At 37.2% G+C, this 265,169-nt stretch overlaps 4 protein-coding genes, 4 non-coding genes and 413 pseudogenes across 8 annotated transcripts; 3 read left to right on the forward strand and 418 right to left on the reverse strand.

The window, feature by feature from the left end:
• Nucleotides 1-2,154: 2,154 nt before the first annotated feature.
• On the forward strand, nt 2,155-69,438 carry LOC144356060 (uncharacterized). Its single transcript, XM_085496223.1, has 9 exons — nt 2,155-2,307; nt 2,484-2,516; nt 3,035-3,124; nt 3,829-3,917; nt 4,694-4,723; nt 6,627-6,666; nt 6,843-6,875; nt 7,394-7,482; nt 69,289-69,438. Exons 1-9 carry the CDS (start codon nt 2,262-2,264, stop codon nt 69,436-69,438), a joined length of 600 nt encoding a protein of 199 aa, XP_085352349.1. The 5' UTR covers nt 2,155-2,261.
• A 16,677-nt stretch (nt 69,439-86,115) lies between these two features.
• LOC146728183 (ribonucleoside-diphosphate reductase subunit M2-like) lies at nt 86,116-86,769 on the forward strand. Its single transcript, XM_085496231.1, has one exon. The coding sequence runs from the start codon at nt 86,116-86,118 to the stop codon at nt 86,767-86,769; it is 654 nt and encodes a 217-aa protein (XP_085352357.1).
• A 14,100-nt stretch (nt 86,770-100,869) lies between these two features.
• On the forward strand, nt 100,870-101,988 carry LOC146728184 (RNA ligase 1-like; annotated as a pseudogene).
• Nucleotides 101,989-110,037: 8,049 nt separating this feature from the next.
• On the reverse strand, nt 110,038-110,157 carry LOC146728185 (5S ribosomal RNA; annotated as a pseudogene).
• Nucleotides 110,158-110,253: 96 nt separating this feature from the next.
• LOC146728186 (5S ribosomal RNA) lies at nt 110,254-110,373 on the reverse strand (annotated as a pseudogene).
• A 97-nt stretch (nt 110,374-110,470) lies between these two features.
• Nucleotides 110,471-110,590, reverse strand: LOC146728187 (5S ribosomal RNA; annotated as a pseudogene).
• A 97-nt stretch (nt 110,591-110,687) lies between these two features.
• LOC146728188 (5S ribosomal RNA) lies at nt 110,688-110,807 on the reverse strand (annotated as a pseudogene).
• A 98-nt stretch (nt 110,808-110,905) lies between these two features.
• LOC146728189 (5S ribosomal RNA) lies at nt 110,906-111,025 on the reverse strand (annotated as a pseudogene).
• Nucleotides 111,026-111,122: 97 nt separating this feature from the next.
• LOC146728190 (5S ribosomal RNA) lies at nt 111,123-111,242 on the reverse strand (annotated as a pseudogene).
• Nucleotides 111,243-111,337: 95 nt separating this feature from the next.
• On the reverse strand, nt 111,338-111,457 carry LOC146728191 (5S ribosomal RNA; annotated as a pseudogene).
• A 97-nt stretch (nt 111,458-111,554) lies between these two features.
• On the reverse strand, nt 111,555-111,674 carry LOC146728192 (5S ribosomal RNA). Its single transcript, XR_014928625.1, has one exon. It is a non-coding gene; the product is annotated as a 5S ribosomal RNA (ribosomal RNA).
• Nucleotides 111,675-111,771: 97 nt separating this feature from the next.
• On the reverse strand, nt 111,772-111,891 carry LOC146728193 (5S ribosomal RNA; annotated as a pseudogene).
• Nucleotides 111,892-111,988: 97 nt separating this feature from the next.
• On the reverse strand, nt 111,989-112,108 carry LOC146728194 (5S ribosomal RNA; annotated as a pseudogene).
• Nucleotides 112,109-112,203: 95 nt separating this feature from the next.
• Nucleotides 112,204-112,323, reverse strand: LOC146728195 (5S ribosomal RNA; annotated as a pseudogene).
• Nucleotides 112,324-112,419: 96 nt separating this feature from the next.
• LOC146728196 (5S ribosomal RNA) lies at nt 112,420-112,539 on the reverse strand (annotated as a pseudogene).
• Nucleotides 112,540-112,634: 95 nt separating this feature from the next.
• On the reverse strand, nt 112,635-112,754 carry LOC146728197 (5S ribosomal RNA; annotated as a pseudogene).
• Nucleotides 112,755-112,849: 95 nt separating this feature from the next.
• Nucleotides 112,850-112,969, reverse strand: LOC146728198 (5S ribosomal RNA; annotated as a pseudogene).
• Nucleotides 112,970-113,065: 96 nt separating this feature from the next.
• Nucleotides 113,066-113,185, reverse strand: LOC146728199 (5S ribosomal RNA; annotated as a pseudogene).
• Nucleotides 113,186-113,281: 96 nt separating this feature from the next.
• Nucleotides 113,282-113,399, reverse strand: LOC146728200 (5S ribosomal RNA; annotated as a pseudogene).
• Nucleotides 113,400-113,496: 97 nt separating this feature from the next.
• On the reverse strand, nt 113,497-113,616 carry LOC146728201 (5S ribosomal RNA; annotated as a pseudogene).
• A 96-nt stretch (nt 113,617-113,712) lies between these two features.
• Nucleotides 113,713-113,832, reverse strand: LOC146728202 (5S ribosomal RNA; annotated as a pseudogene).
• Nucleotides 113,833-113,928: 96 nt separating this feature from the next.
• LOC146728203 (5S ribosomal RNA) lies at nt 113,929-114,048 on the reverse strand (annotated as a pseudogene).
• A 95-nt stretch (nt 114,049-114,143) lies between these two features.
• Nucleotides 114,144-114,263, reverse strand: LOC146728204 (5S ribosomal RNA; annotated as a pseudogene).
• A 95-nt stretch (nt 114,264-114,358) lies between these two features.
• On the reverse strand, nt 114,359-114,478 carry LOC146728205 (5S ribosomal RNA; annotated as a pseudogene).
• A 96-nt stretch (nt 114,479-114,574) lies between these two features.
• LOC146728206 (5S ribosomal RNA) lies at nt 114,575-114,694 on the reverse strand (annotated as a pseudogene).
• Nucleotides 114,695-114,790: 96 nt separating this feature from the next.
• Nucleotides 114,791-114,910, reverse strand: LOC146728207 (5S ribosomal RNA; annotated as a pseudogene).
• Nucleotides 114,911-115,221: 311 nt separating this feature from the next.
• Nucleotides 115,222-115,341, reverse strand: LOC146728208 (5S ribosomal RNA; annotated as a pseudogene).
• Nucleotides 115,342-115,437: 96 nt separating this feature from the next.
• On the reverse strand, nt 115,438-115,557 carry LOC146728209 (5S ribosomal RNA; annotated as a pseudogene).
• Nucleotides 115,558-115,653: 96 nt separating this feature from the next.
• LOC146728210 (5S ribosomal RNA) lies at nt 115,654-115,773 on the reverse strand (annotated as a pseudogene).
• Nucleotides 115,774-115,869: 96 nt separating this feature from the next.
• On the reverse strand, nt 115,870-115,989 carry LOC146728211 (5S ribosomal RNA; annotated as a pseudogene).
• Nucleotides 115,990-116,085: 96 nt separating this feature from the next.
• LOC146728212 (5S ribosomal RNA) lies at nt 116,086-116,205 on the reverse strand (annotated as a pseudogene).
• Nucleotides 116,206-116,300: 95 nt separating this feature from the next.
• Nucleotides 116,301-116,420, reverse strand: LOC146728213 (5S ribosomal RNA; annotated as a pseudogene).
• A 95-nt stretch (nt 116,421-116,515) lies between these two features.
• Nucleotides 116,516-116,635, reverse strand: LOC146728214 (5S ribosomal RNA; annotated as a pseudogene).
• Nucleotides 116,636-116,731: 96 nt separating this feature from the next.
• LOC146728215 (5S ribosomal RNA) lies at nt 116,732-116,851 on the reverse strand (annotated as a pseudogene).
• Nucleotides 116,852-116,947: 96 nt separating this feature from the next.
• On the reverse strand, nt 116,948-117,065 carry LOC146728216 (5S ribosomal RNA; annotated as a pseudogene).
• A 97-nt stretch (nt 117,066-117,162) lies between these two features.
• Nucleotides 117,163-117,282, reverse strand: LOC146728217 (5S ribosomal RNA; annotated as a pseudogene).
• A 96-nt stretch (nt 117,283-117,378) lies between these two features.
• Nucleotides 117,379-117,498, reverse strand: LOC146728218 (5S ribosomal RNA; annotated as a pseudogene).
• A 96-nt stretch (nt 117,499-117,594) lies between these two features.
• On the reverse strand, nt 117,595-117,714 carry LOC146728219 (5S ribosomal RNA; annotated as a pseudogene).
• A 95-nt stretch (nt 117,715-117,809) lies between these two features.
• On the reverse strand, nt 117,810-117,929 carry LOC146728220 (5S ribosomal RNA; annotated as a pseudogene).
• Nucleotides 117,930-118,024: 95 nt separating this feature from the next.
• On the reverse strand, nt 118,025-118,144 carry LOC146728221 (5S ribosomal RNA; annotated as a pseudogene).
• Nucleotides 118,145-118,240: 96 nt separating this feature from the next.
• On the reverse strand, nt 118,241-118,360 carry LOC146728222 (5S ribosomal RNA; annotated as a pseudogene).
• Nucleotides 118,361-118,456: 96 nt separating this feature from the next.
• Nucleotides 118,457-118,576, reverse strand: LOC146728223 (5S ribosomal RNA; annotated as a pseudogene).
• Nucleotides 118,577-118,887: 311 nt separating this feature from the next.
• Nucleotides 118,888-119,007, reverse strand: LOC146728224 (5S ribosomal RNA; annotated as a pseudogene).
• Nucleotides 119,008-119,103: 96 nt separating this feature from the next.
• On the reverse strand, nt 119,104-119,223 carry LOC146728225 (5S ribosomal RNA; annotated as a pseudogene).
• Nucleotides 119,224-119,319: 96 nt separating this feature from the next.
• On the reverse strand, nt 119,320-119,439 carry LOC146728226 (5S ribosomal RNA; annotated as a pseudogene).
• A 97-nt stretch (nt 119,440-119,536) lies between these two features.
• On the reverse strand, nt 119,537-119,656 carry LOC146728227 (5S ribosomal RNA; annotated as a pseudogene).
• Nucleotides 119,657-119,752: 96 nt separating this feature from the next.
• Nucleotides 119,753-119,872, reverse strand: LOC146728228 (5S ribosomal RNA; annotated as a pseudogene).
• Nucleotides 119,873-119,967: 95 nt separating this feature from the next.
• Nucleotides 119,968-120,087, reverse strand: LOC146728229 (5S ribosomal RNA; annotated as a pseudogene).
• A 96-nt stretch (nt 120,088-120,183) lies between these two features.
• LOC146728230 (5S ribosomal RNA) lies at nt 120,184-120,303 on the reverse strand (annotated as a pseudogene).
• A 97-nt stretch (nt 120,304-120,400) lies between these two features.
• Nucleotides 120,401-120,520, reverse strand: LOC146728231 (5S ribosomal RNA; annotated as a pseudogene).
• Nucleotides 120,521-120,616: 96 nt separating this feature from the next.
• LOC146728232 (5S ribosomal RNA) lies at nt 120,617-120,736 on the reverse strand (annotated as a pseudogene).
• Nucleotides 120,737-120,832: 96 nt separating this feature from the next.
• Nucleotides 120,833-120,952, reverse strand: LOC146728233 (5S ribosomal RNA; annotated as a pseudogene).
• A 97-nt stretch (nt 120,953-121,049) lies between these two features.
• On the reverse strand, nt 121,050-121,169 carry LOC146728234 (5S ribosomal RNA; annotated as a pseudogene).
• Nucleotides 121,170-121,265: 96 nt separating this feature from the next.
• LOC146728235 (5S ribosomal RNA) lies at nt 121,266-121,385 on the reverse strand (annotated as a pseudogene).
• Nucleotides 121,386-121,480: 95 nt separating this feature from the next.
• Nucleotides 121,481-121,600, reverse strand: LOC146728236 (5S ribosomal RNA; annotated as a pseudogene).
• A 311-nt stretch (nt 121,601-121,911) lies between these two features.
• On the reverse strand, nt 121,912-122,031 carry LOC146728237 (5S ribosomal RNA; annotated as a pseudogene).
• A 96-nt stretch (nt 122,032-122,127) lies between these two features.
• On the reverse strand, nt 122,128-122,247 carry LOC146728238 (5S ribosomal RNA; annotated as a pseudogene).
• A 97-nt stretch (nt 122,248-122,344) lies between these two features.
• LOC146728239 (5S ribosomal RNA) lies at nt 122,345-122,464 on the reverse strand (annotated as a pseudogene).
• Nucleotides 122,465-122,559: 95 nt separating this feature from the next.
• On the reverse strand, nt 122,560-122,679 carry LOC146728240 (5S ribosomal RNA; annotated as a pseudogene).
• A 97-nt stretch (nt 122,680-122,776) lies between these two features.
• LOC146728241 (5S ribosomal RNA) lies at nt 122,777-122,896 on the reverse strand (annotated as a pseudogene).
• A 96-nt stretch (nt 122,897-122,992) lies between these two features.
• On the reverse strand, nt 122,993-123,112 carry LOC146728242 (5S ribosomal RNA; annotated as a pseudogene).
• Nucleotides 123,113-123,208: 96 nt separating this feature from the next.
• Nucleotides 123,209-123,328, reverse strand: LOC146728243 (5S ribosomal RNA; annotated as a pseudogene).
• Nucleotides 123,329-123,424: 96 nt separating this feature from the next.
• Nucleotides 123,425-123,543, reverse strand: LOC146728244 (5S ribosomal RNA; annotated as a pseudogene).
• Nucleotides 123,544-123,639: 96 nt separating this feature from the next.
• Nucleotides 123,640-123,759, reverse strand: LOC146728245 (5S ribosomal RNA; annotated as a pseudogene).
• Nucleotides 123,760-123,855: 96 nt separating this feature from the next.
• Nucleotides 123,856-123,976, reverse strand: LOC146728246 (5S ribosomal RNA; annotated as a pseudogene).
• Nucleotides 123,977-124,072: 96 nt separating this feature from the next.
• On the reverse strand, nt 124,073-124,191 carry LOC146728247 (5S ribosomal RNA; annotated as a pseudogene).
• Nucleotides 124,192-124,287: 96 nt separating this feature from the next.
• Nucleotides 124,288-124,407, reverse strand: LOC146728248 (5S ribosomal RNA; annotated as a pseudogene).
• A 96-nt stretch (nt 124,408-124,503) lies between these two features.
• LOC146728249 (5S ribosomal RNA) lies at nt 124,504-124,623 on the reverse strand (annotated as a pseudogene).
• Nucleotides 124,624-125,148: 525 nt separating this feature from the next.
• On the reverse strand, nt 125,149-125,268 carry LOC146728250 (5S ribosomal RNA; annotated as a pseudogene).
• Nucleotides 125,269-125,579: 311 nt separating this feature from the next.
• LOC146728251 (5S ribosomal RNA) lies at nt 125,580-125,699 on the reverse strand (annotated as a pseudogene).
• A 96-nt stretch (nt 125,700-125,795) lies between these two features.
• LOC146728252 (5S ribosomal RNA) lies at nt 125,796-125,915 on the reverse strand (annotated as a pseudogene).
• Nucleotides 125,916-126,011: 96 nt separating this feature from the next.
• Nucleotides 126,012-126,131, reverse strand: LOC146728253 (5S ribosomal RNA; annotated as a pseudogene).
• Nucleotides 126,132-126,227: 96 nt separating this feature from the next.
• LOC146728254 (5S ribosomal RNA) lies at nt 126,228-126,347 on the reverse strand (annotated as a pseudogene).
• Nucleotides 126,348-126,872: 525 nt separating this feature from the next.
• Nucleotides 126,873-126,992, reverse strand: LOC146728255 (5S ribosomal RNA; annotated as a pseudogene).
• Nucleotides 126,993-127,304: 312 nt separating this feature from the next.
• Nucleotides 127,305-127,424, reverse strand: LOC146728256 (5S ribosomal RNA; annotated as a pseudogene).
• Nucleotides 127,425-127,734: 310 nt separating this feature from the next.
• LOC146728257 (5S ribosomal RNA) lies at nt 127,735-127,854 on the reverse strand (annotated as a pseudogene).
• Nucleotides 127,855-127,950: 96 nt separating this feature from the next.
• On the reverse strand, nt 127,951-128,070 carry LOC146728258 (5S ribosomal RNA; annotated as a pseudogene).
• A 312-nt stretch (nt 128,071-128,382) lies between these two features.
• LOC146728259 (5S ribosomal RNA) lies at nt 128,383-128,502 on the reverse strand (annotated as a pseudogene).
• A 96-nt stretch (nt 128,503-128,598) lies between these two features.
• Nucleotides 128,599-128,718, reverse strand: LOC146728260 (5S ribosomal RNA; annotated as a pseudogene).
• Nucleotides 128,719-129,029: 311 nt separating this feature from the next.
• On the reverse strand, nt 129,030-129,149 carry LOC146728261 (5S ribosomal RNA; annotated as a pseudogene).
• A 311-nt stretch (nt 129,150-129,460) lies between these two features.
• On the reverse strand, nt 129,461-129,580 carry LOC146728262 (5S ribosomal RNA; annotated as a pseudogene).
• Nucleotides 129,581-129,883: 303 nt separating this feature from the next.
• Nucleotides 129,884-130,003, reverse strand: LOC146728263 (5S ribosomal RNA; annotated as a pseudogene).
• A 96-nt stretch (nt 130,004-130,099) lies between these two features.
• LOC146728264 (5S ribosomal RNA) lies at nt 130,100-130,219 on the reverse strand (annotated as a pseudogene).
• Nucleotides 130,220-130,531: 312 nt separating this feature from the next.
• LOC146728265 (5S ribosomal RNA) lies at nt 130,532-130,651 on the reverse strand (annotated as a pseudogene).
• Nucleotides 130,652-130,747: 96 nt separating this feature from the next.
• On the reverse strand, nt 130,748-130,867 carry LOC146728266 (5S ribosomal RNA; annotated as a pseudogene).
• Nucleotides 130,868-130,963: 96 nt separating this feature from the next.
• LOC146728267 (5S ribosomal RNA) lies at nt 130,964-131,083 on the reverse strand (annotated as a pseudogene).
• A 95-nt stretch (nt 131,084-131,178) lies between these two features.
• On the reverse strand, nt 131,179-131,298 carry LOC146728268 (5S ribosomal RNA; annotated as a pseudogene).
• A 95-nt stretch (nt 131,299-131,393) lies between these two features.
• Nucleotides 131,394-131,513, reverse strand: LOC146728269 (5S ribosomal RNA; annotated as a pseudogene).
• Nucleotides 131,514-132,040: 527 nt separating this feature from the next.
• On the reverse strand, nt 132,041-132,160 carry LOC146728270 (5S ribosomal RNA; annotated as a pseudogene).
• Nucleotides 132,161-132,256: 96 nt separating this feature from the next.
• LOC146728271 (5S ribosomal RNA) lies at nt 132,257-132,376 on the reverse strand. Its single transcript, XR_014928621.1, has one exon. It is a non-coding gene; the product is annotated as a 5S ribosomal RNA (ribosomal RNA).
• Nucleotides 132,377-132,893: 517 nt separating this feature from the next.
• Nucleotides 132,894-133,013, reverse strand: LOC146728272 (5S ribosomal RNA; annotated as a pseudogene).
• A 310-nt stretch (nt 133,014-133,323) lies between these two features.
• Nucleotides 133,324-133,443, reverse strand: LOC146728273 (5S ribosomal RNA; annotated as a pseudogene).
• Nucleotides 133,444-133,539: 96 nt separating this feature from the next.
• LOC146728274 (5S ribosomal RNA) lies at nt 133,540-133,659 on the reverse strand (annotated as a pseudogene).
• A 96-nt stretch (nt 133,660-133,755) lies between these two features.
• Nucleotides 133,756-133,875, reverse strand: LOC146728275 (5S ribosomal RNA; annotated as a pseudogene).
• A 96-nt stretch (nt 133,876-133,971) lies between these two features.
• On the reverse strand, nt 133,972-134,091 carry LOC146728276 (5S ribosomal RNA; annotated as a pseudogene).
• Nucleotides 134,092-134,397: 306 nt separating this feature from the next.
• Nucleotides 134,398-134,517, reverse strand: LOC146728277 (5S ribosomal RNA; annotated as a pseudogene).
• A 527-nt stretch (nt 134,518-135,044) lies between these two features.
• LOC146728278 (5S ribosomal RNA) lies at nt 135,045-135,164 on the reverse strand (annotated as a pseudogene).
• Nucleotides 135,165-135,260: 96 nt separating this feature from the next.
• LOC146728279 (5S ribosomal RNA) lies at nt 135,261-135,380 on the reverse strand (annotated as a pseudogene).
• A 59-nt stretch (nt 135,381-135,439) lies between these two features.
• Nucleotides 135,440-135,559, reverse strand: LOC146728280 (5S ribosomal RNA; annotated as a pseudogene).
• A 96-nt stretch (nt 135,560-135,655) lies between these two features.
• LOC146728281 (5S ribosomal RNA) lies at nt 135,656-135,775 on the reverse strand (annotated as a pseudogene).
• A 96-nt stretch (nt 135,776-135,871) lies between these two features.
• LOC146728282 (5S ribosomal RNA) lies at nt 135,872-135,991 on the reverse strand (annotated as a pseudogene).
• A 96-nt stretch (nt 135,992-136,087) lies between these two features.
• Nucleotides 136,088-136,207, reverse strand: LOC146728283 (5S ribosomal RNA; annotated as a pseudogene).
• Nucleotides 136,208-136,303: 96 nt separating this feature from the next.
• On the reverse strand, nt 136,304-136,423 carry LOC146728284 (5S ribosomal RNA; annotated as a pseudogene).
• Nucleotides 136,424-136,519: 96 nt separating this feature from the next.
• LOC146728285 (5S ribosomal RNA) lies at nt 136,520-136,639 on the reverse strand (annotated as a pseudogene).
• Nucleotides 136,640-136,735: 96 nt separating this feature from the next.
• Nucleotides 136,736-136,855, reverse strand: LOC146728286 (5S ribosomal RNA; annotated as a pseudogene).
• A 96-nt stretch (nt 136,856-136,951) lies between these two features.
• On the reverse strand, nt 136,952-137,071 carry LOC146728287 (5S ribosomal RNA; annotated as a pseudogene).
• A 96-nt stretch (nt 137,072-137,167) lies between these two features.
• On the reverse strand, nt 137,168-137,287 carry LOC146728288 (5S ribosomal RNA; annotated as a pseudogene).
• Nucleotides 137,288-137,382: 95 nt separating this feature from the next.
• On the reverse strand, nt 137,383-137,502 carry LOC146728289 (5S ribosomal RNA; annotated as a pseudogene).
• Nucleotides 137,503-137,813: 311 nt separating this feature from the next.
• Nucleotides 137,814-137,932, reverse strand: LOC146728290 (5S ribosomal RNA; annotated as a pseudogene).
• Nucleotides 137,933-138,028: 96 nt separating this feature from the next.
• Nucleotides 138,029-138,148, reverse strand: LOC146728291 (5S ribosomal RNA; annotated as a pseudogene).
• A 96-nt stretch (nt 138,149-138,244) lies between these two features.
• Nucleotides 138,245-138,364, reverse strand: LOC146728292 (5S ribosomal RNA; annotated as a pseudogene).
• Nucleotides 138,365-138,671: 307 nt separating this feature from the next.
• LOC146728293 (5S ribosomal RNA) lies at nt 138,672-138,791 on the reverse strand (annotated as a pseudogene).
• A 97-nt stretch (nt 138,792-138,888) lies between these two features.
• Nucleotides 138,889-139,008, reverse strand: LOC146728294 (5S ribosomal RNA; annotated as a pseudogene).
• A 96-nt stretch (nt 139,009-139,104) lies between these two features.
• LOC146728295 (5S ribosomal RNA) lies at nt 139,105-139,224 on the reverse strand (annotated as a pseudogene).
• A 96-nt stretch (nt 139,225-139,320) lies between these two features.
• Nucleotides 139,321-139,440, reverse strand: LOC146728296 (5S ribosomal RNA; annotated as a pseudogene).
• Nucleotides 139,441-139,536: 96 nt separating this feature from the next.
• Nucleotides 139,537-139,656, reverse strand: LOC146728297 (5S ribosomal RNA; annotated as a pseudogene).
• Nucleotides 139,657-139,752: 96 nt separating this feature from the next.
• Nucleotides 139,753-139,872, reverse strand: LOC146728298 (5S ribosomal RNA; annotated as a pseudogene).
• A 94-nt stretch (nt 139,873-139,966) lies between these two features.
• Nucleotides 139,967-140,086, reverse strand: LOC146728299 (5S ribosomal RNA; annotated as a pseudogene).
• Nucleotides 140,087-140,182: 96 nt separating this feature from the next.
• LOC146728300 (5S ribosomal RNA) lies at nt 140,183-140,302 on the reverse strand (annotated as a pseudogene).
• A 96-nt stretch (nt 140,303-140,398) lies between these two features.
• LOC146728301 (5S ribosomal RNA) lies at nt 140,399-140,518 on the reverse strand (annotated as a pseudogene).
• A 97-nt stretch (nt 140,519-140,615) lies between these two features.
• LOC146728302 (5S ribosomal RNA) lies at nt 140,616-140,735 on the reverse strand (annotated as a pseudogene).
• A 96-nt stretch (nt 140,736-140,831) lies between these two features.
• On the reverse strand, nt 140,832-140,951 carry LOC146728303 (5S ribosomal RNA; annotated as a pseudogene).
• Nucleotides 140,952-141,047: 96 nt separating this feature from the next.
• LOC146728304 (5S ribosomal RNA) lies at nt 141,048-141,167 on the reverse strand (annotated as a pseudogene).
• A 96-nt stretch (nt 141,168-141,263) lies between these two features.
• LOC146728305 (5S ribosomal RNA) lies at nt 141,264-141,383 on the reverse strand (annotated as a pseudogene).
• Nucleotides 141,384-141,479: 96 nt separating this feature from the next.
• Nucleotides 141,480-141,599, reverse strand: LOC146728306 (5S ribosomal RNA; annotated as a pseudogene).
• Nucleotides 141,600-141,693: 94 nt separating this feature from the next.
• On the reverse strand, nt 141,694-141,812 carry LOC146728307 (5S ribosomal RNA; annotated as a pseudogene).
• Nucleotides 141,813-141,908: 96 nt separating this feature from the next.
• Nucleotides 141,909-142,028, reverse strand: LOC146728308 (5S ribosomal RNA; annotated as a pseudogene).
• A 95-nt stretch (nt 142,029-142,123) lies between these two features.
• On the reverse strand, nt 142,124-142,243 carry LOC146728309 (5S ribosomal RNA; annotated as a pseudogene).
• Nucleotides 142,244-142,339: 96 nt separating this feature from the next.
• Nucleotides 142,340-142,459, reverse strand: LOC146728310 (5S ribosomal RNA; annotated as a pseudogene).
• Nucleotides 142,460-142,554: 95 nt separating this feature from the next.
• On the reverse strand, nt 142,555-142,674 carry LOC146728311 (5S ribosomal RNA; annotated as a pseudogene).
• Nucleotides 142,675-142,770: 96 nt separating this feature from the next.
• Nucleotides 142,771-142,890, reverse strand: LOC146728312 (5S ribosomal RNA; annotated as a pseudogene).
• A 96-nt stretch (nt 142,891-142,986) lies between these two features.
• LOC146728313 (5S ribosomal RNA) lies at nt 142,987-143,106 on the reverse strand (annotated as a pseudogene).
• A 96-nt stretch (nt 143,107-143,202) lies between these two features.
• On the reverse strand, nt 143,203-143,316 carry LOC146728314 (5S ribosomal RNA; annotated as a pseudogene).
• Nucleotides 143,317-143,412: 96 nt separating this feature from the next.
• LOC146728315 (5S ribosomal RNA) lies at nt 143,413-143,532 on the reverse strand (annotated as a pseudogene).
• Nucleotides 143,533-143,628: 96 nt separating this feature from the next.
• On the reverse strand, nt 143,629-143,748 carry LOC146728316 (5S ribosomal RNA; annotated as a pseudogene).
• A 96-nt stretch (nt 143,749-143,844) lies between these two features.
• Nucleotides 143,845-143,964, reverse strand: LOC146728317 (5S ribosomal RNA; annotated as a pseudogene).
• A 96-nt stretch (nt 143,965-144,060) lies between these two features.
• On the reverse strand, nt 144,061-144,180 carry LOC146728318 (5S ribosomal RNA; annotated as a pseudogene).
• A 95-nt stretch (nt 144,181-144,275) lies between these two features.
• LOC146728319 (5S ribosomal RNA) lies at nt 144,276-144,395 on the reverse strand (annotated as a pseudogene).
• Nucleotides 144,396-144,490: 95 nt separating this feature from the next.
• LOC146728320 (5S ribosomal RNA) lies at nt 144,491-144,610 on the reverse strand (annotated as a pseudogene).
• Nucleotides 144,611-145,136: 526 nt separating this feature from the next.
• LOC146728321 (5S ribosomal RNA) lies at nt 145,137-145,256 on the reverse strand (annotated as a pseudogene).
• A 96-nt stretch (nt 145,257-145,352) lies between these two features.
• LOC146728322 (5S ribosomal RNA) lies at nt 145,353-145,472 on the reverse strand. Its single transcript, XR_014928624.1, has one exon. It is a non-coding gene; the product is annotated as a 5S ribosomal RNA (ribosomal RNA).
• A 307-nt stretch (nt 145,473-145,779) lies between these two features.
• LOC146728323 (5S ribosomal RNA) lies at nt 145,780-145,899 on the reverse strand (annotated as a pseudogene).
• Nucleotides 145,900-145,996: 97 nt separating this feature from the next.
• LOC146728324 (5S ribosomal RNA) lies at nt 145,997-146,116 on the reverse strand (annotated as a pseudogene).
• Nucleotides 146,117-146,212: 96 nt separating this feature from the next.
• LOC146728325 (5S ribosomal RNA) lies at nt 146,213-146,332 on the reverse strand (annotated as a pseudogene).
• A 96-nt stretch (nt 146,333-146,428) lies between these two features.
• On the reverse strand, nt 146,429-146,548 carry LOC146728326 (5S ribosomal RNA; annotated as a pseudogene).
• Nucleotides 146,549-146,644: 96 nt separating this feature from the next.
• On the reverse strand, nt 146,645-146,764 carry LOC146728327 (5S ribosomal RNA; annotated as a pseudogene).
• Nucleotides 146,765-146,861: 97 nt separating this feature from the next.
• Nucleotides 146,862-146,981, reverse strand: LOC146728328 (5S ribosomal RNA; annotated as a pseudogene).
• Nucleotides 146,982-147,077: 96 nt separating this feature from the next.
• Nucleotides 147,078-147,197, reverse strand: LOC146728329 (5S ribosomal RNA; annotated as a pseudogene).
• Nucleotides 147,198-147,291: 94 nt separating this feature from the next.
• LOC146728330 (5S ribosomal RNA) lies at nt 147,292-147,411 on the reverse strand (annotated as a pseudogene).
• Nucleotides 147,412-147,507: 96 nt separating this feature from the next.
• On the reverse strand, nt 147,508-147,627 carry LOC146728331 (5S ribosomal RNA; annotated as a pseudogene).
• A 97-nt stretch (nt 147,628-147,724) lies between these two features.
• Nucleotides 147,725-147,844, reverse strand: LOC146728332 (5S ribosomal RNA; annotated as a pseudogene).
• A 96-nt stretch (nt 147,845-147,940) lies between these two features.
• On the reverse strand, nt 147,941-148,060 carry LOC146728333 (5S ribosomal RNA; annotated as a pseudogene).
• A 96-nt stretch (nt 148,061-148,156) lies between these two features.
• On the reverse strand, nt 148,157-148,276 carry LOC146728334 (5S ribosomal RNA; annotated as a pseudogene).
• A 96-nt stretch (nt 148,277-148,372) lies between these two features.
• On the reverse strand, nt 148,373-148,492 carry LOC146728335 (5S ribosomal RNA; annotated as a pseudogene).
• Nucleotides 148,493-148,588: 96 nt separating this feature from the next.
• Nucleotides 148,589-148,708, reverse strand: LOC146728336 (5S ribosomal RNA; annotated as a pseudogene).
• Nucleotides 148,709-148,804: 96 nt separating this feature from the next.
• LOC146728337 (5S ribosomal RNA) lies at nt 148,805-148,924 on the reverse strand (annotated as a pseudogene).
• A 96-nt stretch (nt 148,925-149,020) lies between these two features.
• Nucleotides 149,021-149,140, reverse strand: LOC146728338 (5S ribosomal RNA; annotated as a pseudogene).
• Nucleotides 149,141-149,449: 309 nt separating this feature from the next.
• LOC146728339 (5S ribosomal RNA) lies at nt 149,450-149,569 on the reverse strand (annotated as a pseudogene).
• A 96-nt stretch (nt 149,570-149,665) lies between these two features.
• Nucleotides 149,666-149,785, reverse strand: LOC146728340 (5S ribosomal RNA; annotated as a pseudogene).
• Nucleotides 149,786-149,881: 96 nt separating this feature from the next.
• Nucleotides 149,882-150,001, reverse strand: LOC146728341 (5S ribosomal RNA; annotated as a pseudogene).
• A 97-nt stretch (nt 150,002-150,098) lies between these two features.
• Nucleotides 150,099-150,218, reverse strand: LOC146728342 (5S ribosomal RNA; annotated as a pseudogene).
• Nucleotides 150,219-150,314: 96 nt separating this feature from the next.
• Nucleotides 150,315-150,434, reverse strand: LOC146728343 (5S ribosomal RNA; annotated as a pseudogene).
• Nucleotides 150,435-150,528: 94 nt separating this feature from the next.
• On the reverse strand, nt 150,529-150,648 carry LOC146728344 (5S ribosomal RNA; annotated as a pseudogene).
• Nucleotides 150,649-150,744: 96 nt separating this feature from the next.
• Nucleotides 150,745-150,864, reverse strand: LOC146728345 (5S ribosomal RNA; annotated as a pseudogene).
• A 96-nt stretch (nt 150,865-150,960) lies between these two features.
• LOC146728346 (5S ribosomal RNA) lies at nt 150,961-151,080 on the reverse strand (annotated as a pseudogene).
• Nucleotides 151,081-151,176: 96 nt separating this feature from the next.
• Nucleotides 151,177-151,296, reverse strand: LOC146728347 (5S ribosomal RNA; annotated as a pseudogene).
• Nucleotides 151,297-151,392: 96 nt separating this feature from the next.
• LOC146728348 (5S ribosomal RNA) lies at nt 151,393-151,512 on the reverse strand (annotated as a pseudogene).
• Nucleotides 151,513-151,608: 96 nt separating this feature from the next.
• LOC146728349 (5S ribosomal RNA) lies at nt 151,609-151,728 on the reverse strand (annotated as a pseudogene).
• Nucleotides 151,729-152,041: 313 nt separating this feature from the next.
• LOC146728350 (5S ribosomal RNA) lies at nt 152,042-152,161 on the reverse strand (annotated as a pseudogene).
• A 96-nt stretch (nt 152,162-152,257) lies between these two features.
• LOC146728351 (5S ribosomal RNA) lies at nt 152,258-152,377 on the reverse strand (annotated as a pseudogene).
• Nucleotides 152,378-152,473: 96 nt separating this feature from the next.
• On the reverse strand, nt 152,474-152,593 carry LOC146728352 (5S ribosomal RNA; annotated as a pseudogene).
• A 96-nt stretch (nt 152,594-152,689) lies between these two features.
• On the reverse strand, nt 152,690-152,809 carry LOC146728353 (5S ribosomal RNA; annotated as a pseudogene).
• Nucleotides 152,810-152,903: 94 nt separating this feature from the next.
• On the reverse strand, nt 152,904-153,023 carry LOC146728354 (5S ribosomal RNA; annotated as a pseudogene).
• Nucleotides 153,024-153,119: 96 nt separating this feature from the next.
• Nucleotides 153,120-153,239, reverse strand: LOC146728355 (5S ribosomal RNA; annotated as a pseudogene).
• A 96-nt stretch (nt 153,240-153,335) lies between these two features.
• On the reverse strand, nt 153,336-153,455 carry LOC146728356 (5S ribosomal RNA; annotated as a pseudogene).
• Nucleotides 153,456-153,551: 96 nt separating this feature from the next.
• LOC146728357 (5S ribosomal RNA) lies at nt 153,552-153,670 on the reverse strand (annotated as a pseudogene).
• Nucleotides 153,671-153,766: 96 nt separating this feature from the next.
• LOC146728358 (5S ribosomal RNA) lies at nt 153,767-153,886 on the reverse strand (annotated as a pseudogene).
• Nucleotides 153,887-154,198: 312 nt separating this feature from the next.
• Nucleotides 154,199-154,318, reverse strand: LOC146728359 (5S ribosomal RNA; annotated as a pseudogene).
• A 96-nt stretch (nt 154,319-154,414) lies between these two features.
• Nucleotides 154,415-154,534, reverse strand: LOC146728360 (5S ribosomal RNA; annotated as a pseudogene).
• Nucleotides 154,535-154,630: 96 nt separating this feature from the next.
• On the reverse strand, nt 154,631-154,750 carry LOC146728361 (5S ribosomal RNA; annotated as a pseudogene).
• A 96-nt stretch (nt 154,751-154,846) lies between these two features.
• LOC146728362 (5S ribosomal RNA) lies at nt 154,847-154,966 on the reverse strand (annotated as a pseudogene).
• A 96-nt stretch (nt 154,967-155,062) lies between these two features.
• LOC146728363 (5S ribosomal RNA) lies at nt 155,063-155,182 on the reverse strand (annotated as a pseudogene).
• Nucleotides 155,183-155,494: 312 nt separating this feature from the next.
• Nucleotides 155,495-155,614, reverse strand: LOC146728364 (5S ribosomal RNA; annotated as a pseudogene).
• Nucleotides 155,615-155,710: 96 nt separating this feature from the next.
• LOC146728365 (5S ribosomal RNA) lies at nt 155,711-155,830 on the reverse strand (annotated as a pseudogene).
• A 96-nt stretch (nt 155,831-155,926) lies between these two features.
• LOC146728366 (5S ribosomal RNA) lies at nt 155,927-156,046 on the reverse strand (annotated as a pseudogene).
• Nucleotides 156,047-156,142: 96 nt separating this feature from the next.
• Nucleotides 156,143-156,262, reverse strand: LOC146728367 (5S ribosomal RNA; annotated as a pseudogene).
• A 97-nt stretch (nt 156,263-156,359) lies between these two features.
• LOC146728368 (5S ribosomal RNA) lies at nt 156,360-156,479 on the reverse strand (annotated as a pseudogene).
• Nucleotides 156,480-156,573: 94 nt separating this feature from the next.
• On the reverse strand, nt 156,574-156,693 carry LOC146728369 (5S ribosomal RNA; annotated as a pseudogene).
• Nucleotides 156,694-156,789: 96 nt separating this feature from the next.
• LOC146728370 (5S ribosomal RNA) lies at nt 156,790-156,909 on the reverse strand (annotated as a pseudogene).
• A 96-nt stretch (nt 156,910-157,005) lies between these two features.
• On the reverse strand, nt 157,006-157,125 carry LOC146728371 (5S ribosomal RNA; annotated as a pseudogene).
• Nucleotides 157,126-157,221: 96 nt separating this feature from the next.
• LOC146728372 (5S ribosomal RNA) lies at nt 157,222-157,341 on the reverse strand (annotated as a pseudogene).
• Nucleotides 157,342-157,437: 96 nt separating this feature from the next.
• On the reverse strand, nt 157,438-157,557 carry LOC146728373 (5S ribosomal RNA; annotated as a pseudogene).
• A 96-nt stretch (nt 157,558-157,653) lies between these two features.
• LOC146728374 (5S ribosomal RNA) lies at nt 157,654-157,773 on the reverse strand (annotated as a pseudogene).
• A 96-nt stretch (nt 157,774-157,869) lies between these two features.
• LOC146728375 (5S ribosomal RNA) lies at nt 157,870-157,989 on the reverse strand (annotated as a pseudogene).
• Nucleotides 157,990-158,085: 96 nt separating this feature from the next.
• Nucleotides 158,086-158,205, reverse strand: LOC146728376 (5S ribosomal RNA; annotated as a pseudogene).
• A 312-nt stretch (nt 158,206-158,517) lies between these two features.
• On the reverse strand, nt 158,518-158,637 carry LOC146728377 (5S ribosomal RNA; annotated as a pseudogene).
• Nucleotides 158,638-158,733: 96 nt separating this feature from the next.
• Nucleotides 158,734-158,853, reverse strand: LOC146728378 (5S ribosomal RNA; annotated as a pseudogene).
• Nucleotides 158,854-158,949: 96 nt separating this feature from the next.
• LOC146728379 (5S ribosomal RNA) lies at nt 158,950-159,069 on the reverse strand (annotated as a pseudogene).
• Nucleotides 159,070-159,165: 96 nt separating this feature from the next.
• On the reverse strand, nt 159,166-159,285 carry LOC146728380 (5S ribosomal RNA; annotated as a pseudogene).
• A 96-nt stretch (nt 159,286-159,381) lies between these two features.
• Nucleotides 159,382-159,501, reverse strand: LOC146728381 (5S ribosomal RNA; annotated as a pseudogene).
• A 94-nt stretch (nt 159,502-159,595) lies between these two features.
• LOC146728382 (5S ribosomal RNA) lies at nt 159,596-159,715 on the reverse strand (annotated as a pseudogene).
• Nucleotides 159,716-159,811: 96 nt separating this feature from the next.
• LOC146728383 (5S ribosomal RNA) lies at nt 159,812-159,931 on the reverse strand (annotated as a pseudogene).
• A 96-nt stretch (nt 159,932-160,027) lies between these two features.
• On the reverse strand, nt 160,028-160,147 carry LOC146728384 (5S ribosomal RNA; annotated as a pseudogene).
• A 96-nt stretch (nt 160,148-160,243) lies between these two features.
• LOC146728385 (5S ribosomal RNA) lies at nt 160,244-160,363 on the reverse strand (annotated as a pseudogene).
• A 96-nt stretch (nt 160,364-160,459) lies between these two features.
• LOC146728386 (5S ribosomal RNA) lies at nt 160,460-160,579 on the reverse strand (annotated as a pseudogene).
• A 94-nt stretch (nt 160,580-160,673) lies between these two features.
• On the reverse strand, nt 160,674-160,793 carry LOC146728387 (5S ribosomal RNA; annotated as a pseudogene).
• A 96-nt stretch (nt 160,794-160,889) lies between these two features.
• LOC146728388 (5S ribosomal RNA) lies at nt 160,890-161,009 on the reverse strand (annotated as a pseudogene).
• Nucleotides 161,010-161,105: 96 nt separating this feature from the next.
• On the reverse strand, nt 161,106-161,225 carry LOC146728389 (5S ribosomal RNA; annotated as a pseudogene).
• Nucleotides 161,226-161,321: 96 nt separating this feature from the next.
• LOC146728390 (5S ribosomal RNA) lies at nt 161,322-161,441 on the reverse strand (annotated as a pseudogene).
• A 95-nt stretch (nt 161,442-161,536) lies between these two features.
• On the reverse strand, nt 161,537-161,656 carry LOC146728391 (5S ribosomal RNA; annotated as a pseudogene).
• Nucleotides 161,657-161,752: 96 nt separating this feature from the next.
• LOC146728392 (5S ribosomal RNA) lies at nt 161,753-161,872 on the reverse strand (annotated as a pseudogene).
• Nucleotides 161,873-161,968: 96 nt separating this feature from the next.
• On the reverse strand, nt 161,969-162,088 carry LOC146728393 (5S ribosomal RNA; annotated as a pseudogene).
• Nucleotides 162,089-162,184: 96 nt separating this feature from the next.
• Nucleotides 162,185-162,304, reverse strand: LOC146728394 (5S ribosomal RNA; annotated as a pseudogene).
• A 96-nt stretch (nt 162,305-162,400) lies between these two features.
• Nucleotides 162,401-162,520, reverse strand: LOC146728395 (5S ribosomal RNA; annotated as a pseudogene).
• A 96-nt stretch (nt 162,521-162,616) lies between these two features.
• LOC146728396 (5S ribosomal RNA) lies at nt 162,617-162,736 on the reverse strand (annotated as a pseudogene).
• A 96-nt stretch (nt 162,737-162,832) lies between these two features.
• On the reverse strand, nt 162,833-162,951 carry LOC146728397 (5S ribosomal RNA; annotated as a pseudogene).
• Nucleotides 162,952-163,046: 95 nt separating this feature from the next.
• LOC146728398 (5S ribosomal RNA) lies at nt 163,047-163,166 on the reverse strand (annotated as a pseudogene).
• Nucleotides 163,167-163,261: 95 nt separating this feature from the next.
• On the reverse strand, nt 163,262-163,381 carry LOC146728399 (5S ribosomal RNA; annotated as a pseudogene).
• A 96-nt stretch (nt 163,382-163,477) lies between these two features.
• On the reverse strand, nt 163,478-163,597 carry LOC146728400 (5S ribosomal RNA; annotated as a pseudogene).
• Nucleotides 163,598-163,693: 96 nt separating this feature from the next.
• On the reverse strand, nt 163,694-163,813 carry LOC146728401 (5S ribosomal RNA; annotated as a pseudogene).
• A 96-nt stretch (nt 163,814-163,909) lies between these two features.
• Nucleotides 163,910-164,029, reverse strand: LOC146728402 (5S ribosomal RNA; annotated as a pseudogene).
• A 96-nt stretch (nt 164,030-164,125) lies between these two features.
• On the reverse strand, nt 164,126-164,245 carry LOC146728403 (5S ribosomal RNA; annotated as a pseudogene).
• Nucleotides 164,246-164,341: 96 nt separating this feature from the next.
• LOC146728404 (5S ribosomal RNA) lies at nt 164,342-164,461 on the reverse strand (annotated as a pseudogene).
• Nucleotides 164,462-164,557: 96 nt separating this feature from the next.
• Nucleotides 164,558-164,677, reverse strand: LOC146728405 (5S ribosomal RNA; annotated as a pseudogene).
• A 96-nt stretch (nt 164,678-164,773) lies between these two features.
• Nucleotides 164,774-164,893, reverse strand: LOC146728406 (5S ribosomal RNA; annotated as a pseudogene).
• Nucleotides 164,894-164,989: 96 nt separating this feature from the next.
• On the reverse strand, nt 164,990-165,109 carry LOC146728407 (5S ribosomal RNA; annotated as a pseudogene).
• A 96-nt stretch (nt 165,110-165,205) lies between these two features.
• Nucleotides 165,206-165,325, reverse strand: LOC146728408 (5S ribosomal RNA; annotated as a pseudogene).
• Nucleotides 165,326-165,420: 95 nt separating this feature from the next.
• On the reverse strand, nt 165,421-165,540 carry LOC146728409 (5S ribosomal RNA; annotated as a pseudogene).
• A 96-nt stretch (nt 165,541-165,636) lies between these two features.
• LOC146728410 (5S ribosomal RNA) lies at nt 165,637-165,756 on the reverse strand (annotated as a pseudogene).
• A 96-nt stretch (nt 165,757-165,852) lies between these two features.
• LOC146728411 (5S ribosomal RNA) lies at nt 165,853-165,972 on the reverse strand (annotated as a pseudogene).
• Nucleotides 165,973-166,283: 311 nt separating this feature from the next.
• LOC146728412 (5S ribosomal RNA) lies at nt 166,284-166,403 on the reverse strand (annotated as a pseudogene).
• A 96-nt stretch (nt 166,404-166,499) lies between these two features.
• Nucleotides 166,500-166,619, reverse strand: LOC146728413 (5S ribosomal RNA; annotated as a pseudogene).
• A 96-nt stretch (nt 166,620-166,715) lies between these two features.
• LOC146728414 (5S ribosomal RNA) lies at nt 166,716-166,835 on the reverse strand (annotated as a pseudogene).
• A 96-nt stretch (nt 166,836-166,931) lies between these two features.
• Nucleotides 166,932-167,051, reverse strand: LOC146728415 (5S ribosomal RNA; annotated as a pseudogene).
• Nucleotides 167,052-167,147: 96 nt separating this feature from the next.
• On the reverse strand, nt 167,148-167,267 carry LOC146728416 (5S ribosomal RNA; annotated as a pseudogene).
• A 95-nt stretch (nt 167,268-167,362) lies between these two features.
• LOC146728417 (5S ribosomal RNA) lies at nt 167,363-167,482 on the reverse strand (annotated as a pseudogene).
• A 96-nt stretch (nt 167,483-167,578) lies between these two features.
• Nucleotides 167,579-167,698, reverse strand: LOC146728418 (5S ribosomal RNA; annotated as a pseudogene).
• A 96-nt stretch (nt 167,699-167,794) lies between these two features.
• LOC146728419 (5S ribosomal RNA) lies at nt 167,795-167,914 on the reverse strand (annotated as a pseudogene).
• Nucleotides 167,915-168,225: 311 nt separating this feature from the next.
• On the reverse strand, nt 168,226-168,345 carry LOC146728420 (5S ribosomal RNA; annotated as a pseudogene).
• A 96-nt stretch (nt 168,346-168,441) lies between these two features.
• LOC146728421 (5S ribosomal RNA) lies at nt 168,442-168,561 on the reverse strand (annotated as a pseudogene).
• A 96-nt stretch (nt 168,562-168,657) lies between these two features.
• Nucleotides 168,658-168,777, reverse strand: LOC146728422 (5S ribosomal RNA; annotated as a pseudogene).
• A 96-nt stretch (nt 168,778-168,873) lies between these two features.
• LOC146728423 (5S ribosomal RNA) lies at nt 168,874-168,993 on the reverse strand (annotated as a pseudogene).
• A 311-nt stretch (nt 168,994-169,304) lies between these two features.
• On the reverse strand, nt 169,305-169,424 carry LOC146728424 (5S ribosomal RNA; annotated as a pseudogene).
• Nucleotides 169,425-169,736: 312 nt separating this feature from the next.
• LOC146728425 (5S ribosomal RNA) lies at nt 169,737-169,856 on the reverse strand (annotated as a pseudogene).
• A 312-nt stretch (nt 169,857-170,168) lies between these two features.
• On the reverse strand, nt 170,169-170,288 carry LOC146728426 (5S ribosomal RNA; annotated as a pseudogene).
• Nucleotides 170,289-170,384: 96 nt separating this feature from the next.
• LOC146728427 (5S ribosomal RNA) lies at nt 170,385-170,504 on the reverse strand (annotated as a pseudogene).
• Nucleotides 170,505-170,601: 97 nt separating this feature from the next.
• On the reverse strand, nt 170,602-170,721 carry LOC146728428 (5S ribosomal RNA; annotated as a pseudogene).
• A 97-nt stretch (nt 170,722-170,818) lies between these two features.
• Nucleotides 170,819-170,938, reverse strand: LOC146728429 (5S ribosomal RNA; annotated as a pseudogene).
• A 97-nt stretch (nt 170,939-171,035) lies between these two features.
• Nucleotides 171,036-171,155, reverse strand: LOC146728430 (5S ribosomal RNA; annotated as a pseudogene).
• A 312-nt stretch (nt 171,156-171,467) lies between these two features.
• Nucleotides 171,468-171,587, reverse strand: LOC146728431 (5S ribosomal RNA; annotated as a pseudogene).
• Nucleotides 171,588-171,683: 96 nt separating this feature from the next.
• LOC146728432 (5S ribosomal RNA) lies at nt 171,684-171,803 on the reverse strand (annotated as a pseudogene).
• Nucleotides 171,804-172,114: 311 nt separating this feature from the next.
• Nucleotides 172,115-172,234, reverse strand: LOC146728433 (5S ribosomal RNA; annotated as a pseudogene).
• A 312-nt stretch (nt 172,235-172,546) lies between these two features.
• Nucleotides 172,547-172,666, reverse strand: LOC146728434 (5S ribosomal RNA; annotated as a pseudogene).
• A 96-nt stretch (nt 172,667-172,762) lies between these two features.
• Nucleotides 172,763-172,882, reverse strand: LOC146728435 (5S ribosomal RNA; annotated as a pseudogene).
• Nucleotides 172,883-172,978: 96 nt separating this feature from the next.
• LOC146728436 (5S ribosomal RNA) lies at nt 172,979-173,098 on the reverse strand (annotated as a pseudogene).
• A 96-nt stretch (nt 173,099-173,194) lies between these two features.
• On the reverse strand, nt 173,195-173,314 carry LOC146728437 (5S ribosomal RNA; annotated as a pseudogene).
• A 96-nt stretch (nt 173,315-173,410) lies between these two features.
• Nucleotides 173,411-173,530, reverse strand: LOC146728438 (5S ribosomal RNA; annotated as a pseudogene).
• A 96-nt stretch (nt 173,531-173,626) lies between these two features.
• On the reverse strand, nt 173,627-173,746 carry LOC146728439 (5S ribosomal RNA; annotated as a pseudogene).
• Nucleotides 173,747-174,058: 312 nt separating this feature from the next.
• LOC146728440 (5S ribosomal RNA) lies at nt 174,059-174,178 on the reverse strand (annotated as a pseudogene).
• A 96-nt stretch (nt 174,179-174,274) lies between these two features.
• Nucleotides 174,275-174,394, reverse strand: LOC146728441 (5S ribosomal RNA; annotated as a pseudogene).
• A 96-nt stretch (nt 174,395-174,490) lies between these two features.
• Nucleotides 174,491-174,610, reverse strand: LOC146728442 (5S ribosomal RNA; annotated as a pseudogene).
• Nucleotides 174,611-174,706: 96 nt separating this feature from the next.
• On the reverse strand, nt 174,707-174,826 carry LOC146728443 (5S ribosomal RNA; annotated as a pseudogene).
• A 312-nt stretch (nt 174,827-175,138) lies between these two features.
• On the reverse strand, nt 175,139-175,258 carry LOC146728444 (5S ribosomal RNA). Its single transcript, XR_014928620.1, has one exon. It is a non-coding gene; the product is annotated as a 5S ribosomal RNA (ribosomal RNA).
• Nucleotides 175,259-175,354: 96 nt separating this feature from the next.
• LOC146728445 (5S ribosomal RNA) lies at nt 175,355-175,474 on the reverse strand (annotated as a pseudogene).
• A 96-nt stretch (nt 175,475-175,570) lies between these two features.
• LOC146728446 (5S ribosomal RNA) lies at nt 175,571-175,690 on the reverse strand (annotated as a pseudogene).
• A 96-nt stretch (nt 175,691-175,786) lies between these two features.
• LOC146728447 (5S ribosomal RNA) lies at nt 175,787-175,906 on the reverse strand (annotated as a pseudogene).
• A 311-nt stretch (nt 175,907-176,217) lies between these two features.
• On the reverse strand, nt 176,218-176,337 carry LOC146728448 (5S ribosomal RNA; annotated as a pseudogene).
• Nucleotides 176,338-176,434: 97 nt separating this feature from the next.
• On the reverse strand, nt 176,435-176,554 carry LOC146728449 (5S ribosomal RNA; annotated as a pseudogene).
• A 96-nt stretch (nt 176,555-176,650) lies between these two features.
• Nucleotides 176,651-176,770, reverse strand: LOC146728450 (5S ribosomal RNA; annotated as a pseudogene).
• Nucleotides 176,771-176,866: 96 nt separating this feature from the next.
• Nucleotides 176,867-176,986, reverse strand: LOC146728451 (5S ribosomal RNA; annotated as a pseudogene).
• Nucleotides 176,987-177,082: 96 nt separating this feature from the next.
• LOC146728452 (5S ribosomal RNA) lies at nt 177,083-177,202 on the reverse strand (annotated as a pseudogene).
• A 96-nt stretch (nt 177,203-177,298) lies between these two features.
• Nucleotides 177,299-177,418, reverse strand: LOC146728453 (5S ribosomal RNA; annotated as a pseudogene).
• A 96-nt stretch (nt 177,419-177,514) lies between these two features.
• On the reverse strand, nt 177,515-177,634 carry LOC146728454 (5S ribosomal RNA; annotated as a pseudogene).
• Nucleotides 177,635-177,730: 96 nt separating this feature from the next.
• Nucleotides 177,731-177,850, reverse strand: LOC146728455 (5S ribosomal RNA; annotated as a pseudogene).
• Nucleotides 177,851-177,949: 99 nt separating this feature from the next.
• On the reverse strand, nt 177,950-178,066 carry LOC146728456 (5S ribosomal RNA; annotated as a pseudogene).
• A 96-nt stretch (nt 178,067-178,162) lies between these two features.
• LOC146728457 (5S ribosomal RNA) lies at nt 178,163-178,282 on the reverse strand (annotated as a pseudogene).
• Nucleotides 178,283-178,378: 96 nt separating this feature from the next.
• LOC146728458 (5S ribosomal RNA) lies at nt 178,379-178,498 on the reverse strand (annotated as a pseudogene).
• Nucleotides 178,499-178,594: 96 nt separating this feature from the next.
• On the reverse strand, nt 178,595-178,714 carry LOC146728459 (5S ribosomal RNA; annotated as a pseudogene).
• Nucleotides 178,715-178,810: 96 nt separating this feature from the next.
• Nucleotides 178,811-178,930, reverse strand: LOC146728460 (5S ribosomal RNA; annotated as a pseudogene).
• Nucleotides 178,931-179,026: 96 nt separating this feature from the next.
• LOC146728461 (5S ribosomal RNA) lies at nt 179,027-179,146 on the reverse strand (annotated as a pseudogene).
• A 311-nt stretch (nt 179,147-179,457) lies between these two features.
• LOC146728462 (5S ribosomal RNA) lies at nt 179,458-179,577 on the reverse strand (annotated as a pseudogene).
• A 97-nt stretch (nt 179,578-179,674) lies between these two features.
• Nucleotides 179,675-179,794, reverse strand: LOC146728463 (5S ribosomal RNA; annotated as a pseudogene).
• A 96-nt stretch (nt 179,795-179,890) lies between these two features.
• LOC146728464 (5S ribosomal RNA) lies at nt 179,891-180,010 on the reverse strand (annotated as a pseudogene).
• A 96-nt stretch (nt 180,011-180,106) lies between these two features.
• Nucleotides 180,107-180,226, reverse strand: LOC146728465 (5S ribosomal RNA; annotated as a pseudogene).
• A 311-nt stretch (nt 180,227-180,537) lies between these two features.
• On the reverse strand, nt 180,538-180,657 carry LOC146728466 (5S ribosomal RNA; annotated as a pseudogene).
• Nucleotides 180,658-180,968: 311 nt separating this feature from the next.
• Nucleotides 180,969-181,088, reverse strand: LOC146728467 (5S ribosomal RNA; annotated as a pseudogene).
• A 96-nt stretch (nt 181,089-181,184) lies between these two features.
• Nucleotides 181,185-181,304, reverse strand: LOC146728468 (5S ribosomal RNA; annotated as a pseudogene).
• Nucleotides 181,305-181,400: 96 nt separating this feature from the next.
• LOC146728469 (5S ribosomal RNA) lies at nt 181,401-181,520 on the reverse strand (annotated as a pseudogene).
• A 96-nt stretch (nt 181,521-181,616) lies between these two features.
• Nucleotides 181,617-181,736, reverse strand: LOC146728470 (5S ribosomal RNA; annotated as a pseudogene).
• Nucleotides 181,737-181,832: 96 nt separating this feature from the next.
• Nucleotides 181,833-181,952, reverse strand: LOC146728471 (5S ribosomal RNA; annotated as a pseudogene).
• A 96-nt stretch (nt 181,953-182,048) lies between these two features.
• Nucleotides 182,049-182,168, reverse strand: LOC146728472 (5S ribosomal RNA; annotated as a pseudogene).
• Nucleotides 182,169-182,264: 96 nt separating this feature from the next.
• LOC146728473 (5S ribosomal RNA) lies at nt 182,265-182,384 on the reverse strand (annotated as a pseudogene).
• A 311-nt stretch (nt 182,385-182,695) lies between these two features.
• LOC146728474 (5S ribosomal RNA) lies at nt 182,696-182,815 on the reverse strand (annotated as a pseudogene).
• Nucleotides 182,816-182,912: 97 nt separating this feature from the next.
• On the reverse strand, nt 182,913-183,032 carry LOC146728475 (5S ribosomal RNA; annotated as a pseudogene).
• A 96-nt stretch (nt 183,033-183,128) lies between these two features.
• Nucleotides 183,129-183,248, reverse strand: LOC146728476 (5S ribosomal RNA; annotated as a pseudogene).
• Nucleotides 183,249-183,344: 96 nt separating this feature from the next.
• On the reverse strand, nt 183,345-183,464 carry LOC146728477 (5S ribosomal RNA; annotated as a pseudogene).
• A 96-nt stretch (nt 183,465-183,560) lies between these two features.
• LOC146728478 (5S ribosomal RNA) lies at nt 183,561-183,680 on the reverse strand (annotated as a pseudogene).
• Nucleotides 183,681-183,776: 96 nt separating this feature from the next.
• On the reverse strand, nt 183,777-183,896 carry LOC146728479 (5S ribosomal RNA; annotated as a pseudogene).
• Nucleotides 183,897-183,992: 96 nt separating this feature from the next.
• LOC146728480 (5S ribosomal RNA) lies at nt 183,993-184,112 on the reverse strand (annotated as a pseudogene).
• A 95-nt stretch (nt 184,113-184,207) lies between these two features.
• LOC146728481 (5S ribosomal RNA) lies at nt 184,208-184,327 on the reverse strand (annotated as a pseudogene).
• Nucleotides 184,328-184,423: 96 nt separating this feature from the next.
• On the reverse strand, nt 184,424-184,543 carry LOC146728482 (5S ribosomal RNA; annotated as a pseudogene).
• Nucleotides 184,544-184,855: 312 nt separating this feature from the next.
• LOC146728483 (5S ribosomal RNA) lies at nt 184,856-184,975 on the reverse strand (annotated as a pseudogene).
• Nucleotides 184,976-185,071: 96 nt separating this feature from the next.
• Nucleotides 185,072-185,191, reverse strand: LOC146728484 (5S ribosomal RNA; annotated as a pseudogene).
• Nucleotides 185,192-185,287: 96 nt separating this feature from the next.
• Nucleotides 185,288-185,407, reverse strand: LOC146728485 (5S ribosomal RNA; annotated as a pseudogene).
• Nucleotides 185,408-185,503: 96 nt separating this feature from the next.
• LOC146728486 (5S ribosomal RNA) lies at nt 185,504-185,623 on the reverse strand (annotated as a pseudogene).
• A 311-nt stretch (nt 185,624-185,934) lies between these two features.
• LOC146728487 (5S ribosomal RNA) lies at nt 185,935-186,054 on the reverse strand (annotated as a pseudogene).
• A 97-nt stretch (nt 186,055-186,151) lies between these two features.
• On the reverse strand, nt 186,152-186,271 carry LOC146728488 (5S ribosomal RNA; annotated as a pseudogene).
• Nucleotides 186,272-186,367: 96 nt separating this feature from the next.
• On the reverse strand, nt 186,368-186,487 carry LOC146728489 (5S ribosomal RNA; annotated as a pseudogene).
• A 96-nt stretch (nt 186,488-186,583) lies between these two features.
• LOC146728490 (5S ribosomal RNA) lies at nt 186,584-186,703 on the reverse strand (annotated as a pseudogene).
• A 312-nt stretch (nt 186,704-187,015) lies between these two features.
• LOC146728491 (5S ribosomal RNA) lies at nt 187,016-187,135 on the reverse strand (annotated as a pseudogene).
• Nucleotides 187,136-187,231: 96 nt separating this feature from the next.
• LOC146728492 (5S ribosomal RNA) lies at nt 187,232-187,351 on the reverse strand (annotated as a pseudogene).
• A 96-nt stretch (nt 187,352-187,447) lies between these two features.
• On the reverse strand, nt 187,448-187,567 carry LOC146728493 (5S ribosomal RNA; annotated as a pseudogene).
• Nucleotides 187,568-187,879: 312 nt separating this feature from the next.
• On the reverse strand, nt 187,880-187,999 carry LOC146728494 (5S ribosomal RNA; annotated as a pseudogene).
• A 96-nt stretch (nt 188,000-188,095) lies between these two features.
• Nucleotides 188,096-188,215, reverse strand: LOC146728495 (5S ribosomal RNA; annotated as a pseudogene).
• Nucleotides 188,216-188,311: 96 nt separating this feature from the next.
• On the reverse strand, nt 188,312-188,431 carry LOC146728496 (5S ribosomal RNA; annotated as a pseudogene).
• A 96-nt stretch (nt 188,432-188,527) lies between these two features.
• Nucleotides 188,528-188,647, reverse strand: LOC146728497 (5S ribosomal RNA; annotated as a pseudogene).
• A 96-nt stretch (nt 188,648-188,743) lies between these two features.
• On the reverse strand, nt 188,744-188,863 carry LOC146728498 (5S ribosomal RNA; annotated as a pseudogene).
• Nucleotides 188,864-188,959: 96 nt separating this feature from the next.
• Nucleotides 188,960-189,079, reverse strand: LOC146728499 (5S ribosomal RNA; annotated as a pseudogene).
• A 96-nt stretch (nt 189,080-189,175) lies between these two features.
• LOC146728500 (5S ribosomal RNA) lies at nt 189,176-189,295 on the reverse strand (annotated as a pseudogene).
• A 96-nt stretch (nt 189,296-189,391) lies between these two features.
• On the reverse strand, nt 189,392-189,511 carry LOC146728501 (5S ribosomal RNA; annotated as a pseudogene).
• Nucleotides 189,512-189,822: 311 nt separating this feature from the next.
• Nucleotides 189,823-189,942, reverse strand: LOC146728502 (5S ribosomal RNA; annotated as a pseudogene).
• Nucleotides 189,943-190,039: 97 nt separating this feature from the next.
• On the reverse strand, nt 190,040-190,152 carry LOC146728503 (5S ribosomal RNA; annotated as a pseudogene).
• A 96-nt stretch (nt 190,153-190,248) lies between these two features.
• LOC146728504 (5S ribosomal RNA) lies at nt 190,249-190,368 on the reverse strand (annotated as a pseudogene).
• A 96-nt stretch (nt 190,369-190,464) lies between these two features.
• On the reverse strand, nt 190,465-190,584 carry LOC146728505 (5S ribosomal RNA; annotated as a pseudogene).
• A 96-nt stretch (nt 190,585-190,680) lies between these two features.
• Nucleotides 190,681-190,800, reverse strand: LOC146728506 (5S ribosomal RNA; annotated as a pseudogene).
• Nucleotides 190,801-190,896: 96 nt separating this feature from the next.
• On the reverse strand, nt 190,897-191,016 carry LOC146728507 (5S ribosomal RNA; annotated as a pseudogene).
• A 96-nt stretch (nt 191,017-191,112) lies between these two features.
• LOC146728508 (5S ribosomal RNA) lies at nt 191,113-191,232 on the reverse strand (annotated as a pseudogene).
• A 96-nt stretch (nt 191,233-191,328) lies between these two features.
• On the reverse strand, nt 191,329-191,448 carry LOC146728509 (5S ribosomal RNA; annotated as a pseudogene).
• A 311-nt stretch (nt 191,449-191,759) lies between these two features.
• Nucleotides 191,760-191,879, reverse strand: LOC146728510 (5S ribosomal RNA; annotated as a pseudogene).
• A 312-nt stretch (nt 191,880-192,191) lies between these two features.
• Nucleotides 192,192-192,311, reverse strand: LOC146728511 (5S ribosomal RNA; annotated as a pseudogene).
• A 96-nt stretch (nt 192,312-192,407) lies between these two features.
• On the reverse strand, nt 192,408-192,527 carry LOC146728512 (5S ribosomal RNA; annotated as a pseudogene).
• A 96-nt stretch (nt 192,528-192,623) lies between these two features.
• LOC146728513 (5S ribosomal RNA) lies at nt 192,624-192,743 on the reverse strand (annotated as a pseudogene).
• Nucleotides 192,744-192,840: 97 nt separating this feature from the next.
• LOC146728514 (5S ribosomal RNA) lies at nt 192,841-192,960 on the reverse strand (annotated as a pseudogene).
• Nucleotides 192,961-193,056: 96 nt separating this feature from the next.
• Nucleotides 193,057-193,176, reverse strand: LOC146728515 (5S ribosomal RNA; annotated as a pseudogene).
• Nucleotides 193,177-193,272: 96 nt separating this feature from the next.
• On the reverse strand, nt 193,273-193,392 carry LOC146728516 (5S ribosomal RNA; annotated as a pseudogene).
• Nucleotides 193,393-193,488: 96 nt separating this feature from the next.
• LOC146728517 (5S ribosomal RNA) lies at nt 193,489-193,608 on the reverse strand (annotated as a pseudogene).
• Nucleotides 193,609-193,704: 96 nt separating this feature from the next.
• On the reverse strand, nt 193,705-193,824 carry LOC146728518 (5S ribosomal RNA; annotated as a pseudogene).
• A 311-nt stretch (nt 193,825-194,135) lies between these two features.
• Nucleotides 194,136-194,255, reverse strand: LOC146728519 (5S ribosomal RNA; annotated as a pseudogene).
• Nucleotides 194,256-194,352: 97 nt separating this feature from the next.
• On the reverse strand, nt 194,353-194,465 carry LOC146728520 (5S ribosomal RNA; annotated as a pseudogene).
• Nucleotides 194,466-194,561: 96 nt separating this feature from the next.
• LOC146728521 (5S ribosomal RNA) lies at nt 194,562-194,681 on the reverse strand (annotated as a pseudogene).
• A 96-nt stretch (nt 194,682-194,777) lies between these two features.
• Nucleotides 194,778-194,897, reverse strand: LOC146728522 (5S ribosomal RNA; annotated as a pseudogene).
• A 96-nt stretch (nt 194,898-194,993) lies between these two features.
• LOC146728523 (5S ribosomal RNA) lies at nt 194,994-195,113 on the reverse strand (annotated as a pseudogene).
• Nucleotides 195,114-195,209: 96 nt separating this feature from the next.
• LOC146728524 (5S ribosomal RNA) lies at nt 195,210-195,329 on the reverse strand (annotated as a pseudogene).
• A 96-nt stretch (nt 195,330-195,425) lies between these two features.
• Nucleotides 195,426-195,545, reverse strand: LOC146728525 (5S ribosomal RNA; annotated as a pseudogene).
• Nucleotides 195,546-195,641: 96 nt separating this feature from the next.
• On the reverse strand, nt 195,642-195,761 carry LOC146728526 (5S ribosomal RNA; annotated as a pseudogene).
• A 311-nt stretch (nt 195,762-196,072) lies between these two features.
• On the reverse strand, nt 196,073-196,192 carry LOC146728527 (5S ribosomal RNA; annotated as a pseudogene).
• A 312-nt stretch (nt 196,193-196,504) lies between these two features.
• LOC146728528 (5S ribosomal RNA) lies at nt 196,505-196,624 on the reverse strand (annotated as a pseudogene).
• Nucleotides 196,625-196,720: 96 nt separating this feature from the next.
• Nucleotides 196,721-196,840, reverse strand: LOC146728529 (5S ribosomal RNA; annotated as a pseudogene).
• Nucleotides 196,841-196,936: 96 nt separating this feature from the next.
• On the reverse strand, nt 196,937-197,056 carry LOC146728530 (5S ribosomal RNA; annotated as a pseudogene).
• Nucleotides 197,057-197,152: 96 nt separating this feature from the next.
• Nucleotides 197,153-197,272, reverse strand: LOC146728531 (5S ribosomal RNA; annotated as a pseudogene).
• Nucleotides 197,273-197,583: 311 nt separating this feature from the next.
• Nucleotides 197,584-197,703, reverse strand: LOC146728532 (5S ribosomal RNA; annotated as a pseudogene).
• A 97-nt stretch (nt 197,704-197,800) lies between these two features.
• On the reverse strand, nt 197,801-197,913 carry LOC146728533 (5S ribosomal RNA; annotated as a pseudogene).
• A 96-nt stretch (nt 197,914-198,009) lies between these two features.
• On the reverse strand, nt 198,010-198,129 carry LOC146728534 (5S ribosomal RNA; annotated as a pseudogene).
• Nucleotides 198,130-198,225: 96 nt separating this feature from the next.
• On the reverse strand, nt 198,226-198,345 carry LOC146728535 (5S ribosomal RNA; annotated as a pseudogene).
• A 311-nt stretch (nt 198,346-198,656) lies between these two features.
• LOC146728536 (5S ribosomal RNA) lies at nt 198,657-198,776 on the reverse strand (annotated as a pseudogene).
• A 312-nt stretch (nt 198,777-199,088) lies between these two features.
• On the reverse strand, nt 199,089-199,208 carry LOC146728537 (5S ribosomal RNA; annotated as a pseudogene).
• A 96-nt stretch (nt 199,209-199,304) lies between these two features.
• On the reverse strand, nt 199,305-199,424 carry LOC146728538 (5S ribosomal RNA; annotated as a pseudogene).
• Nucleotides 199,425-199,520: 96 nt separating this feature from the next.
• Nucleotides 199,521-199,640, reverse strand: LOC146728539 (5S ribosomal RNA; annotated as a pseudogene).
• Nucleotides 199,641-199,737: 97 nt separating this feature from the next.
• Nucleotides 199,738-199,857, reverse strand: LOC146728540 (5S ribosomal RNA; annotated as a pseudogene).
• Nucleotides 199,858-199,953: 96 nt separating this feature from the next.
• LOC146728541 (5S ribosomal RNA) lies at nt 199,954-200,073 on the reverse strand (annotated as a pseudogene).
• A 96-nt stretch (nt 200,074-200,169) lies between these two features.
• LOC146728542 (5S ribosomal RNA) lies at nt 200,170-200,289 on the reverse strand (annotated as a pseudogene).
• A 311-nt stretch (nt 200,290-200,600) lies between these two features.
• On the reverse strand, nt 200,601-200,720 carry LOC146728543 (5S ribosomal RNA; annotated as a pseudogene).
• Nucleotides 200,721-200,817: 97 nt separating this feature from the next.
• Nucleotides 200,818-200,930, reverse strand: LOC146728544 (5S ribosomal RNA; annotated as a pseudogene).
• Nucleotides 200,931-201,026: 96 nt separating this feature from the next.
• Nucleotides 201,027-201,146, reverse strand: LOC146728545 (5S ribosomal RNA; annotated as a pseudogene).
• A 96-nt stretch (nt 201,147-201,242) lies between these two features.
• LOC146728546 (5S ribosomal RNA) lies at nt 201,243-201,362 on the reverse strand (annotated as a pseudogene).
• A 96-nt stretch (nt 201,363-201,458) lies between these two features.
• Nucleotides 201,459-201,578, reverse strand: LOC146728547 (5S ribosomal RNA; annotated as a pseudogene).
• A 96-nt stretch (nt 201,579-201,674) lies between these two features.
• Nucleotides 201,675-201,794, reverse strand: LOC146728548 (5S ribosomal RNA; annotated as a pseudogene).
• Nucleotides 201,795-201,890: 96 nt separating this feature from the next.
• On the reverse strand, nt 201,891-202,010 carry LOC146728549 (5S ribosomal RNA; annotated as a pseudogene).
• Nucleotides 202,011-202,322: 312 nt separating this feature from the next.
• On the reverse strand, nt 202,323-202,442 carry LOC146728550 (5S ribosomal RNA; annotated as a pseudogene).
• Nucleotides 202,443-202,537: 95 nt separating this feature from the next.
• On the reverse strand, nt 202,538-202,657 carry LOC146728551 (5S ribosomal RNA; annotated as a pseudogene).
• A 95-nt stretch (nt 202,658-202,752) lies between these two features.
• LOC146728552 (5S ribosomal RNA) lies at nt 202,753-202,872 on the reverse strand (annotated as a pseudogene).
• Nucleotides 202,873-203,184: 312 nt separating this feature from the next.
• On the reverse strand, nt 203,185-203,304 carry LOC146728553 (5S ribosomal RNA; annotated as a pseudogene).
• A 96-nt stretch (nt 203,305-203,400) lies between these two features.
• On the reverse strand, nt 203,401-203,520 carry LOC146728554 (5S ribosomal RNA; annotated as a pseudogene).
• Nucleotides 203,521-203,616: 96 nt separating this feature from the next.
• LOC146728555 (5S ribosomal RNA) lies at nt 203,617-203,736 on the reverse strand (annotated as a pseudogene).
• Nucleotides 203,737-203,832: 96 nt separating this feature from the next.
• On the reverse strand, nt 203,833-203,952 carry LOC146728556 (5S ribosomal RNA; annotated as a pseudogene).
• Nucleotides 203,953-204,048: 96 nt separating this feature from the next.
• Nucleotides 204,049-204,168, reverse strand: LOC146728557 (5S ribosomal RNA; annotated as a pseudogene).
• Nucleotides 204,169-204,264: 96 nt separating this feature from the next.
• LOC146728558 (5S ribosomal RNA) lies at nt 204,265-204,384 on the reverse strand (annotated as a pseudogene).
• Nucleotides 204,385-204,480: 96 nt separating this feature from the next.
• Nucleotides 204,481-204,600, reverse strand: LOC146728559 (5S ribosomal RNA; annotated as a pseudogene).
• A 96-nt stretch (nt 204,601-204,696) lies between these two features.
• On the reverse strand, nt 204,697-204,816 carry LOC146728560 (5S ribosomal RNA; annotated as a pseudogene).
• A 312-nt stretch (nt 204,817-205,128) lies between these two features.
• On the reverse strand, nt 205,129-205,248 carry LOC146728561 (5S ribosomal RNA; annotated as a pseudogene).
• Nucleotides 205,249-205,344: 96 nt separating this feature from the next.
• On the reverse strand, nt 205,345-205,464 carry LOC146728562 (5S ribosomal RNA; annotated as a pseudogene).
• A 96-nt stretch (nt 205,465-205,560) lies between these two features.
• Nucleotides 205,561-205,680, reverse strand: LOC146728563 (5S ribosomal RNA; annotated as a pseudogene).
• A 96-nt stretch (nt 205,681-205,776) lies between these two features.
• LOC146728564 (5S ribosomal RNA) lies at nt 205,777-205,896 on the reverse strand (annotated as a pseudogene).
• Nucleotides 205,897-206,208: 312 nt separating this feature from the next.
• On the reverse strand, nt 206,209-206,328 carry LOC146728565 (5S ribosomal RNA; annotated as a pseudogene).
• Nucleotides 206,329-206,424: 96 nt separating this feature from the next.
• Nucleotides 206,425-206,544, reverse strand: LOC146728566 (5S ribosomal RNA; annotated as a pseudogene).
• Nucleotides 206,545-206,640: 96 nt separating this feature from the next.
• Nucleotides 206,641-206,760, reverse strand: LOC146728567 (5S ribosomal RNA; annotated as a pseudogene).
• A 96-nt stretch (nt 206,761-206,856) lies between these two features.
• LOC146728568 (5S ribosomal RNA) lies at nt 206,857-206,976 on the reverse strand (annotated as a pseudogene).
• Nucleotides 206,977-207,072: 96 nt separating this feature from the next.
• LOC146728569 (5S ribosomal RNA) lies at nt 207,073-207,192 on the reverse strand (annotated as a pseudogene).
• A 95-nt stretch (nt 207,193-207,287) lies between these two features.
• Nucleotides 207,288-207,407, reverse strand: LOC146728570 (5S ribosomal RNA; annotated as a pseudogene).
• Nucleotides 207,408-207,503: 96 nt separating this feature from the next.
• Nucleotides 207,504-207,623, reverse strand: LOC146728571 (5S ribosomal RNA; annotated as a pseudogene).
• A 96-nt stretch (nt 207,624-207,719) lies between these two features.
• LOC146728572 (5S ribosomal RNA) lies at nt 207,720-207,839 on the reverse strand (annotated as a pseudogene).
• Nucleotides 207,840-207,935: 96 nt separating this feature from the next.
• LOC146728573 (5S ribosomal RNA) lies at nt 207,936-208,055 on the reverse strand (annotated as a pseudogene).
• A 96-nt stretch (nt 208,056-208,151) lies between these two features.
• On the reverse strand, nt 208,152-208,271 carry LOC146728574 (5S ribosomal RNA; annotated as a pseudogene).
• A 96-nt stretch (nt 208,272-208,367) lies between these two features.
• On the reverse strand, nt 208,368-208,487 carry LOC146728575 (5S ribosomal RNA; annotated as a pseudogene).
• Nucleotides 208,488-208,799: 312 nt separating this feature from the next.
• Nucleotides 208,800-208,919, reverse strand: LOC146728576 (5S ribosomal RNA; annotated as a pseudogene).
• Nucleotides 208,920-209,015: 96 nt separating this feature from the next.
• LOC146728577 (5S ribosomal RNA) lies at nt 209,016-209,135 on the reverse strand (annotated as a pseudogene).
• Nucleotides 209,136-209,231: 96 nt separating this feature from the next.
• LOC146728578 (5S ribosomal RNA) lies at nt 209,232-209,351 on the reverse strand (annotated as a pseudogene).
• A 96-nt stretch (nt 209,352-209,447) lies between these two features.
• Nucleotides 209,448-209,567, reverse strand: LOC146728579 (5S ribosomal RNA; annotated as a pseudogene).
• Nucleotides 209,568-209,662: 95 nt separating this feature from the next.
• Nucleotides 209,663-209,782, reverse strand: LOC146728580 (5S ribosomal RNA; annotated as a pseudogene).
• Nucleotides 209,783-209,878: 96 nt separating this feature from the next.
• LOC146728581 (5S ribosomal RNA) lies at nt 209,879-209,998 on the reverse strand (annotated as a pseudogene).
• A 96-nt stretch (nt 209,999-210,094) lies between these two features.
• On the reverse strand, nt 210,095-210,214 carry LOC146728582 (5S ribosomal RNA; annotated as a pseudogene).
• Nucleotides 210,215-210,310: 96 nt separating this feature from the next.
• Nucleotides 210,311-210,430, reverse strand: LOC146728583 (5S ribosomal RNA; annotated as a pseudogene).
• A 96-nt stretch (nt 210,431-210,526) lies between these two features.
• LOC146728584 (5S ribosomal RNA) lies at nt 210,527-210,646 on the reverse strand (annotated as a pseudogene).
• A 96-nt stretch (nt 210,647-210,742) lies between these two features.
• On the reverse strand, nt 210,743-210,862 carry LOC146728585 (5S ribosomal RNA; annotated as a pseudogene).
• Nucleotides 210,863-210,958: 96 nt separating this feature from the next.
• LOC146728586 (5S ribosomal RNA) lies at nt 210,959-211,078 on the reverse strand (annotated as a pseudogene).
• Nucleotides 211,079-211,174: 96 nt separating this feature from the next.
• On the reverse strand, nt 211,175-211,294 carry LOC146728587 (5S ribosomal RNA; annotated as a pseudogene).
• A 311-nt stretch (nt 211,295-211,605) lies between these two features.
• Nucleotides 211,606-211,725, reverse strand: LOC146728588 (5S ribosomal RNA; annotated as a pseudogene).
• Nucleotides 211,726-212,251: 526 nt separating this feature from the next.
• Nucleotides 212,252-212,371, reverse strand: LOC146728589 (5S ribosomal RNA; annotated as a pseudogene).
• A 96-nt stretch (nt 212,372-212,467) lies between these two features.
• On the reverse strand, nt 212,468-212,587 carry LOC146728590 (5S ribosomal RNA; annotated as a pseudogene).
• Nucleotides 212,588-212,683: 96 nt separating this feature from the next.
• Nucleotides 212,684-212,803, reverse strand: LOC146728591 (5S ribosomal RNA; annotated as a pseudogene).
• Nucleotides 212,804-212,899: 96 nt separating this feature from the next.
• On the reverse strand, nt 212,900-213,019 carry LOC146728592 (5S ribosomal RNA; annotated as a pseudogene).
• Nucleotides 213,020-213,115: 96 nt separating this feature from the next.
• LOC146728593 (5S ribosomal RNA) lies at nt 213,116-213,235 on the reverse strand (annotated as a pseudogene).
• Nucleotides 213,236-213,330: 95 nt separating this feature from the next.
• LOC146728594 (5S ribosomal RNA) lies at nt 213,331-213,450 on the reverse strand (annotated as a pseudogene).
• Nucleotides 213,451-213,546: 96 nt separating this feature from the next.
• On the reverse strand, nt 213,547-213,666 carry LOC146728595 (5S ribosomal RNA; annotated as a pseudogene).
• A 96-nt stretch (nt 213,667-213,762) lies between these two features.
• LOC146728596 (5S ribosomal RNA) lies at nt 213,763-213,882 on the reverse strand (annotated as a pseudogene).
• Nucleotides 213,883-213,978: 96 nt separating this feature from the next.
• On the reverse strand, nt 213,979-214,098 carry LOC146728597 (5S ribosomal RNA; annotated as a pseudogene).
• A 96-nt stretch (nt 214,099-214,194) lies between these two features.
• LOC146728598 (5S ribosomal RNA) lies at nt 214,195-214,314 on the reverse strand (annotated as a pseudogene).
• Nucleotides 214,315-214,410: 96 nt separating this feature from the next.
• LOC146728599 (5S ribosomal RNA) lies at nt 214,411-214,530 on the reverse strand (annotated as a pseudogene).
• Nucleotides 214,531-214,626: 96 nt separating this feature from the next.
• LOC146728600 (5S ribosomal RNA) lies at nt 214,627-214,746 on the reverse strand (annotated as a pseudogene).
• Nucleotides 214,747-219,737: 4,991 nt separating this feature from the next.
• On the reverse strand, nt 219,738-237,991 carry LOC144347287 (uncharacterized). The gene is made up of 2 exons (XM_085496222.1): nt 237,971-237,991; nt 219,738-223,434 (listed from the first exon to the last, which is right to left on the reverse strand). The coding sequence occupies exon 2, from the start codon at nt 223,428-223,430 to the stop codon at nt 222,771-222,773; it is 660 nt and encodes a 219-aa protein (XP_085352348.1). The 5' UTR covers nt 223,431-223,434; nt 237,971-237,991; the 3' UTR covers nt 219,738-222,770.
• Nucleotides 221,731-222,588, reverse strand: LOC146728601 (uncharacterized). Its single transcript, XM_085496232.1, has one exon. The coding sequence runs from the start codon at nt 222,586-222,588 to the stop codon at nt 221,731-221,733; it is 858 nt and encodes a 285-aa protein (XP_085352358.1).
• Nucleotides 237,992-265,169: the final 27,178 nt, after the last annotated feature.

Genomic DNA, 265,169 nt, shown 5'->3' on the forward strand with positions numbered 1-265,169 from the left:
CTTTACCTTGAATAATTTGCCACATTAGGTACACTAATGGGAGTTAATTTACTATAAGAGATTGAAAAAGGACAGACTATCAAGAGACATGCATTGTTTGAGAAGTGGTGCTCAAAACAGAAATGTTATTTTAGACTCTACAGAATAAAACTATCTTTTTTATTTTCTTTCGCCGCTAATTCGCTTGTTCTTTGCCTTGAATAATTTGCCACATTAGGTACACTAATGGGAGTTAATTTACTATAAGAGATTGAAAAAGGACAGACTATCAAGAGACATGCATTGTTTGAGAAGTGGTGCTCAAAACAGAAATGCAACAGTAAAAGTGTCCTGCATAAAATGCATGAGCAGAAATTTTGACCTTCAGCCTGTCATTTTCAAATTACACCACACTCTCAGAATTTATTTCATTCTTACAGCTGTGCATCATTCAGATCTATTGTGGCCTATTGTGGTGAGCTAACAGAAAAATACTAGGGTACACATTTGCAGATGTTTATTTACTTTATTGTAGAATCCAGTTTATACCAAAAAATTAATTGATTGTAATGCACTACTACATGTAATACAGTACCAGAGTTTCTGAATGGTTTTATTTCTACAATGTATTCTTACATGATAAGGGGTAGATCATTCTGGGTGGGACAGTGGCCATCCCAAGTTTCTAACGAACAATCCCTGACAGGGTTGTAACATATTTTATTCTTGTTACAAAAAAAACACTCTATAACAACAAAATTCATTGGATTTATATTAACCGCTGGGCTTCTGATAATCCGTTGCCAAAGGAAAACGTGTGGGTTGATATAAAGTGTATTCTACACTTTGACAGAACTGGTATACATGTCCTTGCACATATCAAGTTACAGAAAAACAAGTACACATTTTTTTTCATAACTTTTAATTCAATTTTCGTGTCGCGAATAAGCTTGTGCAATAGGAATACACAATCCTGTATAATAAATTAAAAAAAAATAATTCAATTTACTGTGTTCTCGAAATGTCTGTAAACTGAAGAGACCCGATCAGTTAGTTCAATTCTCAGACCTAGCCACTATCCCCAAGAACTGACGATGATTTTCCTCCTTTCCCACCAATGTTTCCCACATCCCTAACCAACCTTGCACCAAGCTGATGAAAACAAATTGTCTTCTACTAAAAAACATACAGTTGCGTAATTGGATAGAAAAAACATTACTCATTACTTAGCGGTACTTCAGACTCCGCCATTGTTGCGATGAGTTTGTAACCACGTGACCCGTATCTCCTGCAATTGCGGCGCTGTCATGTTGCCATGATTGAACATATCGGCATTTTGAATGCATGATTGTTAGATTGATTAGGTAAACTTTGATTTAGGTGTGCTAATTAATTCACTTTTATTAAAGAATGAAAAAATTTCAATTCTCGTCTATCTTTAAAGCGAGAGGATCGTCACCTGTGTGTGAGTGGGAATTGAGTCCTTAGCGACGATAACCCATGCTAATAACGCAAAGGCTCATGGGTAGACACATGTTTGTAAACAATGACACGCTATGGCCATCTGATGCATGCACAGTTGACGACACCCCCATCTTTAATTGTGAGTGATGTGGTAACCAGATGGCCCCCTCAATGTGTATATGTTTGACATTAGCAACGTAAAAATACTATTTCTGTGAACTGAAATGCTAGTTGCTTTAACAAATACAGAAATGTTAGAAGCCACAAATACTTTCCTGCAATTCAGTATACCCTAATGTGGTTTATATTCATGCTAATTGTTTGTTGTTCTTTCTATGAAATTTCTTCGATTGATCTTTTTTTTTTCTAAATATTTTTTTTGTGCCAGGCGACAGTTACAAACATTGAGTGTCACTGTTGTCCCACATAGCCTTATATATGAAATATTTTGCGCACATAATACGCCTACCATGATGTATGCCCAACTAAATAAGTGGCAGACTTATCGTTAGTCATAGTCTTGTGCAGATCAATGGTTTTATTACTATAAGTTCAAAAATACAGATAATAAAGTAGGTTCTTCTTGCTCTTGCAAAAAACTTTTTAAAAAACCTATACAAACAATATACAACCATTATCCACTGAATGATAGTTTGAATGCTTTATTTGTAACATACTGTACAGTTTCTGGACATCCAAAGACACCTCAACAGTTGAACAACAAATTTTCTAATGAAACATAGTAGATAATTATTTTTAATGATCCATGTTAATCCATTCACATAAGCATTAAATAATCGTTATTTTCTATTCATATTATGCAGGATTCTCCATTGCCGATTTTGAACCAGCGCATTCAGCCAGGTACGATTTTATATAATCACACTTGTCTGTTGTAAACTGTATAGCAATTGCAAAGAAATAAACGTATGATAGGGTGATGTAATCACACTTGAACTGAATTAATTTGGTGCATGGCCCAAATAATTTATAAAAACTGTGCACATATAACTCTTCTTGATTGTTTTGTTAAATTTCAGGACCATGCCCGAACATAGGATGTGACGGCAAAGGTAAGATATTATGACTATTCAATAATACATAATTAAAACTTGCATAATAGTAGTACATGTATAACTGGTATGATTATCATGTAAAATAGCCTCACTCATTTACCTGATTTTAAAATTGATTACATAATCTTTGTTAATCCATTGTCAAAAAAATTAAAATAAATTAGACCATAGAATGATTGAAAAAATGAACAACAATGAACACTGTAAAAGTATCACAATGGGTGGCTAACCACGAATGGCATCTGTACCACCTAATAAAGTAGGTTTCTGTTGCTCTTGCAAAAACTCTTTAAAAAACCTATACAAACAATATACAAATATTAATAATAGTTTGAATGCTTTGTTGTATTTGGAACATACAATACAACACAACAGCTTAGAAACAGTTGTAATAATAATCAACTATATATAAAACTATAACTATCATTTAAAGATTCAGATTATGCTATATACTCGGGCAAGGCAGTGCAAGCCTCCATGCAAGTTTTGAAACATACCACATTTTTTATTGACAGGACATCGAACCGGGAAGTATCGACATCATCATTCGAAGAGAGTGCTGCCCAAATTTTCCGTATCAACGACCGAAGAAAAAGAAGAAGAAGGTATAGTAGTATAGAAGTATAGTAGTAATGTCATTGTAATTTGTTCAGCTAACGGTTACGAGAAGAATGGTTAGGAAACTCTATTGTTAGATATGCTAATTATCCATTGACTTCACTTTGATGCGTGTCCAAAATTGTCCTTATTTCATAGAACGATCGTCTGACATGGTGAAAAAATTTCAAAATTAGAATGTTTCAGTTTATTTTGTACATTGAATTAGAATCTGTGAGTCTTTTATGAGCGAACTATGTTGACATTGATTTGGTATGTATTAAATTTGCCCTATTTTGTCTGGCGTGTTAAAATATAATGCATTCACATTTGGTAATATCTCAAATTCTCAAAAAAATTAACATTGATTTGGTATGTATTGAAGCTGTCATATTTTGTTTGGCATTTTAAAATGTTGACATTGATTTGGTATGTATTGAATTTGCCCTATTTTTTCTGGCATGTTAAAATGTAATTCATTCCCATTTGGTAATATCGCAAATTCACAAACAAATTCGCAATAATAGTTTGAATGCTTTGTTGTATTTGGAACATACAATACAACACAACAGCTTAGAAAGAGTTGTAATAATAATCAACTATATATAAAACTATAACTATCATTTAAAGATTCAGATTATGCTATATACTCGGGCAAGGCAGTGCAAGCCTCCATGCAAGTTTTGAAACATACCACATTTTTTATTGACAGGACATCGAACCGGGAAGTATCGACATCATCATTCGAAGAGCGGCTGCCCAAATTTTCCGTATCAACGACCGAAGAAAAAGAAGAAGAAGGTAATTAGAATACTTGTTAGTTGCATACATAATTAGAATACTTGTTAGTTGCATACATAATTAGAATACTTGTTAGTTGCATACATAATTAGAATACTTGTTAGTAGCATACATAATTAGAATACTTGTTAGTTGCATACATAATTAGAATACTTGTTAGTAGCATACATAATTAGAATACTTGTTAGTTGCATACATAATTAGAATACTTGTTAGTTGAATACATAATTAGAATACTTGTTAGTGGCATACATAATTAGAATACTTGTTAGTAGCATACATAATTAGAATACTTGTTAGTTGCATACATAATTAGAATAATTATTAGTTGCATACCCAATTAGAATACTTGTTAGTTGCATACATAATTAGAATACTTGTTAGTTGCATACATAATTAGAATACTTGTTAGTGGCATACATAATTAGAATACTTGTTAGTGGCATACATAATTAGAATACTTGTTAGTGGCATACATAATTAGAATACTTGTTAGTGGAATACATAATTAGAATACTTGTTAGTGGAATACATAATTAGAATACTTGTTAGTGGCATACATAATTAGAATACTTGTTAGTGGAATACATAATTAGAATACTTGTTAGTGGCATACATAATTAGAATACTTGTTAGTTGCATACATAATTAGAATACTTGTTATGCAAAATAATAATACAAGATGGTGAATGCATTGTTATTTTTTGTTGTTTAATCTAGATTCCCGATGGCAAACGTTATAATAGTTGTATTTAGTTTGATTTTCTTTTTTGCAGTTCGATGGAACGTGTTCTTGGTGTCACTATGTAAGTTAGTTTCTTGTATTTCTCCCAACTTACTAGTAAATTATGCCAAGAGTTTTCGATATATTGACGTGCCTTAACTGATCACTCTCAATCTCAATTCAAAATGGCCAAATAGCAATCATTTTTATGCTAACGTACATCAAAATCAGGCATTCCTACCATTCCGGAACCTTATCTTATGTATAGAAGGTTTTTTATTCTACTTGGTGCATTGGATAATATGAAACTTTGATGCACATCATTTGAGATCAAATTCAAAATGGCCGACTGGTAGCCATTTTGTTTCAATAAATGCTGTTTAGGTCTCATGCCACCAATTAGATTATCAGAGTTCAGTCAATGGGTTTCCTTTCAGCGCGTTTTATTTGAAATGCGATGTATGAAGGCGTACTTCAAGTACGTCAGGTGTGCAGCTTTTCCGATTAGACTCTTCCAAACTTGCTGCGTTTCTGAGAATATTGAAGGTATAAAGACTGACAAATTGGTGTGTTTTGTTTATATAACTGACAAATTGGTGTGTTTTGTTTACGTTCATTCTGTAGGGGCTTAAGCTGGCCAACATGTGTTTTACTTTCCAGAATTATATTACATACATGTGGTTTCAGGAAATTAAAACAATATTTTGATCTTTGAAACTTTTTTCTCAGTAGTTTTTCAAGTTCTAATTAGTAGTATGAGACCTTTATGTTAAAGCTTTATATATACATCATGCTACATATATGCATACATGTATGTATCAATTTAATGAGTCTATTCTATATGGTCAAACGACTTCCATTTTAATGGTAAACATTTATCAAAATCAAGCATTTCTGTTTTCATCTCAGATGTGTGTGAACGAATTTAATTCAACCTTGGTAGAAACATCGAACAATTTTATTTGAATGAACCCTGTTCTGGGGGTATATCTCTGACATGCTCTGATATCTGAATAAAATAGTGTAGTGTGAAATTCGTAGTGATAAATTTTATTTCATCCATCTCCACTCCCTCTTGCTCCTGTTCCTCTTCGTGCTGTTGATGTTGAGGATGGTCATGATGAGGCTGGTGGTGTTGATGATGATGGTGTTGTTGATGATGATGTCGCCGATCATCATCATCATCATCATCATCATCATTATTATCATCATCATCATCATCATCATCATTATTATCATCATCATCATCATCATCATTATCATTATCATTTCCATATCATTCATCATCACCACCATTTTCCTGCTGTCTCTCTGGTTTTTCTTCCTGCTGTTCCTCATCGTCGTCGTCTTGGTGGTTTTTCTTCTCGTGTTTCTCCTTTGTGTTTTGCTTCTCCTTCTTGTCCTCGGTCTCCTCCTGCTCCTGTCAAGGTACGTCTCAATGCTATAATAGTGATTAATGAAATGTTTTGAAATTCAGTGTGTTCACATGGTTTAATCCAATTTGCTTAAAAAACCAAATGATGAAAATGAAGTGATTGCAAAAGAAATAAAAACTTGTGTTCTTCGCCAAGTTTGAGCATGTCCCACATAGCCTTATATATGAAATATTTTGCGCACATAATACGCCTACCATGATGTATGCCCAACTAAATAAGTGGCAGACTTATCGTTAGTCATAGTCTTGTGCAGATCAATGGTTTTATTACTATAAGTTCAAAAATACAGATAATAAAGTAGGTTCTTCTTGCTCTTGCAAAAAACTTTTTAAAAAAACTATACAAACATTATACAACCATTATCCACTGAATGATAGTTTGAATGCTTTATTTGTAACATACTGTACAGTTTCTGGACATCCAAAGACACCTCAACAGTTGAACAACAAATTTTCTAATGAAACATAGTAGATAATTATTTTTAATGATCCATGTTAATCCATTCACATAAGCATTAAATAATCGTTATTTTCTATTCATATTATGCAGGATTCTCCATTGCCGATTTTGAACCAGCGCATTCAGCCAGGTACGATTTTATATAATCACACTTGTCTGTTGTAAACTGTATAGCAATTGCAAAGAAATAAACGTATGATAGGGTGATGTAATCACACTTGAACTGAATTAATTTGGTGCATGGCCCAAATAATTTATAAAAACTGTGCACATATAACTCTTCTTGATTGTTTTGTTAAATTTCAGGACCATGCCCGAACATAGGATGTGACGGCAAAGGTAAGATATTATGACTATTCAATAATACATAATTAAAACTTGCATAATAGTAGTACATGTATAACTGGTATGATTATCATGTAAAATAGCCTCACTCATTTACCTGATTTTAAAATTGATTACATAATCTTTGTTAATCCATTGTCAAAAAAATTAAAATAAATTAGACCATAGAATGATTGAAAAAATGAACAACAATGAACACTGTAAAAGTATCACAATGAGTGGCTAACCACGAATGGCATCTGTACCACCTAATAAAGTAGGTGTCTGTTGCTCTTGCAAAAACTCTTTAAAAAACCTATACAAACAATATACAAATATTAATGATAGTTTGAATGCTTTGTTGTATTTGGAACATACAATACAACACAACAGCTTAGAAACAGTTGTAATAATAATCAACTATATATAAAACTATAACTATCATTTAAAGATTCGGATTATGCTATATACTCGGGCAAGGCAGTGCAAGCCTCCATGCAAGTTTTGAAACATACCACATTTTTTATTGACAGGACATCGAACCGGGAAGTATCGACATCATCATTTGAAGAGCGGCTGCCCAAATTTTCCGTATCAACGACCGAAGAAAAAGAAGAAGAAGGTAATTAGAATACTTGTTAGTTGCATACATAATTAGAATACTTGTTAGTTGCATACATAATTAGAATACTTGTTAGTTGCATACATAATTAGAATACTTGTTAGTTGCATACATAATTAGAATACTTGTTAGTTGCATACATAATTAGAATACTTGTTAGTAGCATACATAATTAGAATACTTGTTAGTCGCATACATAATTAGAATACTTGTTAGTTGCATACATAATTAGAATACTTGTTAGTTGCATACATAATTAGAATACTTGTTAGTTGCATACATAATTAGAATACTTGTTAGTTGCATACATAATTAGAATACTTGTTAGTTGCATACATAATTAGAATACTTGTTAGTAATTAGGTATGCAACTAATAAGAATTCTAATTATGGATGCAACTAATAAGTATTATAATTATGTATGCATCTAATAAGTATTGTAATTATGTATGCAACTAATAAGTATTCTAATTATGTGTGCAACTAATAAGTATTCTAATTATGTATGCAACTAATAAGTATTCTAATTATGTATGCAACTAATAAGAATTCTAATTATGTATGCAACTAATAAGTATTCTAATTATGTATGCAACTAATACGTATTCTAATTGGGTATGCAACTAATAAGTATTCTATTTATATAACCCACAGCTAACCAGAATTACACTAATTATGTATGCAACTAATAAGTATTCTAATTATGTATGCAACTAATAAGTATTCTAATTATGTATGCAACTAATAAGTATTCTAATTATGTATGCTACTAATAAGTATTCTAATTATGTATGCTACTAATAAGTATTCTAATTATGTATGCTACTAATAAGTATTCTAATTAAGTATGCTACTAATATGTATTCTAATTATGTATGCAACTAATAAGTATTCTAATTATGTATGCAACTAATAAGTATTCTAATTGGCTTTGCAACTAATAAGTATTCTAATTATATAACCCACAGCTAACCAGAATTCCACTAATTGTGTATGCAACTAATAAGTATTCTAATTATGTATGCAACTAATAAGTATTCTAATTATGTATGCAACTGATACGTATTCTATTGGGTATGCAACTAATAAGTATTCTAATTATATAACCCACACCTAACCAGAATTACACTAATTATGTATGCAACTAATAAGTATTCTAATTATGTATGCAACTAATAAGTATTCTAATTATGTATGCAACTAATAAGTATTCTAATTATGTATGCTACTAATAAGTATTCTAATTATGTATGCTACTAATAAGTATTCTAATTATGTATGCTACTAATAAGTATTCTAATTAAGTATGCTACTAATAAGTATTCTAATTATGTATGCAACTAATAAGTATTCTAATTATGAATGCAACTAATAAGTATTCTTATTATGAATGCAACTAATAAGTATTCTAATTATGTATGCAACTAATAAGTATTCTAATTATGTATGCAACTAATAAGTATTCTAATTATGTATGCAACTAATAAGTATTCTAAATATGTATGCAACTAATAAGTATTCTAATTATGTATGCAACTAATAAGTATTCTAATTATGTGTGCAACTAATAAGTATTCTAATTATGTATGCAACTAATAAGTATTCTAATTATGTATGCAACTAATAAGTATTCTAATTATGTATGAAACTAATAAGTAGTCTAATTATGTATGCAACTAATAAGTGTTCTAATTATATAACCCACAGCTAACCAGAATTCCACTAATTATGTATGCAACTAATAAGTATTCTAATTATGTATGCAACTAATGAGTATTCTAATTGTGTATGCAACTAATAAGTATTCTAATTATGGATGCAACTAATAAGTGTTCTAATTATGTATGCAACTAATAAGTATTCTAATTATATAACCCACAGCTAACCAGAATTACACTAATTATGTATGTAACTAATAAGTATTCTAATTATGTGTGCAACTAATAAGTATTCTAATTATGTATGCTACTAATAAGTATTCTAATTATGTATGCAACTAATAAGTATTCTAACTATGTATGCAACTAATAAGTATTCTAATTGGGTATGCAACTAATAAGAATTCTAATTATGTATGCAACTAATAAGTATTCTAATTATGTATGCAACTAATAAGTATTCTAATTATGTATGCAACTAATAAGTATTCTAATTATGTATGCAACTAATAAGTATTCTAATTATGTATGCAACTAATAAGTATTCTAATTATGTATGCAACTAATAAGTATTCTAACTATGTATGCAACTAATAAGTATTCTAATTATGTATGCTACTAATAAGTATTCTAATTATGTATGCTACTAATAAGTATTCTAATTATGTATGCAACTAATAAGTATTCTAATTATGTATGCAACTAATAAGTATTCTAATTATGTATGCAACTAATAAGTATTCTAATTATGTATGCAACTAATAAGTATTCTAATTGGCTATGCAACTAATAAGTATTCTAATTATGTATGCAACTAATAAGAATTCTAATTATGTATGCAACTAATAAGTATTCTAATTATGTATGCAACTTATACGTATTCTAATTGGGTATGCAACTAATAAGTATTCTATTTATATAACCCACAGCTAACCAGAATTACACTAATTATGTATGCAACTAATAAGTATTCTAATTATGTATGCAACTAATAAGTATTCTAATTATGTATGCAACTAATAAGTATTCTAATTATGTATGCTACTAATAAGTATTCTAATTATGTATGCTACTAATAAGTATTCTAATTATGTATGCAACTAATAAGTATTCTAATTATGTATGAAACTAATAGGTAGTCTAATTATGTATGCAACTAATAAGTGTTCTAATTATGTATGCAACTAATAAGTATTCTAATTGGCTTTGCAACTAATAAGTATTCTAATTATATAACCCACAGCTAACCAGAATTCCACTAATTGTGTATGCAACTAATAAGTATTCTAATTATGCATGCAACTAATAAGTATTCTAATTATGTATGCAACTAATAAGAATTCTAATTATGGATGCAACTAATAAGTATTCTAATTATGTATGCATCTAATAAGTATTGTAATTATGTATGCAACTAATAAGTATTCTAATTATGTATGCAACTAATAAGTATTCTAATTATGTATGCAACTAATAAGTATTCTAATTGTGTATGCAACTAATAAGTATTCTAATTATGGATGCAACTAATAAGTGTTCTAATTATGTATGTAACTAATAAGTATTCTAATTATATAACCCACAGCTGACCAGAATTACCCTAATTATGTATGTAACTAATAAGTATTCTAATTATGTGTGCAACTAATAAGTATTCTAATTATGTATGCAACTAATAAGTATTCTAATTATGTATGCAACTAATAAGTATTCTAATTGGGTATGCAACTAATAAGAATTCTAATTATGTATGCAACTAATAAGTATTCTAATTATGTATGCAACTAATAAGTATTCTAATTATGTATGCAACTAATAAGTATTCTAATTATGTATGAAACTAATAAGTAGTCTAATTATATATGCAACTAATAAGTGTTCTAATTATGTATGCAACTAATAAGTATTCTAATTGGCTTTGCAACTAATAAGTATTCTAATTATATAACCAACAGCTAACCAGAATTCCACTAATTGTGTATGCAACTAATAAGTATTCTAATTATGCATGCAACTAATAAGTATTCTAATTATGTATGCAACTAATAAGAATTCTAATTATGGATGCAACTAATAAGTATTATAATTATGTATGCATCTAATAAGTATTGTAATTATGTATGCAACTAATAAGTATTCTAATTATGTGTGCAACTAATAAGTATTCTAATTATGTATGCAACTAATAAGTATTCTAATTATGTACGCAACTAATAAGTATTCTAATTATGTATGCAACAAATAAGTATTCTAATTATGTATGCAACTGATACGTATTCTATTGGGTATGCAACTAATAAGTATTCTAATTATATAACCCACAGCTAACCAGAATTACACTAATTATGTATGCAACTAATAAGTATTCTAATTATGTATGCAACTAATAAGTATTCTAATTATGTATGCAACTAATAAGTATTCTAATTATGTATGCTACTAATAAGTATTCTAATTATGTATGCTACTAATAAGTATTCTAATTATGTATGCTACTAATAAGTATTCTAATTAAGTATGCTACTAATATGTATTCTAATTATGTATGCAACTAATAAGTATTCTAATTATGTATGCAACTAATAAGTATTCTAATTATGAATGCAACTAATAAGTATTCTAATTATGTATGCAACTAATAAGTATTCTAATTATGTATGCAACTAATAAGTATTCTAATTATGTATGCAACTAATAAGTATTCTAAATATGTATGCAACTAATAAGTATTCTAATTATGTATGCAACTAATAAGTATTCTAATTATGTATGCAACTAATAAGTATTCTAATTATGTATGCAACTAATAAGTATTCTAATTATGTATGAAACTAATAAGTAGTCTAATTATGTATGCAACTAATAAGTGTTCTAATTATATAACCCACAGCTAACCAGAATTCCACTAATTATGTATGCAACTAATAAGTATTCTAATTATGTATGCAACTAATAAGTATTCTAATTATGTATGCAACTAATAAGTATTCTAATTATGTATGCAACTAATAAGTATTCTAATTGGGTATGCAACTAATAAGTATTCTAATTATATAACCCTCAGCTAACCAGAATTACACTAATTATGTATGCAACTAATAAGTATTCTAATTATGTATGCAACTAATAAGTATTCTAATTATGTATGTAACTAATAAGTATTCTAATTATGTATGCTACTAATAAGTATTCTAATTATGTATGCTACTAATAAGTATTCTAATTATGTATGCAACTAATAAGTATTCTAATTATGTATGCAACTAACAAGTATTCTAATTATGTATGCAACTAATAAGTATTCTAATTATGTATGCAACTAATAAGTATTCTAATTATGTATGCAACTAATAAGTATTCTAATTGGCTATGCAACTAATAAGTATTCTAATTATGTATGCAACTAATAAGAATTCTAATTATGTATGCAACTAATAAGTATTCTAATTATGTATGCAACTTATACGTATTCTAATTGGGTATGCAACTAATAAGTATTCTATTTATATAACCCACAGCTAACCAGAATTACACTAATTATGTATGTAACTAATAAGTATTCTAATTATGTGTGCAACTAATAAGTATTCTAATTATGTATGCTACTAATAAGTATTCTAATTATGTATGCAACTAATAAGTATTCTAACTATGTATGCAACTAATAAGTATTCTAATTGGGTATGCAACTAATAAGAATTCTAATTATGTATGCAACTAATAAGTATTCTAATTATGTATGCAACTAATAAGTATTCTAATTATGTATGCAACTAATAAGTATTCTAATTATGTATGCAACTAATAAGTATTCTAATTATGTATGCAACTAATAAGTATTCTAATTATGTATGCAACTAATAAGTATTCTAACTATGTATGCAACTAATAAGTATTCTAATTATGTATGCTACTAATAAGTATTCTAATTATGTATGCTACTAATAAGTATTCTAATTATGTATGCAACTAATAAGTATTCTAATTATGTATGCAACTAATAAGTATTCTAATTATGTATGCAACTAATAAGTATTCTAATTATGTATGCAACTAATAAGTATTCTAATTGGCTATGCAACTAATAAGTATTCTAATTATGTATGCAACTAATAAGAATTCTAATTATGTATGCAACTAATAAGTATTCTAATTATGTATGCAACTTATACGTATTCTAATTGGGTATGCAACTAATAAGTATTCTATTTATATAACCCACAGCTAACCAGAATTACACTAATTATGTATGCAACTAATAAGTATTCTAATTATGTATGCAACTAATAAGTATTCTAATTATGTATGCAACTAATAAGTATTCTAATTATGTATGCTACTAATAAGTATTCTAATTATGTATGCTACTAATAAGTATTCTAATTATGTATGCAACTAATAAGTATTCTAATTATGTATGAAACTAATAGGTAGTCTAATTATGTATGCAACTAATAAGTGTTCTAATTATGTATGCAACTAATAAGTATTCTAATTGGCTTTGCAACTAATAAGTATTCTAATTATATAACCCACAGCTAACCAGAATTCCACTAATTGTGTATGCAACTAATAAGTATTCTAATTATGCATGCAACTAATAAGTATTCTAATTATGTATGCAACTAATAAGAATTCTAATTATGGATGCAACTAATAAGTATTCTAATTATGTATGCATCTAATAAGTATTGTAATTATGTATGCAACTAATAAGTATTCTAATTATGTATGCAACTAATAAGTATTCTAATTATGTATGCAACTAATAAGTATTCTAATTGTGTATGCAACTAATAAGTATTCTAATTATGGATGCAACTAATAAGTGTTCTAATTATGTATGTAACTAATAAGTATTCTAATTATATAACCCACAGCTGACCAGAATTACCCTAATTATGTATGTAACTAATAAGTATTCTAATTATGTGTGCAACTAATAAGTATTCTAATTATGTATGCAACTAATAAGTATTCTAATTATGTATGCAACTAATAAGTATTCTAATTGGGTATGCAACTAATAAGAATTCTAATTATGTATGCAACTAATAAGTATTCTAATTATGTATGCAACTAATAAGTATTCTAATTATGTATGCAACTAATAAGTATTCTAATTATGTATGAAACTAATAAGTAGTCTAATTATATATGCAACTAATAAGTGTTCTAATTATGTATGCAACTAATAAGTATTCTAATTGGCTTTGCAACTAATAAGTATTCTAATTATATAACCAACAGCTAACCAGAATTCCACTAATTGTGTATGCAACTAATAAGTATTCTAATTATGCATGCAACTAATAAGTATTCTAATTATGTATGCAACTAATAAGAATTCTAATTATGGATGCAACTAATAAGTATTATAATTATGTATGCATCTAATAAGTATTGTAATTATGTATGCAACTAATAAGTATTCTAATTATGTGTGCAACTAATAAGTATTCTAATTATGTATGCAACTAATAAGTATTCTAATTATGTATGCAACTAATAAGTATTCTAATTATGTATGCAACTAATAAGTATTCTAATTATGTATGCAACTGATACGTATTCTATTGGGTATGCAACTAATAAGTATTCTAATTATATAACCCACAGCTAACCAGAATTACACTAATTATGTATGCAACTAATAAGTATTCTAATTATGTATGCAACTAATAAGTATTCTAATTATGTATGCAACTAATAAGTATTCTAATTATGTATGCTACTAATAAGTATTCTAATTATGTATGCTACTAATAAGTATTCTAATTATGTATGCTACTAATAAGTATTCTAATTAAGTATGCTACTAATATGTATTCTAATTATGTATGCAACTAATAAGTATTCTAATTATGTATGCAACTAATAAGTATTCTAATTATGAATGCAACTAATAAGTATTCTAATTATGTATGCAACTAATAAGTATTCTAATTATGTATGCAACTAATAAGTATTCTAATTATGTATGCAACTAATAAGTATTCTAAATATGTATGCAACTAATAAGTATTCTAATTATGTATGCAACTAATAAGTATTCTAATTATGTATGCAACTAATAAGTATTCTAATTATGTATGCAACTAATAAGTATTCTAATTATGTATGAAACTAATAAGTAGTCTAATTATGTATGCAACTAATAAGTGTTCTAATTATATAACCCACAGCTAACCAGAATTCCACTAATTATGTATGCAACTAATAAGTATTCTAATTATGTATGCAACTAATAAGTATTCTAATTATGTATGCAACTAATAAGTATTCTAATTATGTATGCAACTAATAAGTATTCTAATTGGGTATGCAACTAATAAGTATTCTAATTATATAACCCTCAGCTAACCAGAATTACACTAATTATGTATGCAACTAATAAGTATTCTAATTATGTATGCAACTAATAAGTATTCTAATTATGTATGTAACTAATAAGTATTCTAATTATGTATGCTACTAATAAGTATTCTAATTATGTATGCTACTAATAAGTATTCTAATTATGTATGCAACTAATAAGTATTCTAATTATGTATGCAACTAACAAGTATTCTAATTATGTATGCAACTAATAAGTATTCTAATTATGTATGCAACTAATAAGTATTCTAATTATGTATGCAACTAATAAGTATTCTAAATATGTATGCAACTAATAAGTATTCTAATTATGTATGCAACTAATAAGTATTCTAATTATGTATGCAACTAATAAGTATTCTAATTATGTATGCAACTAATAAGTATTCTAATTATGTATGAAACTAATAAGTAGTCTAATTATGTATGCAACTAATAAGTGTTCTAATTATATAACCCACAGCTAACCAGAATTCCACTAATTATGTATGCAACTAATAAGTATTCTAATTATGTATGCAACTAATAAGTATTCTAATTATGTATGCAACTAATAAGTATTCTAATTATGTATGCAACTAATAAGTATTCTAATTGGGTATGCAACTAATAAGTATTCTAATTATATAACCCTCAGCTGACCAGAATTACCCTAATTATGTATGTAACTAATAAGTATTCTAATTATGTGTGCAACTAATAAGTATTCTAATTATGTATGCAACTAATAAGTATTCTAATTATGTATGCAACTAATAAGTATTCTAATTGGGTATGCAACTAATAAGAATTCTAATTATGTATGCAACTAATAAGTATTCTAATTATGTATGCAACTAATAAGTATTCTAATTATGTATGCAACTAATAAGTATTCTAATTATGTATGAAACTAATAAGTAGTCTAATTATATATGCAACTAATAAGTGTTCTAATTATGTATGCAACTAATAAGTATTCTAATTGGCTTTGCAACTAATAAGTATTCTAATTATATAACCCACAGCTAACCAGAATTCCACTAATTGTGTATGCAACTAATAAGTATTCTAATTATGCATGCAACTAATAAGTATTCTAATTATGTATGCAACTAATAAGAATTCTAATTATGGATGCAACTAATAAGTATTATAATTATGTATGCATCTAATAAGTATTGTAATTATGTATGCAACTAATAAGTATTCTAATTATGTATGCAACTAATAAGTATTCTAATTATGTATGCAACTAATAAGTGTTCTAATTATATAACCCACAGCTAACCAGAATTCCACTAATTATGTATGCAACTAATAAGTATTCTAATTATGTATGCAACTAATAAGTATTCTAATTATGTATGCAACTAATAAGTATTCTAATTATGTATGCAACTAATAAGTATTCTAATTGGGTATGCAACTAATAAGTATTCTAATTATATAACCCTCAGCTAACCAGAATTACACTAATTATGTATGCAACTAATAAGTATTCTAATTATGTATGCAACTAATAAGTATTCTAATTATGTATGTAACTAATAAGTATTCTAATTATGTATGCTACTAATAAGTATTCTAATTATGTATGCTACTAATAAGTATTCTAATTATGTATGCAACTAATAAGTATTCTAATTATGTATGCAACTAACAAGTATTCTAATTATGTATGCAACTAATAAGTATTCTAATTATGTATGCAACTAATAAGTATTCTAATTATGTATGCAACTAATAAGTATTCTAAATATGTATGCAACTAATAAGTATTCTAATTATGTATGCAACTAATAAGTATTCTAATTATGTATGCAACTAATAAGTATTCTAATTATGTATGCAACTAATAAGTATTCTAATTATGTATGAAACTAATAAGTAGTCTAATTATGTATGCAACTAATAAGTGTTCTAATTATATAACCCACAGCTAACCAGAATTCCACTAATTATGTATGCAACTAATAAGTATTCTAATTATGTATGCAACTAATAAGTATTCTAATTATGTATGCAACTAATAAGTATTCTAATTATGTATGCAACTAATAAGTATTCTAATTGGGTATGCAACTAATAAGTATTCTAATTATATAACCCTCAGCTGACCAGAATTACCCTAATTATGTATGTAACTAATAAGTATTCTAATTATGTGTGCAACTAATAAGTATTCTAATTATGTATGCAACTAATAAGTATTCTAATTATGTATGCAACTAATAAGTATTCTAATTGGGTATGCAACTAATAAGAATTCTAATTATGTATGCAACTAATAAGTATTCTAATTATGTATGCAACTAATAAGTATTCTAATTATGTATGCAACTAATAAGTATTCTAATTATGTATGAAACTAATAAGTAGTCTAATTATATATGCAACTAATAAGTGTTCTAATTATGTATGCAACTAATAAGTATTCTAATTGGCTTTGCAACTAATAAGTATTCTAATTATATAACCCACAGCTAACCAGAATTCCACTAATTGTGTATGCAACTAATAAGTATTCTAATTATGCATGCAACTAATAAGTATTCTAATTATGTATGCAACTAATAAGAATTCTAATTATGGATGCAACTAATAAGTATTATAATTATGTATGCATCTAATAAGTATTGTAATTATGTATGCAACTAATAAGTATTCTAATTATGTGTGCAACTAATAAGTATTCTAATTATGTATGCAACTAATAAGTATTCTAATTATGTATGCAACTAATAAGTATTCTAATTATGTATGCAACTAATAAGTATTCTAATTATGTATGCAACTGATACGTATTCTATTGGGTATGCAACTAATAAGTATTCTAATTATATAACCCACAGCTAACCAGAATTACACTAATTATGTATGCAACTAATAAGTATTCTAATTATGTATGCAACTAATAAGTATTCTAATTATGTATGCAACTAATAAGTATTCTAATTATGTATGCTACTAATAAGTATTCTAATTATGTATGCTACTAATAAGTATTCTAATTATGTATGCTACTAATAAGTATTCTAATTGGCTTTGCAACTAATAAGTATTCTAATTATATAACCCACAGCTAACCAGAATTCCACTAATTGTGTATGCAACTAATAAGTATTCTAATTATGCATGCAACTAATAAGTATTCTAATTATGTATGCAACTAATAAGAATTCTAATTATGGATGCAACTAATAAGTATTATAATTATGTATGCATCTAATAAGTATTGTAATTATGTATGCAACTAATAAGTATTCTAATTATGTGTGCAACTAATAAGTATTCTAATTATGTATGCAACTAATAAGTATTCTAATTATGTATGCAACTAATAAGTATTCTAATTATGTATGCAACTAATAAGTATTCTAATTATGTATGCAACTGATACGTATTCTATTGGGTATGCAACTAATAAGTATTCTAATTATATAACCCACAGCTAACCAGAATTACACTAATTATGTATGCAACTAATAAGTATTCTAATTATGTATGCAACTAATAAGTATTCTAATTATGTATGCAACTAATAAGTATTCTAATTATGTATGCTACTAATAAGTATTCTAATTATGTATGCTACTAATAAGTATTCTAATTATGTATGCTACTAATAAGTATTCTAATTAAGTATGCTACTAATATGTATTCTAATTATGTATGCAACTAATAAGTATTCTAATTATGTATGCAACTAATAAGTATTCTAATTATGAATGCAACTAATAAGTATTCTAATTATGTATGCAACTAATAAGTATTCTAATTATGTATGCAACTAATAAGTATTCTAATTATGTATGCAACTAATAAGTATTCTAAATATGTATGCAACTAATAAGTATTCTAATTATGTATGCAACTAATAAGTATTCTAATTATGTATGCAACTAATAAGTATTCTAATTATGTATGCAACTAATAAGTATTCTAATTATGTATGAAACTAATAAGTAATCTAATTATGTATGCAACTAATAAGTGTTCTAATTATATAACCCACAGCTAACCAGAATTCCACTAATTATGTATGCAACTAATAAGTATTCTAATTATGTATGCAACTAATAAGTATTCTAATTATGTATGCAACTAATAAGTATTCTAATTATGTATGCAACTAATAAGTATTCTAATTGGGTATGCAACTAATAAGTATTCTAATTATATAACCCTCAGCTAACCAGAATTACACTAATTATGTATGCAACTAATAAGTATTCTAATTATGTATGCAACTAATAAGTATTCTAATTATGTATGTAACTAATAAGTATTCTAATTATGTATGCTACTAATAAGTATTCTAATTATGTATTCTACTAATAAGTATTCTAATTATGTATGCAACTAATAAGTATTCTAATTATGTATGCAACTAACAAGTATTCTAATTATGTATGCAACTAATAAGTATTCTAATTATGTATGCAACTAATAAGTATTCTAATTATGTATGCAACTAATAAGTATTCTAAATATGTATGCAACTAATAAGTATTCTAATTATGTATGCAACTAATAAGTATTCTAATTATGTATGCAACTAATAAGTATTCTAATTATGTATGCAACTAATAAGTATTCTAATTATGTATGAAACTAATAAGTAGTCTAATTATGTATGCAACTAATAAGTGTTCTAATTATATAACCCACAGCTAACCAGAATTCCACTAATTATGTATGCAACTAATAAGTATTCTAATTATGTATGCAACTAATAAGTATTCTAATTATGTATGCAACTAATAAGTATTCTAATTATGTATGCAACTAATAAGTATTCTAATTGGGTATGCAACTAATAAGTATTCTAATTATATAACCCTCAGCTAACCAGAATTACACTAATTATGTATGCAACTAATAAGTATTCTAATTATGTATGCAACTAATAAGTATTCTAATTATGTATGTAACTAATACGTATTCAAATTATGTATGCTACTAATAAGTATTCTAATTATGTATGCTACTAATAAGTATTCTAATTATGTATGCAACTAATAAGTATTCTAATTATGTATGCAACTAATAAGTATTCTAATTATGTATGCAACTAATAAGTATTCTAATTATGTATGCAACTAATAAGTATTCTAATTGGCTATGCAACTAATAAGTATTCTAATTATGTATGCAACTAATAAGAATTCTAATTATGTATGCAACTAATAAGTATTCTAATTATGTATGCAACTAATACGTATTCTAATTGGGTATGCAACTAATAAGGATTCTATTTATATAACCCACAGCTAACCAGAATTACACTAATTATGTATGCAACTAATAAGTATTCTAATTATGTATGCTACTAATAAGTATTCTAATTATGTATGCTACTAATAAGTATTCTAATTATGTATGCAACTAATAAGTATTCTAATTATGTATGCAACTAATAAGTATTCTAATAATGTATGCAACTAATAAGTATTCTAATTATGTATGCAACTAATAAGTATTCTAATTATGTATGCAACTAATAAGTATTCTAATTGTGTATGCAACTAATAAGTATTCTAATTATGGATGCAACTAATAAGTGTTCTAATTATGTATGCAACTAATAAGTATTCTAATTATATAACCCACAGCTAACCAGAATTACACTAATTATGTATGTAACTAATAAGTATTCTAATTATGTGTGCAACTAATAAGTATTCTAATTATGTATGCTACTAATAAGTATTCTAATTATGTATGCAACTAATAAGTATTCTAATTATGTATGCAACTAATAAGTATTCTAATTGGGTATGCAACTAATAAGAATTCTAATTATGTATGCAACTAATAAGTATTCTAATTATGTATGCAACTAATAAGTATTCTAATTATGTATGCAACTAATAAGTATTCTAATTATGTATGCAACTAATAAGTATTCTAATTATGTATGCAACTAATAAGTATTCTAATTATGTATGCAACTAATAAGTATTCTAATTGGGTATGCAACTAATAAGTATTCTAATTATATAACCCACAGCTAACCAGAATTACACTAATTATGTATGCAACTAATAAGTATTCTAATTATGTATGCAACTAATAAGTATTCTAATTATGTATGCAACTAATAAGTATTCTAATTATGTATGCTACTAATAAGTATTCTAATTATGTATGCTACTAATAAGTATTCTAATTATGTATGCAACTAATAAGTATTCTAATTATGTATGCAACTAATAAGTATTCTAATTATGTATGCAACTAATAAGTATTCTAATTATGTATGCAACTAATAAGTATTCTAATTGGCTATGCAACTAATAAGTATTCTAATTATGTATGCAACTAATAAGTATTCTAATTATGTATGCAACTAATAAGTATTCTAATTATGTATGCAACTAATACGTATTCTAATTGGGTATGCAACTAATAAGTATTCTATTTATATAACCCACAGCTAACCAAAATTACACTAATTATGTATGCAACTAATAAGTATTCTAAGTATATATGCAACTAATAAGTATTCTAATTATGTATGCAACTAATAAGTATTCTAATTATGTATGCTACTAATAAGTATTCTAATTATGTATGCTACTAATAAGTATTCTAATTATGTATGCAACTAATAAGTATTCTAATTATGTATGAAACTAATAAGTAGTCTAATTATGTATGCAACTAATAAGTGTTCTAATTATGTATGCAACTAATAAGTATTCTAATTGGTTTTGCAACTAATAAGTATTCTAATTATATAACCCACAGCTAACCAGAATTCCACTAATTGTGTATGCAACTAATAAGTATTCTAATTATGCATGCAACTAATAAGTATTCTAATTATGTATGCAACTAATAAGAATTCTAATTATGGATGCAACTAATAAGTATTCTAATTATGTATGCATCTAATAAGTATTGTATTTATGTATGCAACAAATAAGTATTCTAATTATGTATGCAACTAATAAGTATTCTAATTATGTATGCAACTAATAAGTATTCTAATTATGTATGCAACTAATAAGTATTCTAATTATGTATGCAACTAATAAGTATTCTAATTATGTATGAAACTAATAAGTAGTCTAATTATGTATGCAACTAATAAGTGTTCTAATTATATAACCCACAGCTAACCAGAATTCCACTAATTATGTATGCAACTAATAAGTATTCTAATTATGTATGCAACTAATAAGTATTCTAATTATGTATGCAACTAATAAGTATTCTAATTATGTATGCAACTAATAAGTATTCTAATTGGGTATGCAACTAATAAGTATTCTAATTATATAACCCTCAGCTAACCAGAATTACACTAATTATGTATGCAACTAATAAGTATTCTAATTATGTATGCAACTAATAAGTATTCTAATTATGTATGTAACTAATAAGTATTCTAATTATGTATGCTACTAATAAGTATTCTAATTATGTATGCTACTAATAAGTATTCTAATTATGTATGCAACTAATAAGTATTCTAATTATGTATGCAACTAACAAGTATTCTAATTATGTATGCAACTAATAAGTATTCTAATTATGTATGCAACTAATAAGTATTCTAATTATGTATGCAACTAATAAGTATTCTAATTATGTATGCTACTAATAAGTATTCTAATTATGTATGCTACTAATAAGTATTCTAATTATGTATGCAACTAATAAGTATTCTAATTATGTATGCAACTAATAAGTATTCTAATTATGTATGCAACTAATAAGTATTCTAATTATGTATGCAACTAATAAGTATTCTAATTGGCTATGCAACTATTAAGTATTCTAATTATGTATGCAACTAATAAGTATTCTAATTATGTATGCTTCTAATAAGTATTCTAATTATGTATGCTACTAATAAGTATTCTAATTATGTATGCAACTAATAAGTATTCTAATTATGTATGCAACTAATAAGTATTCTAATTATGTATGCAACTAATAAGTATTCTAATTATGTATGCAACTAATAAGTATTCTAATTGGCTATGCAACTATTAAGTATTCTAATTATGTATGCAACTAATAAGAATTCTATTTATGTATGCAACTAATAAGTATTCTAATTATGTATGCAACTAATAAGTATTCTATTTATATAACCCACAGCTAACCAGAATTACACTAATTATGTATGCAACTAATAAGTATTCTAAGTATGTATGCAACTAATAAGTATTCTAATTATGTATGCAACTAATAAGTATTCTAATTATGTATGCTACTAATAAGTATTCTAATTATGTATGCTACTAATAAGTATTCTAATTATGTATGCAACTAATAAGTATTCTAATTATGTATGAAACTAATAAGTATTCTAATTATGTATGCAACTAATAAGTATTCTAATTGGCTATGCAACTAATAAGTATTCTAATTATGTATGCAACTAATAAGAATTCTAATTATGTATGCAACTAATAAGTATTCTAATTATGTATGCAACTAATACGTATTCTAATTGGGTATGCAACTAATAAGTATTCTATTTATATAACCCACAGCTAACCAGAATTACACTAATTATGTATGCAACTAATAAGTATTCTAATTATGTATGCAACTAATAAGTATTCTAATTATGTATGCAACTAATAAGTATTCTAATTATGTATGCTACTAATAAGTATTCTAATTATGTATGCTACTAATAAGTATTCTAATTATGTATGCAACTAATAAGTATTCTAATTATGTATGAAACTAATAAGTAGTCTAATTTTGTATGCAACTAATAAGTGTTCTAATTATGTATGCAACTAATAAGTATTCTAATTGGCTTTGCAACTAATAAGTATTCTAATTATATAACCCACAGCTAACCAGAATTCCACTAATTGTGTATGCAACTAATAAGTATTCTAATTATGTATGCAACTAATAAGTATTCTAATTATGTATGCAACTGATACGTATTCTATTGGGTATGCAACTAATAAGTATTCTAATTATATAACCCACAGCTAACCAGAATTACACTAATTATGTATGCAACTAATAAGTATTCTAATTATGTATGCAACTAATAAGTATTCTAATTATGTATGCAACTAATAAGTATTCTAATTATGTATGCTACTAATAAGTATTCTAATTATGTATGCTACTAATAAGTATTCTAATTATGTATGCTACTAATAAGTATTCTAATTAAGTATGCTACTAATAAGTATTCTAATTATGTATGCAACTAATAAGTATTCTAATTATGAATGCAACTAATAAGTATTCTTATTATGAATGCAACTAATAAGTATTCTAATTATGTATGCAACTAATAAGTATTCTAATTATGTATGCAACTAATAAGTATTCTAATTATGTATGCAACTAATAAGTATTCTAAATATGTATGCAACTAATAAGTATTCTAATTATGTATGCAACTAATAAGTATTCTAATTATGTGTGCAACTAATAAGTATTCTAATTATGTATGCAACTAATAAGTATTCTAATTATGTATGCAACTAATAAGTATTCTAATTATGTATGAAACTAATAAGTAGTCTAATTATGTATGCAACTAATAAGTGTTCTAATTATATAACCCACAGCTAACCAGAATTCCACTAATTATGTATGCAACTAATAAGTATTCTAATTATGTATACAACTAATAAGTATTCTAATTGTGTATGCAACTAATAAGTATTCTAATTATGGATGCAACTAATAAGTGTTCTAATTATGTATGCAACTAATAAGTATTCTAATTATATAACCCACAGCTAACCAAAATTACACTAATTATGTATGTAACTAATAAGTATTCTAATTATGTGTGCAACTAATAAGTATTCTAATTATGTATGCTACTAATAAGTATTCTAATTATGTATGCAACTAATAAGTATTCTAACTATGTATGCAACTAATAAGTATTCTAATTGGGTATGCAACTAATAAGAATTCTAATTATGTATGCAACTAATAAGTATTCTAATTATGTATGCAACTAATAAGTATTCTAATTATGTATGCAACTAATAAGTATTCTAATTATGTATGCAACTAATAAGTATTCTAATTATGTATGCAACTAATAAGTATTCTAATTATGTATGCAACTAATAAGTATTCTAATTGGGTATGCAACTATTAAGTATTCTAATTATATAACCCACAGCTAACCAGAATTACACTAATTATGTATGCAACTAATAAGTATTCTAATTATGTATGCAACTAATAAGTATTCTAATTATGTATGCAACTAATAAGTATTCTAATTATGTATGCAACTAATAAGTATTCTAATTATGTATGCAACTAATAAGTATTCTAATTATGTATGCAACTAATAAGTATTCTAATTATGTATGCAACTAATAAGTATTCTAATTGGCTATGCAACTAATAAGTATTCTAATTATGTATGCAACTAATAAGAATTCTAATTATGTATGCAACTAATAAGTATTCTAATTATGTATGCAACTTATACGTATTCTAATTGGGTATGCAACTAATAAGTATTCTATTTATATAACCCACAGCTAACCAGAATTACACTAATTATGTATGCAACTAATAAGTATTCTAATTATGTATGCAACTAATAAGTATTCTAATTATGTATGCAACTAATAAGTATTCTAATTATGTATGCTACTAATAAGTATTCTAATTATGTATGCTACTAATAAGTATTCTAATTATGTATGCAACTAATAAGTATTCTAATTATGTATGAAACTAATAGGTAGTCTAATTATGTATGCAACTAATAAGTGTTCTAATTATGTATGCAACTAATAAGTATTCTAATTGGCTTTGCAACTAATAAGTATTCTAATTATATAACCCACAGCTAACCAGAATTCCACTAATTGTGTATGCAACTAATAAGTATTCTAATTATGCATGCAACTAATAAGTATTCTAATTATGTATGCAACTAATAAGAATTCTAATTATGGATGCAACTAATAAGTATTCTAATTATGTATGCATCTAATAAGTATTGTAATTATGTATGCAACTAATAAGTATTCTAATTATGTATGCAACTAATAAGTATTCTAATTATGTATGCAACTAATAAGTATTCTAATTGTGTATGCAACTAATAAGTATTCTAATTATGGATGCAACTAATAAGTGTTCTAATTATGTATGTAACTAATAAGTATTCTAATTATATAACCCACAGCTGACCAGAATTACCCTAATTATGTATGTAACTAATAAGTATTCTAATTATGTGTGCAACTAATAAGTATTCTAATTATGTATGCAACTAATAAGTATTCTAATTATGTATGCAACTAATAAGTATTCTAATTGGGTATGCAACTAATAAGAATTCTAATTATGTATGCAACTCATAAGTATTCTAATTATGTATGCAACTAATAAGTATTCTAATTATGTATGCAACTAATAAGTATTCTAATTATGTATGAAACTAATAAGTAGTCTAATTATATATGCAACTAATAAGTGTTCTAATTATGTATGCAACTAATAAGTATTCTAATTGGCTTTGCAACTAATAAGTATTCTAATTATATAACCCACAGCTAACCAGAATTCCACTAATTGTGTATGCAACTAATAAGTATTCTAATTATGCATGCAACTAATAAGTATTCTAATTATGTATGCAACTAATAAGAATTCTAATTATGGATGCAACTAATAAGTATTATAATTATGTATGCATCTAATAAGTATTGTAATTATGTATGCAACTAATAAGTATTCTAATTATGTGTGCAACTAATAAGTATTCTAATTATGTATGCAACTAATAAGTATTCTAATTATGTATGCAACTAATAAGTATTCTAATTATGTATGCAACTAATAAGTATTCTAATTATGTATGCAACTGATACGTATTCTATTGGGTATGCAACTAATAAGTATTCTAATTATATAACCCACAGCTAACCAGAATTACACTAATTATGTATGCAACTAATAAGTATTCTAATTATGTATGCAACTAATAAGTATTCTAATTATGTATGCAACTAATAAGTATTCTAATTATGTATGCTACTAATAAGTATTCTAATTATGTATGCTACTAATAAGTATTCTAATTATGTATGCTACTAATAAGTTTTCTAATTAAGTATGCTACTAATATGTATTCTAATTATGTATGCAACTAATAAGTATTCTAATTATGTATGCAACTAATAAGTATTCTAATTATGAATGCAACTAATAAGTATTCTAATTATGTATGCAACTAATAAGTATTCTAATTATGTATGCAACTAATAAGTATTCTAATTATGTATGCAACTAATAAGTATTCTAAATATGTATGCAACTAATAAGTATTCTAATTATGTATGCAACTAATAAGTATTCTAATTATGTATGCAACTAATAAGTATTCTAATTATGTATGCAACTAATAAGTATTCTAATTATGTATGAAACTAATAAGTAGTCTAATTATGTATGCAACTAATAAGTGTTCTAATTATATAACCCACAGCTAACCAGAATTCCACTAATTATGTATGCAACTAATAAGTATTCTAATTATGTATGCAACTAATAAGTATTCTAATTATGTATGCAACTAATAAGTATTCTAATTATGTATGCAACTAATAAGTATTCTAATTGGGTATGCAACTAATAAGTATTCTAATTATATAACCCTCAGCTAACCAGAATTACACTAATTATGTATGCAACTAATAAGTATTCTAATTATGTATGCAACTAATAAGTATTCTAATTATGTATGTAACTAATAAGTATTCTAATTATGTATGCTACTAATAAGTATTCTAATTATGTATGCTACTAATAAGTATTCTAATTATGTATGCAACTAATAAGTATTCTAATTATGTATGCAACTAACAAGTATTCTAATTATGTATGCAACTAATAAGTATTCTAATTATGTATGCAACTAATAAGTATTCTAATTATGTATGCAACTAATAAGTATTCTAATTATGTATGCAACTAATAAGTATTCTAATTATGTATGCTACTAATAAGTATTCTAATTATGTATGCTACTAATAAGTATTCTAATTATGTATGCAACTAATAAGTATTCTAATTATGTATGCAACTAACAAGTATTCTAATTATGTATGCAACTAATAAGTATTCTAATTATGTATGCAACTAATAAGTATTCTAATTATGTATGCAACTAATAAGTATTCTAATTATGTATGCAACTAATAAGTATTCTAATTATGTATGCAACTAATAAGTATTCTAATTATGTATGCAACTAATAAGTATTCTAATTATGTATGAAACTAATAAGTAGTCTAATTATGTATGCAACTAATAAGTGTTCTAATTATATAACCCACAGCTAACCAGAATTCCACTAATTATGTATGCAACTAATAAGTATTCTAATTATGTATGCAACTAATAAGTATTCTAATTATGTATGCAACTAATAAGTATTCTAATTATGTATGCAACTAATAAGTATTCTAATTATGTATGTAACTAATAAGTATTCTAATTATGTATGCTACTAATAAGTATTCTAATTATGTATGCTACTAATAAGTATTCTAATTATGTATGCAACTAATAAGTATTCTAATTATGTATGCAACTAACAAGTATTCTAATTATGTATGCAACTAATAAGTATTCTAATTATGTATGCAACTAATAAGTATTCTAATTATGTATGCAACTAATAAGTATTCTAATTATGTATGCAACTAATAAGTATTCTAATTATGTATGCAACTAATAAGTATTCTAATTATGTATGCAACTAATAAGTATTCTAATTATGTATGAAACTAATAAGTAGTCTAATTATGTATGCAACTAATAAGTGTTCTAATTATATAACCCACAGCTAACCAGAATTCCACTAATTATGTATGCAACTAATAAGTATTCTAATTATGTATGCAACTAATAAGTATTCTAATTATGTATGCAACTAATAAGTATTCTAATTATGTATGCAACTAATAAGTATTCTAATTGGGTATGCAACTAATAAGTATTCTAATTATATAACCCTCAGCTAACCAGAATTACACTAATTATGTATGCAACTAATAAGTATTCTAATTATGTATGCAACTAATAAGTATTCTAATTATGTATGTAACTAATAAGTATTCAAATTATGTATGCTACTAATAAGTATTCTAATTATGTATGCTACTAATAAGTATTCTAATTATGTATGCAACTAATAAGTATTCTAATTATGTATGCAACTAATAAGTATTCTAATTATGTATGCAACTAATAAGTATTCTAATTATGTATGCAACTAATAAGTATTCTAATTGGCTATGCAACTAATAAGTATTCTAATTATGTATGCAACTAATAAGAATTCTAATTATGTATGCAACTAATAAGTATTCTAATTATGTATGCAACTAATACGTATTCTAATTGGGTATGCAACTAATAAGTATTCTATTTATATAACCCACAGCTAACCAGAATTACACTAATTATGTATGCAACTAATAAGTATTCTAATTATGTATGCTACTAATAAGTATTCTAATTATGTATGCTACTAATAAGTATTCTAATTATGTATGCAACTAATAAGTATTCTAATTATGTATGCAACTAATAAGTATTCTAATAATGTATGCAACTAATAAGTATTCTAATTATGTATGCAACTAATAAGTATTCTAATTATGTATGCAACTAATAAGTATTCTAATTGTGTATGCAACTAATAAGTATTCTAATTATGGATGCAACTAATAAGTGTTCTAATTATGTATGCAACTAATAAGTATTCTAATTATATAACCCACAGCTAACCAGAATTACACTAATTATGTATGTAACTAATAAGTATTCTAATTATGTGTGCAACTAATAAGTATTCTAATTATGTATGCTACTAATAAGTATTCTAATTATGTATGCAACTAATAAGTATTCTAATTATGTATGCAACTAATAAGTATTCTAATTGGGTATGCAACTAATAAGAATTCTAATTATGTATGCAACTAATAAGTATTCTAATTATGTATGCAACTAATAAGTATTCTAATTATGTATGCAACTAATAAGTATTCTAATTATGTATGCAACTAATAAGTATTCTAATTATGTATGCAACTAATAAGTATTCTAATTATGTATGCAACTAATAAGTATTCTAATTGGGTATGCAACTAATAAGTATTCTAATTATATAACCCACAGCTAACCAGAATTACACTAATTATGTATGCAACTAATAAGTATTCTAATTATGTATGCAACTAATAAGTATTCTAATTATGTATGCAACTAATAAGTATTCTAATTATGTATGCTACTAATAAGTATTCTAATTATGAATGCTACTAATAAGTATTCTAATTATGTATGCAACTAATAAGTATTCTAATTATGTATGCAACTAATAAGTATTCTAATTATGTATGCAACTAATAAGTATTCTAATTATGTATGCAACTAATAAGTATTCTAATTGGCTATGCAACTAATAAGTATTCTAATTATGTATGCAACTAATAAGTATTCTAATTATGTATGCAACTAATAAGTATTCTAATTATGTATGCAACTAATACGTATTCTAATTGGGTATGCAACTAATAAGTATTCTATTTATATAACCCACAGCTAACCAAAATTACACTAATTATGTATGCAACTAATAAGTATTCTAAGTATATATGCAACTAATTAGTATTCTAATTATGTATGCAACTAATAAGTATTCTAATTATGTATGCTACTAATAAGTATTCTAATTATGTATGCTACTAATAAGTATTCTAATTATGTATGCAACTAATAAGTATTCTAATTATGTATGAAACTAATAAGTAGTCTAATTATGTATGCAACTAATAAGTGTTCTAATTATGTATGCAACTAATAAGTATTCTAATTGGTTTTGCAACTAATAAGTATTCTAATTATATAACCCACAGCTAACCAGAATTCCACTAATTGTGTATGCAACTAATAAGTATTCTAATTATGCATGCAACTAATAAGTATTCTAATTATGTATGCAACTAATAAGAATTCTAATTATGGATGCAACTAATAAGTATTCTAATTATGTATGCGTCTAATAAGTATTGTATTTATGTATGCAACTAATAAGTATTCTAATTATGTATGCAACTAATAAGTATTCTAATTATGTATGCAACTAATAAGTATTCTAATTATGTATGCAACTAATAAGTATTCTAATTATGTATGCAACTAATAAGTATTCTAATTATGTATGAAACTAATAAGTAGTCTAATTATGTATGCAACTAATAAGTGTTCTAATTATATAACCCACAGCTAACCAGAATTCCACTAATTATGTATGCAACTAATAAGTATTCTAATTATGTATGCAACTAATAAGTATTCTAATTATGTATGCAACTAATAAGTATTCTAATTATGTATGCAACTAATAAGTATTCTAATTGGGTATGCAACTAATAAGTATTCTAATTATATAACCCTCAGCTAACCAGAATTACACTAATTATGTATGCAACTAATAAGTATTCTAATTATGTATGCAACTAATAAGTATTCTAATTATGTATGTAACTAATAAGTATTCTAATTATGTATGCTACTAATAAGTATTCTAATTATGTATGCTACTAATAAGTATTCTAATTATGTATGCAACTAATAAGTATTCTAATTATGTATGCAACTAACAAGTATTCTAATTATGTATGCAACTAATAAGTATTCTAATTATGTATGCAACTAATAAGTATTCTAATTATGTATGCAACTAATAAGTATTCTAAATATGTATGCAACTAATAAGTATTCTAATTATGTATGCAACTAATAAGTATTCTAATTATGTATGCAACTAATAAGTATTCTAATTATGTATGCAACTAATAAGTATTCTAATTATGTATGAAACTAATAAGTAGTCTAATTATGTATGCAACTAATAAGTGTTCTAATTATATAACCCACAGCTAACCAGAATTCCACTAATTATGTATGCAACTAATAAGTATTCTAATTATGTATGCAACTAATAAGTATTCTAATTATGTATGCAACTAATAAGTATTCTAATTATGTATGCAACTAATAAGTATTCTAATTGGGTATGCAACTAATAAGTATTCTAATTATATAACCCTCAGCTAACCAGAATTACACTAATTATGTATGCAACTAATAAGTATTCTAATTATGTATGCAACTAATAAGTATTCTAATTATGTATGTAACTAATAAGTATTCAAATTATGTATGCTACTAATAAGTATTCTAATTATGTATGCTACTAATAAGTATTCTAATTATGTATGCAACTAATAAGTATTCTAATTATGTATGCAACTAATAAGTATTCTAATTATGTATGCAACTAATAAGTATTCTAATTATGTATGCAACTAATAAGTATTCTAATTGGCTATGCAACTAATAAGTATTCTAATTATGTATGCAACTAATAAGAATTCTAATTATGTATGCAACTAATAAGTATTCTAATTATGTATGCAACTAATACGTATTCTAATTGGGTATGCAACTAATAAGTATTCTATTTATATAACCCACAGCTAACCAGAATTACACTAATTATGTATGCAACTAATAAGTATTCTAATTATGTATGCTACTAATAAGTATTCTAATTATGTATGCTACTAATAAGTATTCTAATTATGTATGCAACTAATAAGTATTCTAATTATGTATGCAACTAATAAGTATTCTAATAATGTATGCAACTAATAAGTATTCTAATTATGTATGCAACTAATAAGTATTCTAATTATGTATGCAACTAATAAGTATTCTAATTGTGTATGCAACTAATAAGTATTCTAATTATGGATGCAACTAATAAGTGTTCTAATTATGTATGCAACTAATAAGTATTCTAAATATATAACCCACAGCTAACCAGAATTACACTAATTATGTATGTAACTAATAAGTATTCTAATTATGTGTGCAACTAATAAGTATTCTAATTATGTATGCTACTAATAAGTATTCTAATTATGTATGCAACTAATAAGTATTCTAATTATGTATGCAACTAATAAGTATTCTAATTATGTATGCAACTAATAAGTATTCTAATTATGTATGCAACTAATAAGTATTCTAATTGGGTATGCAACTAATAAGTATTCTAATTATATAACCCTCAGCTAACCAGAATTACACTAATTATGTATGCAACTAATAAGTATTCTAATTATGTATGCAACTAATAAGTATTCTAATTATGTATGTAACTAATAAGTATTCTAATTATGTATGCTACTAATAAGTATTCTAATTATGTATGCTACTAATAAGTATTCTAATTATGTATGCAACTAATAAGTATTCTAATTATGTATGCAACTAACAAGTATTCTAATTATGTATGCAACTAATAAGTATTCTAATTATGTATGCAACTAATAAGTATTCTAATTATGTATGCAACTAATAAGTATTCTAAATATGTATGCAACTAATAAGTATTCTAATTATGTATGCAACTAATAAGTATTCTAATTATGTATGCAACTAATAAGTATTCTAATTATGTATGCAACTAATAAGTATTCTAATTATGTATGAAACTAATAAGTAGTCTAATTATGTATGCAACTAATAAGTGTTCTAATTATATAACCCACAGCTAACCAGAATTCCACTAATTATGTATGCAACTAATAAGTATTCTAATTATGTATGCAACTAATAAGTATTCTAATTATGTATGCAACTAATAAGTATTCTAATTATGTATGCAACTAATAAGTATTCTAATTGGGTATGCAACTAATAAGTATTCTAATTATATAACCCTCAGCTAACCAGAATTACACTAATTATGTATGCAACTAATAAGTATTCTAATTATGTATGCAACTAATAAGTATTCTAATTATGTATGTAACTAATAAGTATTCAAATTATGTATGCTACTAATAAGTATTCTAATTATGTATGCTACTAATAAGTATTCTAATTATGTATGCAACTAATAAGTATTCTAATTATGTATGCAACTAATAAGTATTCTAATTATGTATGCAACTAATAAGTATTCTAATTATGTATGCAACTAATAAGTATTCTAATTGGCTATGCAACTAATAAGTATTCTAATTATGTATGCAACTAATAAGAATTCTAATTATGTATGCAACTAATAAGTATTCTAATTATGTATGCAACTAATACGTATTCTAATTGGGTATGCAACTAATAAGTATTCTATTTATATAACCCACAGCTAACCAGAATTACACTAATTATGTATGCAACTAATAAGTATTCTAATTATGTATGCTACTAATAAGTATTCTAATTATGTATGCTACTAATAAGTATTCTAATTATGTATGCAACTAATAAGTATTCTAATTATGTATGCAACTAATAAGTATTCTAATAATGTATGCAACTAATAAGTATTCTAATTATGTATGCAACTAATAAGTATTCTAATTATGTATGCAACTAATAAGTATTCTAATTGTGTATGCAACTAATAAGTATTCTAATTATGGATGCAACTAATAAGTGTTCTAATTATGTATGCAACTAATAAGTATTCTAAATATATAACCCACAGCTAACCAGAATTACACTAATTATGTATGTAACTAATAAGTATTCTAATTATGTGTGCAACTAATAAGTATTCTAATTATGTATGCTACTAATAAGTATTCTAATTATGTATGCAACTAATAAGTATTCTAATTATGTATGCAACTAATAAGTATTCTAATTGGGTATGCAACTAATAAGAATTCTAATTATGTATGCAACTAATAAGTATTCTAATTATGTATGCAACTAATAAGTATTCTAATTATGTATGCAACTAATAAGTATTCTAATTATGTATGCAACTAATAAGTATTCTAATTATGTATGCAACTAATAAGTATTCTAATTATGTATGCAACTAATAAGTATTCTAATTGGGTATGCAACTAATAAGTATTCTAATTATATAACCCACAGCTAACCAGAATTACACTAATTATGTATGCAACTAATAAGTATTCTAATTATGTATGCAACTAATAAGTATTCTAATTATGTATGCTACTAATAAGTATTCTAATTATGTATGCTACTAATAAGTATTGTAATTATGTATGCAACTAATAAGTATTCTAATTATGTATGCAACTAATAAGTATTCTAATTATGTATGCAACTAATAAGTATTCTAATTATGTATGCAACTAATAAGTATTCTAATTGGCTATGCAACTAATAAGTATTCTAATTATGTATGCAACTAATAAGTATTCTAATTATGTATGCAACTAATAAGTATTCTAATTATGTATGCAACTAATACGTATTCTAATTGGGTATGCAACTAATAAGTATTCTATTTATATAACCCACAGCTAACCAGAATTACACTAATTATGTATGCAACTAATAAGTATTCTAAGTATATATGCAACTAATAAGTATTCTAATTATGTATGCAACTAATAAGTATTCTAATTATGTATGCTACTAATAAGTATTCTAATTATGTATGCTACTAATAAGTATTCTAATTATGTATGCAACTAATAAGTATTCTAATTATGTATGAAACTAATAAGTAGTCTAATTATGTATGCAACTAATAAGTGTTCTAATTATGTATGCAACTAATAAGTATTCTAATTGGTTTTGCAACTAATAAGTATTCTAATTATATAACCCACAGCTAACCAGAATTCCACTAATTGTGTATGCAACTAATAAGTATTCTAATTATGCATGCAACTAATAAGTATTCTAATTATGTATGCAACTAATAAGAATTCTAATTATGGATGCAACTAATAAGTATTCTAATTATGTATGCATCTAATAAGTATTGTATTTATGTATGCAACTAATAAGTATTCTAATTATGTATGCAACTAATAAGTATTCTAATTATGTATGCAACTAATAAGTATTCTAATTGTGTATGCAACTAATAAGTATTCTAATTATGGATGCAACTAATAAGTGTTCTAATTATGTATGCAACTAATAAGTATTCTAATTATATAACCCACAGCTAACCAGAATTACACTAATTATGTATGTAACTAATAAGTATTCTAATTATGTGTGCAACTAATAAGTATTCTAATTATGTATGCTACTAATAAGTATTCTAATTATGTATGCAACTAATAAGTATTCTAATTATGTATGCAACTAATAAGTATTCTAATTGGGTATGCAACTAATAAGAATTCTAATTATGTATGCAACTAATAAGTATTCTAATTATGTATGCAACTAATAAGTATTCTAATTATGTATGCAACTAATAAGTATTCTAATTATGTATGCAACTAATAAGTATTCTAATTATGTATGCAACTAATAAGTATTCTAATTATGTATGCAACTAATAAGTATTCTAATTGGGTATGCAACTAATAAGTCTTCTAATTATATAACCCACAGCTAACCAGAATTACACTAATTATGTATGCAACTAATAAGTATTCTAATTATGTATGCAACTAACAAGTATTCTAATTATGTATGCTACTAATAAGTATTCTAATTATGTATGCAACTAACAAGTATTCTAATTATGAATGCAACTAACAAGTATTCTAATTATGTATGCAACTAACAAGTATTCTAATTATGTATGCAACTAACAAGTATTCTAATTATGTATGCAACTAACAAGTATTCTAATTATGTATGCAACTAACAAGTATTCTAATTATGTATACAACTAACAAGTATTCTAATTATGTATGCAACTAACAAGTATTCTAATTATGTATGCAACTAACAAGTATTCTAACTGGGTATGCAACTAATAAGTATTCTAATTATGTATGCAAGTAATAAGTATTCTAATTATGTATGCAACTAATAAGTATTCTAATTGTGGATGCAACTAATAAGTATTCTAATTATATAACCCACAGCTAACCAGAATTACACTAATTATGTATGCAACTAATAAGTATTCTAATTATGTATGCAACTAACAAGTATTCTAATTATGTATGCTACTAACAAGTATTCTAATTATGTATGCAACTAACAAGTATTCTAATTATGTATGCAACTAACAAGTATTCTAATTATGTATGCAACTAACAAGTATTCTAATTATGTATGCAACTAACAAGTATTCTAATTATGTATGCAACTAACAAGTATTCTAATTATGTATGCAACTAACAAGTATTCTAATTATGTATGCAACTAACAAGTATTCTAATTGGGTATGCAACTAATAAGAATTCTAATTATGTATGCAACTAATAAGTATTCTAATTATGTATGCAACTAATAAGTATTCTAATTATGTATGCAACTAATAAGTATTCTAATTATGTATGCAACTAATAAGTATTCTAATTATGTATGCAACTAATAAGTATTCTAATTATGTATGCAACTAATAAGTATTCTAATTGGGTATGCAACTAATAAGTATTCTAATTATATAACCCACAGCTAACCAGAATTACACTAATTATGTATGCAACTAATATGTATTCTAATTATGTATGCAACTAATAAGTATTCTAATTATGTATGCAACTAATAAGTATTCTAATTATGTATGCTACTAATAAGTATTCTAATTATGTATGCTACTAATAAGTATTCTAATTATGTATGCAACTAATAAGTATTCTAATTATGTATGCAACTAATAAGTAATCTAATTATGTATGCAACTAATAAGTATTCTAATTATGTATGCAACTAATAAGTATTCTAATTGGCTATGCAACTAATAAGTATTCTAATTATGTATGCAACTAATAAGAATTCTAATTATGTATGCAACTAATAAGTATTCTAATTATGTATGCAACTAATACGTATTCTAATTGGGTATGCAACTAATAAGTATTCTATTTATATAACCCACAGCTAACCAGAATTACACTAATTATGTATGCAACTAATAAGTATTCTAAGTATGTATGCAACTAATAAGTATTCTAATTATGTATGCAACTAATAAGTATTCTAATTATGTATGCTACTAATAAGTATTCTAATTATGTATGCTACTAATAAGTATTCTAATTATGTATGCAACTAATAAGTATTCTAATTATGTATGAAACTAATAAGTAGTCTAATTATGTATGCAACTAATAAGTGTTCTAATTATGTATGCAACTAATAAGTATTCTAATTGGCTTTGCAACTAATAAGTATTCTAATTATATAACCCACAGCTAACCAGAATTCCACTAATTGTGTATGCAACTAATAAGTATTCTAATTATGCATGCAACTAATAAGTATTCTAATTATGTATGCATCTAATAAGTATTGTAATTATGTATGCAACTAATAAGTATTCTAATTATGTGTGCAACTAATAAGTATTCTAATTATGTATGCAACTAATAAGTATTATAATTATGTATGCATCTAATAAGTATTGTAATTATGTATGCAACTAATAAGTATTCTAATTATGTATGCTACTAATAAGTATTCTAATTATGTATGCTACTAATAAGTATTCTAATTATGTATGCTACTAATAAGTATTCTAATTAAGTATGCTACTAATATGTATTCTAATTATGTATGCAACTAATAAGTATTCTAATTATGTATGCAACTAATAAGTATTCTAATTATGAATGCAACTAATAAGTATTCTAATTATGTATGCAACTAATAAGTATTCTAATTATGTATGCAACTGATACGTATTCTATTGGGTATGCAACTAATAAGTATTCTAATTATATAACCCACAGCTAACCAGAATTACACTAATTATGTATGCAACTAATAAGTATTCTAATTATGTATGCAACTAATAAGTATTCTAATTATGAATGCAACTAATAAGTATTCTAATTATGTATGCAACTAATAAGTATTCTAATTATGTATGCTACTAATAAGTATTCTAATTATGTATGCTACTAATAAGTATTCTAAATATGTATGCAACTAATAAGTATTCTAATTATGTATGCAACTAATAAGTATTCTAATTATGTATGCAACTAATAAGTATTCTAATTATGAATGCAACTAATAAGTATTCTAATTATGTATGCAACTAATAAGTATTCTAATTATGTATGCAACTAATAAGTATTCTAATTATGTATGCAACTAATAAGTATTCTAATTATGTATGCAACTAATAAGTATTCTAATTGGGTATGCAACTAATAAGTATTCTAATTATATAACCCTCAGCTAACCAGAATTACACTAATTATGTATGCAACTAATAAGTATTCTAATTATGTATGCAACTAATAAGTATTCTAATTATGTATGTAACTAATAAGTATTCTAATTATGTATGCTACTAATAAGTATTCTAATTATGTATGCTACTAATAAGTATTCTAATTATGTATGCAACTAATAAGTATTCTAATTATGTATGCAACTAATAAGTATTCTAATTATGTATGCAACTAATAAGTATTCTAATTATGTATGCAACTAATAAGTATTCTAATTGGCTATGCAACTAATAAGTATTTTAATTATGTATGCAACTAATAAGAATTCTAACTTTGTATGCAACTAATAAGTATTCTAATTATGTATGCAACTAATACGTATTCTAATTGGGTATGCAACTAATAAGTATTCTATTTATATAACCCACAGCTAACCAGAATTACACTAATTATGTATGCAACTAATAAGTATTCTAATTATGTATGCAACTAATAAGTATTCTAATTATGTATGCTACTAATAAGTATTCTAATTATGTATGCTACTAATAAGTATTCTAATTATGTATGCAACTAATAAGTATTCTAATTATGTATGCAACTAATAAGTATTCTAATAATGTATGCAACTAATAAGTATTCTAATTATGTATGCAACTAATAAGTATTCTAATTATGTATGCAACTAATAAGTATTCTAATTGTGTATGCAACTAATAAGTATTTTAATTATGGATGCAACTAATAAGTATTCTAATTATGTATGCAACTAATAAGTATTATAATTATGTATGCATCTAATAAGTATTGTAATTATGTATGCAACTAATAAGTATTCTAATTATGTATGCTACTAATAAGTATTCTAATTATGTATGCTACTAATAAGTATTCTAATTATGTATGCTACTAATAAGTATTCTAATTAAGTATGCTACTAATATGTATTCTAATTATGTATGCAACTAATAAGTATTCTAATTATGTATGCAACTAATAAGTATTCTAATTATGAATGCAACTAATAAGTATTCTAATTATGTATGCAACTAATAAGTATTCTAATTATGTATGCAACTGATACGTATTCTATTGGGTATGCAACTAATAAGTATTCTAATTATATAACCCACAGCTAACCAGAATTACACTAATTATGTATGCAACTAATAAGTATTCTAATTATGTATGCAACTAATAAGTATTCTAATTATGAATGCAACTAATAAGTATTCTAATTATGTATGCAACTAATAAGTATTCTAATTATGTATGCTACTAATAAGTATTCTAATTATGTATGCTACTAATAAGTATTCTAAATATGTATGCAACTAATAAGTATTCTAATTATGTATGCAACTAATAAGTATTCTAATTATGTATGCAACTAATAAGTATTCTAATTATGAATGCAACTAATAAGTATTCTAATTATGTATGCAACTAATAAGTATTCTAATTATGTATGCAACTAATAAGTATTCTAATTATGTATGCAACTAATAAGTATTCTAAATATGTATGCAACTAATAAGTATTCTAATTATGTATGCAACTAATAAGTATTCTAATTATGTATGCAACTAATAAGTATTCTAATTATGTATGCAACTAATAAGTATTCTAATTATGTATGCAACTAATAAGTATTCTAATTATGTATGAAACTAATAAGTAGTCTAATTATGTATGCAACTAATAAGTGTTCTAATTATATAACCCACAGCTAACCAGAATTCCACTAATTATGTATGCAACTAATAAGTATTCTAATTATGTATGCAACTAATAAGTATTCTAATTATGTATGCAACTAATAAGTATTCTAATTATGTATGCAACTAATAAGTATTCTAATTGGGTATGCAACTAATAAGTATTCTAATTATATAACCCTCAGCTAACCAGAATTACACTAATTATGTATGCAACTAATAAGTATTCTAATTATGTATGCAACTAATAAGTATTCTAATTATGTATGTAACTAATAAGTATTCTAATTATGTATGCTACTAATAAGTATTCTAATTATGTATGCTACTAATAAGTATTCTAATTATGTATGCAACTAATAAGTATTCTAATTATGTATGCAACTAACAAGTATTCTAATTATGTATGCAACTAACAAGTATTCTAATTATGTATGCAACTAATAAGTATTCTAATTATGTATGCAACTAATAAGTATTCTAAATATGTATGCAACTAATAAGTATTCTAATTATGTATGCAACTAATAAGTATTCTAATTATGTATGCAACTAATAAGTATTCTAATTATGTATGCAACTAATAAGTATTCTAATTATGTATGCAACTAATAAGTATTCTAATTATGTATGAAACTAATAAGTAGTCTAATTATGTATGCAACTAATAAGTGTTCTAATTATATAACCCACAGCTAACCAGAATTCCACTAATTATGTATGCAACTAATAAGTATTCTAATTATGTATGCAACTAATAAGTATTCTAATTATGTATGCAACTAATAAGTATTCTAATTATGTATGCAACTAATAAGTATTCTAATTGGGTATGCAACTAATAAGTATTCTAATTATATAACCCTCAGCTAACCAGAATTACACTAATTATGTATGCAACTAATAAGTATTCTAATTATGTATGCAACTAATAAGTATTCTAATTATGTATGTAACTAATAAGTATTCTAATTATGTATGCTACTAATAAGTATTCTAATTATGTATGCTACTAATAAGTATTCTAATTATGTATGCAACTAATAAGTATTCTAATTATGTATGCAACTAATAAGTATTCTAATTATGTATGCAACTAATAAGTATTCTAATTATGTATGCAACTAATAAGTATTCTAATTGGCTATGCAACTAATAAGTATTTTAATTATGTATGCAACTAATAAGAATTCTAACTTTGTATGCAACTAATAAGTATTCTAATTATGTATGCAACTAATACGTATTCTAATTGGGTATGCAACTAATAAGTATTCTATTTATATAACCCACAGCTAACCAGAATTACACTAATTATGTATGCAACTAATAAGTATTCTAATTATGTATGCAACTAATAAGTATTCTAATTATGTATGCTACTAATAAGTATTCTAATTATGTATGCTACTAATAAGTATTCTAATTATGTATGCAACTAATAAGTATTCTAATTATGTATGCAACTAATAAGTATTCTAATAATGTATGCAACTAATAAGTATTCTAATTATGTATGCAACTAATAAGTATTCTAATTATGTATGCAACTAATAAGTATTCTAATTGTGTATGCAACTAATAAGTATTCTAATTATGGATGCAACTAATAAGTGTTCTAATTATGTATGCAACTAATAAGTGTTCTAATTATATAACCCACAGCTAACCAGAATTCCACTAATTATGTATGCAACTAATAAGTATTCTAATTATGTATGCAACTAATAAGTATTCTAATTATGTATGCAACTAATAAGTATTCTAATTATGTATGCAACTAATAAGTATTCTAATTATGTATGTAACTAATAAGTATTCTAATTATGTATGCTACTAATAAGTATTCTAATTATGTATGCTACTAATAAGTATTCTAATTATGTATGCAACTAATAAGTATTCTAATTATGTATGCAACTAATAAGTATTCTAATTATGTATGCAACTAATAAGTATTCTAATTATGTATGCAACTAATAAGTATTCTAATTGGCTATGCAACTAATAAGTATTCTAATTATGTATGCAACTAATAAGAATTCTAATTATGTATGCAACTAATAAGTATTCTAATTATGTTTGCAACTAATACGTATTCTAATTGGGTATGCAACTAATAAGTATTCTATTTATATAACCCACAGCTAACCAGAATTACACTAATTATGTATGCAACTAATAAGTATTCTAATTATGTATGCAACTAGTAAGTATTCTAATTATGTATGCTACTAATAAGTATTCTAATTATGTATGCTACTAATAAGTATTCTAATTATGTATGCAACTAATAAGTATTCTAATTATGTATGCAACTAATAAGTATTCTAATAATGTATGCAACTAATAAGTATTCTAATTATGTATGCAACTAATAAGTATTCTAATTATGTATGCAACTAATAAGTATTCTAATTGTGTATGCAACTAATAAGTATTCTAATTATGGATGCAACTAATAAGTGTTCTAATTATGTATGCAACTAATAAGTGTTCTAATTATATAACCCACAGCTAACCAGAATTCCACTAATTATGTATGCAACTAATAAGTATTCTAATTATGTATGCAACTAATAAGTATTCTAATTATGTATGCAACTAATAAGTATTCTAATTATGTATGCAACTAATAAGTATTCTAATTGGGTATGCAACTAATAAGTATTCTAATTATATAACCCTCAGCTAACCAGAATTACACTAATTATGTATGCAACTAATAAGTATTCTAATTATGTATGCAACTAATAAGTATTCTAATTATGTATGTAACTAATAAGTATTCTAATTATGTATGCTACTAATAAGTATTCTAATTATGTATGCTACTAATAAGTATTCTAATTATGTATGCAACTAATAAGTATTCTAATTATGTATGCAACTAACAAGTATTCTAATTATGTATGCAACTAACAAGTATTCTAATTATGTATGCAACTAACAAGTATTCTAATTATGTATGCAACTAATAAGTATTCTAATTATGTATGCAACTAATAAGTATTCTAAATATGTATGCAACTAATAAGTATTCTAATTATGTATGCAACTAATAAGTATTCTAATTATGTATGCAACTAATAAGTATTCTAATTATGTATGCAACTAATAAGTATTCTAATTATGTATGCAACTAATAAGTATTCTAATTATGTATGAAACTAATAAGTAGTCTAATTATGTATGCAACTAATAAGTGTTCTAATTATATAACCCACAGCTAACCAGAATTCCACTAATTATGTATGCAACTAATAAGTATTCTAATTATGTATGCAACTAATAAGTATTCTAATTATGTATGCAACTAATAAGTATTCTAATTATGTATGCAACTAATAAGTATTCTAATTGGGTATGCAACTAATAAGTATTCTAATTATATAACCCTCAGCTAACCAGAATTACACTAATTATGTATGCAACTAATAAGTATTCTAATTATGTATGCAACTAATAAGTATTCTAATTATGTATGTAACTAATAAGTATTCTAATTATGTATGCTACTAATAAGTATTCTAATTATGTATGCTACTAATAAGTATTCTAATTATGTATGCAACTAATAAGTATTCTAATTATGTATGCAACTAATAAGTATTCTAATTATGTATGCAACTAATAAGTATTCTAATTATGTATGCAACTAATAAGTATTCTAATTGGCTATGCAACTAATAAGTATTCTAATTATGTATGCAACTAATAAGAATTCTAATTATGTATGCAACTAATAAGTATTCTAATTATGTATGCAACTAATACGTATTCTAATTGGGTATGCAACTAATAAGTATTCTATTTATATAACCCACAGCTAACCAGAATTACACTAATTATGTATGCAACTAATAAGTATTCTAATTATGTATGCAACTAATAAGTATTCTAATTATGTATGCTACTAATAAGTATTCTAATTATGTATGCTACTAATAAGTATTCTAATTATGTATGCAACTAATAAGTATTCTAATTATGTATGCAACTAATAAGTATTCTAATTATGTATGCAACTAATAAGTATTCTAATTATGTATGCAACTAATAAGTATTCTAATTGGCTATGCAACTAATAAGTATTCTAATTATGTATGCAACTAATAAGAATTCTAATTATGTATGCAACTAATAAGTATTCTAATTATGTATGCAACTAATACGTATTCTAATTGGGTATGCAACTAATAAGTATTCTATTTATATAACCCACAGCTAACCAGAATTACACTAATTATGTATGCAACTAATAAGTATTCTAATTATGTATGCTACTAATAAGTATTCTAATTATGTATGCTACTAATAAGTATTCTAATTATGTATGCAACTAATAAGTATTCTAATTATGTATGCAACTAATAAGTATTCTAATAATGTATGCAACTAATAAGTATTCTAATTATGTATGCAACTAATAAGTATTCTAATTATGTATGCAACTAATAAGTATTCTAATTGTGTATGCAACTAATAAGTATTCTAATTATGGATGCAACTAATAAGTGTTCTAATTATGTATGCAACTAATAAGTATTCTAATTATATAACCCACAGCTAACCAGAATTACACTAATTATGTATGTAACTAATAAGTATTCTAATTATGTGTGCAACTAATAAGTATTCTAATTATGTATGCTACTAATAAGTATTCTAATTATGTATGCAACTAATAAGTATTCTAATTATGTATGCAACTAATAAGTATTCTAATTGGGTATGCAACTAATAAGAATTCTAATTATGTATGCAACTAATAAGTATTCTAATTATGTATGCAACTAATAAGTATTCTAATTATGTATGCAACTAATAAGTATTCTAATTATGTATGCAACTAATAAGTATTCTAAATATGTATGCAACTAATAAGTATTCTAATTATGTATGCAACTAATAAGTATTCTAATTATGTATGCAACTAATAAGTATTCTAATTATGTATGCTACTAATAAGTATTCTAATTATGTATGCAACTAATAAGTATTCTAATTATGTATGCAACTAATAAGTATTCTAATTGGGTATGCAACTAATAAGTATTCTAATTATATAACCCACAGCTAACCAGAATTACACTAATTATGTATGCAACTAATAAGTATTCTAATTATGTATGCAACTAATAAGTATTCTAATTATGTATGCAACTAATAAGTATTCTAATTATGTATGCAACTAATAAGTATTCTAATTGGGTATGCAACTAATAAGTATTCTAATTATATAACCCACAGCTAACCAGAATTACACTAATTATGTATGCAACTAATAAGTATTCTAATTATGTATGCAACTAATAAGTATTCTAATTATGTATGCAACTAATAAGTATTCTAATTGGGTATGCAACTAATAAGTATTCTAATTATATAACCCACAGCTAACCAGAATTACACTAATTATGTATGCAACTAATAAGTATTCTAATTATGTATGCAACTAATAAGTATTCTAATTGGGTATGCAACTAATAAGTATTCTAATTATATAACCCACAGCTAACCAGAATTACACTAATTATGTATGCAACTAATAAGTATTCTAATTATGTATGCAACTAATAAGTATTCTAATTATGTATGCAACTAATAAGTATTCTAATTATGTATGCTACTAATAAGTATTCTAATTATGTATGCTACTAATAAGTATTCTAATTATGTATGCAACTAATAAGTATTCTAATTATGTATGCAACTAATAAGTATTCTAATTATGTATGCAACTAATAAGTATTCTAATTGGCTATGCAACTAATAAGTATTCTAATTATGTATGCAACTAATAAGTATTCTAATTATGTATGCAACTAATAAGTATTCTAATTATGTATGCAACTAATACGTATTCTAATTGGGTATGCAACTAATAAGTATTCTATTTATATAACCCACAGCTAACCAGAATTACACTAATTATGTATGCAACTAATAAGTATTCTAAGTATATATGCAACTAATAAGTATTCTAATTATGTATGCAACTAATAAGTATTCTAATTATGTATGCTACTAATAAGTATTCTAATTATGTATGCTACTAATAAGTATTCTAATTATGTATGCAACTAATAAGTATTCTAATTATGTATGAAACTAATAAGTAGTCTAATTATGTATGCAACTAATAAGTGTTCTAATTATGTATGCAACTAATAAGTATTCTAATTGGTTTTGCAACTAATAAGTATTCTAATTATATAACCCACAGCTAACCAGAATTCCACTAATTGTGTATGCAACTAATAAGTATTCTAATTATGCATGCAACTAATAAGTATTCTAATTATGTATGCAACTAATAAGAATTCTAATTATGGATGCAACTAATAAGTATTCTAATTATGTATGCATCTAATAAGTATTGTATTTATGTATGCAACTAATAAGTATTCTAATTATGTATGCAACTAATAAGTATTCTAATTATGTATGCAACTAATAAGTATTCTAATTGTGTATGCAACTAATAAGTATTCTAATTATGGATGCAACTAATAAGTGTTCTAATTATGTATGCAACTAATAAGTATTCTAATTATATAACCCACAGCTAACCAGAATTACACTAATTATGTATGTAACTAATAAGTATTCTAATTATGTGTGCAACTAATAAGTATTCTAATTATGTATGCAACTAACAAGTATTCTAATTATGTATGCTACTAACAAGTATTCTAATTATGTATGCAACTAACAAGTATTCTAATTATGTATGCAACTAACAAGTATTCTAATTATGTATGCAACTAACAAGTATTCTAATTATGTATGCAACTAACAAGTATTCTAATTATGTATGCAACTAACAAGTATTCTAATTATGTATGCAACTAATAAGTATTCTAATTATGTATGTAACTAATAAGTATTCTAATTATGTATGCTACTAATAAGTATTCTAATTATGTATGCTACTAATAAGTATTCTAATTATGTATGCAACTAATAAGTATTCTAATTATGTATGCAACTAATAAGTATTCTAATTATGTATGCAACTAATAAGTATTCTAATTGGGTATGCAACTAATAAGTATTCTAATTATATAACCCACAGCTAACCAGAATTACACTAATTATGTATGCAACTAATAAGTATTCTAATTATGTATGCAACTAATAAGTATTCTAATTATGTATGCAACTAATAAGTATTCTAATTGGGTATGCAACTAATAAGTATTCTAATTATATAACCCACAGCTAACCAGAATTACACTAATTATGTATGCAACTAATAAGTATTCTAATTATGTATGCAACTAATAAGTATTCTAATTGGGTATGCAACTAATAAGTATTCTAATTATATAACCCACAGCTAACCAGAATTACACTAATTATGTATGCAACTAATAAGTATTCTAATTATGTATGCAACTAATATGTATTCTAATTATGTATGCAACTAATAAGTATTCTAATTATGTATGCTACTAATAAGTATTCTAATTATGTATGCTACTAATAAGTATTCTAATTATGTATGCAACTAATAAGTATTCTAATTATGTATGCAACTAATAAGTATTCTAATTATGTATGCAACTAATAAGTATTCTAATTATGTATGCAACTAATAAGTATTCTAATTGGCTATGCAACTAATAAGTATTCTAATTATGTATGCAACTAATAAGTATTCTAATTATGTATGCAACTAATAAGTATTCTAATTATGTATGCAACTAATACGTATTCTAATTGGGTATGCAACTAATAAGTATTCTATTTATATAACCCACAGCTAACCAGAATTACACTAATTATGTATGCAACTAATAAGTATTCTAAGTATATATGCAACTAATAAGTATTCTAATTATGTATGCAACTAATAAGTATTCTAATTATGTATGCTACTAATAAGTATTCTAATTATGTATGCTACTAATAAGTATTCTAATTATGTATGCAACTAATAAGTATTCTAATTATGTATGAAACTAATAAGTAGTCTAATTATGTATGCAACTAATAAGTGTTCTAATTATGTATGCAACTAATAAGTATTCTAATTGGTTTTGCAACTAATAAGTATTCTAATTATATAACCCACAGCTAACCAGAATTCCACTAATTGTGTATGCAACTAATAAGTATTCTAATTATGCATGCAACTAATAAGTATTCTAATTATGTATGCAACTAATAAGAATTCTAATTATGGATGCAACTAATAAGTATTCTAATTATGTATGCATCTAATAAGTATTGTATTTATGTATGCAACTAATAAGTATTCTAATTATGTATGCAACTAATAAGTATTCTAATTATGTATGCAACTAATAAGTATTCTAATTGTGTATGCAACTAATAAGTATTCTAATTATGGATGCAACTAATAAGTGTTCTAATTATGTATGCAACTAATAAGTATTCTAATTATATAACCCACAGCTAACCAGAATTACACTAATTATGTATGTAACTAATAAGTATTCTAATTATGTGTGCAACTAATAAGTATTCTAATTATGTATGCAACTAACAAGTATTCTAATTATGTATGCTACTAACAAGTATTCTAATTATGTATGCAACTAACAAGTATTCTAATTATGTATGCAACTAACAAGTATTCTAATTATGTATGCAACTAACAAGTATTCTAATTATGTATGCAACTAACAAGTATTCTAATTATGTATGCAACTAACAAGTATTCTAATTATGTATGCAACTAACAAGTATTCTAATTGGGTATGCAACTAATAAGAATTCTAATTATGTATGCAACTAATAAGTATTCTAATTATGTATGCAACTAATAAGTATTCTAATTATGTATGCAACTAATAAGTATTCTAATTATGTATGCAACTAATAAGTATTCTAATTATGTATGCAACTAATAAGTATTCTAATTATGTATGCAACTAATAAGTATTCTAATTATGTATGCAACTAATAAGTATTCTAATTGGGTATGCAACTAATAAGTATTCTAATTATATAACCCACAGCTAACCAGAATTACACTAATTATGTATGCAACTAATATGTATTCTAATTATGTATGCAACTAAAAAGTATTCTAATTATGTATGCAACTAATAAGTATTCTAATTATGTATGCTACTAATAAGTATTCTAATTATGTATGCTACTAATAAGTATTCTAATTATGTATGCAACTAATAAGTATTCTAATTATGTATGCAACTAATAAGTAATCTAATTATGTATGCAACTAATAAGTATTCTAATTATGTATGCAACTAATAAGTATTCTAATTGGCTATGCAACTAATAAGTATTCTAATTATGTATGCAACTAATAAGAATTCTAATTATGTATGCAACTAATAAGTATTCTAATTATGTATGCAACTAATACGTATTCTAATTGGGTATGCAACTAATAAGTATTCTATTTATATAACCCACAGCTAACCAGAATTACACTAATTATGTATGCAACTAATAAGTATTCTAAGTATGTATGCAACTAATAAGTATTCTAATTATGTATGCAACTAATAAGTATTCTAATTATGTATGCTACTAATAAGTATTCTAATTATGTATGCTACTAATAAGTATTCTAATTATGTATGCAACTAATAAGTATTCTAATTATGTATGAAACTAATAAGTAGTCTAATTACGTATGCAACTAATAAGTGTTCTAATTATGTATGCAACTAATAAGTATTCTAATTGGCTTTGCAACTAATAAGTATTCTAATTATATAACCCACAGCTAACCAGAATTCCACTAATTGTGTATGCAACTAATAAGTATTCTAATTATGCATGCAACTAATAAGTATTCTAATTATGTATGCATCTAATAAGTATTGTAATTATGTATGCAACTAATAAGTATTCTAATTATGTGTGCAACTAATAAGTATTCTAATTATGTATGCAACTAATAAGTATTATAATTATGTATGCATCTAATAAGTATTGTAATTATGTATGCAACTAATAAGTATTCTAATTATGTATGCTACTAATAAGTATTCTAATTATGTATGCTACTAATAAGTATTCTAATTATGTATGCTACTAATAAGTATTCTAATTAAGTATGCTACTAATATGTATTCTAATTATGTATGCAACTAATAAGTATTCTAATTATGTATGCAACTAATAAGTATTCTAATTATGAATGCAACTAATAAGTATTCTAATTATGTATGCAACTAATAAGTATTCTAATTATGTATGCAACTGATACGTATTCTATTGGGTATGCAACTAATAAGTATTCTAATTATATAACCCACAGCTAACCAGAATTACACTAATTATGTATGCAACTAATAAGTATTCTAATTATGTATGCAACTAATAAGTATTCTAATTATGTATGCAACTAATAAGTATTCTAATTATGTATGCTACTAATAAGTATTCTAATTATGTATGCTACTAATAAGTATTCTAATTATGTATGCTACTAATAAGTATTCTAATTAAGTATGCTACTAATATGTATTCTAATTATGTATGCAACTAATAAGTATTCTAATTATGTATGCAACTAATAAGTATTCTAATTATGAATGCAACTAATAAGTATTCTAATTATGTATGCAACTAATAAGTATTCTAATTATGTATGCAACTAATAAGTATTCTAATTATGTATGCAACTAATAAGTATTCTAAATATGTATGCAACTAATAAGTATTCTAATTATGTATGCAACTAATAAGTATTCTAATTATGTATGCAACTAATAAGTATTCTAATTATGTATGCAACTAATAAGTATTCTAATTATGTATGCAACTAATAAGTATTCTAATTATGTATGAAACTAATAAGTAGTCTAATTATGTATGCAACTAATAAGTGTTCTAATTATATAACCCACAGCTAACCAGAATTCCACTAATTATGTATGCAACTAATAAGTATTCTAATTATGTATGCAACTAATAAGTATTCTAATTATGTATGCAACTAATAAGTATTCTAATTATGTATGCAACTAATAAGTATTCTAATTGGGTATGCAACTAATAAGTATTCTAATTATATAACCCTCAGCTAACCAGAATTACACTAATTATGTATGCAACTAATAAGTATTCTAATTATGTATGCAACTAATAAGTATTCTAATTATGTATGTAACTAATAAGTATTCTAATTATGTATGCTACTAATAAGTATTCTAATTATGTATGCTACTAATAAGTATTCTAATTATGTATGCAACTAATAAGTATTCTAATTATGTATGCAACTAACAAGTATTCTAATTATGTATGCAACTAACAAGTATTCTAATTATGTATGCAACTAATAAGTATTCTAATTATGTATGCAACTAATAAGTATTCTAATTATGTATGCAACTAATAAGTATTCTAAATATGTATGCAACTAATAAGTATTCTAATTATGTATGCAACTAATAAGTATTCTAATTATGTATGCAACTAATAAGTATTCTAATTATGTATGCAACTAATAAGTATTCTAATTATGTATGCAACTAATAAGTATTCTAATTATGTATGAAACTAATAAGTAGTCTAATTATGTATGCAACTAATAAGTGTTCTAATTATATAACCCACAGCTAACCAGAATTCCACTAATTATGTATGCAACTAATAAGTATTCTAATTATGTATGCAACTAATAAGTATTCTAATTATGTATGCAACTAATAAGTATTCTAATTATGTATGCAACTAATAAGTATTCTAATTGGGTATGCAACTAATAAGTATTCTAATTATATAACCCTCAGCTAACCAGAATTACACTAATTATGTATGCAACTAATAAGTATTCTAATTATGTATGCAACTAATAAGTATTCTAATTATGTATGTAACTAATAAGTATTCTAATTATGTATGCTACTAATAAGTATTCTAATTATGTATGCTACTAATAAGTATTCTAATTATGTATGCAACTAATAAGTATTCTAATTATGTATGCAACTAATAAGTATTCTAATTATGTATGCAACTAATAAGTATTCTAATTATGTATGCAACTAATAAGTATTCTAATTGGCTATGCAACTAATAAGTATTCTAATTATGTATGCAACTAATAAGAATTCTAATTATGTATGCAACTAATAAGTATTCTAATTATGTATGCAACTAATACGTATTCTAATTGGGTATGCAACTAATAAGTATTCTATTTATATAACCCACAGCTAACCAGAATTACACTAATTATGTATGCAACTAATAAGTATTCTAATTATGTATGCAACTAATAAGTATTCTAATTATGTATGCTACTAATAAGTATTCTAATTATGTATGCTACTAATAAGTATTCTAATTATGTATGCAACTAATAAGTATTCTAATTATGTATGCAACTAATAAGTATTCTAATAATGTATGCAACTAATAAGTATTCTAATTATGTATGCAACTAATAAGTATTCTAATTATGTATGCAACTAATAAGTATTCTAATTGTGTATGCAACTAATAAGTATTCTAATTATGGATGCAACTAATAAGTGTTCTAATTATGTATGCAACTAATAAGTGTTCTAATTATATAACCCACAGCTAACCAGAATTCCACTAATTATGTATGCAACTAATAAGTATTCTAATTATGTATGCAACTAATAAGTATTCTAATTATGTATGCAACTAATAAGTATTCTAATTATGTATGCAACTAATAAGTATTCTAATTATGTATGTAACTAATAAGTATTCTAATTATGTATGCTACTAATAAGTATTCTAATTATGTATGCTACTAATAAGTATTCTAATTATGTATGCAACTAATAAGTATTCTAATTATGTATGCAACTAATAAGTATTCTAATTATGTATGCAACTAATAAGTATTCTAATTGGCTATGCAACTAATAAGTATTCTAATTATGTATGCAACTAATAAGAATTCTAATTATGTATGCAACTAATACGTATTCTAATTGGGTATGCAACTAATAAGTATTCTATTTATATAACCCACAGCTAACCAGAATTACACTAATTATGTATGCAACTAATAAGTATTCTAATTATGTATGCAACTAATAAGTATTCTAATTATGTATGCTACTAATAAGTATTCTAATTATGTATGCTACTAATAAGTATTCTAATTATGTATGCAACTAATAAGTATTCTAATTATGTATGCAACTAATAAGTATTCTAATAATGTATGCAACTAATAAGTATTCTAATTATGTATGCAACTAATAAGTATTCTAATTATGTATGCAACTAATAAGTATTCTAATTGTGTATGCAACTAATAAGTATTCTAATTATGGATGCAACTAATAAGTGTTCTAATTATGTATGCAACTAATAAGTGTTCTAATTATATAACCCACAGCTAACCAGAATTCCACTAATTATGTATGCAACTAATAAGTATTCTAATTATGTATGCAACTAATAAGTATTCTAATTATGTATGCAACTAATAAGTATTCTAATTATGTATGCAACTAATAAGTATTCTAATTGGGTATGCAACTAATAAGTATTCTAATTATATAACCCTCAGCTAACCAGAATTACACTAATTATGTATGCAACTAATAAGTATTCTAATTATGTATGCAACTAATAAGTATTCTAATTATGTATGTAACTAATAAGTATTCTAATTATGTATGCTACTAATAAGTATTCTAATTATGTATGCTACTAATAAGTATTCTAATTATGTATGCAACTAATAAGTATTCTAATTATGTATGCAACTAATAAGTATTCTAATTATGTATGCAACTAATAAGTATTCTAATTATGTATGCAACTAATAAGTATTCTAATTGGCTATGCAACTAATAAGTATTCTAATTATGTATGCAACTAATAAGAATTCTAATTATGTATGCAACTAATAAGTATTCTAATTATGTATGCAACTAATACGTATTCTAATTGGGTATGCAACTAATAAGTATTCTATTTATATAACCCACAGCTAACCAGAATTACACTAATTATGTATGCAACTAATAAGTATTCTAATTATGTATGCAACTAATAAGTATTCTAATTATGTATGCTACTAATAAGTATTCTAATTATGTATGCTACTAATAAGTATTCTAATTATGTATGCAACTAATAAGTATTCTAATTATGTATGCAACTAATAAGTATTCTAATAATGTATGCAACTAATAAGTATTCTAATTATGTATGCAACTAATAAGTATTCTAATTATGTATGCAACTAATAAGTATTCTAATTGTGTATGCAACTAATAAGTATTCTAATTATGGATGCAACTAATAAGTGTTCTAATTATGTATGCAACTAATAAGTGTTCTAATTATATAACCCACAGCTAACCAGAATTCCACTAATTATGTATGCAACTAATAAGTATTCTAATTATGTATGCAACTAATAAGTATTCTAATTATGTATGCAACTAATAAGTATTCTAATTATGTATGCAACTAATAAGTATTCTAATTATGTATGTAACTAATAAGTATTCTAATTATGTATGCTACTAATAAGTATTCTAATTATGTATGCTACTAATAAGTATTCTAATTATGTATGCAACTAATAAGTATTCTAATTATGTATGCAACTAATAAGTATTCTAATTATGTATGCAACTAATAAGTATTCTAATTGGCTATGCAAGTAATAAGTATTCTAATTATGTATGCAACTAATAAGAATTCTAATTATGTATGCAACTAATACGTATTCTAATTGGGTATGCAACTAATAAGTATTCTATTTATATAACCCACAGCTAACCAGAATTACACTAATTATGTATGCAACTAATAAGTATTCTAATTATGTATGCAACTAATAAGTATTCTAATTATGTATGCTACTAATAAGTATTCTAATTATGTATGCTACTAATAAGTATTCTAATTATGTATGCAACTAATAAGTATTCTAATTATGTATGCAACTAATAAGTATTCTAATAATGTATGCAACTAATAAGTATTCTAATTATGTATGCAACTAATAAGTATTCTAATTATGTATGCAACTAATAAGTATTCTAATTGTGTATGCAACTAATAAGTATTCTAATTATGGATGCAACTAATAAGTGTTCTAATTATGTATGCAACTAATAAGTGTTCTAATTATATAACCCACAGCTAACCAGAATTCCACTAATTATGTATGCAACTAATAAGTATTCTAATTATGTATGCAACTAATAAGTATTCTAATTATGTATGCAACTAATAAGTATTCTAATTATGTATGCAACTAATAAGTATTCTAATTGGGTATGCAACTAATAAGTATTCTAATTATATAACCCTCAGCTAACCAGAATTACACTAATTATGTATGCAACTAATAAGTATTCTAATTATGTATGCAACTAATAAGTATTCTAATTATGTATGTAACTAATAAGTATTCTAATTATGTATGCTACTAATAAGTATTCTAATTATGTATGCTACTAATAAGTATTCTAATTATGTATGCAACTAATAAGTATTCTAATTATGTATGCAACTAACAAGTATTCTAATTATGTATGCAACTAACAAGTATTCTAATTACGTATGCAACTAACAAGTATTCTAATTATGTATGCAACTAATAAGTATTCTAATTATGTATGCAACTAATAAGTATTCTAAATATGTATGCAACTAATAAGTATTCTAATTATGTATGCAACTAATAAGTATTCTAATTATGTATGCAACTAATAAGTATTCTAATTATGTATGCAACTAATAAGTATTCTAATTATGTATGCAACTAATAAGTATTCTAATTATGTATGAAACTAATAAGTAGTCTAATTATGTATGCAACTAATAAGTGTTCTAATTATATAACCCACAGCTAACCAGAATTCCACTAATTATGTATGCAACTAATAAGTATTCTAATTATGTATGCAACTAATAAGTATTCTAATTATGTATGCAACTAATAAGTATTCTAATTATGTATGCAACTAATAAGTATTCTAATTGGGTATGCAACTAATAAGTATTCTAATTATATAACCCTCAGCTAACCAGAATTACACTAATTATGTATGCAACTAATAAGTATTCTAATTATGTATGCAACTAATAAGTATTCTAATTATGTATGTAACTAATAAGTATTCTAATTATGTATGCTACTAATAAGTATTCTAATTATGTATGCTACTAATAAGTATTCTAATTATGTATGCAACTAATAAGTATTCTAATTATGTATGCAACTAATAAGTATTCTAATTATGTATGCAACTAATAAGTATTCTAATTGGCTATGCAACTAATAAGTATTCTAATTATGTATGCAACTAATAAGAATTCTAATTATGTATGCAACTAATAAGTATTCTAATTATGTATGCAACTAATACGTATTCTAATTGGGTATGCAACTAATAAGTATTCTATTTATATAACCCACAGCTAACCAGAATTACACTAATTATGTATGCAACTAATAAGTATTCTAATTATGTATGCAACTAATAAGAATTCTAATTATGTATGCAACTAATAAGTATTCTAATTATGTATGAAACTAATAAGTAGTCTAATTATGTATGCAACTAATAAGTGTTCTAATTATATAACCCACAGCTAACCAGAATTCCACTAATTATGTATGCAACTAATAAGTATTCTAATTATGTATGCAACTAATAAGTATTCTAATTATGTATGCAACTAATAAGTATTCTAATTATGTATGCAACTAATAAGTATTCTAATTGGGTATGCAACTAATAAGTATTCTAATTATGTATGCAACTAATAAGTATTCTAATTATGTATGCAACTAATAAGTATTCTAATTATGTATGAAACTAATAAGTAGTCTAATTATGTATGCAACTAATAAGTGTTCTAATTATATAACCCACAGCTAACCAGAATTCCACTAATTATGTATGCAACTAATAAGTATTCTAATTATGTATGCAACTAATAAGTATTCTAATTATGTATGCAACTAATAAGTATTCTAATTATGTATGCAACTAATAAGTATTCTAATTGGGTATGCAACTAATAAGTATTCTAATTATATAACCCTCAGCTAACCAGAATTACACTAATTATGTATGCAACTAATAAGTATTCTAATTATGTATGCAACTAATAAGTATTCTAATTGGGTATGCAACTAATAAGAATTCTAATTATGTATGCAACTAATAAGTATTCTAATTATGTATGCAACTAATAAGTATTCTAATTATGTATGCAACTAATAAGTATTCTAATTATGTATGCAACTAATAAGTATTCTAATTATGTATGCAACTAATAAGTATTCTAATTGGGCATGCAACTAATAAGTATTCTAATTATATAACCCACAGCTAACCAGAATTACACTAATTATGTATGCAACTAATAAGTATTCTAATTATGTATGCAACTAATAAGTATTCTAATTATGTATGCAACTAATAAGTATTCTAATTATGTATGCTACTAATAAGTATTCTAATTATGTATGCTACTAATAAGTATTCTAATTATGTATGCAACTAATAAGTATTCTAATTATGTATGCAACTAATAAGTATTCTAATTATGTATGCAACTAATAAGTATTCTAATTATGTATGCAACTAATAAGTATTCTAATTGGCTATGCAACTAATAAGTATTCTAATTATGTATGCAACTAATAAGAATTCTAATTATGTATGCAACTAATAAGTATTCTAATTATGTATGCAACTAATACGTATTCTAATTGGGTATGCAACTAATAAGTATTCTATTTATATAACCCACAGCTAACCAGAATTACACTAATTATGTATGCAACTAATAAGTATTCTAAGTATGTATGCAACTAATAAGTATTCTAATTATGTATGCAACTAATAAGTATTCTAATTATGTATGCTACTAATAAGTATTCTAATTATGTATGCTACTAATAAGTATTCTAATTATGTATGCAACTAATAAGTATTCTAATTATGTATGAAACTAATAAGTAGTCTAATTATGTATGCAACTAATAAGTGTTCTAATTATGTATGCAACTAATAAGTATTCTAATTGGCTTTGCAACTAATAAGTATTCTAATTATATAACCCATAGCTAACCAGAATTCCACTAATTGTGTATGCAACTAATAAGTATTCTAATTATGCATGCAACTAATAAGTATTCTAATTATGTATGCAACTAATAAGAATTCTAATTATGGATGCAACTAATAAGTATTCTAATTATGTATGCATCTAATAAGTATTGTATTTATGTATGCAACTAATAAGTATTCTAATTATGTATGCAACTAATAAGTATTCTAATTATGTATGCAACTAATAAGTATTCTAATTATGGATGCAACTAATAAGTGTTCTAATTATGTATGCAACTAATAAGTATTCTAATTATATAACCCACAGCTAACCAGAATTACACTAATTATGTATGTAACTAATAAGTATTCTAATTATGTGTGCAACTAATAAGTATTCTAATTATGTATGCTACTAATAAGTATTCTAATTATGTATGCAACTAATAAGTATTCTAATTATGTATGCAACTAATAAGTATTCTAATTGGGTATGCAACTAATAAGAATTCTAATTATGTATGCAACTAATAAGTATTCTAATTATGTATGCAACTAATAAGTATTCTAATTATGTATGCAACTAATAAGTATTCTAATTATGTATGCAACTAATAAGTATTCTAATTATGTATGCAACTAATAAGTATTCTAATTATGTATGCAACTAATAAGTATTCTAATTGGGTATGCAACTAATAAGTATTCTAATTATATAACCCACAGCTAACCAGAATTACACTAATTATGTATGCAACTAATAAGTATTCTAATTATGTATGCAACTAACAAGTATTCTAATTATGTATGCTACTAACAAGTATTCTAATTATGTATGCAACTAACAAGTATTCTAATTATGTATGCAACTAACAAGTATTCTAATTATGTATGCAACTAACAAGTATTCTAATTATGTATGCAACTAACAAGTATTCTAATTATGTATGCAACTAACAAGTATTCTAATTATGTATTCAACTAACAAGTATTCTAATTATGTATGCAACTAACAAGTATTCTAATTATGTATGCAACTAACAAGTATTCTAACTGGGTATGCAACTAATAAGTATTCTAATTATGTATGCAAGTAATAAGTATTCTAATTATGTATGCAACTAATAAGTATTCTAATTGTGGATGCAACTAATAAGTATTCTAATTATATAACCCACAGCTAACCAGAATTACACTAATTATGTATGCAACTAATAAGTATTCTAATTATGTATGCAACTAACAAGTATTCTAATTATGTATGCTACTAACAAGTATTCTAATTATGTATGCAACTAACAAGTATTCTAATTATGTATGCAACTAATAAGTATTCTAATTATATATGCAACTAACAAGTATTCTAATTATGTATGCAACTAACAAGTATTCTAATTATGTATGCAACTAACAAGTATTCTAATTATGTATGCAACTAACAAGTATTCTAATTATGTATGCAACTAATAAGTATTCTAATTGGGTATGCAACTAATAAGAATTCTAATTATGTATGCAACTAATAAGTATTCTAATTATGTATGCAACTAATAAGTATTCTAATTATGTATGCAACTAATAAGTATTCTAATTATGTAAGCAACTAATAAGTATTCTAATTATGTATGCAACTAATAAGTATTCTAATTATGTATGCAACTAATAAGTATTCTAATTGGGTATGCAACTAATAAGTATTCTAATTATATAACCCACAGCTAACCAGAATTACACTAATTATGTATGCAACTAATAAGTATTCTAATTATGTATGCAACTAATAAGTATTCTAATTATGTATGCAACTAATAAGTATTCTAATTATGTATGCTACTAATAAGTATTCTAATTATGTATGCTACTAATAAGTATTCTAATTATGTATGCAACTAATAAGTATTCTAATTATGTATGCAACTAATAAGTATTCTAATTATGTATGCAACTAATAAGTATTCTAATTATGTATGCAACTAATAAGTATTCTAATTGGCTATGCAACTAATAAGTATTCTAATTATGTATGCAACTAATAAGAATTCTAATTATGTATGCAACTAATAAGTATTCTAATTATGTATGTAACTAATACGTATTCTAATTGGGTATGCAACTAATAAGTATTCTATTTATATAACCCACAGCTAACCAGAATTACACTAATTATGTATGCAACTAATAAGTATTCTAAGTATGTATGCAACTAATAAGTATTCTAATTATGTATGCAACTAATAAGTATTCTAATTATGTATGCTACTAATAAGTATTCTAATTATGTATGCTACTAATAAGTATTCTAATTATGTATGCAACTAATAAGTATTCTAATTATGTATGAAACTAATAAGTAGTCTAATTATGTATGCAACTAATAAGTGTTCTAATTATGTATGCAACTAATAAGTATTCTAATTGGCTTTGCAACTAATAAGTATTCTAATTATATAACCCACAGCTAACCAGAATTCCACTAATTGTGTATGCAACTAATAAGTATTCTAATTATGCATGCAACTAATAAGTATTCTAATTATGTATGCAACTAATAAGAATTCTAATTATGGATGCAACTAATAAGTATTCTAATTTTGTATGCATCTAATAAGTATTGTATTTATGTATGCAACTAATAAGTATTCTAATTATGTATGCAACTAATAAGTATTCTAATTATGTATGCAACTAATAAGTATTCTAATTATGTATGCAACTAATAAGTATTCTAATTATGCATGCAACTAATAAGTATTCTAATTATGTATGCAACTAATAAGAATTCTAATTATGGATGCAACTAATAAGTATTCAAATTATGTATGCATCTAATAAGTATTGTAATTATGTATGCAACTAATAAGTATTCTAATTATGTATGCAACTAATAAGTATTGTAATTATGTATGCAACTAATAAGTATTCTAATTATGTATGCAACTAATAAGTATTCTAATTATGTATGCAACTAATAAGTATTCTAATTATGTATGCAACTAATAAGTATTCTAATTGTGTATGCAACTAATAAGTATTCTAATTATGGATGCAACTAATAAGTGTTCTAATTATGTATGCAACTAATAAGTATTCTAATTATATAACCCACAGCTAACCAGACTTACACTAATTATGTATGTAACTAATAAGTATTCTAATTATGTGTGCATCTAATAAGTATTCTAATTATGTATGCTATTAATAAGTATTCTAATTATGTATGCAACTAACAAGTATTCTAATTATGCATGCAACTAATAAGTATTCTAATTGGGTATGCAACTAATAAGAATTCTAATTATGTATGCAACTAATAAGTATTCTAATTATGTATGCAACTAATAAGTATTGTAATTATGTATGCAACTAATAAGTATTCTAATTATGTATGCAACTAATAAGTATTCTAATTATGTATGCAACTAATAAGTATTCTAATTATGTATGCAACTAATAAGTATTCTAATTGGGTATGAAACTAATAAGTATTCTAATTATATAACCCACAGCTAACCAGAATTACACTAATTATGTATGCAACTAATAAGTATTCTAATTATGTATACAACTAATAAGTATTCTAATTATGTATGCAACTAATAAGTATTCTAATTATGTATGCTACTAATCAGTATTCTAATTATGTATGCTACTAATAAGTATTCTAATTATGTATGCAACTAATAAGTATTCTAATTATGTATGCAACTAATAAGTATTATAATTATGTATGCAACTAATAAGTATTCTAATTATGTATGCAACTAATAAGTATTCTAATTGGCTATGCAACTAATAAGTATTCTAATTATGTATGCAACTAATAAGTATTCTAATTATGTATGCAACTAATAAGTATTCTAATTATGTATGCAACTAATAAGTATTCTAATTATGTATGCAACTAATAAGTATTCTAATTGGCTATGCAACTAATAAGTATTCTAATTATGTATGCAACTAATAAGAATTCTAATTATGTATGCAACTAATAAGTATTCTAATTATGTATGCAACTAATACGTATTCTAATTGGGTATGCAACTAATAAGTATTCTATTTATATAACCCACAGCTAACCAGAATTAGACTAATTATGTATGCAACTAATAAGTATTCTAAGTATGTATGCAACTAATAAGTATTCTAATTATGTATGCAACTAATAAGTATTCTAATTATGTATGCTACTAATAAGTATTCTAATTATGTATGCTACTAATAAGTATTCTAATTATGTATGCAACTAATAAGTATTCTAATTATGTATGAAACTAATAAGTAGTCTAATTATGTATGCAACTAATAAGTGTTCTAATTATGTATGCAACTAATAAGTATTCTAATTGGCTTTGCAACTAATAAGTAATCTAATTATATAACCCACAGCTAACCAGAATTCCACTAATTGTGTATGCAACTAATAAGTATTCTAATTATGCATGCAACTAATAAGTATTCTAATTATGTATGCAACTAATAAGAATTCTAATTATGGATGCAACTAATAAGTATTCTAATTATGTATGCATCTAATAAGTATTGTATTTATGTATGCAACTAATAAGTATTCTAATTATGTATGCAACTAATAAGTATTCTAATTATGTATGCAACTAATAAGTATTCTAATTATGTATGCAACTAATAAGTATTCTAATTATGTATGCAACTAATAAGTATTCTAATTATGTATGCAACTAATAAGTATTCTAATTATGTATGCAACTAATAAGTATTCTAATTATGTATGCAACTGATACGTATTCTAATTGGGTATGCAACTAATAAGTATTCTAATTATATAACCCACAGCTAACCAGAATTACACTAATTATGTATGCAACTAATAAGTATTCTAATTATGTATGCAACTAATAAGTATTCTAAGTATGTATGCAACTAATAAGTATTCTAATTATGTATGCAACTATTAAGTATTCTAATTATGTATGCTACTAATAAGTATTCTAATTATGTATGCTACTAATAAGTATTCTAATTATGTATGCAACTAATAAGTATTCTAATTATGTATGAAACTAATAAGTAGTCTAATTATGTATGCAACTAATAAGTGTTCTAATTATGTATGCAACTAATAAGTATTCTAATTGGCTTTGCAACTAATAAGTATTCTAATTATATAACCCACAGCTAACCAGAATTCCACTAATTGTGTATGCAACTAATAAGTATTCTAATTATGCATGCAACTAATAAGTATTCTAATTATGTATGCAACTAATAAGAATTCTAATTATGGATGCAACTAATAAGTATTCTAATTTTGTATGCATCTAATAAGTATTGTATTTATGTATGCAACTAATAAGTATTCTAATTATGTATGCAACTAATAAGTATTCTAATTATGTATGCAACTAATAAGTATTCTAATTATGTATGCAACTAATAAGTATTCTAATTATGCATGCAACTAATAAGTATTCTAATTATGTATGCAACTAATAAGAATTCTAATTATGGATGCAACTAATAAGTATTCAAATTATGTATGCATCTAATAAGTATTGTAATTATGTATGCAACTAATAAGTATTCTAATTGTGTATGCAACTAATAAGTATTGTAATTATGTATGCAACTAATAAGTATTCTAATTATGTATGCAACTAATAAGTATTCTAATTATGTATGCAACTAATAAGTATTCTAATTATGTATGCAACTAATAAGTATTCTAATTGTGTATGCAACTAATAAGTATTCTAATTATGGATGCAACTAATAAGTGTTCTAATTATGTATGCAACTAATAAGTATTCTAATTATATAACCCACAGCTAACCAGACTTACACTAATTATGTATGTAACTAATAAGTATTCTAATTATGTGTGCATCTAATAAGTATTCTAATTATGTATGCTATTAATAAGTATTCTAATTATGTATGCAACTAACAAGTATTCTAATTATGCATGCAACTAATAAGTATTCTAATTGGGTATGCAACTAATAAGAATTCTAATTATGTATGCAACTAATAAGTATTCTAATTATGTATGCAACTAATAAGTATTGTAATTATGTATGCAACTAATAAGTATTCTAATTATGTATGCAACTAATAAGTATTCTAATTATGTATGCAACTAATAAGTATTCTAATTATGTATGCAACTAATAAGTATTCTAATTGGGTATGAAACTAATAAGTATTCTAATTATATAACCCACAGCTAACCAGAATTACACTAATTATGTATGCAACTAATAAGTATTCTAATTATGTATACAACTAATAAGTATTCTAATTATGTATGCAACTAATAAGTATTCTAATTATGTATGCTACTAATCAGTATTCTAATTATGTATGCTACTAATAAGTATTCTAATTATGTATGCAACTAATAAGTATTCTAATTATGTATGCAACTAATAAGTATTATAATTATGTATGCAACTAATAAGTATTCTAATTATGTATGCAACTAATAAGTATTCTAATTGGCTATGCAACTAATAAGTATTCTAATTATGTATGCAACTAATAAGTATTCTAATTATGTATGCAACTAATAAGTATTCTAATTATGTATGCAACTAATAAGTATTCTAATTATGTATGCAACTAATAAGTATTCTAATTGGCTATGCAACTAATAAGTATTCTAATTATGTATGCAACTAATAAGAATTCTAATTATGTATGCAACTAATAAGTATTCTAATTATGTATGCAACTAATACGTATTCTAATTGGGTATGCAACTAATAAGTATTCTATTTATATAACCCACAGCTAACCAGAATTAGACTAATTATGTATGCAACTAATAAGTATTCTAAGTATGTATGCAACTAATAAGTATTCTAATTATGTATGCAACTAATAAGTATTCTAATTATGTATGCTACTAATAAGTATTCTAATTATGTATGCTACTAATAAGTATTCTAATTATGTATGCAACTAATAAGTATTCTAATTATGTATGAAACTAATAAGTAGTCTAATTATGTATGCAACTAATAAGTGTTCTAATTATGTATGCAACTAATAAGTATTCTAATTGGCTTTGCAACTAATAAGTAATCTAATTATATAACCCACAGCTAACCAGAATTCCACTAATTGTGTATGCAACTAATAAGTATTCTAATTATGCATGCAACTAATAAGTATTCTAATTATGTATGCAACTAATAAGAATTCTAATTATGGATGCAACTAATAAGTATTCTAATTATGTATGCATCTAATAAGTATTGTATTTATGTATGCAACTAATAAGTATTCTAATTATGTATGCAACTAATAAGTATTCTAATTATGTATGCAACTAATAAGTATTCTAATTATGTATGCAACTAATAAGTATTCTAATTATGTATGCAACTAATAAGTATTCTAATTATGTATGCAACTAATAAGTATTCTAATTATGTATGCAACTAATAAGTATTCTAATTATGTATGCAACTGATACGTATTCTAATTGGGTATGCAACTAATAAGTATTCTAATTATATAACCCACAGCTAACCAGAATTACACTAATTATGTATGCAACTAATAAGTATTCTAATTATGTATGCAACTAATAAGTATTCTAATTATGTATGCAACTAATAAGTATTCTAATTATGTATGCTACTAATAAGTATTCTAATTAAGTATGCTACTAATAAGTATTCTAATTATGTATGCAACTAATAAGTATTCTAATTATGTATGCAATTAATAAGTATTCTAATTATGAATGCAACTAATAAGTATTCTAATTATATAACCCACAGCTAACCAGAATTACACTAATTATGTATGCAACTAATAAGTATTCTAATTATGTATGCAACTAATAAGTATTCTAATTATGTATGCAACTAATAAGTATTCTAATTATGTATGCAACTAATACGTATTCTAATTATGTATGCTACTAATAAGTATTCTAATTATGTATGCTACTAATAAGTATTCTATTTATGTATGCTACTAATAAGTATTCTAATTATGTATGCTACTAATAAGTATTCTATTTATGTATGCAACTAATAAGTATTCTAATTATGTATGCAACTAATAAGTATTCTAATTATGAATGCAACTAATAAGTATTCTACTTATGTATGCAACTAATAAGTATTCTAATTATGTATGCAACTAATAAGTATTCTAATTATGTATGCAACTAGTAAGTATTCTAAATATGTATGCAACTAATAAGTATTCTAATTATGTATGCAACTAATAAGTATTCTAATTATGTATGCAACTAATAAGTATTCTAATTATGTATGCAACTAATAAGTATTCTAATTATGTATGCAACTAATAAGTATTCTAATTGGCTTTGCAACTAATAAGTATTCACAACACAGAGTACTTAATTCACCTCAACTTATCCGAGTGGGTGAAGATGGTATTATTTCAGTGGGTATCTTCACAGCGATTCACCAACTTTGACAATGAAGTAGCATGTCATCCTTCAACTACCATATGACTTTACGGGGAATATCTCAATACAGCCTAGTTTTCCAATCAATCGATGTTGGTCAATTATCCTATTTGTCCGACGGACATGAGGAGGGTGAAGGACAACTTTTGGAACACAATCATCTTATTGAGAATCTTGATGGAGATAGTGTTTATGTCTAACATATAATGTGATACTTAAGGTAGCAGAATAGTTTTTTGGGCACTTTTCACATTTTTTTTTGAAAATCACACGAATAGCTCCCTAAGGCATACATTGGTGTTTTTATTTTATTGAAAAAAAAATATCTTGTACAAGTAAACTGATTTTTTTCTTGTGTGCAAACAAATGGCCAAGTTTTTGTTTATCCAGTGCACACCCAACTAGTGCATCTCATTAATATGCATGGTTTACAAACATAACTGAACTGAGGGTAAATAGTTTTAAGTTGAGCCACTTTCTTTATTTGCTATTTACAGGACAGGAAGTACAGCAAAGACAAAACAATCGCTTTTGAACAACAAATTTTGAATAAACAAAAAAGTACATGAATGTACCACTTCAATGTAATTATATGTTAACAGAATAAAAACTTACAATAAATTTCTGTAATATATTTTCTTGGCTTTGTCATTGAAAGGTGTCTGACCACGGGGTTACTTTCCTAGTCCAGAAGTAATGCAGTTACATTGGAGGAGGGGGCTCCCTTTTACAAAATATGGTTGCAAACAATAAAATACGGTCATTAGTGGTGGCTATGCATTGCATGAAAATTCTGGTAACAGGCCACAAACTACATGTAAAGGTTGATCAATGATAAGAATATGCTTGGACCTGGTTTATATAATCCATTTTTCAGAGGAGTTTTCACCAAGTAGGCATACTTGTATGCTTAGGTTTTTCTAAATTCGTAAATTATGTTACATGTAATAAATCTGTCTGATAAATACTTGGTTGTTTTATCTAATGTGCTCATGCGAACAAAATGCACGGCAACGAAATAGTAGCGTGCCCCCCCCCCCCGAGCCGACGTCTTGACATCGGATAGTGGGCCAGTGTTTCACGCAAGGCAAGGGTTGACTTTTTCGTACGACTTCGGTAAAAAATAAAAGTATCATCCAAAATCTAGGTAGTTTTTATAGATGATAACAGTGAGTCCGGTTACAATTAAATTTTGAAGAGATTCATCTACAAGTATAAGACCGGAGGTTACTGCGACGGTAAAACTCTGTTTTGCGGGATTTGATTTTTAATAGCACAGGAAATGCTACATGCCGGCATACATCACTGGGTCACATTTTACAATTATTCTATTCACACCAATTAAAAAACAGGGCAGCTTCCTTCATTAATGTGCAAAATATGCAAAGAAGGAGAGGGTTGTCAGTAATTCTTTAGTTTAGTTGACATTCACTAATTATGGACAAGATAGTAAGCACGCGAAAATTTCCAAGAAAAAGAAAGCGAGGAAGAAAGAAGAAAAACGTCAAAAGAATGATCACTCCTGTCAAAAAAGAAAGAGACGATGCTGGGTTCGTACAGAACGGATTTCCCCGTCGAAACCAGTGTCAGCCATGAAGTGGGCGAAGAAAGTTTTACCGTGACACTGAGAGTCCTGTTCAAAACGTTCGAGAGATGTCTGTATCTCGCAGGAAAATATTGTTACCTTCCGACGTAGAAGAAGAAAGTGAGAGTGAATGTCACGGCCGATCGTTTGAAGACGGCGAGATTCGACTCGTTGACATGTCACTGTTGAATGGCGCCCTAGAAAAAGAGATTTGTCAATTTTGCAAAGTATCTATTGCAAAATATCTCAATAGTGGAGCGCAGGCGTCACGGTCTAGGCAGTCAGTTTGAATTTCTTTGAACGCAAGGAGATTGTATTCGATCGCAACTGAGCCAGCCGAGCTTCCCGTCATCCCGAAAGAAGGGGTCAGTTTTCGAAATAAATAGAAAGGCTGCCATTGGAATGCGAGCGACTGGAAAGGGACGGCGCGCTCTGGTGAAACTGTCAAGCTATTAGGGGTTACCTCAACCAGTAACGGGTACACCCTTTCGCCAGTATGTACGAGCTGCCTCCAGGAGACTTCGAAACTCGTGGCGTCATGCTTGAACTAATAAGTTTACAAACACAACGGCCCAAAAATAAATACACTGTATTTGCAAACACTTCAACTGCCAAGTGTAGTGTCTGTATTGTTTGTTACTCGCAAACAGAACCGCCCACTTTGCATAATCCAAGCTTTAATGAATGACGTCACCGTTCGTTATCAGCACAGACCGTCACAAAACTCCATAGCGTGAAAGAAAACGGCAAAAAAACAAAGTTTTTCACAGATATAAATGTCGGTTCATGATTTTTCCCGAAAACAACTTTCAAAGCATTTCATTTACAATTAGCCCATGTAAATTTTGCTCCTAAAACGGGAGTTAACGTTGATTGAAGTTTGAAATCATAAAAGTGCCGATTTCTCGGTGTTCGGTTTTTGGCAATTACCGTTGACCTAATTTTAAATGGCGTTTCAGTGAAGAGCGCTACGATGTCGCCGTTTAACTTTTCCTACTCTTGGATATGTTGGCTTCATATCCGTATTTGCATATTTGCAAAATTCTATTGCGTTTTTTCACAAACCTCGTGCAAACCACCGGTATACTCTAACTTTAACACCAAAAAACGTGCTTGAAATTTGTGATTTTCGGAAAGAAAAAAAAACTTAATGCAAAAAATAGAAATACGGATTTAAACTTCATGACCTTTGCTTCAAAACAGTGTAAAGTTTTTGATCGCATGAATGACTGTAGAGATGACAATTAAAATTTTATTCACGTTAGTTAAATTATCAGCCCCGCTGATTTTCAGAATCACGTGACGCTAAAACAAACACAATGTTCACAAAATATTAATAGTAGGAAAATACAAGACAAGAGCTTTCTAAACATATATAGATTGTATGGTTTCTTGTAAAATTTATTCCGATTATAGGTGTATACATTTTTCATGCAAAAAAAACTATCCTGCTACCTTAAGTCACATATACTCTTGTGTTGAAACAACCAGAATTCTAATGTTAAACCAAATACACCAACCAGTACAAACTGTATATACAACTCAATTTACTGCACGGTGAATGTGACAAAACTTAGTACATTCACCTGACTTCATCCTTGTGGTTTAATAAGTTTATAAAACCATATAACCCAACCGGTGAATGGGAGTATATTTGTGAATTCGCCGGCAATGTGAATTATATACCAAATAAGACTTCATCCAAATACACCTCATGTCGTAGTAAGCATAATTACGATTTAAAAATAAATATACCAACCAGTTCAAACTGTATATACAACTCAATTTACTGCACGGTGAATGTGACAAAACTTAGTACATTCACCCGACTTCATCCTTGTGGTTTAATAAGTTTATAAAACCACATAATCCAACCCGTGAATGAGAGTTTATTTGTGAATTTGCCGGCAATGTGAATTATATAGCAATTAAGACTTCACCCAAATACACCTCGTGTCGTAGTAAGCATAATTACGATTTAAAAATAAATATACCAACCAGTTCAAACTGTATATACAACTCAATTTACTGCACGGTGAATGTGACAAAACTTAGTACATTCGCCTGACTTCATCCTTGTGGTTTAATAAGTTTATAAAACCATATAATCCAACCCGTGAATGGGAGTTTATTTGTGAATTCGCCGGCAATGTGAATTATATAGCAATTAAGACTTCACCCAAATACACCTCGTGTCGTAGTAAGCATAATTACGATTTAAAAATAAATATACCAACCAGTTCAAACTGTATATACAACTCAATTTAATGCACGGTGAATGTGACAAAACTTAGTACATTCACCTGACTTCATCCTTGTGGTTTAATAAGTTTATAAAACCACATAATCCGACCCGTGAATGGGAGTTTATTTGTGAATTCGCCGGCAATGTGAATTATATAGCAATTAAGACTTCACCCAAATACACCTCGTGTCGTAGTAAGCATAATTACGATTTAAAAATAAATATACCAACCAGTTCCAACTGTATATATAACTCAATTTAATGCACGGAGAATGTGACAAAACTTAGTACATTCACCCGACTTCATCCTTGTGATTTAATAAGTTTATAAAACCACATAATCCAACCCGTGAATGGGAGTTTATTTGTGAATTCGCCGGCAATGTGAGTTGTGTAGCAATTAAAACTTCATCCAAATCTCAGACTAGTTTAATAGTCTGAAAGTAAAACTTATAAATCTACATTGTGGCCATCCTGTTCACTTGTAAATGTGCTAATTGCGCTGACCACCCTACAAAGGAGCGAGTAGACCATGTTAAAATCTATAAAGTTTATTTTTCAGTAAACACAATGTTACTACACTCACACCGCCACATTAGGGATTGGTCAGTTACTTCGGCCTATGGGGGGTCGGCAGATTCCATTTTGCCAGCTGTAAATCTCAGTCAAATAAAAAAAGTGGGTGACCCCCCCCACATTATATTTTAAAACTTAAAACATGCTGACCCCCTAAAAAAACAAAGAAACATTAACAGTTTTGGCTCTGACATGATTACAAAAAGTATTATATGTGCATTATATGGTTTGCCATAATTTTGACATAATTTTTTAGCGTTTGCATTTAATAGACCTTAGGAGGGGAGGGGAAACATAAAGCCAAAAAATGACTACAGAAAAGGCTGCAGGAAGGAGGGAAATCTATGCTGCTAAAGATAGTAAATAAAAGCAAAGCTGTGGAGTGCTTACTCGATAAACGCCCTTATAAGATAGGAAAAGAGGATTTGAATCTAGGCGGTTTGAACTCTTTGAAAACTAAGTTGGATTTAAAATATCTTTCATATCTTATAGACCGGGAAAGCTTTCCACCCGAAGCACAGTCTGTGCTTATGAAAACAAAGGAAATTTTTGTTGGATTTTGGTATTTTACAGAGCAAAATATGCATATTTAAAAGTTAAAAAAACAAAAAAACTATTCATTTATTTTTTCATCATTTATTTTAATTTATATATCAGCATTTTCACAAATTTAACTTTTTTGATTTGCTGAACAAAAGCTGTCACTGCTCTTTGTACTAATTGCTGTGTTGTCTTTCCGTCTCCTGTTATAATTGGATAAATCCAGTAAGTATCTTATACAATAGTGACTTCAGACTTTAAATAAAATAATCTGATATCAGCAGCACATGGACTTGGGATGTGTTTAAAACTTAACTGTATAATTGGGGTTCTAGCCACATTGCATAATCTGTTAGTTATTTGGCAAAATATTTAGCCTATAACATTTTTTGCATTAACAAATTTATAGGCAATATAGGTAATAGTTATTATTAAAAACACATTTGTACGATTAACGTTTTTATCGTTTGTTCTGAAATAAAAATTTTAAAAATATATGCATGAGCGCGTGTGTGAATTCTGAAAAAACATGATATCAAAAACAGAGTGACCCCCCCTATTCGCACAATCAAAAACAGGGTAACCCCCCTACTGATCCACCGACCCCCCTAGGCCGAAGTAACTGACCAATCCCTTAGAATGAAAACCATGACTCTTCAGCAGTATAATTTGCAAAGAGGGAATTTTCCTGGTCGGATGTGGTTTCAGACCCCTGTCCCTCTCCAGACAGCCAAAATGCTAAGTAGATTTTCAGACATTGTTCGTTTTCGACATTATGAATTACACAAGCCCGTTTTCATTATGAATTAATAATAGTTATAGCTTGAACGCTTTTTTAGCTTTATAATGTCAGTAATAAAATAGTTATTCGTAAACCCTTAGCGCTCACTTTTTCTCATAAAAAATAAAGTGACCAATCGAAAAAAAAATTACGTATACATCAGAATTTGGTTGTCGCACCGTATCTACTACGTGAGCAAAATGTCAGTATTTTGCATCGGCATTCGGCTAAAATGCTAAAATTTAGAAAGTGGCGTAATGAAAATTCTACCCTGAACAAAAATGCAAAACACTGCTTCTCCATTTCGTTCTCGGTTACTTTATTTTTTTATTATAGCTCAACAAATTAATGTGAATAGTCGATTGGGCCAATTTAACCAAATTTGTAATTTTTATATGTCAAGTGCAAATGGATAAATACGATTATTCCTTATTATTATACATCTGTCACCGTAACGCCATAAGTTGTAGCGTGCAGTACTTTTGCGGTATTTTACGAGGTATTTTCATCATATCATATATATAAATATATGAAATATAAATTCCAAACATGGAATGATTATGCGCATAAGTGTCCTCTAAATAATAAAAACAAACATGGCTGCCAAAAGAGTTTGACCGGACTTAACACAAAAAAGTTGCTGATTTTGTTCTATTTTGAATTTTGGCATTCCCACGGAAGGAAAAGATGTATAATAATAAGGTTAATACGAGAAAACTCCAAAGTATGCACTCAGACAGTACACTGCGCATCGGCCGATACTCCAGTTGTACCGTCTTCGTTCATACTTTGAGGTATTCCAGAGGCGGATACAGGATTTGTGTCATTTTACATTACGTCGGGTATTTAAGGTCATATCATGGTGACATTGTAATTACACATATAAGGCATACGATAAAACCTTTGTGGACCAGATACAAGTTTTACTACCCTCGGCCGTACGGCTTACACATCCTTGCAAACTCGGGCGCATCTGCTGCACGACTTGGTAGCAAAAGATGCATCCAGTCTATAAATATTATAAACGCACAGCTTGGAGATAGATTCTGGCTTACAAAATGTTAAACTGTTTTTCATATCAATTCAAAGGCTAAATAAGTGGCTAAATGCTTCATTGCACAACTGTTCCATGATACGACCTGACCAGCTTGACAAAAGTTTATTTAAGCTTTTTATACGAACAATAGATTGAATAACAGATTTTGTAATCAGTAATCATATTGTTCGATCAGTTTATTTTTAAAAACAAGAGGCCATCACGAAACAGAATTAACAATATTCACATAACATAACATTATATGGTACACCCCCCCCCACACACACACACACAAATGAACTACATAAACACACATTATTTGTAAATTTTTATTACACTTATTTATTTAAAGTGCTGGTACAAGCTGAACAGACCAGACTTATATACAGGCTATACTAGCTTGTGAGTTGTTAAGAGGTATCAACACAATCCAGCAATTAAGTTAAAAAATATATATATAAAAAGTATAATCAATACCAAAAATTAACTAGTACATATTACAAACAAATAAATATTGAACCAATCAGGCTGGTGATTTTTCAAAAAAACGAAAATAAAAAAAAGTTGATTGATGATTTACACTTATTTTATGTCACAGACTGCCATAAATATTACAATAACTTGTAAGAGTTATTCAAAATTGCCCCTTATTTTTTGGAATGTGCACTTCAACTCGTTCCGCCAAAATTACAGACTTGTAGGAACTGAGGTGAATGTATTAATTCTATTAGAAGCACATTATATACATGTAATACCACTTAGTTTTCTATATAATAGGTCTATGAAGTATTAAAAGAAAATTACATTTTTTGTACACAGGGTCAATAAAATAAGACTTGTTTTAACCATATGAATCACCGGTCATTTACATAAACAAATGCAATACTAATAGAACAGATATGGTAGGAGTACTACATGTTCCCATTACTGTAAAATAATTTATTTTCACTTGGAATTAATTTTCGCAAAAAGTCTTTTCAGTGAAAATTAATTTCAGCTAAAATAAAGTATATCACAGTATATAAAATATACAGAAGAAGACATTAAGTTTTAACTGAAAGCTAGAATTACATATAAATTTTAAATGGTCTTGGCATAACGCACATCACAGTTTCTCTCTTAATTTCACCTACACCAGCAACAAATTTGCCTCTAATACGTTGAACAGGCAAGAATGATGCTGGACCAGTCAACTCAAAAAGATTTCTACACCAGACTTCAACTGGTTCCCCATAGTAGTTTCTTTCTGGATGCTTTTGAAACCACCTAACTTTTGCAAAGAAAAAAGTCTGTGATTTCCCTTCAACAATGATTGACTGTGACAAATAATACTCCACAATACCAGGTCGATAAGTATTTCCAGAAGAATCAATTCTGCCTTCATCACCATGCCAACTAGCAATAATATAAGCAGATCTGCTATGTCTACACTTTTCTGAACCAAGAATCCCATGCATCAATCCACATTCCAATGTATTGTAGCACTTTACTGCTCCAGTGATACACTCTATTCACATTTTCCAATATTGTACAATAAGATTCTTTAAGGTAGTCGGTCATAGCGTCATCATAGTACTCTATGTGTGCTGCATCATTAGGGATATAGATGAAGTACTTGCGCACCACTGAGACTGTGACATGACCACTTCACCTTGAGAAAGCATTACACATTGAAAGAACAATTGGCAGTCACTAAATGTTTCTTCAAACGACACCATTTTGTTCTTATTTGGTAATGTTTCTTGAAACTCATTATTGAACAACACTGGAAGAGACAAGTCCATAAGCATTTGTGAATTTGTGAACTTTCTCATAATCTGTATTTCTATTGATTTTTGATTAGCATAGTGTCCAGATAAAACTCCATTAAGTCTCTCATATGGAAATGTCCAAAATGCATAGATCGGTCCATAATCCAAAATGCAATCAGCAAGGTAACTGTGTAAATGCATGTTAGGTGTTACTGCACTTGATCCATAAATTCTTTCAAATTCCCTACAAAATCTCATTAAGTAACTGTGAGATTTACCAACATTTGCAATGGTGAGTACAGGTGTACACAAAAGATGACATGCCAATACAAATAGACGCCAGCATTCTAATTCAGGTTTAGGCAAAACACCTTTCAATGAAAACAAAGAGAAAAATATGATCCAGTTCTTCCACTGCTCTGCTGTAAACCCACCAAAATTGCTAGCAATTTTGTGTGGAATTCTCCCCATATCTGAGGGGGTCTTTGTGCTGTCTACCTTGTGTTGGATTATTTCTAATTGCTCTTTTGTAATCTTTGATTTGTCAACCCAAATTTTTTTCATTAAGTGCTTGCCTGTTCCAAAATAAATTATGTAATGGATCAATGACATGAAATCGCACACAATCAAAATATGGTAATTCCATTAATATGGTATAACGCACACCATATTTGCTCTCAAGTTCAGTCCTACTTGATTTATTTCTTTTAGTTATTATTTCGTCAACCTGTTCCTGGTGCCTAACTTTGTTTCTGGCCTGACAAGGCTGAAAACCACCAAAATTGGGTTTTGAACCAAACTGGCCTGATGGAAATGTCTTTTCACATTTCGAACAACCTTGTTTTGCCATAAAGCTTAAAAAACCACACAGTTTCCTTGTAGCAGGTATATCTGATGCTGTACACAAAAGAGCTACTTTGAATGTTTCTGCAATGAATCGTGAGCCATGGTGAGTTGTTGACAGTCCATCACTCCACAACACTTGTAACTCTTTCACTAGTGGTTCAAGGAAGGAGTTTACATTCAGTGAAGGCTCGCGTGGTCCAGGTATCACGCCAATAAGTATGGTGTTTTCCTTTTTGTATCTTTCGCCTCGTGGAAGATTCAACATTATAGCATATACAGCACCTACAGAGAATGGTGTGTGCTTGAATGGCTGGAACCAATCTATATTGTGTTGGATAGCATAATTGTTCTTATTCATCAGGAAAGGTTCTTTATTTACATGTTGAAATTCTCGCCATATTCGTCCATCATAAACATCAGCAAGCATTCCAGTAGGCACTTTTCGCTGTCGCCACATCTCACACTTTACTGCAAAATCTTTCCTTTGCAGTAGATTCTTCAAGGAATCTGTTAAGGAAGTATAACAGTAAACCTTATGTGGATAATAGTGCATTTTACCACCTTGCAAAATCACCTCCTTGAATAAACTTGCACCACATGACTGTCTGAATTTTTTTTGTGTGTGGTTGGGATACTCAACATGGGAACACAGTTTTCGTCGTTGCACCCCATTTCTGCATTCAAAGCAATCTGCATATTTGTATATATGACTTTTTTTAGGACATACAATATATTTAGAAAACTTATCCGATAGAAGATTCATTTTTTTTTTCAACAAGTACAATGTTCCAGGAAAGAGAGTTGACAGTGCACCTAACCATGGTGAAAACCGCCCACTCACACTGAAAAATGTTTTCAAAAACGTCAGCAATACAGTAATTCCATTGTCTGAGATGTTAAAAAAGTCCAGAAATAACAGACAAAAATACATAACCAATTCAAAATAACTAGCAAGTATTTTTGATCAGCAAATGATCAGTCCACCACTACTGGTGTTTCCTGGGCAGTTTTAGCTTCTTCCAAATCAATCATTATGTCTTCTTCAGTAATATTATCCCATATTTTAGTTCGGATAGAACCATCTAGTATTGGACTCATTTCATCAGTTTCGCCTTCAAGGTAGATTTTGTCTTCTTCAAGAAGTGCTGATGATATTTCAGTATCAGTGACTAATTTATCAGCATGATCATTGCTATCTGATACAAGAGTACAGTCATCGCCCAAATCTTCAACTTCTACTACACCAGACTGTATTGAATAGTCAGCATCATCTCTGAAGACTTCATTCTTACAAGCCCACTGATCATTCAAGCTATTGTAGTACATTCCACGATGCCCTTTGAAAGTTTTCCATGTTACTGTATCATCACAATGAGGGCAATACTTTCGTTTCTTCACCATTGCACTGCAAAATAATAATAAACAATATACTCGTATTACAACAATGAATTGTCCACCAAAATATTGCTACATGTATCTAATTGGCTAACTACAAGATGGAGACAAAGACAATGATAGGGACAAGTATTTGTCCCTTCATCTGATGAAACAGAATTTTTAATAGCAAGCCATGCTTGACACAGTCCCTGTTATCAAATTTAAGACATATAGTTTTGTTTATAGTAATATACTTAGAACATAAATATGTCAGAAATATGGATACAGAAGATGATGCTTGATTATGGTGATTTTTTTAACATTAAAATGAATCTGATCGTCAAATGAGTACTTGTAAATATTGAGAAATATTGGTCTGGAAGAGCATTAATTAAAACAAAATGGCCACCAGTCAGCCATTTTAAATTGGATCTGAAAACTAAAATGATGTGCATCAAGGTCCCATAGTATACAACATTAGTAGCAAGTTTGAACAAAATCCATCCATAAACCCCAAAATCAAGTTCTGGAATGCCAAAAATGCCTCAGTTACAAGTAGTTGGACGGGCTTCAAAAATGTTATTGTGTTTTGCCAACAGTTTTGAAGTAAAAGAAGTAATGTTTCATTGCATCGTTTACTGGAATCATTTACAATAACAAGTTTTTTGCCTACAATTTAGTGTGGTTGTCAAACCATTGATTAAGCCATCATTATTATTATGTATGCTGATTTAATAGTGATAATTGTGGATGAACACATTCCAATGGATTGTTAAACGTGTACTGTAAATGTGAATTATTCATTGGTTATTTTTAATGACAACATTTTTTTTTTACATTGTTGGAAATATTTTCACTGGCGGAGTACTGTTAAATACTTTATTTTTGCTTGGAATTAATTTTCACTATTTGCGCTGAAGGAATGATTCAGTGAAAATAAAATTCAACAGATATACCTTTTTTTTCTATATTTTACATTCAACTCATCAGAAATCAGTGAAAATAAATTGCATACATAACACCCGAAAATATCATTTCAGCAAAATTTAATTCCAGCTAAAATAAAGTATTTTACATAATACATAATACTGATGAAAAGATGAGTATCTCGAGAATGAAATATTATATAGAAGAATATTGCATTCTCCTACATTTGTGGAACTCTAGGGAGCAGTATGTTGTTTGGCTTGACTTTCCCTTTATATGTCAGGGAAAATAAATGGTTTTGCAGTATTGTGAAATACTTTATTTTTATTTAGAATTAATTTTCGCTATTTTTGCTGAAAATTCAGTGAAAATAAAATCCAGCGAATAAACTCGCCAATAACCAGTGAAAACAAATTCCATACAAACATGAAAAAGGTCTTTTCAGCGAAAATTTATTCCTAAAGTATTTTATATAGTATATTGGGATCTGACCTGTTTATTTAATTTTTAGTGGTCTCAAAATGACAATGATCACCATGGGACATTTCTAATTATTTGCCTATTATTTTAGATATAAAAACAGTAAATTTAACAGAAAATACTGAACATCTGAAGAGACTATTATAATTATATATGGCAAGCCAGATAGGCCAAAAACATTTTTTTTTATCACATACATTTTTTTTTTAAATTTCCTATTTTTTTTTATTTTCTATGATTTTTGAAAATTTTCTATGATTATTTTTTTATTTTCTTGAAAAAAATTACTGTTTTTTTTTATTTTTTACGATTTTTTTTATTTTCACTTCTCCCCTAAATATTTTCTCGTTTTTTTTTTTGGCCCTTTTTTCTCTCTCTCCTTTTTTCCCTTTTTAAGCGATTGCGTGAGGGCGTTGTTCGCATGCTGTTGAAAAAGACTCCCTGGACTATCGAATATTCTTACTTGGACGACCCGCGTTGGACGATTTCAGAATCAGAATAGCCGGATTTTTAAATTACTTTTCTGTTGTACTGTGCACGCGTTCAGATGTCTACAGGTAAGAATCATGTTATTATGTGACTGTTATTGAATTTGTGGTGTGTTTTTCCTGTGGTAGTCGTTTCAGCGAATAATAACTCGCGTATAGTTTCTTTGGTCAAGTTGTTCGATGAGTTGATGAGTTGCATTCATTGAGTATACGATATGATTATATGGGATATGATGTTTTTTGAACTCTCATCTTTAAAATCATTAGTCCAGGTAATTTCTATCACCAATATTCAATGTCTCTATGCATGTGTGTTCTTCTTGTAAACCTTGGTCGAGACTAGCCCTACGTTTCGCGCTGTGTTGATCCGATGAAAGTAATTGACAATGCCCTTATCGGGGCCCCTACACGGGTGTGGTCAATATAAAACCCGACCCATTTCCACATCGGCGTTATCCCCACCCCACGCTACTCCTACACAGATAACCTGGGTGATGTGCTAGTTCGGAGAACATTAACTGGTATTGTTAATTTCAATACTCGGTATGTGATAATGCTTTCGATTACTATCAAGTATGGTTCCAAGAACTGTTACTTGTATTTCAATGTATCACATGAACTGGTTTGTGTATTGGGGAGCAGGGGATGAAAGTTATACTACTTGTGATAATACCTACAACTTTTTTTTTACTTTTAGTGTCACTTTTACCTTGCCCGTATCATCAAAGATGGAAAGATATATTAAAGGAAAAATTTGTGTTCGGCGTTTTCGTCATCATTGTTGTCGTTGTTAATAATTGTTATTGTGTGCACAGTAACTTTACTAATTCTATACCGAACTTTATCAAACACCTTATTCATCAGTATAAAGTTTTCCCGTAGTATGAACGACAGATGTCCTGTATCATGCAAAAATTGAGAAAATCTGATAAAATATTTTGACTTTCTACTTGACTGATCACTGGTGATATACATTCAAAGGTCACTGATCTCAGTGGAAATATGCATTGTTGTATGTGTGTAATGAAACAAATCATTTATCTTGTATTAATATCCTTGGTAATGTATCTCCCAAATCCCATGGGAATACTAGACTGGGTTTCAATACCAACTCATGGAGAGAGTTTTTGCAAAGTCTGATACACATTTGCAAACCTACCAATAAAATCTTTACGGAAAACAAGATGTCAAGCTAATAGAAAATCTGTTTAGTCCAAAGTTATCAAATCAAAAACAATACATAATAAAAAATACATACGCAAAACGTTGCATCCACATTTTAAAAAGAAAATTATACTAAAATATATGTATTCTGTATTTGACAAACAGTCCATTCGACAAATGAAAATCAAAATTCACAGGAATTTGTTTCAGCTATTAGAACAGAATGATAGAGCTTTTATAATACAAATTTAAAAAAAGCACTTTAAAAACAAAGATTGCAGTGTTTAAAGATTCTTAGGAGGCAACAGTCCTGTTGACTTCTCTCTCCACTGGACACCAACTATTTAAGTTGATTTGCATACAAAGCAGAGCTTGCAACATGATAGCTATTGATAGAGGGCGTTGTTTTACTTTTCAAATAATACAATAGTCACACAATGAATATAATAACGCAGTTCATATTTGTCTCAGTGAATCATTAATTTTTGACAGACACCTGTACAAAATAATTGGACAAAAGCCAGCTAAGATTTTCTGTTATCTTGCATGTTTTATGAATCTATTCACGTCTAAATGCTGCATTATTTTTCTGAGATGAGGCATTTGTTTTTTATACTAAAATATCTGAATTACTTTGAATAAAGCTGGAAATTATGTCCCTTAAAATAATTAAACAAATTAGGCACCAATGTTTTTGTAAGATATTTACATCAATCAAGGACATTCGATAGAGTACTTTCCCACTGTTTTTTCAACCCCAAAACTTGTTTGTATTCAAAATTAATTATGACAATGCATATTTATATTGAAACAAACTATGATAAAGGGAATAATATTATATAACAAAGGGCAAGTTCACCAGAGTATAAAAATAATTTTGTGCCTGATGTATGATTATAAATTGGTTTTATACTGTCAATGTGATGGTTCCACTGAATAATATGTTTCATTTATTGTATGTACAGGACTGTATGTACAGGACACAAATATTGCCACAACTGTGGTGAAGGATTAATTAGTAACAGCAAATTCTGTTCTGGGTGTGGCACTAAGGCCTCAACAGGTATGTGATATTCACCTTGATATATCTCAAGTTATCATCAAGTTTATATATCATTGAACTTTGCTGATGTCATCCCTATACATCTTGTTTTATTTTCAGTCACTATGCTTTGGCCTAAATTTTTTTAGCCATAAAATGACATATAGTTCATACATTGACATCAAAGACATCCAGGAAGAAAAATAATGTCAAAAACATAACTGTGTGAGTTATGCTTGCAGGCCATAAACAAATCAACTTGTTAAAAAATGAGCTGGTATTTGATAAGCTCGTGACTATTCAGGACATATCAACAAAACTAACAATTTTTTTCTAACAATTTATTATTGGATGTTGACAGGACTTAATATAAGGATATAAGTAAGAACCATATTTGTTAAGGTATGGTTAATCAGATTGTATGCCTATCTTGTATGCAACTAATAAGTATTCTAATTATATACCCCACAGCTAACCAGAATTCCACTAATTGTGTATGCAACTAATAAGTATTCTAATTATGCATGCAACTAATAAGTATTCTAATTATGTATGCAACTAATAAGAATTCTAATTATGGATGCAACTAATAAGTATTCTAATTATGTATGCATCTAATAAGTATTGTAATTATGTATGCAACTAATAAGTATTCTAATTATGTATGCTACTAATAAGTATTCTAATTATGTATGCTACTAATAAGTATTCTAATTATGTATGCAACTAATAAGTATTCTAATTATGTATGAAACTAATAAGTAGTCTAATTATGTATGCAACTAATAAGTGTTCTAATTATGTATGCAACTAATAAGTATTCTAATTGGCTTTGCAACTAATAAGTATTCTAATTATATAACCCACAGCTAAGAAATAATTCATTTCCTTTCGGTAAACACGATCTGATAGTTTCTGTAGCTCGTATCGCCCATAATAAATAAAAAATATGTGGATTATCTCTATCCACGGCATACACGAGTAATACATTCGAGGTTTGACGACATCCCCATTCGAACACTGCTCGATAGTTATTGTAGCGTCGGTTTTGATCGGCACCTTTAATTAGTATCCGCTTGGCGTTAACTTTTATCAAAACACACCAGTTATTTTGATTACACGCGGCCGTTTTAGCCTCGTCTTTGTTTACTGCCATCGATACGATTAGGGGCGGTCCACACGAAGAGGCATTAGGAATTCCCGACATGCACGAAACGTGTCTAGATATTGGCAGAAGACGTTCACTATCCTCTCTATCGATACTACGTGCAATTTCGTCAAGAAGTATAATTTGAAGGTCGTTCTCGATTAGATAGTCTACTTTTTCCTGTATCAACATGTGCAAATGACCCAACCTTAAATCGAAACCTTTCTGGTGATAAATGTAAGCTATTGCGAACACAGCTTGAGTGTAAGTCATTTGATTCGATTTGTTTTGTTTTTCTTTAACACCACCACCACCACCACCACCACCACCACGACGACGACGACGACGACTGTGACTATTGTTTTGCCATTGGGCTTTCGTTTTAAGTGTATTTTTCGATATCAAAACTTGACCGGGAAACGTCGGGTGAGTATAAATATCTTTCGGTGACATACACACTTTTGCAAGAAGTCTTGGTACAGGACACCACTCCACCACAATATACGCGTGACAAGCGTCGTTGCCGCCGCTACCCCCCAGTACGGCGGTGGAGCCTTGATTTATCGAGTAAAGCACGTTTAAAAAATCGGAATCGTCCGCGGACGATTCCCTGTATTTAATTTGTTGCGAACGGTATGGCAATAAGATGGACCAATTACTTTCAGAGGTATTAACCGAAGACATCGTTTGTAAAATATGAGTAAAAACTGTATTCACTATACTAATTTATATAGTACGTTTATTATTACGAATTGTTCGGGAAGTAAAACCTTCATGTATATTTTATCGTATTTATACAATTTAAATAACACACCCCACCCCACCCCCACCCCCCCCCACCCCACCGAATGAAAACTACTGTAATAGTACAAATCTCCGGAATGTTGGGCACGACCACTCATCACTATATCGATGATAAACACTCGTCGAGATGTTCAAGACTATGTGATTTGTTTTTTTCAATGCGATGCATGATTTTATTGAAATTATAATTGAATACACTCGTGGAATTAATTCGTAACTAAATCGCTGTCTATCGGTTGTTCGTCGGGATTACTGCGTTCTTCCGAATCTTCTAATAGTACGCGTGTTAAAGTATTCGTGAGTTCAATACGTCGACGTCTTTCTTTGTCCAGTTCTTTTTTGTATAATTTCAGTTCAGTCAATTTACGTTCTACAAACTCGTCGTATTTGGATTCCGTATCAATCTCGTAACATTCGTAACAGAAGCCTTCCGAGTCTTCAAAGCCAATTCTTTGACAACCGGTCGTTTTACATTTACTAAACCGTTTAGCTACTCTAAATCCGGGCTAGAAGCTAGAACAGCTAGAACAAAAACCGAGATTTTCTCGGGATCCGTACAAGTCACACCCTTGACGTTTACATTTCTGTGAGTTCTTTTTAGTCGCAGCGTGTAAACTTGCCGCGTAACAACGTGTACAGAATCCATCCGTATTCGATGATCCGAAATATTCACAGCCTTGTCTTTTGCACGTTCGCTTCTTCTTCTTGGAAGCTGAACGTTCGTAACATTCGTGACATAACGAACCCGTTGCTATAGATGTGAAATAATCGCAACCGTTAGTAGAACACTTCACGGGTAAGATAGCACTCGCCATGATGATTTCGTTCACGAATGATTTTGTGTTGTTAATACGAGTTCTTTTTTATACGTTTTGTTTGCAGATACGACATCGACGACGATGCATGAGTTCATCGTGACCGCACGACAGTGATTTGAAGCGTTCGTAATCGTGCAGACCGGTCGCCTGCACACATCGGAACATAAAGAATACCACTTCTTCCATGGGATCAATGTACTCAATCCTCCTCCGACGACGACGGCGGCTTCTCACGGTCGTCTGTAGACGAAGTCCCTGGAACTCTTCGTTAAACCAATTGACAAGATCGTGATGTAATTCTAGAAGGGATGTATTGCCGTGTAAACTGCGCCTGCATTTCAGTATCGCGGCTACAGTTCCTTTCATGCGCGAAAAATCACGCAATAAGTCAGTTCTCGTGGCCAGAGATAATAAGAGAGTTGCCACCAGAGTTACACGTTCCACGTCGTCGTCGTCACTAGTGTTATCGCGGCGATCTATCTCGACGTGAACTATTTCACGGAGAGCTGGATAAATTGTACCGTTATCTGTCATGAGTCGTATTAAATCGACCGGCGGAGAATGCTGCGACAATATCTTGTTCAATAAAAATCTCCCCTTCTCTAAGGATATCATCGTGATCTATAAATATCCAACCAAAAAGCGAAGTTAATATTCATTCACGGGATGGAACGCTACGTTACTCCCCCAATAAAAAATTCGGATCTTTACGATCTGTGGAATAAACACGTACGTTGTTTCTGGACTAAAGATGAAATTAACATAACTTCTAGCGACTTGCGAGAATGGAACGATTTAACGCCCGACGAACGTCATTTTTTTAAATGTATATTGGGTTTCTTTGCCAGCACCGATATTATAGTAAGCGATAATTTAGCTCTTCGGTTTTTAGCCGATCCAAGAATTTCGCGAGAAGCGCGATGTTTTTATAGTTTTCAAATCGCTATGGAAAACATACATTCAGAAACTTACATCGAGCTGTTAACGGCCTACGTACCGGAAGAGAAGGAACGTAACGAGCTCCTGTATTCAATTATTTCGTGGCCGTGTATAAACGTGAAATCTAGATGGGCTGTCAAATGGATGAATGACGAGTTTGCGACTTATGCTGAACGACTAGTTGCGTTCGCTGTAGTTGAAGGAATAATGTTTTCATCGTCATTTGCTGGCATATATTGGATTAAGCAACGTGGACTGTTAGCCGGTCTCACACAAGCAAATGAATTTATTTCTCGTGATGAAGGTTTACATTGCACGTTCGCTTGTACGATGTATGGAAAAATAAAACCGCGTTACCCGATACCAAAGTTAGAAAGATAGTCTTAGAAGGATGTGAAGTTGAAAAATTATTTGTTAAACACGCTCTGCGTAAACCTCTCTTGGGTATGAATTCTCATTTGATGGAAACCTACGTGAATTTCGTCACGGACAACTTATTGACAGACTTAGGTTATGAAAAAGAATTCGGTGTCAACAATCCATTCCCATTCATGGATAATATCTCTATGCAAGGCAAAACAAATTTCTTTGAAAGGAGAGTCACTGAATACACGCGTCTGACTGGCCATGGTTTTACCACTTCAGTCGAATTCTGATATATTTGTTTCTTTCTTTCACCATTTACGAGTAGTATGTGTAACGATTAATGTCACATTGTTAACATGATGATGATGAAATATATTAAAAGGTTTCTCGCAGCGCCGGTGACTTGGTGTTTTCGATCAAAAATACTCCGAATTGTAATCGCACTTACCCTGACATACGCGATACTAGCGTTCATATTCGCTAAATATTATACTGTAGAACGATGGCAGATATACGGTAGTTGTCATAAACGGTACTGGGTTGTGGGATTGAACAAATGTAAACGTAGAACAGAGGGTGTGGACGTTTACACGCGATGGTTAATAGCTACGGGTATACTGTCGACAATTATATCTATCGTCGTTCCGTATGTGGCGGAATGGAAATGGGGAAATATACATTCCGTTCACGAATTGCTTTCATTGATACAATACCACAAAAATATATGTCCGACCAAGCTCGACTGCGTTGACGAACAACGGGTATTAGAATTAATGTTAGATTACCACGACGACGACGTCGTCGTTGTACGGCGACTAGATCATAAGTTTTCGAAATCTATGCAAATTAGAGCGAGGAGATTGGAAATCGTCAAACACGTATGCTCGTGTCTAGTTGTCGAATTATACATGGCAAAGAAAAATAAACGCTACGTTCTATTTGCGACATTATTATTACTCGTATTAGTAGGCGGGATATTATTACCTTCAGTATCCGCTGCGATAATTATGCGAGACGCGATGTGGTTCTTTCCCGTGTTCATAGCTACAATTGGAATGTACATATGTCCTCTGCACGCTCTCTGTATAAGTATTCCATCGTCTGTTACGTTTAGTACCACATACTCAATAATGTTTCTGTTACCGACTATTTCGTGGGTATCGTCATCTGTGATGGCTATTATTATTTCATACAAACGTGAATGTATAGACAAAATTTCTTTCGTAAAAAAAAAATGCAAACGACTAGGTTTGAATAAAAGCGAATTCGATGTAGCGTTGTTTGTAGCAGGGTACGATGCTCATTTGTTTCGATAGTCGCGCCAACTCAACATGAATATAAATACGGGGGGCCAGGCAAAAACAAAACTGCGTTCAATCAAAAATGTTACCGACACAAGACGTGACCGGTACACTGACGAAATTCCAACAAATATGTACTACAATCAAATTGTCTAGCGAAGAAGCTTACTTATCCAAGATTGAATTGACTACAGGTAATTTATTTATTTACTATGTTCTGGGGGAGTGAGGAGGAGGAGGATGAGGAGGTGGTGGTGGTGGTGATGATGAACGACTCGGACGATAAATTAAATTATATAATTCATTTAATTGATTGCAGGTGTTGATAAAGATAATGGTATCGTACGAATATGTATTCCATTAAATCTACGATGTTCGATTCATGATGATCGTGGCGATATACCCACTTCGACGACGTGTAGTTTATGTAACGTGGGTAATAAACATTTCTCCGTACACGTCGACATACTTGGAGAACACGGGACGTCCACCGCACAGTTATGGTTAAGAAATTTGAAACGTTACATCGAAGGATGGAAATACAAATGGCATATTGAAAATAACAATATACTCTACTTATCGACTCGAGCTGCTACTGCAACTCCTGGATCGTTTATAGTCGTATCTCGGAAAGCTCGAGAAGTAATGGAACATTTAAAGAACGTAGTCGAGGCACATCGACAACTGACAACTGAATTAGTAGATAATACTTGGATGAAATTGGAATGCATGAAAATAGGTCTTCTCGAAATTTTAATCCCTGCCGCTTATAAAACAATATACCCGTTACACGATTCTGTAGGACGTGCTTGGATTAAACAATGTGTTTTTTTAATCGATAAGTATCTATATCGGAAAATGGATTTGACATTGCAATACACGTGTCCAGCGTCCCTACTGGATAAGGAAAAGCACATCAAACAAACAATTTCATTAATAGAGTCTGATAGGTATATTCCAAGCGTCATCCGGGACTGCGCGACTTTTCCATATGCAAGTTTGAAAAGTATCATTGACGAAATGAAAGAACTCAATCTTCATTCTACGTCCACGTAGCCGTTCACTCCATACAGTCGACTGTATCTTTTCAAAGGTGGACAAAATGTATCGTATTTTTGAATTTCTAGAGCTTTTTCGAATACGTCCTTCATAGAGGCTCCGTTTATTCTGACAAGAGAGTATAAATATTCGTAATGATTGTGATTTAATCGATATACACTGATCCTGTAGTTCAATCGAGTCAAATAATGTACTACTTCAAAAATCACGAAACCCGCTACCGATGACAGTGTTACGACCATATGGGGAATTCCTGGCACTAATGCCAAAACGGTGCATAAGACGAAGATCGTCTTCACGGCGATCACCGCCGTGTTAATTCGACTTATCAACGCAATACTTTTGGAGTAGGCCATGCACGTCCTGTGCAAATAATCTTCGAATAGTTCGACCGATTGGAACACTTGTAACGCCACCATTGTAATGAGAGTCATCGTCACATCGACTGGTAAATACATATATAATTGCGTCACGTGGTATCCGGCTGCAGTGACGCAATCGTATGAGTCACGGCTAGTAAAAAAAAAAACCAAAACAAAAAATGGATGAGTCATCGCTATATCAGTTTAGTTTTTCTCTTCCACGTCGGGCCGCGCAGGAATCATAGACTGCTCGAGGTCAGACCATGTAGACTTGTTGCCGCCGGCCACTACCAGAGAGACGGACGGACGGACGGACGAATGGAGGGTTGAGCCTATTAGCGGAGTAAAACTATATATTTGTAATAGGGGGATTTTTGATTACTTCATTTGCCTTATGAACCTGCTCGAGGTAAAACGTCAGGCCAGGGAATTGGCTCGAGAATTCATCGAATATAAAGTCAATACTGCAGCCGTGACGCCACGACCTTGTTGCGTAAATGCCGCCACTATAAGACGTATTGCGGATGAGATGACCGTAGTGGAGAACAAATACGGATCACCGGGAAATCTGTTATCACGATGCTTCATAGACTATAACTTATACAAAGAATGTGTAAACAACATATTCAAAAACAGACCCGTCAATTGGGTTAGAATTATTACGCTGTACTGGTTTAGTGGATGTCTTGCTAAAGTACGACCGATAGGCGAACATTACGTTATTATGGAATGGCTTCTCAGATACATCGATGAACATCATCTACCCGAATGGATATTATCAAAAGGAGGATTCGATAACATGACTAAAACATTGTTAACCGCAAATTACAGTTCATTGATCGAAACGTTTTTAATGATTGTCGTGTTCATACTTATGTACTATTACATTCTCAAGAAAGAATAAAATTAATATAACTGACTGAAATCTCGTTGCATATTGATATCTATTCTTGGCGGTCTGGCACACATGTTTTCGGAATAATCGTAACTCATAACGAATGTTCCTATTTCTTTATATAAACAAGGTACATTGAAATCTAATTTACTGTACCTACAGAAACCCTCGCATAAATTAGGAAGATAATCTTCTTGCGAAAACATCAGAGACGGGTAGGCGTAATTGAATGCCGAATTTCCACCATTGCTTTTCATTCCAACAACGTAATACATTTTAGTTCCCGAATATATTGTGTCTACTATATGTTTGTTCTTCTCAGTCACGACGGGAGGCTTAATGGGAGAAATATCCATTTTTCCCGAATACTGGCACGTTATTAATGGTAAATGCGACCCGTTGTATAATTCCAGTCCGTTAAATGATTTCATAAACCCAATGGGAATAAAATATGTACAGAATAATTCGGGTGAATGAATTAAACTCAAAATAAGTTCTATGGAATTATGAGACCAGTGTTTGTTGGCGAATGCTAAATATGATTTAAAATCTGAATTCTTATCGGACTTTTTCCAGCGTGCAGTAGTCTTTTCAAATATTATTTTCGATTTAATTATATCTTGAAGTAATTTCAACGGGACTACGATTTTGAAATCCTGCCTAGGTCCAATTAATTTATTTTTGTTCGTACTGGGCAGTACGCGAGCTAGTTTATGTGACGGATCAAACCGTGCTGTAGTTGGTCCTGTATACAACAGAATGAAATCTCCGGTATGAAAATTGTCGTTGATTTCTTTAGAGAAAAACTTATTTTTGCATACCAAATCGTGCGTGTGTATTCTCGTTGTTCTATTATCTAGACCTAGAGAATCAATTTCCAATTCATTTATGTACGCGGGACCCTGTGTTTGTCGGTATTGATATTTCCACGGTTCTACGTGACGCGCCTGTTCGTACGGGGGCGCATTAAGCGGACAATCGTATACCATCCATCTTGGACGTTTCACCAAATCGTAATAACTACTGACTGTTTGTTTTCTTTTTTTGGTCGGGAATAAGATCTCCATCAATTACATATAAAATTTACTACTAGTATGATTTCTTTAATATATTCAGAATAAAACAACACACTCACGCGGATAGAGAGAGAGAGAGTAAGTATATATATATATATATATATATATATATTATCTAATTTAATTCAAAAAAACAACAACAACAACTAATGGATACGTTCACTATTAGGTTGGCATCTGGGGAAGTGAAAACATTCGCGCTCAAACATTCGCTTAAAGATATAATCCATAACGTATACAGTGACTATTTTGTATCATACAGTCCAATTATAAGGGAAGTTTTGAGACGATGCCGCCGTGCTACTGTGAATCGCGACGAAACGTTATGTTGTCGTTTACTCGACGGATTACATTCAAAACATGGGAACTACAATACTACAGTAACGGACGACAGTTACGATCTCAGTCAACTCGTAAGCGTATTAGAAAATGTAATTCAGACACCCACTATATTGGAGTGTTTGATGTTACTCTCTGATATCGTATACAAAACAGAATTTGGTGAAATCAGACTCGTCGGTATGAAATTGGATCCCCTCACTAAATACGGATTTGTGACTAGATACTGGATATTCGATCGAATCAATCGCAAGTATGGTAAATTTGAAGTGGACGGTCACAGAATACCTTCCATGGCTCTGGAAGGTTTAGTCGACAATGAAATATCGATGCTACCATCCAGAGGACGCGTTCTGTGCGAGGCCGAATTCCCTCTACCATCTATACTCAATGATACTAATATATCATTAAGTATTAGCTCCATCATGACTGATGAATTCCACTTAACACTAGTATCGAAAGAAGGAGAAGAAAAAAAAGTGTACACCCTAATGGATTCACTTCAAGATAAAGTGACGTCGATAATGAACAGACGGCATTTCGGTACACCCAGTGCAATAATTAGGGAAGGCTTGAAATGTTGCGATAATTTTGTTGTTACACCTTTAATATCGGATGCTATCGAATCGCTAGTGACTTTACACGGCGATAAAGACGTTACGTTCACCGATAATTCAGCTGATTTATCTATTCTGTTAACAATCCTGGAAAGTTTAGTAGTACACAAGACACCAACGATCGTCAAAAAATTACTCGTATTGGATAAATTAGTATGTAAAAGAGGGATGCTGGAAATTCGTTGGTGCAAATCGCGATCGCGATCGAATATATATTGGGTTTTCGATAGGCTGAATTCTACTTATGGCACATTCGAAATCGATCACTATGAATCACCGGGAATTGCGTTCGACAATTATAACAGAAATCCGATCGTAATGTCATCGTCCAAAGGCAATCGATTATTTTTGGGATGTGTACCAATCACGCCTTAGTAAACTTAACAGCTTTTCCTCTGTTGTAATTGTGTTTCACCATTCGTCCCACCACCTTCACCGTCACCGTCTACATCGGCGGCAGCGGAACTACTAATACTACTACTAGAGGGAAGTTCCCCGTCGTAATATATCATATCTTGCGCTACAGTGGACGTTGACGGTTCGTACTCGACCCACAGCGCGTACATTAAACTGTGATAGAATATTAACACGATCGATCTGATAATCCAACAAGTGTACAGTACGGTTGACCATTCGTAACCGACTTTATTAATGGGACAATTTCGTACATCGCGTCGAGCTGGATTAGTTTCCAAAATACTATTCAGACACTCGTCGCGATTCGAGGTTAGACACGATGGAAACAAATTGTTTCCATCGAATGCGCATGGACCACTGAGTAAAAACAAACCGTTTTTAATAAAATCCATAAAGGCGAAACATATAGACGAGACTGTAATCACGTGATTAACGAACGAAAGAGCTCGCTCGAAAGAACTACTTCGGTATCGTCGTTTCGTATTTCTCGACAACAGTAACAGAAAAGTGCCGATGCTAAAAATAACATGCATGGCCACCAGCTTATCATAACGTAGGTATCGGTAAATGGTAGTAATTCTACGATTTCCCTCTTGCCGTATATGCAAGAGTACCGGTAGAACACCGCACGGGATATAACGAAATACGCACATAATCAAATAGTACAAAGCGGCACCGGATTCACCCACTCTATTTATCGGGCACCTATCCACTGCTTCTTCTTCTTCTTCTTCTTGGACTTTATATCGTCCAGTGGAATGACATACGCTTAGGTGATTCACCACGTTAAACAGAAACGAGAAATTCGCAGTTACAAATAGGATTATACAGCTCACCCAGGCACATTTTGAAAACACTCGAAGAGTTACTTTATCGTTAGTTTCGTACGCCTGACACGCTATTTTCACGCATAAATAATAAACGATAGTCGGCAATATAATTTGCCAGTCAACTAGTGGATAAATGTCTGCTTGTAATAGTACTTCTACGAACCAAGTTAACGTCACGAGTAACAATATCACCGTAGATAAAGATCGTTCCCTCATTTAAAAGTACTCGGTCATTATTTACGCAAATAATATCAAACTGCCATTGGTATTTCGGTGAAAAGTTTCCCTTCGCCAATAATTACAAACGACCGTGAATGTTTCTACACTCCGTTACATGCCATATTAAAATCTTTCATGAAATTCGGATCCCAACCCGCTTTTTTAAAAATCTTGTTCATTTCGGATTTCTTTAACATGTCCGTTACACTAATCGATCTAGTAAGAGTGCTGCCTTTGAATTTATCTCTCGTTAATCGACTGATAATATTCTTTTTTAACGTCATGTGACGATGATTACGATCTTCACGTTGGATCACTAATCGGGGAGGACCAGTGGTGTGGCAGATTTTCCAAGGGTTCGAATTGAAATATTCGTGTAAAATTGCGTTTCTTTTATTGGCCCAATTAATTTGTTCGGGTATAACGATCACTTGCATGAATCTAATTTCTGGAGCGAGTGTACCAACACCACCACCACCATCACCACCTCCACCACCACCACGATCTGTTGATGATGGATTCGGCAGTAATAGAACAGTACCCGATTCTCTGGTCATCCACGGTAAATTGCGAAAGTGCAAAAGCATAGTTCTGTAATAGTGTTCTTCGTGTGAAAATAACTTCGCGTGTAAACCTAATTCCAGGTCACATTCCCGGACGTCCACGTAAATAATTCCCCCGCCGACATGGATGGGAATGTGAGCGTACGCGCAATCTTTCTGGTTACTATCATCAATTTGTGTTAGCGCGAGATCGTAAGTACCGAATTTAATCGTTTTCTTTATAGAACATCTTACGAGTTTCGACGATGGAAGTTGATTTAACCTAACTTCTATCCATTTATTGCTCGTCATGATTTCTCTCTCTCTCTCTCTGTACCAAGATTGTCATAAATACTATAATAGTAATTTTGTCGGGTGCTGGGAATCAGCCACCCTAAATATCAAATAGTAAATCGTTTTCAGCCACAAGGCGGGGGGGGGGGAGGAGAGATCCGTGGTCGGGTATGGGGAGAAACTACACGAGTCTTAGTGCGTATGGAATTAACAAATAAATCAATTTAATCAATAGCATATCGATATCATATAACACGTCTTAAATCTATACTTATGCGCACAAGTTAAGGTCCCTACACTAATACTAAATGTAACATACAGGAAGGAATTCATTTGGTCGTCACCAATGTCAGTTATAGTCATAAATACAGCAGCAGTTACAATTAATGTATACGATATCAGTAACAAATACATCAGTGCGATTACGATATACAATGTCAGTTGTCAGTCACTTCAAGGCAGAACAGTCTCGGTGCAGATCAACCTCCTATATAGATTGACGTAGTCAGTCTCGACGATCCGGGGCATATGATCACCGAGTTCCATAGAGGATAGTATGTGAACTGTAGTATTCTGTCATTCAGGGAGCCTAGCATGATACCGGAACTTCAAGTCACTGTCTGGTTAGTCTTTAATCTAATGGACGAGAATTCTTCCACTGACACACTTCATGCTCAACAATTGACACAATACTGCGTTTTGGAAGTACTGAACTTACTTCCAATCGAATAGCAGAAACTGTCTCAGTGAGAACTAGAGCGCAAAATACCAATGTGTGGACACAGCGACTGCCATTGAGCAGGAAAACCCAAAGCCCAAAAAGAAAGTGCTCTTCTAACAGCACTACTATACTGTACTGGCCCCCAAAACAAAGGCCTACTCATTAGCATAACAATGCCTAATACATCTTCACCTCAACTATGTGGGCACCTGGAATTACAGTGCTACCCATAATATGACAAATTTCTATAATAACGGTCATGCAGCGCTATCGGTAGTGGTAGGGAAACAAATGAGTTTTGTTTTTTATATAACTTACAAGTGTGGCCCCAGTAACAAACGTCGTCAAAATAAAAAAAATACGACAGATTTACAAACTATATTGAGAAACTAAGTCATCGTTAACACCAATCATATCATGTCGAGTGTGTCCCGACTCTCACAAACTGTATCATGATATCGTACTAATATTGAGAAACTAAGTCATCGTTAACACCATATTAATTTATGTAATAACGATCATGCAGCACTATCGGTAGTGGTAGGGGGAAAACAATGAGTTTTTTAACTTACAAGTGTGGCCCCAGTAACAGAAATAAAAATACGACACATCTACAATTAACTACGATAGATCGCCTTACTATCCCGAAAATTTTCTGCGACGAAACACGTCCTTCTGTATTATACGGAAGACAATGCTCCACTCGCAAATATACCGAAGGCTTCAAGGGTTTAATGGGAAGGAGTTCTCCGCCAGTCGTGTTTGCCGTTGAAAATCCAGCGGCCAATTGGGACGTAGCATTGACTATGAAATGAAGCGTCGATAGTCGAATATTATACGAACGGTACGATACGCGAATGTCATTCGCAGAGGCAGCTAAAAAGTACGACGCGCTCCTACGACCGGTGGGAGGTAACCGTGTCGTGTGGCGCATATTTAACGAAAAATTGATCGGAAAAATAGAATTCGTTTCTCACGCACACCTTATTAGCGACAGCGTGAAATGGGTACCGGTCGATCCGCCGCCCACTCTAGATCCAGAATATATGTCTTGGGAAGTAGGAGGAGGAGGAGGAGGAGATCGCACTAATCACATTCTCGATCGTATGACTATCGTTAATAAATTTACGACTCAAGTCAATAGACGACTCATGAGAAAATTCACTTCGGAATATTACGATCCATCCAGCAATGTGATCGACGTGGAAGCGTGTGCGCGCAGATTAGGTGAAGACCGATGTCGACTGGCCGAAACAATTTTTAAAACGTTTGAATGCTGCGAAATTTTTCAATCAAGCGGTTGTTGGCTATCGCCAAAAAATACCACTTACAGAACAGTAGCTATCTGGAAATACGCCGGGCTTCGACCCGTCAATTTATTCTCGCATCAAGGGAATAACATCGAAAGACATGTAGTTAGACATCATCCCATGAGATGCGAATTATTTTTAACCAATCATTCTAGATGTTGCAGACCTTCTCATTTGTGTTACGGTTCATGTAAAGCTAATACCCGTGATATGGAATTGAGACGTGCAGTCAGTACGTTATTGTCACTTCTACCGCAGGGTAATACTTGGAAGGAAGTTCGCAAACACGTAGACGATCTCTCGAAACTCGTTTCCATCACGTAGCGTTGAATTAAATTCGACTATTACTAATAATACTTACTGTACACGGTTGTCAGATGCTGCTAACAGGAAAAATGGTACGCATCCATTCGGGTCACGTGTTCAATCATCGGAGGTTCGTTTTCAGTACACGAATTAAAGTGTAAAAAAAAGCGATTAATGATTAATATTTGCGACGCGACGAATGTTACGCAATTAGCAACTTATAATGAGCCTTTACCCAGATTTGAGTAAACTAGCTCTGAAAGATATCACTCGCGGTTGTCAAAAAGTCTCTAGCCTGACCAAAATTTCGACGTCGCAACAAGTATCACCATGTCAAACGATCGATTCATTTCTCGAGGCCGTGTACAAAATAACCAGTCAAGCCGATTGTTTGACTCTCCTACAAGTCAATGATATGGTCCGTCATCAACAACCTAGCGACAGGTATGGGAAATGTATGTCTGTGGGGGACATCGTTACGAATATGGTAATGGACATAAAAATTTTATTTTGTACGGTATTTATTTGAGACCCTATGAATTCGTCTCTAATTTGGTCAGTAATAGCGATCCTCTTACGGACGACGACGACAGCAGCAGCAGCGACCGGTCGTGGATAGATTGCCTCCACGATACTCGCGGTGTGGATAAATTTTATACACTGGATCACGTAGATGGTGGAATGAGTTTAAATTCGGGTTATTTTGAAAGGCCCGATTGTCTCCTGGTTGCATCGCCGGAATTCATGAAAGACAGATGGATGGAAATAAAATCCGACTTGAATGCGGGAAAGTGTATCGACCTAGTTAACATGGGCAGAGTGGGATTCCAAGCTTCCGTATTTCTTATCGGACGACTAAGGACGTTGACGAAATATGTTAGCAGGACGTGTAACAGCAACGTGACTCTGTTGACTGAAAGCGTGAATCACAGCGTTTGTAAAATTCCCAAGAGTATCATTAACGACAGCATTCGTTACGTGACTAACGCCACACCGAATCCCGGGATCGCTTACTTCGAGAGTATTGTCCAGTATTTGAAAAAACACTACAGCTTTGACATCAAAGGCGACGGACTGGAACGGTACTTATTGACACTGAACTGGAGTTCGTATAATGCTAGAGTATTTTTGGCTAATGATGACATTAGTCATCAGGATCTGGAAGACGAAGAGCAGCCAGTGGAAAGAAAAACTGTCAGCCAATTGCTCAATTCTTTAAATGCGGTGGTGGGTGGACACGATCTCCTGACACATCCCAATCTCAAAGATATACTCGTCGGGTTACGGTTCAGTTGTAGAATTAAACAATGTGAAACTAGGTTAGCAACTCAAGATGCACTGATTTGTCATCTGGTTAAAGACCATGGCCTAACGGAAGAACAATTGGCAGAAACGAGAGCGTTAGATACTTGCAAAACGTCAGATTTTTATCGGTTTTTCGATGAAAAAAAAAATGGCTGCAGCAAAACCCGAGATTAAATAATCGGGAAACTTTCGCAACCATCAGTAATCCTACTGAAAAATGTAACGAGTTCGTCAAATTACACTTACAAAATCAAGTGAAATACCGATACATAGAACAAGAAATAACTTGACTCAAAGACTGCATGCACAAGTGTAGTGACGACCCTCCCATGCAATCGGCATTGAAAGTAGCTTACGATAGACGGTCGATGCATGCGCGTTACGGACAAGGATGTATGATTCCACAACAACAGTTTGATAGCCTACACACGATGTGGCTAGAGGTTTTGAGAAAACGAATGCAAGAAAACGACGCCGTCGCTGCTTACCAGCGCGATTGTCAAGAGTACATTGACAAATCACCAGCGTGGACTACTATGCAGTTAGCCGAAGCAGATTTCCATAGTTCTGTTGAAAGGTGCGACGGGTTAGATGTGAGCCGAAGTAGCGACGATGTTCTAAACGTTCATATCGCAAATCCCGATCCGCAATACGGAGGGTTTCGTAGTTCCGTTATTGCCGATAGAATGATCCGTCAGGTTTATGGTCACGGAAACGATTCCTCGGCAAAATCTTCGCTGCTGGAAAGAGTAAACAAATGTCAAATGAACGATATTCCACATCCGGAAGACGATCGTCGTCGTGAATTCACGACAGTAATAAAAAAACGATCCAATGAAGAATACGATAACGACGCTGCTGCCACGGTGGCTAGTGAACTGCTGAAAAATAAATTTCAAAAAAAGAAATGGAATGATGATGATGATGATGATGACTGGTCCAGACCACCCGAATTACTATCGACATCGTCTGCTAATAGTAGTATCAAAACAGTATGATCTCCACTTAGTACGTCGTCGTCGTCTGATAAAGAATGGTCGTGGGGTCACATTGGCGGCAGCGACGACGACGATAGACGTACACCCGAATCTAAACACCGTCCACCGGGAATGTTATTGAAATCTCCATTTAGTAGTAAGTCGTCGTCGTCGTCGTTATTTCAACGACCGCATAAATCACGACGAAATCTAGGTACAGTTTATAATAAACAACTACATTGGAAAGATGTAAACCCGACAGCCACGGGTTTAGTACTAGTCGATCCCGAAAATGGAACGAAAGTACACAAATCCGATTGTTTTCAGAAAATATGCGATTTGAATAATTTGGCGACATCGCCGCACCATACTCAGTCAACCATACTCAACTTGAAAACAGAAACAGTACTATTTTTCGAAGATTCGTTTAAGCTAAGTGCTAAAGGTCTCGCATATCTACAAGATGAAATCGCGAATAGATTTGTCCGCCCGGCTCTGAGAGAACCTCGTAATACTTCGGAACTATGGGCTAATTTTATTAAGGAATTATTCAAAATACTCAATAATAATTCTAACGGGGAACTCAATGCTTTTTTTCGTAAAAGATATTACGAACGTGGTGATCCCTATCGAGTAGTTGCCAGCGTTGATCCCGATAAAGCTTACGATAACTTAAAACACTCGACTAACGATAATAATGATTCGTCTTCGTCGTGGGGATCTAGACCGTGCGTTATTTGTCTCGAGACATTAGGAGGAGGACGTGAATTGCAGGCAATTAACTGTCAAGAACTATCGCAGAGATCTGAAATGGGCGGGAATCCAACAGATAACGAATTGATTTCTTATAAATCGAGTGAAAGAAAACCGGGTTCCGCGTCGTGGTCCGGATGCCATCTATTTCACGACGTATCTCTACAAGAATTAATACGAGCTGCAGCGATGGCGACATCTACCGCTGAACTGAAATGTCCCATATGTAAAGTTATTGTATTTGACAGGACACACCTCGACATTATTCAAACAAAAATTTATTCGCTAGGTCGTGACGACATCCGCGTCACTCGGGATACGTTCAATGTGAAGACACCTATTGTAAAGACACCTTACTTCAATACAAATCATCCCGGACGGGGAGGAGGAGGAGGAGGAGGAGATAACGACGATTTGAAAACGATAAAAATGCGTGTACAACGTGCCCTTGAACGCCCGGCGTTAAAACTGGACAATGTGACAAGCCCTTACGAATTAGAATCATTGAAAGAGTACGCTCCCGTCTATGTTGATCCACGTCAAGTTGATGCGATAGCCAACAAATTATCATTGTCACGTAATGTCGACGGCGGCATGATGTACAAGGCTAATTACGATATGCAATACGATGATATCAATATACACGCAGCACCTGTATTTTAATAATAATAATAATAATAATAAAGAGAGTTTGGTTTGTTTGTTTTTTCCAATGAATATATTTGAGTCGTCTTGTGTATATAAGCCGCACACATCAATAATAATAATTTCATTCATTCCAAAAAAAAAAAAATGTCAGTACAGTACAAGGTTCCGTGTGTGTTCAATACACGTTTATTAAATGATATACGACGTTCGGCTTTAGATGATAATATCGAAAAGGCTATACCGACTGAAAAGTTCGATGGAACGTGTGTTTATGTCCATGAATATAATGGTACGTTTTTTGTTTTTGTTTTTGTTTTTTTTTGTTTTTTTGGGGGGGAGGGGGGGGGTTTCTATGTGTGTTTTATAATTGCTGATCAGTTTTATTATGAGCTATAATATTATTATAGGTCGTCCGTGGTTATGGGCACGTTTCGAACGAAGACCGCGGACTAAATGTGCAGCTAAGAAATACGATTTAAAACCCGTACCCGATAACTGGATACCGGCGAAAGGAGTGCAAATAATTGACTGAAAACCACAACCGGATCGATTTGGTCACATACTAGGTATGTATTAATCGCCATCGTCGTAAGATGATGATTCATGATGTTGTATTCATTTCGATGATGACATGTATTATTATTATTATTATTATTATTATTATTATTATTATTATTAGGTTGGGTTCCAGTCGAGAAAGAGAACAGACAATATTGCTGGCATATTAGCACCGTTGACATGGCTCAAGGAATTGCCATGGTTTTAAAACCAACTGATCAAGGCAACCAAGTAACTATAGTCGAATTATCGGAATTACTAGAACAGACGCTTGAATTGATTGGAACGAAAATTAACGGGAATCCTTATGGTTTGGGATGTAAGACAACTCCAGTTCATTTTCTCGTTCCACACGCCGGTAATAGTAGTATCGTTAAAAGATCGTTTCGACTACCGTTAAGTTACCCTCTACTCAAATCGTGGTTTGAAGATTTCCATGAAGGAAGGGTGGAAGGTATTGTTTGGTATTGCGAAAATCAACAACTCTACAAGTTAAACAGACATCATTTGGGATTACCGTGGCCACCTAGAGACACACCGCCGTACCTCGCCACGAAACCAATTACATTTAACACGGACGTCTCAATGTACGGCGAGGATCATTTGTTCGACTCTACTTCAATGTTCTCACTACTAAGTCAATTTCATGGAAAACATTTCGAACAGTTGAAATATGTGACTACTCATTTGGAAATAAAAAAATGATAATTTTTATTCAATATATATTTAGTACGTAGCGCTTATAAACCCGTCCCTATTACACGGTTGGAGTAATCTCATAAGTCCCAGAGTATTCGTAGAAAAATCTATCCAAATATTATAATACTGAAAAAAATGCGATACAATATTTGCACGTCTGTCGTAATCGAAAAGACACAATATTCTATCGGAAATTAACATTCCTTTCATCGGAGATAAAGCGAACATATGATCAGCAGTATATGAAAAACTATCTGTAAAGTTATTATACTTTATTGTCGACCGTTCGTATTGTAATCGGATTTCTTTCCATTCGTTATCATGATCGTCGTAACTGAAACATTTAAGACTTAATTCGTGTCGGGATATTCCACTTATGGGTTCTATACACACGAGACAATTTAAAAAAGGGACATAAAATAGAGATGGAAAATAATGTCCTATTTGTATATCCGGGTACGGAATATACTCGGTACGCGTCACATTGAAATCTCTAACGTTTAAGTCGATCACACACATGATTCGATCGCATGACGCGCAACTTGCCCTGTATAGTTTTACGTGATCGACGTCCTTGTTGGATGAAGGCGACACGCTGAATGCTCCCGACCAATCCATCGTACTCCATCCCGCTAATGAGTTAGTACCATAATCATTCGCCGCGGTAGTACTGGTGATGATGTTGGTGGTGGTGCTGTTGTTGTTGTTGTTGTGAGACTCGTTGTCTGCCAGACAAATGCCTATTTCATATCCGTTTGTGAAATAGAGATAATTTCTATATTTAGTAATCTGTATGATATCGTTTGTAGTGGTTACTGCAAACTCATAGATGATCTTTCCCGGAGGATTCGGAAACAAACGTCGTTCGTCACGATCTAATTCTAACCGGGTGACAATCATACGCGTGTCGGTTTTTTTAATAATAGCATATGTTATGTTATTTTCGATATAAATATCGAAAGATATACCCTTTTCCGAAGGGTTAATTTGATAGGCGGTGAAATTAATCCATTCTTTGTTTTGTAAACGGAGTTGATCTTTAACTGTAACTAGATTTGTACCGAAAAATAACGCGCTGGACTCCACGTCCTTGGTTCTAGAGGGCGCTGTACTATCCATCACGACGTTAGCCAGTGCACGAAACATCCGGTCGTGTATACGGTCGTCTATTACGCCTAGCGTGTTCTCCACTTTGGATAGAGGTATATTGAAATCGGTGATATCGCGTAAAAATATGACGAGCTTATTTGCTATCCGATCTTTTAGATTTTGGTTTTGTGTTTCGACAGACAGTAATTTGATAATATCGAGTTCGTCGTACGATGCTGCTGCTGCTGCTGCTGCTGCTGCTGCTGCTGCTACAGTGTCACACCAGTGAATGATTATGTCGACCACGTTTTTCTCGTTAGTGCAATATCTACTTTTCCGTAAAACGAACCGCTTAAGTGTATCTATATTCCAATATTTACACAATAAATCTCCCGTGTTCGTCGATGATTGTCCAGCTATACAAGCGGCAATGACGTCTAACAATTTCGACCTTATTTCCGATTCGTACGTGGATGCCAAATAGGAGAAAGTGATGAGTAAATCCTCCAGATCGAAATGGTCACACGTGTATAAAATAATCGTCATTAGAGCGTTTAGGAAATTATCCATGAGCATGTAGTCGGCAGCTTCTACGATATCGCGTAATGATGTGTGGGTGGCGGTGGACAAGAGAATGATTTGACCGTCCGTCAAGTACAATAAAAACGTGTACCATAATTCAATGTTCATATTAATCATTAGATTATCAATATTTAAAATATTCCCGGCGGTAGTATCGTAAGTGAGGCATTTAGCGAGATATGGTATTTCTCGCCTTAATATCTGCATGCAAGTCTCACCGTACCTTTGTCCGAGTAAAATTATTTCGATACTATCGTCGTAACAGCAGCAGCAGCAGCAGCAGCAGTCGTCGCCGCGGCCACAGTAACAAGGACAACTACGGCACTGGGTCATTACAAACTAACTTACTAACCAACTCATCACACGTACACGTTATAATATATCGTTTTTTTTTTGTTTTTTTATTATTATTCAATGAATACTTTTCAAGTAAAGACTATCTGAGCGATTAGACCCCCCTAAAAATGGTTCGTTCTCGTATTCACCACTGTCGGCAGCCGCCACCGCACTGTATGGATCGTGATGATAATCGGCAAGATGTCGCATATCGATTTCTTTGGTCAGTTTCCGGTGATGGTATACGTGAGTGAATAAGTGTATGAAACATAATATCACGATAGCTATAAGGAGTCCTTTGGTGACGCTAACTGTGAAAATTCGACATAAACCGCTATTACGGTAATGAGACGATAAATAACATTGGGGTATAGATTGTGCCGTTACGAGCGTTATTCCTACTATAATGAGTGGTACGCTGTGTACGATTATTCTCTCTGTGGTTGTTGGATCTTTGAGAACGGTTAATATTTGATCGTGCCCTTTCAGAGCCTTGTAGCAAAGAAACGCCGCGTTTAAAAGAACAACACCGAAATCCAAGTACATCGGGTATATACAAAATCGAAATATCTCGAAAAGATCGGGCATCTTGCATGGGTCGCCACCAGCTGCATCTCCCTGAACTACAAACATAATAGCGGCAATTGTAAAAAACACCGCGTATATAAACTTTTGAATATTTAACAGTAAATGATCGTGCCAAGCACGTAACCCTTTCTTCCGGTAACAGTCAACGATCTCGTCGTCCATTTTGGCAAATTCATCCACGACCCTGGCGAAAGTACGTTTAGCCGGATCGACGAGGTGCTGGAAATTGTGGAGGGAATTACCGACTTGTCGTATTCTGCTGGCACCACTTATTATCCGTCCCCCCGACTTAGTACCACGACCATTTTTCGTTTTCATATGTGACATGTTTGAAATTTAGGCGCATAAAGATACGCAAATAGTGATCATTCACGCGAAGTTGTTTGGTATATATTTTTTCTTCATACCAGTTGAAATAAATCCTTGATCTGTTTTTATTGTGGATAACCGACACGTATGTGGATCCATTAATTGCATTCCTTCGTCGTGTCGTACGTTCGATATATTTAATAAATTTTGAAAATGATTCGTGCTATTTTCTTCCTCCCCGTAATATCCTCGATTGAGAGTTTTAAAGACAAACGGGCACAACGTATTGTCGTGATACTGCCTTCCCTGTATCGCGATGTTCGTCTCTGAATGGAGTGGGTTCGAATCGACTGGTCTGTAAAAACGATCGAGTCCAATTTTGTACTGCGTGATGGGTTGCCTTGCCTGTAAGAACGAACGGTATGTACCGTTCTGAATTTCGTAATACGACCATAGAGGATGTCTCTGACATCCGAGTATTACTTGCGCTTCGGAAAAGCCTAACGTAGCCCACGGATTATTCGTGTAAACACCTTGTACTTCGTTGAGTTCTACGCTGGAGCTGGCGGTATTTCACAATAACAATGACAATATATAACTCATTCTGTATTTATATAATGAAATTATGTATGCAACTAACAAGTATTCTAATTACCTTCTTCTTCTTTTTCTTCGGTCGTTGATACGGAAAATTTGGGCAGCCGCTCTTCGAATGATGATGTCGATACTTCCCGGTTCGATGTCCTGTCAATAAAAAATGTGGTATGTTTCAAAACTTGCATGGAGGCTTGCACTGCCTTGCCCGAGTATATAGCATAATCTGAATCTTTAAATGATAGTTATAGTTTTATATATAGTTGATTATTATTACAACTGTTTCTAAGCTGTTGTGTTGTATTGTATGTTCCAAATACAACAAAGCATTCAAACTATCATTGCGAATTTGTTTGTGAATTTGCGATATTACCAAATGGGAATGAATTACATTTTAACATGCCAGAAAAAATAGGGCAAATTCAATACATACCAAATCAATTTCAACATTTTAAAATGCCAAACAAAATATGACAGCTTCAATACATACCAAATCAATGTTAATTTTTTTGCGAATTTGAGATATTACCAAATGTGAATGCATTATATTTTAACACGCCAGACAAAATAGGGCAAATTTAATACATACCAAATCAATGTCAACATAGTTCGCTCATAAAAGACTCACAGATTCTAATTCAATGTACAAAATAAACTGAAACATTCTAATTTTGAAATTTTTTCACCATGTCAGACGATCGTTCTATGAAATAATGACAATTTTGGACACACATCAAAGTGAAGTCAATGGATAATTAGCATATGTAACAATAGAGTTTCCTAACCATTCTTCTCGTAACCGTTAGCTGAACAATTTACAATGACATTACTACTATACTTCTATACTACTATACCTTCTTTTTCTTTTTCTTCGGTCGTTGATACGGAAAATTTGGGCAGCCGCTCTTCGAATGATGATGTCGATACTTCCCGGTTCGATGTCCTGTCAATAAAAAATGTGGTATGTTTCAAAACTTGCATGGAGGCTTGCACTGCCTTGCCCGAGTATATAGCATAATCTGAATCTTTAAATGATAGTTATAGTTTTATATATAGTTGATTATTATTACAACTGTTTCTAAGCTGTTGTGTTGTATTGTATGTTCCAAATACAACAAAGCATTCAAACTATCATTAATTCTTGTATATTGTTTGTATAGGTTTTTTAAAGAGTTTTTGCAAGAGCAACAGAAACCTACTTTATTAGGTGGTACAGATGCCATTCGTGGTTAGCCACCCATTGTGATACTTTTACAGTGTTCATTGTTGTTCATTTTTTCAATCATTCTATGGTCTAATTTATTTTAATTTTTTTGACAATGGATTAACAAAGATTATGTAATCAATTTTAAAATCAGGTAAATGAGTGAGGCTATTTTACATGATAATCATACCAGTTATACATGTACTACTATTATGCAAGTTTTAATTATGTATTATTGAATAGTCATAATATCTTACCTTTGCCGTCACATCCTATGTTCGGGCATGGTCCTGAAATTTAACAAAACAATCAAGAAGAGTTATATGTGCACAGTTTTTATAAATTATATGGGCCATGCACCAAATTAATTCAGTTCAAGTGTGATTACATCACCCTATCATACGTTTATTTCTTTGCAATTGCTATACAGTTTACAACAGACAAGTGTGATTATATAAAATCGTACCTGGCTGAATGCGCTGGTTCAAATCGGCAATGGAGAATCCTGCATAATATGAATAGAAAATAACGATTATTTAATGCTTATGTGAATGGATTAACATGGATCATTAAAAATAATTATCTACTATGTTTCATTAGAAAATTTGTTGTTCAACTGTTGAGGTGTCTTTGGATGACCAAAAACTGTACAGTATGTTACAAATAAAGCATTCAAACTATCATTCAGTGGATAATGGTTGTATAATGTTTGTATAGGTTTTTTAAAAGTTTTTTGCAAGAGCAAGAAGAACCTACTTTATTATCTGTATTTTTGAACTTATAGTAATAAAACCATTGATCTGCACAAGACTATGACTAACGATAAGTCTGCCACTTATTTAGTTGGGCATACATCATGGTAGGCGTATTATGTGCGCAAAATATTTCATATATAAGGCTACGTGGGACATGCTCAAACTTGGCGAAGAACACAAGTTTTTAATTCTTTTGCAATCACTTCATTTTCATCATTTGGTTTTTAAGCAAATTGGATTAAACCCTGTGAACACACTGAATTTCAAAACATTTCATTAATCACTATTATAGCATTGAGACGTACCAGGACAGGAGCAGGAGGAGACCGAGGACAAGAAGGAGAAGCAAAACACAAAGGAGAAACACGAGAAGAAAAACCACCAAGACGACGACGACGAGGAACAACAGCAGGAAGAAAAACCAGAGAGACAGCAGGAAAATGGTGGTGATGATGAATGATATGGAAATGATAATGATAATGATGATGATGATGATAATAATGATGATGATGATGATGATGATGATGATGATGATGATGATGATGATGATGATGATGATGATGATGATGATGATGATAATGATGATGATGATGATGATGATGATGATCGGCGACATCATCATCAACAACACCATCATCATCAACACCACCAGCCTCATCATGACCATCCTCAACATCAACAGCACGAAGAGGAACAGGAGCAAGAGGGAGTGGAGATGGATGAAATAAAATTTATCACTACGAATTTCACACTACACTATTTTATTCAGATATCAGAGCATGTCAGAGATATACCCCCAGAACAGGGTTCATTCAAATAAAATTGTTCGATGTTTCTACCAAGGTTGAATTAAATTCGTTCACACACATCTGAGATGAAAGCAGAAATGCTTGATTTTGATAAATGTTTACCATTAAAATGGAAGTCATTTGACCATATAGAATAGACTCATTAAATTGATACATACATGTATGCATATATGTAGCATGATGTATATATAAAGCTTTAACATAAAGGTCTCATACTACTAATTAGAACTTGAAAAACTACTGAGAAAAAAGTTTCAAAGATCAAAATATTGTTTTAATTTCCTGAAACCACATGTATGTAATATAATTCTGGAAAGTAAAACACATGTTGGCCAGCTTAAGCCCCTACAGAATGAACGTAAACAAAACACACCAATTTGTCAGTTATATAAACAAAACACACCAATTTGTCAGTCTTTATACCTTCAATATTCTCAGAAATGCAGCAAGTTTGGAAGAGTCTAATCAGAAAAGCTGCACACCTGACGTAATTGAAGTACGCCTTCATACATCGCATTTCAAATAAAACGCGCTGAAAGGAAACCCATTGACTGAACTCTGATATTCTAATTGGTGGCATGAGACCTAAACAGCATTTATTGAAACAAAATGGCTACCAGTCGGCCATTTTGAATTTGATCTCAAATGATGTGCATCAAAGTTTCATATTATCCAATGCACCAAGTAGAATAAAAAACCTTCTATACATAAGATAAGGTTCCGGAATGGTAGGAATGCCTGATTTTGATGTACGTTAGCATAAAAATGATTGCTATTTGGCCATTTTGAATTGAGATTGAGAGTGATCAGTTAAGGCACGTCAATATATCGAAAACTCTTGGCATAATTTACTAGTAAGTTGGGAGAAATACAAGAAACTAACTTACATAGTGACACCAAGAACACGTTCCATCGAACTGCAAAAAAGAAAATCAAACTAAATACAACTATTATAAAGTTTGCCATCGGGAATGTATATAACCCACAGCTAACCAGAATTCCACTAATTATGTATGCAACTAACAAGTATTCTAATTATGTAAGCAACTAACAAGTATTCTAATTAGGGATGCAACTAACAAGTATTCTAATTAGGGATGCAACTAACAAGTATTCTAATTAGGGATGCAACTAACAAGTATTCTAATTTGGGATGCAACTAACAAGTATTCTAATTAGGGATGCAACTAACTAGGGATGCAACTAACAAGTATTCTAATTAGGGATGCAACTAACTAGGGATGCAACTAACAAGTATTCTAATTAGGGATGCAACTAACTAGGGATGCAACTAACAAGTATTCTAATTAGGGATGCAACTTTCTAGGGATGCAACTAACAAGTATTCTAATTAGGGATGCAACTAACTAGGGATGCAACTAACAAGTATTCTAATTAGGGATGCAACTAACAAGTATTCTAATTAGGGATGCAACTAACAAGTATTCTAATTAGGGATGCAACTAACAAGTATTCTAATTAGGGATGCAACTAACAAGTATTCTAATTAGGGATGCAACTAACAAGTATTCTAATTAGGGATGCAACTAACAAGTATTCTAACCCTAACCCTAACCCTACTGCACGTGGTATTCCCAGCCTGTCTCCCATGCAAGTACTAAACATGCCCAATGCAGATTAACTTCAGTGATCGGACACGAACTGGTGTATTCTGCAATGGTTTGGCAGTAGGCTGAATATTTGTCAGAATAGAATGTAATTTAATACTTTGGCTAGGCAACAAATCCCGGGAAAAATTTGCATGTACGGTGGAATAATAATGTTGATAAGCCTACTGCACGTGGTATTCGTAGCCGGTCTCCCATGCAAGTACTAACCATGCCCGATGCAGATTAACTTCAGTGATCGGACGAGAACTGGTGTATTCTGCATTGGTTTGGCAGTAGGCTGAATATTCGTCGCAATTGGATGTCATTTAATGCTTCGGCTAGGAAAAAAAGCATGGAATAAAGTTAGTATGTACGGTGGAATAAAAATGTTGATGAGCCTACTGCACGTGGTATTCACAGCCGATCTCCCATGCAAGTATTAACCACGCCCGATGCAGCTTAACTTCAGTGATCGGACGAAAACTGGTGTATACTGCAATGGTTTGGCAGTAGGCTGAATATTGGTCGGAATTGGATTTGATTTAATACTTCGGCTAGCCAAAAAAATCCCGGGAAAAAGTTAGTATGTACGGTGGAATAAAAATGTTGATGAGCTTACTGCACGCGGTATTCCCAGTCGGTCTCCCATGCAAGTACTAACCACGCCCGATGCAGCTTAACTTCAGTGATCGGACGAGAACTGGTGTATTCTGCATTGGTTTGGCAGTAGGCTGAATATTCGTTGCAAGTGGATGTCATTTATTGCTTCGGCTAGGCAAAAAAAACATGGGAAAATGTTAGTATGTAATGTGGAATAAAAATGTTGATGAGCCAACTGCACGTGGTATTCCCAGCCGGTCTCCCATGCAAGTACTAACCACGCCCGATGCTGATTAACTTCAGTGATCGGACGGGAACTGGTGTATTCTGCATTGGTTTGGCTGTGGGCTGAATATATCTTTGCAATTGGAGGTCATTTATTGCTTCGGCTAGGTAAAAAAAGTAAGGGAAAATGTTAGTATGTAATGTGGAATAAAAATGTTGATAAGCCTACTGCACATGGTATTCCCAGCCAGTCTCCCATGCAAGTACTAACCATGCCCGATGCAGATTAACTTCAGTGATCGGACGAGAACTGGTGTATTCTGCAATGGTTTGGCAGTAGGCTGAATATTCTTTGCAATTGGAGGTCATTTATTGCTTCGGCTAGGTAAAAAAAATAAGGGAAAATGTTAGTATGTAATGTGGAATAAAAATGTTGATAAGCCTACTGCACGTGGTATTTCCAGCCAGTCTCCCATGCAAGTACTAACCATGCCCGATGCAGATTAACTTCAGTGATCGGACGAGAACTGGTGTATTCTGCATTGGTTTGGCAGTAGGCTGAATATTCGTCGCAATTGGATGTCATTAATGCTTCGGCTAGGAAAAAAAGCATGGAATAAAGTTAGTATGTACGGTGGAATAAAAATGTTGATGAGCCTACTGCACGTGGTATTCACAGCCGATCTCCCATGCAAGTATTAACCACGCCCGATGCAGCTTAACTTCAGTGATCGGACGAAAACTGGTGTATACTGCAATGGTTTGGCAGTAGGCTGAATATTGGTCGGAATTGGATTTGATTTAATACTTCGGCTAGCCAAAAAAATCCCGGGAAAAAGTTAGTATGTACGGTGGAATAAAAATGTTGATGAGCCTACTGCACGCGGTATTCCCAGTCGGTCTCCCATGCAAGTACTAACCACGCCCGATGCAGCTTAACTTCAGTGATCGGACGAGAACTGGTGTATTCTGCATTGGTTTGGCAGTAGGCTGAATATTCGTTGCAAGTGGATGTCATTTATTGCTTCGGCTAGGCAAAAAAAACATGGGAAAATGTTAGTATGTAATGTGGAATAAAAATGTTGATAAGCCTACTGCACATGGTATTCCCAGCCAGTCTCCCATGCAAGTACTAACCATGCCCGATGCAGATTAACTTCAGTGATCGGACGAGAACTGGTGTATTCTGCAATGGTTTGGCAGTAGGCTGAATATTCTTTGCAATTGGAGGTCATTTATTGCTTCGGCTAGGTAAAAAAAATAAGGGAAAATGTTAGTATGTAATGTGGAATAAAAATGTTGATAAGCCTACTGCACGTGGTATTTCCAGCCAGTCTCCCATGCAAGTACTAACCATGCCCGATGCAGATTAACTTCAGTGATCGGACGAGAACTGGTGTATTCTGCAATGGTTTGGCAGTAGGCTGAATATTCGTCGGAATTGAATGAATTTAATACTTCGGCTAGGCAACAAATCCCGGGAAAAAGTTTGTATTCACGGTGGAATAATAATGTTTATAAGCCTACTGCACGCGGTATTCCCAGCAGGTCTCCCATGCAAGTACTAACCATGCCCGATGCAGATTAACTTCAGTGATCGGACGAGAACTGGTGTATTCTGCAATGGTTTGGCAGTAGGCTGAATATTCGTCGGAATTGAATGTAATTTAATACTTCGGCTAGGCAACAAATCCCGGGAAAAATTTGGTATGTACGGTGGAATAAAAATGTTGATAAGCCTACTGCACGTGGTATTCCCAGCCGGTCTCCCATGCAATTACTAACCATGCCCGATGCAGATTAACTTCAGTGATCGGACGAGAACTGGTGTATTCTGCATTGGTTTGGCAGTAGACTGAATATTCGTTGCAATTGGATGTCGTTTATTGCTTCGGCTAGGCAAAAAACATGGGAAAATGTTAGTATGTACGGTGGAATAAAAATGTTGATAAGCCTACTGCACGTGGTATTCCCAGCCGGTCTCCCATGCAAGTACTAAACATGCCCAATGCAGATTAACTTCAGTGATCGGACAAGAACTGGTGTATTCTGCAATGGTTTGGCAGTAGGCTGAATATTTGTCGAAATAGAATGTAATTTAATACTTTGGCTAGGCAACAAATCCCGGGAAAAATTTGCATGTACGGTGGAATAATAATGTTGATAAGCCTACTGCACGTGGTATTCCTAGCCAGTCTCCCATGCAAGTACTAACCATGCCCGATGCAGATTAACTTCAGTGATCGGACGAGAACTGGTGTATTCTGCATTGGTTTGGCAGTAGGCTGAATATTCGTTGAAATTGGATGTCATTTAATGCTTCGGCAAGGAAAAAAAGCACGGAAAAAAGTTAGTATGTACGGTGGAATAAAAATGTTGATGAGCCTACTGCACATGGTATTCTCAGCCACTCTCCCATGCAAGTACTAACCACGCCCGATGCAGCTTAACTTCAGTGATCGGACGGGAACTGGTGTATTCTGCAATGGTTTGGCAGTAGGCTGAATATACTTCGGAATTGGATGTCATTTAATGCGACGGCTAGGAAAAAAATCATAGGAAAAAGTTAGTATGTAATGTGGAATAAAAATGTTGATGAGCCTACTGCTCGTGGTATTCCCAGCCGATCTCCCATGCAAGTATTAACCACGCCCGATGCAGCTTAACTTCAGTGATCGGACGAGAACTGGTGTACTGCAATGGTTTGGCAGTAGGCTGAATATTGGTCGGAATTGGATTTAATTTAATACTTCGGCTAGCCAAACAAATCCCGGGAAAAAGTTAGTATATACGGTGGAATAAAAATGTTGATGAGCCTACTGCACGCGGTATTCCCAGTCGGTCTCCCATGCAAGTACTAACCACGCCCGATGCAGCTTAACTTCAGTGATCGGACGAGAACTGGTGTATTCTGCAATGGGTTGGCAGTAGGCTGAATATTCGTCGGAATTGGATTTAATTTAATACTTCGGCTTGGCAAAAAATCCCGGGAAAAAGTTAGTATGTACGGTGGAATAAAAATGTTGATGAGCCTACTGCACGTGGTATTCCCAGCCTGTCTCCCATGCAAGTACTAACCATGCCCGATGCAGATTAACTTCAGTGATCGGACGAGAACTGGTGTATTCTGCAATGGTTTGGCAGTAGGCTGAACATTCGTCGGAATTGAATGTAATTTAATACTTCGTTTAGGCAACAAATCCCGGGAAAAAGTTGGTATGTACGGTGGAATAAAAATGTTGATAAGCCTACTGCACGTGGTATTCCTAGCCGGTCTCCCATGCAATAACTAACCATGCCCGATGCAGATTAACTTCAGTGATCGGACGAGAACTGGTGTATTCTGCATTGGTTTGGCAGTAGGCTGAATATTCCATGCAATTGGATGTCGTTTACAGCTTCGGCTAGGCAAAAAACATGGGAAAATGTTAGTATGTACGGTGGAATAAAAATGTTGATAAGCCTACTGCACGTGGTATTCCCAGCCTGTCTCCCATGCAAGTACTAAACATGCCCAATGCAGATTAACTTCAGTGATCGGACACGAACTGGTGTATTCTGCAATGGTTTGGCAGTAGGCTGAATATTTGTCAGAATAGAATGTAATTTAATACTTTGGCTAGGCAACAAATCCCGGGAAAAATTTGCATGTACGGTGGAATAATAATATTGATAAGCCTACTGCACGTGGTATTCGTAGCCGGTCTCCCATGCAAGTACTAACCATGCCCGATGCAGATTAACTTCAGTGATCGGACGAGAACTGGTGTATTCTGCATTGGTTTGGCAGTAGGCTGAATATTCGTCGCAATCGGATGTCATTTAATGCTTCGGCTAGGCAAAAAATCATGGAAAAAAGTTAGTATGTATGGTGGAATAAAAATGTTGATAAGCCTACTGCACGTGGTATTCCCAGTCGGTCTCCCATGCAAGTACTAACCACGCCCGATGCAGCTTAACTTCAGTGATCGGACGAGAACTGGTGTATTCTGCAATGGGTTGGCAGTAGGCTGAATATTCGTCGGAATTGGATTTAATTTAATACTTCGGCTTGGCAAAAAATCCCGGGAAAAAGTTAGTATGTACGGTGGAATAAAAATGTTGATGAGCCTACTGCACGTGGTATTCCCAGCCTGTCTCCCATGCAAGTACTAACCATGCCCGATGCTGATTAACTTCAGTGATCGGACGAGAACTGGTGTATTCTGCAATGGTTTGGCAGTAGGCTGAATATTCGTCGGAATTGAATGTAATTTAATACTTCGTTTAGGCAACAAATCCCGGGAAAAAGTTGGTATGTACGGTGGAATAAAAATGTTGATAAGCCTACTGCACGTGGTATTCCTAGCCGGTCTCCCATGCAATAACTAACCATGCCCGATGCAGATTAACTACAGTGATCTGACAAGAACTGGTGTATTCTGCAATGGTTTGGCAGTAGGCTGAATATTTGTCGGAATAGAACGTAATTTAATACTTTGGCTAGGCAACAAATCCCGGGAAAAATTTGCATGTACGGTGGAGTAATAATGGTGATAAGCCTACTGCACGTGGTATTCCTAGCCGGTCTCCCATGCAAGTACTAACCATGCCCGATGCAGCTTAACTTCATTGATCGGACGAGAACTGGTGTATTCTGCAATGGGTTGGCAGTAGGCTGAATATTCGTCGCAATTGGATGTCATTTAATGCTTCGGCTAGGAAAAAAGACATGGAAAAAAGTTAGTATGTACGGTGGAATAAAAATGTTGATGAGCCTACTGCACGTGGTATTCCTAGCCGGTCTCCCATGCAAGTACTAACCACGCCCGATGCAGCTTAACTTCAGTGATCGGACGAGAACTGGTGTATTCTGCAATGGTTTGGCAGTAGGCTGAATATACTTCGGAATTGGATGTCATTTAATGCTACGGCTAGGAAAAAAATCATAGGAAAAAGTTAGTATGTAATGTGGAATAAAAATGTTGATGAGCCTACTGCACGTGGAATTCCCTGCCGATCTCCCATGCAAGTACTAACCACGCCCGATGCAGCTTAACTTCAGTCATCGGACGAGAACTGGTGTATACTGCAATGGTTTGGCAGTAGGTTGAATATTCGTCGGAATTGAATGTAATTTAATACTTCGGCTAGGCAACAAATCCCGGGAAAAAGTTTGTATTCACGGTGGAATAATAATGTTTATAAGCCTACTGCACGCGGTATTCCCAGCAGGTCTCCCATGCAAGTACTAACCATGCCCGATGCAGATTAACTTCAGTGATCGGACGAGAACTGGTGTATTCTGCAATGGTTTGGCAGTAGGCTGAATATTCGTCGGAATTGAATGTAATTGAATACTTCGGCTAGGCAACAAATCCCGGGAAAAATTTGGTATGTACGGTGGAATAAAAATGTTGATAAGCCTACTGCACGTGGTATTCCCAGCCGGTCTCCCATGCAATTACTAACCATGCCCGATGCAGATTAACTTCAGTGATCGGACGAGAACTGGTGTATTCTGCATTGGTTTGGCAGTAGACTGAATATTCGTTGCAATTGGATGTCGTTTATTGCTTCGGCTAGGCAAAAAACATGGGAAAATGTTAGTATGTACGGTGGAATAAAAATGTTGATAAGCCTACTGCACGTGGTATTCCCAGCCGGTCTCCCATGCAAGTACTAAACATGCCCAATGCAGATTAACTTCAGTGATCGGACAAGAACTGGTGTATTCTGCAATGGTTTGGCAGTAGGCTGAATATTTGTCGAAATAGAATGTAATTTAATACTTTGGCTAGGCAACAAAACCCGGGAAAAATTTGCATGTACGGTGGAATAATAATGTTGATAAGCCTACTGCACGTGGTATTCCTAGCCAGTCTCCCATGCAAGTACTAACCATGCCCGATGCAGATTAACTTCAGTGATCGGACGAGAACTGGTGTATTCTGCATTGGTTTGGCAGTAGGCTGAATATTCGTTGAAATTGGATGTCATTTAATGCTTCGGCAAGGAAAAAAAGCACGGAAAAAAGTTAGTATGTACGGTGGAATAAAAATGTTGATGAGCCTACTGCACATGGTATTCTCAGCCAGTCTCCCATGCAAGTACTAACCACGCCCGATGCAGCTTAACTTCAGTGATCGGACGGGAACTGGTGTATTCTGCAATGGTTTGGCAGTAGGCTGAATATACTTCGGAATTGGATGTCATTTAATGCTACGGCTAGGAAAAAAATCATAGGAAAAAGTTAGTATGTAATGTGGAATAAAAATGTTGATGAGCCTACTGCTCGTGGTATTCCCAGCCGATCTCCCATGCAAGTATTAACCACGCCCGATGCAGCTTAACTTCAGTGATCGGACAAGAACTGGTGTACTGCAATGGTTTGGCAGTAGGCTGAATATTGGTCGGAATTGGATTTAATTTAATACTTCGGCTAGCCAAACAAATCCCGGGAAAAAGTTAGTATATACGGTGGAATAAAAATGTTGATGAGCCTACTGCACGCGGTATTCCCAGTCGGTCTCCCATGCAAGTACTAACCACGCCCGATGCAGCTTAACTTCAGTGATCGGACGAGAACTGGTGTATTCTGCAATGGGTTGGCAGTAGGCTGAATATTCGTCGGAATTGGATTTAATTTAATACTTCGGCTTGGCAAAAAATCCCGGGAAAAAGTTAGTATGTACGGTGGAATAAAAATGTTGATGAGCCTACTGCACGTGGTATTCCCAGCCTGTCTCCCATGCAAGTACTAACCATGCCCGATGCAGATTAACTTCAGTGATCGGACGAGAACTGGTGTATTCTGCAATGGTTTGGCAGTAGGCTGAACATTCGTCGGAATTGAATGTAATTTAATACTTCGTTTAGGCAACAAATCCCGGGAAAAAGTTGGTATGTACGGTGGAATAAAAATGTTGATAAGCCTACTGCACGTGGTATTCCTAGCCGGTCTCCCATGCAATAACTAACCATGCCCGATGCAGATTAACTTCAGTGATCGGACGAGAACTGGTGTATTCTGCATTGGTTTGGCAGTAGGCTGAATATTCCATGCAATTGGATGTCGTTTACAGCTTCGGCTAGGCAAAAAACATGGGAAAATGTTAGTATGTACGGTGGAATAAAAATGTTGATAAGCCTACTGCACGTGGTATTCCCAGCCTGTCTCCCATGCAAGTACTAAACATGCCCAATGCAGATTAACTTCAGTGATCGGACACGAACTGGTGTATTCTGCAATGGTTTGGCAGTAGGCTGAATATTTGTCAGAATAGAATGTAATTTAATACTTTGGCTAGGCAACAAATCCCGGGAAAAATTTGCATGTACGGTGGAATAATAATATTGATAAGCCTACTGCACGTGGTATTCGTAGCCGGTCTCCCATGCAAGTACTAACCATGCCCGATGCAGATTAACTTAAGTGATCGGACGAGAACTGGTGTATTCTGCATTGGTTTGGCAGTAGGCTGAATATTCGTCGCAATTGGATGTCATTTAATGCTTCGGCTAGGCAAAAAATCATGGAAAAAAGTTAGTATGTATGGTGGAATAAAAATGTTGATAAGCCTACTGCACGTGGTATTCCCAGTCGGTCTCCCATGCAAGTACTAACCACGCCCGATGCAGCTTAACTTCAGTGATCGGACGAGAACTGGTGTATTCTGCAATGGGTTGGCAGTAGGCTGAATATTCGTCGGAATTGGATTTAATTTAATACTTCGGCTTGGCAAAAAATCCCGGGAAAAAGTTAGTATGTACGGTGGAATAAAAATGTTGATGAGCCTACTGCACGTGGTATTCCCAGCCTGTCTCCCATGCAAGTACTAACCATGCCCGATGCAGATTAACTTCAGTGATCGGACGAGAACTGGTGTATTCTGCAATGGTTTGGCAGTAGGCTGAATATTCGTCGGAATTGAATGTAATTTAATACTTCGTTTAGGCAACAAATCCCGGGAAAAAGTTGGTATGTACGGTGGAATAAAAATGTTGGTAAGCCTACTGCACGTGGTATTCCTAGCCGGTCTCCCATGCAATAACTAACCATGCCCGATGCAGATTAACTACAGTGATCTGACAAGAACTGGTGTATTCTGCAATGGTTTGGCAGTAGGCTGAATATTTGTCGGAATAGAACGTAATTTAATACTTTGGCTAGGCAACAAATCCCGGGAAAAATTTCCATGTACGGTGGAGTAATAATGGTGATAAGCCTACTGCACGTGGTATTCCTAGCCGGTCTCCCATGCAAGTACTAACCATGCCCGATGCAGCTTAACTTCAGTGATCGGACGAGAACTGGTGTATTCTGCAATGGGTTGGCAGTAGGCTGAATATTCGTCGCAATTGGATGTCATTTAATGCTTCGGCTAGGAAAAAAGGCATGGAAAAAAGTTAGTATGTACGGTGGAATAAAAATGTTGATGAGCCTACTGCACATGGTATTCTCAGCCGGTCTCCCATGCAAGTACTAACCACGCCCGATGCAGCTTAACTTCAGTGATCGGGCGAGAACTGGTGTATTCTGCAATGGTTTGGCAGTAGGCTGAATATACTTCGGAATTGGATGTCATTTAATGCTACGGCTAGGAAAAAAATCATAGGAAAAAGTTAGTATGTAATGTGGAATAAAAATGTTGATGAGCCTACTGCACGTGGAATTCCCTGCCGATCTCCCATGCAAGTACTAACCACGCCCGATGCAGCTTAACTTCAGCGATCGGACGAGAACTGGTGTATACTGCAATGGTTTGGCAGTAGGCTGAATATTGGTCGGAATTGGATTTAATTTAATACTTCGGCTAGGCAAAAAAATCCCGGGAAAAAGTTAGTATTTACGGTGGAATAAAAATGTTGATGAGCCTACTGCACGTGGTATTCCCAGTCGGTCTCCCATGCAAGTACTAACCACGCCCGATGCAGCTTAACTTCAGTGATCGGACGAGAACTGGTGTATTCTGCAATGGGTTGGCAGTAGGCTGAATATTCGTCGGAATTGGATGTCGTTTAATGCTTCGGTTAGGCAAAAAAACATGGGAAAATGTTAGTATGTAATGTGGAATAAAAATGTTGATGATCCTACTGCACGTGGTATTCCTAGCCGGTCTCCCATGCAATAACTAACCATGCCCGATGCAGATTAACTTCAGTGATCGGACGAGAACTGGTGTATTCTGCATTGGTTTGGCAGTAGGCTGAATATTCCTTGCAATTGGATGTCGTTTATTGCTTCGGCTAGGCAAAAAACATGGGAAAATGTTAGTATGTACGGTGGAATAGAAATGTTGATAAGCCTACTGCACGTGGTATTCCCAGCCTGTCTCCCATGCAAGTACTAAACACGCCCGATGCAGCTTAACTTCAGTGATCGGACGAGAACTGGTGTATTCTGCAATGGGTTGGCAGTAGGCTGAATATTCGTCGGAATTGGATGTCGTTTAATGCTTCGGCTATGCAAAAAATTCCGGGAAAAAGTTAGTATGTACGGTGGAATAAAAATGTTGATGAGCCTAATGCACGTGGTATTCCCAGACGGTCTCCCTTGCAAGTACTAACCACGCCCGATGCAGATTAACTTCAGTGATCGGACGGGAACTGGTGTATTCTGCATTGGTTTGGCTGTAGGCTGAATATTCTTTGCAATTGGAGGTCATTTATTGCTTCGGCTAGGTAAAAAAAATAAGGGAAAATGTTAGTATGTAATGTGGAATAACAATGTTGATGAGCCTACTGCACGTGGTATTACCAGCCGGTCTCCCATGCAAGTACTAACCACGCCCGATGCAGCTTAACTTCAGTGATCGGACGAGAACTGGTGTATTCTGCAATGGGTTGGCAGTAGGCTGAATATTCGTTGCAATTGGATGTCATTTATTGCTTCGGCTAGGCAAAAAAACATGGGAAAATGTTAGTATGTACGGTGGAATAAAAATTTTGATAAGCCTACTGCACGTGGTATTCTCAGCCAGTCTCCCATGCAAGTACTAAACATGCCCGATGCAGATTAACTTCAGTGATCGGACGAGAACTGGTGTATTCTGCAATGGTTTGGCAGTAGGCTGAATATACTTCGGAATTGGATGTCATTTAATGCTACGGCTAGGAAAAAAATCATAGGAAAAAGTTAGTATGTAATGTGGAATAAAAATGTTGATGAGCCTACTGCACGTGGAATTCCCTGCCGATCTCCCATGCAAGTACTAACCACGCCCGATGCAGCTTAACTTCAGTGATCGGACGAGAACTGGTGTATACTGCAATGGTTTGGCAGTAGGCTGAATATTGGTCGGAATTGGATTTAATTTAATACTTCGGCTAGGCAAAAAAATCCCGTGAAAAAGTTAGTATTTACGGTGGAATAAAAATGTTGATGAGCCTACTGCACGTGGTATTCCCAGTCGGTCTCCCATGCAAGTACTAACCACGCCCGATGCAGCTTAACTTCAGTGATCGGACGAGAACTGGTGTATTCTGCAATGGGTTGGCAGTAGGCTGAATATTCGTCGGAATTGGATGTCGTTTAATGCTACGGCTCGGCAAAAAATCATAGGAAAAAGTTAGCATGTAATGTGGAATAAAAATGTTGATGAGCCTACTGCACGTGGTATTCCCAGCCGGTCTACCATGCAAGTACTAACCACGCCCGATGCAGCTTAACTTCATTGATATGACGAGAACTGGAGTGTTCTGCAATGGTTTGGCAGTAGGCTGAATATTCGCCCGTATTGTATGTCATTTAATGCTTCGTCTAGGCAAAAAATCATGGGAAATGTTAGTATGTAATGTGGAATAAAAATGTTGATGAGCCTACTGCACGTGGTATTCCCAGCCGGTCTCCCATGCAAGTACTAACCACGCCCGATGCAGCTTAGCTTCAGTGATCGGACGAGAACTGGTGTATTCTGCAATGGGTTGGCAGTAGGCTGAATATTCGTCGGAATTGGATGTCGTTTAATGCTTCGGCTATGCAAAAAATCCCGCGAAAAAGTTAGTATGTACGGTGGAATAAAAATGTTGATGAGCCTACTGCTTGTGGTATTCTCAACCGGTCTCCCATGCAAGTACTAACCACGTCCGGTGGGCTTAACTTCAGTGATCGGACGAGAACTGGTGTATTCTGCAATGGTTTGTCAGTAGGCTGAATATTCGTCGGAATTGGATGTAATTTAATACTTCGGCTATTCAAAAAATCCCGGGAAAAAGTTAGTATGTACGGTGGAATAAAAATGTTGATGAGCCAACTGCACGTGGTATTCACAGCCGGTCTACCATGCAAGTACTAAACACGCCCGATGCAGCTTAACTTCAGTGATCGGATGAGAACTGGTGTATTCTGTAGTGGTTTGGCAGTAGGCTGAATATTCGTCGGAATTGAATGTAATTTAATACTTCGGCTAGGCAACAAATCCCGGGAAAAAGTTTGTATGCACGGTGAAATAATAATGTTGATAATCCTACTGCACGTGGTATTCACAGCCGGTCTCCCATGCAAGTACTAAACATGCCCGATGCAGATTAACTTCAGTGATCGGACGAGAACTGGTGTATTCTGCATTGGTTTGGCAGTAGGCTGAATATTCGTTGCAATTGGATGTCATTTAATGCTTCGGCTAGGCAAACAAATCCCGGGAAAAAGTTAGTATGTACGGTGGAATAAAATTGTTGATGAGCCTAATGTACGTGGTATTCCCAGCCGGTCTCCCTTGCAAGTACTAACCACGCCCGATGCAGCTTAACTTCAGTGATCGGACGTGAACTGGTGTATTCTGCATTGGTTTGGCAGTAGGCTGAATATTCGTTGCAATTGGATGTAATGTATTGCTTCAGCTAGGCAAAAAAACATGGGAAAATGTTAGTATGTAATGTGGAATAAAATGTTGAAAATCCTACTGCACGTGGTATTCCCAGCCAGTCTCCCATGCAAGTACTAACCATGCCCGATGCAGATTAACTTCTGTGATCGGACGAGAACTGGAGTATTCTGCAATGGTTTGGAAGTAGGCTGAATATTCTTTGCAATTGGAGGTCATTTATTGCTTCGGCTAGGTAAAAAAAATAAGGAAAAATGTTTGTATGTAATGTGGAATAAAAATGTTGATGAGCCTACTGCACGTGGTATTCCCAGCCGGTCACCCATGCAAGTACTAACCACGCCCGATGCAGCTTAACTTCAGTGATCGGACGAGAACTGGTGTATTCTGCAATGTTTTGTCAGTAGGCTGAATATTCGTCGGAATTGGATGTAATTTAATACTTCGGCTATTCAAAAAATCCCGGGAAAAAGTTAGTATGTACGGTGGAATAAAAATGTTGATGAGCCAACTGCACGTGGTATTCACAGCCGGTCTACCATGCAAGTACTAAACACGCCCGATGCAGCTTAACTTCAGTGATCCGATGAGAAATGGTGTATTCTGCAGTGGTTTGGCAGTAGGCTGAATATTCGTCGGAATTGAATGTAATTTAATACTTCGGCTAGGCAACAAATCCCGGGAAAAAGTTTGTATGTACGGTGGAATAATAATGTTGATTAGCCTACTGCACGCGGTATTCCCAGCCGGTCTCCCATGCAAGTACTAAACATGCCCGATGCAGATTAACTTCAGTGATCGTACGAGAACTGGTGTATTCTGCATTGGTTTGGCAGTAGGCTGAATATTCGTCGCAATTGGATGTCATTTAATGCTTCGGCTAGGCAAAAAATCATAGAAAAAAGTTAGTATGTATGGTGGAATAAAAATGTTGATAAGCCTACTGCACGTGGTATTCCCAGCCGGTCTCCCATGAAGTACTAACCTCGCCTGATGCAGCTAAACTTCAGTGATCGGTCGAGAACTGGTGTATTCTGCAATGGTTTGGCAGTAGGCTGAATATTGGTCGGAATTGAATTTAATTTAATACTTCGGCTTGGCAAAAAATTCCGGGAAAAAATTAGTATGTACGGTGGAATAAAAATGTTGATGAGCCTACTGCACGTGGTATTCCCAGCAGGTCTCCCATGCAAGTACAAACCACGCCCGATGCAGCTTAACTTCAGTGAACGGACAAGAAATGGTGTATTCTGCAATGGGTTGGCAGTAGGCTGAATATTCGTCATAATTGGATGTCATTTAATGCTTCGGCTAGGCAAAAAATCCCAGGAAAAATTTAGTATGTACGGTGGAATAAAATTGTTGATGAGCCTAATGCACGTGGTATTTCCCAGCCTGTCTCCCATGCAAGTACTAACCACGCCCGATGCAGCTTAACTTCAGTGATCGGACGTGAACTGGTGTATTCTGCATTGGTTTGGCAGTAGGCTGAATATTCCTTGCAATTGGATGTAATTTATTGCTTCGGCTAGGAAAAAAAACATGGGAAAATGTTAGTATGTAATGTGGAATAAAAATGTTGATGAGCCTACTGCACGTGGTATTCCCAGCCGGTCACCCATGCAAGTACTAACCACGTCCGGTGGGCTTAACTTCAGTGATCGGACGAGAACTGGTGTATTCTGCAATGGTTTGTCAGTAGGCTGAATATTGGTCGGAATTGGATTTAATTTAATGCTACGGCAAGGCAAAAAATCATAGGAAAAAGTTAGTATGTAATGTGGAATAAAAATGTTGATGAGCCTACTGCACGTGGTATTCCCAGCCGGTCTACCATGCAAGTACTAACCACGCCCGATGCAGCTTAACTTCATTGATATGACAAGAACTGGTGTGTTCTGCAATGGTATGGCAGTAGGCTGAATATTCGTCCGTATTGTATGTCATTTAATGCTTCGTCTAGGCAAAAAATCATGGGAAAATGTTAGTATGTAATGTGGAATAAAAATGTTGATGAGCCTACAGCACGTGGTATTCCCAGCCGGTCTCCCATGCAAGTACTAACCACTCCCGATGCAGCTTAGCTTCAGTGATCGGACGAGAACTAGTGTATTCTGCAATGGGTTGGCAGTAGGCTGAATATTCGTCGGAATTGGATGTCGTTTAATGCTTCGGCTATGCAACAAATCCCGCGAAAAAGTTAGTATGTACGGTGGAATAAAAATGATGATGAGCCTACTGCTTGTGGTATTCTCAGCCGGTCTCCCATGCAAGTACTATCCACGTCCGGCGGGCTTAACTTCAGTGATCGGACAAGAACTGGTGTATTCTGCAATGGTTTGTCAGTAGGCTGAATTTTCGTTGGAATTGGATGTCGTTTAATGCTTCGGCTATGCAACAAATCCCGCGAAAAAGTTAGTATGTACGGTGGAATAAAATGTTGATGAGCCTACTGCTTGTGGTATTCTCAGCCGGTCTCCCATGCAAGTACTAACCACGTCCGGTGGGCTTAACTTCAGTGATCGGACGAGATCTGGTGTATTCTGCAATGGTTTGTCAGTAGGCTGAATATTCGTAGGAATTGGATGTAATTTAATACTTCGGCAAGGCAAAAAATCCCGGGAAAAAGTTAGTAAGTAATGTGGAATAAAAATGTTGATGAGCCTACTGCACGTGGTATTCCCAGCCGGTCTCCCATGCAAGTACTAACCACACCCGATGCAGCTTAGCTTCAGTGATCGGACGAGAACTGGTGTATTCTGCAATGGGTTGGCAGTAGGCTGAATATTCGTCGGAATTGGATGTCGTTTAATGCTTCGGCTATGCAAAAAATCTGGCGAAAAAGTTAGTATGTACGGTGGAATAAAAATGTTGATGAGCCTACTGATTGTGGTATTCTCAGCCGGTCTCCCATGCAAGTACTAACCACGTCCGGTGGGATTAACTTCAGTGATCAGACGAGAACTGGTGTATTCTGCAATGGTTTGTCAGTAGGCTGAATATTCGTCGCAATTGGATGTCATTTAATGCTTCGGCTAGGCAAAAAATCATGGAAAAAAGTTAGTATGTACGGTGGAATAAAAATGTTGATAAGCCTACTGCACATGGTATTCTCAGCCGGTCTCCCATGCAAGTACTAACCACGCCCAATGCAGCTTAACTTCAGTGATCGGACGAGAACTGGTGTATTCTGCAATGGTTTGTCAGTCGGTTGAATATTCGTCGGAATTGGATGTAATTTAATACTTCGGCTAGGCAAAAAATCCCGGGAAAAAGTTAGTATGTACGGTGGAATAAAAAAGTTGATGAGCCTAATGCACGTAGTATTCTCAGCCGGTCTCCCTTGCAAGTACTAACCACGCCCGATGCAGCTTAACTTCAGTAATCAGACGTGAACTGGTGTATTTTGCATTGGTTTGGCAGTAGGCTGAAAATTCGTTGCAATTGGATGTCATTTATTGCTTCGGCTAGGCAAAAAAACATGGGAAAATGTAAGTATGTAATGTGGAATAAAAATGTTGATGAGCCTACTGCACGTGGTATTCCCAGCCGGTCTCCCATGCAAGTACTAACCACGCCCGATGCAGATTAACTTCAGTGATCAGACGAGAACTGGTGTATTCTGCATTGGTTTGGCTGTAGGCTGAATATTCGTCGAAATTGGATGTCGTTTAGCGCTTCGGCTAGACAAAAAATCGCGGAAAAAAATTTAGTATGTACGGGAGAAAAAAATGTTGATGAGCCTACAGCACGTGGTATTCCCAGCCGGTCTCCCATGCAAGTACTAACCACTCCCGATGCAGCTTAGCTTCAGTGATCGGACGAGAACTAGTGTATTCTGCAATGGGTTGGCAGTAGGCTGAATATTAGTCGGAATTGGATGTCGTTTAATGCTTCGTCTATGCAACAAATCCCGCGAAAAAGTTAGTATGTACGGTGGAATAAAAATGATGATGAGCCTACTGCTTGTGGTATTCTCAGCCGGTCTCCCATGCAAGTACTATCCACGTCCGGCGGGCTTAACTTCAGTGATCGGACAAGAACTGGTGTATTCTGCAATGGTTTGTCAGTAGGCTGAATTTTCGTCGGAATTGGATGTCGTTTAATGCTTCGGCTATGCAACAAATCCCGCGAAAAAGTTAGTATGTACGGTGGAATAAAATGTTGATGAGCCTACTGCTTGTGGTATTCTCAGCCGGTCTCACATGCAAGTACTAACCACGTCCGGTGGGCTTAACTTCAGTGATCGGACGAGATCTGGTGTATTCTGCAATGGTTTGTCAGTAGGCTGAATATTCGTAGGAATTGGATGTAATTTAATACTTCGGCAAGGCAAAAAATCCCGGGAAAAAGTTAGTATGTACGGTGGAATAAAAATGTTGATGAGCCTACTGCAAGTGGTATTCACAGCCGGTCTGCCATGCAAGTACTAACCACGCCCAATGCAGCTTAACTTCAGTGATCGGATGTGAACTGGTGTATTCTGCAATGGTTTGGCAGTAGGCTGAATATTCGTCGGAATTGAATGTAATTTAATACTTCGGCTAGGCAACAAATCTCGGGAAAAAGTTAGTATGTACGGTGGAATAAAAATGTTGATGAGCCTACTGCACGTGGTATTCCCAGCCGGTCTACCATGCAAGTACTAACCACGCCCGATGCAGCTTAACTTCATTGATATGACAAAAACTGGTGTGTTCTGCAATGTTTTGGCAGTAGGCTGAATATTCGTCGGAATTGAATGTAATTTAATACTTCGGCTAGGCAACAAATCTCGGGAAAAAGTTAGTATGTACGGTGGAATAAAAATGTCGATGAGCCTACTGCACGTGGTATTCCCAGCCGGTCTCCCATGGAAGTACTACACACGCCCGATGCAGCTTAGCTTCAGTGATCGGACGAGAACTGGTGTATTCTGCAATGGGTTGGCAGTAGGCTGAATATTCGTCGGAATTGGATGTTGTTTAATGCTTCGGCTAGGCAAAAAATCCCGCGAAAATGTTAGTATGTACGGTGGAATAAAATGTTGATGAGCCTACTGCTTGTGGTATTCTCAGCCGGTCTCCCATGCAAGTACTAACCACGTCCGGTAGGCTTAACTTCAGTGATCGGACAAGAACTGGTGTATTCTGCATTGGTTTGGCAGTAGGCTGAATATTTGTTGCAATTGGATGTCATTTATTGCTTCGGCTAGGCAAAAAAACATGGGAAAATGTAAGTATGTAATGTGGAATAAAAATGTTGATGAGCCTACTGCACGTGGTATTCCCAGCCGGTCTCCCATGCAAGTACTAACCACGCCCGATGTAGATTAACTTCAGTGATCAGACGAGAACTGGTGTATTCTGCATTGGTTTGGCTGTAGGCTGAATATTCTTTGCAATTGGAGGTCATTTATTGCTTCGGCTAGGCAAAAAATCATGGAAAATAGTTAGTATGTATGGTGGAATAAAAATGTTCAACAGCCAACTGCACGTGGTATTCCCATCCGGTCTTCCATGCAAGTACTAACCACGCCCAATGCAGCTTAACTTCAGTGATCGGACGAGAACTGGTGTATTCTGCAATGGTTTGTCATTCGGTTGAATATTCGTAGGAATTGGATGTAATTTAATACTTCGGCTAGGCAAAAAATCCCGGGAAAAAGTTAGTATGTACGGTGGAATAAAAATGTTGATGAGCCTAATGGACGTGGTATTCCCAGCCGGTCTCCCTTGCAAGTATTAACCACGCCCGATGCAGATTAACTTCAGTGATCGGACGAGAACTGGTGTATTCTGCATTGGTTTGGCTGTATACTGAATATTCTTTGCAATTGGAGGTCATTTATTGCTTCGGCTAGACAAAAAATCGCGGAAAAAAGTTAGTATGTACGGGAGAATAAAAATATTGATGAGCCTACAGCATGTGGTATTCCCAGCCGGTCTCCCATGCAAGTACTAACCACGCCCGATGCAGCTTAGCTTCAGTGATCGGACGAGAACTAGTGTATTCTACATTGGGTTGGCAGTAGGCTGAATATTCGTCGGAATTGGATGTCGTTTAATGCTTCGGCTATGCAAAAAATCCCGCGAAAAAGTTAGTATGTACGGTGGAATAAAAATGATGATGAGCCTACTGAGCGTGGTATTCCCAGCCGGTCTACCATGCAAGTACTAACCACGCCCGATGCAGCTTAACTTCAGTGATCGGACGAGAACTGGTGTATTCTGCAATGGGTTGGCAGTAGGCTGAATATTCGTCGGAATTGGATGTCGTTTAATGCTTCGGCTATGCAAAAAATCCCGCGAAAAAGTTAGTATGTACGGTGGAATAAAAATGTTGATGAGCCTACTGCTTGTGGTATTCTCAGCCGGTCTCCCATGCAAGTACTAACCACGTCCGGTGGGCTTAACTGCAGTGATCGGACGAGAGCTTGTGTATTGTGCAATGGTTTGGCAGTAGGCTGAATATTCGTCGGAATTGAATGTCATTTAATGCTATGGCTCGGCAAAAAATCATAGGAAAAAGTTAGTATGTAATGTGGAATAAAACTGTTGATGAGCCTACTGCACGTGGTATTCCCAGCCGGTCTACCATGCAAGTACTAACCACGCCCGATGCAGCTTAACTTCAGTGATCGGACGAGAACTGGTGTATTCTGCAATGGGTTGGCAGTAGGCTGAATATTCGTCGGAATTGGATGTCGTTTAATGCGTCGGCTATGCAAAAAATCCCGCGAAAAAGTTAGTATGTATGGTGGAATAAAGATGTTGATGAGCCTACTGCTTGTGGTATTCTCAGCCGGTCTCCCGTGCAAGTACTAACCACGTCCGGTGGGCTTAACTTCAGTGATCGGACGAGAACTGGTGTGTTCTGCAATTGTTTGTCAGTAGGCTGAATATTCGTCGGAATTGGATGTAATTTAATACTTCGGCTAGGCAAAAAATCCCGGGAAAAAGTTAGTATGTTCTGTGGAATAAAAATGTTGATGAGCCTAGTGCACATGGTATTCCCAGCCGTTATACCATGCAAGTACTAACCACGCCCAATGCAGCTTAACTTCAGTGATCGGACGAGAACTGGTGTATTCGGCAATGGTTTGGCAGTAGGCTGAATATTCGTCGCAATTGGATGTCATTTAATGCTTCGGCTAGGCAAAAAATCATGGAAAAAAGTTAGTATGTATGGTGGAATAAAAATGTTGATGATGATGGTATTGTTAGCCGGTCTCCCATGCAAGTACTAACCACGCCCGATGCAGCTTAACTTTAGTGATCGGACGAGAAGTGGTGTATTCTGCAATGGTTTGGCAGTAGGCTGAATATTCGTCGGAATTGGATGTCGTTTAATGCTTCGGCTATGCAAAAAATCCCTCGAAAAAGTTAGTATGTGCGGTGGAATAAAAATGTTGATGAGCCTACTGCATGCGGTATTCCCAGCCGGTCTCCCATGCAAGTACTAACCACGCCCAATGCAGATTAACTTCAGTGATCGGATGAGAACTGGTGTATTCTGCATTGGTTTGGCAGTATGCTGAATGTTCGTTGCAATTGTATGCCATTTAATGCTTTGGCTAGGCAAAAAATCATGGAAAATAGTTAGTATGTACGGTGGAATAAAAATGTTCATCAGCCAACTGCACGTGGTATTCCCAGCCGGTCTCCCATGCAAGTACTAACCACGCCCGATGCAGGTTAACTGCAGTGATCGGACGAGAACTGGTGTATTCTGCAATGGTTTGGCAGTAGGCTGAATATTCGTCCGTATTGAATGTCATTTAATGCTATGGTTCGGCAAAAAATCATAGGAAAAAGTTAGTATGTAATGTGGAATAAAAATGTTGATGAGCCTACTGCACGTGGTATTCCCAGCCGGTCTACCATGCAAGTACTCACCACGCCCGATGTAGCTTAACTTCATTGATATGACGAGAACTAGTGTGTTCTGCAATGGTTTGGCTGTAGGCTGAATATTCGTCCGTATTGTATGTCATTTAATGCTTCATTTAGGCAAAAAATCATGGGAAAATGTTAGTATGTAATGTGGAATAAAAATATTGATGAGCCTACTGCACGTGGTATTCCCAGCCGGTCTCCCATGCAAGTACAAACCACGCCCGATGCAACTTAACTTCAGTGATCGGACGAGAACTGGTGTATTCTGCAATGGGTTGGCAGTATGCTGAATATTCGTCGGAATTGGATGTCGTTTAATGCTTTGGCTAGGCAAAAAATCCCGGGAAAAAGTTAGTATGTACGGTGGAATAAAAATATTGATGAGCATACTGCACGTGGTATTCCCAGCCGTTCTACCATGCAAGTACTAACCACGCCCTATGCAGCTTAACTTCAGTGATCGGACGACAACTGGTGTATTCTGCAATGGTTTGGCAGTAGGCTGAATATTCGTCGCAATTGGATGTTATTTAATGCTTCGGCTAGGCAAAAAATCATGGAAAAAAGTTAGTATGTACGGTGGAATAAAAATGTTGGTGAGCCTACTGTACATGGTATTCTCAGCCGGTCTCCCATGCAAGTACTAACCACGCCCGATGCAGCTTAACTTCAGTGATCGTACGAGAACTGGTGTATTCTGCAATGGTTTGGCAGTAGGCTGAATATACATCGGAATTGGATGTCATTTAATCTTACGGCTAGGGAAAAATCATTGAAAAAAGTTAGTATGTACGGTGGAATAAAAATGTTGGTGAGCCTACTGCACATGATATTCTCAGCCGGTCTTCCATGCAAGTACTAACCACGCCCGATGCAGCTTAACTTCAGTGATCGGACGAAAATTGGTGTATTCTGCAATGGTTTGGCAGTAGGCTGAATATACATCGGAATTGGATGTCATTTAATCCTACGGCTAGGAAAAAATCATAGGTAAAAGTTAGTATGTAATGTGGAATAAAAATGTTGATGAGCCTACTGCACATGGTATTCCCAGCCGGTCTCCCATGCAAGTACTAACCACGCCCGATGCAGCTTAACTTCAGTGATCGGACAAGAACTGGTGTATTCTGCAATGGGTTGCCAGTAGGCTGAATATTCGTCGAAATTGGATGTCGTTTAATGCTTCGGCTATGCAAAAAATCCCTCGAAAAAGTTAGTATGTGCGGTGGAATAAAAATGTTGATGAGCCTACTGCATGCGGTATTCACAGCCGGGCTCCCATGCAAGTACTAACCGCGTCTGGTGGGCTTAACTTCAATGATCGGACGAGAACTGGTGTATTCTGCAATGGTTTGTCAGTACGGTGAATATTCTTCGGAATTGGATGTAATTTAAAACTTCGGCTAGGCAAAAAATCCCGGGAAAAAGTTAGTATGTACGATGGAATAAAAATGTTGATGAGCCTAATGCACGTGTGTATTCCAGCCGGTCTCCCTTGCAAGTACTAACCACGCCCGATGCAGCTTAACTTCACTGATCGGACGTGAACTGGTGTATTCTGCATTGGTTTGACAGTAGGCTGAATATTCGTTGCAATTGGATGTCATTTATTGCTTCGGCTAGGCAAAAAAACATGGGAAAATGTTAGTATGTAATGTGGAATAAAAATGTCGATGAGCCTACTGCACGTGGTATTCCCAGCCGGTCTCCCATGCAAGTACTAACCACGCCCAATGCAGATTATCTTCAGTGATATGACGAGAACTGGTGTATTCTGCATTGGTTTGGCTGTATGCTGAATATTCTTTGCAATTGTAGGTCATTTATTGCTTCGGCTAGGTAAAAAATTATGGGAAAATGTTAGTATGTAATGTGGAATAAAAATGTTGATGAGCCTACTGCACGTGGTATTCCCAGCCGGTCTCCCATGCAAGTACTAACCACGCCCGATGCAGCTTAACTTCAGTGATCGGACGAGAACTGGTGTATTCTGCAATGGTTTGGCAGTAGGCTGAATATTTGTCGGAATTGGATGTCGTTTAAAATGCTTCGGCTATGCAAAAAATCCCGCGAAAAAGTTAGTATGTACGGCGGAATAAAAATGTTGATGAGCGTCCTGCATGCGGTTTTCTCAGCCGGTATCCCATGCAAGTACTAACCACGTCTTTAACTTCAGTGATCGGACGAGAACTGGTGTATTCTGCTATGGTTTGGCAGTAGGCTGAATATTCGTCGGAATTGGATGTCGTTTAAAATGCTTCGGCTAAGCAAAAAATCCCGCGAAAAAGTTAGTATGTACGGCGGAATAAAAATGTTGATGAGCGTACTGCATGCGGTTTTCTCAGCCGGTATCCCATGCAAGTACTAACCACGTCTTTAACTTCAGTGATCGGACGTGAACTGGTGTACTCTGCAATGGTTTCGCAGTAGGCTGAATATTCGTCGGAATTGGATGTAATTTAATACTTCGGCTAGGCAAAAAAATCCCGGGAAAAAGTTAGTATGTACGGTGGAATAATAATGTTGATGAGCCTAATGCAAGTGGTATTCCCAGCCGGTCTCCCTTGCAAGTACTAACCACGCCCGATGCAGCTTAGCTTCAGTGATCGGACGAGAACTGGTGTATTCTGCAATGGGTTGGCAGTGGGCTGAATATTCGTCGGAATTGGATGTCGTTTAATGCTTCGGCTATGCAAAAAATCCCGCGAAAATGTTAGTATGTAAGGTGGAATAAAATGTTGATGAGCCTACTGCTTGTGGTATTCTCAGCCGGTCTCCCATGCAAGTACTAACCACGTCCGGTGGGCTTAACTTCAGTGATCGGAAGAGAACTGGTGTATTCTGCATTAGTTTGGCAGTAGGCTGAATATTCGTCGCAATTGGATGTCATTTAATGCTTCGGCTAGGCAAAAAATCATGGAAAAAATTTAGTATGTACGGGAGAATAAAAATGTTGATGAGCCTACAGCATGTGGTATTCCCAGCCGGTCTCCCATGCAAGTACTAACCACGCCCGATGCAGCTTAGCTTCAGTGATCGGACGAGAACTAGTGTATTCTGCATTGGGTTGGCAGTAGGCTGAATATTCGTCGGAATTGGATGTCGTTTAATGCTTCGGCTATGCAAAAAATCCCGCGAAAAAGTTAGTATGTACGGTGGAATAAAAATGATGATGAGCCTACTGAACGTGGTATTCCCAGCCGGTCTACCATGCAAGTACTAACCACGCCCGATGCAGCTTAGCTTCAGTGATCGGACGAGAACTGGTGTATTCTGCAATGGGTTGGCAGTAGGCTGAATATTCGTCGGAATTGGATGTCGTTTAATGCTTCGGCTATGCAAAAAATCCCGCGAAAAAGTTAGTATGTACGGTGGAATAAAAATGTTGATGAGCCTACTGCTTGTGGTATTCTCAGTCGGTCTTCCATGCAAGTACTAACCACGCCCGATGCACCTTAGCTTCAGTGATCGGACGAGAACTGGTGTACTCTGCAATGGTTTGGCAGTAGGCTGAATATTCGTCGAAATTGGATGTCGTTTAGCGCTTCGGCTAGACAAAAAATCGCAGAAAAAAGTTAGTATGTACGGGAGAATAAAAATGTTGATGAGCCTACAGCACGTGGTATTCCCAGCCGGTCTCCCATGCAAGTACTAACCACGCCCGATGCAGCTTAGCTTCAGTGATCGGACAAGAACTGGTGTATTCTGCAATGGGTTGGCAGTAGGCTGAATATTCGTCGGAATTGGATGTCGTTTAATGCTTCGGCTATACAAAAAATCCCGCGAAAAAGTTAGTATGTACGGTGGAATAAAAATGTTGATGAGCCTACTGATTGTGGTATTCTCAGCCGGTCTCCCATGCAAGTACTAACCACGTCCGGTGGGCTTAACTGCAGTGATCGGACGAGAACTTGTGTATTGTGCAATGGTTTGGCAGTAGGCTGAATATTCGTCGGAATTGAATGTCATTTAATGCTATGGCTCGGCAAAGAATCATAGGAAAAAGTTAGTATGTAATGTGGAATAAAACTGTTGATGAGTGCACGTGGTATTCCCAGCCGGTCTACCATGCAAGTACTAACCACGCCCGATGCAGCTTAACTTCAGTGATCGGACGAGAACTGGTGTATTCTGCAATGGGTTGGCAGTAGGCTGAATATTCGTCGGAATTGGATGTCGTTTAATGCGTCGGCTATGCAAAAAATCCCGCGAAAAAGTTAGTATGTACGGTGGAATAAAAATGTTGATGAGCCTACTGCTTGTGGTATTCTCAGCCGGTCTCCCATGCAAGAACTAACCACGTCCAGTGGGCTTAACTTCAGTGATCGGACGAGAACTGGTGTGTTCTGCAATTGTTTGTCAGTAGGCTGAATATTCGTCGGAATTGGATGTAATTTAATACTTCGGCTAGGCAAAAAATCCCGGGAAAAAGTTAGTATGTTCTGTGGAATAAATATGTTGATGAGCCTAGTGCACATGGAATTCCCAGCCGTTATACCATGCAAGTACTAACCACGCCCGATGCAGCTTAACTTCAGTGATCCGACGAGAACTGGTGTATTCGGCAATGGTTTGGCAGTAGGCTGAATATTCGTCGCAATTGGATGTCATTTAATGCTTCGGCTAGGCAAAAAATCATGGAAAAAAGTTAGTATGTATGGTGGAATAAAAATGTTGATGAGCCTACTGCACGTGGTATTCCCAGCCGGTCTCCCATGCAAGTACTAACCATGCCCGATGCAGCTTAACTTCAGTGACCGGACGAGAACTGGTGTATTCTGCAATAGTTTGACAGTAGGCTAAGTATTCGTCAGAATTGGATTTAATTTAATACTTCGGCTTGGCAAAAAATCTCGGGAAAAAGTTAGTATGTACGGTGGAATAAAAATGTTGATGAGCCTACTGCACGTGGTATTCCCAGCCGGTCTCCCATGCAAGTACTAACCACGCCCGATGCAGCTTAACATCTGTAATCGGACGTGAACTGGTGTATTTTACATTGGTTTGGCAGTAGGCTGAATATTCGTTGCAATTGGAAAAATGTTGGTATGTAATGTGGAATAAAAATGTTGATGAGCCTACTGCACGTGGTATTCCCAGCCAGTCTCCCATGCAAGTACTAACCATGCCCGATGCAGATTAACTTCAGTGATCAGACGAGAACTGGTGTATTCTGCATTGGTTTGGCTGTAGGCTGAATATTCTTTGCAATTGGATGTCATTTATTGCTTCGGCTAGGTAAACAATTATGGGAAAATGTTAGTATGTAATGTGGAATTAAAATGTTGATGAGCCTACTGCACGTGGTATTCCCAGCCGGTCTTCCATGCAAGTACTAACCACGCCCGATGCAGATTAACTTCAGTGATCGGATGAGAACTGGTGTATTCTGCATTGGTTTGGCAGTATGCTGAATGTTCGTTGCAATTGTATGCCATTTAATGCTTTGGCTAGGCAAAAAATCATGGAAAATAGTTAGTATGTACGGTGGAATAAAAATGTTCATCAGCCAACTGCACATGGTATTCCCAGCCGGTCTCCCATGCAAGTACTAACCACGCCCGATGCAGGTTAACTGCAGTGATCAGACAAGAACTGGTGTAATCTGCAATGGTTTGGCAGTAGGCTGAATATTCGTCGGAATTGAATGTCATTTATTGCTTCGGCTAGTTAAACAATTATGGGAAAATGTTAGTATGTAATGTGGAATTAAAATGTTGATGAGCCTACTGCACGTGGTATTCCCAGCCGGTCTCCCATGCAAGTACTAACCACGCCCGATGCAGATTAACTTCAGTGATCGGATGAGAACTGGTGTATTCTGCATTGGTTTGGCAGTATGCTGAATGTTCGTTGCAATTGTATGCCATTTAATGCTTTGGCTAGGCAAAAAATCATGGAAAATAGTTAGTATGTACGGTGGAATAAAAATGTTCATCAGCCAACTGCACATGGTATTCCCAGCCGGTCTCCCATGCAAGTACTAACCACGCCCGATGCAGGTTAACTGCAGTGATCAGACAAGAACTGGTGTAATCTGCAATGGTTTGGCAGTAGGCTGAATATTCGTCGGAATTGAATGTCATTTAATGCTATGGTTCGGCAAAAAATCATAGGAAAAAGTTAGTATGTACGGTGGAATAAAAATGTTCATCAGCCAACTGCACGTGGTATTCCCAGCCGGTCTCCCATGCAAGTACTAACCACGCCCGATGCAGGTTAACTGCAGTGATCAGACGAGAACTTGTGTAATCTGCAATGGTTTGGCTGTAGGCTGAATATTCGTCCGTATTGTATGTCATTTAATGCTTCAGTTCGGCAAAAAATCATAGGAAAAAGTTAGTATGTAATGTGGAATAAAAATGTTGATGAGCCTACTGCACGTGGTATTCCCAGCCGGTCTCCCATGCAAGTACAAACCACGCCCGATGCAACTTAACTTCAGTGATCGGACGAGAACTGGTGTATTCTGCAATGGGTTGGCAGTAGGCTGAATATTCGTCGGAATTGGATGTCGTTTAATGCTTCGGCTAGGCAAAAAATCCCGGGAAAAAGTTAGTATGTACGGTGGAATAAAAATATTGATGAGCCTACTGCACGTGGTATTCCCAGCCGTTCTACCATGCAAGTACTAACCACGCCCTATGCAGCTTAACTTCAGTGATCGGACGACAACTGGTGTATTCTGCAATGGTTTGGCAGTAGGCTGAATATTCGTCGCAATTGGATGTCATTTAATGCTTCGGCTAGGCAAAAAAACATGGGAAAATGTTGGTATGTAATGTGGAATAAAAATGTTGATGAGCCTACTGCACGTGGTATTCCCAGCCAGTCTCCCATGCAAGTACTAACCATGCCCGATGCAGATTAACTTCAGTGATCAGACGAGAACTGGTGTATTCTGCATTGGTTTGGCTGTAGGCTGAATATTCTTTGCAATTGGATGTCATTTATTGCTTCGGCTAGGTAAACAATTATGGGAAAAGTTAGTATGTAATGTGGAATAAAAATGTTGATGAGCCTACTGCACGTGGTATTCCCAGACAGTCTCCCATGCAAGTACTAACCACGCCCGATGCAGCTTAACTTCAGTGATCGGACGAGAACTGGTGTATTCTGCAATGGGTTGCCAGTAGGCTGAATCTTCGTCGGAATTGGATGTCGTTTAATGCTTCGGCTATGCAAAAAATCCCTCGAAAAAGTTAGTATGTGCGGTGGAATAAAAATGTTGATGAGCCTACTGCATGCGGTATTCACGGCCGGGCTCCCATGCAAGTACTGACCGCGTCTGGTGGGCTTAACTTCAATGATCGGACGAGAACTGGTGTATTCTGCAATGGTTTGTCAGTAGGTTGAATATTCTTCGGAATTGGATGTAATTTAAAACTTCGGCTGCGCAAAAAATCCCGGGAAAAAGTTAGTATGTACGGTGGAATAAAAATGTTGATGAGCCTAATGCACGTGGTATTCCAGCCGGTCTCCCTTGCAAGTACTAACCACGCCCGATGCAGCTTAACTTCACTGATCGGACGTGAACTGGTGTATTCTGCATTGGTTTGGCAGTAGGCTGAATATTCGTTGCAATTGGATGTCATTTATTGCTTCGGCTAGGCAAAAAAACATGGGAAAATGTTAGTATGTAAAGTGGAATAAAAATGTCGATGAGCCTACTGCACGTGGTATTCCCAGCCGGTCTCCCATGCAAGTACTAACCACGCCCGATGCAGATTAACTTCAGTGATATGACGAGAACTGGTGTATTCTGCATTGGTTTGGCTGTATGCTGAATATTCTTTGCAATTGGAGGTCATTTATTGCTTCGGGTAGGTAAAAAATTATGGGAAAATGTTAGTATGTAATGTGGAATAAAAATGTTGATGAGCCTACTGCACGTGGTATTCCCAGCCGGTCTCCCATGCAAGTACTAACCACGCCCAATGCTGCTTAACTTCAGTGATCGGACGAGAACTGGTGTATTCTGCTATGGTTTGGCAGTAGGCTGAATATTCGTCAGAATTGGATGTCGTTTAAAATGCTTCGGCTAAGCAAAAAATCCCGCGAAAAAGTTAGTATGTACGGCGGAATAAAAATGTTGATGAGCGTACTGCATGCGGTTTTCTCAGCCGGTATCCCATGCAAGTACTAACCACGTCTTTAACTTCAGTGATCGGACGTGAACTGGTGTACTCTGCAATGGTTTCGCAGTAGGCTGAATATTCGTCGGAATTGGATGTAATTTAATACTTCGGCTAGGCAAAAAAATCCCGGGAAAAAGTTAGTATGTACGGTGGAATAAAAATGTTGATGAGCCTAATGCAAGTGGTATTCCCAACCGGTCTCCCTTGCAAGTACTAACCACGCCCGATGCAGCTTAACTTCAGTGATCGGACGTGAACTGGTGTATTCTGCATTGGTTTGGCAGTATGCTGAATATTCGTTGCAATTGGATGTCATTTATTGCTTCGGCTAGGCAAAAAAAACATGGGAAAATGTTAGTATGTAATGTGGAATAAAAATGTTGATGAGCCTACTGCACGTGGTATTCTCAGCCAGTCTCCCATGCAAGTACTAACCATGCACGATGCAGATTAACTTCAGTGATCGGATGTGAACTGGTGTATTCAGCAATGGTTAGGCAGTAGGCTGAATATTCGTCCGAATTGTATGTCATTTAATGCTTCGTCTAGGCAAAAAATCATGGGAAAATGTTAGCATGTAATGTGGAATAAAAATGTTGATGAGCCTACTGCACGATGTATTCCCAGCCGATCTCCCGTGCAAGTACTAACCACTCCCGATGCGGCTTAGCTTCAGTGATCGGACGAGAACTGGTGTATTCTGCAATGGTTTGGCAGTAGGCTGAATATTTGTCGGAATTGGATTTAAATTAATGCTTCGGCTAGGCAAAAAATCACGGGAAAAAGATAGTATGTATGGTGGAATAAAAATGTTGATAAGCCTACTGCACGTGGTATTCCCAGCCGGTCTCCCATGCAAGTACTAACCACGCCCGATGCAGATTAACTTCAGTGATCGGACGAGAACTGGTGTATTCTGCAATGGTTTGGCAGTAGGCTGAATATTCGTCGGAATTGGATGTAATTAAATACTTCGGCTAGGCAACAAATCGCGAGAAAAAAATGGTATGTACGGTTGAATAAAAATGTTGATAAGGCTACTGCACGTGGTATTCCCAGCCGGTCTCCCATGCAAGTACTAACCATGCCCGATGCAGATTAACTTCAGTGATCGGACGAGAACTGGTGTACTCTGCATTGGTTTAGCAGTAGGCTGAATATTCCTCGGAATTGGATGTAATTTAATACTTCGGCTAGGCAAAAAATCATGGAAAAAAGTTAGTATGTACGGTGGAATAAAAATGTTCATGAGCCTACTGCAGATGGTTTTCCCAGCCGATCACCCACGCAAGTACTAACCACGCCCGATACAGCTTAACTTCAGTGATCGGACGAGAACTGGTGTATTCTGCAATGATTTGGCAGTAGGCTGAATATTCGTCGGAATTGGATGTAATTTTTTACTTCGGCTAGGCAACAAATCCCGGGAAATATGGTATGTACGGTGGAATAAAAATGTTGATAAGCCTACTGCACGTGGTATTCCCAGCCGGTCTCCCATGCAAGTACTAACCATGCCCTATGCAGATTAACTTCAATGATCAGACGAGAACTGGTGTATTCTGCATTGGTTTGGCAGTAGGCTGAATATTCGTCGCAATTGGATGTCATTTAATGCTTCGTCTAGGCAAAAAATCATGGGAAAAAGTTAGTATGTAATGTGGACTAAAAATGTTCATCAGCCTACTGCACGTGGTATTCCCAGCCAGTCTCCCATGCAAGTACTAACCACGCCCGATGCAGCTTAACTTCAGTGATCGGACGAGAACTGGTGTATTCTGCAATGGTTAGGCAGTAGGCTGAATATTCGACCGAATTGTATGTCATTTAATGCTTCGTCTAGGCAAAAAATCATTGGAAAAAGTTAGCATGTAATGTGGAATAAAAATGTTGATGAGCCTACTGCACGAGGTATTCCCCGCCGGTCTCTCGTGCAAGTACTAACCACGCCCGATGCGGCTTAGCTTCAGTGATCGGACGAGAACTGGTGTATTCTGCAATGGTTTGGCAGTAGGCTGAATATTTGTCGGAATTGGATTTCAATTAATGCTTCGGCTAGGCAAAAAATCACGGGAAAAAGTTGGTATGTACAGGTGGAATAAAAGTATTGATAAGCCTACTGCACGTGGTATTCCCAGCCGGTCTCCCATTCAATTACTAACCATGCCCGATGCAGATTAACTTCAGTGATCGGACGAGAACTGGTGTATTCTGCAATGGTTTGGCAGTAGACTGAATATTCGTCGGAATTGGATGTAATTTAATACTTCGGCTAGGCAACAAATCCCGGGAAAAAGTTGGTATGTACGGTGGAATTATAATGTTGATGAGCGTACTGCACGTGGTATTCCCAGCCAGTCTCACATCCAAGTACTAACCACGCCCGATGCAGCTTAACTTCAGTGATCGGACGAGAACTGGTGTATTCTGCAATGGTTTGGCAGTAGGCTGAATATTCATCCTAATTGTATGTCATTTAATGCTTCGTCTAGGCAAAAAATCATGGGAAAAAGTTAGCATGTAATGTGGAATGAAAATGTTGATGAGCCTACTGCACGAGGTATTCCCAGCCGGTCTCCCGTGCAAGTACTAACCACGCCCGGTGCGGCTTAGCTTCAGTGATCGGACGAGAACTGGTGTATTCTGCAATGGTTTGGCAGTAGGCTGAATATTCGTCGGAATTGGATGTAATTTAATACTTCGGCTAGGCAAAAAATCATGGAAAAAAGTTAGTATGTACAGTGGAATAAAAATGTTCATCAGCCTACTGCAGATGGTATTCCCAGCCGATCTCCCACGCAAGTACTAACCACGCCCGATGCAGCTTAACTTCAGCGATCGGACGAGAACTGGTGTATTCTGCAATGGTTTGGCAGTAGGCTGAATATTCGTCGGAATTGGATGTAATTTAATACTTCGGCTAGGCAAAAAATCATGGAAAAAAGTTAGTATGTACAGTGGAATAAAAATGTTCATCAGCCTACTGCAGATGGTATTCCCAGCCGATCTCCCACGCAAGTACTAACCACGCCCAATGCAGCTTAACTTCAGTGATCGGACGAGAACTGGTGTATTCTGCAATGGTTTGGCAGTAGGCTGAATATTCGTCGGAATTGGATGTAATTTTTTACTTCGGCTAGGCAACAAATCCCGGGAAATATGGTATGTACGGTGGAATAAAAATGTTGATAAGCCTACTGCACGTGGTATTCCCAGCCGGTCTCCCATGCAAGTACTAACCACGTCCGGTGGGCTTAACTTCAGTGATCGGACGAGAACTGGTGTATTCTGCATTAGTTTGGCAGTAGGCTGAATATTCGTCGCAATTGGATGTCATTTAATGCTTCGGCTAGGCAAAAAATCATGGAAAAAAGTTAGTATGTACGGTGGAATAAAAATGTTGATGAGCCTACTGCACATGGTATTCTCAGCCGGTCTCCCATGCAAGTACTAACCACGCCCAATGCAGCTTAACTTCAGTGATCGGACGAGAACTGGTGTATTCTGCAATGGTTTGTCATTCGGTTGAATATTCGTCAGAATTGGATGTAATTTAATACTTCGGCAAGGCAAAAAATCCCGGGAAAAAGTTAGTATGTACGGTGAATAAATATGTTGATGAGCCTAGTGCACATGGAATTCCCAGCCGTTATACCATGCAAGTACTAACCACGCCCGATGCAGCTTAACTTCAGTGATCGGACGAGAACTGGTGTATTCGGCAATGGTTTGGCAGTAGGCTGAATATTCGTCGCAATTGGATGTCATTTAATGCTTCGGCTAGGCAAAAAATCATGGAAAAAAGTTAGTATGTATGGTGGAATAAAAATGTTGATGAGCCTACTGCACATGGTATTGTTAGCCGGTCTCCCATGCAAGTACCAACCACGCCCGATGCAGCTTAACTTTAGTGATCGGACGAGAACTGGTGTATTCTGCAATGGTTTGGCAGTAGGCTGAATATACGTCGGAATTGGATGTCATTTCATGCTATGGCTAGGAAAAAATCATAGGAAAAAGTTAGTATGTAATGTGAAATAAAAATGTTGATGAGCCTACTGCACGTGGTATTCCCAGCCGGTCTCCCATGCAAGTACTAACCATGCCCGATGCAGCTTAACTTCAGTGACCGGACGAGAACTGGTGTATTCTGCAATAGTTTGACAGTAGGCTGAGTATTCGTCAGAATTGGATTTAATTTAATACTTCGGCTTGGCAAAAAATCTCGGGAAAAAGTTAGTATGTACGGTGGAATAAAAATGTTGATGAGCCTACTGCACGTGGTATTCCCAGCCGGTCTCCCATGCAAGTACTAACCACGCCCGATGCAGCTTAACATCTGTAATCGGACGTGAACTGGTGTATTCTACATTGGTTTGGCAGTAGGCTGAATATTCGTTGCAATTGGATGTCATTTATTGCTTCGGCTAGGCAAAAAAACATGGGAAAATGTTGGTATGTAATGTGGAATAAAAATGTTGATGAGCCTACTGTACGTGGTATTCCCAGCCAGTCTCCCATGCAAGGACTAACCATGCCCGATGCAGATTAACTTCAGTGATCAGACGAGAACTGGTGTATTCTGCATTGGTTTGGCTGTAGGCTGAATATTCTTTGCAATTGGATGTCATTTATTGCTTCGGCTAGGTAAACAATTATGGGAAAATGTTAGTATGTAATGTGGAATTAAAATGTTGATGAGCCTACTGCACGTGGTATTCCCAGCCGGTCTCCCATGCAAGTACTAACCACGCCCGATTAACTTCAGTGATCGGATGAGAACTGGTGTATTCTGCATTGGTTTGGCAGTATGCTGAATGTTCGTTGCAATTGTATGCCATTTAATGCTTTGGCTAGGCAAAAAATCATGGAAAATAGTTAGTATGTACGGTGGAATAAAAATGTTCATCAGCCAACTGCACGTGGTATTCCCAGCCGGTCTCCCATGCAAGTACTAACCACGCCCGATGCAGGTTAACTGCAGTGATCAGACAAGAACTGGTGTAATTTGCAATGGTTTGGCAGTAGGCTGAATATTCGTCGGAATTGAATGTCATTTAATGCTATGGTTCGGCAAAAAATCATAGGAAAAAGTTAGTATATACGGTGGAATAAAAATGTTCATCAGCCAACTGCACGTGGTATTCCCAGCCGGTCTCCCATGCAAGTACTAACCACGCCCGATGCAGGTTAACTGCAGTGATCAGACAAGAACTGGTGTAATCTGCAATGGTTTGGCTGTAGGCTGAATATTCGTCCGTATTGTATGTCATTTAATGCTTCATTTAGGCAAAAAATCATGGGAAAATGTTAGTATGTAATGTGGAATAAAAATGTTGATGAGCCTACTGCACGTGGTATTCCCAGCCGGTCTCCCATGCAAGTACAAACCACGCCCGATGCAACTTAACTTCAGTGATCGGACGAGAACTGGTGTTTTCTGCAATGGGTTGGCAGTAGGCTGAATATTCGTCGGAATTGGATGTCGTTTAATGCTTCGGCTAGGCAAAAAATCCCGGGAAAAAGTTAGTATGTACGGTGGAATAAAAATATTGATGAGCCTACTGCACGTGGTATTCCCAGCCGTTCTACCATGCAAGTACTAACCACGCCCTATGCAGCTTAACTTCAGTGATCGGACGACAACTGGTGTATTCTGCAATGGTTTGGCAGTAGGCTGAATATTCGTCGCAATTGGATGTCACATTACATTCGGCTAGGCAAAAAATCATGGAAAAAAGTTAGTATGTACGGTGGAATAAAAATGTTGGTGAGCCTACTGCACATGGTATTCTCAGACGGTCTCCCATGCAAGTACTAACCACGCCCAATGCAGCTTAACTTCAGTGATCAGACGAGAACTGGTGTATTCTGCAATGGTTTGGCAGTAGGCTGAATATACATCGGAATTGGATGTCATTTAATCCTACGGCTAGGAAAAAATCATAGGTAAAAGTTAGTATGTAATGTGGAATAAAAATGTTGATGAGCCTACTGCACGTGGTATTCCCAGACGGTCTCCCATGCAAGTACTAACCACGCCCGATGCAGCTTAACTTCAGTGATCGGACGAGAACTGGTGTATTCTGCAATGGGTTGCCAGTAGGCTGAATATTCGTCGGAATTGGATGTCGTTTAATGCTTCGGCTATGCAAAAAATCCCTCGAAAAAGTTAGTATGTGCGGTGGAATAAAAATGTTGATGAGCCTACTGCATGCGGTATTCACGGCCGGGCTCCCATGCAAGTACTAACCGCGTCTGGTGGGCTTAACTTCAATGATCGGACGAGAACTGGTGTATTCTGCAATGGTTTGTCAGTAGGTTGAATATTCTTCGGAATTGGATGTAATTTAAAACTTCGGCTGCGCAAAAAATCCCGGGAAAAAGTTAGTATGTACGGTGGAATAAAAATGTTGATGAGCCTAATGCACGTGGTATTCCAGTCGATCTCCCTTGCAAGTACTAACCACGCCCAATGCAGCTTAACTTCACTGATCGGACGTGAACTGGTGTATTCTGCATTGGTTTGGCAGTAGGCTGAATATTCGTTGCAATTGGATGTCATTTATTGCTTCGGCTAGGCAAAAAAACATGGGAAAATGTTAGTATGTAATGTGGAATAAAAATGTCGATGAGCCTACTGCACGTGGTATTCCCAGCCGGTCTCCCATGCAAGTACTAACCACGCCCGATGCATATTAACTTCAGTGATATGACGAGAACTGGTGTATTCTGCATTGGTTTGGCTGTATGCTGAATATTCTTTGCAATTGGAGGTCATTTATTGCTTCGGCTAGGTAAAAAATTATGGGAAAATGTTAGTATGTAATGTGGAATAAAAATGTTGATGAGCCTACTGCACGTGGTATTCCCAGCCGGTCTCCCATGCAAGTACTAACCACGCCCAATGCAGCTTAACTTCAGTGATCGGACGAGAACTGGTGTATTCTGCTATGGTTTGGCAGTAGGCTGAATATTCGTCGGAATTGGATGTCGTTTAAAATGCTTCGGCTATGCAAAAAATCCCGCGAAAAAGTTAGTATGTACGGCGGAATAAAAATGTTGATGAGCGTACTGCATGCGGTTTTCTCAGCCGGTATCCCATGCAAGTACTAACCACGTCTTTAACTTCAGTGATCGGACGTGAACTGGTGTACTCTGCAATGGTTTGGCAGTAGGCTGAATATTCGTCGGAATTGGATGTAATTTAATACTTCGGCTAGGCAAAAAAATCCCGGGAAAAAGTTAGTATGTACGGTGGAATAAAAATGTTGATGAGCCTAATGCAAGTGGTATTCCCAGCCGGTCTCCCTTGCAAGTACTAACCACGCCCGATGCAGCTTAACTTCAGTGATCGGACGTGAACTGGTGTATTCTGCATTGGTTTGGCAGTATGCTGAATATTCGTTGCCATTGGATGTCATTTATTGCTTCGGCTAGGCAAAAAAAACATGGGAAAATGTTAGTATGTAATGTGGAACAAAAATGTTGATGAGCCTACTGCACGTGGTATTCTCAGCCAGTCTCCCATGCAAGTACTAACCATGCACGATGCAGATTAACTTCAGTGATCGGACGTGAACTGGTGTATTCAGCAATGGTTAGGCAGTAGGCTGAATATTCGTCCGAATTGTATGTCATTTAATGCTTCGTCTAGGCAAAAAATCATGGGAAAATGTTAGCATGTAATGTGGAATAAAAATGTTGATGAGCCTACTGCACGAGGTATTCCCAGCCGATCTCCCGTGCAAGTACTAACCACGCCCGATGCGGCTTAGCTTCAGTGATCGGACGAGAACTGGTGTATTCTGCAATGGTTTGGCAGTAGGCTGAATATTTGTCGGAATTGGATTTCAATTAATGCTTCGGCTAGGCAAAAAATCACGGGAAAAAGATAGTATGTATGGTGGAATAAAAATGTTGATAAGCCTACTGCACGTGGTATTCCCAGCCGGTCTCCCATGCAAGTACTAACCACGCCCGATGCAGATTAACTTCAGTGATCGGACGAGAACTGGTGTATTCTGCAATGGGTTGGCAGTTGGCTAAATATTCGTCGGAATTGGATGTCGTTTAATGCTTTGGCTATGCAAAAAATCATGGAAAAAGGTTCGTATGTACGGTGGAATAAAAATGTTCATTAGCCTACTGCAGGTGGTATTCCCAGCCGGTCTCCCACGCAAGTACTAACCACGCCCGATGCAGCTTAACTTCAGCGATCGGACGAGAACTGGTGTATTCTGCAATGGTTTGGCAATAGTCTGAATATTCGTCGGAATTGGATGTAATTAAATACTTCGGCCCACGCAACAAATCGCGGGAAAAAAATGGTATGTACGGTTGAATAAAAATGTTGATAAGGCTACTGCACGTGGTATTCCCAGCCGGTCTCCCATGCAAGTACTAACCATGCCCGATGCAGATTAACTTCAGTGATCGGACGAGAACTGGTGTATTCTGCATTGGTTTGGCAGTAGGCTGAATATTCCTCGGAATTGGATGTAATTTAATACTTCGGCTAGGCAAAAAATCATGGAAAAAAGTTAGTATGTACGGTGGAATAAAAATGTTCATGAGCCTACTGCAGATGGTTTTCCCAGACGATCACCCACGCAAGTACTAACCACGCCCGATGCAGCTTAACTTCAGTGATCGGACGAGAACTGGTGTATTCTGCAATGATTTGGCAGTAGGCTGAATATTCGTCGGAATTGGATGTAATTTTTTACTTCGGCTAGGCAACAAATCCCGGGAAATATGGTATGTACGGTGGAATAAAAATGTTGATAAGCCTACTGCACGTGGTATTCCCAGCCGGTCTCCCATGCAAGTCCTAACCATGCCCTATGCAGATTAACTTCAATGATCAGACGAGAACTGGTGTATTCTGCATTGGTTTGGCAGTAGGCTGAATATTCGTCGCAATTGGATGTCATTTAATGCTTCGTCTAGGCAAAAAATCATTGGAAAAAGTTAGCATGTAATGTGGAATAAAAATGTTGATGAGCCTACTGCACGAGGTATTCCCCGCCGGTCTCTCGTGCAAGTACTAACCACGCCCGATGCGGCTTAGCTTCAGTGATCGGACGAGAACTGGTGTATTCTGCAATGGTTTGGCAGTAGGCTGAATATTTGTCGGAATTGGATTTCAATTAATGCTTCGGCTAGGCAAAAAATCACGGGAAAAAGTTGGTATGTACAGGTGGAATAAAAGTATTGATAAGCCTACTGCACGTGGTATTCCCAGCCGGTCTCCCATTCAATTACTAACCATGCCCGATGCAGATTAACTTCAGTGATCGGACGAGAACTGGTGTATTCTGCAATGGTTTGGCAGTAGACTGAATATTCGTCGGAATTGGATGTAATTTAATACTTCGGCTAGGCAACAAATCCCGGGAAAAAGTTGGTATGTACGGTGGAATTATAATGTTGATGAGCGTACTGCACGTGGTATTCCCAGCCTGTCTCACATCCAAGTACTAACCACGCCCGATGCAGCTTAACTTCAGTGATCGGACGAGAACTGGTGTATTCTGCAATGGTTTGGCAGTAGGCTGAATATTCATCCTAATTGTATGTCATTTAATGCTTCGTCTAGGCAAAAAATCATGGGAAAAAGTTAGCATGTAATGTGGAATAAAAATGTTGATGAGCCTACTGCACAAGGTATTCCCAGCCTGTCTCCCGTGCAAGTACTAACCACGCCCGATGCGGCTTAGCTTCAGTGATCGGACGAGAACTGGTGTATTCTGCAATGGTTTGGCAGTAGGCTGATTATTTGTCGGAATTGGATTTCAATTAATGCTTCAGCTAGGCAAAAATTCACGGAAAAAAGATAGCATGTACGGTGGAATAAAAATATTGATAAGCCTACTGCACGTGGTATTCCCAGCAGGTCTCCCATGCAAGTACTAACCACGCCCAATGCAGCTTAACTTCAGCGATCGGACGAGAACTGGTGTAATTTGCAATGGTTTGGCAGTAGACGGAATATTCTTCGGAATTGGATGTAATTTAATACTTCAGCTAGGCAACAAATCCCGGGGAAAAGTTGGTATGTACGGTGGAATAAAAATGTTGATGAGCGTACTGCACGTGGTATTCCCAGCCGGTCTCACATCCAAGTACTAACCACACCCGATGCAGCTTAACTTCAGTGATAGGACGAGAACGGGTGTATTCTGCAATGGTTTGGCAGTAGGCTGAATATTCGTCGGAATTGGATGTAACTTAATACTTCGGCTAGGCAAAAAATCCCGGGGAAAAGTTGGTATGTACGGTGGAATTAAAATGTTGATAAGCCTACTGCACGTGGTATTCCCAGCCGGTCTCCCGTGCAAGTACTAACCACGCCCGATGCGGCTTTGCTTCACTGATCGGACGAGAACTGGTGTATTCTGCAATGGTTTGGCAGTAGGCTGAATATTCGTCGGAATTGGATGTAATTTAATACTTCGGCTAGGCAACAAATCCCGGGAAAAAGTTAGTATGTACGGTTGAATAAAAATGTTGATGAGCCTAATGCAAGTGGTATTCCCAGCCGGTCTCCCTTGCAAGTACTAACCACGCCCGATGCAGCTTAACTTCAGTGATCGGACGTGAACTCGTGTATTCTGCATTGGTTTGGCAGTATGCTGAATATTCGTTGCCATTGGATGTCATTTATTGCTTCGGCTAGGCAAAAAAAACATGGGAAAATGTTAGTATGTTATGTGGAATAAAAATGTTGATGAGCCTACTGCACGTGGTATTCTCAGCCAGTCTCCCATGCAAGTACTAACCATGCACGATGCAGATTAACGTGATCGGACGTGAACTGGTGTATTCAGCAATGGTTAGGCAGTAGGCTGAATATTCGTCCGAATTGTATGTCATTTAATGCTTCGTCTAGGCAAAAAATCATGGGAAAATGTTACCATGTAATGTGGAATAAAAATGTTGATGAGCCTACTGCACGAGGTATTCCCAGCCGATCTCCCGTGCAAGTACTAACCACGCCCGATGCGGCTTAGCTTCAGTGATCGGACGAGAACTGGTGTATTCTGCAATGGTTTGGCAGTAGGCTGAATATTTGTCGGAATTGGATTTCAATTAATGCTTCGGCTAGGCAAAAAATCACGGGAAAAAGATAGTATGTATGGTGGAATAAAAATGTTGATAAGCCTACTGCACGTGGTATTCCCAGCCGGTCTCCCATGCAAGTACTAACCACGCCCGATGCAGATTAACTTCAGTGATCGGACGAGAACTGGTGTATTCTGCAATGGGTTGGCAGTTGGCTAAATATTCGTCGGAATTGGATGTCGTTTAATGCTTTGGCTATGCAAAAAATCATGGAAAAAGGTTCGTATGTACGGTGGAATAAAAATGTTCATTAGCCTACTGCAGGTGGTATTCCCAGCCGGTCTCCCACGCAAGTACTAACCACGCCCGATGCAGCTTAACTTCAGCGATCGGACGAGAACTGGTGTATTCTGCAATGGTTTGGCAATAGTCTGAATATTCGTCGGAATTGGATGTAATTAAATACTTCGGCCCACGCAACAAATCGCGGGAAAAAAATGGTATGTACGGTTGAATAAAAATGTTGATAAGGCTACTGCACGTGGTATTCCCAGCCGGTCTCCCATGCAAGTACTAACCATGCCCGATGCAGATTAACTTCAGTGATCGGACGAGAACTGGTGTATTCTGCATTGGTTTGGCAGTAGGCTGAATATTCCTCGGAATTGGATGTAATTTAATACTTCGGCTAGGCAAAAAATCATGGAAAATAGTTAGTATGTACGGTGGAATAAAAATGTTCATGAGCCTACTGCAGATGGTTTTCCCAGCCGATCACCCACGCAAGTACTAACCACGCCCGATGCAGCTTAACTTCAGTGATCGGACGAGAACTGGTGTATTCTGCAATGATTTGGCAGTAGGCTGAATATTCGTCGGAATTGGATGTAATTTTTTACTTCGGCTAGGCAACAAATCCCGGGAAATATGGTATGTACAGTGGAATAAAAATGTTGATAAGCCTACTGCACGTGGTATTCCCAGCCGGTCTCCCATGCAAGTCCTAACCATGCCCTATGCAGATTAACTTCAATGATCAGACGAGAACTGGTGTATTCTGCATTGGTTTGGCAGTAGGCTGAATATTCGTCGCAATTGGATGTCATTTAATGCTTCGTCTAGGCAAAAAATCATTGGAAAAAGTTAGCATGTAATGTGGAATAAAAATGTTGATGAGCCTACTGCACGAGGTATTCCCCGCCGGTCTCTCATGCAAGTACTAACCACGCCCGATGCAGCTTAGCTTCAGTGATCGGACGAGAACTGGTGTATTCTGCAATGGTTTGGCAGTAGACTGAATATTCGTCGGAATTGGATGTAATTTAATACTTCGGCTAGGCAACAAATCCCGGGAAAAAGTTGGTATGTACGGTGGAATTATAATGTTGATGAGCGTACTGCACGTGGTATTCCCAGCCTGTCTCACATCCAAGTACTAACCACGCCCGATGCAGCTTAACTTCAGTGATCGGACGAGAACTGGTGTATTCTGCAATGGTTTGGCAGTAGGCTGAATATTCATCCTAATTGTATGTCATTTAATGCTTCGTCTAGGCAAAAAATCATGGGAAAAAGTTAGCATGTAATGAGGAATAAAAATGTTGATGAGCCTACTGCACGAGGTATTCCCAGCCGGTCTCCCGTGCAAGTACTAACCACGCCCGATGCGGCTTAGCTTCAGTGATCGGACGAGAACTGGTGTATTCTGCAATGGTTTGGCAGTAGGCTGATTATTTGTCGGAATTGGATTTCAATTAATGCTTCAGCTAGGCAAAAATTCACGGAAAAAAGATAGCATGTACGGTGGAATAAAAATATTGATAAGCCTACTGCACGTGGTATTCCCAGCAGGTCTCCCATGCAAGTACTAACCACGCCCAATGCAGCTTAACTTCAGCGATCGGACGAGAACTGGTGTAATTTGCAATGGTTTGGCAGTAGACGGAATATTCTTCGGAATTGGATGTAATTTAATACTTCAGCTAGGCAACAAATCCCGGGGAAAAGTTGGTATGTACGGTGGAATAAAAATGTTGATGAGCGTACTGCACGTGGTATTCCCAGCCGGTCTCACATCCAAGTACTAACCACACCCGATGCAGCTTAACTTCAGTGATAGGACGAGAACGGGTGTATTCTGCAATGGTTTGGCAGTAGGCTGAATATTCGTCGGAATTGGATGTAACTTAATACTTCGGCTAGGCAAAAAATCCCGGGAAAAAGCTAGTATGTACGGTGGAATAAAAATGTTGATGAGCCTAATGCACGTGGAATTCCCAGCTGGTCTCCCATGCAATTACTAACCACGCTCGATGCAGCTTAACTTCAGTGATTGGACGAGAACTGGTGTATTCTGCAATGGTTTGGTAGTAGGCTGAATATTCGTCCTAATTGTATGTCATTTAATGCATTGTCTAGGCAAAAAATCATGGGGAAAAAGTTAGCATGTAATGTGGAATAAAAATGTTGATGAGCCTACTGCACGAGGTATTCCCAGCCGGTCTCCCGTGCAAGTACTAACCACGCCCGATGCGGCTTTGCTTCAGTGATCGGACGAGAACTGGTGTATTCTGCAATGGTTTGGCAGTAGGCTGAATATTCGTCGAAATTGGATGTAATTTAATACTTCGGCTAGGCAACAAATCCCGGGGAAAAGTTGGTATGTACGGTGGAATAAAAATGTTGATAAGCCTACTGCACGTGGTATTTCCAGCCGGTCTCCCATGCAATTACTAAGCATGCCCGATGCAGATTAACTTCAGTGATCGGACGAGAACTGGTGTATTCTGCATTGGTTTGGCAGTAGGCTGAATATTCTTAGCAATTAGATGTCATTAAATGCTTCGGCTATGCAAAAAATCATGGAAAAAGGTTAGTATGTACGGTGGAATAAAAATGTTCATTAGCCTACTGCAGGTGGTATTCCCAGCCGGTCTCCCACGCAAGTACTAACCACGCCCGATGCAGCTTAACTTCAGCGATCGGACGAGAACTGGTGTATTCTGCAATGGTTTGGCAGTAGGCTGAATATTCGTCGGAATTGGATGTAATTTAATACTTCGGCTAGGCAAAAAATCATGGAAAAAAGTTAGTATGTACAGTGGAATAAAAATGTTCATCAGCCTACTGCAGATGGTATTCCCAACCGATCTCCCACGCAAGTACTAACCACGCCCGATGCAGCTTAACTTCAGTGATCGGACGAGAACTGGTGTATTCTGCAATGGTTTGGCAGTAGGCTGAATATTCGACGTAATTGGATGTAATTTTTTACTTCGGCTTGGCAACAAATCCCGGGAAATATGGTATGTACGGTGGAATAAAAATGTTGATAAGCCTACTGCACGTGGTATTCCCAGCCGGTCTCCCATGCAAGTACTAACCATGCCCTAAGCAGATTAACTTCAATGATCAGACGAGAACTGGTGTATTCTGCATTGGTTTGGCAGTAGGCTGATTATTCGTCGCAATTGGATGTCATTTAATGCTTCGTCTAGGCAAAAAATCATGGGAAAATGTTAGTATGTAATGTGGACTAAAAATGTTCATCATCCTACTGCACGTGATATTCCCAGCCGGTCTCCCATGCAAGTACTAACCACGCCCGATGCAGCTTAACTTCAGTGATCGGACGAGAACTGGTGTATTCTGCAATGGTTAGGCAGTAGGCTGAATATTCTACCGAATTGTATGTCATTTAATCCTTCGTCAAGGCAAAAAATCATTGGAAAAAGTTAGCATGTAATGTGGAATAAACATGTTGATGAGCCTACTGCACGAGGTATTCCCCGCCGGTCTCTCGTGCAAGTACTAACCACGCCCGATGCGGCTTAGCTTCAGTGATCGGACGAGAACTGGTGTATTCTGCATTGGTTTGGCAGTAGGCTGAATATTCTTCGCAATTAGATGTCATTTAATGCTTCGCCTAGGCAAAACATCATGGGAAAAAGTTGGTACGTACGGTGGAATTAAAATGTTGATGAGCCTAATGCACGTGGTATTCCCAGCCGGTCTCCATGCATGTACTAACCACGCCCGATGCAGCTTAACTTCAGTGATCGGACGAGAACTGGTGTATTCTGCAATGGTTTGGCAGTAGGCTGAATATTCGTCCTAATTGTATGTCATTTAATGCTTCGTCTAGGCAATAAATCATGGGAAAAAGTTAGCATGTAATGTGGAATAAAAATGTTGATGAGCCTACTGCACGAGGTATTCCCAGCCGGTCTCCCGTGCAAGTACTAACCACGCCCGATGCGGCTTAGCTTCAGTGATAGGACGAGAACTGGTGTATTCTGCAATGGTTTGGCAGTAGGCTGAATATTTGTCGGAATTGGATTTCAATTAATGATTCGGCAAGGCAAAAAATCAAGGGAAAAAAGTGGTATGTATGGTTGAATAAAAATGTTGATAAGCCTACTGCACTTTTTAATCCCAGCAGGTCTCCCGTGCAAGTACTAACCACGCCCGATGCAGCTTAACATCAGTGATCGGACGAGAACTGGTGTACTCTGCAATGATTTGGCAGTAGACTGAATATTCGTCGGAATTGGATGTAATTTAATACTTCGGCTAGGCAACAAATCCCGGGAAAAAGTTGGTATGTACGGTGGAATTAAAATGTTGATGAGCGTACTGCACGTGGTATTCCCAGCCTGTCTCACATCCAAGTACTAACCACACCCGATGCAGCTTAACTTCAGCGATCGGACGAGAACTGGTGTATTCTGCAATGGTTTGGCAGTAGGCTGAATATTCATCCTAATTGTATGTCATTTAATGCTTCGTCTAGGCCAAAAATCATTGGAAAAAGTTAGCATGTAATGTGGAATAAAAATGTTGATGAGCCTACTGCACGAGGTATTCCCAGCCGGTCTCCCGTGCAAGTACTAACCACGCCCGATGCGGCTTAGCTTCAGTGATCGGACGAGAACTGGTGTAATTTGCAATGGTTTGGCAGTAGACTGAATATTCGTCCGAATTGTATGTCGTTTAATGCTTTGGCTATGCAAACAATCCCGGGAAAAATTTAGTATGTATGGTGGAATAAAAATGTTGATGAGCCTAATGCACGTAGTATTCCCAGCCGGTCTCCCATGCAAGTACTAACCACACCCGATGCAGCTTAACTTCAGTGATCGGACGAGAACTGGTGTATTCTGAAATGGTTTGGCAGTAGGCTGAATATTCGTCCTAATTGTATGTTATTTAATGATTCGTCTAGGCAAAAAATCATGGGAAAAAGTTAGCATGTAATGTGGAATAAAAATGTTGATGAGCCTACTGCACGAGGTATTCCCAGCCGGTCTCCTGTGCAAGTACTAACCACGCCCGATGCGGCTTAGCTTCAGTGATCGGACGAAAACTGGTGTATTCTGCAATGGTTTGGCAGTAGGCTGAATATTTGTCAGAATTGGATTTCAATTAATGCTTCGGCTAGGCAAAAAATCACGGGAAAAAGATAGCATGTACGGTGGAATAAAAATATTGATAAGCCTACTGCACGTGGTATTCCCAGCAGGCCTCCCATGGAAGTACTAACCACGCCCGATGCAGCTTAACTTCAGTGATCGGACGAGAACTGGTGTAATTTGCAATGGTTTGGCAGTAGGCTGAATATTCGTCGGAATTGGATGTAACTTAATACTTCGGATAGGCAAAAAATCCCGGGAAAAAGTTAGTATGAACGGTGGAATAAAAATTATGATGAGCCTAATGCACGTGGTATTCCCAGCCGGTCTCCCATGCAAGTACTAACAACGCTTGATGCAGCTTAACTTCAGTGATCGGACGAGAACTGGTGTATTTTGCAATGGCTTGGCAGTAGGCTGAATGTTCGTCCGAATTGTATGTCGTTTAAAGCTTCGGCTATGCAAACAATCCCGGGAAAAATTTAGTATGTACGATGGAATAAAAATGTTGATGAGCCTAATGCACGTAGTATTCCCAGCCGGTCTCCCATGCAAGTACTAACCACACCCGATGCAGCTTAACTTCAGTGATCGGACGAGAAGTGGTGTATTCTGCAATGGTTTGGCAGTAGGCTGAATATTCGTCCTAATTGTATGTCATTTAATGCTTCGTCTAGGCAAAAAATCATGGGAAAAAGTTAGCATGTAATGTGGAATAAAAATGTTGATGAGCCTACTGCACGAGGTATTCCCAGCCGGTCTCCCATGCAAGTACTAACCACGCCCGATGCGGCTTAGCTTCAGTGATCGGACGAGAACTGGTGTATTCTGCAATGGTTTGGCAGTAGGCTGAATATTTGTCAGAATTGGATTTCAATTAATGCTTCGGCTAGGCAAAAAATCACAGGAAAAAGATAGCATGTACGGTGGAATAAAAATGTTGATGAGCGTACTGCACGTGGTATTCCCAGCCGGTCTCACATCCAAGTACTAACCACGCCCGATGCAGCTTAACTTCAGTGATCGGACGAGAACGGGTGTATTCTGCAATGGTTTGGCAGTAGGCTGAATATTCGTCGGAATTGAATGTAACTTAATACTTCGGCTAGGCAAAAAATCCCGGGAAAAAGTTAGTATGTACGGTGGAATAAAAATGTTGATTAGCGTACTGCACGTGGTATTCCCAGCCTGTCTCACATCCAAGTACTAACCACGCCCGATGCAGCTTAACTTCAGTGATCGGACGAGAACTGGTGTATTCTGCATTGGTTTGGCAGTAGGCTGAATATTCTTAGCAATTAGATGTCATTTAATGCTTCGGCTATGCAAAAAATCATGGAAAAAACGTTAGTATGTACGGTGAAATAAAAATGTTCATTAGCCTACTGCAGGTGGTATTCCCAGCCGGTCTCCCACGCAAATACTAACCACGCCCGATGCAGCTTAACTTCAGCGATCGGACGAGAACTGGTGTATTCTGCAATGGTTTGGCAGTAGGCTGAATATTCGTCGGAATTGGATGTAATTTAATACTTCGGCTAGGCATCAAATCCCGGGAAATATGGTATGTACGGTGGAATAAAAACGTTGATAAGCCTACTGCACGTGGTATTCCCAGCCGGTCTCCCATGCAAGTACTAACCATGCCCTATGCAGATTAACTTCAATGATCAGACGAGAACTGATGTATTCTGCATTGGTTTGGCAGTAGGCTGAATATTCGTCGCAATTGGATGTCATTTAATGCTTCGTCTTGGCAAAAAATCATGGGAAAAAGTTAGTATGTAATGTGGACTAAAAATGTTCACCATCCGACTGCACGTGGTATTCCCAGCCGGTCTCCCATGCAAGTACTAACCATGCCCGATGCAGCTTAACTTCAGTGATCGGACGCGAACTGGTGTATTCTGCAATGGTTAGGCAGTAGGCTGAATATTCTACCGAATTGTATGTCATTTAATCCTTCGTCAAGGCAAAAAATCATTGGAAAAAGTTAGCATGTAATGTGGAATAAAAATGTTGATGAGCCTACTGCACGAGGTATTCCCCGCCGGTCTCTCATGCAAGTACTAACCACGCCCGATGCAGCTTAGCTTCAGTGATCGGACGAGAACTGGTGTATTCTGCAATGGTTTGGCAGTAGGCTGAATATTTGTCGGAATTGGATTTCAATTAATGCTTCGGCTAGGCAAAAAATCACGGGAAAAAGTTGGTATGTATGGTGGAATAAAAATATTGATAAGCCTACTGCACGTGGTATTCCCAGCCGGTCTCCCATTCAATTACTAACCACGCCCGATGCAGCTTAACTTCAGTGATCAGACGAGAACTGGTGTATTCTGCAATGGTTTGGCAGTAGGCTGATTATTTGTCGGAATTGGATTTCAATTAATGCTTCAGCTAGGCAAAAATTCACGGGAAAAGGATAGCATGTACGGTGGAATAAAAATATTGATAAGCCTACTGCACGTGGTATTCCCAGCAGGTCTCCCATGCAAGTACTAACCACGCCCGATGCAGCTTAACTTCAGTGATCGGACGAGAACTGGTGTAATTTGCAATGGTTTGGCAGTAGACTGAATATTCTTCGGAATTGGATGTAATTTAATACTTCGGCTAGGCAACAAATCCCGGAAAAACGTTGGTATTTAAGGTGGAATAAAAATGTTGATGAGCGTACTGCACGTGGTATTCCCAGCCGGTCTCACATCCAAGTACTAACCACGCCCGATGCAGCTTAACTTCAGTGATCAGACGAGAACGGGTGTATTCTGCAATGGTTTGGCAGTAGGCTGAATATTCGTCGGAATTGGATGTGACTTAATACTTCGGCTAGACAAAAAATCCCGGGAAAAAGTTAGTATGTACGGTGGAATAAAAATGTTGATGAGCCTAATGCACGTGGTATTCCCAGCTGGTCTCCCATGCAAGTAGTAACCACGCTCGATGCAGCTTAACTTCAGTGATCGGACGAGAACTGGTGTATTTTGCAATGGCTTGGCAGTAGGCTGAATGTTCGTCCGAATTGTATGTCGTTTAATGCTTCGGCTATGCAAACAATCCCGGGAAAATGTTAGTATGTAATGTGGAATAAAAATGTTGATGAGCCTACTGCACGAGGTATTCCCAGCCGGTCTCCCGTGCAAGTACTAACCACGCCCGATGCGGCTTAGCTTCAGTGATAGGACGAGAACTGGTGTATTCTGCAATGGTTTGGCAGTAGGCTGAATATTTGTCAGAATTTGATTTCAATTAATGATTCGGCAAGGCAAAAAATCAAGGGAAAAAAGTGGTATGTATGGTTGAATAAAAATGTTGATAAGCCTTCTGCACTTTTTAATCCCAGCAGGCCTCCCGTGGAAGTACTTACCACGCCCGATGCAGCTTAACTTCAGTGATCGGACGAGAACTGGTGTAATTTGCAATGGTTTGGCAGTAGGCTGAATATTCGTCGGAATTGGATGTAACTTATTACTTCGGATAGGCAAAAAATCCCGGGAAAAAGTTAGTATGAACGGTGGAATAAAAATTATGATGAGCCTAATGCACGTGGTATTCCCAGCCGGTCTCCCATGCAAGTACTAACAACGCTCGATGCAGCTTAACTTCAGTGATCGGACGAGAACTGGTGTATTTTGCAATGGCTTGGCAGTAGGCTGAATGTTCGTCCGAATTGTATGTCGTTTAATGCTTCGGCTATGCAAACAATCCCGGGAAAAATTTAGTATGTACGATGGAATAAAAATGTTGATGAGCCTAATGCACGTAGTATTCCCAGCCGGTCTCCCATGCAAGTACTAACCACACCCGATGCAGCTTAACTTCAGTGATCGGACGAGAAGTGGTGTATTCTGCAATGGTTAGGCAGTAGGCTGAATATTCGTCCTAATTGTATGTCATTTAATGCTTCGTCTAGGCAAAAAATCATGGGAAAAAGTTAGCATGTAATGTGGAATAAAAATGTTGATGAGCCTACTGCACGAGGTATTCCCAGCCGGTCTCCCTTGCAAGTACTAACCACGCCCGATGCGGCTTAGCTTCAGTGATCGGACGAGAACTGGTGTATTCTGCAATGGTTTGGCAGTAGGCTGAATATTTGTCAGAATTGGATTTCAATTAATGCTTCGGCTAGGCAAAAAATCACGGGAAAAAGATAGCATGTACGGTGGAATAAAAATGTTGATGAGCGTACTGCACGTGGTATTCCCAGCCGGTCTCACATCCAAGTACTAACCACGCCCGATGCAGCTTAACTTCAGTGATCGGACGAGAACTGGTGTATTCTGCATTGGTTTGGCAGTAGGCTGAATATTTTTAGCAATTAGATGTCATTTAATGCTTCGGCTATGCAAAAAATCCCGGGAAAAAGTTAGTATGTACGGTGGAATAAAAATGTTGATTAGCGTACTGCACGTGGTATTCCCAGCCGGTCTCCCACGCAAGTACTAACCACGCCCGATGCAGCTTAACTTCAGCGATCGGATGAGAACTGGTGTATTCTGCAATGGTTTGGCAGTAGGCTGAATATTCGTCGGAATTGGATGTAATTTAATACTTCAGCTAGGCAACAAATCCCGGGAAATATGGTATGTACGGTGGAATAAAAATGTTGATAAGCCTACTGCACGTGGTATTCCCAGCCGGTCTCCCATGCAAGTACTAACCATGCCCTATGCAGATTAACTTCAATGATCAGACGAGAACTGGTGTATTCTGCATTGGTTTGGCAGTAGGCTGAATATTCGTCGCAATTGGATGTCATTTAATGCTTCGTCTAGGCAAAAAATCATGGGAAAAAGTTAGTATGTAATGTGGACTAAAAATGTTCACCATCCGACTGCACGTGGTATTCCCAGCAGGTCTCCCATGCAAGTACTAACCACGCCCGATGCAGCTTAACTTCAGTGATCGGACGAGAAGTGGTGTATTCTGCAATGGTTAGGCAGTAGGCTGAATATTCGTCCTAATTGTATGTCATTTAATGCTTCGTCTAGGCAAAAAATCATGGGAAAAAGTTAGCATGTAATGTGGAATAAAAATGTTGATGAGCCTACTGCACGAGGTATTCCCAGCCGGTCTCCCTTGCAAGTACTAACCACGCCCGATGCGGCTTAGCTTCAGTGATCGGACGAGAACTGGTGTATTCTGCAATGGTTTGGCAGTAGGCTGAATATTTGTCAGAATTGGATTTCAATTAATGCTTCGGCTAGGCAAAAAATCACGGGAAAAAGATAGCATGTACGGTGGAATAAAAATGTTGATGAGCGTACTGCACGTGGTATTCCCAGCCGGTCTCACATCCAAGTACTAACCACGCCCGATGCAGCTTAACTTCAGTGATCGGACGAGAACTGGTGTATTCTGCATTGGTTTGGCAGTAGGCTGAATATTTTTAGCAATTAGATGTCATTTAATGCTTCGGCTATGCAAAAAATCCCGGGAAAAAGTTAGTATGTACGGTGGAATAAAAATGTTGATTAGCGTACTGCACGTGGTATTCCCAGCCGGTCTCCCACGCAAGTACTAACCACGCCCGATGCAGCTTAACTTCAGCGATCGGATGAGAACTGGTGTATTCTGCAATGGTTTGGCAGTAGGCTGAATATTCGTCGGAATTGGATGTAATTTAATACTTCAGCTAGGCAACAAATCCCGGGAAATATGGTATGTACGGTGGAATAAAAATGTTGATAAGCCTACTGCACGTGGTATTCCCAGCCGGTCTCCCATGCAAGTACTAACCATGCCCTATGCAGATTAACTTCAATGATCAGACGAGAACTGGTGTATTCTGCATTGGTTTGGCAGTAGGCTGAATATTCGTCGCAATTGGATGTCATTTAATGCTTCGTCTAGGCAAAAAATCATGGGAAAAAGTTAGTATGTAATGTGGACTAAAAATGTTCACCATCCGACTGCACGTGGTATTCCCAGCAGGTCTCCCATGCAAGTACTAACCACGCCCGATGCAGCTTAACTTCAGTGATCGGACGCGAACTGGTGTATTCTGCAATGGTTAGGCAGTAGGCTGAATATTCTACCGAATTGTATGTCATTTAATCCTTCGTCAAGGCAAAAAATCATTGGAAAAAGTTAGCATGTAATGTGGAATAAAAATGTTGATGAGCCTACTGCACGAGGTATTCCCCGCCGGTCTCTCATGCAAGTACTAACCACGCCCGATGCGGCTTAGCTTCAGTGATCGGACGAGAACTGGTGTATTCTGCAATGGTTTGGCAGTAGGCTGAATATTTGTCGGAATTGGATTTCAATTAATGCTTCGGCTAGGCAAAAAATCACGGGAAAAAGTTGGTATGTATGGTGGAATAAAAATATTGATAAGCCTACTGCACGTGGTATTCCCAGCCTGTCTCCCATTCAATTACTAACCACGCCCGATGCAGCTTAACTTCAGTGATCGGACGAGAACTGGTGTATTCTGCAATGGTTTGGCAGTAGGCTGAATATTCATCCTAATTGTATGTCATTTAATGCTTCGTCTAGGCAAAAAATCATGGGAAAATGTAGCATGTAATGTGGAATAAAAATGTTGATGAGCCTACTGCACGAGGTATTCCCAGCCGGTCTCCCGTGCAAGTACTAACCACGCCCGATGCGGCTTAGCTTCAGTGATCGGACGAGAACTGGTGTATTCTGCAATGGTTTGGCAGTAGGCTGATTATTTGTCGGAATTGGATTTCAATTAATGCTTCAGCTAGGCAAAAATTCACGGGAAAAAGATAGCATGTACGGTGGAATAAAAATATTGATAAGCCTACTGCACGTGGTATTCCCAGCAGGTCTCCCATGCAAGTACTAACCACGCCCGATGCAGCTTAACTTCAGTGATCGGACGAGAACTGGTGTAATTTGCAATGGTTTGGCAGTAGACTGAATATTCTTCGGAATTGGATGTAATTTAATACTTCGGCTAGGCAACAAATCCCGGAAAAACGTTGGTATTTACGGTGGAATAAAAATGTTGATGAGCGTACTGCACGTGGTATTCCCAGCCGGTCTCACATCCAAGTACTAACCACGCCCGATGCAGCTTAACTTCAGTGATCAGACGAGAACGGGTGTATTCTGCAATGGTTTGGCAGTAGGCTGAATATTCGTCGGAATTGGATGTAACTTAATACTTCGGCTAGACAAAAAATCCCGGGAAAAAGTTAGTATGTACGGTGGAATAAAAATGTTGATGAGCCTAATGCACGTGGTATTCCCAGCTGGTCTCCCATGCAAGTAGTAACCACGCTCGATGCAGCTTAACTTCAGTGATCGGACGAGAACTGGTGTATTTTGCAATGGCTTGGCAGTAGGCTGAATGTTCGTCCGAATTGTATGTCGTTTAATGCTTCGGCTATGCAAACAATCCCGGGAAAATGTTAGTATGTACGGTGGAATAAAAATGTTGATGAGCCTAATGCACGTAGTATTCCCAGCCGGTCTCCCATGTAAGTACTAACCACACCCGATGCAGCTTAACTTCAGTGATCGGACGAGAACTGGTGTATTCTGCAATGGTTTGGCAGTAGGCTGAATATTCGTCCTAATTGTATGTCATTTAATGCTTCGTCTAGGCAAAAAATCATGGGAAAAAGTTAGCATGTCATGTGGAATAAAAATGTTGATGAGCCTACTGCACGAGGTATTCCCATCCGGTCTCCCATGCAAGTAGTAACCACGCCCGCATCGGCTTAGCTTCAGTGATCGGACGAGAACTGGTGTATTTTGCAATGGCTTGGCAGTAGGCTGAATGTTCGTCCGAATTGTATGTCGTTTAATGCTTCGGCTATGCAAACAATCCCGGGAAAATGTTAGTATGTACGGTGGAATAAAAATGTTGATGAGCCTAATGCACGTAGTTTTCCCAGCCGGTCTCCATGCAAGTACTAACCACGCCGGATGCAGCTTAACTTCAGTGATCGGATGAGAACTTGTGTATTCTGCAATGGTTTGGCAGTAGGCTGAATAATCGTCGGAATTGGATGTCATTAAATGCTTCTGCTAGGCAAAAAATCATGGGAAAAATTAGTATGTATGGTGGAATAAAAATGTTGATAAGCCTACTGCACGTGGTATTCCCAGCAGGTCTCTCATGCTAGTACTAGCCACGCCCGATGCAGCTTAACTTCAGTGATTAGACGAGAACGGGTGTATTCTGCAATGGTTTGGCAGTAGGCTGAATATTCGTCGGAATTGGATGTAATTTAATACTTCGGCTAGGCAAAAAATCCCAGGAAAAGTTAGTACGTACGGTTGTATAAAAATGTTGATGAGCCTAATGCACGTGGTATTCCCAGCCGGTCTCCCATGCAAGTACTAACCACGCCAGATGCAGCTTTACTTCAGTGATCGGACGAGAACTGGTGTATTCTGCAATGGTTTGGCAGTAGGCTGAATATTCATCCTAATTGTATGTCATTTAATGCTTCGTCTAGGCAAAAAATCGTGGGAAAAAGTTAGCATGTAATGTGGAATAAAAATGTTGATGAGCCTACTGCACGAGGTATTCCCTGCCGGTCTCCCGTGCAAGTACTAACCACGCCCGATGTGGCTTAGCTTCAGTGATCGGACGAGAACTGGTGTAATTTGCAATGGTTTGGCAGTAGACTGAATATTCGTCGGAATTGGATGTAATTTAATACTTCGGCTAGGCAACAAATCCCGGGAAAAAGTTGGTATGTACGGTGGAATAAAAATGTTGATGAGCGTACTGCACGTGGTATTCCCAGCCGGTCTCACATCCAAGTACTAACCACGCCCGATGCAGCTTAACTTCAGTGATCGGACGAGAACGGGTGTATTCTGCAATGGTTTGGCAGTAGGCTGAATATTCGTCGGAATTGGATGTAACTTAATACTTCGGCTAGGCAAAAAATCCCGGGAAAAAGTTAGTATGTACGGTGGAATAAAAATGTTGATGAGCCTAATGCACGTGGTATTCCCAGTCGGTCTCCCATGCAAGTACTAACCACGCTCGATGCAGCTTAACTTCAGTGATCAGACGAGAACTGGTGTATTTTGCAATGGCTTGGCAGTAGGCTGAATATTCGTCCTAATTGTATGTCATTTAATGCTTCGTCTAGGCAAAAAATCATGGGAAAAAGTTAGCATGTAATGTGGAATAAAAATGTTGATGAGCCTACTGCACGAGGTATTCCCAGCCGGTCTCCCGTGCAAGTACTAACCACGCCCGATGCGGCTTAGCTTCAGTGATCAGACGAGAACTGGTGTATTCTGCAATGGTTTGGCAGTAGGCTGATTATTTGTCGGAATTGGATTTCAATTAATGCTTCAGCTAGGCAAAAATTCACGGGAAAAAGATAGCATGTACGGTGGAATAAAAATATTGATAAGCCTACTGCACGTGGTATTCCCAGCAGGTCTCCCATGCAAGTACTAACCACGCCCGATGCAGCTTAACTTCAGTGATCGGACGAGAACTGGTGTAATTTGCAATGGTTTGGCAGTAGACTGTATATTAGTCGAAATTGGATGTAATTTAATACTTCGGCTAGGGAACAAATCCCGGGAAAAAGTTGGTATGTACGGTAGAATAAAAATGTTGATGAGCGTACTGCACGTGGTATTCCCAGCCGGTCTCACATCCAAGTACTAACCACGCCCGATGCAGCTTAACTTCAGTGATCGGACGAGAGCGGGTGTATTCTGCAATGGTTTGGCAGTAGGCTGAATATTCGTCGGAATTGGATGTAACTTAATACTTCGGCTAGGCAAAAAATCCCGGGAAAAATTTAGTATGTACGGTGGAATAAAAATGTTGATGAGCCTAATGCACGTGGTATTCCCAGCCAGTCTCCCATGCAAGTACTAACCACGCTCGATGCAGCTTAACTTCAGTGATCGGACGAGAACTGGTGTATTTTGCAATGGCTTGGCAGTAGGCTGAATGTTCGTCCGAATTGTATGTCGTTTAATGCTTCGGCTATGCAAACAATCCCGGGAAAATGTTAGTATGTACGGTGGAATAAAAATGTTGATGAGCCTAATGCACGTAGTATTCCCAGCCGGTCTCCCATGCAAGTACTAACCACGCCGGATGCAGCTTAACTTCAGTGATCGGACGAGAACTTGTGTTTTCTGCAATGGTTTGGCAGTAGGCTGAATATTCATCGGAATTGGATGTCATTTAATGCTTCGGCTAAGCAAAAAATCTCGGGAAAAAGTTAGTAAGTAATGTGGAATAAAAATGTTGATGAGCGTACTGCACGTGGTATTCCCAGCCGGTCTCACATCCAAGTACTAACCACGCCCGATGCAGCTTAACTTCAGTGATTGGACGAGAACGGGTGTATTCTGCAATGGTTTGGCAGTAGGCTGAATGTTTGTCGGAATAGGATGTAATTTAATACTTCGGCTAGGCAAAAAATCCCGGGAAAAGTTAGTACGTACAGTGGTATAAAAATGTTGATGAGCCTAATGCACGTGGTATTCCCAGCCGGTCTCCCATGCAAGTACTAACCACGCCAGATGCATCTTAACTTCAGTGATCAGACGAGAACTGGTGTATTCTGCAATGGTTTGGCAGTAGGCTGAATATTCGTCCGAATTGTATGTAATTTAATACTACGGCTAGGTAACAAATCCCGGGAAAAAGTTGGTATGTACGGTGAAATAAAATTGTTGATAAGCCTACTGCACGTGGTATTCCCAGCCGGTCTCCAATGCAAGTACTAACCATGCCCGATGCAGATTAACTTCAGTAATCGGACGTGAACTGGTGTACTCTGCTTTGGTTTGGCAGTAGGCTGAATATTCGTCGAAATTGGATGTCATTTAATGCTTCGGCTAGGCAAAAAATCATGGAAAAATGTTAGTATGTACGATGGAATAAAAATGTTCATCAGCCTACTGCACGTGGTATTCCCTGCCGGTCTCCCATGCAAGTACTAACCACGCCCGATGCAGCTTAACTTCAGTGATCGGACGAGAACTAGTGTATTCTGCAATGGTTTGGCAGTAGGCTGAATACTCGTCGGAATTGGATGTCATTTAATGCTACGGCTAGGCAAAAAATCATGGGAAAAAGTTAGTATGTAATGTGGAATAAAATGTTGCTGAGCCTACTGCACGTGGTATTCCCAGCAGGTCTCTCATGCTAGTACTAGCCACGCCCGATGCAGCTTAACTTCATTGATTGGACGAGAACTGGTGTATTCTGAAATGTTTTGGCAGTAGTCTGAATATTCATCGGAATTGGATGTCATTTAATGCTTCGGCTAAGCAAAAAATCTCGGGAAAAATTTAGTATGTACGGTGGAATAAAAATGTTGATGAGCCTAATGCACGTAGTATTCCCAGCCGGTCTCCCATGCAAGTACTAACCACACCCGATGCAGCTTAACTTCAGTGATCGGACGAGAACTGGTGTAATTTGCAATGGTTTGGCAGTAGACTGTATATTAGTCGAAATTGGATGTAATTTAATACTTCGGCTAGGGAACAAATCCCGGGAAAAAGTTGGTATGTACGGTAGAATAAAAATGTTGATGAGCGTACTGCACGTGGTATTCCCAGCCGGTCTCACATCCAAGTACTAACCACGCCCGATGCAGCTTAACTTCAGTGATCGGACGAGAGCGGGTGTATTCTGCAATGGTTTGGCAGTAGGCTGAATATTCGTCGGAATTGGATGTAACTTAATACTTCGGCTAGGCAAAAAATCCCGGGAAAAATTTAGTATGTACGGTGGAATAAAAATGTTGATGAGCCTAATGCACATGGTATTCCCAGCCGGTCTCCCATGCAAGTAGTAACCACGCTCGATGCAGCTTAACTTCAGTGATCGGACGAGAACTGGTGTATTTTGCAATGGCTTGGCAGTAGGCTGAATGTTCGTCCGAATTGTATGTCGTTTAATGCTTCGGCTATGCAAACAATCCCGGGAAAATGTTAGTATGTACGGTGGAATAAAAATGTTGATGAGCCTAATGCACGTAGTATTCCCAGCCGGTCTCCCATGCAAGTACTAACCACGCCGGATGCAGCTTAACTTCAGTGATCGGACGAGAACTTGTGTTTTCTGCAATGGTTTGGCAGTAGGCTGAATATTCATCGGAATTGGATGTCATTTAATGCTTCGGCTAAGCAAAAAATCTCGGGAAAAAGTTAGTAAGTAATGTGGAAGAAAAATGTTGATGAGCGTACTGCACGTGGTATTCCCAGCCGGTCTCACATCCAAGTACTAACCACGCCCGATGCAGCTTAACTTCAGTGATTGGACGAGAACGGGTGTATTCTGCAATGGTTTGGCAGTAGGCTGAATGTTTGTCGGAATAGGATGTAATTTAATACTTCGGCTAGGCAAAAAATCCCGGGAAAAGTTAGTACGTACAGTGGTATAAAAATGTTGATGAGCCTTATGCACGTGGTATTCCCAGCCGGTCTCCCATGCAAGTACTAACCACGCCAGATGCATCTTAACTTCAGTGATCAGACGAGAACTGGTGTATTCTGCAATGGTTTGGCAGTAGGCTGAATATTCGTCCGAATTGTATGTAATTTAATACTACGGCTAGGTAACAAATCCCGGGAAAATGTTGGTATGTACGGTGAAATAAAATTGTTGATAAGCCTACTGCACGTGGTATTCCCAGCCGGTCTCCAATGCAAGTACTAACCATGCCCGATGCAGATTAACTTCAGTAATCGGACGTGAACTGGTGTACTCTGCTTTGGTTTGGCAGTAGGCTGAATATTCGTCGAAATTGGATGTCATTTAATGCTTCGGCTAGGCAAAAAATCATGGAAAAATGTTAGTATGTACGATGGAATAAAAATGTTCATCAGCCTACTGCACGTGGTATTCCCTGCCGGTCTCCCATGCAAGTACTAACCACGCCCGATGCAGCTTAACTTCAGTGATCGGACGAGAACTAGTGTATTCTGCAATGGTTTGGCAGTAGGCTGAATACTCGTCGGAATTGGATGTCATTTAATGCTACGGCTAGGCAAAAAATCATGGGAAAAAGTTAGTATGTAATGTGGAATAAAATGTTGCTGAGCCTACTGCACGTGGTATTCCCAGCAGGTCTCTCATGCTAGTACTAGCCACGCCCGATGCAGCTTAACTTCATTGATTGGACGAGAACTGGTGTATTCTGAAATGTTTTGGCAGTAGTCTGAATATTCATCGGAATTGGATGTCATTTAATGCTTCGGCTAAGCAAAAAATCTCGGGAAAAATTTAGTATGTACGGTGGAATAAAAATGTTGATGAGCCTAATGCACGTAGTATTCCCAGCCGGTCTCCCATGCAAGTACTAACCACACCCGATGCAGCTTAACTTCAGTGATCGGACGGAAACTGGTTTATTCTGCAATGGTTTGGCAGTAGGCTGAATATTCGTCCGAATTGTATGTCATTTAATGCTTCATCTAGGCAAAAAATCATGGGAAAAAGTTTGTATGTAATGTGGAATACAAATGTTGATGAGCCTACTGCACGTGGTATTCCCAGCTGGTCTCCCGTGCAAGTACTAACCACGCCCGATGCGGCTTAACTTCAGTAATCGGACGAGAACTGGTGTATTCTGCAATGGTTTGGCAGTAGGCTGAATAGTTGTCAGAATTGGATGTAATTTAATACTTCGGCTAGGCAACAAATCCCGAGAAAAATTTGGTATGTACGGTGGAATAAAAATGTTGATAAGCCTACTGCACGTGGTATTCCCAGCAGGTCTCCCATGCAAGTACTAACCATGCCCGATGCAGATTAACTTCAGTGATCAGACGAGAACTGGTGTATTCTGCATTGGTTTGGCAGTAGGCTGAATATTCTTCGCAATTGGATGTCATTTAATGCTTCGGCTAGGCAAAAATTCATGGAAAAAAGTTAGTATGTACGGTGGAATAAAAATGTTCATCAGCCTACTGCACGTGGTATTCCCAGCCGGTCTCCCATGCAAGTACTAACCACGCCCGATGCAGCTTAACTTCAGTGATCGGACGAGAACTGGTGTATTCTGCAATGGTTTGGCCGTAGGCTGAATACTCGTCGGAAATGGATGTAATTTAATACTTCGGCTAGGCAACAAATGCCGGGAAAAAGTTGGTATGTACGGTAGAATAAAAATGTTGATAAACCTACTGCACGTTGTATTCCCAACTGATCTCCCATGCAAGTACTAAGCATGCCCGATGCAAATTAACTTCAGGTATCGGACGAGAGCTGGTGTATTCAGCATCGGTTTGGCAGTAGGCTGAATTTTCGTCGCAATTGGATGTCATTTAATGCTTCGGCTAGGCAAAAAATCATGGAAAAAGTTAGTATGTACGATGGAATAAAAATGTTCATCAGCCTACTGCACGTGGTATTCCCAGCCAGTCTCCCATGCAAGTACTGACCACGCCCGATGCAGCTTAACTTCAGTGATCGGACGAGAACAGGTGTATTCTGCAATGTTTTGGCAGTAGGCAGAATATTCGTCGGAATTGGATGTCATTTAATGCTACGGCTAAGCAAAAAAATCATAGGAAAAAGTTAGTATGTAATGTGGAATAATAATGTTGATGAGCCTACTGCACGTCGTATTCCCAGCCGGTCTCTCATGCATGTACTAACCACGCCCGATGCAGCTAAACTTCAGGGATCGGACGAGAACTGTGTGTTCTGCAATGGTTTGGCAGTAGGCTGAATATTTGTCAGAATTGGATGTCGTTTAACGTTTCGGCTAGGCAAAAAATCCCGGGGAAAAGTTAGCATGTACGGTGGAATAAAAATGTTGATAAGCCTACTGCACGTGGTATTCCCAGCCGGTCTCCAATGCAAGTACTAACCACGCCCGATGCAGCTTAACTTCAGCGATCGGACGAGAACTGGTGTACTCTGCAATGGTTTGGCAGTAGGCTGAATATTCGTCGGAATTGGATGTAATTTAATACTTCGGCTAGGCAACAAATCCCGGGAAAAAGTTGGAATGTACGGTGAAATAAAAATGTTGATAAGCCAACTGCACGTGGTATTCCCAGCCAGTCTCCCATGCAAGTACTAACCATGCCCGATGCAGATTAACTTCAGTGATAGGACGAGAACGGGTGTATTCTGCAACAGTTTGGCAGTAGGCTGAACATTCGTCGGAATTGGATGTAACTTAATACTTCGGCTAGGCAAAAAATCCCGGGAAAAAGTTAGTATGTACGGTGGAATAAAAATGATGATGAGCCTAATGCACGTGGTATTCCCAGCCGGTCTCCCATGCAAGTAATAACCACGCTCGATGCAGCTTAACTTCAGTGATCGGACGAGAACTGGTGTATTTTGCAATGGCTTGGCAGTAGGCTGAATGTTCGTCCGAATTGTATGTCGTACAATGCTTCGGCTATGCAAACAATCCCGGGAAAAATTTAGTATGTACGGTGGAATAAAAATGTTGATGAGCCTAATGCACGTAGTATTCCCAGCCGGTCTCCCATGCAAGTACTAAACACACCCGATGCAGCTTAACTTCAGTGATCGGACGAGAACTGGTGTATTCTGCAATGGTTTGGCAGTAGGCTGAATATTCGTCCTAATTGTATGTCATTTAATGCTTCGTCTAGGCAAAAAAATCATGGGAAAAAGTTAGCATGTAATGTGGAATAAAAATGTTGATGAGCCTACTGCACGAGGTATTCCCAGCCGGTCTCCCGTGCAAGCACTAACCACGCCCGATGCGGCTTAGCTTCAGTGATCGGACGAGAACTGGTGTATTCTGCAATGGTTTGGCAGTAGGCTGAACATTTGTCAGAATTGGATGTAATTTAATACTTCTGCTAGGCAACAAATCCCGGGAAAAAAGTTGGTATGTACGGTGGAATAAAAATGTTGATGAGCGTACTGCACGTGGTATTCCCAGCCGGTCTCACATCCAAGTACTAACCACGCCCGATGCAGCTTAACTTCAGTGATCGGACGAGAACTGGTGTATTCTGCAATGGTTTGGCAGTAGGCTGAACATTTGTCAGAATTGGATGTAATTTAATACTTCTGCTAGGCAACAAATCCCGGGAAAAAAGTTGGTATGTACGGTGGAATAAAAATGTTGATGAGCGTACTGCACGTGGTATTCCCAGCCGGTCTCACATCCAAGTACTAACCACGCCCGATGCAGCTTAACTTCAGTGATCGGACGAGAACGGGTGTATTCTGCAATGGTTTAGCAGTAGGCTGAATATTCGTCGGAATTGGATGTAACTTAATACTTCGGCTAGGCAAAAAATCCCGGGAAAAATGTAGTCTGTACGGTGGAATAAAAATGTTGATGAGACTAATGCACGTGGTATTCCCAGCCGGTCTCCCATGCAAGTAGTAACCACGCTCGATGCAGCTTAACTTCAGTGATCGGACGAGAACTGGTGTATTTTGCAATGGCTTGGCAGTAGGCTGAATGTTCGTCCGAATTGTATGTCGTTTAATGCTTCGGCTATGCAAACAATCCCGGGAAAATGTTAGTATGTACGGTGGAATAAAAATGTTGATGAGCCTAATGCACGTAGTATTCCCAGCAGGTCTCCCATGCAAGTACTAACCATGCCCGATGCAGATTAACTTCAGTGATCAGACGAGAACTGGTGTATTCTGCATTGGTTTGGCAGTAGGCTGAATATTCGTCGCAATTGGATGTCATTTAATGCTTCGGCTAGGCAAAAATTCATGGAAAAAAGTTAGTATGTACGGTGGAATAAAAATGTTCATCAGCCTACTGCACGTGGTATTCCCAGCCGGTCTCCCATGCAAGTACTAACCACGCCTGATGCAGCTTAACTTCAGTGATCGGACAAGAACTGGTGTATTCTGCAATGGTTTGGCCGTAGGCTGAATACTCGTCGGAATTGGATGTAATTTAATACTTCGGCTAGGCAACAAATGCCGGGAAAAAGTTGGTATGTACGGTGGAATAAAAATGTTGATAAACCTACTGCACGTTGTATTCCCAACTGATCTCCCATGCAAGTACTAAGCATGCCCGATGCAAATTAACTTCAGGTATCGGACGAGAGCTGGTGTATTCAGCATCGGTTTGGCAGTAGGCTGAATTTTCGTCGCAATTGGATGTCATTTAATGCTTCGGCTAGGCAAAAAATCATGGAAAAAGTTAGTATGTACGATGGAATAAAAATGTTCATCAGCCTACTGCACGTGGTATTCCCAGCCAGTCTCCCATGCAAGTACTGACCACGCCCGATGCAGCTTAACTTCAGTGATCGGACGAGAACAGGTGTATTCTGCAATGTTTTGGCAGTAGGCAGAATATTCGTCGGAATTGGATGTCATTTAATGCTACGGCTAAGCAAAAAAATCATAGGAAAAAGTTAGTATGTAATGTGGAATAATAATGTTGATGAGCCTACTGCACGTCGTATTCCCAGCCGGTCTCTCATGCATGTACTAACCACGCCCGATGCAGCTAAACTTCAGGGATCGGACGAGAACTGTGTGTTCTGCAATGGTTTGGCAGTAGGCTGAATATTTGTCAGAATTGGATGTCGTTTAACGTTTCGGCTAGGCAAAAAATCCCAGGGAAAAGTTAGCATGTACGGTGGAATAAAAATGTTGATAAGCCTACTGCACGTGGTATTCCCAGCCGGTCTCCAATGCAAGTACTAACCACGCCCGATGCAGCTTAACTTCAGCGATCGGACGAGAACTGGTGTACTCTGCAATGGTTTGGCAGTAGGCTGAATATTCGTCGGAATTGGATGTAATTTAATACTTCGGCTAGGCAACAAATCCCGGGAAAAAGTTGGAATGTACGGTGAAATAAAAATGTTGATAAGCCAACTGCACGTGGTATTCCCAGCCGGTCTCCCATGCAAGTACTAACCATGTCCGATGCAGATTAACTTCAGTGATAGGACGAGAACGGGTGTATTCTGCAACGGTTTGGCAGTAGGCTGAACATTCGTCGGAATTGGATGTAACTTAATACTTCGGCTAGGCAAAAAATCCCGGGAAAAAGTTAGTATGTACGGTGGAATAAAAATGATGATGAGCCTAATGCACGTGGTATTCCCAGCCGGTCTCCCATGCAAGTAATAACCACGCTCGATGCAGCTTAACTTCAGTGATCGGACGAGAACTGGTGTATTTTGCAATGGCTTGGCAGTAGGCTGAATGTTCGTCCGAATTGTATGTCGTTTAATGCTTCGGCTATGCAAACAATCCCGGGAAAAATTTAGTATGTACGGTGGAATAAAAATGTTGATGAGCCTAATGCACGTAGTATTCCCAGCCGGTCTCCCATGCAAGTACTAACCACACCCGATGCAGCTTAACTTCAGTGATCGGACGAGAACTGGTGTATTCTGCAATGGTTTGGCAGTAGGCTGAATATTCGTCCTAATTGTATGTCATTTAATGCTTCGTCTAGGCAAAAAATCATGGGAAAAAGTTAGCATGTAATATGGAATAAAAATGTTGATGAGCCTACTGCACGAGGTATTCCCAGCCGGTCTCCAGTGCAAGTACTAACCACGCCCGATGCGGCTTAGCTTCAGTGATCGGACGAGAACTGGTGTATTCTGCAATGGTTTGGCAGTAGGCTGAATATTTGTCAGAATTGGATGTAATTTAATACTTCTGCTAGGCAACAAATCCCGGGAAAATGTTGGTATGTACGGTGGAATAAAAATGTTGATGAGCGTACTGCACGTGGTATTCCCAGCCGGTCTCACAACCAAGTACTAACCACGCCCGATGCAGCTTAACTTCAGTGATCGGACGAGAACGGGTGTATTCTGCAATGGTTTAGCAGTAGGCTGAATATTCGTCGGAATTGGATGTAACTTAATACTTCGGCTAGGCAAAAAATCCCGGGAAAAATTTAGTCTGTACGGTGGAATAAAAATGTTGATGAGACTAATGCACGTGGTATTCCCAGCCGGTCTCCCATGCAAGTAGTAACCACGCTCGATGCAGCTTAACTTCAGTGATCGGACGAGAACTGGTGTATTTTGCAATGGCTTGGCAGTAGGCTGAATGTTCGTCCGAATTGTATGTCGTTTAATGCTTCGGCTATGCAAACAATCTCGGGAAAATGTTAGTATGTACGGTGGAATAAAAATGTTGATGAGCCTAATGCACGTAGTATTCCCAGCCGGTCTCCCATGCAAGTACTAACCACGCCGGATGCAGCTTAACTTCAGTGATCGGACGAGAACTTGTGTATTCTGCAATGGTTTGGCAGTAGGCTGAATATTCGTCGGAATTGGATGTCATTAAATGCTTCTGCTAGGCAAAAAATCATGGGAAAAAGTTAGTATGTACGGTGGAATAAAAATGTTGATAAGCCTACTGCACGTGGTATTCCCAGCAGGTCTCTCATGCTAGTACTAGCCACGCCCGATGCAGCTTTACTTCATTGATCGGACGAGAACTGGTGTATTCTGAAATGTTTTGGCAGTAGGCTGAATATTCATCGGAATTGGATGTCATTTAATGCTTCGGCTAAGCAAAAAATCTCGGGAAAATGTTAGTAAGTAATGTGGAATAAAAATGTTGATGAGCGTACTGCACATGGTATTCCCAGCCGGTCTCACATCCAAGTACTAACCACGCCCGATGCAGCTTAACTTCAGTGATTGGACGAGAACGGGTGTATTCTGCAATGGTTTGGCAGTAGGCTGAATATTTGTCGGAATAGGATGTAATTTAATACTTCGGCTAGGCAACAAATCCCGGGAAAAAGTTGGTATGTACGGTGAAATAAAAATGTTGATAAGCCTACTGCACGTGGTATTCCCAGCCGGTCTCCCATGCAAGTACTAACCATGCCCGATGCAGATTAACTTCAGTGATCGGACGAGAACTGGTGTATTCTACACTGGTTTGACAGAAGTCTGAATATTCGTCAGAATTAGATGTCGTTTAATGCTTCGACTAGGCAAAAAATCCCGGGGAAAAGTTAGTATGTACTATGGAATAAAAGTGTTGATGAGAAAACTGCACGTGGTATTCCCAGCAGGTCTCCCATGTAAGTACTAACCATGCCCGATGCAGATTAACTTCAGTAATCGGACCTGAACTAGTGAAATCTGCTTTGGTTTGGCAGTAGGCTGAATATTCGTCGAAATTGGATGTCATTTAATGCTTCGGCTAGGCAAAAAATCATGGAAAAATTTTAGTATGTACGATGGAATAAAAATGTTCATCAGCCTACTGCACGTGGTATTCCCTGCCGGTCTCCCATCCAAGTACTAACCACGCCCGATGCAGCTTAACTTCAGTGATCGGACGAGAACTGGTGTATTCTGCAATGGTTTGGCAGTAGGCTGAATATTCGTCCGAATTGTATGTCATTTAATGCTTCGTCTAGGCAAAAAATCATGGGAAAAAGTTAGTATGTAATGTGGAATAAAAATGTTGATGAGCCTACTGCACGTGGTATTCCCAGCTGTTCTCCTGTGCAAGTACTAACCACGCCCGATGCGGCTTAACTTCAGTAATCGGACGAGAACTGGTGTATTCTGCAATGGTTTGGCAGTAGACTGAATATTTGTCAGAATTGGATGTAATTTAATACTTCGGCTAGGCAACAAATCCCGAGAAAAAGTTGGTATGTACGGTGGAATAAAAATGTTGATAAGCCTACTGCACGTGGTATTCCCAGCAGGTCTCCCATGCTAGTACTAACCATGCCCGATGCAGATTAACTTCAGTGATCAGACGAGAACTGGTGTATTCTGCATTGGTTTGGCAGTAGGCTGAATATTCGTCGCAATTGGATGTCATTTAATGCTTCGGCTAGGCAAAAATTCATGGAAAAAAGTTAGTATGTACGGTGGAATAAAAATGTTCATCAGCCTACTGCACGTGGTATTCCCAGCCGGTCTCCCATGCAAGTACTAACCACGCCCGATGCAGCTTAACTTCAGTGATCGGACGAGAACTGGTGTATTCTGCAATGGTTTGGCCGTAGGCTGAATACTCGTCGGAATTGGATGTAATTTAATACTTCGGCTAGGCAACAAATGCCGGGAAAAAGTTGGTATGTACGGTGGAATAAAAATGTTGATAAACCTACTGCACGTTGTATTCCCAACTGATCTCCCATGCAAGTACTAAGCATGCGCAATGCAAATTAACTTCAGGTATCGGACGAGAGCTGGTGTATTCAGCATCGGTTTGGCAGTAGGCTGAATTTTCGTCCCAATTGGATGTCATTTAATGCTTCGGCTAGGCAAAAAATCATGGAAAATGTTAGTATGTACGATGGAATAAAAATGTTCATCAGCCTACTGCACGTGGTATTCCCAGCCAGTCTCCCATGCAAGTACTAACCACGCCCGATGCAGCTTAACTTCAGTGATCGGACGAGAACAGGCGTATTCTGCAATGGTTTGGCAGTAGGCAGAATATTCGTCGGAATTGGATGTCATTTAATGCTATGGCTAGGCAAAAAAATCATAGGAAAAAGTTAGTATGTAATGTGGAATAAAAATGTTCATCAGCCTACTGCACGTGGTATTCCCAGCCAGTCTCCCATGCAAGTACTAACCACGCCCGATGCAGCTTAACTTCAGTGATCGGACGAGAACTGGTGTGTTCTGCAATGGTTTAGCAGTAGGCTGAATATTTGTCAGAATTGGATGTCGTTTAACGTTTCGGCTAGGCAAAAAATCCCGGGGAAAAGTTAGCATGTACGGTGGAATAAAAATGTTGATAAGCCTACTGCACGTGGTATTCCCAGCCGGTCTCCCATGCAAGTACTAACCACGCCCGATGCAGCTTAACTTCAGCGATCGGACGAGAACTGGTGTACTCTGCAATGGTTTGGCAGTAGGCTGAATATTTGTCGGAATTGGATGTAATTTAATACTTCGGCTAGCCAACAAATCCCGGGAAAAAGTTGGTATGTACGGTGAAATAAAAATGTTGATAAGCCAACTGCACGTGGTATTCCCAGCCGGTCTCCCATGCAAGTACTAACCAAGCCCGATGCAGATTAACTTCAGTGATAGGACGAGAACTGGTGTATTCTGCATTGGTTTGGCAGTAGGCTGAATATTCGTCGCAATTGGATGTCATTTAATGCTTCGGCTAGGCAAAAATTCATGGAAAAAAGTTAGTATGTACGGTGGAATAAAAATGTTCATCAGCCTACTGCACGTGGTATTCCCAGCCGGTCTCCCATGCAAGTACTAACCATGCCCGATGCAGCTTAACTTCAGTGATCGGACGAGAACTGGTGTATTCTGCAATGGTTTGGCAGTAGGCTGAATATTCGTCGGAATTGGATGTCATTAAATGCTTCTGCTAGGCAAAAAATCATGGGAAAAATTTAGTATGTACGGTGGAATAAAAATGTTGATAAGCCTACTGCACGTGGTATTCCCAGCAGGTCTCTCATGCTAGTACTAGCCACGCCCGATGCAGCTTAACTTCCTTGATCGGACGAGAACTGGTGTATTCTGAAATGTTTTGGCAGTAGGCTGAATATTCATCGGAATTGGATGTCATTTAATGCTTCGGCTAAGCAAAAAATATCGGGAAAATGTTAGTAAGTAATGTGGAATAAAAATGTTGATGAGCGTACTGCACATGGTATTCCCAGCCGGTCTCCCATGCAAGTACTAACCACGCCAGATGCATCTTAACTTTAGTGATCGGACGAGAACTGGTGTATTCTGCAATGGTTTGGCAGTAGGCTGAATATTCGTCCGAATTGTATGTCATTTAATGCTTCGGCTAGGCAACAAATCCCGGGAAAAAGTTGGTATGTACGGTGAAATAAAAATGTTGATAAGCCTACTGCACGTGGTATTCCCAGCCGGTCTCCCATGCAAGTACTAACCATGCCCGATGCAGATTAACTTCAGTGATCGGACGAGAACTGGTGTATTCTACACTGGTTTGACAGAAGTCTGAATATTTGTCAGAATTAGATGTCGTTTAATGCTTCGACTAGGCAAAAAATCCCGGGGAAAAGTTAGTATGTACTATGGAATAAAAGTGTTGATGAGAAACCTGCACGTGGTATTCCCAGCAGGTCTCCCATGTAAGTACTAACCACGCCCGATGCAGCTTAACTTCAGCGATCGGACGAGAACTGGTGTACTCTGCAATGGTTTGGCAGTAGGCTGAATATTCGTCGGAATTGGATGTAATTTAATACTATGGCTAGGCAACAAATCCCGGGAAAAAGTTGGTATGTACGGTGAAATAAAATTGTTGATAAGCCTACTGCACGTGGTATTCCCAGCCGGTCTCCCATGCAAGTACTAACCATGCCCGATGCAGATTAACTTCAGTAATCGGACCTGAACTGGTGTACTCTGCTTTGGTTTGGCAGTAGGCTGAATATTCGTCGAAATTGGATGTCATTTAATGCTTCGGCTAGGCAAAAAATCATGGAAAAATTTTAGTATGTACGATGGAATAAAAATGTTCATCAGCCTACTGCACGTGGTATTCCCTGCCGGTCTCCCATCCAAGTACTAACCACGCCCGATGCAGATTAACTTCAGTGATCGGACGAGAACTGGTGTATTCTGCAATGGTTTGGCAGTAGGTTGAATATTCGTCCGAATTGTATGTCATTTAATGCTTCGTCTAGGCAAAAAATCATGGGAAAAAGTTAGTATGTAATGTGGAATAAAAATGTTGATAAGCCTACTGCACGTGGTATTCCCAGCTGGTCTCCTGTGCAAGTACTAACCACGCCCGATGCGGCTTAACTTCAGTAATCGGACGAGAACTGGTGTATTCTGCAATGGTTTTGCAGTAGACTGAATATTTGTCAGAATTGGATGTAATTTAATACTTCGGCTAGGCAACAAATCCCGAGAAAAAGTTGGTATGTACGGTGGAATAAAAATGTTGATAAGCCTACTGCACGTGGTATTCCCAGCAGGTCTCCCATGCTAGTACTAACCATGCCCGATGCAGATTAACTTCAGTGATCAGACGAGAACAGGTGTATTCTACATTGGTTTGGCAGTAGGCTGAATATTCGTCGCAATTGGATGTCATTTAATGCTTTGGCTAGGCAAAAATTCATGGAAAAAAGTTAGTATGTACGGTGGAATAAAAATGTTCATCAGCCTACTGCACGTGGTATTCCCAGCCGGTCTCCCATGCAAGTACTAACCACGCCCGATGCAGCTTAACTTCAGTGATCGGACGAGAACTGGTGTATTCTGCAATGGTTTGGCCGTAGGCTGAATACTCGTCAGAATTGGATGTAATTTAATACTTCGGCTAGGCAACAAATGCCGGGAAAATGTTGGTATGTACGGTGGAATAAAAATGTTGATAAACCTACTGCACGTTGTATTCCCAACTGATCTCCCATGCAAGTACTAAGCATGCCCAATGCAAATTAACTTCAGGTATCGGACGAGAGCTGGTGTATTCAGCATCGGTTTGGCAGTAGGCTGAATTTTCGTCGCAATTGGATGTCATTTAATGCTTCGGCTAGGCAAAAAATCATGGAAAATGTTAGTATGTACGATGGAATAAAAATGTTCATCAGCCTACTGCACGTGGTATTCCCAGCCAGTCTCCCATGCAAGTACTAACCACGCCCGATGCAGCTTAACTTCAGTGATCGGACGAGAACAGGTGTATTCTGCAATGGTTTGGCAGTAGGCAGAATATTCGTCGGAATTGGATGTCATTTAATGCTACGGCTAGGCAAAAAAATCATAGGAAAAAGTTAGTATGTAATGTGGAATAAAAATGTTCATCAGCCTACTGCACGTGATATTCCCAGCCAGTCTCCCATGCAAGTACTAACCACGCCCGATGCAGCTTAACTTCAGTGATCGGACGAGAACTGGTGTGTTCTGCAATGGTTTGGCAGTAGGCTGAATATTTGTCAGAATTGGATGTCGTTTAACGTTTCGGCTAGGCAAAAAATCCCGGGGAAAAGTTAGCATGTACGGTGGAATAAAAATGTTGATAAGCCTACTGCACGTGGTATTCCCAGCCGGTCTTCCATGCAAGTACTAACCACGCCCGATGCAGCTTAACTTCAGCGATCGGACGAGAACTGGTGTACTCTGCAATGGTTTGGCAGTAGGCTGAATATTTGTCGGAATTGGATGTAATTTAATACTTCGGCTAGGCAACAAATCCCGGGAAAAAGTTGGTATGTACGGTGAAATAAAAATGTTGATAAGCCAACTGCACGTGGTATTCCCAGCCGGTCTCCCATGCAAGTACTAACCATGCCCGATGCAGATTAACTTCAGTGATCAGACGAGAACTGGCGTATTCGGCATTGGTTTGGCAGTAGGCTGAATATTCGACGCAATTGGATGTCATTTAATGCTTCGGCTAGGCAAAAATTCATGGAAAAAAGTTAGTATGTACGGTGGAATAAAAATGTTCATCAGCCTACTGCACGTGGTATTCCCAACTGATCTCCCACGCAAGTACTAAGCATGCCCGATGCAAATTAACTCCAGGTATCGGACGAGAGCTGGTGTATTCAGCATCGGTTTGGCAGTAGGCTGAATTTTCGTCGCAATTGGATGTCATTTAATGCTTCGGCTAGGCAAAAAATCATGGAAAAAGTTAGTATGTACGATGGAATAAAAATGTTCATCAGCCTACTGCACGTGGTATTCCCAGCCAGTCTCCCATGCAAGTACTAACCACGCCCGATGCAGCTTAACTTCGGTGATCGGACGAGAACTGGTGTATTCTGCAATGGTTTGGCAGTAGGCTGAATATTCATCCTAATTGTATGTCATTTAATGCTTCGTCTAGGCAAAAAATCATGGGAAAAAGTTAGCATGTAATGTGGAATAAAAATGTTGATGAGCCTACTGCACGTCGTATTCCCAGCCGGTCTCTCATGCATGTACTAACCACGCCCGGTGCAGCTAAACTTCAGGGATCGGACGAGAACTGTGTGTTCTGCAATGGTTTGGCAGTAGGCTGAATATTTGTCAGAATTGGATGTCGTTTAACGTTTCGGCTAGGCAAAAAATCCCGGGGAAAAGTTAGCATGTACGGTGGATTAAAAATGTTGATAAGCCTACTGCACGTGGTATTCCCAGCCAGTCTTCCATGCAAGTACTAACCACGCCCGATGCAGCTTAACTTCAGCGATCGGACGAGAACTTGTGTACTCTGCAATGGTTTGGCAGTAGGCTGAATATTTGTCGGAATTGGATGTAATTTAATACTTCGGCTAGGCAACAAATCCCGGGAAAAAGTTGGTATATACGGTGAAATAAAAATGTTGATAAGCCAACTGCACGTGGTATTCCCAGCCGGTCTCCCATGCAAGTACTAACCATGCCCGATGCAGATTAACTTCAGTGATCGGACGAGAACTGGTGTATTCTACACTGGTTTGACAGAAGTCTGAATATTCGTCAGAATTAGATGTCGTTTAATGCTTCGACTAGGCAAAAAATCCCGGGAAAAAGTTAGTATGTACTATGGAATAAAAATGTTGATGAGAAAACTGCACGTGGTATTCCCAGAAGGTCTCCCATGTAAGTACTAACCACGCCCGATGCAGCTTAACTTCAGCGATCGGACGAGAACTGGTGTACTCTGCAATGGTTTGGCAGTAGGCTGAATATTCGTCGGAATTGGATGTAATTTAATACTTCGGCTAGGCAACAAATCCCAGGAAAAAGTTGGTATGTACGGTGAAATAAAAATGTTGATAAGCCTACTGCACGTGGTATTCCCAGCCAGTCTCCCATGCAAGTACTAACCATGCCCGATGCAGCTTAACTTCAGTGATCGGACGAGAACTGGTGTATTCTGCAATGGTTTGGCAGTAGGCTGAATATTCGTCCTAATTGTATGTCATTTAATGCTTCGTCTAGGCAAAAAATCATGGGAAAAAGTTAGCATGTAATGTGGAATAAAAATGTTGATGAGCCTGCTGCACGAGGTATTCCCAGCCGGTCTCCCGTGCAAGTACTAACCACGCCCGATGCGGCTTAGCTTCAGTGATCGGACGAGAACTGGTGTATTCTGCAATGGTTTGGCAGTAGACTGAATATTTGTCAGAATTGGATGTAATTTAATACTTCGGCTAGGCAACAAATCCCTAGAAAAAGTTGGTATGTACGGTGGAATAAAAATGTTGATAAGCCTACTGCACGTGGTATTCCCAGCAGGTCTCCCATGCTAGTACTAACCATGCCCGATGCAGATTAACTTCAGTGATCAGACGAGAACTGGTGTATTCTGCATTGGTTTGGCAGTAGGCTGAATATTCGTCGCAATTGGATGTCATTTAATGCTTCGGCTAGGCAAAAATTCATGGAAAAAAGTTAGTATGTACGGTGGAATAAAAATGTTCATCAGCCTACTGCACGTGGTATTCCCAGCCGGTCTCCCATGCAAGTACTAACCACGCCCGATGCAGCTTAACTTCAGTGATCGGACGAGAACTGGTGTATTCTGCAATGGTTTGGCCGTAGGCTGAATACTCGTCGGAATTGGATGTAATTTAATACTTCGGCTAGGCAACAAATGCCGGGAAAAAGTTGGTATGTACGGTGGAATAAAAATGTTGATAAACCTACTGCACGTTGTATTCCCAACTGATCTCCCATGCAAGTACTAAGCATGCCCAATGCAAATTAACTTCAGGTATCGGACGAGAGCTGGTGTATTCAGCATCGGTTTGGCAGTTGGCTGAATTTTCGTCGCAATTGGATGTCATTTAATGCTTCGGCTAGGCAAAAAATCATGGAAAATGTTAGTATGTACGATGGAATAAAAATGTTCATCAGCCTACTGCACGTGGTATTCCCAGCCAGTCTCCCATGCAAGTACTAACCACGCCCGATGCAGCTTAACTTCAGTGATCGGACGAGAACAGGTGTATTCTGCAATGGTTTGGCAGTAGGCAGAATATTCGTCGGAATTGGATGTCATTTAATGCTATGGCTAGGCAAAAAAATCATAGGAAAAAGTTAGTATGTAATGTGGAATAAAAATGTTCATCACCCTACTGCACGTGGTATTCCCAGCCAGTCTCCCATGCAAGTACTAACCACGCCCGATGCAGCTTAACTTCAGTGATCGGACGAGAACTGGTGTGTTCTGCAATGGTTTAGCAGTAGGCTGAATATTTGTCAGAATTGGATGTCGTTTAACGTTTCGGCTAGGCAAAAAATCCCGGGGAAAAGTTAGCATGTACGGTGGAATAAAAATGTTGATAAGCCTACTGCACGTGGTATTCCCAGCCGGTCTCCCATGCAAGTACTAACCACGCCCGATGCAGCTTAACTTCAGCGATCGGACGAGAACTGGTGTGCTCTGCAATGGTTTGGCAGTAGGCTGAATATTTGTCGGAATTGGATGTAATTTAATACTTCGGCTAGCCAACAAATCCCGGGAAAAAGTTGGTATGTACGGTGAAATAAAAATGTTGATAAGCCAACTGCACGTGGTATTCCCAGCCGGTCTCCCATGCAAGTACTAACCAAGCCCGATGCAGATTAACTTCAGTGATAGGACGAGAACTGGTGTATTCTGCATTGGTTTGGCAGTAGGCTGAATATTCGTCGCAATTGGATGTCATTTAATGCTTCGGCTAGGCAAAAATTCATGGAAAAAAGTTAGTATGTACGGTGGAATAAAAATGTTCATCAGCCTACTGCACGTGGTATTCCCAGCCGGTCTCCCATGCAAGTACTAACCATGCCCGATGCAGCTTAACTTCAGTGATCGGACGAGAACTGGTGTATTCTGCAATGGTTTGGCAGTAGGCTGAACATTCGTCGGAATTGGATGTCATTAAATGCTTCTGCTAGGCAAAAAATCATGGGAAAAATTTAGTATGTACGGTGGAATAAAAATGTTGATAAGCCTACTGCACGTGGTATTCCCAGCAGGTCTCTCATGCTAGTACTAGCCACGCCCGATGCAGCTTAACTTCCTTGATCGGACGAGAACTGGTGTATTCTGAAATGTTTTGGCAGTAGGCTGAATATTCATCGGAATTGGATGTCATTTAATGCTTCGGCTAAGCAAAAAATATCGGGAAAATGTTAGTAAGTAATGTGGAATAAAAATGTTGATGAGCGTACTGCACATGGTATTCCCAGCCGGTCTCACATCCAAGTACTAACCACGCCCGATGCAGCTTAACTTCAGTGATTGGACGAGAACGGGTGTATTCTGCAATGGTTTGGCAGTAGGCTGAATATTTGTCGGAATAGGATGTAATTTAATACTTCGGCTAGGCAAAAAATCCCGGGAAAAGTTAGTACGTACGGTGGTATAAAAATGTTGTTGAGCCTAATGCACGTGGTATTCCCAGCCGGTCTCCCATGCAAGTACTAACCACGCCAGATGCATCTTAACTTTAGTGATCGGACGAGAACTGGTGTATTCTGCAATGGTTTGGCAGTAGGCTGAATATTCGTCCGAATTGTATGTCATTTAATGCTTCGGCTAGGCAACAAATCCCGGGAAAAAGTTGGTATGTACGGTGAAATAAAAATGTTGATAAGCCTACTGCACGTGGTATTCCCAGCCGGTCTCCCATGCAAGTACTAACCATGCCCGATGCAGATTAACTTCAGTGATCGGACGAGAACTGGTGTATTCTACACTGGTTTGGCAGTAGGCTGAATATTCGTCGGAATTGGATGTAATTTAATACTATGGCTAGGCAACAAATCCCGGGAAAAAGTTGGTATGTACGGTGAAATAAAATTGTTGATAAGCCTACTGCACGTGTTATTCCCAGCCGGTCTCCCATGCAAGTACTAACCATGCCCGATGCAGATTAACTTCAGTAATCGGACCTGAACTGGTGTACTCTGCTTTGGTTTGGCTGTAGGCTGAATATTCGTCGAAATTGGATGTCATTTAATGCTTCGGCTAGGCAAAAAATCATGGAAAAATTTTAGTATGTACGATGGAATAAAAATGTTCATCAGCCTACTGCACGTGGTATTCCCTGCCGGTCTCCCATCCAAGTACTAACCACGCCCGATGCAGATTAACTTCAGTGATCGGACGAGAACTGGTGTATTCTGCAATGGTTTGGCAGTAGGTTGAATATTCGTCCGAATTGTATGTCATTTAATGCTTCGTCTAGGCAAAAAATCATGGGAAAAAGTTAGTATGTAATGTGGAATAAAAATGTTGATGAGCCTACTGCACGTGGTATTCCCAGCTGGTCTCCTGTGCAAGTACTAACCACGCCCGATGCGGCTTAACTTCAGTAATCGGACGAGAACTGGTGTATTCTGCAATGGTTTGGCAGTAGACTGAATATTTGTCAGAATTGGATGTAATTTAATACTTCGGCTAGGCAACAAATCCCGAGAAAAAGTTGGTATGTACGGTGGAATAAAAATGTTGATAAGCCTACTGCACGTGGTATTCCCAGCAGGTCTCCCATGCTAGTACTAACCATGCCCGATGCAGATTAACTTCAGTGATCAGACGAGAACAGGTGTATTCTACATTGGTTTGGCAGTAGGCTGAATATTCGTCGCAATTGGATGTCATTTAATGCTTTGGCTAGGCAAAAATTCATGGAAAAAAGTTAGTATGTACGGTGGAATAAAAATGTTCATCAGCCTACTGCACGTGGTATTCCCAGCCGGTCTCCCATGCAAGTACTAACCACGCCCGATGCAGCTTAACTTCAGTGATCGGACGAGAACTGGTGTATTCTGCAATGGTTTGGCCGTAGGCTGAATACTCGTCAGAATTGGATGTAATTTAATACTTCGGCTAGGCAACAAATGCCGGGAAAATGTTGGTATGTACGGTGGAATAAAAATGTTGATAAACCTACTGCACGTTGTATTCCCAACTGATCTCCCATGCAAGTACTAAGCATGCCCAATGCAAATTAACTTCAGGTATCGGACGAGAGCTGGTGTATTCAGCATCGGTTTGGCAGTAGGCTGAATTTTCGTCGCAATTGGATGTCATTTAATGCTTCGGCTAGGCAAAAAATCATGGAAAATGTTAGTATGTACGATGGAATAAAAATGTTCATCAGCCTACTGCACGTGGTATTCCCAGCCAGTCTCCCATGCAAGTACTAACCACGCCCGATGCAGCTTAACTTCAGTGATCGGACGAGAACAGGTGTATTCTGCAATGGTTTGGCAGTAGGCAGAATATTCGTTGGAATTGGATGTCATTTAATGCTACGGCTAGGCAAAAAAATCATAGGAAAAAGTTAGTATGTAATGTGGAATAAAAATGTTCATCAGCCTACTGCACGTGGTATTCCCAGCCAGTCTCCCATGCAAGTACTAACCACGCCCGATGCAGCTTAACTTCAGTGATCGGACGAGAACTGGTGTGTTCTGCAATGGTTTGGCAGTAGGCTGAATATTTGTCAGAATTGGATGTCGTTTAACGTTTCGGCTAGGCAAAAAATCCCGGGGAAAAGTTAGCATGTACGGTGAAATAAAAATGTTGATAAGCCAACTGCACGTGGTATTCCCAGCCGGTCTCCCATGCAAGTACTAACCATGCCCGATGCAGATTAACTTCAGTGATCGGACGAGAACTGGTGTATTCTGCATTGGTTTGGCAGTAGGCTGAATATTCGTCGCAATTGGATGTCATTTAATGCTTCGGCTAGGCAAAAATTCATGGAAAAAAGTTAGTATGTACGGTGGAATAAAAATGTTCATCAGCCTACTGCACGTGGTATTCCCAGCCGGTCTCCCATGCAAGTACTAACCACGCCCGATGCAGCTTAACTTCAGTGATCGGACAAGAACTGGTTTAATCTGCAATGGTTTGGCCGTAGGCTGAATACTCGTCGGAATTGCATGTAATTTAATACTTCGGCTAGGCAACAAATGCCGGGAAAAAGTTGGTATGTACGGTGGAATAAAAATGTTGATAAACCTACTGCACGTTGTATTCCCAACTGATCTCCCATGCAAGTACTAAGCATGCCCGATGCAGATTAACTTCAGTAATCGGACCTGAACTGGTGTACTCTGCTGTGGTTTGGCAGTAGGCTGAATATTCGTCCGAATTGTATGTCATTTAATGCTTCGTCTAGGCAAAAAATCATGGGAAAAAGTTAGTATGTAATGTGGAATAAAAATGTTGATGAGCCTACTGCACGTGGTATTCCCAGCTGGTCTCCTGTGCAAGTACTAACCACGCCCGATGCGGCTTAACTTCAGTAATCGGACGAGAACTGGTGTATTCTGCAATGGTTTGGCAGTAGACTGAATATTTGTCAGAATTGGATGTAATTTAATACTTCGGCTAGGCAACAAATCCCGAGAAAAAGTTGGTATGTACGGTGGAATAAAAATGTTGATAAGCCTACTGCACGTGGTATTCCCAGCAGGTCTCCCATGCTAGTACTAACCATGCCCGATGCAGATTAACTTCAGTGATCAGACGAGAACTGGTGTATTCTGCATTGGTTTGGCAGTAGGCTGAATATTCGTCGCAATTGGATGTCATTTAATGCTTCGGCTAGGCAAAAATTCATGGAAAAAAGTTAGTATGTACGGTGGAATAAAAATGTTCATCAGCCTACTGCACGTGGTATTCCCAGCCGGTCTCCCATGCAAGTACTAACCACGCCCGATGCAGCTTAACTTCAGTGATCGGACGAGAACTGGTGTATTCTGCAATGGTTTGGCCGTAGGCTGAATACTCGTCGGAATTGGATGTAATTTAATACTTCGGCTAGGCAACAAATGCCGGGAAAAAGTTGGTATGTACGGTGGAATAAAAATGTTGATAAACCTACTGCACGTTGTATTCCCAAATGATCTCCCATGCAAGTACTAAGCATGCCCAATGCAAATTAACTTCAGGTATCGGACGAGAGCTGGTGTATTCAGCATCGGTTTGGCAGTAGGCTGAATTTTCGTCGCAATTGGATGTCATTTAATGCTTCGGCTAGGCAAAAAATCATGGGAAAAAGTTAGTATGTAATGTGGAATAAAAATGTTGATGAGCCTACTGCACGTGGTATTCCCAGCCGGTCTCCTGTGCAAGTACTAACCACGCACGATGCGGCTTAACTTCAGTAATCGGACGAGAACTGGTGTATTCTGCAATGGTTTGGCAGTAGGCTGAATATTTGTCAGAATTGGATGTCGTTTAACGTTTCGGCTAGGCAAAAAATCCCGGGGAAAAGTTAGCATGTACGGTGGATTAAAAATGTTGATAAGCCTACTGCACGTGGTATTCCCAGCCAGTCTTCCATGCAAGTACTAACCACGCCCGATGCAGCTTAACTTCAGCGATCGGACGAGAACTTGTGTACTCTGCAATGGTTTGGCAGTAGGCTGAATATTTGTCGGAATTGGATGTAATTTAATACTTCGGCTAGGCAACAAATCCCGGGAAAAAGTTGGTATATACGGTGAAATAAAAATGTTGATAAGCCAACTGCACGTGGTATTCCCAGCCGGTCTCCCATGCAAGTACTAACCATGCCCGATGCAGATTAACTTCAGTGATCGGACGAGAACTGGTGTATTCTACACTGGTTTGACAGAAGTCTGAATATTCGTCAGAATTAGATGTCGTTTAATGCTTCGACTAGGCAAAAAATCCCGGGAAAAAGTTAGTATGTACTATGGAATAAAAATGTTGATGAGAAAACTGCACGTGGTATTCCCAGAAGGTCTCCCATGTAAGTACTAACCACGCCCGATGCAGCTTAACTTCAGCGATCGGACGAGAACTGGTGTACTCTGCAATGGTTTGGCAGTAGGCTGAATATTCGTCGGAATTGGATGTAATTTAATACTTCGGCTAGGCAACAAATCCCAGGAAAAAGTTGGTATGTACGGTGAAATAAAAATGTTGATAAGCCTACTGCACGTGGTATTCCCAGCCAGTCTCCCATGCAAGTACTAACCATGCCCGATGCAGCTTAACTTCAGTGATCGGACGAGAACTGGTGTATTCTGCAATGGTTTGGCAGTAGGCTGAATATTCGTCCTAATTGTATGTCATTTAATGCTTCGTCTAGGCAAAAAATCATGGGAAAAAGTTAGCATGTAATGTGGAATAAAAATGTTGATGAGCCTGCTGCACGAGGTATTCCCAGCCGGTCTCCCGTGCAAGTACTAACCACGCCCGATGCGGCTTAGCTTCAGTGATCGGACGAGAACTGGTGTATTCTGCAATGGTTTGGCAGTAGACTGAATATTTGTCAGAATTGGATGTAATTTAATACTTCGGCTAGGCAACAAATCCCTAGAAAAAGTTGGTATGTACGGTGGAATAAAAATGTTGATAAGCCTACTGCACGTGGTATTCCCAGCAGGTCTCCCATGCTAGTACTAACCATGCCCGATGCAGATTAACTTCAGTGATCAGACGAGAACTGGTGTATTCTGCATTGGTTTGGCAGTAGGCTGAATATTCGTCGCAATTGGATGTCATTTAATGCTTCGGCTAGGCAAAAATTCATGGAAAAAAGTTAGTATGTACGGTGGAATAAAAATGTTCATCAGCCTACTGCACGTGGTATTCCCAGCCGGTCTCCCATGCAAGTACTAACCACGCCCGATGCAGCTTAACTTCAGTGATCGGACGAGAACTGGTGTATTCTGCAATGGTTTGGCCGTAGGCTGAATACTCGTCGGAATTGGATGTAATTTAATACTTCGGCTAGGCAACAAATGCCGGGAAAAAGTTGGTATGTACGGTGGAATAAAAATGTTGATAAACCTACTGCACGTTGTATTCCCAACTGATCTCCCATGCAAGTACTAAGCATGCCCAATGCAAATTAACTTCAGGTATCGGACGAGAGCTGGTGTATTCAGCATCGGTTTGGCAGTAGGCTGAATTTTCGTCGCAATTGGATGTCATTTAATGCTTCGGCTAGGCAAAAAATCATGGAAAATGTTAGTATGTACGATGGAATAAAAATGTTCATCAGCCTACTGCACGTGGTATTCCCAGCCAGTCTCCCATGCAAGTACTAACCACGCCCGATGCAGCTTAACTTCAGTGATCGGACGAGAACAGGTGTATTCTGCAATGGTTTGGCAGTAGGCAGAATATTCGTCGGAATTGGATGTCATTTAATGCTACGGCTAGGCAAAAAAATCATAGGAAAAAGTTAGTATGTAATGTGGAATAAAAATGTTCATCAGCCTACTGCACGTGGTATTCCCAGCCCATGCAAGTACTAACCACGCCCGATGCAGCTTAACTTCAGTGATCGGACGAGAACTGGTGTGTTCTGCAATGGTTTGGCAGTAGGCTGAATATTTGTCAGAATTGGATGTCGTTTAACGTTTCGGCTAGGCAAAAAATCCCGGGGAAAAGTTAGCATGTACGGTGGAATAAAAATGTTGATAAGCCTACTGCACGTGGTATTCCCAGCCGGTCTTCCATGCAAGTACTAACCACGCCCGATGCAGCTTAACTTCAGCGATCGGACGAGAACTGGTGTACTCTGCAATGGTTTGGCAGTAGGCTGAATATTTGTCGGAATTGGATGTCATTTAATGCTTCGTCTAGGCAAAAAATCATGGGAAAAAGTTAGCATGTAATGTGGAATAAAAATGTTGATGAGCCTACTGCACGAGGTATTCCCAGCCGGTCTCCCGTGCAAGTACTAACCACGCCCGATGCGGCTTAGCTTCAGTGATCGGACGAGAACTGGTGTATTCTGCAATGGTTTGGCAGTAGACTGAATATTTGTCAGAATTGGATGTAATTTAATACTTCGGCTAGGCAACAAATCCCGAGAAAAAGTTGGTATGTACGGTGGAATAAAAATGTTGATAAGCCTACTGCACGTGGTATTCCCAGCAGGTCTCCCATGCTAGTACTAACCATGCCCGATGCAGATTAACTTCAGTGATCAGACGAGAACTGGTGTGTTCTGCAATGGTTTGGCAGTAGGCTGAATATTTGTCAGAATTGGATGTCGTTTAACGTTTCGGCAAGGCAAAAAATCCCGGGGAAAAGTTAGCATGTACGGTGGAATAAAAATGTTGATAAGCCTACTGCACGTGGTATTCCCAGCCGGTCTCCCATGCAAGTACTAACCACGCCCGATGCAGCTTAACTTCAGCGATCGGACGAGAACTCGTGTACTCTGCAATGGTTTGGCAGTAGGCTGAATATTTGTCGGAATTGGATGTAATTTAATACTTCGGCTAGGCAACAAATCCCGGGAAAAAGTTGGTATGTACGGTGAAATAAAAATGTTGATAAGCCAACTGCACGTGGTATTCCCAGCCGGTCTCCCATGCAAGTACTAACCATTCCCGATGCAGATTAACTTCAGTGATCGGACGAGAACTGGTGTATTCGGCATTGGTTTGGCAGTAGGCTGAATATTCGACGCAATTGGATGTCATTTAATGCTTCGGCTAGGCAAAAATTCATGGAAAAAAGTTAGTATGTACGGTGGAATAAAAATGTTCATCAGCCTACTGCACGTTGTATTCCCTGCCGGTCTCCCATGCAAGTACTAACCACGCCCGATGCAGATTAACTTCAGTGATCGGACGAGAACTGGTTTAATCTGCAATGGTTTGGCCGTAGGCTGAATACTCGTCGGAATTGGATGTAATTTAATACTTCGGCTAGGCAACAAATGCCGGGAAAAAGTTGGTATGTACGGTGGAATAAAAATGTTGATAAACCTACTGCACGTTGTATTCCCAACTGATCTCCCACGCAAGTACTAAGCATGCCCGATGCAAATTAACTTCAGGTATCGGACGAGAGCTGGTGTATTCAGCATCGGTTTGGCAGTAGGCTGAATTTTCGTCGCAATTGGATGTCATTTAATGCTTCGGCTAGGCAAAAAATCATGGAAAAAGTTAGTATGTACGATGGAATAAAAATGTTCATCAGCCTACTGCACGTGGTATTCCCAGCCAGTCTCCCATGCAAGTACTAACCACGCCCGATGCAGCTTAACTTCAGTGATCGGACGAGAACAGGTGTATTCTGCAGTGGTTTGGCAGTAGGCAGAATATTCATCGGAATTGGATGTCATTTAATGCTACGGCTAGGCAAAAAAATCATAGGAAATAGTTAGTATGTAATGTGGAATAAAAATGTTGATGAGCCTACTGCACGTCGTATTCCCAGCCGGTCTCTCATGCATGTACTAACCACGCCCGGTGCAGCTAAACTTCAGGGATCGGACGAGAACTGTGTGTTCTGCAATGGTTTGGCAGTAGGCTGAATATTTGTCAGAATTGGATGTCGTTTAACGTTTCGGCTAGGCAAAAAATCCCGGGGAAAAGTTAGCATGTACGGTGGAATAAAAATGTTGATAAGCCTACTGCACGTGGTATTCCCAGCCGGTCTTCCATGCAAGTACTAACCACACCCGATGCAGCTTAACTTCAGCGATCGGACGAGAACTTGTGTACTCTGCAATGGTTTGGCAGTAGGCTGAATATTTGTCGGAATTGGATGTAATTTAATACTTCGGCTAGGCAACAAATCCCGGGAAAAAGTTGGTATATACGGTGAAATAAAAATGTTGATAAGCCAACTGCACGTGGTATTCCCAGCCGGTCTCCCATGCAAGTACTAACCATGCCCGATGCAGATTAACTTCAGTGATCGGACGAGAACTGGTGTATTCTACACTGGTTTGACAGAAGTCTGAATATTCGTCAGAATTAGATGTCGTTTAATGCTTCGACTAGGCAAAAAATCCCGGGAAAAAGTTAGTATGTACTATGGAATAAAAATGTTGATGAGAAAACTGCACGTGGTATTCCCAGAAGGTCTCCCATGTAAGTACTAACCACGCCCGATGCAGCTTAACTACAGCGATCGGACGAGAACTGGTGTACTCTGCAATGGTTTGGCAGTAGGCTGAATATTCGTTGGAATTGGATGTCATTTAATGCTACGGCTAGGCAAAAAAATCATAGGAAAAAGTTAGCATGTAATGTGGAATAAAAATGTTGATGAGCCTGCTGCACGAGGTATTCCCAGCCGGTCTCCCGTGCAAGTACTAACCACGCCCGATGCGGCTTAGCTTCAGTGATCGGACGAGAACTGGTGTATTCTGCAATGGTTTGGCAGTAGACTGAATATTTGTCAGAATTGGATGTAATTTAATACTTCGGCTAGGCAACAAATCCCAGGAAAAAGTTGGTATGTACGGTGAAATAAAAATGTTGATAAGCCTACTGCACGTGGTATTCCCAGCCAGTCTCCCATGCAAGTACTAACCATGCCCGATGCAGCTTAACTTCAGTGATCGGACGAGAACTGGTGTATTCTGCAATGGTTTGGCAGTAGGCTGAATATTCGTCCTAATTGTATGTCATTTAATGCTTCGTCTAGGCAAAAAATCATGGGAAAAAGTTAGCATGTAATGTGGAATAAAAATGTTGATGAGCCTGCTGCACGAGGTATTCCCAGCCGGTCTCCCGTGCAAGTACTAACCACGCCCGATGCGGCTTAGCTTCAGTGATCGGACGAGAACTGGTGTATTCTGCAATGGTTTGGCAGTAGACTGAATATTTGTCAGAATTGGATGTAATTTAATACTTCGGCTAGGCAACAAATCCCTAGAAAAAGTTGGTATGTACGGTGGAATAAAAATGTTGATAAGCCTACTGCACGTGGTATTCCCAGCAGGTCTCCCATGCTAGTACTAACCATGCCCGATGCAGATTAACTTCAGTGATCAGACGAGAACTGGTGTATTCTGCATTGGTTTGGCAGTAGGCTGAATATTCGTCGCAATTGGATGTCATTTAATGCTTCGGCTAGGCAAAAATTCATGGAAAAAAGTTAGTATGTACGGTGGAATAAAAATGTTCATCAGCCTACTGCACGTGGTATTCCCAGCCGGTCTCCCATGCAAGTACTAACCACGCCCGATGCAGCTTAACTTCAGTGATCGGACGAGAACTGGTGTATTCTGCAATGGTTTGGCCGTAGGCTGAATACTCGTCGGAATTGGATGTAATTTAATACTTCGGCTAGGCAACAAATGCCGGGAAAAAGTTGGTATGTACGGTGGAATAAAAATGTTGATAAACCTACTGCACGTTGTATTCCCAACTGATCTCCCATGCAAGTACTAAGCATGCCCAATGCAAATTAACTTCAGGTATCGGACGAGAGCTGGTGTATTCAGCATCGGTTTGGCAGTAGGCTGAATTTTCGTCGCAATTGGATGTCATTTAATGCTTCGGCTAGGCAAAAAATCATGGAAAATGTTAGTATGTACGATGGAATAAAAATGTTCATCAGCCTACTGCACGTGGTATTCCCAGCCAGTCTCCCATGCAAGTACTAACCACGCCCGATGCAGCTTAACTTCAGTGATCGGACGAGAACAGGTGTATTCTGCAATGGTTTGGCAGTAGGCAGAATATTCGTCGGAATTGGATGTCATTTAATGCTACGGCTAGGCAAAAAAATCATAGGAAAAAGTTAGTATGTAATGTGGAATAAAAATGTTCATCAGCCTACTGCACGTGGTATTCCCAGCCCATGCAAGTACTAACCACGCCCGATGCAGCTTAACTTCAGTGATCGGACGAGAACTGGTGTGTTCTGCAATGGTTTGGCAGTAGGCTGAATATTTGTCAGAATTGGATGTCGTTTAACGTTTCGGCTAGGCAAAAAATCCCGGGGAAAAGTTAGCATGTACGGTGGAATAAAAATGTTGATAAGCCTACTGCACGTGGTATTCCCAGCCGGTCTTCCATGCAAGTACTAACCACGCCCGATGCAGCTTAACTTCAGCGATCGGACGAGAACTGGTGTACTCTGCAATGGTTTGGCAGTAGGCTGAATATTTGTCGGAATTGGATGTCATTTAATGCTTCGTCTAGGCAAAAAATCATGGGAAAAAGTTAGCATGTAATGTGGAATAAAAATGTTGATGAGCCTACTGCACGAGGTATTCCCAGCCGGTCTCCCGTGCAAGTACTAACCACGCCCGATGCGGCTTAGCTTCAGTGATCGGACGAGAACTGGTGTATTCTGCAATGGTTTGGCAGTAGACTGAATATTTGTCAGAATTGGATGTAATTTAATACTTCGGCTAGGCAACAAATCCCGAGAAAAAGTTGGTATGTACGGTGGAATAAAAATGTTGATAAGCCTACTGCACGTGGTATTCCCAGCAGGTCTCCCATGCTAGTACTAACCATGCCCGATGCAGATTAACTTCAGTGATCAGACGAGAACTGGTGTGTTCTGCAATGGTTTGGCAGTAGGCTGAATATTTGTCAGAATTGGATGTCGTTTAACGTTTCGGCAAGGCAAAAAATCCCGGGGAAAAGTTAGCATGTACGGTGGAATAAAAATGTTGATAAGCCTACTGCACGTGGTATTCCCAGCCGGTCTCCCATGCAAGTACTAACCACGCCCGATGCAGCTTAACTTCAGCGATCGGACGAGAACTCGTGTACTCTGCAATGGTTTGGCAGTAGGCTGAATATTTGTCGGAATTGGATGTAATTTAATACTTCGGCTAGGCAACAAATCCCGGGAAAAAGTTGGTATGTACGGTGAAATAAAAATGTTGATAAGCCAACTGCACGTGGTATTCCCAGCCGGTCTCCCATGCAAGTACTAACCATTCCCGATGCAGATTAACTTCAGTGATCGGACGAGAACTGGTGTATTCGGCATTGGTTTGGCAGTAGGCTGAATATTCGACGCAATTGGATGTCATTTAATGCTTCGGCTAGGCAAAAATTCATGTAAAAAAGTTAGTATGTACGGTGGAATAAAAATGTTCATCAGCCTACTGCACGTTGTATTCCCTGCCGGTCTCCCATGCAAGTACTAACCACGCCCGATGCAGCTTAACTTCAGTGATCGGACGAGAACTGGTTTAATCTGCAATGGTTTGGCCGTAGGCTGAATACTCGTCGGAATTGGATGTAATTTAATACTTCGGCTAGGCAACAAATGCCGGGAAAAAGTTGGTATGTACGGTGGAATAAAAATGTTGATAAACCTACTGCACGTTGTATTCCCAACTGATCTCCCACGCAAGTACTAAGCATGCCCGATGCAAATTAACTTCAGGTATCGGACGAGAGCTGGTGTATTCAGCATCGGTTTGGCAGTAGGCTGAATTTTCGTCGCAATTGGATGTCATTTAATGCTTCGGCTAGGCAAAAAATCATGGAAAAAGTTAGTATGTACGATGGAATAAAAATGTTCATCAGCCTACTGCACGTGGTATTCCCAGCCAGTCTCCCATGCAAGTACTAACCACGCCCGATGCAGCTTAACTTCAGTGATCGGACGAGAACAGGTGTATTCTGCAGTGGTTTGGCAGTAGGCAGAATATTCATCGGAATTGGATGTCATTTAATGCTACGGCTAGGCAAAAAAATCATAGGAAATAGTTAGTATGTAATGTGGAATAAAAATGTTGATGAGCCTACTGCACGTCGTATTCCCAGCCGGTCTCTCATGCATGTACTAACCACGCCCGGTGCAGCTAAACTTCAGGGATCGGACGAGAACTGTGTGTTCTGCAATGGTTTGGCAGTAGGCTGAATATTTGTCAGAATTGGATGTCGTTTAACGTTTCGGCTAGGCAAAAAATCCCGGGGAAAAGTTAGCATGTACGGTGGAATAAAAATGTTGATAAGCCTACTGCACGTGGTATTCCCAGCCGGTCTTCCATGCAAGTACTAACCACACCCGATGCAGCTTAACTTCAGCGATCGGACGAGAACTGGTGTATTCTGCAATGGTTTGGCAGTAGGCTGAATATTCGTCCTAATTGTATGTCATTTAATGCTTGGTCTAGGCAAAAAATCATGGGAAAAAGTTAGCATGTAATGTGGAATAAAAATGTTGATGAGCCTGCTGCACGAGGTATTCCCAGCCGGTCTCCCGTGCAAGTACTAACCACGCCCGATGCGGCTTAGCTTCAGTGATCGGACGAGAACTGGTGTATTCTGCAATGGTTTGGCAGTAGACTGAATATTTGTCAGAATTGGATGTAATTTAATACTTCGGCTAGGCAACAAATCCCTAGAAAAAGTTGGTATGTACGGTGGAATAAAAATGTTGATAAGCCTACTGCACGTGGTATTCCCAGCAGGTCTCCCATGCTAGTACTAACCATGCCCGATGCAGATTAACTTCAGTGATCAGACGAGAACTGGTGTATTCTGCATTGGTTTGGCAGTAGGCTGAATATTCGTCGCAATTGGATGTCATTTAATGCTTCGGCTAGGCAAAAATTCATGGAAAAAAGTTAGTATGTACGGTGGAATAAAAATGTTCATCAGCCTACTGCACGTGGTATTCCCAGCCGGTCTCCCATGCAAGTACTAACCACGCCCGATGCAGCTTAACTTCAGTGATCGGACGAGAACTGGTGTATTCTGCAATGGTTTGGCCGTAGGCTGAATACTCGTCGGAATTGGATGTAATTTAATACTTCGGCTAGGCAACAAATGCCGGGAAAAAGTTGGTATGTACGGTGGAATAAAAATGTTGATAAACCTACTGCACGTTGTATTCCCAACTGATCTCCCATGCAAGTACTAAGCATGCCCAATGCAAATTAACTTCAGGTATCGGACGAGAGCTGGTGTATTCAGCATCGGTTTGGCAGTAGGCTGAATTTTCGTCGCAATTGGATGTCATTTAATGCTTCGGCTAGGCAAAAAATCATGGAAAATGTTAGTATGTACGATGGAATAAAAATGTTCATCAGCCTACTGCACGTGGTATTCCCAGCCAGTCTCCCATGCAAGTACTAACCACGCCCGATGCAGCTTAACTTCAGTGATAGGACGAGAACAGGTGTATTCTGCAATGGTTTGGCAGTAGGCAGAATATTCGTCGGAATTGGATGTCATTTAATGCTACGGCTAGGCAAAAAAATCATAGGAAAAAGTTAGTATGTAATGTGGAATAAAAATGTTCATCAGCCTACTGCACGTGGTATTCCCAGCCCATGCAAGTACTAACCACGCCCGATGCAGCTTAACTTCAGTGATCGGACGAGAACTGGTGTGTTCTGCAATGGTTTGGCAGTAGGCTGAATATTTGTCAGAATTGGATGTCGTTTAACGTTTCGGCTAGGCAAAAAATCCCGGGGAAAAGTTGGTATGTACGGTGAAATAAAAATGTTGATAAGCCAACTGCACGTGGTATTCCCAGCCGGTCTCCCATGCAAGTACTAACCATTCCCGATGCAGATTAACTTCAGTGATCGGACGAGAACTGGTGTATTCGGCATTGGTTTGGCAGTAGGCTGAATATTCGACGCAATTGGATGTCATTTAATGCTTCGGCTAGGCAAAAATTCATGTAAAAAAGTTAGTATGTACGGTGGAATAAAAATGTTCATCAGCCTACTGCACGTTGTATTCCCTGCCGGTCTCCCATGCAAGTACTAACCACGCCCGATGCAGCTTAACTTCAGTGATCGGACGAGAACTGGTTTAATCTGCAATGGTTTGGCCGTAGGCTGAATACTCGTCGGAATTGGATGTAATTTAATACTTCGGCTAGGCAACAAATGCCGGGAAAAAGTTGGTATGTACGGTGGAATAAAAATGTTGATAAACCTACTGCACGTTGTATTCCCAACTGATCTCCCACGCAAGTACTAAGCATGCCCGATGCAAATTAACTTCAGGTATCGGACGAGAGCTGGTGTATTCAGCATCGGTTTGGCAGTAGGCTGAATTTTCGTCGCAATTGGATGTCATTTAATGCTTCGGCTAGGCAAAAAATCATGGAAAAAGTTAGTATGTACGATGGAATAAAAATGTTCATCAGCCTACTGCACGTGGTATTCCCAGCCAGTCTCCCATGCAAGTACTAACCACGCCCGATGCAGCTTAACTTCAGTGATCGGACGAGAACAGGTGTATTCTGCAGTGGTTTGGCAGTAGGCAGAATATTCATCGGAATTGGATGTCATTTAATGCTACGGCTAGGCAAAAAAATCATAGGAAATAGTTAGTATGTAATGTGGAATAAAAATGTTGATGAGCCTACTGCACGTCGTATTCCCAGCCGGTCTCTCATGCATGTACTAACCACGCCCGGTGCAGCTAAACTTCAGGGATCGGACGAGAACTGTGTGTTCTGCAATGGTTTGGCAGTAGGCTGAATATTTGTCAGAATTGGATGTCGTTTAACGTTTCGGCTAGGCAAAAAATCCCGGGGAAAAGTTAGCATGTACGGTGGAATAAAAATGTTGATAAGCCTACTGCACGTGGTATTCCCAGCCGGTCTTCCATGCAAGTACTAACCACACCCGATGCAGCTTAACTTCAGCGATCGGACGAGAACTTGTGTACTCTGCAATGGTTTGGCAGTAGGCTGAATATTTGTCGGAATTGGATGTAATTTAATACTTCGGCTAGGCAACAAATCCCGGGAAAAAGTTGGTATATACGGTGAAATAAAAATGTTGATAAGCCAACTGCACGTGGTATTCCCAGCCGGTCTCCCATGCAAGTACTAACCATGCCCGATGCAGATTAACTTCAGTGATCGGACGAGAACTGGTGTATTCTACACTGGTTTGACAGAAGTCTGAATATTCGTCAGAATTAGATGTCGTTTAATGCTTCGACTAGGCAAAAAATCCCGGGAAAAAGTTAGTATGTACTATGGAATAAAAATGTTGATGAGAAAACTGCACGTGGTATTCCCAGAAGGTCTCCCATGTAAGTACTAACCACGCCCGATGCAGCTTAACTACAGCGATCGGACGAGAACTGGTGTACTCTGCAATGGTTTGGCAGTAGGCTGAATATTCGTTGGAATTGGATGTCATTTAATGCTACGGCTAGGCAAAAAAATCATAGGAAAAAGTTAGCATGTAATGTGGAATAAAAATGTTGATGAGCCTGCTGCACGAGGTATTCCCAGCCGGTCTCCCGTGCAAGTACTAACCACGCCCGATGCGGCTTAGCTTCAGTGATCGGACGAGAACTGGTGTATTCTGCAATGGTTTGGCAGTAGACTGAATATTTGTCAGAATTGGATGTAATTTAATACTTCGGCTAGGCAACAAATCCCGAGAAAAAGTTGGTATGTACGGTGGAATAAAAATGTTGATAAGCCTACTGCACGTGGTATTCCCAGCAGGTCTCCCATGCTAGTACTAACCATGCCCGATGCAGATTAACTTCAGTGATCAGACGAGAACTGGTGTATTCTGCATTGGTTTGGCAGTAGGCTGAATATTCGTCGCAATTGGATGTCATTTAATGCTTCGGCTAGGCAAAAATTCATGGAAAAAAGTTAGTATGTACGGTGGAATAAAAATGTTCATCAGCCTACTGCACGTGGTATTCCCAGCCGGTCTCCCATGCAAGTACTAACCACGCCCGATGCAGCTTAACTTCAGTGATCGGACGAGAACTGGTGTATTCTGCAATGGTTTGGCCGTAGGCTGAATACTCGTCGGAATTGGATGTAATTTAATACTTCGGCTAGGCAACAAATGCCGGGAAAAAGTTGGTATGTACGGTGGAATAAAAATGTTGATAAACCTACTGCACGTTGTATTCCCAACTGATCTCCCATGCAAGTACTAAGCATGCCCAATGCAAATTAACTTCAGGTATCGGACGACAGTTGGTGTATTCAGCATCGGTTTGGCAGTAGGCTGAATTTTCGTCGCAATTGGATGTCATTTAATGCTTCGGCTAGGCAAAAAATCATGGAAAATGTTAGTATGTACGATGGAATAAAAATGTTCATCAGCCTACTGCACGTGGTATTCCCAGCCAGTCTCCCATGCAAGTACTAACCACGCCCGATGCAGCTTAACTTCAGTGATCGGACGAGAACAGGTGTATTCTGCAATGGTTTGGCAGTAGGCAGAATATTCGTCGGAATTGGATGTCATTTAATGCTACGGCTAGGCAAAAAAATCATAGGAAAAAGTTAGTATGTAATGTGGAATAAAAATGTTCATCAGCCTACAGCACGTGGTATTCCCAGCCCATGCAAGTACTAACCACGCCCGATGCAGCTTAACTTCAGTGATCGGACGAGAACTGGTGTGTTCTGCAATGGTTTGGCAGTAGGCTGAATATTTGTCAGAATTGGATGTCGTTTAACGTTTCGGCTAGGCAAAAAATCCCGGGGAAAAGTTAGCATGTACGGTGGAATAAAAATGTTGATAAGCCTACTGCACGTGGTATTCCCAGCCGGTCTCCCATGCAAGTACTAACCATGCCCGATGCAGATTAACTTCAGTGATCGGACGAGAACTGGTGTATTCTACACTGGTTTGACAGAAGTCTGAATATTCGTCAGAATTAGATGTCGTTTAATGCTTCGACTAGGCAAAAAATCCCGGGAAAAAGTTAGTATGTACTATGGAATAAAAATGTTGATGAGAAAACTGCACGTGGTATTCCCAGAAGGTCTCCCATGTAAGTACTAACCACGCCCGATGCAGCTTAACTTCAGCGATCGGACGAGAACTGGTGTACTCTGCAATGGTTTGGCAGTAGGCTGAATATTCGTCGGAATTGGATGTAATTTAATACTTCGGCTAGGCAACAAATCCCAGGAAAAAGTTGGTATGTACGGTGAAATAAAAATGTTGATAAGCCTACTGCACGTGGTATTCCCAGCCGATCTCCCATGCAAGTACTAACCATGCCCGATGCAGCTTAACTTCAGTGATCGGACGAGAACTGGTGTATTCTGCAATGGTTTGGCAGTAGGCTGAATATTCGTCCTAATTGTATGTCATTTAATGCTTCGTCTAGGCAAAAAATCATGGGAAAAAGTTAGCATGTAATGTGGAATAAAAATGTTGATGAGCCTACTGCACGAGGTATTCCCAGCCGGTCTCCCGTGCAAGTACTAACCACGCCCGATGCGGCTTAGCTTCAGTGATCGGACGAGAACTGGTGTATTCTGCAATGGTTTGGCAGTAGGCTGAACATTTGTCAGAATTGGATGTAATTTAATACTTCTGCTAGGCAACAAATCCCGGGAAAAAGTTGGTATGTACGGTGGAATAAAAATGTTGATGAGCCTACTGCACGTGGTATTCCCAGCCGGTCTCACATCCAAGTACTAACCACGCCCGATGCAGCTTAACTTCAGTGATCGGACGAGAACGGGTGTAATCTGCAATGGTTTAGCAGTAGGCTGAATATTCGTCGGAATTGGATGTAACTTAATACTTCGGCTAGGCAAAAAATCCCGGGAAAAATTTAGTCTGTACGGTGGAATAAAAATGTTGATGAGACTAATGCACGTGGTATTCCCAGCCGGTCTCCCATGCAAGTAATAACCACGCTCGATGCAGCTTAACTTCAGTGATCGGACGAGAACTGGTGTATTTTGCAATGGCTTGGCAGTAGGCTGAATGTTCGTCCGAATTGTATGTCGTTTAATGCTTCGGCTATGCAAACAATCCCGGGAAAATGTTAGTATGTACGGTGGAATAAAAATGTTGATGAGCCTAATGCACGTAGTATTCCCAGCCGGTCTCCCATGCAAGTACTAACCACGCCCGATGCAGCTTAACTTCATTGATCGGATGGGAACTGGTGTATTCTGAAATGTTTTGGCAGTAGGCTGAATATTCATCGGAATTGGATGTCATTTAATGCTTCGGCTAAGCAAAAAATCTCGGGAAAATGTTAGTAAGTAATGTGGAATAAAATGTTGATAAGCCAACTGCACGTGGTATTCCCAGCCGGTCTCCCATGCAAGTACTAACCATGCCCGATGCAGATTAACTTCAGTGATCAGACGAGAACTGGTGTATTCTGCATTGGTTTGGCAGTAGGCTGAATATTCATCGCAATTGGATGTCATTTAATGCTTCGGCTAGGCAAAAAATCATGGAAAAAGTTAGTATGTACGATGGAATAAAAATGTTCATCAGCCTACTGCACGTGGTATTCCCAGCCAGTCTCCCATGCAAGTACTAACCACGCCCGATGCAGCTTAACTTCAGTGATCGGACGAGAACAGGTGTATTCTGCAATGGTTTGGCAGTAGGCAGAATATTCATCGGAATTGGATGTCATTTAATGCTACGGCTAGGCAACAAAATCATAGGAAATAGTTAGTATGTAATGTGGAATAAAAATGTTGATGAGCCGACTGCACGTCGTATTCCCAGCCGGTCTCTCATGCATGTACTAACCACGCCCGGTGCAGCTAAACTTCAGGGATCGGACGAGAACTGTGTGTTCTGCAATGGTTTGGCAGTAGGCTGAATATTTGTCGGAATTGGATGTAATTTAATACTTCGGCTAGGCAACAAATCCCGGGAAAAAGTTGGTATATACGGTGAAAAAAAAATGTTGATAAGCCAACTGCACGTGGTATTCCCAGCCGGTCTCCCATGCAAGTACTAACCATGCCCGATGCAGATTAACTTCAGTGATCGGACGAGAACTGGTGTATTCTACACTGGTTTGACAGAAGTCTGAATATTCGTCAGAATTAGATGTCGTTTAATGCTTCGACTAGGCAAAAAATCCCGGGAAAAAGTTAGTATGTACTATGGAATAAAAATGTTGATGAGAAAACTGCACGTGGTATTCCCAGAAGGTCTCCCATGTAAGTACTAACCACGCCCGATGCAGCTTAACTTCAGCAATTGGACGAGAACTGGTGTACTCTGCAATGGTTTGGCAGTAGGCTGAATATTCGTCGGAATTGGATGTAATTTAATACTTCGGCTAGGCAACAAATCCCAGGAAAAAGTTGGTATGTACGGTGAAATAAAAATGTTGATAAGCCTACTGCACGTGGTATTCCCAGCCGGTCTCCCATGCAAGTACTAACCATGCCCGATGCAGCTTAACTTCAGTGATCGGACGAGAACTGGTGTATTCTGCAATGGTTTGGCAGTAGGCTGAATATTCGTCCTAATTGTATGTCATTTAATGCTTCGTCTAGGCAAAAAATCATGGGAAAAAGTTAGCATGTAATGTGGAATAAAAATGTTGATGAGCCTACTGCACGAGGTATTCCCAGCCGGTCTCCCGTGCAAGTACTAACCACGCCCGATGCGGCTTAGCTTCAGTGATCGGACGAGAACTGGTGTATTCTGCAATGGTTTGGCAGTAGACTGAATATTTGTCAGAATTGGATGTAATTTAATACTTCGGCTAGGCAACAAATCCCGAGAAAAAGTTGGTATGTACGGTGGAATAAAAATGTTGATAAGCCTACTGCACGTGGTATTCCCAGCAGGTCTCCCATGCTAGTACTAACCATGCCCGATGCAGATTAACTTCAGTGATCAGACGAGAACTGGTGTATTCTGCATTGGTTTGGCAGTAGGCTGAATATTCGTCGCAATTGGATGTCATTTAATGCTTCGGCTAGGCAAAAATTCATGGAAAAAAGTTAGTATGTACGGTGGAATAAAAATGTTCATCAGCCTACTGCATGTGGTATTCCCAGCCGGTCTCCCATGCAAGTACTAACCACGCCCGATGCAGCTTAACTTCAGCGATCGGACGAGAACTGGTGTACTCTGCAATGGTTTGGCAGTAGGCTGAATACTCGTCGGAATTGGATGTAATTAAATACTTCGGCTAGGCAACAAATCCAGGGAAAAAGTTGGTATGTACGGTGAAATAAAAATGTTGATAAGCCAACTGCACGTGGTATTCCCAGCCGGTCTCCCATGCAAGTACTAACCATGCCCGATGCAGATAAACTTCAGTGATCGGACGAGAACTGGTGTATTCTGCATTGGTTTGGCAGTAGGCTGAATATTCGTCGCAATTGGATGTCATTTAATGCTTCGGCTAGGCAAAAATTCATGGAAAAAAGTTAGTATGTACGGTGGAATAAAAATGTTCATCAGCCTACTGCACGTGGTATTCCCAGCCGGTCTCCCATGCAAGTACTAACCACGCCCGATGCAGCTTAACTTCAGTGATCGGACGAGAACTGGTTTAATCTGCAATGGTTTGGCCGTAGGCTGAATACTCGTCGGAATTGGATGTAATTTAATACTTCGGCTAGGCAACAAATGCCGGGAAAAAGTTGGTATGTACGGTGGAATAAAAATGTTGATAAACCTACTGCACGTTGTATTCCCAACTGATCTCCCATGCAAGTACTAAGCATGCCCGATGCAAATTAACTTCAGGTATCGGACGAGAGCTGGTGTATTCAGCATCGGTTTGGCAGTAGGCTGAATATTAGTCGGAATTGGATGTAATTTGATACTTTGGCTAGGCAACAAATCCAGGAAAAAAGTTAGTATGTAATGTGGAATAAAAATGTTGATGAGCCTACTGCACGTGGTATTCCCAGCTGGACTCCCGTGCAAGTACTAACCACGCCCAATGCGGCTTAACTTCAGTGATCGGACGAGAACTGGTGTATTCTGCAATGGTTTGGCAGTAGGCTGAATATTTGTCAAAATTGGATGTAATTTAATACTTCGGCTAGGCAACAAATCCCGAGAAAAAGTTGGTATGTACGGTGGAATATAAATGTAGATAAGCCTACTGCACGTGGTATTCCCAGCCGGTCTCCCATGCAAGTACTAACCACGCCCGATGCAGCTTAACTTCAGCGATCGGAAGAAAACTGATGTACTCTGCAATGGTTTGGCAGTAGGCTGAATATTTGTCGGAATTGGATGTAATTTAATACTTCGGCTAGGCAACAAATCCCGGGAAAAAGTTGGTATGTACGGTGAAATAAAAATGTTGATAAGCCAACTGCACGTGGTATTCCCAGCCGGTCTCCCATGCAAGTACTAACCATGCCCGATGCAGATTAACTTCAGTGATCGGACGAGAACTGGTGTATTCTGCATTGGTTTGGCAGTAGGCTGAATATTCGTCGCAATTGGATGTCATTTAATGCTTCGGCTAGGCAAAAATTCATGGAAAAAAGTTAGAATGTACGGTGGAATAAAAATGTTCATCAGCCTACTGCACGTGGTATTCCCAGCCAGTCTCCCATGCAAGTACTAACCACGCCCGATGCAGCTTAACTTCAGTGATCGGACGAGAACAGGTGTATTCTGCAATGGTTTGGCAGTAGGCAGAATATTCATCGGAATTGGATGTCATTTAATGCTACGGCTAGGCAAAAAAATCATAGGAAATAGTTAGTATGTAATGTGGAATAAAAATGTTGATGAGCCGACTGCACGTCGTATTCCCAGCCGGTCTCTCATGCATGTACTAACCACGCCCGGTGCAGCTAAACTTCAGGGATCGGACGAGAACTGTGTGTTCTGCAATGGTTTGGCAGTCGGCTGAATATTTGTCAGAATTGGATGTCGTTTAACGTTTCGGCTAGGCAAAAAATCCCGGGGAAAAGTTAGCATGTACGGTGGAATAAAAATGTTGATAAGCCTACTGCACGTGGTATTCCCAGCCGGTCTCCCATGCAAGTACTAACCACGCCCGATGCAGCTTAACTTCAGCGATCGGACGAGAACTTGTGTACTCTGCAATGGTTTGGCAGTAGGCTGAATATTTGTCGGAATTGGATGTAATTTAATACTTCGGCTAGGCAACAAATCCCGGGAAAAAGTTGGTATATACGGTGAAATAAAAATGTTGATAAGCCAACTGCACGTGGTATTCCCAGCCGGTCTCCCATGCAAGTACTAACCATGCCCGATGCAGATTAACTTCAGTGATCGGACGAGAACTGGTGTATTCTACACTGGTTTGACAGAAGTCTGAATATTCGTCAGAATTAGATGTCATTTAATGCTTCGACTAGGCAAAAAATCCCGGGAAAAAGTTAGTATGTACTATGGAATAAAAATGTTGATGAGAAAACTGCACGTGGTATTCCCAGAAGGTCTCCCATGCAAGTACTAACCACGCCCGATGCAGCTTAACTTCAGCGATCGGACGAGAACTGGTGTACTCTGCAATGGTTTGGCAGTAGGCTGAATATTCGTCGGAATTGGATGTAATTTAATACTTCGGCTAGGCAACAAATCCCAGGAAAAAGTTGGTATGTACGGTGAAATAAAAATGTTGATAAGCCTACTGCACGTGGTATTCCCAGCCGGTCTCCCATGCAAGTACTAACCATGCCCGATGCAGATTAACTTCAGTAATCAGACGAGAACTGGTGTACTCTGCTTTGGTTTGGCAGTAGGCTGAATTTTCGTCGAAATTGTATGTCATTTAATGCTTCGGCTAGGCAAAAAATCATGGAAAAATGTTAGTATGTACGATGGAATAAAAATGTTCATCAGCCTACTGCACGTGGTATTCCCTGCCGGTCTCCCATGCAAGTACTAACCACGCCCGATGCAGCTTAACTTCAGTGATCGGACGAGAACTGGTGTATTCTGCAATGGTTTGGCAGTAGGCTGAATACTCGTCGGAATTGGATGTCATTAAATGCCACGGCTAGGCAAAAAATCATGGGAAAAGTTAGTATGTAATGTGGAATAAAAATGTTGCTGAACCTACTGCACGTGGTATTCTCAGCCGGTCTCCCATGCAAGTACTAACCACTCCCGATGCAGCTTAACTTCAGTGATCGGACAAGAACTGGTGTGTTCTGCAATGGTTTGGCAGTAGGCTGAATATTTGTTGGAATTGGATGTAATTTAATACTTCGGCTAGGCAAAAAATCCCGGAAAAAAGTTAGTGTGTACGGTGGAATAATAATGTTGATGAGCCTAATGCACGTGGTATTCCCAGCCAGTCTCCCATGCAAGTACTAACCACGCCCGATGCAGCTTAACTTCAGTGATCGGATGGGAACTGGTGTATTCTGCAATGGTTTGGCAGTAGGCTGAATATTCGTCCGAATTGTATGTCATTTAATGCTTCGTCTAGGCAAAAAATCATGGGGAAAAGTTAGTATGTAATGTGGAATAAAAATGTTGATGAGCCTACTGCACGTGGTTTTCCCAGCTAGTCTCCCGTGCAAGTACTAACCATGCCGAATGCAGATTAACTTCAGTGATCGGACGAGAACTGATGTACTCTGCATTGGTTTGGCAGTAGGCTGAATATTTGTCAAAATTGGATGTAATTTAATACTTCGGCTAGGCAACAAATCCCGAGAAAAAGTTGGTATGTACGGTGGAATATAAATGTAGATAAGCCTACTGCACGTGGTATTCCCAGCCGGTCTCCCATGCAAGTACTAACCACGCCCGATGCAGCTTAACTTCAGCGATCGGAAGAAAACTGATGTACTCTGCAATGGTTTGGCAGTAGGCTGAATATTTGTCGGAATTGGATGTAATTTAATACTTCGGCTAGGCAACAAATCCCGGGAAAAAGTTGGTATGTACGGTGAAATAAAAATGTTGATAAGCCAACTGCACGTGGTATTCCCAGCCGGTCTCCCATGCAAGTACTAACCATGCCCGATGCAGATTAACTTCAGTGATCGGACGAGAACTGGTGTATTCTGCATTGGTTTGGCAGTAGGCTGAATATTCGTCGCAATTGGATGTCATTTAATGCTTCGGCTAGGCAAAAATTCATGGAAAAAAGTTAGAATGTACGGTGGAATAAAAATGTTCATCAGCCTACTGCACGTGGTATTCCCAGCCAGTCTCCCATGCAAGTACTAACCACGCCCGATGCAGCTTAACTTCAGTGATCGGACGAGAACAGGTGTATTCTGCAATGGTTTGGCAGTAGGCAGAATATTCATCGGAATTGGATGTCATTTAATGCTACGGCTAGGCAAAAAAATCATAGGAAATAGTTAGTATGTAATGTGGAATAAAAATGTTGATGAGCCGACTGCACGTCGTATTCCCAGCCGGTCTCTCATGCATGTACTAACCACGCCCGGTGCAGCTAAACTTCAGGGATCGGACGAGAACTGTGTGTTCTGCAATGGTTTGGCAGTCGGCTGAATATTTGTCAGAATTGGATGTCGTTTAACGTTTCGGCTAGGCAAAAAATCCCGGGGAAAAGTTAGCATGTACGGTGGAATAAAAATGTTGATAAGCCTACTGCACGTGGTATTCCCAGCCGGTCTCCCATGCAAGTACTAACCACGCCCGATGCAGCTTAACTTCAGCGATCGGACGAGAACTGGTGTATTCTACACTGGTTTGACAGAAGTCTGAATATTCGTCAGAATTAGATGTCATTTAATGCTTCGACTAGGCAAAAAATCCCGGGAAAAAGTTAGTATGTACTATGGAATAAAAATGTTGATGAGAAAACTGCACGTGGTATTCCCAGAAGGTCTCCCATGCAAGTACTAACCACGCCCGATGCAGCTTAACTTCAGCGATCGGACGAGAACTGGTGTACTCTGCAATGGTTTGGCAGTAGGCTGAATATTCGTCGGAATTGGATGTAATTTAATACTTCGGCTAGGCAACAAATCCCAGGAAAAAGTTGGTATGTACGGTGAAATAAAAATGTTGATAAGCCTACTGCACGTGGTATTCCCAGCCGGTCTCCCATGCAAGTACTAACCATGCCCGATGCAGATTAACTTCAGTAATCAGACGAGAACTGGTGTACTCTGCTTTGGTTTGGCAGTAGGCTGAATATTCGTCGAAATTGTATGTCATTTAATGCTTCGGCTAGGCAAAAAATCATGGAAAAATGTTAGTATGTACGATGGAATAAAAATGTTCATCAGCCTACTGCACGTGGTATTCCCTGCCGGTCTCCCATGCAAGTACTAACCACGCCCGATGCAGCTTAACTTCAGTGATCGGACGAGAACTGGTGTATTCTGCAATGGTTTGGCAGTAGGCTGAATACTCGTCGGAATTGGATGTCATTAAATGCCACGGCTAGGCAAAAAATCATGGGAAAAGTTAGTATGTAATGTGGAATAAAAATGTTGCTGAACCTACTGCACGTGGTATTCTCAGCCGGTCTCCCATGCAAGTACTAACCACTCCCGATGCAGCTTAACTTCAGTGATCGGACAAGAACTGGTGTGTTCTGCAATGGTTTGGCAGTAGGCTGAATATTTGTTGGAATTGGATGTAATTTAATACTTCGGCTAGGCAAAAAATCCCGGAAAAAAGTTAGTGTGTACGGTGGAATAATAATGTTGATGAGCCTAATGCACGTGGTATTCCCAGCCAGTCTCCCATGCAAGTACTAACCACGCCCGATGCAGCTTAACTTCAGTGATCGGATGGGAACTGGTGTATTCTGCAATGGTTTGGCAGTAGGCTGAATATTCGTCCGAATTGTATGTCATTTAATGCTTCGTCTAGGCAAAAAATCATGGGGAAAAGTTAGTATGTAATGTGGAATAAAAATGTTGATGAGCCTACTGCACGTGGTTTTCCCAGCTAGTCTCCCGTGCAAGTACTAACCACGCCCGATGCAGCTTAACTTCAGTGATCGGACGAGAACTGGTGTATTCTGCAATGGTTTGGCAGTAGGCTGAATAACTGTCGGAATTGGATGTAATTTAAAACTTCGGCTAGGCAACAAATCCCGAGAAAAAGTTGGTATGTACGGTGGAATAAAAATGTTGATAAGCCTACTGCACGTGGTATTCCCAGCCGGTCTCCCATGCAAGTACTAACCATGCCGAATGCAGATTAACTTCAGTGATCGGACGAGAACTGATGTACTCTGCATTGGTTTGGCAGTAGGCTGAATATTAGTCGGAATTGGATGTAATTTGATACTTTGGCTAGGCAACAAATCCAGGAAAAAAGTTAGTATGTAATGTGGAATAAAAATGTTGATGAGCCTACTGCACGTGGTATTCCCAGCTGGACTCCCGTGCAAGTACTAACCACGCCCAATGCGGCTTAACTTCAGTGATCGGACGAGAACTGGTGTATTCTGCAATGGTTTGGCAGTAGGCTGAATATTTGTCAAAATTGGATGTAATTTAATACTTCGGCTAGGCAACAAATCCCGAGAAAAAGTTGGTATGTACGGTGGAATATAAATGTAGATAAGCCTACTGCACGTGGTATTCCCAGCCGGTCTCCCATGCAAGTACTAACCACGCCCGATGCAGCTTAACTTCAGCGATCGGAAGAAAACTGATGTACTCTGCAATGGTTTGGCAGTAGGCTGAATATTTGTCGGAATTGGATGTAATTTAATACTTCGGCTAGGCAACAAATCCCGGGAAAAAGTTGGTATGTACGGTGAAATAAAAATGTTGATAAGCCAACTGCACGTGGTATTCCCAGCCGGTCTCCCATGCAAGTACTAACCATGCCCGATGCAGATTAACTTCAGTGATCGGACGAGAACTGGTGTATTCTGCATTGGTTTGGCAGTAGGCTGAATATTCGTCGCAATTGGATGTCATTTAATGCTTCGGCTAGGCAAAAATTCATGGAAAAAAGTTAGAATGTACGGTGGAATAAAAATGTTCATCAGCCTACTGCACGTGGTATTCCCAGCCGGTCTCCCATGCAAGTACTAACCACGCCCGATGCAGCTTAACTTCAGTGATCGGACGAGAACTGGTTTAATCTGCAATGGTTTGGCCGTAGGCTGAATACTCGTCGGAATTGGATGTAATTTAATACTTCGGCTAGGCAACAAATGCCGGGAAAAAGTTGGTATGTACGGTGGAATAAAAATGTTGATAAACCTACTACACGTTGTATTCCCAACTGATCTCCCATGCAAGTACTAAGCATGCCCGATGCAAATTAACTTCAGGTATCGGACGAGAGCTGGTGTATTCAGCATCGGTTTGGCAGTAGGCTGAATTTTCGTCGCAAGTGGATGTCATTTAATGCTTCGGCTAGGCAAAAAATCATGGAAAAAGTTAGTATGTACGATGGAATAAAAATGTTCATCAGCCTACTGCACGTGGTATTCCCAGCCAGTCTCCCATGCAAGTACTAACCACGCCCGATGCAGCTTAACTTCAGTGATCGGACGAGAACAGGTGTATTCTGCAATGGTTTGGCAGTAGGCAGAATATTCATCGGAATTGGATGTCATTTAATGCTACGGCTAGGCAACAAATGCCGGGAAAAAGTTGGTATGTACGGTGGAATAAAAATGTTGATAAACCTACTACACGTTGTATTCCCAACTGATCTCCCATGCAAGTACTAAGCATGCCCGATGCAAATTAACTTCAGGTATCGGACGAGAGCTGGTGTATTCAGCATCGGTTTGGCAGTAGGCTGAATTTTCGTCGCAAGTGGATGTCATTTAATGGTTCGGCTAGGCAAAAAATCATGGAAAAAGTTAGTATGTACGATGGAATAAAAATGTTGATGAGCCGACTGCACGTCGTATTCCCAGCCGGTCTCTCATGCATGTACTAACCACGCCCGGTGCAGCTAAACTTCAGGGATCGGACGAGAACTGTGTGTTCTGCAATGGTTTGGCAGTCGGCTGAATATTTGTCAGAATTGGATGTCGTTTAACGTTTCGGCTAGGCAAAAAATCCCGGGGAAAAGTTAGCATGTACGGTGGAATAAAAATGTTGATAAGCCTACTGCACGTGGTATTCCCAGCCGGTCTCCCATGCAAGTACTAACCACGCCCGATGCAGCTTAACTTCAGCGATCGGACGAGAACTTGTGTACTCTGCAATGGTTGGGCAGTAGGCTGAATATTTGTCGGAATTGGATGTAATTTAATACTTCGGCTAGGCAACAAATCCCGGGAAAAAGTTGGTATATACGGTGAAATAAAAATGTTGATAAGCCAACTGCACGTGGTATTCCCAGCCGGTCTCCCATGCTAGTACTAACCATGCCCGATGCAGATTAACTTCAGTGATCGGACGAGAACTGGTGTATTCTACACTGGTTTGACAGAAGTCTGAATATTCGTCAGAATTAGATGTCATTTAATGCTTCGACTAGGCAAAAAATCCCGGGAAAAAGTTAGTATGTACTATGGAATAAAAATGTTGATGAGAAAACTGCACGTGGTATTCCCAGAAGGTCTCCCATGTAAGTACTAACCACGCCCGATGCAGCTTAACTTCAGCGATCGGACGAGAACTGGTGTACTCTGCAATGGTTTGGCAGTAGGCTGAATATTCGTCGGAATTGGATGTAATTTAATACTTCGGCTAGGCAACAAATCCCAGGAAAAAGTTGGTATGTACGGTGAAATAAAAATGTTGATAAGCCTACTGCACGTGGTATTCCCAGCCGGTCTCCCATGCAAGTACTAACCATGCCCGATGCAGATTAACTTCAGTAATCAGACGAGAACTGGTGTACTCTGCTTTGGTTTGGCAGTAGGCTGAATATTCGTCGAAATTGTATGTCATTTAATGCTTCGGCTAGGCAAAAAATCATGGAAAAATGTTAGTATGTACGATGGAATAAAAATGTTCATCAGCCTACTGCACGTGGTATTCCCTGCCGGTCTCCCATGCAAGTACTAACCACGCCCGATGCAGCTTAACTTCAGTGATCGGACGAGAACTGGTGTATTCTGCAATGGTTTGGCAGTAGGCTGAATACTTGTCGGAATTGGATGTCATTAAATGCTACGGCTAGGCAAAAAATCATGGGAAAAGTTAGTATGTAATGTGGAATAAAAATGTTGCTGAACCTACTGCACGTGGTATTCTCAGCCGGTCTCTCATGCAAGTACTAACCACTCCCGATGCAGCTTAACTTCAGTGATCGGACAAGAACTGGTGTGTTCTGCAATGGTTTGGCAGTAGGCTGAATATTTGTTGGAATTGGATGTAATTTAATACTTCGGCTAGGCAAAAAATCCCGGAAAAAAGTTAGTGTGTACGGTGGAATAATAATGTTGATGAGCCTAATGCACGTGGTATTCCCAGCCAGTCTCCCATGCAAGTACTAACCACGCCCGATGCAGCTTAACTTCAGTGATCCGATGGGAACTGGTGTATTCTGCAATGGTTTGGCAGTAGGCTGAATATTCGTCCGAATTGTATGTCATTTAATGCTTCGTCTAGGCAAAAAATCATGGGGAAAAGTTAGTATGTAATGTGGAATAAAAATGTTGATGAGCCTACTGCACGTGGTTTTCCCAGCTAGTCTCCCGTGCAAGTACTAACCACGCCCGATGCAGCTTAACTTCAGTGATCGGACGAGAACTGGTGTATTCTGCAATGGTTTGGCAGTAGGCTGAATAACTGTCGGAATTGGATGTAATTTAAAACTTCGGCTAGGCAACAAATCCCGAGAAAAAGTTGGTATGTACGGTGGAATAAAAACGTTGATAAGCCTACTGCACGTGGTATTCCCAGCCGGTCTCCCATGCAAGTACTAACCATGCCGAATGCAGATTAACTTCAGTGATCGGACGAGAACTGATGTACTCTGCATTGGTTTGGCAGTAGGCTGAATATTAGTCGGAATTGGATGTAATTTAATACTTCGGCTAGGCAACAAATCCAGGAAAAAAGTTAGTATGTAATGTGGAATAAAAATGTTGATGAGCCTACTGCACGTGGTATTCCCAGCTGGACTCCCGTGCAAGTACTAACCACGCCCGATGCGGCTTAACTTCAGTGATCGGACGAGAACTGGTGTATTCTGCAATGGTTTGGCAGTAGGCTGAATATTTGTCAAAATTGGATGTAATTTAATACTTCGGCTAGGCAACAAATCCCGAGAAAAAGTTGGTATGTACGGTGGAATAAAAATGTTGATGAGCCTACTGCACGTGGTATTCCCAGCTGGTCTCCCGTGCAAGTACTAACCACGCACGATGCGGCTTAACTTCAGTGATCGGACGAGAACTGGTGTATTCTGCAATGGTTTGGCAGTAGGCAGAATATTCGTCGGAATTGGATGTCATTTAATGCTACGGCTAGGCAAAAAATAATAGGAAAAAGTTAGTATGTAATGTGGAATAAAAATGTTGATGAGCCTTCTGCACGAGGTATTCCCAGCCGGTCTCCCATGCAAGTACTAACCACTCCCGATGCAGCTTAACTTCAGTGATCGGACGAGAACTGGTGTATTCTGCAATGGTTAGGCAGTAGGCTGAATATTCGTTGCAATTGGATGTCATTTATTGCTTCGGCTATGCAAAAAATCCCTCGAAAAAAGTTAGTATGTACGAAACTAATATGTAGTCTAATTATGTATGCAACTAATAAGTATTCTAATTATGTATGCAACTAATAAGTATTCTAATTATGTATGCAACTAATAAGTATTCTAATTATGTATGCAACTAATAAGAATTCTAATTATGTATGCAACTAATAAGTATTCTAATTATGTATGCAACTAATAAGTATTCTAATTATGTATGCAACTAATAAGTATTCTAATTGGGTATGCAACTAATAAGTATTCTAATTATATAACCCACAGCTAACCAGAATTACACTAATTATGTATGCAACTAATAAGTATTCTAATTATGTATGCAACTAATAAGTATTCTAATTATGGATGCAACTAATAAGTATTCTAATTATGTATGCAACTAATATGTATTCTAATTATGTATGCAACTAATAAGTATTCTAATTATGTATGCAACTAATACGTATTCTAATTGGGTATGCAACTAATAAGTATTCTAATTATATAACCCACAGCTAACCACAATTCCACTAATTATGTATGCAACTTATAAGTATTCTAATTATGTATGCAACTAATAAGTATTCTAATTATGTATGCAACTAATACGTATTCTAATTGGGTATGCAACTAATACGTATTCTAATTATATAACCCACAGCTAACCAGAATTACACTAATTATGTATGCAACTAATAAGTATTCTAATTATGTATGCAACTAATAAGTATTCTAATTATGTATGCAACTAATAAGTATTCTAATTATGTATGCAAATAATAAGTATTCTAATTATGTATGCAACTAATAAGTATTCTAATTATGTATGCTACTAATAAGTATTCTAATTATGTATGCAACTAATAAGTATTCTAAATATGTATGCAACTAATAAGTATTCTAATTATGTATGTAACTAATAAGTATTCTAATTATGTATGCAACTAATAAGTATTCTAATTATGTATGCAACTAATAAGTATTCTAATTATGTATGCAACTAATAAGTATTCTAATTATGTATGAAACTAATAAGTAGTCTAATTATGTATGCAACTAATAAGTGTTCTAATTATGTATGCAACTAATAAGTATTCTAATTGGCTTTGCAACTAATAAGTATTCACAGCACAGAGTACTTAATTCACCTCAACTTATCCGAGTGGGTGAAGATGGTATTATTTCAGTGGGTATCTTCACAGCGATTCACCAACTTTGACAATGAAGTAGCATGTCTTCCTTCAACTACCATATGACTTTATGGGGAATATCTCAATACAGCCTAGTTTTCCAATCAATCGATGTTGGTCAATTATCCTATTTGTCCGATGGACATGAGGAGGGTGAAGGACAACTTTTGGAACACAATCATCTTATTGAGAATCTTGATGGAGATAGTGTTTATGTCTAACATATAATGAGATACTTAAGTCACATATACTCTTGTGTTGAAACAACCAGAATTCTAATGTTAAACCAAATACACCAACCAGTACAAACTGTATATACAACTCAATTTACTGCACGGTGAATGTGACAAAACTTAGTACATTCACCTGACTTCATCCTTGTGGTTTAATAAGTTTTTAAAACCATATAACCCAACTGGTGAATGGGAGTTTATTTGTGAATTCGCCGGCAATGTGAATTATATACCAAATAAGACTTCATCCAAATACACCTCATGTCGTAGTAAGCATAATTATGATTTAAAAATAAATATACCAACCAGTTCAAACTGTATATACAACTCAATTTACTGCACGGTGAATGTGAAAAAACTTAGTACATTCACCCGACTTCATCCTTGTGGTTTAATAAGTTTATAAAACCACATAATCCGACCCGTGAATGGGAGTTTATTTGTGAATTCGCCGGCAATGTGAATTATATAGCAATTAAGACTTCACCCAAATACACCTCGTGTCGTAGTAAGCATAATTACGATTTAAAAATAAATATACCAACCAGTTCCAACTGTATATATAACTCAATTTAATGCACGGAGAATGTGACAAAACTTAGTACATTCACCCGACTTCATCCTTGAGATTTAATAAGTTTATAAAACCACATAATCCAACCCGTGAATGGGAGTTTATTTGTGAATTTGCCGGCAATGTGAGTTGTGTAGCAACTAAGACTTCATCCAAATCTCAGACTAGTTTAATAGTCTGAAAGTAAAACTTATAAATCTACATTGTGGCCATCCTGTTCACTTGTAAATGTGCTAATTGCGCTGACCACCCTACAAAGGAGCGAGTAGACCATGTTAAAATCTATAAAGTTTATTTTTCAGTAAACACAATGTTACTACACTCACACCGCCACATTAGGGATTGGTCAGTTACTTCGGCCTATGGGGGTTCGGCAGATTCCATTTTGCCAGCTGTAAATCTCAGTCAAATAAAAAAAGTGGGTGACCCCCCCCCCACATTATATTTTAAAACTTAAAACATGCTGACCCCCTAAAAAAACAAAGAAACATTAACAGTTTTGGCTCTGACATGATTACAAAAAGTATTATATGTGCATTATATGGTTTGCCATAATTTTGACATAATTTTTTAGCGTTTGCATTTAATAGACCTTAGGAGGGGAGGGGAAACATAAAGCCAAAAAATGACTACAGAAAAGGCTGCAGGAAGGAGGGAAATCTATGCTGCTAAAGATAGTAAATAAAAGCAAAGCTGTGGAGTGCTTACTCGATAAACGCCCTTATAAGATAGGAAACGAGGATTTGAATCTAGGCGGTTTGAACTCTTTGAAAACTAAGTTGGATTTAAAATATCTTTCATATCTTATAGATCGGGAAAGCTTTCCACCCGAAGCACAGTCTGTGCTTATGAAAACAAAGGAAATTTTTGTTGGATTTTGGTATTTTACAGAGCAAAATATGCATATTTAAAAGTTAAAAAAACAAAAAACTATTTATTTATTTTTTCATCATTTATTTTAATTTATATATCAGCATTTTCACAAATTTAACTTTTTTGATTTGCTGAACAAAAGCTGTCACTGCTCTTTGTACTAATTGCTGTGTTGTCTTTCCGTCTCCTGTTATAATTGGATAAATCCAGTAAGTATCTTATACAATAGTGACTTCAGACTTTAAATAAAATAATCTGATATCAGCAGCACATGGACTTGGGATGTGTTTAAAACTTAACTGTATAATTGGGGTTCTAGCCACATTGCATAATCTGTTAGTTATTTGGCAAAATATTTAAACTATAACATTTTTTGCATTAACAAATTTATAGGCAATATAGGTAATAGTTATTATTAAAAACACATTTGTACGATTACCTTTTTTATCGTTTGTTCTGAAATAAAAATTTTAAAAATATATGCATGAGCGCGTGTGTGAATTCTGAAAAAACATGATATCAAAAACAGTGACCCCCCCCTATTCGCACAATCAAAAACAGGGTAACCCCCCTACTGATCCACCGACCCCCCCTAGGCCGAAGTAACTGACCAATACCTTAGAATGAAAACCATGACTCTTCAGCAGTATAATTTGCAAAGTGGGAATTTTCCTGGTCGGATGTGGACAGCCAAAATGCTAAGTAGATTTTCAGACATTGTTCGTTTTCGACATTATGAATTACACAATCCCGTTTTCATTATGAATTAATAATAGTTATAGCTTGAACGCTTTTTTAGCTTTATAATGTCAGTAATAAAATAGTTATTCGTAAACCCTTAGCGCTCACTTTTTCTCATAAAACATAAAGTGACCAATCGAAAAAAAAATTACGTATACATCAGAATTTGGTTGACGCACCGTATCTACTACGTGAGCAAAATGTCAGTATTTTGCATCGGCATTCGGCTAAAATGCTAAAATTTAGAAAGTGGTGTAATGAAAATTCTACCCTGAACAAAAATGCAAAACACTGCTTCTCCATTTCGTTCTTGGTTACATTATTTTTTTATTATAGCTCAACAAATTAATGTGAATAGTCGATTGGGCCAATTTAACCAAATTTGTAATTTTTATATGTCAAGTGCAAATGGATAAATACGATTATTCCTTATTATTATACATCTGTCACCGTAACGCCATAAGTTGTAGCGTGCAGTACTTTTGCGGTATTTTACGAGGTATTTTCATCATATCATATATATAAATATATGAAATATAAATTCCAAACATGGAATGATTATGCGCATAAGTGTCCTCTAATAATAAAAACAAACATGGCTGCCAAAAGAGTTTGACCGGACTTAACACAAAAAAGTTGCTGATTTTGTTCTATTTTGAATTTTGGCATTCCCACGGAAGGAAAAGATGTATAATAATAAGGTTAATACGAGAAAACTCCGAAGTATGCACTCAGACAGTACACTGCGCATCGGCCGATACTCCAGTCTTCGTTCATACTTTGAGGTATTCCAGAGGCGGATACAGGATTTGTGTCATTTTACATTACGTCGTGTATTTAAGGTCATATCATGGTGACATTGTAATTACACATATAAGGCATACGATAAAACCTTTGTGGACCAGATACAAGTTTTACTACCCTCGGCCGTACGGCTTACACATCCTTGCAAACTCGGGCGCATCTGCTGCACGACTTGGTAGCAAAAGATGCATCCAGTCTATAAATATTATAAACGCACAGCTTGGAGATAGATTCTGGCTTAAAAAATGTTAAACTGTTTTTCATATCAATTCAAAGGCTAAATAAGTGGCTAAATGCTTCATTGCACAACTGTTCCATGATACGACCTGACCAGCTTGACAAAAGTTTATTTAAGCTTTTTATACGAACAATAGATTGAATAACAGATTTTGTAATCATATTGTTCGATCAGTTTATTTTTAAAAACAAGAGGCCATCACGAAACAGAATTAACAATATTCACATAACATAACATTATGTGGTACACCCCCCCCCCCCCCACACACACAAATGAACTACATAAACATACATTATTTGTAAATTTTTATTACACTTATTTATTTAAAGTGCTGGTACAAGCTGAACAGACCAGACTTATATACAGGCTATACTAGCATGTGAGTTGTTAAGAGGTATCAACACAATCCAGCAATTAAGTTAAAAAATATATATATAAAAAGTATGATCAATACCAAAAATTAACTAGTACATATTACAAACAAATAAATATTGAACCAATCAGGCTGGTGATTTTTCAAAAAAACGAAAATAAAAAAAAGTTGATTGATGATTTACACTTATTTTATGTCACAGACTGCCATAAATATTACAATAACTTGTAAGAGTTATTCAAAATTGCCCCTTATTTTTTGGAATGTGCACTACAACTCGTTCCGCCAAAATTACAGACTTGTAGGAACTGAGGTGAATGTATTAATTCTATTAGAAGCACATTATATACATGTAATACCACTTAGTTTTCTATATAATAGGTCTATGAAGTATTAAAAGAAAATTACATTTTTTGTACACAGGGTCAATAAAATAAGACTTGTTTTAACCATATGAATCACCGGTCATTTACATAAACAAATGCAATACTAATAGAACAGATATGGTAGGAGTACTACATGTTCCCATTACTGTAAAATACTTTATTTTCACTTGGAATTAATTTTCGCAAAAAGTCTTTTCAGTGAAAATTAATTTCAGCTAAAATAAAGTATATCACAGTATATAAAATATACAGAAGAAGACATTAAGTTTTAACTGAAAGCTAGTCACAGAATTACATATAAATTTTAAATGGTCTTGGCATAACGCACATCACAGTTTCTCTCCTAATTTCACCTACACCAGCAACAAATTTGCCTCTAATACGTTGAACAGGCAAGAATGATGCTGAGCCAGTCAACTCAAAAAGATTTCTACACCAGACTTCAAACTGGTTCCCCATAGTAGTTTCTTTCTGGATGCTTTTGAAACCACCTTACTTTTGCAAAGAAAAAAGTCTGTGATTTCCTTTCAACAATGATTGACTGTGACAAATAATACTCCACAATACCAGGTCGATAAGTATTTCCAGAAGAATCAATTCTGCCTTCATCACCATGCCAACTAGCAATAATATAAGCAGATCTGCTATGTCTACACTTTTCTGAACCAAGAATCCCATGCATCAATCCACATTCCAATGTATTGTAGCACTTTACTGCTCCAGTGATACACTCTATTCACATTTTCCAATATTGTACAATAAGATTCTTTAAGGTAGTCGGTCATAGCGTCATCATAGTACTCTATGTGTGCTGCACCATTAGGGATATAGAATGAAGTACTTTCGCACCACTGAGACTGTGACATGACCACTTCACCTTGAGAAAGCATTACACATTGAAAGAACAATTGGCAGTCACTGAATGTTTCTTCAAACGACACCATTTTGTTCTTATTTGGTAATGTTTCTTGAAACTCATTATTGAACAACACTGGAAGAGACAAGTCCATAAGCATTTGTGAATTTGTGAACTTTCTCATAATCTGTATTTCTATTGATTTTTTGATTAGCATAGTGCCCAGATAAAACTCCATTAAGTCTCTCATATGGAAATGTCCAAAAGGCATAGATCGGTCCATAATCCAAAATGCAATCAGCAAGGTGACTGTGTAAATGCATGTTAGGTGTTACTGCACTTGATCCATAAATTCTTTCAAATTCCCTACAAAATCTCATTAAGTAACTGTGAGATTTACCAACATTTGCAATGGTGAGTACAGGTGTACACAAAAGATGACATGCCAATACAAATAGACGCCAGCATTCTAATTCAGGTTTAGGCAAAACACCTTTCAATGAAAACAAAGAGAAAAATATGATCCAGTTCTTCCACTGCTCTGCTGTAAACCCACCAAAATTGCTAGCAATTTTGTGTGGAATTCTCCCCATATCTGAGGGGGTCTTTGTGCTGTCTACTTTGTGTTGGATTATTTCTAATTGCTCTTTTGTAATCTTTGATTTGTCAACCCAAATTTTTTTTCATTAAGTGCTTGCCTGTTCCAAGAAATAAATTATGTAATGGATCAATGACATGAAATCGCACACAATCAAAATATGGTAATTCCAATAATATGGTATAACGCACACCATATTTGCTCTCAAGTTCAGTCCTACTTGATTTATTTCTTTTAGTTATTATTTCGTCAACCTGTTCCTGGTGCCTAACTTTGTTTCTGGCCTGACAAGGCTGAAAACCACCAAAATTGGGTTTTGAACCAAACTGGCCTGATGGAAATGTCTTTTCACATTTCGAACAACCTTGTTTTGCCATAAAGCTTAAAAAACCACACAGTTTCCTTGTAGCAGGTATATCTGATGATGTACACAAAAGAGCTACTTTGAATGTTTCTGCAATGAATCGTGAGCCATGGTGAGTTGTTGACAGTCCATCACTCCACAACACTTGTAACTCTTTCACTAGTGGTTCAAGGAAGGAGTTTACATTCAGTGAAGGCTCGCGTGGTCCAGGTATCACGCCAATAAGTATGGTGTTTTCCTTTTTGTATCTTTCGCCTCGTGGAAGATTCAAAATTATAGCATATACAGCACCTACAGAGAATGGTGTGTGCTTGAATGGCTGGAACCAATCTATATTGAGTTGGATAGCATAATTGTTCTTATTCATCAGGAAAGGTTCTTTATTTACATGTTGAAATTCTCGCCATATTCGTCCATCATAAACATCAGCAAGCATTCCAGTAGGCATTTTTCGCTGTCGCCACATCTCACACTTTACTGCAAAATCTTTCCTTTGCAGTAGATTCTTCAAAGAATCTGTTAAGGAAGTATAACAGTAAACCTTATGTGGATAATAGTGCATTTTGCCACCTTGCAAAATCACCTCCTTGAATAAACTTGCACCACATGACTGTCTGAATTTTTTTTGTGTGTGGTTGGGATACTCAACATGGGAACACAGTTTTCGTCGTTGCACCCCATTTCTGCATTCAAAGCAATCTGCATATATGACTGCATTTAGGACATACAATATATTTAGAAAACTTATCCGATAGAAGATTCATTTTTTTTTTTCAACAAGTACAATGTTCCAGGAAAGAGAGTTGACAGTGCACCTAACCATGGTGAAAACCGCCCACTCACACTGAAAAATGTTTTCAAAAACGTCAGCAATACAGTAATTCCATTGTCTGAGATGTTAAAAAAAGTCCAGAAATAACAGACAAAAATACATAACCAATTCAAAATAACTAGCATATATTTTTGATCAGCAAATGGAAGGTCCACCACTACTGGTGTTTCCTGGGCAGTTTTAGCTTCTTCCAAATCAATCATTATGTCTTCCTCAGTAATATTATCCCATATTTCAGTTCGGATAGAACCATCTAGTATTGGACTCATTTCATCAGTTTCGCCTTCAAGGTAGATTTTGTCTTCTTCAAGAAGTGCTGATGATATTTCAGTATCAGTGACTAATTTATCAGCATGATCATTGCTATCTGATACAAGAGTACAGTCATCGCCCAAATCTTCAACTTCTACTACACCAGACTGTATTGAATAGTCAGCATCATCTCTGAAGACTTCATTCTTACAAGCCCACTGATCATTCAAGCTATTGTAGTACATTCCACGATGCCTTTTGAAAGTTTTCCATGTTACTGTATCATCACAATGAGGGCAATACTTTCGTTTCTTCACCATTGCACTGCAAAATAATAATAAACAATATACTTGTATTACAACAATGAATTGTCCACCAAAATATTGCTACATGTATCTAATTGGCTAACTACAAGATGGAGACAAAGACAATGATAGGGACAAGTATTTGTCCCTTCATCTGATGAAACAGAATTTTTAATAGCAAGCCATGCTTGACACAGTCCCTGTTATCAAATTTAAGACATATAGTTTTGTTTATAGTAATATACTTAGAACATAAACATGTCAGAAATATGGATACAGAAGATGATGCTTGATTATGGTGATTTTTTTAACATTAAAATGAATCTGATCGTCAAATGAGTACTTGTAAATATTGAGAAATATTGGTCTGGAAGAGCATTAATTAAAACAAAATGGCCACCAGTCAGCCATTTTAAATTGGATCTGAAAACTAAAATGATGTGCATCAAGGTCCCATAGTATACAAAATATGTAGCAAGTTTGAACAAAATCCATCCATAAACACCAAAATTAAGTTCTGGAATGCCAAAAATGCCTCAGTTACAAGTAGTTGGACGGGCTTCAAAAATTTTATTGTGTTTTGCCAACAGTTTTGAAGTAAAAGAAGTAATGTTTCATTGCATCGTTTACTGGAATCATTTACAATAACAAGTTTTTTGCCTACAATTTAGCGTGGTTGTCAAACCATTGATTAAGCCATCATTATTATTATGTATGCTGATTTAATAGCGATAATTGTGGATGAACACATTCCAATGGATTGTTAAACGTGTACTGTAAATGTGAATTATTCATTGGTTATTTTTAATAACAATTTTTTTTTACATTGTTGGAAATATTTTCACTGGCGGAGTACTGTTAAATACTTTATTTTTGCTTGGAATTAATTTTCACTATTTGCGCTGAAGGAATGATTCAGTGAAAATAAAATTCAACAGATATACCTTTTTTTCTATATTTTACATTCAACTCATCAGAAATCAGTGAAAATAAATTGCATACATAACACCCGAAAATATCATTTCAGCAAAATTTAATTCCAGCTAAAATAAAGTATTTTACATAATACATAATACTGATGAAAAGATGAGTATCTCGAGAATGAAATATTATATAGAAGAATATTGCATTCTCCTACATTTGTGGAACTCTAGGGAGCAGTATGTTGTTTGGCTTGACTTTCCCTTTATATGTCAGGGAAAATAAATGGTTTTGCAGTATTGTGAAATACTTTATTTTTATTTAGAATTAATTTTCGCTGTTTTTGCTGAAAATTCAGTGAAAATAAAATCCAGCGAATAAACTCGCCAATAACCAGTGAAAACAAATTCCATACAAACATGAAAAAGGTCTTTTCAGCGAAAATTTATTCCTAAAGTATTTTATATAGTATATTGGGATCTGACCTGTTTATTTAATTTTTAGTGGTCTCAAAATGACAATGATCACCATGGGACATTTCTAATTATTTGCCTATTATTTTAGATATAAAAACAGTAAATTTAACAGAAAATACTGAACATCTGAAGTGACTATTATAATTATATATGGCAAGCCAGATAGGCCAAAAACATTTTTTTTTATCATATACATTTTTTTTTAAATTTCCTATTTTTTTTTTATTTTCTATGATTTTTGTAAATTTTCTATGATTTTTTTTTTTTTATTTTCTTGAAAAAAATTACTGTTTTTTTTATTTTTTACGATTTTTTTTTATTTTCACTTCTCCCCTAAATATTTTCTGTTTTTTTTTTTTTTTGGCCTTTTTTTCTCTCTCTCTTTTTCCCTTTTTAAGCGATTGCGTGAGGGCGTTGTTCACGTGCTGTTGAAAAAGACTTGAACTGTTGAACTCTCATCTTTAAAATCATTAGTCCAGGTAATTTCTATCACCAATATTCAATGTCTCTATGCATGTGTGTTCTTCTTGTAAACCTTGGTCGAGACTAGCCCTACGTTTCGCGCTGTGTTGATCCGATGAAAGTAATTGATAATGCCCTTATCGGGGCCCCTACACGGGTGTGGTCAATATAAAACCCGACCCATTTCCACATCGGCATTATCCCCACCCCACGCTACTCCTACACAGATAACCTGGGTGATGTGCTAGTTTGGAGAACATTAACTGGTATTGTTAATTTCAATACTGGGTATGTGATAATGCTTTCGATTACTATCAAGTATGGTTCCAAGAACTGTTACTTGTATTTCAATGTATCACATGAACTGGTTTGTGTATTGGGGAGCAGGGGATGAAAGTTATACTACTTGTGATAATACCTACAACTTTTTTTTTACTTTTAGTGTCACTTTTACCTTGCCCGTATCATCAAAGATGGAAAGATATATTAAAGGAAAAATGTGTTGTTGTCGTTGTTAATAATTGTTATTGTGTGCACAGTAACTTTACTAATTCTATACCAAACTTTATCAAACACCTTATTCATCAGTATAAAGTTTTCCCGTAGTATGAACGACAGATGTCCTGTATCATGCAAAAATTGAGAAAATCTGATAAAATATTTTGACTTTCTACTTGACTGATCACTGGTGATATACATTCAAAGGTCACTGATCTCAGTGGAAATATGCATTGTTGTATGTGTGTAATGAAACAAATCATTTATCTTGTATTAATATCCTTGGTAATGTATCTCCCAAATCCCATGGGAATACTAGACTGGGTTTCAATACCAACTCATGGAGAGAGTTTTTGCAAAGTCTGATACACATTTGCAAACCTACCAATAAAATCTTTACGGAAAACAAGATGTCAAGCTAATAGAAAATCTGTTTAGTCCAAAGTTATCAAATCAAAAACAATACATAATAAAAAATACATAAGCAAAACGTTGCATCCACATTTTAAAAAGAAAATTATACTAAAATATATGTATTCTGTATTTGACAAACAGTCCATTCGACAAATGAAAATCAAAATTCACAGGAATTTGTTTCAGCTATTAGAACAGAATGATAGAGCTTAAATTTATAATACAAATTTAAAAAAAGCACTTCAAAAACAAAGATTGCAGTGTTTAAAGATTCTTAGGAGGCAACAGTACTGTTGACTTCTCTCTCCACTGGACACCAACTATTTAAGTTGATTTGCATACAAAGCAGAGCTTGCAACATGATAGCTATTGATAGAGGGCGTTGTTTTACGTTTCAAATAATACAATAGTCACACAATGAATATAATAACGCAGTTCATATTTGTCTCAGTGAATCATTAATTTTTGACAGACACCTGTACAAAATAATTGGACAAAAGCCAGCTAAGATTTTCTGTTATCTTGCATGTTTTATGAATCTATTCACGTCTAAATGCTGCATTATTTTTCTGAGATGAGGCATTTGTTTTTTATACTAAAATATCTGAATTACTTTGAATAAAGCTGGAAATTATGTCCCTTAAAATAATTAAACAAATTAGGCACCAATGTTTTTGTAAGATATTTACATCAATCAAGGACATTCGATAGAGTACTTTCCCACTGTTTTTTCAACCCCAAAACTTGTTTGTATTCAAAATTAATTATGACAATGCATATTTATATTGAAACAAACTATGATAAAGGGAATAATATTATATAACAAAGGGCAAGTTTACCAGAGTATAAAAATAATTTTGTGCCTGATGTATGATTATAAATTGGTTTTATACTGTCAATGTGATGGTTCCACTGAATAATATGTTTCATTTATTGTATGTACAGGACACAAATATTGCCACAACTGTGGTGAAGGATTAATTAGTAACAGCAAATTCTGTTCTGGGTGTGGCACTAAGGCCTCAACAGGTATGTGATATTCACCTTGATATATCTCAAGTTATCATCAAGTTTATTTATCGTTGAACTTTGCTGATGTCATCCCTATACATCTTGTTTTATTTTCAGTCACTATGCTTTGGCCTAAATTTTTTTAGCCATAAAATGACATATAATTCATACATTGACATCAAAGACATCCAGGAAGAAAAATAATGTCAAAAACATAACTGTGTGAGTTATGCTTGCAGGCCATAAACAAATCAACTTGTTAAAAAATGAGCTGGTATTTGATAAGCTCGTGACTATTCAGGACATATCAACAAAACTAAAAATTTTTTTCTAACAATTTATTATTGGATGTTGACAAGACTTAATATAAGGATATAAGTAAGAACCATATTTGTTAAGGTATGGTTAATCAGATTGTATGCCTATCTTGCACTGATGTACATCACTTGTATACATCATGTACATCACTGGTATTCATCACTTGTATACATCATGTACATCACTGGTATTCATCACTTGTATACATCATGTACATCACTGGTATTCATCACTTGTATACATCATGTACATCACTGGTATTCATCACTTCTATACATCATGTACATCACTGGTATTCATCACTTGTATACATCATGTACATCACTGGTATTCATCACTTGTATACATCATGTACATCAGTGGTATACATCACTTGTATACATCATGTACATCACTGGTATTCATCACTTGTATACATCATGTACATCACTGGTATACATCACTTGTATACATCATGTACATCACTGGTATACATCACTTGTATACATCACTTGTATACATCATGTACATCACTGGTATTCATCACTTGTATACATCATGTACATCAGTGGTATACATCACTTGTATACATCATGTACATCACTGGTATACATCACTTGTATACATCATGTACATCACTGGTATACATCACTTGTATACATCATGTACATCACTGGTATACATCACTTGTATACATCACTTGTATACATCATGTACATCAATGATTACGCACGTAAGTGTCCTCTAATATTAAAAACAGACATGGCTGCCACCAGGGTTTGGTCGGAATCCACACAAATAAGTTTGCTGATTCTGTTCTAAATGTTTTGGACTTCGGCATTCCCATGATGTATCCTTGGGAGGAAAAGTATGCACTCAGACAGTACGCCATCGCATTGGACGCTGCGCATAATGTTTTCCTCACTGGCTCCCAAAAACACTAGTTTTATTTATGACAACCCTGCATGGTTTCCGCCAGAAGTAATGGATTTAATTTTCCTACAATAACCTGGACCTAGCTTATACCTAGACATGTGTGTCTCAGGCGCCCATTGTAAACGTAATGGCTCGTCTGTCTCAGTTTGCTCACGGACGACTAAAAGTCCACCCTGCCACTGTGGCATTTTGAGTGAGATGTTCTCAACCACACCATGCAAACACAACAAAAGAATTTTGAGTAAATTAAACATACATGTACACATGCTACTCCATTCGCTACATATACACCTGTACACTAATTTGCAAGACTAATTGCAGGGCTGCTTTTCATGTGATGAATATGTAATTTTATTCTGATGTTCACTAGGTATAAGTCATGGATATTAGCCAGAAAATCAGGACAAGCTTTACAAAACATTGATGAGCAAGATGTACAATACAATGTAGCTGAATTGAAATTATTGGCAAAAACACAATTGTATGTAATAGTTGAACCAGGTAAGTCAATGTTTTAGATACATCTTTACAGACATGAAAACGAAACTGCGACAATTCAATAGAAAACAAAAACATTATAATGTCACTAATACAAGTGAATAATCAGCTGGCATGGCCGCAAGGAAAAAAATGATGAGGAACAGACAGTGTACAAAGTAAACAGAACAAAGAGAATGGACTACAATAACCACACACAACTACTGTAAAATCTGTATTAGAAGCAGCAGCTACTATTAAAATGATATAATGAAATGGAAGGGATGCGGCTTCTATTAGAGCATCTACACATATTTTGGTTCTTAGTTGTTTAAAAAAAGAATGCGTGCAACTTCTATTAGAAATGCGACTTTTAATACAGATTTTACGATATTATTGAATCATTCCTCCAACTAAGCAGTCTAGTGCGTTGTTACAGACTCAGTTGTCCATGTGTCTATTCACAAAGACCTATACTATTCATGGCCATTATTTTATCACAACAAGAAACTGATGGGTCATTTAAAAAGGCCCAGTTGTTGGAAGGAAACTTTTTGCATAAAATACAAAACAAGCCCAGAACAATTTAAAGTGCCTGTGCAATGCCCAACCATACGTTTCCCATTTTATATCTGTGTCCCACTGAAATGGACAGTTGTTGCATTCACCCATTTCAACAGAATATCAATTCATTTCCACGCGACTGTCTTTTATTTGGTAACTGTGAATTGTGTTTGTTTTTTTAAATTTTTTCTCTATTTAATTGATTCTATAGTTAAATGTTCAGAATGTCAAAATATGCTCTCTCTTATTTAAATTTTGAACATGTTTTTTTTTTACCCACATCATCAATAAAATAAAACAGTGCACCAGTAAAATGCCTAGTAACCTGCTAAATAACGAGACATCTTAGGTGTCAAATTCAACTTTGACAAACTCGGCGATGATCGTAGAGTTCCATGGAAATAGAAGTCAACACTTCAACTGACTACCATACAAGTAATTGTGCAGTTCTGACCAATACCGTGGTAGTTCTTTCTAACTTCTTACCAACTCAAATGTTGTCCAGTACCGGGGTCCAGCTACGCCAGAAAGGGCATATTTCGCATCTAACTCAACCCTATGCGACAAACTACACGTATTGGCAATGCAAGCTGCCCAGCAAGTTTGCCTTCTGACGTCACAAGGGGATCTTGTGTTTGGAAATAAGAAGCTAATGAGGAGCCTCATTTTAAAATACATCTAAATTAATAATATTGATGTACCAATGATTTTTGACCAGAAAATAGCAGCCATTTCACAGGCACTTTAAATATATAGAGTCAATTGTGACACAGCTAACAGTAACAATAATGACTCATTATCTTGACAGGGTTGAAATTACGATTTGTCCCAGGCAAGCATATTTTAGCTTGGACAGGTAAATGTGCAAATTGCCTGTCCCTGTGGACAGGTGAATAAAGTTTCACTAACTGACCAAATGTCAGCAAAATTGCTTCAGAGTTTGTAAAACTTATGAAAAGATATTGAGCCAAGATTTAAAATTGTACTTAATGTGTTAGGACAGTCACTTTCATTATTGAACAAATGCAATGTACAAGTAACTATAATTTTAAATTTCAACCCCTCCTATTTGTACATGTATGTATGCAGTCTTAATAATGGTGGTTCTCTTGACCCTCGGCTTGAGTATATTAGTCCCCGTTCATTATAGGACCTTGATGCACATCATTTTGTTTTACGATCTGATTCAAGATGGCCATTTTTGTGCTAAAAATCATGAAAATCAAGCATTTCTCGGCTGTGTTTGTTCAAACTTGGTATATATATATACATTAAACATTATGGGACCTTGATGCAAATAGTTTGTTTTTCAGATTAGATTCAAAATGGCCGACTGGTGGCCATTTTGATTTAATGAATGTGGTTCTCGTGCTATATGTCTGACTTGTTTTGACTGATTATGTTCAAATTTTTAATATTCATTATACATCATATCATAGATATACGGATATATTGGTTTGACGATCATTTTCAAAGTGGCCAAATGGTGGCTATTTTTGTGCTAAAAAAATCATCAAATATCAAGCATTTCTGGCATTTATGGATGGATTTTGTTCAAACTTATAACATACATTAGACATTACAGGTTCCTGATGTATGTCATTTTATTTTTCAAAATGGCTGACTGGCAGCCATTTTGTTTTAATGATTGGGCTTCTGGAGCCATATCTTTTAAATGCTTTGACTGATTATAATCAAGTTTTATATATTCGTCATACATCAGGTTTTATATATATATATACATGTATTTAAAATGGCTGATTTTGAATGCTGTTCCAGAGCAATATCTCTCAATATGGACAAGTACTTAATTGACGATCAGATACAAATGTCAATCATTTTAATGTTAAAAAATCATATTCCTGACATGGTTATATTCCAGCTATATTACTATGAACAAAACTATATATCTTAAATTTGATAACTAACGGGGACTGTGCCATGCATGGCTTGTTATTTCAGTCTCATTATCCTTACTTATACTTTTTTTATAAAACTGCAGGTGCTAGTGACGAGGAGGAGGAAGAAGAGTTTGCAGCACAAACGTCCATAATAGTTGAAATATCTGACAAAGAGTCATCTGATGATAGTGACTTTGTTGTAGAATACAGTAAGCATTATAACAAAAACTTCATTCTGAGTAAATGAAGCACCACAGTCTCTGGGCTACACATGTACTGTGATCATCAAAAGGAGAATGATGTGTAATTTCCCACAATTATAATCTATTAGTAATGTATGGGATTTCATAAATTGTAGAGGTTTATATGTTCAAAATGATACATATTTTAAGGATTCTGAATAAGTTTAAATCAAATAGACATGTGCTTCTCATTGAGCAAATATGGTATACATCTTATTAATCCCTGTTGGACGAAGTTTGAAATGGAGACATGTTTTGCAACTAACGTACACCAGATTCTAAAAATAAGATATTTCAAGGTAATACCGTATTTGGAGGCTGAAACATTATACTTAGACAATTTAAGATGTGTGGCATCCACTGGCATGCATTAGCTGATTTCATTCAAACTTGGTATTGAGGTTAATTGTGTTGGGTTACTGAAGCACATCTGATCCAACATTGTGACCATTTGTACCTGTTTTCCATGCAGTGATGTAAGACATAATAGTGTGATATATCTTGGGATCAGATTCATTGTGTATGTTAGTTTCTCAACTAATATTTGAATGAAATGCATTTGCAATCATCAACCACTATAGTCAAAAGTTGTGGTCATAACACTGCACCACATTCAATTGCATAATAATAATTGCAAAGTAAAGGGATGTATGCTTGAAGTTTTTCTAGCCATGTAATATGTATTTTTGCAGAACCCAGAGCAAGTACTCATCAGAATAAACGTCAAAGCTCATCAAGGACACCTGTTAAGAAACAATCAGAAGGTAAACAGCTGTACCAATTAAGTTATACTGATGTTTTAGCAGTTATCCCTTTCGTGCCAAATGTATAATAGACATTGATACATATACTGTATTAATTATTTCATAATACAATTTTGGAGTTATGTGGGTGAATATAAGCTTGTCACATGAAATGTATGGTATATAATTTAGATCTTTTTAGTCTCGCTGTCATCGAAAATGACCAAGCGGAGCTCATGGGTTGACCAAACCTGTCATCATTTGTATGTCATATGTCGTCCGTCAACTTTTTTTTTTCAAATGACTTCTGCTCCAAAACCGTCAGCTGGATTGCATTGCTATTCATGCCACACCTACATGTACCTGGGATGGTCCTCTATCAGATTTATTCGTTTCATGACATTGCATGGGAATATTTTTGTCATTTATGGTTAAAAATGATTTTTCCACAACGGCTTGTAAGATTGCTTTGAAATTTGACATGAATATTGTTGACGCGGATTACACATTGATTATTTTCATGGCACCATATGCAAGTGTCTATTTTTAGTTCATTTTTTCCCTTATTTTTGCACATTTTTTCTGATTCATATAGTCGACACATGGGCTGGTCCTCTCCCAAGTTTGTTTGTTTGTTTGGTGAAAATATCTCCATTTTTGTGGAAGTTATGATTTTTTTTTGTGGATTTTTTGTTTTTTTTTCACTTTTCCATACATTATATATGGGCTATGTTTAATGCATGGACTCTAGTAGACAACTATATCAGTTGGAAGCTAGGCTTTCTCAGTACACATTGTCTTGGAAATTACTGTCATTGCCATATTGTTCCGAACACCAAAACAGCAACATTGCCAGCTAAGTTGCTGACTGCTTTGATACTTGGTGTTTATGACACCACACAAACAATGTAAATGATAAAACGTAATTTATTTTGGCAAAAAGAGGGGCACGCTGTGGGACACCTCCGTACTTAGCCCGCACAAACGGAAAGCAAGAACTTAGTCCCACAGCAGGCCCCTAAAACAGAATCGTAATAAAAGATTGCTAGCTACTTAAAGCAAATGAAAATTGCACTAAAATAAATGACCTAAGAAAAGAACTAAGAAAATACAAAGCATAAAAAATCTGCAAAATGCCAATTGGTTGATAAAATGTACTGGTATTAGTCGTTAGCGGATGAAATGAAGGTAGGAAACTACCAGTTGTTAATGTAGAGACTGCGGAGGCTGTCACTACGTGAAGTTACCGTGTTATTGGTAAATGCTGCGGAAGCTGCAAATTACCGGTAGAGACAGCGGAGGCTGTAACTACGCTAGTGATGGAGGCAGCGGATGCTACCCCAGTAATGGTAGAGACAGCGGGAGCTGAAACTACGAGCATGGTAGGTTAATGCAGGTTATAACTGTAAATAATACCCAGTAAATAGCATCTCCCCATCTTGGGGGGAAATGAGTAAATGAAAGTGAAACGAAGCCCCCCTGGAGGTGAATGGGGCTGGTGGTGGGTCAGAGAAGGTCGAGATGCACGACTTGACTAAAACAAAGAGGCAAGCGAAACTGACCTTGTTCAAAGCACGCGCGATTATGCAAATGTGCTGCATCATAAATACAGCTTAATGTAAACATTAATCTCCCATTTATGACACCACACAAACAATGTAAATGATAAAACGTAATTTATTTTGGCAAAAAGAGGGGCACGCTGTGGGACACCTCCGTACTTAGCCCGCACAAACGGAAAGCAAGAACTTAGTCCCACAGCAGGCCCCTAAAACAGAATCGTAATAAAAGATTGCTAGCTACTTAAAGCAAATGAAAATTGCACTAAAATAAATGACCTAAGAAAAGAACTAAGAAAATACAAAGCATAAAAAATCTGCAAAATGCCAATTGGTTGATAAAATGTACTGGTATTAGTCGTTAGCGGATGAAATGAAGGTAGGAAACTACCAGTTGTTAATGTAGAGACTGCGGAGGCTGTCACTACGTGAAGTTACCGTGTTATTGGTAAATGCTGCGGAAGCTGCAAATTACCGGTAGAGACAGCGGAGGCTGTAACTACGCTAGTGATGGAGGCAGCGGATGCTACCCCAGTAATGGTAGAGACAGCGGGAGCTGAAACTACGAGCATGGTAGGTTAATGCAGGTTATAACTGTAAATAATACCCAGTAAATAGCATCTCCCCATCTTGGGGGGAAATGAGTAAATGAAAGTGAAACGAAGCCCCCAAAATGCTGCAATGATAAATAAATTGCAGCAATGACCCCCAAGATAAATATAAAAAAAAAAAAAAAAAGCAATGTGCACTTAATTAAAAACTCTGAATTAAAGAGGCATGTGCAGAACTCAAGGTAACCTCAGAGGTATGTATATACCTGTAGTAAGTATCTGAATTCCAGCGCCCAAGTGTTTTGATCATGTGATCAGGAATACCAGCTGTAGCCGCTGAGGTAGCCGCCCCGATGCGGAAAGAGTGACCAGAGTACCTGCTTGAATCAATCCCTAAAACACTCAAAATTCTATGCAGGTAAGTTAGGAAGGTTGACCGAGTCAGTGGGCGATTATCTTTACTCACAAACAAAGGGTCCCCGAACGTTGGTTTTGGCACCATCGCCTGTCTTAAAGACAAGTACTGAAGGATGGTAGCCACAGGGCACATACGGTGGTTTTGGAAAAATTTGATTAAAACACCTTTACGAAAAGGATCAGTCTTGGATGATTTGAGTCTCAGAAAAGCCTGGGTGTCACCCTCAAAACTGATGTCCTCAATGCATAAATGAGCAGACCTGTCAAAACGATTGGAATTAATGGTGAACTCCCCACACCGGAGGAAGCCAAAGAAAGCCAGCAAAATAACAGACTGCATGAGGACATCAGTAAAAGGATCAAATACATCAGCTTTTAAAGTAGAATACATGAGGAAAATAAGATCCGCTGTAAAGGGAAGACGAATTCTCCGACTCTGTCCTTGTAAACGTTTGATGGCCCTAAGCAATAGATTTACCCGTAACAGTCCTTTGCTGTGTTGCCAAGGATGTGGCTGTCCCATTTCAATGTACCTAAAGCGTATCCCAGCGAGATAAAGTCTAATTGTAGACTCACTTAATTGTAAATGTTTGAAACAATGAGTTATAAAAAGTACAAGTAACTCTTCAGAAATTGCTGGCAAGTTAACAGCTGAACATGAGATCTGGTGCATGTTAACAAAATTAACAAAAAGAGCCAAACCAGATCTATATGCTTGTCTAGTGTTTGGTGATACAACAGAATTCCACAAGCAGTGCATTTCTTGTTCTAAATAAGAGTCACTTTGCAATATGGTGGACACAGTGATTTGTTCTTTTGAGCCTTGGGTGCCAGACTCCGGAACTTCTGGAAATGAAATCGAGATAAGGCATCAGCGATTGTATTCTCTGTACCTGGGAGAAACTGAGCTGTGACAATAAAATTGTGCTGCATAGATGTTAGAGTGAGACGCCTCATTAAAGAATTAATAGCGTGACAACGTGAAGATGCTCTGCCTTTGCGAATTATCTGAACAGTGGCCTGATTGTCACAATTAAATTGAATTCTCTGTTGAGACCATTGTGGCCCCCATAACATTGCAGCAATGACTATGGGGTATAGTTCTAGAAGGGCCATAGATAAGTCATCACGGTGATCGATCTTCAATTCTATAGGCCAGGCTTCACTAAACCAACGTCCTTGAAAATAGCCACCAAACCCGATTGTTGATGAAGCATCTGTGAAAATTTGCAAGTCAGATGCATTAACCACTTCACTGTTGAGAAATAAATGGAAACCATTCCAGGATTCTAGAAAAATTTTCCACATAGATAGTTCCAAACGACAGGCATGATTAAGCGAGACATGGTGATGTAATTTTGACACTGAAGTACTCAATTTCAATAAATGAGAAACGAATGATCTTCCCGGTACTACAACCCTGGCCGCAAAGTTGAGATGCCCAAGAAGGGATAGCAATTCCTGTTTTGTAATTGATTTCTTAACGGTAAACTCTGATATAATGGTTGTAATTCTTTCTTTCTTGTTAGTTGGTAGAAATGCCTGCAAATCTCTGGAGTTGAGCATAATACCCAGGTACTCAAGTTCTTGTGTAGGCCCCAGGGTTTTATGCGCTGCCAAAGGTATGTTCAGTGATTTAAATAACATGGTCATCACTGACATTGAGCGTAAGGCTGTTTCTTCAAACTGATCAATAGTCAGAAAATCATCCAACAGGTGGAGAATAAATTTCACATCAAATTTGTATTCCGCTATCCAGCAGATAGCTTGTGAAAGCTTGTCGAAAATTTTTGGGCTTGATCTAGACCCAAAAACCAGTCTCGCAAAGAAATAGTACCTGCCATCCCATTTAATACCATGCAGGTGCCAAATGGATGGGTGTAAGGGTATTTGCTTAAATGCATCCGTGATATCGAATTTATTCATGTGAGCACCGGCACCCAAACGTTTTAGTTCCTCAAATGCATCGTCAATTCGAATGTATGACATGGAAAATGTCTCTTTATCAATTAGCTCGTTTAGGCTAGGAACACCTGGTTTTTCATGAGGTGCCGATAAGTCCACGATCAGACGTAATTTCTTTGAATATTTACTCTGTGTGATGCCTAAAGGGTTCACTCTGAAAACTGGGAACGGTGGATGTTCAAAGGGGCCAATGATGTATCCTTTGTCTAATTCCGTCTGAAGTAAGCGAGTAACGGCATCCGGATTTCTTCTAGCTGACAAGTTGTTAACACATTCAAATGAAACAGTGGGGGCATTAACTATGCCAGTCATAAAACCTTGCTTAAGTCCAGTACACAATTCTTCAACAAAGTTTTGATTAGGATGATTTGAAAGATACGCCTGTAATTTGTCCACATCAATTGGTGTACCAGCAGAGCTTGGCAGTCACTGTGGGGTAGCAGATTTATTTCCTTTACTGGAGTTTTGTGATTTTGAACAGTTGTATAAAGGATGGTTGGCTTTGCAAGAAGTGCATAAATGCAGAAAGGGGCATGGATTTCTAGAACAGCCTTTAATACTATCAAAGTTATAGTTGTTGCATACTTCCTTGCCATTCCAAAACACCTTAGGGCGCCCCCGGATGTCACTGCTTGCGTTACCGCGCTGTTGATAAGTTGATTGTGTAAACTGCCTGCGTGGACAAAAATCTGTCATATGCAAGGTACTACTACAAACAAAACAGGCATTGGACTTGCGTCCGGCCGTCAAACGCATGAAAATATCGGTATCCCTTACAGACCAATCTATTTTAATGTTCTTTTGTAAGAGCCATGCTGCTGCCCGAGTGGTAAATTCGACATGATATTCATAAAAAACATTGCCACCAAAGCTAACTGCAATGTCCGTGACGTCCGCCTGGTAACAGTCTAATTCCTCGCGGCGGTGTGGAAAGGCCTCGCAAACAATAGACTTATAACGGTCAAACGCCACTAAAAATTCATTTAGGGTTAAACTCTTGTTAAGTCGGGGATCGGCATTTCCTTTGAGCTTAATTTCATTACCGACGGAATCGACGAGGGAGCGACCTTCAATTGTTTCATGGGCTGGGATCAATAAGGCCGCTAAGTTTGTATATTTACCTTGTATAATGTTGCTTTTTAAGGCGTCATTAACAGCAACGATTTTTGGCAAATCGTGCGACGCCACACCAAATCTTCTCCTAGTTGGTGGTGAATTCCGTATTTCCTGGGTCCCGAGACCAGTATTCGGAAGGCTGAGTATGCTGTCCTGTTCTCGCGACATATGGTGTGTTGTTGAAGGGCCGGCCATGTTGGTTGAACTTCGAATGCCATCAGCCAATGAATGACGTAATTCATTAATAGTTTGCCTCAAATCTCGAACTTCTTGATGTAGATCAGTTGAATGTTCGTCAATATTTCTGCCACTAGTAACCACTTCGTGTTCTGGCGGTGACGAACTGAAGTCGGGGTTGATTGTAGAATTACCGGCAGTTGCGTCGTCATTACTGGCCGCATTCTCTTGCCTGTTAAGTTTGTATATGTTAATTGCCTCTTTCTTGCTCAGAGATGACGGCAAAACAATGCCAATTTCCTGTAATCTCCGACGGACTTCCACTGCCGACCAGTTCGCTGGGTTAGACATATCCAAACTCCTAGAACGTGGTGCAGCCCGATTTCCCGAGTCAGATAAGTTGTCTACTCCGGAAACTGTGGCCATCGATGAACTCGCCCATCCGCGTCCTCTTGTTGTTCTGCATCCTTGCAAACTTCCTCGAGTACTCGTATTATTCGCAGAATTTCTACTTCTTCTAGGCAGAACTTCAACTTCAGCGTCTGGCGCAGTAACGACAGCACGGCGTTTACGGCCTCTGTGACTGGTTGTTTGATTTCTTTCCATAATGAAGGGTTGAATTTGTTGGTTATAATCAGAGAAGGTCGAGATGCACGACTTGACTAAAACAAAGAGGCAAGCGAAACTGACCTTGTTCAAAGCACGCGCGATTATGCAAATGTGCTGCATCATAAATACAGCTTAATGTAAACATTAATCTCCCATAAAGAATGTTATCTTACTTGACCTTCTCGGAACAACTCATTTTTAAGAGGGGCGCCTCTCGACTCAATGTGGACTCAAGTTAACACACCGCTATTTCTCTCAGTGTGCTTGTTTTGTTAGCTCCGCTGTCGACTTTGTCGAGCGGAGCTTATCATATGAGTGATTGTCCATGTCAATGTTTTACTTTTTCGACTTCTTCTTGAAAACTACAAGCCTAAATGCTTTGATACTTGGTGTATATGAACCTTGGGTAGACCTCTCTTAGGTTTGTTCATTTCATGTTGATATCTTTAATTCTCTAATTTTGGTGAATATTTTTGTCATTTTTGGTAAAAACTGATATTTTCGACTTCTTGTAAAAAACCGCAAGTGCAAATGCTTTGATATTACATATATAGGTACTACATGTGGACCTCTCTCAGATTTGTTCATTTTGTAATGATATCTTTAATTCTCTAATTTTGGTGAATATTTTTGTCATTTTTGGTAAAAACTGATATTTTCGACTTCTTGTAAAAAACCGCAAGTGCAAATGCTTTGATATTACATATATAGGTACTACATGTGGACCTCTCTCAGATTTGTTCATTTTGTAATGATATCTTTAATTCTCTAATTTTGGTGAATATTTTTGTCATTTTTGGTAAAAACTGATATTTTCGACTTCTTGGTAAAGACCACAAGTGCAATTGCTTTGATATTACATATATAGGTACTACATGTGGACCTCTCTCAGATTTGTTCATTTTGTAATGATATCTTTAATTCTCTAATTTTGGTGAATATTTTTGTCATTTTTGGTAAAAACTGATATTTTCGACTTCTTGTAAAAAACCGCAAGTGCAAATGCTTTGATATTACATATATAGGTACTACATGTGGACCTCTCTCAGATTTGTTCATTTTGTAATGATATCTTTAATTCTCTAATTTTGGTGAATATTTTTGTCATTTTTGGTAAAAACTGATATTTTCGACTTCTTGTAAAAAACCGCAAGTGCAAATGCTTTGATATTACATATATAGGTACTACATGTGGACCTCTCTCAGATTTGTTCATTTTGTAATGATATCTTTAATTCTCTAATTTTGGTGAATATTTTTGTCATTTTTGGTAAAAACTGATATTTTCGACTTCTTGCAAAAAACCGCAAGTCCAATTGCTTTGATACTACATATATAGGTACTACATGTGGACCTCTCTCAGATTTGTTCATTTCGTGATGATATCTTCAATTCTCTAATTTTGGTGAATATTTTTGTCATTTTTGGTAAAAACTGATATTTTCGACTTCTTGTTAAAAACCGCAAGTGCAATTGCTTTGATATTACATATATAGGTACTACATGTGGACCTCTCTCAGATTTGTTCATTTTGTAATGATATCTTTAATTCTCTAATTTTGGTGAATATTTTTGTCATTTTTGGTAAGAACTGATATTTTCGACTTCTTGTTAAAGACCACAAGTGCAATTGCTTTGATATTACATATATAGGTACTACATGTGGACCTCTCTCAGATTTGTTCATTTTGTAATGATATCTTTAATTCTCTAATTTTGGTGAATATTTTTGTCATTTTTGGTAAAAACTGATATTTTCGACTTCTTGTAAAAAACCGCAAGTGCAAATGCTTTGATATTACATATATAGGTACTACATGTGGACCTCTCTCAGATTTGTTCATTTTGTAATGATATCTTTAATTCTCTAATTTTGGTGAATATTTTTGTCATTTTTGGTAAAAACTGATATTTTCGACTTCTTGCAAAAAACCGCAAGTCCAATTGCTTTGATATTACATATATAGGTACTGCATGTGGACTAACAAGTATTCTAATTATGTATGCAACTAATAAGTATTCTAATTATGTATGCAACTAATAAGTATTCTAATTATGTATGCAACTAATAAGTATTCTAATTATGTATGCAACTAATAAGTATTCTAATTATGTATGCAACTAATAAGTATTCTAATTATGTATGCAACTAATAAGTATTCTAATTATGTATGCAACTAATAAGTATTCTAATTATGTATGCAACTAATAAGTATTCTAATTATGTATGCAACTAATAAGTATTCTAATTGGGTATGCAACGAATAAGTATTCTAATTATGTATGCAACTAATAAGTATTCTAATTATGTATGCAACTAACAAGTATTCTAATTATGTATGCAACTAACAAGTATTCTAATTATGTATGCAATTAAAAAGTATTCTAATTGGGTATGCAACTAATAAGTATTCTAATTATGTATGCAACTAATAAGTATTCTAATTATGTATGCAACTAATAAGTATTCTAATTATGTATGCAACTAATAAGTATTCTAATTATGTATGCAACTAATAAGTAGTCTAATTATGTATGCAACTAATAAGTATTCTAATTATGTATGCAACTAATAAGTATTCTAGATTTTAGATTTTAACATGCCAGATTTAATTTCAATTCAATTTCAAATGCATATGCATTGCACTGTAAATTTTTCAAACATGTCTGTTAAATTTGTTGACATGTATATTCCAAATGTGCACACGCATTTGCATTATAATAATTTGAAACATGCCAATCATTTTCTTGCTAGCAGAGAAGATATAACGAAAAGATAATTTGTTAATTTTTTTGCAAATTTGTTTGTGAATTTGCGATATTACCAAATGGGAATAAATTACATTTTAACATGCCAGAAAAAATAGGGCAAATTCAATACATACCAAATCAATGTCAACATTTTAAAATGCCAAACAAAATATGACAGCTTCAATACATACCAAATCAATGTTAATTTTTTTGCGAATTTTAGATATTACCAAATGTGAATGCATTATATTTTAACACGCCAGACAAAATAGGGCAAATTTAATACATACCAAATCAATGTCAACATAGTTCGCTCATAAAAGACTCACAGATTCTAATTCAATGTACAAAATAAACTGAAACATTCTAATTTTGAAATTTTTTCACCATGTCAGACGATCGCTCTACTGAAATAATGACAATTTTGGACACGCATCAAAGTGAAGTCAATGGATAATTAGCATATCTAACAATAGAGTTTCCTAACCATTCTTCTCGTAACCGTTAGCTGAACAATTTACAATGACATTACTACTATACTTCTATACTACTATACCTTCTTTTTCTTTTTCTTCTGTCGTTGATACGGGAAATTTGGGTAGCCGCTCTTCGAATGATGATGTCGATACTTCCCGGTTCGATGTCCTGTCAATAAAAAATGTGGTATGTTTCAAAACTTGCATGGAGGCTTGCACTGCCTTGCCCGAGTATATAGCATAATCTGAATCTTTAAATGATAGTTATAGTTTTATATATAGTTGATTATTATTACAACTGTTTCTAAGCTGTTGTGTTGTATTGTATGTTCCAAATACAACAAAGCATTCAAACTATCATTAATTCTTGTATATTGTTTGTATAGGTTTTTTAAAGAGTTTTTGCAAGAGCAACAGAAACCTACTTTATTAGGTGGTACAGATGCCATTCGTGGTTAGCCACCCATTGTGATACTTTTACAGTGTTCATTGTTGTTCATTTTTTCAATCATTCTATGGTCTAATTTATTTTAATTTTTTTGACAATGGATTAACAAAGATTATGTAATCAATTTTAAAATCAGGTAAATGAGTGAGGCTATTTTACATGATAATCATACCAGTTATACATGTACTACTATTATGCAAGTTTTAATTATGTATTATTGAATAGTCATAATATCTTACCTTTGCCGTCACATCCTATGTTCGGGCATGGTCCTGAAATTTAACAAAACAATCAAGAAGAGTTATATGTGCACAGTTTTTATAAATTATTTGGGCCATGCACCAAATTAATTCAGTTCAAGTGTGATTACATCACCCTATCATACGTTTATTTCTTTGCAATTGCTATACAGTTTACAACAGACAAGTGTGATTATATGAAATAACTAACAAGTACTCTAATTAGGGGACGCGACTAACAAGTACTCTAATTAGGGGACGCGACTAACAAGTACTCTAATTAGGGGACGCGACTAACAAGTACTCTAATTAGGGGACGCGACTAACAAGTACTCTAATTAGGGGACGCGACTAACAAGTACTCTAATTAGGGGACGCGACTAACAAGTACTCTAATTAGGGGACGCGACTAACAAGTACTCTAATTAGGGGACGCGACTAACAAGTACTCTAATTAGGGGACGCGACTAACAAGTGATCTAATTAGGGGGGACGCGACTAACAAGTGATCTAATTAGGGGGGACGCGACTAACAAGTGATCTAATTAGGGGGGACGCGACTAACAAGTGATCTAATTAGGGGGGACGCGACTAACAAGTGATCTAATTAGGGGGGACGCGACTAACAAGTGATCTAATTAGGGGGGACGCGACTAACAAGTGATCTAATTAGGGGGGACGCGACTAACAAGTGATCTAATTAGGGGGGACGCGACTAACAAGTGATCTAATTAGGGGGGACGCGACTAACAAGTGATCTAATTAGGGGGGACGCGACTAACAAGGGATCTAATTAGGGGGGACGCGACTAACAAGGGATCTAATTAGGGGGGACGCGACTAACAAGTGATCTAATTAGGGGGGACGCGACTAACAAGGGATCTAATTAGGGGGGACGCGACTAACAAGGGATCTAATTAGGGGGGACGCGACTAACAAGGGATCTAATTAGGGGGGACGCGACTAACAAGTGATCTAATTAGGGGGGACGCGACTAACAAGTGATCTAATTAGGGGGACGCGACTAACAAGTGATCTAATTAGGGGGGACGCGACTAACAAGTGATCTAATTAGGGGGGACGCGACTAACAAGGGATCTAATTAGGGGGGACGCGACTAACAAGTGATCTAATTAGGGGGGACGCGACTAACAAGTGATCTAATTAGGGGGGACGCGACTAACAAGTGATCTAATTAGGGGGGACGCGACTAACAAGTGATCTAATTAGGGGGGACGCGACTAACAAGTGATCTAATTAGGGGGGACGCGACTAACAAGTGATCTAATTAGGGGGGACGCGACTAACAAGTGATCTAATTAGGGGGGACGCGACTAACAAGTGATCTAATTAGGGGGGACGCGACTAACAAGTGATCTAATTAGGGGGGACGCGACTAACAAGTGATCTAATTAGGGGGGACGCGACTAACAAGTGATCTAATTAGGGGGGACGCGACTAACAAGTGATCTAATTAGGGGGGACGCGACTAACAAGTGATCTAATTAGGGGGGACGCGACTAACAAGTGATCTAATTAGGGGGGACGCGACTAACAAGTGATCTAATTAGGGGGGACGCGACTAACAAGTGATCTAATTAGGGGGGACGCGACTAACAAGTGATCTAATTAGGGGGGACGCGACTAACAAGTGATCTAATTAGGGGGGACGCGACTAACAAGTGATCTAATTAGGGGGGACGCGACTAACAAGTGATCTAATTAGGGGGGACGCGACTAACAAGTGATCTAATTAGGGGGGACGCGACTAACAAGTGATCTAATTAGGGGGGACGCGACTATCAAGTGATCTAATTAGGGGGGACGCGACTATCAAGTGATCTAATTAGGGGGGACGCGACTATCAAGTGATCTAATTAGGGGGGACGCGACTATCAAGTGATCTAATTAGGGGGGACGCGACTATCAAGTGATCTAATTAGGGGGGACGCGACTATCAAGTGATCTAATTAGGGGGGACGCGACTATCAAGTGATCTAATTAGGGGGGACGCGACTATCAAGTGATCTAATTAGGGGGGACGCGACTATCAAGTGATCTAATTAGGGGGGACGCGACTATCAAGTGATCTAATTAGGGGGGACGCGACTATCAAGTGATCTAATTAGGGGGGACGCGACTATCAAGTGATCTAATTAGGGGGGACGCGACTAATCAAGTGATCTAATTAGGGGGGACGCGACTATCAAGTGATCTAATTAGGGGGGACGCGACTATCAAGTGATCTAATTAGGGGGGACGCGACTATCAAGTATTCTAATTAGGGGGGACGCGACTAACAAGTATTCTAATTAGGGGGGACGCGACTAACAAGTGATCTAATTAGGGGGGACGCGACTAACAAGTGATCTAATTAGGGGGGACGCGACTAACAAGTGATCTAATTAGGGGGGACGCGACTAACAAGTGATCTAATTAGGGGGGACGCGACTAACAAGTGATCTAATTAGGGGGGACGCGACTAACAAGTGATCTAATTAGGGGGGACGCGACTAACAAGTGATCTAATTAGGGGGGACGCGACTAACAAGTGATCTAATTAGGGGGGACGCGACTAACAAGTGATCTAATTAGGGGGGACGCGACTAACAAGTGATCTAATTAGGGGGGACGCGACTAACAAGTGATCTAATTAGGGGGGACGCGACTATCAAGTGATCTAATTAGGGGGGACGCGACTAACAAGTGATCTAATTAGGGGGGACGCGACTAACAAGTGATCTAATTAGGGGGGACGCGACTAACAAGTGATCTAATTAGGGGGGACGCGACTAACAAGTGATCTAATTAGGGGGGACGCGACTAACAAGTGATCTAATTAGGGGGGACGCGACTAACAAGTGATCTAATTAGGGGGGACGCGACTAACAAGTGATCTAATTAGGGGGGACGCGACTAACAAGTGATCTAATTAGGGGGACGCGACTAACAAGTGATCTAATTAGGGGGGACGCGACTAACAAGTGATCTAATTAGGGGGGACGCGACTAACAAGTGATCTAATTAGGGGTGACGCGACTATCAAGTGATCTAATTAGGGGGGACGCGACTAACAAGTGATCTAATTAGGGGGGACGCGACTATCAAGTGATCTAATTAGGGGGGACGCGACTATCAAGTGATCTAATTAGGGGGGACGCGACTAACAAGTGATCTAATTAGGGGGACGCGACTAACAAGTGATCTAATTAGGGGGGACGCGACTAACAAGTGATCTAATTAGGGGGGACGCGACTAACAAGTGATCTAATTAGGGGGACGCGACTAACAAGTGATCTAATTAGGGGGGACGCGACTAACAAGTGATCTAATTAGGGGTGACGCGACTAACAAGTGATCTAATTAGGGGTGACGCGACTAACAAGTGATCTAATTAGGGGTGACGCGACTAACAAGTGATCTAATTAGGGGTGACGCGACTAACAAGTGATCTAATTAGGGGTGACGCGACTAACAAGTGATCTAATTAGGGGTGACGCGACTAACAAGTGATCTAATTAGGGGGGACGCGACTAACAAGTGATCTAATTAGGGGGGACGCGACTAACAAGTGATCTAATTAGGGGGGACGCGACTAACAAGTGATCTAATTAGGGGGGACGCGACTAACAAGTGATCTAATTAGGGGGGACGCGACTAACAAGTGATCTAATTAGGGGGGACGCGACTAACAAGTGATCTAATTAGGGGGGACGCGACTAACAAGTGATCTAATTAGGGGGGACGCGACTAACAAGTGATCTAATTAGGGGGGACGCGACTAACAAGTGATCTAATTAGGGGGGACGCGACTAACAAGTGATCTAATTAGGGGGGACGACGCGACTAACAAGTGATCTAATTAGGGGGGACGCGACTAACAAGTGATCTAATTAGGGGGGACGCGACTAACAAGTGATCTAATTAGGGGGGACGCGACTAACAAGTGATCTAATTAGGGGGGACGCGACTAACAAGTGATCTAATTAGGGGGGACGCGACTAACAAGTGATCTAATTAGGGGGGACGCGACTAACAAGTGATCTAATTAGGGGGGACGCGACTAACAAGTGATCTAATTAGGGGGGACGCGACTAACAAGTGATCTAATTAGGGGGGACGCGACTAACAAGTGATCTAATTAGGGGGGACGCGACTAACAAGTGATCTAATTAGGGGGGACGCGACTAACAAGTGATCTAATTAGGGGGGACGCGACTAACAAGTGATCTAATTAGGGGGGACGCGACTAACAAGTGATCTAATTAGGGGGGACGCGACTAACAAGTGATCTAATTAGGGGGGACGCGACTAACAAGTGATCTAATTAGGGGGGACGCGACTAACAAGTGATCTAATTAGGGGGGACGCGACTAACAAGTGATCTAATTAGGGGGGACGCGACTAACAAGTGATCTAATTAGGGGGGACGCGACTAACAAGTGATCTAATTAGGGGGGACGCGACTAACAAGTGATCTAATTAGGGGGGACGCGACTAACAAGTGATCTAATTAGGGGGGACGCGACTAACAAGTGATCTAATTAGGGGGGACGCGACTAACAAGTGATCTAATTAGGGGGGACGCGACTAACAAGTGATCTAATTAGGGGGGACGCGACTAACAAGTGATCTAATTAGGGGGGACGCGACTAACAAGTGATCTAATTAGGGGGGACGCGACTAACAAGTGATCTAATTAGGGGGGACGCGACTAACAAGTGATCTAATTAGGGGGGACGCGACTAACAAGTGATCTAATTAGGGGGGACGCGACTAACAAGTGATCTAATTAGGGGGGACGCGACTAACAAGTGATCTAATTAGGGGGGACGCGACTAACAAGTGATCTAATTAGGGGGGACGCGACTAACAAGTGATCTAATTAGGGGGGACGCGACTAACAAGTGATCTAATTAGGGGGGACGCGACTAACAAGTGATCTAATTAGGGGGGACGCGACTAACAAGTGATCTAATTAGGGGGGACGCGACTAACAAGTGATCTAATTAGGGGGGACGCGACTAACAAGTGATCTAATTAGGGGGGACGCGACTAACAAGTGATCTAATTAGGGGGGACGCGACTAACAAGTGATCTAATTAGGGGGGACGCGACTAACAAGTGATCTAATTAGGGGGGACGCGACTAACAAGTGATCTAATTAGGGGGGACGCGACTAACAAGTGATCTAATTAGGGGGGACGCGACTAACAAGTGATCTAATTAGGGGGGACGCGACTAACAAGTGATCTAATTAGGGGGGACGCGACTAACAAGTGATCTAATTAGGGGGGACGCGACTAACAAGTGATCTAATTAGGGGGGACGCGACTAACAAGTGATCTAATTAGGGGGGACGCGACTAACAAGTGATCTAATTAGGGGGGACGCGACTAACAAGTGATCTAATTAGGGGGGACGCGACTAACAAGTGATCTAATTAGGGGGGACGCGACTAACAAGTGATCTAATTAGGGGGGACGCGACTAACAAGTGATCTAATTAGGGGGGACGCGACTAACAAGTGATCTAATTAGGGGGGACGCGACTAACAAGTGATCTAATTAGGGGGGACGCGACTAACAAGTGATCTAATTAGGGGGGACGCGACTAACAAGTGATCTAATTAGGGGGGACGCGACTAACAAGTGATCTAATTAGGGGGGACGCGACTAACAAGTGATCTAATTAGGGGGGACGCGACTAACAAGTGATCTAATTAGGGGGGACGCGACTAACAAGTGATCTAATTAGGGGGGACGCGACTAACAAGTGATCTAATTAGGGGGGACGCGACTAACAAGTGATCTAATTAGGGGGGACGCGACTAACAAGTGATCTAATTAGGGGGGACGCGACTAACAAGTGATCTAATTAGGGGGGACGCGACTAACAAGTGATCTAATTAGGGGGGACGCGACTAACAAGTGATCTAATTAGGGGGGACGCGACTAACAAGTGATCTAATTAGGGGGGACGCGACTAACAAGTGATCTAATTAGGGGGGACGCGACTAACAAGTGATCTAATTAGGGGGGACGCGACTAACAAGTGATCTAATTAGGGGGGACGCGACTAACAAGTGATCTAATTAGGGGGGACGCGACTAACAAGTGATCTAATTAGGGGGGACGCGACTAACAAGTGATCTAATTAGGGGGGACGCGACTAACAAGTGATCTAATTAGGGGGGACGCGACTAACAAGTGATCTAATTAGGGGGGACGCGACTAACAAGTGATCTAATTAGGGGGGACGCGACTAACAAGTGATCTAATTAGGGGGGACGCGACTAACAAGTGATCTAATTAGGGGGGACGCGACTAACAAGTGATCTAATTAGGGGGGACGCGACTAACAAGTGATCTAATTAGGGGGGACGCGACTAACAAGTGATCTAATTAGGGGGGACGCGACTAACAAGTGATCTAATTAGGGGGGACGCGACTAACAAGTGATCTAATTAGGGGGGACGCGACTAACAAGTGATCTAATTAGGGGGGACGCGACTAACAAGTGATCTAATTAGGGGGGACGCGACTAACAAGTGATCTAATTAGGGGGGACGCGACTAACAAGTGATCTAATTAGGGGGGACGCGACTAACAAGTGATCTAATTAGGGGGGACGCGACTAACAAGTGATCTAATTAGGGGGGACGCGACTAACAAGTGATCTAATTAGGGGGGACGCGACTAACAAGTGATCTAATTAGGGGGGACGCGACTAACAAGTGATCTAATTAGGGGGGACGCGACTAACAAGTGATCTAATTAGGGGGGACGCGACTAACAAGTGATCTAATTAGGGGGGACGCGACTAACAAGTGATCTAATTAGGGGGGACGCGACTAACAAGTGATCTAATTAGGGGGGACGCGACTAACAAGTGATCTAATTAGGGGGGACGCGACTAACAAGTGATCTAATTAGGGGGGACGCGACTAACAAGTGATCTAATTAGGGGGGACGCGACTAACAAGTGATCTAATTAGGGGGGACGCGACTAACAAGTGATCTAATTAGGGGGGACGCGACTAACAAGTGATCTAATTAGGGGGGACGCGACTAACAAGTGATCTAATTAGGGGGGACGCGACTAACAAGTGATCTAATTAGGGGGGACGCGACTAACAAGTGATCTAATTAGGGGGGACGCGACTAACAAGTGATCTAATTAGGGGGGACGCGACTAACAAGTGATCTAATTAGGGGGGACGCGACTAACAAGTGATCTAATTAGGGGGGACGCGACTAACAAGTGATCTAATTAGGGGGGACGCGACTAACAAGTGATCTAATTAGGGGGGACGCGACTAACAAGTGATCTAATTAGGGGGGACGCGACTAACAAGTGATCTAATTAGGGGGGACGCGACTAACAAGTGATCTAATTAGGGGGGACGCGACTAACAAGTGATCTAATTAGGGGGGACGCGACTAACAAGTGATCTAATTAGGGGGGACGCGACTAACAAGTGATCTAATTAGGGGGGACGCGACTAACAAGTGATCTAATTAGGGGGGACGCGACTAACAAGTGATCTAATTAGGGGGGACGCGACTAACAAGTGATCTAATTAGGGGGGACGCGACTAACAAGTGATCTAATTAGGGGGGACGCGACTAACAAGTGATCTAATTAGGGGGGACGCGACTAACAAGTGATCTAATTAGGGGGGACGCGACTAACAAGTGATCTAATTAGGGGGGACGCGACTAACAAGTGATCTAATTAGGGGGGACGCGACTAACAAGTGATCTAATTAGGGGGGACGCGACTAACAAGTGATCTAATTAGGGGGGACGCGACTAACAAGTGATCTAATTAGGGGGGACGCGACTAACAAGTGATCTAATTAGGGGGGACGCGACTAACAAGTGATCTAATTAGGGGGGACGCGACTAACAAGTGATCTAATTAGGGGGGACGCGACTAACAAGTGATCTAATTAGGGGGGACGCGACTAACAAGTGATCTAATTAGGGGGGACGCGACTAACAAGTGATCTAATTAGGGGGGACGCGACTAACAAGTGATCTAATTAGGGGGGACGCGACTAACAAGTGATCTAATTAGGGGGGACGCGACTAACAAGTGATCTAATTAGGGGGGACGCGACTAACAAGTGATCTAATTAGGGGGGACGCGACTAACAAGTGATCTAATTAGGGGGGACGCGACTAACAAGTGATCTAATTAGGGGGGACGCGACTAACAAGTGATCTAATTAGGGGGGACGCGACTAACAAGTGATCTAATTAGGGGGGACGCGACTAACAAGTGATCTAATTAGGGGGGACGCGACTAACAAGTGATCTAATTAGGGGGGACGCGACTAACAAGTGATCTAATTAGGGGGGACGCGACTAACAAGTGATCTAATTAGGGGGGACGCGACTAACAAGTGATCTAATTAGGGGGGACGCGACTAACAAGTGATCTAATTAGGGGGGACGCGACTAACAAGTGATCTAATTAGGGGGGACGCGACTAACAAGTGATCTAATTAGGGGGGACGCGACTAACAAGTGATCTAATTAGGGGGGACGCGACTAACAAGTGATCTAATTAGGGGGGACGCGACTAACAAGTGATCTAATTAGGGGGGACGCGACTAACAAGTGATCTAATTAGGGGGGACGCGACTAACAAGTGATCTAATTAGGGGGGACGCGACTAACAAGTGATCTAATTAGGGGGGACGCGACTAACAAGTGATCTAATTAGGGGGGACGCGACTAACAAGTGATCTAATTAGGGGGGACGCGACTAACAAGTGATCTAATTAGGGGGGACGCGACTAACAAGTGATCTAATTAGGGGGGACGCGACTAACAAGTGATCTAATTAGGGGGGACGCGACTAACAAGTGATCTAATTAGGGGGGACGCGACTAACAAGTGATCTAATTAGGGGGGACGCGACTAACAAGTGATCTAATTAGGGGGGACGCGACTAACAAGTGATCTAATTAGGGGGGACGCGACTAACAAGTGATCTAATTAGGGGGGACGCGACTAACAAGTGATCTAATTAGGGGGGACGCGACTAACAAGTGATCTAATTAGGGGGGACGCGACTAACAAGTGATCTAATTAGGGGGGACGCGACTAACAAGTGATCTAATTAGGGGGGACGCGACTAACAAGTGATCTAATTAGGGGGGACGCGACTAACAAGTGATCTAATTAGGGGGGACGCGACTAACAAGTGATCTAATTAGGGGGGACGCGACTAACAAGTGATCTAATTAGGGGGGACGCGACTAACAAGTGATCTAATTAGGGGGGACGCGACTAACAAGTGATCTAATTAGGGGGGACGCGACTAACAAGTGATCTAATTAGGGGGGACGCGACTAACAAGTGATCTAATTAGGGGGGACGCGACTAACAAGTGATCTAATTAGGGGGGACGCGACTAACAAGTGATCTAATTAGGGGGGACGCGACTAACAAGTGATCTAATTAGGGGGGACGCGACTAACAAGTGATCTAATTAGGGGGGACGCGACTAACAAGTGATCTAATTAGGGGGGACGCGACTAACAAGTGATCTAATTAGGGGGGACGCGACTAACAAGTGATCTAATTAGGGGGGACGCGACTAACAAGTGATCTAATTAGGGGGGACGCGACTAACAAGTGATCTAATTAGGGGGGACGCGACTAACAAGTGATCTAATTAGGGGGGACGCGACTAACAAGTGATCTAATTAGGGGGGACGCGACTAACAAGTGATCTAATTAGGGGGGACGCGACTAACAAGTGATCTAATTAGGGGGGACGCGACTAACAAGTGATCTAATTAGGGGGGACGCGACTAACAAGTGATCTAATTAGGGGGGACGCGACTAACAAGTGATCTAATTAGGGGGGACGCGACTAACAAGTGATCTAATTAGGGGGGACGCGACTAACAAGTGATCTAATTAGGGGGGACGCGACTAACAAGTGATCTAATTAGGGGGGACGCGACTAACAAGTGATCTAATTAGGGGGGACGCGACTAACAAGTGATCTAATTAGGGGGGACGCGACTAACAAGTGATCTAATTAGGGGGGACGCGACTAACAAGTGATCTAATTAGGGGGGACGCGACTAACAAGTGATCTAATTAGGGGGGACGCGACTAACAAGTGATCTAATTAGGGGGGACGCGACTAACAAGTGATCTAATTAGGGGGGACGCGACTAACAAGTGATCTAATTAGGGGGGACGCGACTAACAAGTGATCTAATTAGGGGGGACGCGACTAACAAGTGATCTAATTAGGGGGGACGCGACTAACAAGTGATCTAATTAGGGGGGACGCGACTAACAAGTGATCTAATTAGGGGGGACGCGACTAACAAGTGATCTAATTAGGGGGGACGCGACTAACAAGTGATCTAATTAGGGGGGACGCGACTAACAAGTGATCTAATTAGGGGGGACGCGACTAACAAGTGATCTAATTAGGGGGGACGCGACTAACAAGTGATCTAATTAGGGGGGACGCGACTAACAAGTGATCTAATTAGGGGGGACGCGACTAACAAGTGATCTAATTAGGGGGGACGCGACTAACAAGTGATCTAATTAGGGGGGACGCGACTAACAAGTGATCTAATTAGGGGGGACGCGACTAACAAGTGATCTAATTAGGGGGGACGCGACTAACAAGTGATCTAATTAGGGGGGACGCGACTAACAAGTGATCTAATTAGGGGGGACGCGACTAACAAGTGATCTAATTAGGGGGGACGCGACTAACAAGTGATCTAATTAGGGGGGACGCGACTAACAAGTGATCTAATTAGGGGGGACGCGACTAACAAGTGATCTAATTAGGGGGGACGCGACTAACAAGTGATCTAATTAGGGGGGACGCGACTAACAAGTGATCTAATTAGGGGGGACGCGACTAACAAGTGATCTAATTAGGGGGGACGCGACTAACAAGTGATCTAATTAGGGGGGACGCGACTAACAAGTGATCTAATTAGGGGGGACGCGACTAACAAGTGATCTAATTAGGGGGGACGCGACTAACAAGTGATCTAATTAGGGGGGACGCGACTAACAAGTGATCTAATTAGGGGGGACGCGACTAACAAGTGATCTAATTAGGGGGGACGCGACTATCAAGTGATCTAATTAGGGGGGACGCGACTAACAAGTGATCTAATTAGGGGGGACGCGACTAACAAGTGATCTAATTAGGGGGGACGCGACTAACAAGTGATCTAATTAGGGGGGACGCGACTAACAAGTGATCTAATTAGGGGGGACGCGACTAACAAGTGATCTAATTAGGGGGGACGCGACTAACAAGTGATCTAATTAGGGGGGACGCGACTAACAAGTGATCTAATTAGGGGGGACGCGACTAACAAGTGATCTAATTAGGGGGGACGCGACTAACAAGTGATCTAATTAGGGGGGACGCGACTAACAAGTGATCTAATTAGGGGGGACGCGACTAACAAGTGATCTAATTAGGGGGGACGCGACTAACAAGTGATCTAATTAGGGGGGACGCGACTAACAAGTGATCTAATTAGGGGGGACGCGACTAACAAGTGATCTAATTAGGGGGGACGCGACTAACAAGTGATCTAATTAGGGGGGACGCGACTAACAAGTGATCTAATTAGGGGGGACGCGACTAACAAGTGATCTAATTAGGGGGGACGCGACTAACAAGTGATCTAATTAGGGGGGACGCGACTAACAAGTGATCTAATTAGGGGGGACGCGACTAACAAGTGATCTAATTAGGGGGGACGCGACTAACAAGTGATCTAATTAGGGGGGACGCGACTATCAAGTGATCTAATTAGGGGGGACGCGACTATCAAGTGATCTAATTAGGGGGGACGCGACTAACAAGTGATCTAATTAGGGGGGACGCGACTAACAAGTGATCTAATTAGGGGGGACGCGACTAACAAGTGATCTAATTAGGGGGGACGCGACTAACAAGTGATCTAATTAGGGGGGACGCGACTAACAAGTGATCTAATTAGGGGGGACGCGACTAACAAGTGATCTAATTAGGGGGGACGCGACTATCAAGTGATCTAATTAGGGGGGACGCGACTAACAAGTGATCTAATTAGGGGGGACGCGACTAACAAGTGATCTAATTAGGGGGGACGCGACTAACAAGTGATCTAATTAGGGGGGACGCGACTAACAAGTGATCTAATTAGGGGGGACGCGACTAACAAGTGATCTAATTAGGGGGGACGCGACTAACAAGTGATCTAATTAGGGGGGACGCGACTAACAAGTGATCTAATTAGGGGGGACGCGACTAACAAGTGATCTAATTAGGGGGGACGCGACTAACAAGTGATCTAATTAGGGGGGACGCGACTAACAAGTGATCTAATTAGGGGGGACGCGACTAACAAGTGATCTAATTAGGGGGGACGCGACTAACAAGTGATCTAATTAGGGGGGACGCGACTAACAAGTGATCAAATTAGGGGGGACGCGACTAACAAGTGATCTAATTAGGGGGGACGCGACTAACAAGTGATCAAATTAGGGGGGACGCGACTAACAAGTGATCTAATTAGGGCGGACGCGACTAACAAGTGATCTAATTAGGGGGGACGCGACTAACAAGTGATCTAATTAGGGGGGACGCGACTAACAAGTGATCTAATTAGGGGGGACGCGACTAACAAGTGATCTAATTAGGGGGGACGCGACTAACAAGTGATCTAATTAGGGGGGACGCGACTAACAAGTGATCTAATTAGGGGGGACGCGACTAACAAGTGATCTAATTAGGGGGGACGCGACTAACAAGTGATCTAATTAGGGGGGACGCGACTAACAAGTGATCTAATTAGGGGGGACGCGACTAACAAGTGATCTAATTAGGGGGGACGCGACTAACAAGTGATCTAATTAGGGGGGACGCGACTAACAAGTGATCTAATTAGGGGGGACGCGACTAACAAGTGATCTAATTAGGGGGGACGCGACTAACAAGTGATCTAATTAGGGGGGACGCGACTAACAAGTGATCTAATTAGGGGGGACGCGACTAACAAGTGATCTAATTAGGGGGGACGCGACTAACAAGTGATCTAATTAGGGGGGACGCGACTAACAAGTGATCTAATTAGGGGGGACGCGACTAACAAGTGATCTAATTAGGGGGGACGCGACTAACAAGTGATCTAATTAGGGGGGACGCGACTAACAAGTGATCTAATTAGGGGGGACGCGACTAACAAGTGATCTAATTAGGGGGGACGCGACTAACAAGTGATCTAATTAGGGGGGACGCGACTAACAAGTGATCTAATTAGGGGGGACGCGACTATCAAGTGATCTAATTAGGGGGGACGCGACTAACAAGTGATCTAATTAGGGGGGACGCGACTAACAAGTGATCTAATTAGGGGGGACGCGACTAACAAGTGATCTAATTAGGGGGGACGCGACTAACAAGTGATCTAATTAGGGGGGACGCGACTAACAAGTGATCTAATTAGGGGGGACGCGACTAACAAGTGATCTAATTAGGGGGGACGCGACTATCAAGTGATCTAATTAGGGGGGACGCGACTAACAAGTGATCTAATTAGGGGGGACGCGACTATCAAGTGATCTAATTAGGGGGGACGCGACTAACAAGTGATCTAATTAGGGGGGACGCGACTAACAAGTGATCTAATTAGGGGGGACGCGACTAACAAGCGATCTAATTAGGGGGGACGCGACTAACAAGTGATCTAATTAGGGGGGACGCGACTAACAAGTGATCTAATTAGGGGGGACGCGACTAACAAGTGATCTAATTAGGGGGGACGCGACTAACAAGCGATCTAATTAGGGGGGACGCGACTAACAAGTGATCTAATTAGGGGGGACGCGACTAACAAGTGATCTAATTAGGGGGGACGCGACTAACAAGTGATCTAATTAGGGGGGACGCGACTAACAAGTGATCTAATTAGGGGGACGCGACTAACAAGTGATCTAATTAGGGGGGACGCGACTAACAAGTGATCTAATTAGGGGGGACGCGACTAACAAGTGATCTAATTAGGGGGGACGCGACTAACAAGTGATCTAATTAGGGGGGACGCGACTAACAAGTGATCTAATTAGGGGGGACGCGACTAACAAGTGATCTAATTAGGGGGGACGCGACTAACAAGTGATCTAATTAGGGGGGACGCGACTAACAAGTGATCTAATTAGGGGGGACGCGACTAACAAGTGATCTAATTAGGGGGGACGCGACTAACAAGTGATCTAATTAGGGGGGACGCGACTAACAAGTGATCTAATTAGGGGGGACGCGACTAACAAGTGATCTAATTAGGGGGGACGCGACTAACAAGTGATCTAATTAGGGGGGACGCGACTAACAAGTGATCTAATTAGGGGGGACGCGACTAACAAGTGATCTAATTAGGGGGGACGCGACTAACAAGTGATCTAATTAGGGGGGACGCGACTAACAAGTGATCTAATTAGGGGGGACGCGACTAACAAGTGATCTAATTAGGGGGGACGCGACTAACAAGTGATCTAATTAGGGGGGACGCGACTAACAAGTGATCTAATTAGGGGGGACGCGACTAACAAGTGATCTAATTAGGGGGGACGCGACTAACAAGTGATCTAATTAGGGGGGACGCGACTATCAAGTGATCTAATTAGGGGGGGACGCGACTAACAAGTATTCTAATTAGGGGGGACGCGACTAACAAGTGATCTAATTAGGGGGGACGCGACTAACAAGTGATCTAATTAGGGGGGACGCGACTAACAAGTGATCTAATTAGGGGGGACGCGACTAACAAGTGATCTAATTAGGGGGGACGCGACTAACAAGTGATCTAATTAGGGGGGACGCGACTAACAAGTGATCTAATTAGGGGGGACGCGACTAACAAGTGATCTAATTAGGGGGGACGCGACTAACAAGTGATCTAATTAGGGGGGACGCGACTAACAAGTGATCTAATTAGGGGGGACGCGACTAACAAGTGATCTAATTAGGGGGGACGCGACTAACAAGTGATCTAATTAGGGGGGACGCGACTAACAAGTGATCTAATTAGGGGGGACGCGACTATCAAGTGATCTAATTAGGGGGGACGCGACTAACAAGTGATCTAATTAGGGGGGACGCGACTAACAAGTGATCTAATTAGGGGGGACGCGACTAACAAGTGATCTAATTAGGGGGGACGCGACTAACAAGTGATCTAATTAGGGGGGACGCGACTAACAAGTGATCTAATTAGGGGGGACGCGACTAACAAGTGATCTAATTAGGGGGGACGCGACTAACAAGTGATCTAATTAGGGGGGACGCGACTAACAAGTGATCTAATTAGGGGGGACGCGACTAACAAGTGATCTAATTAGGGGGGACGCGACTAACAAGTGATCTAATTAGGGGGGACGCGACTAACAAGTGATCTAATTAGGGGGGACGCGACTAACAAGTGATCTAATTAGGGGGGACGCGACTAACAAGTGATCTAATTAGGGGGGACGCGACTAACAAGTGATCTAATTAGGGGGGACGCGACTAACAAGTGATCTAATTAGGGGGGACGCGACTAACAAGTGATCTAATTAGGGGGGACGCGACTAACAAGTGATCTAATTAGGGGGGACGCGACTAACAAGTGATCTAATTAGGGGGGACGCGACTAACAAGTGATCTAATTAGGGGGGACGCGACTAACAAGTGATCTAATTAGGGGGGACGCGACTAACAAGTGATCTAATTAGGGGGGACGCGACTAACAAGTGATCTAATTAGGGGGGACGCGACTAACAAGTGATCTAATTAGGGGGGACGCGACTAACAAGTGATCTAATTAGGGGGGACGCGACTAACAAGTGATCTAATTAGGGGGGACGCGACTAACAAGTGATCTAATTAGGGGGGACGCGACTAACAAGTGATCTAATTAGGGGGGACGCGACTAACAAGTGATCTAATTAGGGGGGACGCGACTAACAAGTGATCTAATTAGGGGGGACGCGACTAACAAGTGATCTAATTAGGGGGGACGCGACTAACAAGTGATCTAATTAGGGGGGACGCGACTAACAAGTGATCTAATTAGGGGGGACGCGACTAACAAGTGATCTAATTAGGGGGGACGCGACTAACAAGTGATCTAATTAGGGGGGACGCGACTAACAAGTGATCTAATTAGGGGGGACGCGACTAACAAGTGATCTAATTAGGGGGGACGCGACTAACAAGTGATCTAATTAGGGGGGACGCGACTAACAAGTGATCTAATTAGGGGGGACGCGACTAACAAGTGATCTAATTAGGGGGGACGCGACTAACAAGTGATCTAATTAGGGGGGACGCGACTATCAAGTGATCTAATTAGGGGGGACGCGACTAACAAGTGATCTAATTAGGGGGGACGCGACTAACAAGTGATCTAATTAGGGGGGACGCGACTAACAAGTGATCTAATTAGGGGGGACGCGACTAACAAGTGATCTAATTAGGGGGGACGCGACTAACAAGTGATCTAATTAGGGGGGACGCGACTAACAAGTGATCTAATTAGGGGGGACGCGACTAACAAGTGATCTAATTAGGGGGGACGCGACTAACAAGTGATCTAATTAGGGGGGACGCGACTAACAAGTGATCTAATTAGGGGGGACGCGACTAACAAGTGATCTAATTAGGGGGGACGCGACTAACAAGTGATCTAATTAGGGGGGACGCGACTAACAAGTGATCTAATTAGGGGGGACGCGACTAACAAGTGATCTAATTAGGGGGGACGCGACTAACAAGTGATCTAATTAGGGGGGACGCGACTAACAAGTGATCTAATTAGGGGGGACGCGACTAACAAGTGATCTAATTAGGGGGGACGCGACTAACAAGTGATCTAATTAGGGGGGACGCGACTAACAAGTGATCTAATTAGGGGGGACGCGACTAACAAGTGATCTAATTAGGGGGGACGCGACTAACAAGTGATCTAATTAGGGGGGACGCGACTATCAAGTGATCTAATTAGGGGGGACGCGACTAACAAGTATTCTAATTAGGGGGGACGCGACTAACAAGTGATCTAATTAGGGGGGACGCGACTAACAAGTGATCTAATTAGGGGGGACGCGACTAACAAGTGATCTAATTAGGGGGGACGCGACTAACAAGTGATCTAATTAGGGGGGACGCGACTAACAAGTGATCTAATTAGGGGGGACGCGACTAACAAGTGATCTAATTAGGGGGGACGCGACTAACAAGTGATCTAATTAGGGGGGACGCGACTATCAAGTGATCTAATTAGGGGGGACGCGACTAACAAGTGATCTAATTAGGGGGGACGCGACTAACAAGTGATCTAATTAGGGGGGACGCGACTAACAAGTGATCTAATTAGGGGGGACGCGACTAACAAGTGATCTAATTAGGGGGGACGCGACTAACAAGTGATCTAATTAGGGGGGACGCGACTAACAAGTGATCTAATTAGGGGGACGCGACTAACAAGTGATCTAATTAGGGGGGACGCGACTAACAAGTGATCTAATTAGGGGGGACGCGACTAACAAGTGATCTAATTAGGGGGGACGCGACTAACAAGTGATCTAATTAGGGGGGACGCGACTAACAAGTGATCTAATTAGGGGGGACGCGACTAACAAGTGATCTAATTAGGGGGGACGCGACTAACAAGTGATCTAATTAGGGGGGACGCGACTAACAAGTGATCTAATTAGGGGGGACGCGACTAACAAGTGATCTAATTAGGGGGGACGCGACTAACAAGTGATCTAATTAGGGGGGACGCGACTAACAAGTGATCTAATTAGGGGGGACGCGACTAACAAGTGATCTAATTAGGGGGGACGCGACTAACAAGTGATCTAATTAGGGGGGACGCGACTAACAAGTGATCTAATTAGGGGGGACGCGACTAACAAGTGATCTAATTAGGGGGGACGCGACTATCAAGTGATCTAATTAGGGGGGACGTGACTAACAAGTATTCTAATTAGGGGGGACGCGACTAACAAGTGATCTAATTAGGGGGGACGCGACTAACAAGTGATCTAATTAGGGGGGACGCGACTAACAAGTGATCTAATTAGGGGGGACGCGACTAACAAGTGATCTAATTAGGGGGGACGCGACTAACAAGTGATCTAATTAGGGGGGACGCGACTAACAAGTGATCTAATTAGGGGGGACGCGACTAACAAGTGATCTAATTAGGGGGGACGCGACTAACAAGTGATCTAATTAGGGGGGACGCGACTATCAAGTGATCTAATTAGGGGGGACGCGACTAACAAGTGATCTAATTAGGGGGGACGCGACTAACAAGTGATCTAATTAGGGGGGACGCGACTAACAAGTGATCTAATTAGGGGGGACGCGACTAACAAGTGATCTAATTAGGGGGGACGCGACTAACAAGTGATCTAATTAGGGGGGACGCGACTAACAAGTGATCTAATTAGGGGGGACGCGACTAACAAGTGATCTAATTAGGGGGGACGCGACTAACAAGAGATCTAATTAGGGGGACGCGACTAACAAGTGATCTAATTAGGGGGGACGCGACTAACAAGTGATCTAATTAGGGGGGACGCGACTAACAAGTGATCTAATTAGGGGGGACGCGACTAACAAGTGATCTAATTAGGGGGGACGCGACTAACAAGTGATCTAATTAGGGGGGACGCGACTAACAAGTGATCTAATTAGGGGGGACGCGACTAACAAGTGATCTAATTAGGGGGGACGCGACTAACAAGTGATCTAATTAGGGGGGACGCGACTAACAAGTGATCTAATTAGGGGGGACGCGACTAACAAGTGATCTAATTAGGGGGGACGCGACTAACAAGTGATCTAATTAGGGGGGACGCGACTAACAAGTGATCTAATTAGGGGGGACGCGACTAACAAGTGATCTAATTAGGGGGGACGCGACTAACAAGTGATCTAATTAGGGGGGACGCGACTAACAAGTGATCTAATTAGGGGGGACGCGACTAACAAGTGATCTAATTAGGGGGGACGCGACTAACAAGTGATCTAATTAGGGGGGACGCGACTAACAAGTGATCTAATTAGGGGGGACGCAACTAACAAGTGATCTAATTAGGGGGGACGCGACTAACAAGTGATCTAATTAGGGGGGACGCGACTAACAAGTGATCTAATTAGGGGGGACGCGACTAACAAGTGATCTAATTAGGGGGGACGCGACTAACAAGTGATCTAATTAGGGGGGACGCGACTAACAAGTGATCTAATTAGGGGGGACGCGACTAACAAGTGATCTAATTAGGGGGGACGCGACTAACAAGTGATCTAATTAGGGGGGACGCGACTAACAAGTGATCTAATTAGGGGGGACGCGACTAACAAGTGATCTAATTAGGGGGGACGCGACTAACAAATGATCTAATTAGGGGGGACGCGACTAACAAGTGATCTAATTAGGGGGGACGCGACTAACAAGTGATCTAATTAGGGGGGACGCGACTAACAAGTGATCTAATTAGGGGGGACGCGACTAACAAGTGATCTAATTAGGGGGGACGCGACTAACAAGTGATCTAATTAGGGGGGACGCGACTAACAAGTGATCTAATTAGGGGGGACGCGACTAACAAGTGATCTAATTAGGGGGGACGCGACTAACAAGTGATCTAATTAGGGGGGACGCGACTAACAAGTGATCTAATTAGGGGGGACGCGACTAACAGGTGATCTAATTAGGGGGGACGCGACTAACAAGTGATCTAATTAGGGGGGACGCGACTAACAAGTGATCTAATTAGGGGGGACGCGACTAACAAGTGATCTAATTAGGGGGGACGCGACTAACAAGTGATCTAATTAGGGGGGACGCGACTAACAAGTGATCTAATTAGGGGGGACGCAACTAACAAGTGATCTAATTAGGGGGGACGCGACTAACAAGTGATCTAATTAGGGGGGACGCGACTAACAAGTGATCTAATTAGGGGGGACGCGACTAACAAGTGATCTAATTAGGGGGGACGCGACTAACAAGTGATCTAATTAGGGGGGACGCGACTAACAAGTGATCTAATTAGGGGGGACGCGACTAACAAGTGATCTAATTAGGGGGGACGCGACTATCAAGTGATCTAATTAGGGGGGACGCGACTATCAAGTATTCTAATTAGGGGGGACGCGACTAACAAGTATTCTAATTAGGGGGGACGCGACTAACAAGTGATCTAATTAGGGGGGACGCGACTAACAAGTGATCTAATTAGGGGGGACGCGACTATCAAGTGATCTAATTAGGGGGGACGCGACTATCAAGTGATCTAATTAGGGGGGACGCGACTATCAAGTGATCTAATTAGGGGGGACGCGACTAACAAGTATTCTAATTAGGGGGGACGCGACTAACAAGTGATCTAATTAGGGGGGACGCGACTAACAAGTGATCTAATTAGGGGGGACGCGACTAACAAGTGATCTAATTAGGGGGGACGCGACTAACAAGTGATCTAATTAGGGGGGACGCGACTAACAAGTGATCTAATTAGGGGGGACGCGACTAACAAGTGATCTAATTAGGGGGGACGCGACTAACAAGTGATCTAATTAGGGGGGACGCGACTAACAAGTGATCTAATTAGGGGGGACGCGACTAACAAGTGATCTAATTAGGGGGGACGCGACTAACAAGTGATCTAATTAGGGGGGACGCGACTAACAAGTGATCTAATTAGGGGGGACGCGACTAACAAGTGATCTAATTAGGGGGGACGCGACTAACAAGTGATCTAATTAGGGGGGACGCGACTAACAAGTGATCTAATTAGGGGGGACGCGACTAACAAGTGATCTAATTAGGGGGGACGCGACTAACAAGTGATCTAATTAGGGGGGACGCGACTAACAAGTGATCTAATTAGGGGGGACGCGACTAACAAGTGATCTAATTAGGGGGGACGCGACTATCAAGTGATCTAATTAGGGGGGACGCGACTAACAAGTGATCTAATTAGGGGGGACGCGACTAACAAGTGATCTAATTAGGGGGGACGCGACTAACAAGTGATCTAATTAGGGGGGACGCGACTAACAAGTGATCTAATTAGGGGGGACGCGACTAACAAGTGATCTAATTAGGGGGGACGCGACTAACAAGTGATCTAATTAGGGGGGACGCGACTAACAAGTGATCTAATTAGGGGGGACGCGACTAACAAGTGATCTAATTAGGGGGGACGCGACTAACAAGTGATCTAATTAGGGGGGACGCGACTAACAAGTGATCTAATTAGGGGGGACGCGACTAACAAGTGATCTAATTAGGGGGGACGCGACTAACAAGTGATCTAATTAGGGGGGACGCGACTAACAAGTGATCTAATTAGGGGGGACGCGACTAACAAGTGATCTAATTAGGGGGGACGCGACTAACAAGTGATCTAATTAGGGGGGACGCGACTAACAAGTGATCTAATTAGGGGGGACGCGACTAACAAGTGATTTAATTAGGGGGGACGCGACTAACAAGTGATCTAATTAGGGGGGACGCGACTAACAAGTGATCTAATTAGGGGGGACGCGACTAACAAGTGATCTAATTAGGGGGGACGCGACTAACAAGTGATCTAATTAGGGGGGACGCGACTAACAAGTGATCTAATTAGGGGGGACGCTGTGTGAATGTGTTCAAGTTTAGGGAGGCCTAAGTGAAATACATGTGTGGAGCTAACATAAATCCAACAAATGTGGCAATTGCATCTGCGCCAATTTTTTTTTACAAAAGACTTTTAAAAGTTTTCTTCTTCAAAAACACATTTTTGCATTTTACCATACCTGTGGCTCTTTGTTGTACATTGTATAAAGCAGGTTTTCATTATAACAGAGTTCATACTAATGAGGTTTGACGGCATAATCAACTGGCAGCCATTTTGGGTAAAAACACCTGCACATGTCACTATTTCTCAGAGATGGCTTGACTGATTTGTTGAAACTTGGTACAAAATACAAAATGACCAAATATACATGCACATCAATTTATTTAATGATTCAATCAATATTGGAGATTGGTAGCATTGTGAATGTCAAAATATTGTCTTTTGGTCTGTCTGTCACCATTTCTCGGAGATGACTTGACCAACCAATTTTATTGAAATTTGGTGCAAAGACAAAATGTCCATACATGTGTACATCAATTTATTTTCTGAGTTGATCAAACACAGCCAACTGGTGGCCATTTTGAATATCAAATTTCAGTCTTTTGGTCTGTCCACCCTCATTCCTCAGAAATGACAGCACAGGTTTTGTTGAGAATTGGTACATAGAAAAAAAAGTGACTAACCATACATATTATGTTTTTCCAGATTCAACCAAATATATATTAGCCATTTTGAATGTTAAAATACTTGTTAGTCATATTTTCTGAGATGAAATTATTGAAAAGCTGTATAAGACAAAGTACATATATGCCATCAATTTATTT

Source organism: Saccoglossus kowalevskii, assembly GCF_978046115.1.
Source record: "Saccoglossus kowalevskii chromosome 4 unlocalized genomic scaffold, keSacKowa6.1 SUPER_4_unloc_1, whole genome shotgun sequence".
Classification (NCBI taxonomy): Eukaryota; Metazoa; Hemichordata; class Enteropneusta; family Harrimaniidae; genus Saccoglossus; species Saccoglossus kowalevskii.

Excerpts from the sequence above, each read along its gene's own strand:
- LOC146728183 (XM_085496231.1), top strand. The coding sequence starts at position 86,116 with ATGGAACGCTACGTTACTCCCCCAATAAAAAATTCGGATCTTTACGAT.
- LOC144347287 (XM_085496222.1), bottom strand. The coding sequence starts at position 223,430 with ATGGTGAAGAAACGAAAGTATTGCCCTCATTGTGATGATACAGTAACA.
- LOC146728601 (XM_085496232.1), bottom strand. The coding sequence starts at position 222,588 with ATGCACTATTATCCACATAAGGTTTACTGTTATACTTCCTTAACAGAT.
- LOC144356060 (XM_085496223.1), top strand. The coding sequence starts at position 2,262 with ATGCAGGATTCTCCATTGCCGATTTTGAACCAGCGCATTCAGCCAG. Across the intron at positions 2,308-2,483 it reads GAACCAGCGCATTCAGCCAG|GACCATGCCCGAACATAGGA; the intron begins GTACGATTTTAT and ends GTTAAATTTCAG. Across the intron at positions 7,483-69,288 it reads CGAAGAAAAAGAAGAAGAAG|ATAGTAAGCACGCGAAAATT; the intron begins GTAATTAGAATA and ends ATTATGGACAAG.